General features: G+C 36.8%; 4 protein-coding genes across 15 annotated transcripts; all 4 read right to left on the reverse strand.

The window, feature by feature from the left end:
- Positions 1-8550: 8550 nt before the first annotated feature.
- Positions 8551-40886, reverse strand: si:ch211-264f5.6 (carcinoembryonic antigen-related cell adhesion molecule 20). Of its 5 annotated transcripts, none has more exons than XM_058754152.1 (10): positions 40706-40885; positions 40442-40495; positions 39722-40006; positions 38785-39066; positions 37122-37391; positions 34260-34538; positions 33381-33635; positions 32257-32377; positions 10874-10951; positions 8551-9441 (listed from the first exon to the last, which is right to left on the reverse strand). In XM_058754152.1, exons 1-9 carry the CDS (start codon positions 40752-40754, stop codon positions 10939-10941), a joined length of 1608 nt encoding a protein of 535 aa, XP_058610135.1. In that variant the 5' UTR covers positions 40755-40885; the 3' UTR covers positions 8551-9441; positions 10874-10938. The 5 variants fall into 5 exon arrangements, with proteins under 5 accessions (XP_058610135.1, XP_058610132.1, XP_058610134.1 ...); XM_058754151.1 differs by lacking the exons at positions 8551-9441; positions 10874-10951 and adding exons at positions 25031-27209; positions 28880-28925; XM_058754150.1 differs by lacking the exons at positions 8551-9441; positions 10874-10951 and adding exons at positions 25031-28377; positions 28880-28925 and having other exon boundaries at positions 40706-40884.
- Positions 40887-45258: 4372 nt separating this feature from the next.
- Positions 45259-191960, reverse strand: LOC131526440 (glutamate receptor ionotropic, kainate 5). Of its 5 annotated transcripts, none has more exons than XM_058754759.1 (25): positions 191533-191960; positions 178620-178707; positions 176665-177030; positions 175147-175208; positions 152206-152249; positions 148091-149653; positions 87181-87354; positions 85959-86123; positions 84481-84578; positions 83004-83169; positions 80327-80505; positions 79864-79917; positions 76266-76427; positions 75492-75644; positions 73988-74092; positions 73493-73600; positions 70607-70810; positions 66832-66945; positions 65524-65633; positions 65230-65403; positions 61130-61295; positions 59436-59661; positions 53601-53729; positions 49657-49823; positions 45259-47766 (listed from the first exon to the last, which is right to left on the reverse strand). In XM_058754759.1, the coding sequence occupies exons 7-25, from the start codon at positions 87302-87304 to the stop codon at positions 47155-47157; spliced, it is 3216 nt and encodes a 1071-aa protein (XP_058610742.1). In that variant the 5' UTR covers positions 87305-87354; positions 148091-149653; positions 152206-152249; positions 175147-175208; positions 176665-177030; positions 178620-178707; positions 191533-191960; the 3' UTR covers positions 45259-47154. The 5 variants fall into 5 exon arrangements, with proteins under 5 accessions (XP_058610742.1, XP_058610740.1, XP_058610743.1 ...); XM_058754757.1 differs by lacking the exon at positions 148091-149653 and adding an exon at positions 169774-170008 and having other exon boundaries at positions 152206-152241; XM_058754760.1 differs by lacking the exons at positions 175147-175208; positions 176665-177030; positions 178620-178707; positions 191533-191960 and adding an exon at positions 152567-152578.
- Positions 191961-192153: 193 nt separating this feature from the next.
- Positions 192154-208163, reverse strand: gsk3aa (glycogen synthase kinase 3 alpha a). Of its 4 annotated transcripts, XM_058754766.1 has the most exons (11): positions 208055-208157; positions 207740-207976; positions 206454-206641; positions 205200-205283; positions 203981-204091; positions 201146-201276; positions 199912-200116; positions 199215-199310; positions 197313-197499; positions 195796-195873; positions 192160-194572 (listed from the first exon to the last, which is right to left on the reverse strand). In XM_058754766.1, the coding sequence occupies exons 2-11, from the start codon at positions 207912-207914 to the stop codon at positions 194520-194522; spliced, it is 1308 nt and encodes a 435-aa protein (XP_058610749.1). In that variant the 5' UTR covers positions 207915-207976; positions 208055-208157; the 3' UTR covers positions 192160-194519. The 4 variants fall into 4 exon arrangements, with proteins under 4 accessions (XP_058610747.1, XP_058610748.1, XP_058610745.1 ...); XM_058754764.1 differs by having other exon boundaries at positions 192154-194560; positions 207740-208163; XM_058754762.1 differs by having other exon boundaries at positions 192159-194572; positions 207740-208127.
- Positions 208164-208608: 445 nt separating this feature from the next.
- cica (capicua transcriptional repressor a) lies at positions 208609-232566 on the reverse strand. The gene is given in 21 exon segments (XM_058753391.1): positions 208609-211301; positions 212372-212497; positions 212590-212721; positions 213014-213165; positions 214230-214354; positions 214482-214654; positions 215041-215442; positions 215526-215713; positions 216615-216775; positions 216873-217012; positions 217572-218442; positions 219763-219860; positions 222189-222476; positions 222590-222722; positions 224078-224260; positions 224502-224595; positions 224800-224950; positions 225056-225187; positions 226127-227113; positions 227116-229836; positions 232402-232566. Coding segments are annotated over 20 exon segments (7362 nt in total). The 5' UTR covers positions 229670-229836; positions 232402-232566; the 3' UTR covers positions 208609-211029.
- Positions 232567-236393: the final 3827 nt, after the last annotated feature.

Consider the following 236393-nt stretch of genomic DNA (forward strand, 5'->3'; position numbering starts at 1 on the left):
AATAAAAAAAAAAAGTAAATAAAAAAATTAAAGAGCTTGCATATTTAAAGTGTCAGAAGACATAAGTGAGGCACTTGCTTGTAATAAACAAAATGTTATAATGCATTAATGTGGACGCTAGTTGCCATTCTTGGTATGAACGGGCCTTTAGTGTTCTTAGTGGTTGCTGGGGTGCACTGAAAAGTTGCTAGCATATTGCTAAGTAGTTTCATACCATGCTTTTAAGCCGATATTTACCAATATAGAATTTTCCTGTCACTGATTTGTCGCACTTTTGATCACTCAGAGATCGAAATCTGTATGGAAAACATAGTTACTGGCATACGGGCTCCGATTACTGTGACCTACAAAATAAAACTGTGCCCAACCAAACTTTCAGTACTATATTAAAATTTCAAATTCTCACCAATAAACCCTACCGTGCCTGCACAGATGAAGGCTGTCTGCATGGCAGACCGAGGTGTGTGAGGAGTTGTGGGTAGTGAGGCTGCCTGTGGAGGAAGTTACCATTTTGCTTATCAGATTGATATTCACATGCCACTCGTTACTTACATTAATTGGCCTTAAACACAGACAGTTGTCACATACACCAACATACAGTGGCGGTTCTACATTGAATTACTCTCCGGGCGAGACCCCCTCTGAGCGCCCTCCCCCATCCGAGAAAAAAAAACAAACAGCCATGTTTTACTATAACAATATAAGTGTAATACAAGCTTATTTTTCTCAATTGCACAAATCCTTCAACAGAACATTTGAAAAACACAATTCTGCACAAAACAGTATAAGTTATCAGAACTTAAATAAATATACTCTATATACATAATAAACACTCTGTGTTTATTTGGCACTCGACAATCAACAGATTTCCCATCCCCCAACACTGTCACTCACGACCAGAAGTCAAGACTAAACCAATTCACCTCCACATAATCGTTTTGTATTACCTATTTTTATTAGCCATTTCACACAATTCAGAAAAAACAAAAACGTGCAAATTATAGGCCTGTGTTTTAATATTATGAATGAAATGTGCGTTATTTGGAAGAAAGTCAAGGTGTGACTGACTTTAGCCCACTAATGGAGCGGACAAGCCCTCCTTGTCCGCTCCATTTGGGAGAGGTGAACTGTCCCCCGCGGCCGCGCCCGCGCCCCCCTCCCACAGTTGCCAAGTCCGCGTATTATACGCGACTTTGGGCTTCTTTTTTTGTAAAGTTGCGGGAAAAAAATCCCTGGTCGAGGGTTGCGGTTTTTTGGGCTTATTTTAAAAAATATGGTTGCTTGTTTGGGAAATCTGACAAGCAACTTCGTTTCTTTATTTATGTTGGCAGTATTCTCCAATGCATTGATTGACACTCTGCTCGCAGTTAATAGCCAACCAGTGCAATAATATAAGTGCTGTAGCGTAATTTGCCATATGTTCCGCCCCCTCATTGGAGAAAAATCATATTCAAAAAGAAGGCGCGTGATGCTGTAATCCAAGCGATGATAGAAGTAGACGTAGAGGAGTGGGATGACTTTCTTTTATAATTTATTTTTTTATAATTTTTATAAATGTTTTTGTAATGTATTCATTATCACGGGCTGTAATAAAAAACAAGTAGTCATAATACTGAGCAAATACATCTGGTTCGAATAGCCTGGTATGGCAAGATGTCTTAAAACCACATTATTAGATTACCTTTTGACTTCATGAATACACATAAATGACAGCTTAATGATTTTTTTTAAAATCTTTTTTATAATTTTTAATAATATTATATAATATTTCTTTTTTAATATAATATATATTATATTATAATTTAATATATTTTATAAATTTTTCTATAATATTTATGTCACTTTTTTTTTATGTCATTTATTTGATAGTTATGTATACATTATATTATTTTAAATGGAAGAAAAACCAAAATTTTTCTCAAAATAAAACACCTTCCCGCTGTACATGGCTGTGGGGACGAGCAGTTTTGTGGTGCTTGGAATTCTTTATAATTAATTAAAAACAAATATTGCCACATTGACGGCTCAAGAAGGTGTAATTGTTCAAATATTGTTCCATGGTTTCATTTAAAAAAAAATATATATATATATATATGTAATATATAAAAAATTGTAACCAAGTGTTTTTCAAGTGTAATATTTCTAAGGCTAGGGACAGAAAATTGACATTTCCATAGAATGACCCCTATATATTTTAGGCTATAAATATGTGTTGCATATGTTACATCTCCCCTTTGAAGCTCTTGTGCTTTTCTCCTTTTCCATCTCTCCAATCCTATTCTGCGCTCACAGGTGATTGGAGACGAGTTTTGTTCCCACTTTTGTTGCAGTTTGCTAATTTTTGTAAAATAGCTTCTGTTTTTGCTTTTCAGATAAAAGAGTGGTATCCGTTTAATATGTTGCAGGCTCATTTATTGGTAATAAATCATTGATAATAAATAATACTGATGATAATAAATCATCAAAAAAAATATTGGGCTTGTTTTGGGCTTGTTTTTGAAGCTGCTGTTGCTTATTTGTCTCGCGAGAGTTGGCAACTGTGCCCCCTCCCCTTTCCACTTCTCACACAGCTTCTGTGCACGGCACCTTCTCAGCAATAGTGATGGGAAGTTCGGATCATTTTACTGACTCGGACCTTTGAGTCTCGTTCAGCAAAATGAACGATGTTATGTGATGCATTTCTGGTCTCAAATTATTGCTTTTAATCTCTGTCACAATGGTTCTTTTCCATAATACTGAATGTAGTAATAAAGATAATAAAGAGTTGGTTATGCTTTAATTTATTTATTTTTTAATTTTTTGGAGTCTAATCTTCATAAAATACAATACCTTGTTGTATTTATGTCTTTTGAGTTAACCCTTTAGATTAGACTATAGTGTTATACTTTTGTAACATATGACACTTTAGACATTAACACTGTGTACACACTCTTGAATTGTTTTTTTATTGTTTATTTTTGTGCCAGAAAAAGCTTTAGCAAAGAGGATAACTATTCCAAAATGAATTAAAACAATTTAAATAAAAAATACAAGAAAATTAAAATATACTAAAGCCACAGAGCCAGATCATAACCTTAATATTTTAAACTAACATTAATCATTCATATTCAAAATGTTATTTGCTTTCACTTTATGTCATTGTGTCCTTTTTGACCAATCTTCTTATACAAATATTAGACCAATATGTCAAGTCTGCCTAGGAAAAACAATTATACCAGCAAAGTCAAAATTGGAGTAAAAATGAACAAACTATAAGTGCTTTGTAATTTTAGGCTTGGATTTTTTTATTATATAGTTATATTATATGTTTATTGATAGACAAAGACAGTGAAAGGACAAATCAATCAATATTTTATTTATAACAGGGTTTTATTTATTTATAAAATAACACAGATCCTCAAGAAACAGTAACAAAAACATAGTGACAGAAATGAACAGACCATTTTTATTTCTAGGAAAATGCTTATTACACATATTTTGATAAATATGATCCAACATACAAAAAAATACAGTTTTACTTTATAATATTTTACTGATCCGGCAAGTGGTCACGTGACAAAAGAACGAACGACTCAAACCCGATGACTCGAAACAGGTGAACTAATCAATTCTCTTTCCGGCTCTGACTGCATAGGTTAGTGTATGAGGCTGTCACGTGATGAACGAACGACTCAAACCCGATGACTCGGTAGGTGAACTAATCAATTCTCTTTCCGGCTCTGACTGCATTGGTTTAGCTTATGGGGCTGTCACGTGATGAACGAACGACTCAAACCCGATGACTCAAAACAGGTGAACTAATCAATTGTCTTTCCGGCTCTGACTGCATAGGTTAGTGTATGAGGTTCTCACGTGATGAACGAACGACTCAAACCCGATGACTCGAAACAGGTGAACTAATTCCAGTACAGAACCTATAGGATGTTGCGCATGCGCGACTGAACGAATCACTCCCTGAGAGATGACTCGTTCTTCCCGAGTCACATTAAAGATTCGTTTAAAATGAACGAATCGTTCAAGAACGACCCATCACTACTCAGCAAGCAGGGGCGCCAATTTGCCAATTCCCCACACAGTTATATGATAGATAATAGAAAACCGCTTAGCGGCGCAGATGATTTTTATTTTATTTTTTTAAGTGCATGTGCCGCCCCCCACGTGTCATGAAAAAATGCCGCCCCGGGCGGCTGCTCCGTTCGCCCATGCCTAAAACCGCCACTGCCAACATATTCAAACAAATATGAGTATAACGGCACCTTAAATGCCACCACCTGGATCCAGGATCCAGACAACAACAACAAATTCTCAACATGTTAACTACAACTGAACACCAGGGAGAGTCATATTCAGATCCATTAAGCAAAGCCACGGGAGCAATGATTACCAAGGAACTACAAATAATTGAGCCTACCTTGATTTCTGAAGCCTGCTTCATGGTGGAACAGCTCATTTTCTATGTTTATCTATGTCCTGACCAACCAGAATTTTGATGACTTACGCATTGACGCAATTAGCAACCTCTGTTAGAGTATAATTTCTGGTGTTTATGAATTGTAATGCAGAGCGGCCTACGAACCCCATCGAGAGTGTTGAAGCTGACTGCTGCTGATGGAACTGCAAACTATTTTCTTCAGTAAATTTTTCTTGAATTGATCGCATCTCTGACTCCTGGTCTTTGTTCATCATACCTGATCCTTGGGTTTTAACTGTTTTCCCCAACAGAGGTAACACCCAGTGGCGGTTTTAGGCATGGGCGAACCGGGCAGCTGCCCGGGGCGGCATTTTTTCATGACACGTGGGGGGCGGCACAAGCACTTGGAAAAAAATAAAATAAAATCATCTGCGCCGCTAAGCGGTTTTCTATTATCTATCATATTATCTATCATATAACTGTGTGGAGAATTGGCAAACTGGCGCCCCTGCTTGTTGAGAAGGTACCGTGCACAGAAGCTGTGTGAGAAGTGGAAAGGGGAGGGGGGTGCGGCCGCGGGGGACAGTTCACCTCTCTCAAATTAGTGGGACAAGTGGGCTAAAGTCAGTCACACCCAGGGGCGCGGGAAGTGGGGGTGCTGAGGGTGCTGCAGCACCCCCTGTTTTTTTCTGTGGGCAACTGTTTAATTGTTGGGAATATAAAAAAAAAAAAAAAAAAATCGGAGTGTCTATTTAAGTGCAAATAGCTATGTTGCTGGCAGAGGCTATTTACATTAACTCCACCCACAAACGTATGATTGAGATAGTCAAATATGCAAAAAACAATTACTAGTTTTCAGATTCAGTGGCGCAGGTGGTAAAGTTTGCGTTATAGTTCTTTTGACATGATCGACCGGGGTTCGAATCTGCCTTTTGGCGAACTTTTTTTCTCCCTTTTTAAATTTCAAATCACATCAGAAAAGCATTTATTTTTTAATAAAAATGAAGGAAATAATCAAAAAGTTGAACATAAAGTACCGGGTAGGGTTAGGGTAGGTGTAGAGAGGGCTTTTGTCCCAATAAGGTGGCATCCATTTAATAATTAGAAATAAAATTAAAAAATTACACTCAATAAGTTATTGCATACTATTTTATAATGTATTACAATGCAGAAGTGCACATAATTACCACTATTTTTGCAATAAGTAATGTTTTTCTCTAATAATGTTTTTCGCCATGTTTTTATTTTATTTTAACATAGAATAAATAGAATCTAAAGCTATCTGCACTGTGTAAATAACATATCACTAAAGAATACTGCTATTTTCACTTTGTGGTTTAGTCTTGACTTCTGGTCGTGAGTGACAGTGCTGGGGGATGGGAAATCTGTTGATTGTCGAGTGCCAAATAAACACAGGGGGGCTCAGAGGGGGTCTTGCCCGGAGAGTAATTCAATGTAGAACCGCCACTGGTAACACCTAAAATACTGCGTCATGTTCCGAAATCTTAATTGTCACAAGTTTTAGCTGCATATATGAAGGTAAACGAGTAACACAATGTGTAGACGTGTATTACAAATTTATGTGCGCACTTTAGTTTCACTGTACAACCACAAGTCAGCATTTCAGGCATGTGATCAGCTAAGGACACAAAAGAAGGAAGGAAGGTCACACACTACCACCTCACCTCCCCCTCCCTTTACTTTACTTATTTACTTTACTATTTTACACCATTTAAAATAAAGAATACCAACAGTTTAATGAAAGTTAACAATTTTCCATTTATTACATTTTATTAAACATATTATTCATTCATCAGTTACATGATTATACGTACAAATTACAAGTACACAAATTAGACAAGGGATCAGAATTTTTGTTTAAATTAATTAATTTAGTAATTTGGTTTATGCACTGAAAATTGAATTTTTGCACTTAATGACAGACAAAATAAATAAAATAAAATAAAACAAAAAATATTTCCTGAATTTTCAATGTATGTTCTGTAGTAAAGTTTTAAAGTAATAGTTTTTTGATTGTGTATAAACTATTTGTTAATGACTGTGAGCTTTATTAGTATATTTGAATAAACAAACAGGGCATTCTGTAGAAGTAATCCATTTTAATATTTCAAAATTGATTTATCCTCATAAGGGGTTAACTACAATAATTAGCTACAAAGAAAGAACTATTGCTAAATATAGAACGAAGACTTGAGACTTGACTTGGATTTGGACCTCAGGGACTGCTTGTCAGGAACATGTCTGCTTCACACTGGCAGATCACCCCAAGCAGAAGTCAGTCAAATTCTGCGTCTGAAACCTTGGCCAAGTATCTGCCCAAAATGTATGTGACATCAGATAGACATCACTTTGCTTTCGTTAGCATGCTGGTTTCACACTTTTTTTTTTTTCTTTTTTTCTTTTTTTACAAAAGCCACAGAGCCTGAGAGCACAGGTTCAGAAGCTGTATAAAAACAATCTACCCTCAAAGAAAGCAGAACATTCCTCAAACTTCTACCCACTAAAACGAGCTGAAACAGACCTCCGAGTAAAGCAGACGAACAGATTCATCTTTTAAAAGCACATGTAAGCCAGGAAGACATTTTGAATAAAAACAAATAGAGAAACAAACAGCAACTGCTCAGTGATATTAAAGATATAGTTCACCCACAAATTAAAATTCTGTCTGATTTCTTAAAGCTGCAGTCCATAAGTTTTGCCTCTTTGTCACCATCTCTGTGTGAAAACCTGCAATTGCAGCTGTGTGCGGAATTATCTTTCTTGCCTGTGGCAGTCAGTCAACGCACAGGTGTGGATATTTACTGTACTTCGCTATCACAGATTCTAGCCTACGTCTTGGAATACAGTATATGACCCAAATAAGAATTTTCACCGGATATAGTAAGTAACAAGTCTGCCACGTTTGTTCTGACCAACTGAGGAAAAAAGCATTACAATAAATTGCGCTACCAATGGTGATTTAATCTAAAGACTGGTTAGCTCATATCACATCAAACCGAGCAACTTATTATTATTGTTATACTCAAATTATTAATGTTAACAACATCAGCATTGCGTGACTATGAGTAGGCTATAGTGTATAGACTTAGCGTGTAGATTTCAATTTCTGTACAATCTAATCCAGTGCTTCCCAAACCTTTCGTGGAGGACCCCTAGCCCTGCACATTTTGTATGTCTCCCTTATCAGACACACCAGATTCATGTCTTGCAGTCTCTACTAACGAGCTGATGAGTTGAATCAGATGTGTTATATAAGGGAGACATACAAATGTGCAGGGCTAGGGGTCCTCCAGGACAGGTTTGGGAAGCACTGGTCTAATCTAATTGTCATGCCATTCGAATTTCATATTAAGAAATTCTTTTAACCAAAAAGCAAACTATGCTCCCTTTGAACTGGTTTTCTTTAAAATACAAATCTTGTGTAATCCCAGGCTATCTGTAATCAGAAGCACATAATAAGAAATATAATTTCATTTCATTTACATGTGTTTCATAAACACATAATCCTTTCTGGATTACAATCTGCCATCAAAATGATACATTTAATTATTCCAGCTGCTGTGAGAAAAGGCTATAAACGATCTGCCACCTGCAGGATCCTCACATGCGATAGCCTAGTAGCCAGGACAACTTCTTTATGTTTACAGACGTGACGTAATAACGCAGTGCCATGCTCAAATTTTCCGCAAACCCTACCTGTACCACTCAAATTAGAAAACATTATTATAAACTAACTGTTGTGAATCGGGCTAAAGTAAGGCGATAGTTTTGAACACTGGCTGGTTATGTATTTGCTCAAATATTGATTTTGGATCATTTTTAACCAAAAAAAGTTACGGACTGCAGCTTTAATGGCGACTGAAGCTTTCAAGCTTTTCAAATCACGCAAATGCAAGTTCAAATTGTAAGAAATAAAGTTCATATGACTTATGCACTATATTCAAAAACAATTTTGCTTTTTTATGTTAAGTAAAAAAATGTAATACCAACATGAAAATAAAACACTTACAAAAAATATTTTTAAACCATTAACCAATGTCAGAGAACTGTGAACATGCAAATGTGTTACCCAATTATTAACCTGTTACCTTAAAATCTCAGTAAATGTGTTAAGTGAAAGAGGTTCGGCTGACAAAAAAAGTTTGGGAATCCCTGCATTACATGCAAACAAGACATAACTTCATATTGTGCATTTTAATGTGTTTGAAAGACAAAACACAAAAATTGAAAGACTATAAAGAAGAATTAGGCTGCATCAATAAATTATTGTTATTGTGTGAATAATATGTAAATATGTAATGAATAACAACATATTAAGAGTATTTTAAAATGTAATATAATCTAATTACAAGTAATACATTTTTGTAATCAAAAATTGCACTGCTCTCAATATGCTTTTCTGAATTGTAGCTTGCTATTTTGCAACATTCACTCAAATACAAAATATGCAAAAACATCATAGTTTGAATGATTAGTGATTTCCTAAAAAAACACTTTGGGAGAAACAAAACAAATATCATTATCATTATGTTTGATTTGAGGATTTAAGAATAAAAACATTCTTATTGGTGATTATTGGAACTATTGGTTCTTATTGGAAGCTATCTTTAATAGTGGACCGTATGTATTTGCATTTACTCAGACTGCTGTAATAGTAGTACTAGAGAAACAACGCACGATGGAGGAAACTTCTGTTTGTATTCAAAGCATCTGTACATGACTTTAGGCTTCTGACTTACCCAGAACAGACACCACAGCAACCTGCGAGGTAACGTAGCGTTTGGTCTTTGCATTGTAGGCCACACAGCTATAGTTTCCACTGTTTGTTTCCTCTACATTGGTGAGGGTAATGTTGGCCGTGGTCTTCTGAGGCATCGCCTCCCCATTAAACATCCACTGGAGCTGAGCGGGAGGGTCAGACTGGGCTGAGCATGTGAAGGTTAAGTTAGAACCTTTCTTAAGGAATGAATCTGTTGGAGTCTGTGTCATGACGACTTTCTCTGGGCCATCTAGACAGACATGGGAGAAAGAGACGATGTCAGGCAAAGGTTTATTAAAGAGCTTGCAATGCAGCTATGTTTTATGGATTCTTTGATGAATTTAAGGCTAGTTTTAAAACCCCCAAATCCATTTCAAAGGCTTAGCAAGAATAACACATTTTCACTAGAAGAACATCAAACGTTGTCCCATGTTACAACATTTCACATCCCCAATTTATCAAGATTTTGTAAATGGCATGTTTAAATGAGGAGGATGTATTTGAGTAACAGAATGTGGCTATAGTTTAAATTCAGGCCAATGATTCTTATTTCAACTGCTTTTAGAAAACAATGATAGTCTAAGACTCAAGAGACTGGTGCAGTGAATTTACTTCATGATCAAACCATGCATTTGCAGATACTTTCAGAAAGGTTTGATCAGTTCAGGATGTAAATGCACACATGCACAAACAAACCCTGTTTTAAAACATTCATCCTCATCCTGCTGTTCACAGGCTCATTCACAACCCTATTTTAATGCTCAGCCTGCATTTTTTCTTGCACCTGCAGCAGAACCTGTCTGAAGTAGAAAGTCGCTTCTGGTCTTTGCTGTCATGTGTGCTTTCTAGTGCACACCATCTGCAGAGATCTCAATTTATATGCACTGGGTACCGGTTGCCAATGACTGGTACTGCTGTAGTATTGCTCAAAACATGCAGTTTTGGTAAATTTAATACTTTACTGCAAGTACTTGCATGCACAGAATTGTTAGTATTAGTAGTATTAATTAGTTTTGTTGTAAAATCAAGGTTATTACGGAACACAATTCCATCATTAATGGAAATCCATGATTTTAATTGGAATAGTTCAGCCAAAATTGAAAATTGTGGCATTATTGTTACATGCCTCCTGTTTTGTGTACCTTGTATTTTTGTTTTAAGGACTTTTAAGTTACTTCTTGTCTGGTGTGTTCTTGTAATCAGTTTGTAGTTTTTCTCTTAATTAGCCTGTCATTGTTCCCAGGTGTTTCTTGTTTCCATATTAGCCCTCTGTCTGTGTTTTGCCTTGTACTAGTCAGTCATTGTTGCTTTTGGTTTCAGTTCTGCTCTGTGTTCCTGCTTGTGTTCCTGGTTTTGGTTTGTTTTTACTTTGTGTTTTTGTAATTTTTGGTTCCCTGTTGCCTGCCCTTTTGTTTTGCCTTGTTTCACTTAATTAAACTTAACACTTTTGAGCCACTATCTTCTTCTTTAGACCTTTATGTAGCTTGCAAGACATGGTCACTATGAACTGTCACTGCAAGGAGAGTACTGCATAAATATAAAACATTTCATCATGTGGATTTGAAACGATATGATACTGAGAGAATAATGACAATTTTTAGGTGAACAGTTCTTTGAAGGTAAACGGTGTTCGTGTATTCATGTCTCACACTAAGCATGTGTGGGTGTGATCAGGTACGTACAGCTCACAGTGAGATTGAAGGGAGTCCTCCCGGACTCCAGTGCGTGATTGGACGAAATCTTGACTTCAGTTACGGGTTCTGGAGAAAAGAGAAGAGAAGCATGGATTGGGTTCATTTAGAAACATCTTTGCTCCATTCAACAACCTCTAGATAACCAACCCTGAGATTTGGTTATCATACATCTTACATCATGAAAGTCTCCTAGACAGATCTAAAATATCTTTATACAACTGATTTCCAGTCACTGAATGACTGTCTTTAAAATGAATCATATTGCAATACGTTTAAAACAAGTCACAAAATGAGTCATCACTATTATCCATTTGGGTAGATTCAATCATATCATACATCGTTCTCTAAAACCAAATGCAAAATTTTAATTTTATTCAGTGCAACTCTAATTTAACTGATGCTTTTAACTAATTTTTGCAGGATGTGAACCTTCAACCTGCTGGGTTGTTTTCAACCAACAATTGGGTTAAATGTTTAACCCAACCTTCTCGCCAGTAACTCAACCGCTGGGTAAAAACAACCCAGTATTTAACCCAGCATTATTTGGAGTGTAGGCTTCACCAACCCAGTGTCTAGTAACTATACAGTATACACACGTGGTCAGAATTGTTGGTACCCTTGGTAAATATGATCAAAGGCAGCTGTAAAAATAAATCTGCATTGTTAATCCTTTTGATCTATTATTTTTAAACAATCACAAAAATCTAACCTTTCATTGGAGAATAAGAATTTAAAACGGGGGGAAATATTATGAAATAAATGTTTTTCTCAAATACACATTGGGCACAATTAATGGCACCCTTTTATTCAATACTTTTTGAAACCTCCATTTGCCAAAATAGTATGGAGTTTTCTCCTATAATCCTGATGATGTTAGAGAACACCTGACAAGAGATCAGAGGCCATTCCTTCATCCAGAATCACTCCAGACCCTTTAGATTCACAGCTCCATGTTGCTGCTTCTTCTCTTCAGTTCACTCATTTTCTACAGGGTTCTGTTCAGAGGACTGGAATGGCCAGCAGAAGCTTGGTTTTGTGCTCAGTGACCCATTTTTGTGTTGTTTTTGAGGTTTGTGTTTGGATTATTGTACGGTGGGAAGATCCAAACATGGCCCATTATAAGATTTCTAACAGAGTCAGTCACTTATTGATTTTTTTATCTGTTGGTATTTGATGGAATCCATGATGCCATGTGTATAAATATAGAACATATAGAAATATAGGCCCACGACATCAAAAATACAGCAGTATATTTCATTGTACACATGGGGTACTTTTTATCCCTGTGTGCACCAAACGCATCTTGAGTGTTTGCTGCTAAAAAGCTCATTTTTTAGTTACATCTGACCATAGAAGCCAGTCCCATTTGAAGTTCCAGTCGTGTCTGACAACTGAATATGCTGGAGATTGTTTTTTGGTGAAAGCATTTTCTTATTTTGATTTTTTTCTTGAAGCCCTCCCAAACAACATGTGGTGATGTAGGTGCTGTTTGAATTTTTTTTAAAGGTTTTCTGACCCCGAAACTCAACCTTTTTCTGCAATTCTCCAGCTGTGGTCCTTGAAGAGTCTTTAGCCGCTCAAACTCTCCTCCTCACCGTGCATTAAGACGATATAGACACACGTCCTCTTCCAGGCAGTTTCATAACATTTTATGTTGATTGGAAATTCTTAATTATTGCCCTGATGGTGGAAATGGGAATTTTCACTGCTCTAGCTCTTTTCTTAAAGCCACTTCACTAATTTGAGAAGCTCAATTATCTTCTTCTGCACATCAGAAATATATTCTTTGGTTTTTGAATATGAATGGGAATATATTTCAGATATATTTTCCTCATAAGAATTTCTAGGGATACCAGTAATTGTGTCCAACATGTATTTGAGAAAAAACATTTATTTCATAATGATATTTCCCCCCATTTTAAATTCTTATTCTCCAATGAAAGCTTCGATTTTTTTAAATAAAAGATCAAAAGGATTAACAATGCACATTTATTTTCACAGCCTTCTTTGATCATATTTACCAAGGGTACCAGCAATTCTGACCACGTGTGTACCTGAAGATTGCACTGGATAGTCGATACTTACCAAGAACCTCAAGATCAATCTGTGCGGACAGTTGCTGTCCTTGAGTAGTGACTATATTGAGAACATATTCCCCTTCATCCTCCTCCACCAGCGGCCCGAGCTGAAGCTCACACGTCGTCTTATTGTAGATGATTCTGCTGGCGTATTTCTCATCAATGTTATTGGTGTTTGATAATAGGACACTTGTAATTATCGGTGCAATTACTGGGCCTTTGTTGAAATTCCATGTTACGGCTAGAAAATCCTGTGTTGAGGTGATTGTTGTCTTGAAGGTCACATATTTACCTGGTTCAACGAGGTAAGGAGAAATCTAGATTTCTGTTAAGTACATGTGGAGAGAGAGATGTGAGTCCCCGAGTGACAGACAGGAACAGTGTGACTTCTCTGTAAGAACCGTAAGAAAGTTGAACTGGAGAAAGTTCAACCTGGACTCTTCTGATGCCACACAGTAAAATAAAACATTATCCACTTTCACCATTAGATGGAGGCATACACATGCTCCAGAACAGCCTTTCAATCTCACTCAAGACCACAGCAATGCTATGATTATGAATAAATTTGTAGGGCCAAGATATGTCTCCAACACAAACTTAGGAGAAAACACAACCAAACTGAAAGTCACATGACAGCTTTATGCTAGAAACAGACTGACATTTATGTAATTGTTCATAGATAATCAGCTTTAATGTTAATAACATAAAAATCATGAAAATAATTTTTTTTAATAAAAACGTTTTATATTCTCACAACAATTTTAGTGCATTTAGATCTAAAAACAACTTTGCTGTTGAATATGTAACGTTTGAGTGAGTGTAACATTTTTGTACTTATATTTTAGCCTTTTTATACCCATGTCACAGATGTCATCCTGTTGTGTTTGACCCTGGTTGTTTTGATAAAATATGAAAGAGTGTATTTCAGGGTCAAGAATGAGAGGAGGTGATTTATATATTTTTCTCCAGAATTTATAAACACTCACACTGCTGTTAGTCTTCATATCAGAACAATTCCATCTGAAGGACAGGTCGAGGGTTTATAAAGTACAACCATTACCGTCATTATGACGAAGTTTCTGTGTCTGTTTTCATTATGGGAAGATGAGGAGGCACCAAAGTGTTCTCATATGAAGATACCAGCACCCAGCACTGCTACAGAATAACTGAAAAACGTCAAACGGAAAAAAAATGTTTAGATAAAATGTAATTAAGAAAATGATGTAGTCACTTCCTATGTTCATATATTTCAAAAATATACTAAATATCAGTTCTAAAGGGACGACAGTCATGCATCATTATTACTATTGCTCATACTGAAGGATTAATTAAACTTAATTGACATTAAAATGTAAAATTTAGTCTTGAAATGTTGATTTTGAAAATCATGTCATCATATTTTAATCAAGGTTTTAAAACGTTTAACCAAAAGTCAACTAGCATGATTATTAGTTTATAGAAATACGTTTTTAAGGCCCATATAATGATAACAACCATAACTTAAAATTTTATTAATCTGTTTCATACAGAAAAATAATATAGTTAAAATTGCTCTCAGAATGATTTTTCCAGCTCATGAATGATAAAACATTTACAGCTGAGTTTAATTCTTGTGTGTCAATTTAAAAAAAAAAAGGTACACAGGGCTCCTTAGTGGACAAGAATGTCCATGCCAAATAAACTGAAATAAAAATATTATATATGAATAATAATTATTTATTTTTTTACCAACACCAGTCCTGATCATAACTACCAAAATTCATTCCTTTTCAGAATTTGAACCCTTTAAATGCCAGTTTATAAATTATGAATATTTATTATTTTTTATACGAACATCAGTCCTGATCATAACTACCAAAATTCATTCCTTTTCAGAATTTTAACCCTTTAAACCCTTAACTGTTGTTTTTATATTTAAAAAAAAAAATCATAAATTATAATTGTTATATAATTAAAATTATTACGTTACCATTTAAAAAAAAACAAAAAAAACAACTGCATAATTATTTTCCATATATTAAATGCTAAGCAGAATTTATTTTGGTAATGATTACTGTAGCAACAACATTAATTTTGATGCACATATATATATATATATATAATTTTTTGTTTTTGTGCAAAAAAAAAACTTGCACAAAAACGCACACAAATTCTGAAAATAATTTACTTATGGTAAAATAGAGTTATGAATGGAAATAAGGGTCAAATATTACAATTCCAATAACATTTTAATAAAAAAGTATGCTGTTTGCATTAACAAAGCCAAAATAAATTTAAAGAAAGTCGCTAAGGACGCACAATGGTTAAATCCTTAACATTAAGTATGCGCAATAGTAAAAGTGTATTTCCCTTATCAAGCACCACTAAAAACAGAGGGCAACTCAAGACTGCAGGAGGTGCTGTAGCCTCATTGGTTTCCTTACGTTCCCATTCATTCATACATACTACCTACACACAAAAACAAATACATACTGTTAAAGCACAAGTTACCGTTACAATATAAAGCTTATGAATGACACAAGCTTAGGTTTGTGTTTCATAAATAATTATCATGAATGGTTACAGAAAAAACACACATTTCATCCATCTGACAACAACCAGCCTCAACAGTGAAATAAGTGCACAACCTTTGTCCTTAATGGAAAGCTTCAAACTATAATGGACACAAGAGCAATCTATGACCATATTCACTGTGAAAATAAATTAAGCTGTCTCATTCTAATGGAGGCTAGCATTAGTCCCTCATAAAACATTGATTTAAACTCTCAACCATAGCCAAACAAATTGAAATCTGTCAGACAAGTGGGCAGCGTAGCCTTTTGAAACTCGACTTATTAAATGTCAGACCATGATTTTCCTGCCGCTGATTTGTCGCACTTTTGATCACTTAGAGATCTACATCTGTACGGAAAACATAGTTACTGGTATCACTGTGACCTACAATATAAAACTGTGCCAACCTTAACTTTCAGTACTATTAAGTGTTCTGATTCTCACAAATAAACCACACTGTGCCTGCAGAGATGAAGGCTGTTTGCATGGCAGCAATGGCAGACCGAGGCGTGTGAGAAACGGTTTTGTGGGTAGCAGTGGAGGAAGTTACCATTTTGTGCAACAAATTTATATACTTTACATAAGCTACTGGTTGCACATTGAGATTATAAAATATCAAAGCTGCAAGTTATAAAATGACACAATAAACCCGTCTGAGGTTAAACAATTGTGGAATCATGTCAGATATACTCAGTGAATCTTTCATGTGGTTAAATGGAATGCAAATTTGGAACCATATTTATCAGCCATTATTAATGATTCTTATTCATTTGTTTAATAACTACTGTAATATACTATATATTATAATGTAGAGATAAATGAACTTATATAAAATCACATTTATTCAAATTATGTAAAGTCACTAATTTTATTAATCAGGCAATATCAAGCAAATCATGCAGGATATTAAGTAAAGATCATGTTCCATGAAGATATTTAGTGAATTTCCTACCGTAAATATATCAAAACTTAATTTTTGATCAGTAATATGCATAGCTAAGAACTTCATTTGGACAACTTTAAAGGCGATTTTCTCAGTATTTAGATTTTTTTGCACCCTCAGATTCCAGATTTTCAAATAGTTATATCTCAGTTATATATTGCCCGATCCTAACAAACCATACATCAATGGAAAGCTTATTTATTCAGCTTTCAGATGATGTAGAAATTGAGAAAAATTGACACTTATGACTGGTTTTGTGGTCCAGGGTCACATATATTCCTCCTCAACATCACCCTCTTTATTCACCATATTACAATATAGGTCATAGGTGACTGATGACGTTCAGTTTCAGCTGAAAAATTACTGGTGTCAGTTTCCTGTGACAAACAAACAACCACAGTACAGTTTGGAGTCATACAACGCAAATAACACATACCAGCTAAAACACAGCAGAAGCGAAACACAAGAATGCTGTCATTAGGTCGTGAGTCACGGCTGAGCTATAGGAAACATACCGTTGAAGGCATTTACCTTTCAAATGACTATAGATCATACTCACCATTTACATGACTGTGCAGTCGCCGTCCAGTACATATGATCACGAATAAACACCATCTATTTTTCAGATGGTTTGTGACCACAAGACCAAGACTTTGATAATTCCACATTCTACACGATGCTTTCCAAAGAAAAACCACTTCGCATAGTTGATGCATAATGGTTGTTTTGTGTTGGTTGTTTTTGTTGCATGGTGGTCAAAAATTAGTTTTTTTTTTTTTTTCAATTAAATAAATGTGCTATATTTTAGTTAATTTTTTTATTATTATTTAATATTTTGTGTTTTTAGGGGATTTTATGGTGCTAAATTATATTTATGCCTTATATTTATACCTGTTAGCTACTTTTTGAACATAGAAAATATTATGAAATTTCCAACATAAGCTGTCATAAATCTTCAAAGCTTTTGAGCAGACTTAAGTTCAGTATTTTTTTTTAAAAGAAGGCACTTGGAAGATTATTGCTGACGTGAAAAAAAGTAATGTTTGCACTATGAAATTCACTTCCCATTTCTTTCCAGTTCAGTCATTTTTAGCTTTTTTATTTTTCAGAACCATTTAACCTTTTCGAATCAGGACCATTATATTGTGTGTGTGTGTGTGTGTGTGTGTGTGTTCACAAAAAAAAAAAAAAAAGGCCAAACCCATTACCAAGTTTCGTACCAAGTTTCATAAAAAAAAAAAGTTAAAAATCAAAACAAAACATTTTTTTTTTTTTCAAAACTAACCAAAGGGTTAAACTAAAAGCCAAAGTAGCTTCCACTGAAGAGCAGCACTTAAACTACTACATGTGCAGAAGGAAAAACACAACAGACCCACAGGGAGTCTGTGAATCACACTGTCTTGTTTACTGAGCTAATAGGTTAAAGAGTAAAGGAGTGATCAATAGTTGGGAGTATGCTTTCAGTTCTGAGAAAAGAGCCATGTGTGCTTCTCTGTCCATTGAAACAGGCACAAACATGTATATTTTAAGAAACAAAAGGAAATAAAACACAATTAGTGTGGTTTTAAGAGTCATTTTCCCACAAATTGACAGAATGTCGGAAACTCTTGCATGTTGCGCATACATGTCATACACGATGTGTTCATTGCATCGACATGTAATTGTGTAAGTACACACACACACACACACACACACACACACACACACACACACACCCCGCCTCTGTGCTGTAGGGTGTCTCATTTTGTTTATTGCTAGTGTAAGAGAGCTGCTTGCCTTCTACTGTTGCATTCCTCAGTAATTACCTACAGCATGTTCCGTCCTGCTGCCGCCTGTGCAACACACCAATCATCTTATGGAAAAGATGCTCTAGTCACATTAAGCTTTTAGGCTGCATCTTCTATTACCGCTTTGGGTCGGACATCAGCGTGGGGTTTATTAAATTGGTCTTAAAAGCAGACATTGGTCACGCACAACAACATACCGTGGATATACCAAGACATCAAGCACCCACCTAAACAACAAGAAATTTGATTTTGCTTAAAGGACGCCAGACCGTTTGATGTTTTACACTCATTTTCACTCCTAATTGGCACTGATGATTATCAACCTTTACAATTTTTATTATTATTATTATTATTAAAGCAAGCATATAAATTAAATGTAGCAAAATACTATAGATATTTATACTATAATATAAATTATTTATGCATATTTTACAATTGCATTTATTTGGCATTATAGTAAAAAGTGTAGGTATGTTTTACAAATATAATGCTATAGATATTGACGCACTTTCCCGCTGGAACACACCCCCTCAGCCGGACTGAGTGGCAAAAGAGCCGGCTGCATAACTGGATTTAATAGTGAAGCTGCGAAAACGTGAATAAAACAAACAATAATCAGTTTAAACTAAAGGTTGTTGGACTCGATAGTGTTCCTTACAACCTACCAAAGATCCAGATATTGATACGTAGCCAGGAATCATATTTCCTGACATTTATGTGCGCCTGATTTCGACGCCAGGGAAATACATAAAGCAAATTTGCCTGTGAATACAAAAAAGGTTGGTCTAAATCTGGGTGATCACTTATATCAGTGTTCTATATATATATTGTCATATCATCCAGCCCAAAAACTTATATAGTTTTTGTCAGTATTTATTTAAAAAAACATCCAGTTATGCAGAATATAAGAAGGTAAATATTTCATGGATGAGTTGTCAATATGATATGTATAGGGGATGATTTTACCATAAAATTCAAAATATTAACACAAAATGATAACTGGAAATATGTGTTTCGCTGCCTGGAGTCCACATGTTATAATTGTTATATTGTAATATATTTATGGCTCAAAAGCTCTTCAAGATTTAGAAGAACAAAATTGATGGAACACTTGACAGATCTGAAAATACAGACCTTTTTTTGCCTCCAAAACATGATTTCATTTCGTAATGTTCATGAAACATGCAGATGGTAGCAAAATAAATATCAGATGAAGCGTGTCGTATTGTTTTTATCCACTTTTAACTTTAATATTTGGTATGTCCAGCTTTTACAGCAGCACATCTCTCTGGTATAGTGTATAATATATTTCCTGAGAACTCTAATGTTATCCCATGCCTTCTGCAAATCAAGCCAAAGGCTTTCCTTTGAATGTACAATAGATCTGTCCAGTTTAATTTCCAACTTGCTCAAATTTGCTCGATGGGGTTGAGGTCTGGCTTTGAGATGGCCAGTCCATCATTTGCAATGTTCCAGCAAATTCCTTCCGTCGCAGGTCGTTCCGGCAATAGTTCGTTTTATGGGTATTGTAATGTCCAATTCAACAAAACCAACTGAAACCTTTTAAATATGTGACCCTGGACCACAAAACCAGTCTTAAGTCGCTGGGGTATATTTGTAGCAAAAGCCAAAAATACATTGTATGGGTCAAAATGATCAATTTTTCTTTTATGTCAAAAATCATTAGGATATTAAGTAAAGATCATGTTCCATGAAGATATTTAGTAAATTTCTTACCAGAAATGTATCAAAACTTCATTTTTGATTAGTAATATTTTCTCGATTAAGCGAGATTTTCTCAATATTTTGATTTTTTTGCACCCTCAGATTCCAGAGTTTCAAATAGTTGTATCTCGGCCAAATATTGTCTGATCCTAACAAACCATACATCACTGGAAAGCTTATTTATTCAGCTGATGTATAAATGAATTTTTGTATATTTATGTATAAATCTCAATTTCGAAAAATTGACACTTAAGACTAGTTTTGTGGTCAAGGGTCACATATACCAAGTGTTCTAACAATTTTGGCCACCACTGTATATTATACTATATATAATGGTTTTCATTTCCTTTATTCAAAACATCATTTATGTTTTCTTCATATTTTTGTGGTTTCGTGAGATTCATTCCGATAGCTATCTGTGGTGCGGTTCTGGATTTGACCACATAAAGGGATAAAGGGAGGTGGTTTGAATATTTGCAGGGATTTTAGATGAAAAGTTTTTCTTGACATAGGTGTCCCACCTGAGGGAAGTCCTGTCAGATCTGATTAGAAACTTAAGTTGCTTTGGGATGAATGTCGGTTCTGCAAATCAACTACGCCTAATTAAGCAGCTGATAGTGTCTCTTTACAAATCACTATGCAGTGTTGTTTTAGAGCTTTCATTATCATGATGAGTGTCCTCGCTTGAGTTCACCGCAGTCTCACTGTTTGAATAGTGGCTTCAGAGCAACACAAGAGGCACATAATCACTAGGCTTATGGATTTTTATTTTTATTTGGAGAGATGATTATTTGGCACGATCCACTAAGCTCAAACCTAAGACTTGACTTTTGGATGTTTCTGAGGGATGCATATTCAAAACATTCTCAAAAAAATAAAAATAAAGACCAAATTCAGAGCAGATGCCATGTTATTATGATGTAAAAAGTGAAAGCTGTGGATAAAAATGGAATTTTCCTTGATTTTTTAAATAAAATAATAGTGGTTCTAGTATTTTGGTTTTTGTTGTATTGTTTTCTTTTGCATGATTCAACATGAACAATGTTAACACATGGACTTCAAACCCTACAACGGAATTCCCAAAATAAGTCATGATGAATTTTCACAAAGGGTTGACAAATTCCAAAATATTGTCCATGTTTTATGGAATAAAGGATGGATGAACCATTTCCAGTAAATCTGCTCAGTCCGGTAATCTTTAAGATCATTACACAACGACTATAGCATAAAAATGAGTCAGCTTCCTTTCGGATTGACAGTAAATTGAGCTGTTCAGTCATGACATCAATTTGTAGGCAAATCCGGAATGCATCCTCACAAAAAAGTTTTTAGAAGAACAGTTTTGGATATATTAGTAAAACAAGGTCTGCTTTTCACATAATAAAGCTGCTATCGAGTTGATAAATAAGGACTACAACTACCAGAAGAACTTCAATTTACATTCTTAATCGTCATGACGGGAAGTCAGTGCATGTTCAAACAAATTGCGCCATATATCATACACTGAACAAATACATATAAGGAGCGCCTACAATACTCGTACAAACCCGCCTAAGGTTTTAAAAGCTGAAAATGAAGCGAGCAAACCTGAAATGAACTCAGATGGGTTATTTCTAACACAATACAGGCCTATTATTTCCCATTTGATGCATCTAATTATTTACTGTTTTTACTGTTTAACAGTACAGTTAAAAACTTGTAATATTAAGAATAGAAGCATTTTAAGTAAATTATCATAGGTTTGGAGAGTTATACAGTACACAATCTTAAAGTTTATCTGTCCTTAAAGGGACAGTTCACCCAAAAATGAAGTAACAGCCTATATTTCTGCAGGTCTTAAATTCATAAAGTCATGCCATTAAATGTGGCATAAACAGCAAAAAAAAAAAAAAAAAAATAACATTTGCATCTTGTTTTCCATGCAGTGCAATAACATTCTTACATCAAGATACATTTACTTGAGATGCACAGTGAAGATATGAAGTCTTGGTTTCTGAGAAATTTAACAAAATTAAAACAACTATGTGAAAAGGCAATTTTATCGGTTATATCTGTTCTTATTTTTATCATAAACTTGCTTCATTTTGATGAATTTCCTTGTTTCCTTCCATTTATTCCTAACATTTGGCCTCAAAAAGCCTTAAATTTACCTTCTCAAAAATGGTTTTCAATACAATATTGGACCCACTGATATTCATTACATTTACATTTATTCATTTAGCAGACGCTTTTATTCAAAGCGACTTACAATTGAGGAATACAATAAGCGATTCATCTTGAAGAGGCAAATAAATGTGGGAAGTGCTTGCAATACAAAGTTTCAGGCATTGTTCAGATTAGTACAAGCTAGACAGCGAGGGATTAAGGAAAGAGAAAGCAAAGGGTTTTTTTCTTAGGATGAAGTCAAACGGTCATGAAAGAGATGAGTTTTCAGGTGTCGTTACATGGACAAAACACTCAAACACTTCTATTAAAATCTCTTCTTTTGTGCTCCACAGAAGAAAGTCATACAAGAACGACATGAAGTTGAATAAATGACGACATATTTTAAAATTTTGCAGTTAACTACCTTTTTAACACTGTTTTAATCAGAAAATTCCAACAGTTCCAACTTATCATTTATTTACTTATCATGCATTTATTAGATGCTTAATAAAATACCAAATTTGCTAAATCGGGATGAAACTAATGCAGTTATGTGCTAAGAAAACTAACCCTTGGCATCCAAAAAACGTAATGACAGCCTTTAGGACTTGCACAAGCAAGTTGGCGAAATGTTTCGACAGCGGAATTCAAAAAACACACAACGACACTGTCATGCACCTCCTCCTTTCTGTTTCTCACATGCATGCGACGGAGCCACTACAGCTAAATTACTGGTTCACACAGAATACTGCAGACAAACAGGTTTGTAACTTAATGGAAGAAAATCTCCTCCCCTAAAAGCTTGACTCAGAGGCAGCAGAGAGACCGATACGGCAGACACACAATGAGAGCGTGTCAGGGGAGGGGAGCTATTGTGTGAAGCCCAGGATGAGAGGGGCGAGAAGATACAAACTCGAAAGACTTCATTCTGAAGCCTCGGGCTGTTTACTCAACCGTGAGCTGGGATGGTAAAATGCAAACACACGCAGACCACGCACATAAACTCAAACGCACTGTACAATCAGCCCGGAATGGTTTGTTCGGTTGGGTCTGGGCCAAAAGGAGCAGACTACAATATAAAGGACCTAACGGAGAACTTTTGTCATCCTGGCTGTATCACAGATTGGGTGTTTTTTTTGTTTTTTTAAAAATTGGATATACTGTAAGTGAACGCCTCTGAACTCATTTGTGGACATGCAAATTTAAATGCAGGCAACACCCATGACAAAAATGTACTATGGTAACCATATAGAGTATACCAAAACACCAGTTAGTACAGTTAAAATAACTACTGCCAAAAAAAAAAAAAAAAAAAAATGCGATGTATACTCTAATAATATTTGCTGTTGCTTGTCAATCTTCAAGCAGCAGCTGAAAACTCATCTCTTTCGACACTACTTGACTTCACGTTACACATTAAAAAAAAAAAAAAAAAACCACACTCTTTCTCCTTATTTATTCCTTCCCTTGCTAGCTTGTACTTATTTAAACAATGCCTGAGACTTGGTGTTACAAGCACTTCGTCTGTCGGATTGCCTCTTCAAGATGAATCGCTTTATGTATTCCCCAATTGTAAGTCGCTTTGGATAAAAGCGTCTGCAAAATGACTAAATGTAAATGTAATATTTGTTTTATTTAGAAACAATTTTCACATTTAGAAATTAATAGTAAATTTCACAATTACATATAAATGACAAGAAACACATTGAATTAGAAACAAGTGTTTTCTTGTAAAATGTACTCATTTCATTCAATGTGTTACTTGCTGTTTCCTTGTAATTTATCAGAGTGAAAATTGTTTCTAGACCAATTTTTTACACTGATTTTCTTCACTCAGAAATTGATAGTAAATTTCACAAATAATCAGAGTAAAATTTACTAGCAATTTCTGAGTGAAAATTACTTTTTTCAGTGATATACAGTACTTTGATACAATTTTCACTTAGAAAGTGCTAGTAAATATTGCTAGTAAATATAAGAAATATTATTTTCTTGTCAAACATACTAATAATCTTTAATTACAACTTTGAAAAATCTTCATATTTTACTTTTTTTTTTAATAACATTTATTTTTTTACAGTGTGTGATCTCCAAAAAGATTTTTAACGACTTTATGTCAAACACCACAGCTTTTGTAGTTATTTATCTATAATATTTTGGCATAAACTGTGGTTACCATGGTATTATTCTCACTTTATTCAGAATAAAAAAAGAAACTTGTTCAAGCAACATACTGTACAAACATACTCATTCAGGCCTGTGCCACATTGGATTATATTTCTGAGATGATAAATTATGCTTTATGGCCAGTGGGAAAGCAGTCGTGCATACTTTGGTTTACAGCACACATTCAGTGCATCAGTCAGGGAGTGTTGGAGAAACACCAAAAGCCTCAACAGAACGGCAGGCGTGGCTCTCGAAATTCACAACGGGCCGTCGTGACACTGACTAAACACATTTGTTTCTTTTTTGACATTTACATTTATTGAATGGGTGCACACATTCAAGTTGAGTCTCCCACAGTGAAGGTATTAAGTACACCTCAGCTTTAAGGATCTTTGTGTTGACTTAAGGCCAATGAACCCGCTCAACTGGTCACATATGAAAGGAGACCTGTGCAATTCAACACAGCTCCTTCACACCAGCCCAAGAATAGTGATATTAACGTCCATAAAGGACTGTCTTAAATAGACAAAAAGAACTGCATACAACATTATGATGGTAAATACTGTAAAGCCCATGAAATTAAAATGAGTTACACAAATATACTGTACTTAGTCTTTTTCTTCCATTAAAATGGACCAAAAATTGATGATTCATCCTGCACTTTTGTACAATCATTTTTATACAGATGTGATCTCTCTTTACCTTTTTTTTTTTCCTAAGAGCACAAATAAATGTGACAAAAACACGGTCATATTCATACATTTATTTCTAATACTAAAATGGATGTATAACTTGTTTCTGTTTGCAGATAAAAAAAAGTTAATTGTGATTTTTATGCTCATAATTCTGGATTTTTTTCTTGCAATTCTGCATCAGAATTGTGGGATATAAATGCAGAATTGCAAAATATGGTTGCAAAAATGGCTAATAAATGGCTAGATAAACTCAGAACAGTGAAATATAAACTTGAACGCTGAATTGTGATATATAAACCTTGTTAGACGCAAATGCAGAAACTGCAAGACAAACTAAGAATTGCTAGATAAAAATGGAATTGCAAGATGTAAAATCAGAATTGCAAGAATAAATTCAGAATTGCGAGATTTAAACTCCTAATTCTGAGAAAAAAAAAAATCTGAATTTCAAGATGTAAACGCTGCATGATATACTGTAAGTGCAAAAAAAACCCTCAAATAAAAATGTGCAATTCTGAGAAAAATAGTGAAAATTGCAAGACGTTAACTCAGTTTTTATCTCACTAAAAAAAGAAAAAAAGTGTAAAATAAAGTCGTAATTACCTTATTTACTTTTTATTCCATGGGGAAAAAACCCCACTATATTACGAGATATAAACTCAGAATTCAGAGAAAAACCTCAGAATTGCAAGATAAAATCTTACATCTGTGAGATGTTGAGTTGCAAGAAGTAAAGTCAGAATTCTGAGTTGTGAGAAAAAGTCAGAATTGTTAGATAAAACTTGCAATTGCCATTTTTATTTTATATTCCATCGCGGAGTAAAAAACTGAAAAATTCAAGTTTTACAAGTATTATTTTCTTGTTAATCAATGAATGACACAAAAGGGCAGTTCAAACATTCTTTTTAAACACATAACATAACAGTTACACAAAAGCAAAACATTTGAAAATAAATTATATTAAAAAACATGACTGCACTGCACTTTAAGAGAATATAAACACCCTGTAAACAACCTGAGAACATTTCACAAATGATAGATGTTGTTTGGTGACTATTCAAATAACTTTAATGCACTGAACAGCATTTGTGCACAATTACTAATTCCATTTCAAATTTGACATTATCCAATTGCATTTGAAATTCTATCTATCCTATACAAAAACATATTTCACATTCAAAACAACACCTAATATTAGCTATTGCAATGTACACAAGGATAAGACCCTGTCAAATGATGTCTGTCTCCACAGTGTGGTACAGTAAGAACTAACCGTTAATTCAGTGTATCTGTGGTCAGACTCATATGATTACCGGTCTCTCCACACGAACAGCCCAGACCACTAAAAACACACGCAGGCTGCCGGAGATGGAACTGTTTACAGGTTTGCAAGGAGTTATAAAGCTCAGCATTTTATGATATTTGTGTGTTTTAATGCAAAAAGGAAGTACAAATATATTTAATGAATGTGTTAGTGTGTTTTTGCTGTTGATTAGCACATACTTACATATTAAGATGGTTCTGAATGGTACTTGCGTACAACTAGGGTTAGAAGAAAGTGTGGGCAAGGACATGTTATAAGTCAGATTAACCCATGAATATTGTATTGTTCGCCTCATAGTCCTTGCCGAAGTGGATGCTGGACATTTCTATTTGGATGTTTGTTCACTTAGCCCATATGGCCAAAAAAAAAAAAAAAAAAAAAAATTCTGTGGCCAATATATATTACACATGTTAGCATTATTATATTGTATTTTATTATTATTATTATTATTATTATTATATAATATAATGTGAAATATTATTTATCAAATTAAAAAAAAATTATGTTTAAACCGTCAAATGCCAAAATATATTACATTATATATTTCAAGAGGGAAAAAAATAATTTTTTTGGTGAATGCATTTTATTAAATATATTTTGGACAATGTATAATATATATTGGAAAATATATTTAGACTGGCAATATACAAAAAAAGTCTCAGAAATATATAAAGAGCTAAAATTAACTAAAACCGATTAAAAATATATTTATGCAAATTTATCAGCAATTTCTTTACCTTGGCCATTTAAAATATATATTTGTAATATATATTTGCCATATAGGAGCAGAGGCTTTTTGCTTATTTTTTTTTTTTCAGCCATAACTCTTATTTCCAAAAAATGAGGGGATCAATTTAGAAATCTCTAAAAATAAATGGGAAATATCAGGAATGATGGCTGCTCCGCACCTGCATACAAACAAACAAACAAAAGACAAGCTGAGATTCTACACAGATGCATCTATATCTAGAGAGATCTGAGCAACATCAAACAGATCACTACATGATCTTCAAGATCACCGTTTTGGTCAAAGAGAAATACTAAACAATGAAAGAAAGAATCAGTATCAGACATGTTGATAAGAAGAAAAAAAAAACATTCTGGAACGCAATAATCAACTTAAACGTATTAATACAAACACTTTTCAGATTTAATCTTCAGATATGTTTGTCAACTCAAGGTGATTTTGAAAACAGGCCTGTTTTGGAAACCCATTGGAATCCTGATTACAGCAGGACGAATCGTTGTGGGGATGCCCAAGGACAGAGTAGCAATTTCGCTGCAAAACTGTGGCATGTCGTTGTCCGCAAAAATGCATTTTTTTCCCGCTTCTGAGTTAAAGCATGTTGGATCTTGCCTTACTCTTAAAATACAATGTGTACGGCTCACTAAGACACGCGGGAATAGATGAGGGGTTTAAAAAAAAGAAAAGGTGTTGCAAAACATGGCAAAGGTGTAAGAAGCTTAAAGCCTGCATCTGATCTCCAAGGCATGCTTTGCCACGGATGACCTTCCATCGACAGCTCAGCAGAGCCTTCGGCTTCAAGTCAAGTTGGCCCCGCATATCTTCATTGCCTTGGGACTTCCGAGCATGTTGAACAGGTCTTAAATTCTCGATGTTTCAGTGCCTTGTGGGTGCGTTGAGATCTCAAACACGTGACCGTCTCGTCACCCCTCAGTGCATTTTAAGGGTGGATTTTGTTACCCAAAACAGAGCTCTTTCAAAATGACCTCTGTGACGTCAAGTCGAGCTGTCGGTTCAGGGTCAGCTGAAGGATTGAGAGGGTGGTGGAGGCTGGATCATGTTTCTTGAAGAACAAAGGAAGCTGTCCACTTCAGCCAAGGGAAGGAAGAGTCTCACCGTCGACCTCTATCGTGTCCTTAAGATTTGGGTACGTTTGCACAGGGTATAACAGAAAAACAATGGACATCTATAAACACGTTGAGCTCCTGAAAGGGCCAAACCTTCAGGTTTAAGTCACTTGTGAGGGCAGTTTTTCCAGTTGCCTTGAGAGAAGGCTTTTGCAGATAAAAAAGACTGATAAATGGCTGAAGGGTTGGTCTTGAAGATATGCTCTGAGGAAGAGATGTACATATCTGGTTACCCACGTAATGGATTTGTGAGTGCAAGCAAAAGCAGACCGACTGACAATACTTTCAGCACATCGACGGCACAAATATTCCCCATTTGTCATTAAAATAACACAACGGCAAGAGTAAAACAGGCTTCTATTGCAGAAAGCTTCCCACACCCAATGAACAGACATGAAAACTAGTTCTCTTGCGACAGCAGAGCCACTCCTTTGTTAGTCCTTCAGATCGAAGCATATTCCGCCTTTCTTTTAAGCATATCTTTGCGAAAGTGTACAGAGCGAAGTCAGGCACTTAATCAACAAGTGCTGCCAAAACCCATATTAATATGCGATAAGGAAGCGTTTTGAAAGCCCCGGAAGTATCATGCAGGAAAGTCAACAGCCTGAAGACATTACATAGAGCTAGCATGGAAAACAACAACAAATAAAGCTAAATAAATAATGTTAAGTCTGCTGTAGAGAAACAAAAGGTGCTATGCACTTACCGGGTCACTTCAATCCCACATCTCACTTTAATATGGAGATGTAATGCTAAAAAAAAAAAAAAAAAAAAAAGTAATTATATCATGGACAGATTAGATTTTTGCATATATGGAAGAATAAATGAATGAAATAAACCACTAGGTTATGAAAGAATGGGGTGTAGTCACTATAGGTAAACAGACACTGCATAACTAAAATAAAACCTCACAAGTGACTGAAAACTTCACTTACTCTTATAGCATAAAGGTACATACTGTATCACACAAACTTTGCATTAAAAGCCTATTTTTAATTAGCTTTAACTATTTTTATTGATTCATTTCAGTATTCAATGAAATATAACTGCACTACCATTCAAACGTTTGGGGTTAGTAAGATTTTTTTTAGGTTCTTTGAATAAAAAAGTATTTTATGCTCAAAGATAAAAACAGTAAAAACAGTAATATTGTGAAATATTACAGTTTAAAATAACTTCTATTTTAATATATTTTTAAATGGCATTTTATTTTTTATTTCTGTGATCATTTGAAATTTAGGAAATTTCAAGATTTTTTTCTGTTCTATGAATGTAAAGTTTCAAAGAATAACATTTAGTGTAAATAAACCTTTTGTAAAATTATAAATGTCTTTACTGTCTCTTTTGATCAATTAAAGCCATCTTTGCTTTTACTGACCAAACACTTGAACAGGAATGTATATTTTTCTGCCCATTTTGCATTTATGTTTTCAATGAACTCTTTCAGTTCATTCTAGCATTGCATTCTCTGCAAAGTATGACTTCAAATGAAATAAGGTAACTTAGAAGAAAGCATAAGTTTGGGGTGGTGCACACATGATGCCTAGGTAGTGCTGTCTAGGTAGGCGGTTCACAATGTTTTGGAATACAGCCAATGTTATTCGCTTGCGTATGATGTTGCACAAGTATCAAAAACCTGTTAGTTACAAACAAATTACACATTATGTTCTTCTTCTGGTAATGCAATTACAGAGTGAACCATATATTCTTGTAAAATAAATTTCTGTTCCAGTGACAAAAAAAATATCTGAACAATTCGTGCTATGACAAATAGGTCAAGCCCTCTTAGCGTTAGTGAGACTTCATTGACATGCACGACAGAAAACGGAGTGAAATAAGCAAGCAACAAGACAGACAGTTGTGCAAGGCTGAAACTGCTGCAGAAATGCTCACAAGGGTAAGACAGTGAGACGTGTGTGGACATGACTGACATTCCAACGATATTCCTCAGTGATCTCATTTTAATTCTCCTTCTGATTCCTTCATTGAGATACACGAGAGATTTGGATTAAAAGATAATTATATAGCAGGCAAATGTAGGTAATTATGTCATTTCGTCATTATTTTTATTCACCTGAATAGAAAAGTCAATCAATGAGACTGACAGTTAGGTAGTCTCAAATTAATGGTGAGAAAAGAAAAAAAAACAAATGTCTTATTTATGTTTATATACTTATTAATGTACTTGGATGGATGGATATATATATATATCTTGACAAAAACATGCAATCCACAGACAGCCTAAGAGAAAATGCACTAAGGTTGTACGTTATCTATGACAGACATCCGAAAACAAATGAAGGGGAGTTGGCCTTCACTCCCTCCCAGGATGCATTTGTCACAGATGAAAAACTCGAATTGCAACTTCCAGTTAAAGATCTGATACATTTTGGTAGTAAAATTATTCAGATCTTTATACAAACTTTGCATTTCAGAAATTGAAACGCATCTAAAAATTGACAAAGAATTGCAATGTACTACCTACACCTGGGTGGTTTTGCATGCAGTGTGTGTGTGTGTTTGCACTTCTGTGAGTCGTGCTAGTTTCTTATCAAATAAACATCTCTCTGTTAGACTAATCAGTTGCATTTGCATATGATATCCCTCAAAGCTTAGTTTTGCATTTCCAGTATTTCCTGTCCTTTCCATTTGCTACATATGCTATCCCATTTAGATAGGAACACAAGCCTTCTATGAAATTATCAGTATGATATGAAGCTCTTCTTGTAGTGATTAGATGTTTGTCTAAACAAAACAGATTTTTCCATGTACTATCATCTATCTGATAAAATCAGTGTCAAACTTTTTCTAGACTAAATAAAAAAAAAACTTTGTCCTCTAGATTCTTTATCATCTCAGCACAAGATAGAAATGTAAGCTGCTGTCTGCTTTCAGAGTCAAGCGTAGAAGGGTTGGGTGTGGAAGGCTTGGCAAACAGACCTCACCACTTGGAGTATTTGGTGGTAGAACATTTGAAGAAGGGAAGATGGTAGAGAAGAGAAGACACAACCATTGATTTTAGAGCACAAAGGCAATAAAATGTCCATAGAGCAAAAAACTCAAAAATGACAATTCTGTCATTATTTAGCTCAATGTTATTCCAAACACGCTGTTGCGGAACAAAATATCAAAACAAGTCAACTACTTTTTGTTTTTTCCCTGTTTGAAACAGGTTTTGGAACGACAGGTGACTGAGTAAATAAATGACAGATTTTTCCGTTTCATGTTAACTATTCCATTAACAGCCCATACTACAGTTTTTGTGCAGTAAATCAGCATATTCAGAAAATTCAGCTTTGCATCACAGGAATAAATTATATTTTAAAATATATTCAAATAGAAAACAGTTATTTTAAATTGAAATAATATTTCACAATATTACCGTTTTTACTGTATTTTTCTTAAATAAATGCAGCTTTGATGAACATAAGCGAAAAATCTAAACCAGCCCAAACTTTTGAATGACACTGATGACTAAGTGTGCTTACATTATCAAATACTAGTGCTTAACAAAATTCTGAGTTACATACCACAGGCAAGACTGAACAATATTGCCACATTATTAGCGCTGTATCATCACACTAACACCACTATAAAAGGCTCAAGTTACGAAAGAACAATAATCACTTCATTCCATTTTAAACTGCCCCTTTGGCAAATCAATGTGACTGGAATGGAATCAGGAAGTGGCAGAATGCATCATATCCTCTCTGACAATCACATCTTACAACACATGTGGGCTGAAGGTTTAATGATTGACATTGTCATGCATCGTGTTACCGAAACCACCCCCGTATCCTGTGAGGTCAAAATGTTAAGTGGTGAAGTTATTTACACAATTTCATTACCTAATTATTAGGTTTAAAGATCTGAGGATGCAAAAAATAAGAAGAACGGGACAGGGACGACATGGAGAGTAAAGATCTACAGTACAAGCTGTGAATGTGAAGAGAAAGAGACAACTGACAGCTTTTGAGGCTTAATGGCGATTATCATACAAAATCATTTCAAATCAAACCTACATTTATATGCACTGGATTCATGAATGCGACGGGAGGGTAGAAGAATGAATTTTAGACTCACTCTGTGCTTGACTTTCTCTTGCGCTTTATAATACAAGCAATGATGATCACGGCCACAAGCACGGCAATTACAATCCCAGCAATCGCTCCACCAGACAGGCCCTCATCTACCGCACCGACCTCTGCAAAACAGGAGAGGTTTAGATTATAGACCAAACACACACACACACACACACACACACACACACACAACACAAATGAAAATCACATACTGTATCCAAACATATAAACGGCCTAAAACTATCATTCTGCTACACCTGCCAATGGCCGGTGACTTAAGAAAAATTTGCTGGCCATACATTTTTTTTTTACCATCCTATGAAATTGTGTGTTCATTATTTTATTAAGAAAACAGGCCAAACAAATTGGGAAAACTAATTGCAGTTATTATTATTATTATTTTAACCAAATTAAAAGAACTAAAATCAATAAAGAAATATCATTATAATACCTTATGAACTGTAAAGTATTTCAAAATAATTTACATTTACATAAATTATTATTTCTAATAACATTAACAAAATTATTAATAATAATAATCATTATTTACATTAAATAAACATTTTACTTAATATTCACTCTAAATAAATTAATTTTGTCATTAAAATAGTCATAGGTTTTTGCACGAATAATTCTCTTAATCTGGCACATTATAAGCCATTGTTCTCAAATTGGAAAATATTGGCCGATTAATCGGTTTGGCTGACATATATCGGTCTAAATCTAGATTTGAATTACCACTCAAAATTGATATTAATCATTAGGCACACTTAGTGGCCTATGCCAATAATGTCATAATCGCTAAGCACTGAATAAATACTACTTATATAATATTAAAATAATAAATGCAATATATAACAATACTATATTAACAATTTATAATCTCATAGAATTAAACTACTATAACATAATAGGATGTAAATTAATGTGAAACATAAATATTAACTTAAAATTTAATTAACAAGTCTTGCCAATATATCAGTATTTGAATTACAAAAATTATATACCGATAATACCTTTACCGATAATCTTAAAATGCCAAGATGTGGATTTTATGATTTGTGAGTTGAGAATGGGAGTCAATGAGTGTCACGTCAGCTGAGAGAATTATACTGTCACGTTTACCTGTGACTGCGAGTGTGAGTTTTGCGGTTTTCGTTATTCCTGTGATGGGGTTGAAGGCCTCGCAGGTGTACATGCCACTATCCGTGACTCTGGCCTTGTCAATAGTAATGACTGCCTGGCTGGCGTTCATTGCTGTAGTATTGAGCTTCCATGAGAATATACTGGGAGGAACAGAGTCTGCAGAGCATTTTAAATCTGCAGCTTCTTCAAACTTCACTGCAGTCTTCCCTTTAACGCTCACACTTTCTGGACCATCTGAGGGACATCAGAAATATCGGCTCAGTTAGGAAGGTCACATTTACATTAGAGTAACACAAACAGTCAGTAACAATACAAGCAGAAAGGAAACCACCACCATTTACAAACAAGATAGGCTAATGTTTAGACAAGACAACAAAAGAGAAGTGATACACGAATCACCATGTCCTAAGCAGACATGACACGTGTCTCTGTCCTCCAAAGTGAAATACTGCCCAAAGTGCCAAAGTCTCAGTCAATGTTCATGCTCAGTTTTCAGCAATGGATATAACAGGTGGATTTCTGATCAATAGGATTTCAGTGACACAATGTGGAAAAACTATATAATATTGAGTTGGAAATCTTGCAATCTTGTAAAAATAAATATCTAAAATGTAAATAAAATTACATTTATTTAATATACAATTAAATATCTGGTCACCGTTTAGTACAAAAGCTGAAAAAATACAATGGAAGACATTAAATTTATAGTTTTAACATCATGTCTGGTTGGGTCACAGTGAACTTTAATTATTGTTACGTAAAACCCCTTCTTAAGTTAATTGCGGTATGAGCGATCATGGTGAAGAACAGCTTACATAAACAGCATTTCAATGAATCTCTCCTCTCTTGGATACTTACAGTTGATCACCATCACATATGTGCTTTCGTCTTTGTTGACTTTGTTCTTCAGTTGGCACTTGTAGTTGCCAGCATCCTCTTTAACAACTTTAACGATGGTCAGAGTTTTCTTGTCAGCTGAGAGAATTATACGGTCACTAGAAGTCACAGGTTTGCTTTCCTTCAGCCATTCCACGCTATCGGGTTTTCCAGCAGCTGCTGAGCAGGTGATGTTGACCGTGCTGTTGCCAGCGATGAGAAGTGATGAGGAGCTGGAGATACTTGTTCCAGATAAGGCCTCTAGCAGAACACAGCAGAAGAGAAGACAAGTAATAAGTGATGCTTTCAGAATATGGACCTCATTACAAGGCGATAAAAATTCAAAAAACATTCACCAAGGCTGCATTTATTTGACTAAAAATACAGTAAAACTGAGATCAATTATAATAAATTCAAATACCGGTGTGGTTTTTGAATACATTTTAAAATGTAATTTATTCCTGCGATGCAAAGCTGAATTTTCAGCATCATTACGCCAGTCCCCAGTGTCATATGATCCTTTAGAAATTATTCTAATATGCTGGTCTGCTGCTCAAGAATCACTTCCTATTTTTTTTAATAAAAATAGATGTTCTGCTTAAAAGTTTTTTTTTGTGTTAAACTTGGACCACACCACTGGGATTGGTCATTTTAAATTTCAATTTAAAGGACGTGTGTGCAAAAAACAAGATCTATGGTCACCCTAAATTCTGGCCGTGTGAGATAATCTTTCAACAGCTTCATTCACCACAGCATTTACTTTTGACCATCGCCGCCTTCTCTGGCACTATTCTCTTGTTTGTTTAGACATCATTACTGTGGAATGTACCAGTCTGATTCAGACTCATTGCATTCACCAAATACCAGCAACTCTACTGCTTAGCACACACTGTCTTCCACATTACCATCTGTGTTTTTAGTTTCGGGTAAGACACATCAAACAGCTGCAAATTAACCCTCTCAAATCATCTTGAAAAAATGCATTTAAGAAATGCATTTGTAACCCAAAAGATATTCGATGTCGTTAAATCTGTTTTGCATGAACAGTTTGCATTAAAATTTTATACAAAATCAATGACACGAAAATGCATTACGGTTACAACTTTAAGATCAACCCTGCACTGACAGATCACTCCGGTATTCTGTGAGTGAAACCTTAGCCGAGCAGTACCTGCCCAAACCGTATGTGACGTCAGACAGTTTGTATTCTGCTTTCTTTAGTGTGCGGGTTTCTCACACACGTGGAAACACCTCAGGGGAAGGCACTGTTCTTTACAAAAGTCGCAGAGCCTGAGACCACAGGTTCAGAAGCCATGTACAATCAATCTGCCCCCAATCAAAGAAAGCAGAACATTCCTGAAACTTCTACCCGCTAACATGAGCCGAGGCAGACCTCAGAGCAAAGCAGACAAACAGGTTCATCTTTTAAAAGCACTTCTAAACCAGGAAGCAATTTTGAATAATAAGAAATAGAAAAACAGCTGTTGCTTGGTGATATAAAAAAAATATATTGTTCACCCGCAAATGACAATTCTATCATAATGTCATTCCAACCTTGTATGGCTATCTTTTTTTCAGTGTAACATCAAAGAACAAATTCAAAATTTTAAACATGCAATTACAATGAATAGGGGCCTGAAGCTTTCAAGCTATTCAAATAATGAAAATGCATCTTCAAAATATAATAAAGAGCAGTTCATTTGACTTGTGCACTATATTCTAAATCTTCTGAAGCCATACATTGTGAGAAACTAAAATTTAAGTCATCATTTAAACTGGTTTTGTGAACCAGATCGATTAATAAATTTAAAACGTCCATTAAACACACTAGCTGAGTGACCATGTCAAGATTTTTTGTCAAGATCGGTTCCTCACTTAAAGTTATGGTAGGATTTTGGAAGATTTGGAATGTAGTGCATGAGTCTTATTATTTTTATGCTGTCTTTGTGTCCTTTTTGAAGTTTGAAAGCCTCGGTTCCCACTCGTAATTGCATTGGAGTAGTGCAACCACCAGCAATTCACCTTTTGTGTTCCAGGGAAGAAAGTCATGTGGGACTGGGATACCATGAGTAAATAATGACTTAGAATTTCCACTTCTAGGTAAACTAACCCTTCGACATTTAACAGAGATCTCAAATCTCATTTTAGTTTTGTTTCAATTGTCCTTTCAAGGCAAACATACTTGTTCCTCTTCCAGAGTACTTACATTTTTTTTTTTTTAACCCTTATCTCACTTCTTGGCAATGAAGTCACCATGGTAAAGCGTGTCTATCTCTGTACTGCTCCACTGCTAATCAAAAGATTTCAACGTATGTCTTTACTTACACTTCTAAAAACAATGGTGGTTCTATGCAGCACCATTCAGGTGGTTTAAACAAAAAGTCCTATCTCTTAAACTATTTATTCTCTAAAGAACAATCTAGTAAAAAATAGTTATATTTTAAGTAAATATGGTTTAAAACGTGTTAATTCAACTATATATAGCAAAAGGGCCTCTCAGTACGCTTTTCTGAAATAAGCATATCCAAATTCTAGCTTGCTATTTTGCAACATTATTCAAATACAAAATATGCAAGAACATCATAGTTTGCATGATCAGTGAATTCCTAAAAACATCTCATTATCAATTTGATTTGAGAAATTATATATATATATATAAAAACATTCTTATTGGTGATTATTGGAACTATTGGTTCTTATTGGAAGCTATCTTTAATAGTGGACCGTATGTATTTGCATTTACTCAGACTGCTGTAATAGTAGTACTAGAGAAACAACGCACGATGGAGGAAACTTCTGTTTGTATTCAAAGCATCTGTACATGACTTTAGGCTTCTGACTTACCCAGAACAGACACCACAGCAACCTGCGAGGTAACGTAGCGTTTGGTCTTTGCATTGTAGGCCACACAGCTATAGTTTCCACTGTTTGTTTCCTCTACATTGGTGAGGGTAATGTTGGCCGTGGTCTTCTGAGGCATCGCCTCCCCATTAAACATCCACTGGAGCTGAGCGGGAGGGTCAGACTGGGCTGAGCATGTGAAGGTTAAGTTAGAACCTTTCTTAAGGATTGAATCTGTTGGAGTCTGTGTCATGACGACTTTCTCTGGGCCATCTAGACAGAAGGAAAAAAGAAGAACAAAAAGAAGTGATGAAAAGGAGGCACAAGTGAAGGTTCATAAAAGGTAGCTATGTTTTATGGATTTTTGATAAATTTAAGATTAATCCCACTCCATTTTTTAAAGAAATACCATTCTAGTTTTTGACCACAAAAGCTCAACAAGAAATATAAGAATCTGAGTATTTACTAGAAGAAAAACATCAAACGTTGTGCCATGTTACGTCATTTCACATCTTCCATTTTATCGAGATACCGTTAATATTATCTTTAAATGAGGAGGATGCATTTTGAGGATCAGGATGTGGTTATAGTTCAAATTTAGGCCAAAGAATCTTATTGTAACTCAAAAAATGTTTTTAGAAAGCACTGATAGTCTAAGACTCAATAGATTCTGCTGCAATGCATTTACTTCATGACCAAACCATGCACTTGAGATTTGATCTGTAAATGCACACATGCACAAACAAACCCCATTTTAAAACATTCATCCTCTTCCTGCTGTTCACAGGCTCATTCACAACCCTATTTTATCTAAGCTCAGCCTGCATTTTTTCCTGCACCTGCAGCAGAACCTGTCTGAACTAGAAAGTCTCTTCTGATCTCTGCTGTCATGTGTGCTTTCTAGTGCACACCATCTGCAGAGACAAAAGTGTGCAGATAGTAAAAATCTGCACTCTTATCTCCACTAGCACCAGTGCTGCTGTGGTAAATTTGCAACTTTACTGCAAGTACTTGTATGCACAGAATTGTGTGAATTTATGTGAATCGCATAATATTTGCTGTAAAATCAGGCTTATGAAACGCAATTCCATCATTACTGTCTAAATGGACATTTACATGACTTTCATTATTTTTCAATAACTGTTTTTTTATACAATAACACAAAAAAGGCACCAATAAACTACTGAATTCAGATGATAGCTGAGGAACAGACTGAAATTTACTGATATTATTCCCCTTTGCTAAAGCTTACATTTAGCCCATATTCACACCAAAAAATAAAAAGTACATTTTATTCATGCTACTACACATGACTCTGGACAAACCTGGACAATAACATTTTCTAGGCACAAAAGTGAAGACTTTCAGTTAAAAACAATGTAAATGATGACACTGAACGGCTTTAAAATGCTTGTAATTTAGTGCAGATGTTGTATGCACCCCTCGTGGTGCTTTTTTTCTTTCAACCTTTTTCTAGCTTGAAAGACCTGGTCACTATGAACTGTCACTCCATGGAAAGTTTTGCCTAAACGTAAGAGGTAACAACATATGGGCTTGGAACAACATAAGGGTGAGTAATCAATGACTACTTTTTGACTGAACTGTTCCTTTAAGGCAATTGTGTGTTTGTCTCACTAAGCATGTGTGGGTGTGATCAGGTACGTACAGCTCACAGTGAGATTGAAGGGAGCGCTCCTCCCGAACTCCAGTGCGTTTTCTGCAATGCAGAAGATGGGTCCTCGCAGATCTGTACGGCGAACTTCAGTGATACTTAGCTCATTGCCAACTGCATTTAGTGTCATACGTGTGCCATCCACCACCAAAGGGACTGTACTATTCAGCCACTTGTAAGTAAAGGAGCCTTTGGCAGAGCAGGAAAGAACCACGGTGTTGTTGACCTCAACAGCTTCAGGTAGATTGGACGAAATCTTGACGTCAGTTATGGGTTCTGGAGAAAAGAGGAGAGAACCATGGATTGGGTTCATTTAGAAACATCTTTGCTCTTGCTTAGACTTTCCCAGGGAATGAAATCCAAGAGAAACCTGAGGTTAAGAGCCTTGCTCAAGGCCATAATAGTGACAGGTCATGACTTGCTTTTTGGGCGATCCAACCAACATCCTCTAGATAACCAACCCTGAGAGTTGACAACATACATCTTACATCAAGACAGTCTTCTAGACAGATCTAAAATCTCTGTAAATGCTTGATTTCCAGTCAATGGATGAATGTCTTTAAAATGAATCATATTGCAATACGTTTCAAGTAAGTCACAAAATGAGTCATCACTATTATAATTTGGGTAGATTCAATCATATCATACATCGTTCTCTAAAACCAAATGCAAATTGCATATTACCTGAAATTAACCCACTGTTCAGCTGTGAAATGAACTGTTTTTGTGATTCAGTGCAACACTGTCTTAAAGAACTGCTATAAAGTTTACTTTTTGTATTCAACTAATGGTTTTAACAAATTTGTGCAGGACGTGAACCTTCAACCTTTCATTCATCATCAGACCTTCAAACACTAGGCTTCACCAACCCAACATCTAGTCTATAACTATACGGTAAACCTGAATATTGCACTGGATAGTCAATACTTACCAAGAACCTGAAGATAAATCTGTCCGGACAGTTGCTGTCCTTGAGTAGTGACTATATTGAGAACATATTCCCCTTCATCCTCCTCCACCAGCGGCCCGAGCTGAAGCTCACACGTCGTCTTATTGTAGATGATTCTGCTGGCGTATTTCTCATCAATGTTATTGGTGTTTGATAATGGGACACTTGTAATTATCGGTGCAATTACTGGGCCTTTGTCGAAATTCCATGTTATAGTTATAAATTCTTGTGTTGAGGTGATTGTTGTCTTGAAAGTCACATTTTTACCTGGTTCAATGAGGTAAAGAGAAATCTAGATGAATAATAAAATATTAGAAACGCATCTAATATTTTATGAATAGCTTCATACATTTTTAATGAATATTTTGATTTAATGGTGCAACCATCTACTGAAATTATACTCAAATACTATCCTTGCACCTTGAAATTCCTACATGCCAGTAGCCTACACAGCAAGTTTTCCTGTCACGTGGCAACAAAATGGCTTAGTTATGCCACACTGTAATAACACACAAGTAATTAATTAAAACTATTCAATAAAATGATATTCTAAAATAAATACACAGTACATTGTGGCAAACTTCTAAACTATTAAATTACTGAAAGCACTTCTTTTTCAAGATTTCCATACATTTTTTAAAATCAAGAAATAATAGAAAACAAAAACAGACCGAACCATGGATAAACCATACACCGACTCACCGATAACGCCGTTCGTTTTGTTGTTGAGAAGCGGGCTGCCCTCGGAACAGCATCCTAGAACAGGAATGATTTTCAGTCAGGACACTTAAGGTGAACTAAGGCATAAAATTAAACTACACATTACCACATTACGTCCTGATGTAGGCTACTGTTAAAAAGCTTTCGAGGATTTTTAGATACAAAATTTTAGTTTCTGAAATTTAAAAGTAAAAGACTACTTGTGCTAAGTGACAAGTTTGTCTTTAATTTTTGTTTTTAACTTACCAAGAGCGGCCAAAATGAGCAAAGGCAGCCTAAAGTTATAGAAATCCATGTGGAGAGATGTGAGTCTCTGGAACGAGAGACAGGAATGCGAGACGGTGTGACTTCTCTGTAAGAACTTGAGAAAGTTAACGCGACACACCCAACCTGTTTATCTGAAAACCCGCCCCGTTCAACCTGTACTCTTCCGATGGCATCATTTACCGTGCTTCGGGGGAAACATTGCCCCCTAGACGTCATTTGTCACTGGCATTTTGCTTCTTACCATATAAAAGCACACAGCATGCTGCCTATTTGCATAGAATACTTAATCAGGGAATGTAAACAAACTGTCAGTATAAATAATACGTTTTTTTAATTTAATAAATAAGCATTAAATACAAAAGTAAAGTAGGCACAAGATCAGGCTGTTATATAAACTTCAATATATGCACATAAAAATAAAACATGAATAATAAAAGAATATATAGCTATATTAAACAATGCACAAGATTAATTATGCACAAGATCAAGCTGTTATATTAACACTGAAATATATATCCATGTTAAATCATATTTTATAATAATATATAACCATATAGGCTAATATGTTGTATAAATATGTAGGTATGTATGAAAATAACAAAAATTGATGATTTTTTAAAAATTAACTAAACTAAAACTTAGACAAATAACCTGTTTAAGAAATCATACCCCTTTTCTTAGGAACCGTTGCATTAGATAACATTAAACTACTATAATGTGTAATGTGGGGATGAGGATATGTATTTCTTGCTTCTACTGACTCCTAGTGTCAAAATGAGACACTTCATGCTTGCACATGGCTGTAGCAGAAAAAGGAACAACAGCCAAAATTAGGAATAGAGTTAGTAATTGGTAATAGGGATCTGATTTTAAAAAGCTTAAAGGAGCTCAACAAAAATATTGGTTTCTGTAATCACTTTTTCCCCATCGCATGCGACAGCGTCTTATAGATCAATGTATTTATATCTGTTCTCTCTTACTTTGCCATTGTGACATCATGAGAAAAAGTGACGGCCCTTGTGTTTTACCTCTAGCTGTTTCTTTGAGCGTGCTCTTAAGATGCTTTGGGGCTTTAAAAATGTTAATTTCCAAGTCTTTGCATAGGAACATTTAAGGGTTTTTCTGTATCTGGCCACTGCCACATGCTGCTCTCCATCCTCATCCATCCTGCAGTCAAAGGACACGCAGCTGCGCCTGTGTGTGGTTCTGCGAGAACACCTTACGGAGACGGATGCCTCTGAAATACACAGCCATCTATGAAGCTTTACAGGTGTTCATACTTCTTACAACGATCCCCTGGAGAGCTGAATGACAGTGGAACAACACTGCTGGCAGTCAGTCTGCTCAAGAGTGAGCTGAAACTGAAAAAAAATTATCTTAAGATAACACATTTTTCTACTTTTTCTGATTTATGTCTATACCTCCAACTAATAACTGCCCAGGGGTGTTGCGTATGGGAACTGAGCGAATTGACTTGCCATCACATGTTTTCTTATCTAGTCCAGGGCCCTAAATTAGACATTTTTTACCCTTCAGGGGGAAAACAATCAAGTTGATAAATATTTTGAAATATGTAGTGCTGAAAGCTGTCAGTAAAGACTAATAATAATTTTGTCTTCAGGTAAATTCTTGCCCAGCTGTAAGTTGATTACTATATTACTATATGTAGTTTTACAAGTTACTGTCAGATAACAGCTGGTTTAAGGAATAATAAGATGTAATGCAATGCCATGGTTTTGGGACAGTTTATGAGAAATGACTCCTTTAATGATTCAAACAACGAGAAAATCCTACTTACTGTTAAAAATAGTATACAATATTCAGAAATGTCAACTATAGAAATACCATTAAAAAAAAAATCAGTTTTCGCAGTGTACATCAGGGACATTGTGCATTTATGTCTTTGGAGGGGGGGCTAGGGACAGTTCTGGCTCATTTGGTGTCCAAAACAAGATACAACATGACCAAACAGGGAAGACGCTCTTTAATTACTTAATTTTAATGCAACTGTAACATTTCCAGTGAGAATCCTAACTTAAGCCTATTGTTTCATTTTGTAAGAAAAAATAAAAAAATTAAAAAAAACTGAAGATGAAAATTAATTTTCTTTGATTCAAAAAGATAAGCTTTGACTTGCAAATGATTTCAGAACTTTCATTTTAAAGCTGTGGAAGTTGCAACTTAATTAGACTGACCAAATTTAGAAGTGGAATGATTTCAGCCACAGCGTTTCACCATTTTACTTACAAAAATTGTGCATTTTAATTTTCTTTGGAATTTAATTAAAAATCCACTTGACTATAATGTTAGGGACCATGTACGGGGCATGACACATTTGAGGTTAAATATTTTAAAGGCATGATTACAGCATCTCTCTCTGTAATGTTCTGACCCTTTCACTAGGACTAGAAGACATTGTTTAAAAATAGATTCTCATTTTGTCATATTCTGTATTTTCCTTTAAGCCAGTGTTGCTCATTTCACTTGAACTCACAGTCTGTGCTTCTTCCCATGTTTTCTCATTTTGCTGCCCTAATTTTACCCCAGACACCCAGGCCAGAACATCCCATGAAACACACTGCATTCGCCTGTGAACATCTCGATGAAGCCACTATCCTCGGGTAATGCTTCTGTCAACCACTGGAAGGCAGTTTTGTCCAGATTATTTCACCCTGTTTTCTCTGTTGCATGTAAAAGCACAAAAAGCAGGACATCTGCTCTGTTTAGTCATCTCATCATATCCCTTTGGCTGCCCTTATGTAATTCATAAGCAAATGTCATGTTTCCTTTAGAATATGCGTGGGAATGCTTTAATATTGCCTGTCCTGTTGAATTCTTAATCTTAAACGATGTTTAACAGGTCGGTAACATCTGGCTACTGTCTGCATATATTTTGTTACAAAAAAACATGTGAAGTGTAGTGTGACTCACCTTGACTCACCTGCGCTTGTCCTTCTAAGAATGCTTAAACATTTAATTGTTAAACATAATAGATACATCCGATTACGTACAACATACAAAGAGATAGCTGTAGCATTCAACACAACAATTGTGTCCCAACAAGGCGAGATGCAAGTAATTTGTCTATCCACAATGAAAGCGGAAAAAGCTGCACGGCATGATACAAACACAGGTAATCAGAACATGTATAACGTTTAAGCTGCGTTCACGTCATGTAAACATCTCAGGAAACTCACTAAAGCGACTTCCTGCTGTCACGATAGCAGCAAGAGAGATAAAATAAAAATTATTTGTAAGAGACCTCTAAAACACTCAGGCACTATTAGAAACAATTTGCTACAGCTACTTTAATAGCTTCTGTATAATGAAATATTTGCGGTTAAAATGTTGCTTGCACTAGATGTAATTTTGTACAGGAATATGTGGAGTCAGTGTTGCCAACTAATTTTCAGGAGAAGTTGCTAGGAAGGTCAATTTGTTGCTAAAACTTGCTAAATGACGTTGCGATGTTATTGCGCAATGACGTCATCAAGTAATCACGATGCAAAATTGTGTCACTGCATCAAAACTCAGCAACAAATATAATTTGTTCATTTAGATTCGCTCGTAAAATAATATAAATCCGTAATATAATATTAAAATAGAAATAACTATTTTTAAATACAAAATTTAATTATTTAACAACTACACACTTTTTGATTAGCTAGTAAACTATACATTCTCAACAAATTATAGTTTTAAGCAGTGTAGTAGTTAGTATGCTACACTCTAAGAAGAGTCTGTAAAAATAGGGCCCAATATAAAAGAATTTTCCATATTGATTTTTTACCTGCGTTTTTAATTACGCATTGTATTTTGTGTTTTCAGGTTATAGGGTTACAACGGATAACAGACAATATCCTGGAAAATAACTAGTGCCTTTTCCATTTTTTATAGATATTTTTCTTACATGTACTAACTGATCAACAATCGCAGGTACGAGCTACTAACAAAGTGTATCATAAATGAACAATTAATTCAATTATTATTGGACAATTGCAAATAGCAGCTAACTTAATTCACGTGATGTGTGTACTGCTAGGCATCTTTGGTTTCCTCTTTTTGTGTAATTTAGACGGAAAGTGTGTGCCTTTTTATCGGTTGAATCACTTATCAAAAGTTGCCAAATAAATTATAAAAATAGCTAAATTTGTTGCTAGGTGCTTTTGTAAGAAACTGTTGCTAGGGTGGGTCTGAAAAGTTGCTAAATGTAGCAACAAAATTGTTTTTTTAAAATCTATAATTCAATTTCTAATGATAAAAAGCAGTATAATATCAGCAATCTTTATTTAGACGCAGCCGTAGAAACTAAGTGACTGACAAAATGTCCTGTCATTCATTGTGGATGTGTGGATACATGTTAGTACTATTACAAAACTAATTCTGATTTATAAAATTTTATAACTTTTATCTCAAAATTAACTTAACGCGTCAACACCTAGTTAGGACACTTGTAAGAATTTGAGGGGGTCAAACTAGTTTATCAACTAATAGAAACATCAAGGGGCGAAAGTCACAGTTTGAATCACCGTTTTATTCCAAACATGTGTCTATATATTTAACGAAAGAGGGCAACAGCCCTCCTACATTACCCCACAGTTTTATTGGAATATTAATAACAATATAATCTGAATCATTTGCCTTATTTTCTTCATTGTGGGTGTGATTCTTCAAGCACTGGTATAGAAATCTTTGAAAATTAATGAGAAATAAAAAAATCAGCTTTGATTAAAAAATGATTATCACATTTCCATCTCCCTTGACACAAACGCACTCACTCTCACACACAATCATAAAGCACCAACATACGAATGCTATAATGCTGCAGATTCTAAACAGGGCTGCTATGTTTACACTTTGGATATAAATGGATATTGGCATTTCACAAGCCCCCATACAGCAACTTCTAGTGCACTTCAACAAACCATTCACGATAGAGGCTCATTTAGTTCTGTAATGAAAAACATCATTAATTGTCCTCTCACATAATCAGATAAATGCCCCTTCAGGTGCACAAAGGGTTTTCTGTCTCGTCTTGTTGTTGTTCTTGTCATTGTTCCAGGGATGAAAAATGTTTCTTGGTGTCCTCGCAAATTGCAAATATTGACGGGCAGCTTGTTAAAGTCAACATGAAATCGAAGCTGATCCTATTTAGTTTCTTTACACACATTCCTGGTCTTATTGTGAACGATTCACCAGTGTATGTTAGGGAAAATGCTAAAAATGTAACTTTCTTGCTTCTGAAATAACTTTCCTGTTCGCTTGACATCGAGGTTGTGCGGCTATTAGTATTAACCAACAGATTACTGTATTAAGTACAGTAATGCAGCCTTTCTAAAAGCTTGCCAATAATTAACACAGTAATTCAATGACAGTTAACAATAATATGATGAAGGTTAAATAGCAAATAAAGTATAGATTTAAGTATAGATTTGGAAAGCAGTGTTACCACTGGGATTTGCTGAGATGGTCTCAAGGGTGAATCTTGAACACCACAATCCAATGATATTCAGATCTGGAACGCTCACTTTGCGAGATCCAATCAATTGTTGATGGATAAACAATTCCTACTTGAATATCCTGTTTTATCTGGAAATATGCCACATTATGGAAGTAAACTGGGTTTTTAACGCTTTTCATGTTGATTTTAACCTTTAACGGTTGGCGTTTTAAGACAGAAGATGAGAGACTGAAACCAGGTGAGTAATCTTAGAGGTTTAAGAGGAAAACCAATTCCTGACCACAAAAACTCCCCCAAAAAACTTACAAAAATGTATATACTTTGTCTTCAGAGAAATTAACACGAGGGAAAAAAACGTATCATATTAAAAAAAAAAAAATGAAACCAAAGAAAAAGCTAGAAAGTAAAACAAGCAAGAGACATTCAGGAATACAAATGAATTGTAACCCTCCCCCCTTATTTAAAGAAAGGACAAAAAAAAATAAACTGTATTTGCACCAAAGTCATTTCAGTTCAACGTGCACACATTTTAGGTACAGATTCCATCGTCCTCTCACAGGAGCGTAGTCCCCCATCACAAAGCAGTGGAGAAGATCCGCACTTCTATGCAAAACTAACAGCTGTCCTCATAGTTTTCCTCTGCGTTTCCCTTTATGACATGTTGCATAGCATACTTTCACGGGATATGCATTACATAGTCTCAACAGCATGCCAATCCTCACTGGCTTTCTGAGCGCCGCTGCAAGACGTGGCGTTAAAACCGGACGCTTGGACAGCAAGCGGTTGGCTGAATCATCTCTCTCACACTCAGTGTCCAATAATGTAAATTTGCATCCAAAAATGGCCTTTATTTGCAGTATCCCAGAGGTCACTTTGTCTGGAGGCGTGGGCTGAGTCTTTCCGTCTGTCCTCCAGCACTCATTTACATTAAATTATTGTCCCGACAAAAGTATCCTTATTCTCGGTCTCAGTCCTGCTTGCAGAGGAGATCAGTAGAGGGAGTTTTAGTGGGTGGCAGCGGCCTTGGAGGGGGCGTGGGTTTGGCCCTGCATGGGCTGCCAGAGCCTCCTCCCTCGCTGTCGGTGTTAGTATTGGAGGCGGAGGAGGGCGGCGGCGGCAAACGTGGGAGAGAGGACGTAGCGGAGGCCAGCGGCGAGATGCGCGAGCAAGATGACGTGGAGCGAAGGCTCTGGATCCGCCGGCACTCCTGGCACACCCGCACATGTGTGCAGCCGCGGGGCGCCGCCGTGGGGACCAGAGCGGGTGCGCTACTGGGGACGCTGGCACTGAGAGGGTCTTCCAACAGTCGCTGAGGGCCCGGGCCCATTTCGGTAGTGCCCCCGCCGGGTCCCGGTCCTGCAGCGGCGCCGGTTAACGGTCCCGTCCCACTGTAGAGTTTGCCGTTGCTGAGACGCATCTCCCTCACAAGCCGCATCTGACGGGGAGCTCCTAAAGGGAGACGGGCTGGGTGCCGGAGGACGCCCTGGGACGAGAGGGGCCGTCGGCGCCGCAAACGAGAGTTCTTTTTACAGGAGATAACGTTTCTGAATTCAGTCATCATTTCCTGACATACTGACACCTTAGTGAGGATCAAAGAGGAAGAGAGAGGAAAGAGAGTCAGGAAGGAAATATATAAGGAAAAAAGATGAAATGAAAATGGACAGGAGTAAAGTGAAAACAGAACATCATTTGCTCAATTATCTGAAGTGGGCATCGCTATTCGTATCTCATACTCAAAGTTAGGGCAGTGGTTCTTCACTTCAAGAGCCCTCATTGTGCACAACAACATTTGAAGGCCCAATGACTCATACAGCTGCTCGTTATTTACTTCATAAGGATTTGTAAAAATATTTTCTCTAACATTTTCTAAAATATTTTGAGCATGGCATCAATTTATAGTCATAAAATATATTAAAATATTAATGGAATTATAAGGATTTAAATTTACATGACTACCAGTTCTATTTTAAAATTGTTTTTCAAGGCAAAAGGAATCCTGGTTCTTCCAAGTGGGGGTGAATTAAAATAAGAAATATCTTGAGCTTTAGTTGTTTCAGCTTATTTTAATGCTTTTTATCATCTTGAAGCCACCTTGGAAGTTTGCTGAGAACCCATAGTGGGCCACTGTCTCCTAGCTGAGTTAGGGGTTTATCTACCCGTTGGACTAATAAATTAATGTAAAAAATTCCTTACATTTAAATGTATGCATTTGGTAGATAATTTTATACATAGCGACTCACAATGCATTCAAGATACATATTATATCAGTAAATGTGCTTGCTGTTGCTAATGGCATGCTTTGCCACTTGACCTACAGAAATAACCTGCACTGAATAACGTTTTGTGCAATGTAGAGTTTTCAGAACCAGAACAATTACATCTTTATTTTCTCCATTTGTCTAAAACAAAATGGATAACACATGCTCTCAAATATTGTGGAACTCATAAATAAAGGCTGTGATCCATCATTGCGCCCATAAGCATTGCACTTCAGTCTCAAAATTGTTTAATTTTCCATTTAATTAACCAAAAATTAACCGTTAATTTAACAGTAAAAGCCTGTAAAAATGCTACAGTAAAAACCTGTTAAATAGTTAATGGTAAGTTCCCCTACTATATAACGTGAAAAACTGTGTTGGCCATTACATGTAATTTTAAGGTAGTATACCGTTTTCGGAAGTGAAAACGAATGTATAATTTACAGTGAATAACCGTAAATTGACATTCCCAGAATTCCCTGCGCTACATTTCAAATTTGATGTTTTTTTTGTTGTTGTTGAAATAACTATGTCTCTTCTTAGTTTTTTATTATCAGCTTTGCACATTAGGGTTGTATGTTACACCTAATGTTGTTAAATGAATGTTTATTGCATTATTTCAGTTTCATGTGTGTTACCATGATGGTGTTTAGTGTTTGTGTGAATGACACTGTGCACCTTCTATATATGTTAATATTTAAAAGCTGCTTGTGATTGGTTTTGGCTCATCATGTGACTCTCTCATCACCACCTGCTATTGGTGGTTATCAGTGTATTACAAAGGTTCAAAACAGATTTCAGTACTTCAATAGGTTGGTATATTAACATTATATCAGTTAATGAAATTATGGTATTTAACTGTAAATTTAAGTTAAAACCGTAAAACGTATTTTTTACGGTAAAATTCCATAAATTTTACGGATTTTTTTTTTTTTTTTACAATGTACTAAAATGGTCTATAATAGCACTCATTCATATTCCAAACAACTTGTCCCTAAATTTACATTAACGAATCTGGCAGATGCTTTTATACAAAGCAACCTATATGCAGCACACACTGCATATACATTTTGCATATACATTTTGCATAGACCTTGTCACTACTAGAGCCATGTTTGAGCTGCAGAAATATGAGCGGTAAACTGTGAGAACGCTATGGAACAGTTATATCACAAACACAGACGGCTTGACTGGTTGGCGTCGTGACCTACTCGTGAGTGTCTGTGGTTTCGGACGGGGCAGGAGTGAGGGCGTACCTCATCTGTCTCGGCCGAGCGGCGTGTGGACCACACAAATTCCATAATGGCTACAAAAACAGCTATTATGAGTCCACATATCAGCACCACGAATATCCCGCCAATATTCTCCATACCTAGACCTGAAGTAAAAACAAGGCAATGTGAGTAACACCAAAAACATCCTTCTACACACACACTGTGGATCTAATTAGAGATCTGCATTCCCGCAGGATTCCAGAGGGATCCTATTAAACTATATTTCAGAGATGTAGGTGAGTGTAGGCGGTATTCCTAAGAGTTATCAAGCGGAAGCATGAAGCCAGGTGGTTTGATAAGTAAAAATGTTAATTTCTCTGTTTTTTAAAAAACACAATGCATGTCAAAAATTTGTTTAAATTAATTGATTATAATAATAATGATAATCGGGGAATGGGAAGAAATGTATTTCTATTAACATGAACTTGTTTGATTTTGTATGATAATCAACTTCTGTGGTGTGTTGGGTCACCATTAAAATTTGAATCCAGAAGCATCAGCAACTAAGAGGAGACAGGGATTTTTGCTTTCCTTAAACAGGATTCAGGTGATTTAGTTGCCAGTGATACAATTAATTAATTCACTTGCAAAGAAACACCAACTAAAAACTTTTTTAGTGTGCAAGAATAAGAGGAAACCCACAACAATTCCAAGTTTAGCAGAATCACAAAAACAGAGCTCATATTATTTGACATTTTCTTACAGACCTGTAAATAACTCTGAGAGACTGTAAATGTCACTTTCTGGTGAATATAAAAGCTTTGCGAACCACACTAGAGAAATTACACACACAGGCACGTGTGTGTTCATGCCTGTGTACCAAATAGCTACCATTTTCCCTTCATTCCCCCTGGGCCAGCATGAGTCTACAATACACAGAATGCAAATATCACCAGACCACATAAATAAACACTCACAGTGTTAGCAGAGCTGTGAAGCATCTGTCATTTGAATCAGACAGATGTAGTACATACATCATATTTCACACAAATAGATGTTTATTTGAAGAGCAGATATAGTTAGGTAGGCTAGGTAAGGCTGCTGTAGGTAAACAAATCATACCATGCAAACACTATATTCAGGATTCCCGCACTTTATGACCAATACATTTCTATTATCCACATTTGTTTATAAAAATCATTTTGGTGACACTGCACTCACAAATAGTCATTTATAACCAGAAATGACCGTATCAAGAAAAATTGTATTCAATTTCAGGACTTCACCAGGCCTGGAAGTCACAGTTGTGAATGTCTCTAATATTATCAGGTTTTCTAGGATGATCTGAGAGAGCCCTTGTGTATTCACATACAGTGAGGAAAATAAGTATTTGAACACCCTGCTATTTTGCAAGTTCTCCCACTTAGAAATCATGGAGGGGCACTGTGAGAGACATAATCTAAAAAAAAAATCCAGAAATCACAATGTATGATTTTTTAACTATTTATTTGTATGATACAGCTGCAAATAAGTATTTGAACACCTGTCTATCAGCTAGAATTCTGACCCTCAAAGACCTGCTAGTCTGCCTTTAAAATGTCCACCTCCACTACATTTATTATCCTAAATTAGATGCACCTGTTTGAGGTCGTTAGCTGCATAAAGACACCTGTCCACCCCATGCAATCAGTAAGAATCCAACTACTAACATGGCCAAGACCAAAGAGCTGTCCAAAGACACTAGAGACAAAATTGTACACCTCCACAAGGCTGGAAAGGGCTACGGGGAAATTGCCAAGCAGCTTGGTGAAAAAAGGTCCACTGTTGGAGCAATCATTAGAAAATGGAAGAAGCTAAACATGACTGTCAATCTCCCTTGGACTGGGGCTCCATGCAAGATCTCACCTCGTGGGGTCTCAATGATCCTAAGAAAGGTGAGAAATCAGCCCAGAACTACACGGGAGGAGCTGGTCAATGACCTGAAAAGAGCTGGGACCACCGTTTCCAAGGTTACTGTTGGTAATACCAAGAAGTCATGGTTTGAAATCATGCATGGCACGGAAGGTTCCCCTGCTTAAACCAGCACATGTCCAGGCCCGACTTAAGTTTGCCAATGACCATTTGGATGATCCAGAGGAGTCATGGGAGAAAATCATGTGGTCAGATGAGACCAAAATAGAACTTTTTGGTCATAATTCCACTAAACGTGTTTGGAGGAAGAAGAATGATGAGTACCATCCCAAGAACACCATCCCTACTGTGAAGCATGGGGGTGGTAGCATCATGCTTTGGGGTGTTTTTCTGCACATGGGGGACAGGGCGACTGCACTGTATTAAGGAGAGGATGACCGGGGCCATGTATTGCGAGATTTTGGGGAACAACCTCCTTCCCTCAGTTAGAGCATTGAAGATGGGTCGAGGCTGGGTCTTCCAACATGACAATGACCAAGCACACAGCCAGGATAACCAAGGAGTGGCTCTGTAAGAAGCATATCAAGGTTCTGGCGTGGCCTAGCCAGTCTCCAGACCTAAACCCAATAGAGAATCTTTGAGGGAGCTCAAACTCCGTGTTTCTCAGCGACAGGCCAGAAACCTGACTGATCTAGAGAAGATCTGTGTGGAGGAGGCCAAAATCCCTCCTGCAGTGTGTGCAAACCTGGTGAAAAACTACAGGAAACGTTTGACCTCTGTAATTGCAAACAAAGGCTACTGTACCAAATATTAACATTGATTTTCTCAGGTGTTCAAATACTTATTTGCAGCTGTATCATACAAATAAATAGTTAAAAATCATACATTGTGATTTCTGGATTTTTTTTTAGATTATGTCTCTCACAGTGGACATGCACCTACGATGACAATTTCAGACCCCTCCATGATTTCTAAGTGGGAGAACTTGCAAAATAGCAGGGTGTTCAAATACTTATTTTCCTCACTGTATATCCACCTCTAATCCAAAAATACAACTATTGGTATTCTTAGACATAAAATATTAAGTCAAGATGCTTCAGGCAAAACCATTGTTTTTCCATGCACTGGTCTATTATGAGGTTTTGGGCTCTTTTGCTTCCATAACACATCTTCTTTCAGACTAGTGAAAATAAAACATCCTAAAAGCACATTAAGTGTTTATTTTATGACACTTTCTCTATTTGTGCCTGTAGATTTCAATTAAACTACATATCTGTAAAGGCTGTTGTCTCAAAATAGGTTTTTTCTCCTACACTAAGCCAGAAATCTCCATTTCAATAGCTCTAACGTACACCAAACATGACAGTTTTATTCCTATCTATATTCTGAATGTTTTTACAGAGAGGTTTATTCACATATCAGTTGCCTGATTTATATAACATTTTATTCCTAAAGACACGGTGAAAAAGTATTTATTGTTGACCGTGTTTTCTGATTTATGGAGTGAATCAGATATAAAAGAGATTTATTTGTACTATGTCAACAAAATGTAACAAGAATTTTAAATCTGGCTTTATCCATTGTTTACATTTCTGTTCTGGAAATATATCATGCCTTATTTGCATATTTAAACATGTTTATATATAAAACTTAAATCTTAATATACTGTGAACTGGTGAATGCATGGTGATATCTATTAGTTATCATTTTTACCCTGTTCACCTGTGAAGATAAGGAACCTTTGGTTGCCTTACATTCTTTTATTGCGAAGTTATTCAGGTTTTAGTTTTCATCTAAAGGATAAAAGGATGAAAAACTATAGGACAAAATGAATAAATTTTTTTTGTCCCAGTGAGAATAGCAAAACTTACTCTAACTAATACACAAACACAGACTTCAGGTTATAAATATTCAGGGTTGTACCAGAACCATACATTAAAATGCCAGTACTGTTGGTATCAGGATGTACAGTAACAGAACGGTACATTATGTTGAGGTGCTAATGAGTATAATAACAGCGTTTCACTCACCTTTGGCTCGATGGTCTTCTTCTTTAGGACACTTTCCACCCTCCCACCATCGACGCTTTAGGATTTCTAATCTGTTGTTCTCTTGCAGCTGCAGTACGCCTAACGTGATCTCATCTCTGAATGGTGAACCTGCAAGAGAGTGAATGAAATTAGCTAGACTAGTTTAGCTTGTTAGCCAACAACTAAGAGGAGTTGGACTCCAAGGGTTACCTTAAACCTTTGCAAGGCTGAAAAACTTACCAACTACCTACGGCAGACAGGCTAAGGCTAGCAATGCTATTTTAAGATTAGCAACGATACACAAAAAGTAAACAGTTTTTGGCGTTTTGGACACCTATAGTGACAGGAACTCTTATAGGAAATGACCCAAACCAGTGTTGCCCTCATTAGCACTCTGGTTTAACGTGTCAGAACACATACGCTAACTGCTAAGACATGACTGAGTATGTCTCAAGTCAACTGATGTTGTGCAAATGAGTTAAATTAGCCAGTGTGTCAGAATGAAAATGAATGTTATGATAGGTTAATTCCAAATTATTTGACTTGTTAGAATAACATCACCCTTCATTAACCATTACTGTATCACAGCTAATCATGTCATGCTAATAACGATGTGACGTGAAAGGATGTGTTCATCAAATTAAAAGATGTTAATTTAAATTAAACACTGCAGATATGCACTGGAATGGATCAGCTGTCACTGAATGTTAGTTTATTTTTCATTCAAAGGCTGTGAAAGTGAAGTACCTCGCAGGTGCATGTTTTTGTACCTCAGTATAATAAGCGCAAAACATTTATTTGATGTGTCAACATCAATTACATCAAGCCCTGTGTTTAAAGTTGCAATTTTCTCATGTCATGTAAGCTAAGAAATATGCACGCTTTCAAAAACACCTTCAACCTCATCAGAGAAAACCTGCCAGTGGCATTGCTTCTTGCATGTTTTGCGCTACTTTCAGTGAAATGTCCAGTGATTGGTGAGGAAAACATGTTCAGTTTTATCCGAAATGCCATTTTTGCTTGCTTCAACAAGTCTTTGAGCTGATTTATTGTGACTCAAGTTTCACAGGACCAGTATCTGAGCACTTTGCATTGCTGTACCAGGTGAGCTACCGAGCAAGTTTACATCAGGAAAGCCATATGGAGCTAATTATGTGATGTAAAAATCAAAATGTATTGGTTTACAAAATGCACTATGAAATCACAACATAGAATTGTGCAAGGTCTTTTTTTAATTGATAATCCCCAGTAATAATAATTTATATGAAAAAAAATGATGTTTTTTTCTGGAAACTGCAGTTAATTTGTGTTTTTCTTTTATTTATTTATTTTTTGGTACGTAGAGGCATTTTTTTCCAATTAACCAAGTTATTTCTAAAATCATTGTTTTATATCTTATAAAATTGTTTGCAAACAGCTATATTTGTTAACAAGAATAAATATGGTATTTAAAACTGCACAGTTTTGAAAGGACACCAACATTCTTAGCATTTTATTACAGGTTATAAGGAATTTCTTTCACCTTCCAGCACTGAAATGTTTTGAGAAGTTTAAATATTTGTTGTTTTATTTGAAATTGACCCGATTAAACCTCACTATTGATGCTGACTATTCAACACAAAAACACATACAGTACATTAAACATGAAAAGGTATTCACAAACAATCTTACTACTGTAATGTGATGTACTTTTTGACTGAAATAGAATATTTATAGAAGTACATATTCTGATGAATCATGCAATTTCATAACATTTGTTAATGCATTAGGTACCTTTAGCCTTTAATCTATCTATATTTAAGTATCTAATATGAACTATCAAATTAAATGACCAATATATTCAAAATAATATTATACTACATCCATAAATGCTTTAATTTTTTTTCATAGTTTATGTTACTAGTCTTCAAAAAATTGAACCTTATTGTGAGGTGTTACAGAAGGAAGACATTGTCAATTTTGTGATCAATTAGTTGCTTGAAAGGTCAATTTTGATTTCATGTTTTACGGTCGAACCCAGTCTAAGGACTCTGTGGTGACACCATCTGCACTCCAGGTTGCTATGGAAGTGGATGTGGGGTGTCCATGGTGACCAGCTTCTTCATGAATGAGTGGATGAGAGGATTTTATCACTTGGCACCAGAACTTTGGAAGGCGACCTGAAGAGATGAGTTAGAACCGGGAGGAGGGAATGAATGTTTGAGCTCCTGGAAGACATTCTATGACCTGGAGATAGTCTTTGAAGACGGATGCTGCTCCTGGGCTCTCATTTCAAATCTATTTACGGGATCATGTGATTATGAGTGTATGGTGATGTTTTGGAGGGCAGTTTAGCCTAGTGGTCATGAGGTTGTTGGACCGATCTTCCCGGAGGACAGAAGATCAAAAACAGCAAGCAGCACTGGTCATTTTCTCACTGCATCTATTAACCTACTGTAGGTACAAGTTCCCCACTGATGTTTGTGAGTATTCATAAGCATCCCAGTTTCATATGTCCTGTCTTTTACACATACTCTCATAATTTTATCTGTTAAAACAAGACTTGTTAACTATGAATGTTAACAATGTTAATAGTCATTTCTTTTTCCATACTAAGTCAATGGCTACTGTCAACTGTTTGGTTAACAACATTTTTCAAAATACCTTCTTTTGTGTTCAACAGTTTACAGAAATTCATATACTTTTGGAACAACTTAAAAGATGAGTAGATGACAACAGAATTTTCATTTTTTTTATGAACTATCCCTTTAATAAATACCCACTAGTGAGTATTACATCTACCTCCCAAAACCTTTAACACCACCAACACAGTTTTTACTAAAACTCTTTAGACTGAATGGTTTGGATATCAGTGTTGTAATTGTTAACTGAAAGTAAAACAGTTTGAATCGGTTTTAGTTAACTGAAATAAAACAAAATATAAATATTAGATTAAAATTTTTTTTTTTTTATAAATAAATAATTTACCAATGGCAAAAGTACTTTTTTTATTTTTGAAAACTTCAACTGAAATTAAAATAAAAACTAAAATCTAAAAATTAAAGTTAATTTAAAATACCATGAAAGTATCACTAAAATAATAGTGTTGGACGTGTAATTCTCATATATTTCATTGCTTTTTATTGCTAGCAGTGTTTTCAATTTCTGTCCAATTAGATTTCCACTATTTCTAATCCTCCTACAGGTTTCATCAGATTTCATCAGAAAACCCACAGACCATCTCAGAAAAGAGCTATTAAAAGGTTTCTGATATACTACACTGTTCAAGTGTAACACGTCAAAGACATGAAACAATTCTTTACAAATCTTAGAGACATGAAACTTGATATGTATTGCTGCCAAGAGCAACAAGAGCATTTGGTGACAGCTCCACCTTCTACTCAAAAGCTTCATAAAAATACAACTTTTTAGCATTTTATTTAATATTATTTCATGAGTTAGAATAGTATTTGAATAGTATTTGATAGCATTTCACTGTCATGAGATAAAATGTATAAACAGCGGAAAATCTACTCTACTGATGATAGTGATAGTTTTAATTAAAATCAAGAATATTCATATTTTAAGCTCTTGTCTCACAAATGCCAAAAGTTGCTGTTGGGGATCCAATAAAGGACAAAAAACAATACAATTGCTTAGTATTTTCAGTGTTTTGATTAACTGTGCTGACAACAGTAGAAGTAAAGGCATTTTGCATTTCAGAAATTTGCTGATCAGCTTCAAAAGAACACAGAAAAATATAATAGAACTATTAGCTTGCTTAGACGTCTTTGGGAATTGGAGCAGTAGGCCTACTGTGCGAAATCACCACATGACGCCAATAACACTTTTACGGCCTATTTCACTTTCACAGCTGGATGTAAGCTTCTTAAATTTTGACTTGACAAGCCCCTTTGCACTCGAGTCCAGAAAGCCCTTCTACATTATACACCGCATACAGTGGCTCAATAGTGGCCATTATCTCACCAGCCCAATTCTTTAGCTACGATTAAGACCCCACGTTTTCTCTTTTCCTGCCTTCCTCATTGTAACACCCACTAGGGAGTATTAAAGCCCTCAATGCAAAACATATGCCATAAATTGTTTTTTTCCCTCCCTCATATCTCTGTCTGTCAAGGAGTAATGGCTGAAAATGCCAAATGTCAAAGACAAAGTCAGAATTGCTATTTATCAAGCGTTGTGAAAAATGGCAAGCCATCTATCCAGGAGAAGAATTAGAAAGAAATGTGCAATACCAGAGCGTGAAGAGATGCTATCATTGTGACAGCAGCTTTCTTGTCTGTGTGATGTTCTCTGGGCCATCATCATATTTATTTCTGGCAGAATTAAAACACTATTTTTGATTTTACTTTTGGACTTTTTATGCAGAGGGACAATGGAGAGAGAACGAGAAATATTGGGGAGGAAAAAAAGGGAGCCACAAACAAAAAAAATGCCACAAACCACACTCAAACTGGCACAATCCACTTGAGCACCACGGCTCAACATATCAGAGTATGTGAGGTAACAGCTAAGCCACATCTCAAACACAACTAAAACACAGAAAGTTCACGTTTTGCCTAATATATAAACAAATGTTGGAATGTATTTAGAATTATATATTTATACTTATTAAGCATATTTACTGCCAGAAAAATAAATACATAAATAAAATGTTTGGTTAATTAATATAAATACTGTCAATTTAAAGTGCATAATTTCTGTACCACTAGAAGTAATTTTTTCCACTTTAGTTGTCTCTGCACATTACACTTGGAAAAGAGAAAATGTTTTGGCATTAATAGTGCTGTATGTGATTTTTTTGGACTGTACTAATGCATAAAAATACCATAATACATTTGCAGATATTTAGGAAACAGTTCACAGAAAAAATAAATAAATTCTACAGCCAGTTATTCTACTTTGAGGTGCGTGTTCTGTGTTAGAATGTCTGTTTTGTTTTGATCTGTGTGGTTCTGCCCACTGCCAATTTAACCAATTGTATTTCGACAGCCTGGATTGCCAGATGACGGAAAACACAACGTATTGCAGCTATGGAAACCAGCAAACAATATGGATCAGTGACTGCAGATTGTATCTGACCTAAAAAGCTTCGGCAACCATCGAAAAAGCTACAGTTGATAAATCAACTGATCAGCATAAGGCTTGTTGCCTAACATTGTCAGTTATGCTCATTCTTTGTGGTACCTGGCAACCCGTGTGTGCGTCGAGTCTGAGGAGGAGGTGGCAGAAGAAATAACGCTGTCCAATATTTTGAATTATGACCGGAATACTCAATAACTAGCTGTCAATATTACTTACTGCACCTTTAAACTGGAATATGTCTGGATGTCAGTGGGTCATCGGGTTAGATGCCAAAATGAAAACGAGTTTGTGAGTGTACAATCCATTGAACACATCTCTCTCACAGCCTTGTTTTCATGTCAAAAATGAAATATGGTGCTACCCTGAATAATTTCGATTAACTCCTTAAATAAAGCTCTTTATTGTTTCTATATCTCTTTATTCACACCTATTCCAAAGTCGCAATGAAAGCCTGCTTCCACCTCAGACTAAAAAAATAAAACAGTTCAAAATAAGAAATTAAAGATTTAAGAGTCAAAGTTATTAGACACATTGTGAGACTCTTTCCACCATTTGCTGCTTTAGCCACAATGAATAGGAATGATAATGGCTAGCTTTTTCCAGATACTGCATTAAAGACCTCCTTGCTGGACACTCAAAAGCATTTCTACTTCTCTAAGAAGGTTAAAATCAGACTTTGATTTCTCTTAAACCTTTATATCCCACCTGAAGCCTTTCTCACTCTTTGTCTTTCTTTTCTGCCCTACTCACCCAGAGGCATGCCGATGCCGTAGCCCTTGGTGTCCAGCAGGCCTCCAATCTGTGTGAGGTTGCAGTTGAGGCGCCGGTAGTACTCGTTCATGGTGCTTTCCAGAAGAAAGGCGTACTTGGAGTTTAATACACGCGCTATGCCCTCCTCCGTGCTCTTCACGAACACGCTGGGCTGCTTGGAGTACATGTAATTCCACATGCGCTGGTACGTCTGATAGCGCGAGTTCTGAGAAAGGCGATGAAAGTCATTGGAAAAGATGGAGAGAGAAAAGAGAGGTGAAGCAGATATAGTATTGGAAGGCGGAGAAAAATCAAAGATGAAATTATATTAGCGGCGACATGAGGACAGGTGAATGAATAAAGAGGCATTTTATTGGCAGACATTGAGAGTGAACTAGATTAAGGTAACAGATTGAAAGAAAGTGAAAATGTAAGGGAAAGAAAGATGGATAATACATTATTAATGTAACGGGGAAGCGAACTTGGCCTCCAGTGTGAATATGGATGTAGCTGTGAGTCACTAGGCCAACTGCTTACTGCCACAAACAGGACATGATGCATTATGACATGAGTCAAAGAACGCACAGACTAGTCGATTAGTTTTACCACTAATTAAAAGGTCTGTTTCGACTGTCTGTGTATCACATGACTTCTGACTATCTGCGCTTGGTTTATATGTGGTGACATCATTTCGGTTTGTCTTTGGTTTTTCGGCCTGTATTTAATTTTTTTTTTTTTTTTACATCAGGAAAATATTGACCTGCACACTAGTCAACTACTTTTCTGGGTGACTAATCAAAATGAGTAGTTAAGAAAACTCTATGATTTGTGGAATTGATTTAAACTAAGCTATACTTAAAGTATTACAAAATTATCCAAAGTATCAATCATAATAAATATTAATACATTTAAATATTACTAATAATAAATATATTGTTAAAAAATAATAATAATAATAATTATATATATATATATATATATATATATATATTTATTTATTTTTTTTTTTTAAGTATTAATATTCATTAGTAGTAATAAATTAGCAATAAAACTTTATAAATGTGTAATGTATATTTAAACTGTCATTTGAAGTTTTGGGCTCAGTAAGATTATTTTTAAAGAAATTAATACTTTTATTCAGCAAGGATGCATTAAATCATACATTAAAACTTTCTATTGATCAAATGATAAAAATTAACAAAAAAAAAAAAAGCAATGATTTTTTTTTTAACGCTTATGTGACATTTAAGACTGGAGTAATGTCGCTGAAAATTCAGCTTTGAATCACAGGAATAAATTACATTTTAACATATATTTCAATAGAAAGCTTTAAAAATAATAATATTACTGCTTTTACTGTATTTTTGATTAGATAAATACTTGAGAAATGGTAGTGTATAAATATTGTCCGAATTATTCATACAAAACCTAATATTACCGTTATTGAATATTCATATATGCAAGAAGTGGGGCATGTGTAGAATTTTGTGAATGAACCGTTTCAGTTCTGCGGAAATCTGAAGCTTTTAATGAAATTTAGCCGGCAGATTCTGTGTGGGTCGGAAAATGAGTCACTAGTCAAAACTGCCGCCATAAACAGGAAGTGATGCATTATGACATAACATGTGCACACATGGTAAGCCAGTGACACAAATCTCACACATAAACAGTTTCACACAAACAAAGACATGTACCATGAAGAAGGTCATAGTACTTCCTCCTTGAATAGTCCCATACTGGATGTTGGTCTGATCGGCCAAGTCGTCAGCAGATTCGATTGGCACCTCCATCCTCTGGACCGTCAGGAAAGCTGCGAGGTTCGCCGTGTAGGAGGAAATGATGATCAGCGTGAATGCCCACCTGTTTCAGACACACACAAACACATTGTTTATTTCCTATCAGAAATATGAGTGTGTACATTAGAGACAGATGTTTACATTAGACACATCTGTGTGCAGATTTGCTGACACACACAAACATCATTCAACTAAATATTGAAAAACACCCACAGCTGCAATGCTGACCACCAGATCAACCTGGTTTGATCAAACGCAAAATAACAAGCTATGAAAACTGAATCAGTAAATAGTGTTTGCAAATTCTGTGTTTGAATTATGCAGGTGAATAGGGTAAAAAAAATAACTAATAGTTATCGCCTTACTTAACTGGTTGATTGATTACAGTGATAATTGCAACATTTTTTCTATTACAAGTTTTCTAAAATGTTAGGTTTAAATATCAAAATGAGGCATTATTTATTGAAATATGCGCTAATTTGCATACATTTCTAGAACAAAAATCTAAACACTGTATGAAGTCAGTTTCAAAATTCTAAATTTTTTTGACTAGAGTCAAAAGTTTTTACAGAGGGAATTTTGGGTATCTCATTTTGTCACTCCATAATTCAGAAACTACTTAGAACAGACAGAAAACAATATACAGTATTTTCACAATTTTGGGGGAATAAAATGTTGTATATAATCAAGCAAATTATATATGAACAAATCCCTCGGTACAAACCTTCAGGATATAGACAGGAATAAAATTGTAACGTTTGGTGTGTGTAAGTGCTACTGAAGTGGAGATTTATGGCTCGGTGTAGGAGAAAAAAACTCATTTTGAGAAAACGGCCTTTAAAATATGTATTGTCATTGAAATCTATTGACACAAATAGATAAAGTGCTATAAAAGAAACACTTAGCAGTGTCTTTAGGATGTTTTCTTTCCACTAGTCTGAAAAAACACTTTATGAAAAACCAAAAAGCCCAAAATCTCAAAATTGACAGGTGCATGAAAAAACATTGATTTGGCCCGATTTCCCCCTTAAGGCACATCAAACACATAAGACAAAAATTTTAGCACATTAATCTATATATTTATGCCAGATATTCTAACCAATAAGATCTACAAAAATTAGGTCATACCACGTTTAAGCTGGAAAACTAGAAAAGTGTAGAAAAGATTTTTTTCGTTTTATGTTTTAGTCTCCTATATGCTCACCAAGACTGTACTTTATTTGATCAAAAATACAGTGAAAACAGCAATACTCTGAAATATTATTACGGTTTAAAATAACTGCTTTCTATTTGAATATACATATTTTAATATGTAATTTATTCCTGTGACGCAAAGCTGAATTTTCAGCATCATTACTCCACAGTCTTCGTTGTCACAGGATCCTTCAGAAATATGCTTATTTGCTGCTCAAGAAATATTTCTCATTATCATTGTTTAAAACAGTTGTGCTATTTTTGACTATTTTTGTGGAAACAGTGATACATTTACTTCAGGATTCTTTTTGTAAAGGAAAAAAGAACAGCATTTATTTTAAACAGAATCTTTTGTGACATTATACGTGTCTTTACTGTCACTTTTGATCATTTGTATGCATCCTTGCCGCAAAAAAAGTATTGATTTCTTTGGGGGAAAAAAAGAATGCATTCTTTGCAGTTGCGAATGCTGATTTATGTTGTCTAAGGCGTTTCCAGTAGGAAGTTGGAGAGCCCTTCCCAACACAGTCACGGAGCTCTGAATCATGGCCAGATGAAAGGAAACTCCTGAAGTCCTCCGAGGAAGAGCTTTCATGAGACCGGTGAAGCATTTGAAACCTTTCTAAAGTAAGCGGCCTCCAAAAATACACAAGCTGCCAGATTAGTTATTTGTCATTAAATAAAAGCTCTTTATCAAATATTAAAGTACACCAATTGCAGACACACGTCCCCCAGAGCATCACGGAGTCAGAGCCATGCTCAGGGACGCAGCAGAGATAGACGCCAGCTCTCCGCTTTCTGGGTCACCCCTGTGTGGGATTAAAGTCGCATCTATTGTGTTTATTCACACCACAGATGATTAAACATTCGGCTTCCACTGCATGCACAGATCGAATCATTTCAACTCCATTGTTACTCTTCCTAAAAGTAGTTGTACAACTTAAATGACCTCAACAGCACAGGACAGAAATTGAAGAGATGGAACAGAAGACAGCTTGACTTGATAGCAGAAAGAGCAAAATGAACTGAGCAACATAATTCGAGGTGGGAGACTAATCTAGAAATACACTATAAAAGTGTGAAGCACACAGTGTATGTCGGCACACAAAACAAACATGCCCAAACAAACTTCAGTGAGAAAAGACACACTCTTAATGGTCTCTTTACAAAGAGAACAGATTTTCAGTCCATGATAAATTGAAAAAATGGGTTCCCATGTGTGAAAATATGCCCTGCAGAACATTTTCTTACTAAGTAGGTCATTTTTTGGTCGCTTGGCCAAAAAATAAATAAAAACACCTACCAACAAATAAGATATAAGCAGATATTCAGTTAGAGGCATTTCATATGAAATCTTGAAAACCTCCAACTGTGATTCATTTATGTTTAAACATGCTCCGAAATGAAGAGCTTGGTATTTATTGACCTTTAAGTAGATATTGCTAATATGCATGTGTTGATTTTTAACACCAGTCAATTAAATATATAAATCTTTATACAAATTAAATTAATTTACATTTAATATTTACATTTAAATATGAAAATAACTTTTATTTCTTAATTAAAAAAAACGAATGACATTTCTGCTGTCACGCCCCATTTTTATCATGACAAAATATAGACTTTTTTTTTTTTTAAATACTCAATTGTTCATGTTTTGTGCAATGGTAATACTGCTGATAGTGATTCTATGAATTTGAAAATAAATAAATAAATACAAATTATACAAAATTAAAAAAAATGTGTTTTAGGTTAATTGGCAAAAGTGCAGTACAATTAAGTATACTTTTCATCATTTTTGAACACTTTTAATGAATTTACTATAAAAGAGAAGTTAAAAAGTCTGGACTGGTTGGGACAAAAGCACAAAACCAAGAAATTCTGGAAAATCTAACCATTTAAGAATCATATTCTAACACTAGAAAAAGCTAGAAAAAGAAACATTTCGAAATATAATGCCAGTATAACCTTCCTTTAAAATTTTGTAAAATAAGGATTGCCTTAAAAAAAAAAATCATTATACCTTTTTAATTATACCTTAGGTTTTAGTAATTTATGTGCTTTTATTTATAGTACAGCATATAGAAAAAAATATACGTATAATGTGTATATTTATAAATGCATTTAAAAAAATTTTCAGGTAGTTTAATTTTAACATTTCTAATTTTCTAAATCTATTCTAAATTCTATGGGTTTTTTCCCCTAATATTTATATTTTATTATATTTCAGATTTATTTCAGCTACCGAAAACAGTTACTAAAAGTTGTAGCTTTAAGGCTGGAATACACACAACTTTTAAAATCTGAAAAGATCATACACTTACCGACTTTGTAAATAGTTACAGAGGAAAAACTGGGCATTATACACTAAACGACTGAGGTTCATACATTATCAGACTTTAAAGTCATTTTGCACCTTGTTGCTAAAATCGGCTCAAAATATCAAACATGTTTGATATCCTCCGACTGGATTGAATCAAAATCTGTGTGAGTCTGAGACCATTATACAATCCTCTATTTTGGATTAAATTTATCAACTCAAATCTGCAGACTGGCTCTGACTTAGCATCAGCTTCTCCAGGCTGTAAATCGAGGCAAAAATCTTGTAGCATATTCCAACCTTTAGTTTATAGCTTTGCTGTCACCCATATAACCTTTTGGATCATGTGTGCAGGGCCAGCTGGTGTCGATACTGATATTGCACCTGGTGTGACGAAGTGTCTTTAATACACACAGATACACACGCACACTTACTGCATGGTCTCTTACACCTCAAAGGAAGTACGAAACATCACCACACTCACCAAACGCCGCTGACACAGCGTGTGGACAGAGCCCGGGGCATGATCTCTGAGCCCTGCTGCATGAAACCACCGATCGGAAACCACAGGCTGTTCCCCAGCGTGTACTGATTCTCCAGCAGGTCCCTGCGGTCCCGCCAACACGGGAAGGGGTTGTACCACTCATACGGGCTCAGCCTGATGGAGGGAGGGAGGGAAAGAAACAAGGAATGAAACTGTTACCTCAAGAAGAACACTGGACTGTGAATATAATGATATTCAAACTAGATGTGTGCATATTGAGTGACAGTGCGGTACCTGGCAGCCAGGAAGAGCACACAGCTAACGGCCAGATAGGCTAAAAGCATAAATAGCCAGACAGCTGGCGAAAAGGGATCCAAGAAGGAGAAATAACCTGGCTTCCTGCCCTGTAGAGAGCACATAACAATACAAACAATCCTTTTACCACTCCTACAGCCAGAGACTCTCCAAACACTTTTCCTGATACAATCGCTGTTTGTTGTTGTTCTGCTGAGTGCATGCTTTCATATGAAGAGATTGGGTAAAAGTTTGTTTTTGATACGGACAAAACATTATGCACAATTTTTCATTTGTGCATTTATGCATTATGCATCAGGCAGGTGCTTTTATTCAAAGCGACAATGCATTCAAGGTGTAGATTTGATAAATTCATGTCTTCTCAGAGAACTGATGCCATTATATTCACACCATGCTTTACTTTTTGAGCTACAGGAATGCAAGATTTTCATGCAAGAAATGTTAAATAATAATTCAACCAAATAAATTCTTCACTAATCACAGCCCCTTAGTTACTTTTACTAACCCAAACAAGCAGTTCAGAACATCCCACAGTATATTCAGTATATTTTTTAATTTTACTGTGATCATAAAAATGGACTTTTCTTATGTGGTCGGCAGTTTTATTTGCCTTTTTTTCTTTAAACAAATTGTTAAATTATGCAGTAATGATTAAAAATAGACACTGTAAATAATAATTGAGAGAAACATTTTAATAATAACAATATTAATAACAGCAACAAATACACATTTTAAAACAATTTTTTATTGTTGTTATAAATTAGTATCATCATAAATCTTCTTGATAGTTTTTGTGAGGAAATAAGTAAACACTAATAATAATAATAATAATAATAATAATAATAACAACAATTATAAATTTTTCAGCCATATTAAACACTAATAATAAATATTTATAATGACTATTTTTACTATTACTGTTATTATTATTATTATTATTATTAATAATGTTTTCTCGTTTTTATTATAAATTAATGTTATTATTAGAAATGTTCTTGACTGGTTTTAAGAGAGAAAAGTAAACAACAACAACAGTAATAAAATATTTTAATTATTATTATTAATAATAATAATAATATATTTAATTAATTATTATTATCATCAATGTTCTTGATAAGTTTTGTAATATTGACCCAAGAATACTATACAGCCAAGCATAATATACTGTGTTTTTAAACATTTCATTTACTTCACTGTTTGAGCTATTAGCTGCATTTTAAATCATTTCCAGTGTATAAATACCAATGTAGCAGAGTCACAATTCAATATATTACAAATGTGTCTTACTATGTGGACGCGGTACAAGATACTGATGCCAAGGTTCATGAAAGGTTTGGAGAAATCGATGACCTTCTCCCTTTCTGATGTGATGGTAAATCCAGCCACCGCCAGATCCGCTTTCTGTAACAAACAGAAAAAGAGAGAATTACTAGTATACTAGTTTGATATAGTGCTCTTAGTCATTTTGCCACCAGTGCGGACGCATTAGGCAAAAACATTTTAGGTAACAAATACTATTGGAGAAATTACATTTGCAGAGGTATTTGTCACTCATGATGTCTAATAACAGAGTTAATTGGAATAAAGTAGCACATTAATGACCTTAAACACACATGAACTACAGTAAAATACTTTTTAAGACTTTAAAAAAAAAAAAATTTCTCAAGCACAAAAATAAGTGCTATATTTATAGATTAGTTTATACAAAAAAACCATTAAAGAAATGGCTGACATCTCACTGAGTAAAATCAGGCATACATGTACTTCCTCTATAATTTGAGACCAATTACATCAAGTGAGTTTCAGTCACTGAAACATTTTAAAGACTAAATGAACAATAAAAGTATTTTAAAAATGACCTATAATAAACCTGATGGACTTCCGGTACACCTATAGTACACCTACAGTACTAACTATCAACTCTGTCGTAGTGATAATTTAGCAATGTTGCTAAGCACTCATTGGCATATCGCTGTGTCAGTTGTAAAATGCTTGACTGGAAGCAGGCCTGTGATTTGGTTGCATGTTGTTGGTGCTCCATGTGTGTTCTCATGCTAAACATTGACCTTGGTTTCAAGAAGCACTCGAGAAGAAAAGCGTTTGACATTATCTGAGCTTCATTGATGAAGACAAGGAGTGGCAGACAAAAGAAAAAGGATATTTAGCACAAGGAGAAGGAGCAAAGAGATGGGACAAGAATTGAAAAGGTGAAAGTCAAGGCTGGATAGCTGGATGGATGAATGGACAGATAATAAAGGGATGTAAGTGCACTGGAAGAAGCCTGGCTTGATGGAAGAATTTGATATGAGAGTCCTTGGGTAAAAGGAAAGAGATTTATTTATTACGGGGAAGGAGAGAGATAGAAAAACAGGGCTAAAGAGTGCAATACAGCCCTTTGAAAACGGAAAGAGCGAGGGGGAGAAATAAAGCGACGGTCCTTGAGAGAAGAAATAGATACAGAAAGGGGCGATGAGGAATGGTTAAGAACAGAGAGATGGTAAAGACAGGCTTCCAGCGAGGACACAGGGAATATCGTGCCCTTGAGAGATGAAGGGAATGAGGGATACGCATGAAAAATGAAGAGGGAGGGAATAAAAAAGCACAAGAGTGAAAGTTCCTGAGGAAGGAAAAGAACAATAATGAATTAAAAAAAAGCACACTGTGGCATTATTTTGCCCTTTTTCTTTCCTTCCTCCTGGAGACAGTGTAACTAAAAGTAGTGAGGCTACTAACTTAACTGCATTTTTCAGTAGTGTGCCAGTAGTTTAACTGTTTCAAAAGTAGTGAAGGTTTTTTTTTTTTTTTGCAAGATGCAGTGTAGAAAAAAAAATGGTACATAGTTTGTTTGGCTGTAACGCTCTATGTGAAGTACAGTGTGAAAAAAATCAGGTAAAATCATATATATATATATATATATATATATATATATATATATATATATATATATATATATATATATATATATATATATATATATACATACATACATACATACACACATTTTACAAAGACATAATAATTGGACTAGTTTATTTATACAGACTTTGATGTTTTATGTATATACACATATATACATATTGTAAACTGTTCTTCTGAAATCCTCATAATTCTTGAGCCAATTTATTTTTAAACCATCGCTTCTGGCTATAATCCATAATGCTTTCTCCAGTGAAAAAGCCCCATGTTGTCAAAAATTCCCCAAAATTCACCAACATATTTTGTTTATTGTAAACGGTGCTTGATCTGTGCATATTTCTCTCCTAATTCAGACAAGGTGACTTATATTTTAGCAACCGAAGCAACGGTTTGAAGTTAAAAGATCTTAATGATGGATTTGTTTCTTCACAGGACACTAATTGATGGACTGGAGTGGTGTGGATTACTTGTGGATTATTGTGATGTTTTTATCATCTGTTTGGACTCTCATTCTGACGGCACCCATTCACTGCAGAGGATCCATTGCTGAGCAAGTGATGTAATGCTAAATTTCTTCAAATCTGTTTTGCTGAAGAAATAAACTCTACATTTACACCCTGGATGGTCAGCAAATTTTCATTTCTGGGTGAACTATTCCTTTAAACAGCTTTGATATCCTTAGCTTACATGCAATTACTGTAGCTGCTTTTATTGGAAGCTAGTAGTCTAACTTTGTCAACCTGAACGATTTGAAATAACAAGTAGCTTGCAGTTTGTCAAGCAAAGTAGTTTCCCCAACAGTAGGGGTGATCAATAGCAGTTTATTCTGCTTAAAAAAAACCAAGTGTACCCCAGATATCTCTCAATCTGCTTAATTACTGGCTAATTGATTACTGAGAGATAGCTTTGTAAACCATCAAACGCTGGTGTCAGGCAAGAGCTGAAGTGCGTGTCCATTAAGAAAGATGGGCGGTATGTGTACGCACAAGGATTACACACAAATACGTCAACAAGTGCCAACAGTACACTAGCGTTAGCAACTGTAATGGTATAGCGCCACAGGATAATTAGACACAGAAGGAACTGATTAGTATGTGTGCGTGTGTGTTGGCATATTTCAAAAGGGCTTTGCCGAGACCTGCCCACACTGGGGTTAATAGAATGTCATTACCGTTCTTATTACTGCCGCCATTATTTTTAGCATTAGTGCAAATAGCACTAATATCAGTAATCATTACTCTAATGGAAACATCAGCTGGCAAAGGTCCAGTGCGGAAATACTGCTAATTGCATTCAAACATGCGAACACATAAAATAAATTTTAATAAAAACACATTTGTGTTTTAATTTGTGAATTCTGATTTTAAAATCATATATAATATTAATACAGTTGATTAATTAATCTTATAATTATACATTACTGACACTCTATCCTCCAATTTGATACTGTTAAGTGCTTTGACACAATCTGTATTGTTAAAAGCGCTATATAAATAAAGGTGACTTGACTTAATTACTGAACATTGGTATGTTTTATCATATTGCTGTTGCTGAAGTTTAATTACAGCAATTAAGGCATGTGTATTTTTAATAGACATAAAAGCAAAAAAGAAATTGTGGTTTAGCTTTGGATTTAAACATTAAAACATTAAATAGTATATATCATATTTACATTTATTATACATTACATTTAATAATATGTAATATATTTAATATATAATATTCAATATAAATGGTTGGAGGTTATTTCAGACATTTTGATAAATGAATATACATACAATATACATGAATATTACATTAAACAAACAGCTTTTAACACTAAATTCAGATTATACAAGCTGCAGAAAAAATGTTTAAAAAATGCTATTGTTTGGCAAATATATATATTTTTTTATTCGGGTTATTAATATTAATAAATTTAATAGCTTATGAAACATTGGTGCATTATCATATTCCTGTCTCTGCAGTTTTATTAAAGCAATAAGAAACAAGGAAAGTGCATTTCCAATGGATATAAAGCAAATAAAGCTCATATTATAAAAAGCCCAAGAGTTTCATTGAGGGCCATTGTGACTGAAAAGTGTCTCTATTTGTACATAATGTGTCCACAGAGCTTAATTATGGACGTGAGCGCAGACATGCGTACCCTGTTGATGAGTTCCCCCACCATGCCAGTCCACGACCCATTAGGTTCTGGAGCTCCATACAGCCCGTCATCCACCAGCTTGATCCGGAAGGAAAACTTCAGTATGTCTGCCAGCTCCCGCAGCATATCCACACAGAATCCCTCGTACTGATCATTACCCTGGAAGTCCTGGTAGTTTGCCTTGCGCATCACGTATGGATTTTCCTATAAAACAGGACGAAGGTAACATTTAACGCTCTAATATTCCACTCTCAATTTCTATACAGTGAAGCACCATAAACGCAATGAAAGTCAATAGCCATACAGTGGAAGTGGCATTTTGATTGGTGTTAAGCCATGAAATGGCAGTAAAATCCAGTGAAACAGTGCTTCCTTGGCCTTGACATGTGAAAGTTCCTATTTGGCTGCAGATTCCTGGTTTGAATGTATTATTTCTTCTACAGTATGTTGTCGCTTCTGGATAGCAAACCTCTTTTCTTCATTTTGCAAGCACATGATGCAAATAAGATGGTTAACAATGAAGGGATGACTTGTTATGCCATGAGATTGTTTTTTTTTTTTTTTTAAACAGAACAAATACAAACATTTTAAAACAATACATTTGTATGTTATTAGGAATTGCTTAAATGTGTTTGTTGCCTGGAAGCAACATTGTATGATAGTGGAATGAATAATAATGCAGCGAATATGGATGCAATCAATGAAGGTACTATAGAAAATATCATTTGATATCAAATATCAAACTATCATTTGTTGTTTTTAATTTACATTTTGATCTTCTGTGGTATTATCCACTCTACTTTCATAATGGGACATATTTCAGAGTGAAACACTAAATTAAATTAGAAAAATGCAAGGCAATTCTTGGTGTTATCCATCTAGAATTGACTGGATGCTAAGACGTGGGTGTTATATACCAGAATGGAACGAGACCGAAAGTTGGTATAGAAATTGTTGCTTAAAACAGTGTTTATTAAAATCAGTTTGGTTAATATCATCCAACAGCCCGAGCTAGAAACTGATGACTTTTCCACAAAAAGACTAGGAAAGTGCATTAAAGGGATGGTTCACCCAAAAATGAAAATTATCCCATGATTTACTCACCCTCAGGCCATCCTAGGTGTACATGACTTTCTTCTTTCAGACGGATACAATCGGCATTATATTAAAAATGTCCTGGCTCTTCCAAGTTTTATAATGCCAGTGAATGGGGTTTAAGGTAAAGTTGGATGTATGAAGTCCAACAAATGTGCATAAATCCATCATAAATAGTGCTCCACACAGCTCCGGGGGAAGGGTTTCTTCCAAAGTGAATCAATGCCTTTGTGTAAGAAAAATATCCATATTCAAAATTGTATAAACCATGATCTCTAGCTTCCACTAACAGTCGTACATGCATTCACGAGAGAGTGGTGTTCCAGCGGATGACGTAGGTGTAGCGTAAGCTCCAGTGAGAATATGCTAGTCTCACGAGAACCAAGTTTTGTTTACAGCAGAGGAAAACCAGTCTCCTCTTGGCTTATATGGAAATCCTCCGACATTTTCCTTTACAAATCCTCATTTTGTACTTCTAATTTGTGACCGGTGTCTGAATTCTGATTTGCCTATGTCATCTACGCCACTCTCTCGTGTCCACGCATGCGATGGTTAGCGGAAGCTAAAGATTATGGTTTATAAAGTTTTAGATGTGGATATTTTTCTTACACAGACGCATCGCTTTGCTTCAGAAGGCCTTTATTGAGCCGTGTGGAGTACATTTTATGATGGATTTATGCCCTTTATTTGGCTTCAAAATCACTACAGCCATTCACTGCCATTTTAAAGCTCTGAAGCGCCAGGACATTTTTTTTTAGATATAACTCTGAATGTATTTGTTTAACAGAAGAAAGTCATATACACCTAGGATGGCTTGGGGGTGAGTAAATCTAAATTTAAATTTTTACGACTATCTGGGGTAGCATACTGTCGCTGCTGTGTTCACATTGCACGATGGATCGGCAACAAGAGGTTACACACTGCATGACTTTACAATAGGAAGAATCGCAGACAACTCTGTCTGCTCCGCAGGTGTAAATATATTGCAAATATTTCATGGGTGTTGGCAACGCATCAGCGATTCCCTCAGATCGCGTCTTTGATAATTCACACTGTGATAATTTGCCTCCGATTTCGGGCATTTGTCGGCAATTTCGCAAAACCTGTCGGCGAGTGAAAAATAAAATTTTTTAGTACATTAGTTTTTCAAAATGAATTCAACAGAACAACATAGGTTTGCTTAAATTGTAGGACAAACTTTGACAAACACCTACTTTGTGATGGCATGAATGAATCTAATCTTAAATGGATATTTCACCCCAAATTTAAAATTGTCATCATTTACTCACCCTCACCCTTTACTCAGAAAAAAGAAACTCCTACAGGTTTGGAACAACATGTGGGTGAGTAAATGATGGAATCATTTTCATTTTGGGGTGAACTATCCCTTTAATTTATGTTTTGAGATTTTCAAGTTGTAATCTAGTAAGCTTTTCTTACAATCATAAACTCAAGAAACAACATTATTACACTGTATAAGCTCTGTTTAAGCAAGCAAGGCTTCTGAATTATCTCATATCCTCCCTGATTTAAATAATGCATTACTTTTACAAACATTTGTAGAGCCCATAATAACATTTAAGACACCTTAATGCAGAATTTGGTTTAGAGAGGTGCTCTAAAAAGATTGTGCCTGTGCATGTGCAAGATTTGAATCAGAAAAGCTTGTACCAGTGAGTGCCAAATTTCTAAAAGCCCTATAATTCACAATGATCTCTGGTCTGAAATGCTCCTGCCAATGTGCTGCCAAACCCACACAGCCCATGGAGTCATGTCTGGAGAGGCTCTTACCAGTATTGTGGTGACGATGAGCGTCTTGTTGGCTAAGGTCTCAGACATGTTGATGTCTAAAGATGTAGAGTTCATAGCCAACGTGTTATTGGAGTACCAGACACCGATCTGCACATGTGAAGTAAAAAAATAATAATAATGCTTCGCTTTAATAACAAAGAAGACACAATTAGAAGTACTTTCATGAGCAGATCTGCACTGAAAGAGCTAAATCATATCAAATAATTTGTGACCCATTTAAAAATATGTTTGATCTCGCAGGGGGGAAACAGACAGGAATAAACGAGTTGAGCGAATAAGACGAGGGGATGAAGGAGAGATAAAAGAGCATGAAGCAAGGGATCAATACTATGATCAATAAGAGAGGAGTGAAGTGGTGATTACTCCAGCTACCACCCATTCATTAGACCTCACAACCTCTCCCGTGATTCCGGATAAAATGCGGAGTTAGTGTTCATGAGAATGAGTTTGTGTTTGTGTGTGTGAGCACGTTACCTCTTTGTGACCCCCCTTGAATTTCTCAAGAATACGCAGCGTGTAATTGGTCCTCTGGCCTTTGCTGTTAAACTCCACGCGGCCTGTTAGGCCGTCATACTCTACCTAAAATGTAAAAGAGAGAGAGGGGGGATTTAAACCAAGGGTAACAAACAAGAATGACGAATAGCATTAATTTTGACCTACAATATTAAGGTAGAAATTATAACGTAGGCGGTGAAAGAGAGAGAGAGACAGCCAGAGGACAAACTTTGAGATGATTAAGAAAGTTAAGGTGAAGTGTCACTTCTGCTCCACCGGGCGTCACCAAATGCAATCGCAAAAATAATGACTGTTTTCATTAGTATTGGCAAGGGAGGTAAACACTTGGAGTTATGGAGACAAACCGAGAATGGCGGACGAGAGGAGGTGCGGAGATGGTGCCAAATGGAGTGCTGAAATGATGGAGTGATGGACAAACTGCAAAACAGATGGAGGGACACAATGAATGAAAGAACACACTTGTGACTAGACAACACAAACACCGTCTAGGATCTCACAGAGTGTAATAGCTGCATTAAAATGATAAAATACAAGCAGGCCTTCAGACAGGTTGCAATAAACAATGCACATCTGGTGTTAAGGGCACGGTTATAATTGCTCTGAAACTAATGTCAGTTGTAAAATTACTGTGGCTGGGTATAATCATCACAGAGGACATAAAAGTCATACTGCATTGGTCATCATCAGGCCTGTCGATGGACGGAACAACCGGGAACATTGTCCTGGGCTCGGTGACAAAGGCGGCTCATTAAGCACTCCAGCTACTTGTGAAAAAATGCATTTATTTTAAAATTAACGTTAATTTTTTTGCATAATGTTTTTTAATCGAATTTGCATGATTTAAACTATTTATTAAAATAATTTAGTTCGAATTTTATGTCATCTATGGGCATAGATTTTGCATTTATTTTATTTATTTAGTGATTTATTTATTCATTTTATATATTATACATAATTTTTTCAGATTTAAGTTGGTTCATTTGCTGTTGTTATTGCCGTTTTCTGCATAGTTTCACAGTGCTAAACTGTGCTAAATGTTTCTTGATGATGTTAAATGATGCTCAGCGACACTCAATGCACAATAATGCATTGGCAAAGGTTTAGATTCATTGCAGAGTAAATTTAAAATTAACCAAAGAATTGTATTTATTTATTTTTTCCATAGCATGCACTGATAAACTGTGCACAACGAGAACATATGTTGAGAAAGTAAATAAGGTCAATTTCAATTTCATGTTGACTTTAACAGAGCCTATAAAAGCCAATAAGCAATGGAACACAGAATCACATCAACATAAAATCCAGATTAAAACAAGGACACTGATGATTAGGCTTCTACAGCTCATCAGAGACGACATCAAAGTGACATACAGTAAGAACAGCTGTAAAGACTAAACACTAAAGTCATCAAACGCAGCAGTCAGAAAATGGCTGCAAATGGGGTAGCCATGGTGACACGTACCATGCGCAGGTAGTTCATGAGACTGGTGCCGTGCTGCCAGATAAGTGAAGACGTGCAACTCAGAGGCTTCACTCCAATCTCCTGACTGCGGTTCAGTTCTCGCACCGCTCCGACCACCACATGCACTGCATCGAACATCAGCGCTGATGACAACTGTAGGTGGAGAGAGAGCATGAAAGAAACGAGACGAGAGATAAGCCGAGGCGAAGATAGAAAGAAAGAAGAAAAAAAATAGAATAAAGGCACGTAGAATTGAGAAAGACAGCAAATGAGGTCATTAGGGGGGCAAGGAGACTTCACGTCTGTTAGGGCCCTACAGCAACTGTCTTCCTAACAGAGGTTCCTAAAGTGCGTTGTGTGGCACACATCCTATTTGGACACATTCGAAAAAACCTTCTGGCAGAAATAACATCTCATTATTCCACAGATTTAGTAGTTACTATGGTTTACAGTTCGCATTTTTTCCCCATGTAAGCAAATCTCAGCAAAATCCGGTTTAAATAATGCAATGGAATGTCAATCAAATTACTGAAATTATGGAGGCTCTTGGAATTCTAAAAGCATTTTTAGATGCAAACGCAACCAAATACAATCACTGTTATTCATATGCATCTCCTGACAGATAAAGTTTTAATTGCTTGATTTAAGAATGTTAACAAAATCTCAACCTCGCAACAGCTCATGCAGGTAAAAGGTTTGCGTCCTAATACTGAATTGCCACTATATTTGTGACTTGTAATGTTTCTCATATTTAGTATTATTTAGTAAGCTCACCGCTGGACCAGGATAGGGGCTGAGATCACAACCTTCCCTCCATGACAGGTTTAGACTCCTGATGAACTCTAGGTAGAAAGGATGACTGCTGTTCAACATCGAGAAGCCAACGATATTTGCCTGATCATCTACCACATCATCCAACCTCAACAGAGGGAAATCCTGAGATAGAGAAACAGAGAGATTATAACACCTTTATTTAAAACAAAACATCAAATCTAAACAATACAAACAAGTTATAAACCTCATGTTAATTTACTTAGCCTAAATCATTTAACAAAAAGCAATGCATCATTTTCAGTCCAGCACAACTTTTCTACACCCTGAAACTCCTCACCCTGCTGACAAAAACAATAGCACCCTGCCCAAAACACAGTAGAAAATGTAATGGTTTTAATGGTTATAATGGGAATTGTATTGGTTTTAATGGAAACTATAATGGTGTCTACTGTTATGTGTTGGATTCTATTGGTGGGATGTTAAATCCTATTGGAAAAATGCCCAAAACACACTACAAAAAGGAATTTTGTAATGGTTTTACTGGAAAAAGCTAATGGTTTATAATGGTATTTAATGGAAGCCATTGGAATTTCTGTGATGGTTTCTATTGGGCTTCTATTGTTTTTTTTTAGCAGGGCAGATTTTTCTTGTTTTTCTATGTGTGATTAAAAAATGAATTTGTGTATTATTATTGCCTTTATAAACGTCTATTCAGCATTCTTATTATAGCCATAAACAATTCAGTTTACTAAATAGCCTAGACTGCCATTTTGGCTTGACCTAAAATAAAGTCTAACAACCCCCTTATTTCTTCTTTTGTTCTTTAAAATATTAAAAACAGAGGGAAATCCTGACAGAGAGAGAGAGAGAAAGAGAGAGAGAGAGAGAGCTACCAAAAAAGTACTGTGGACATAGAATGCTGTGGTTTTGGTATTTAGAAATAGTTTAATTAACGCTTTACTTAACATCTACAAAAATGCACATTCTTGGTATTGTGTTAATTGTTAAATGACAATTGAAATCGCTGTGCCACTAAACTCATTACACGGGTCTGTCAGTTGGTGCGCATGCGTATAATCCTTTCCTCATTACCGAAAACAGGCGCGACATTCATATACCGCGTGTGGCGTGTTTAACAGTTAAAGTAGGCTATATATTACTCATGGTTTTCTCACAGTATTTAGTATAAACTGTTATTTTTGTCAAACAGTTAACAATCACTGCTAGTCAGCCCCGTTTGCATCATCCCATTAGCGTGAGCTCAGCTGAGGTGAGTTTACTAGAATATTCCCTAACACCTTGTCAGCACTGCTTTAACGTTATAAATATTTAAATTTGACCGTTTTACGGATATAAACTCGGTCTGTATATTATTTAAAAGCATTATTAATATAGTAGTAAAGTTGCTGTAATAATTATTGAAGAGAACATAGTTTCTATTTAATTTTTTTTGACGTTCAGGGTCATACTGGAAAAAACTTAATTTGGGGGTTTAGACTATTAACACTGCAACACAGTAAAGCTAAATATAATGAGAGTAAATGTAAATATATTTTAGATTTTTTTTGTAATGTCATCACTGCATTTTTCCAGATATTTTTCTCCAGATATTGTCTTGACTTACAATGATGTAATGCGACTTCAACCCTCTGTGGTTGCAAACCTAAACACAAACCTAAACAGTTTTAATAAATTTAAAGTAAACTCAAATTCTTCAATTTAATTACTAATGATCAGATTTGAAAATATTGATTTTGAAAATCTTGTAGAAATGACAGAAATGAATGCAACAGTGACATGCAACACAATAATACAACTATTTTGCAGTGCATACAATTATATTACACATTTATATTGATCTAATAAATGTGTGCTTCACTCAAATTCAATATTTACATATCATTCAAAAAAAGGTCTACAGGATTTATAAATAGCTACATTTGCCGGCCACTTTTTGCAAATATCTGCTGCTCCCTACGGGATTGGAAAACCCTCATCCATAAATAAATAGTAATTTACTGAAGGCGATATTCAACCCAGCTAGAATTCCACTCAATGTAAGTGGTGCCCACTGGGAACGTTCAAGGAAAATATTAAAAATTGGCTCAAATTGTTTTAGAAAAAAGGGATTATTTTAGCTGTCCTTGAGTACCATGGCTTTCACCTTGTCTACCAAATCAATCAGCTCTTGTGCTTTGTTATTTACTGGCAAGTGGATAATCCCAAGAGGTACAGTAGGCAGGGAGTTTGTCAATGGTAAAGTCAACAAAGAGTTTTTCTATAGCTGTGTAGCAGCAGTAGGGAAACTATTGGTGAATCCATCAATTGGTGCCAGTGCAAAGCAGCTTTTAGGTTATTTATCACAAACGGTTGCCATCTATATGGCAGATGAAGGAGGATCCAACTCCACCTACTGTATAAACATACCCATTCAGTTTTTCATAAAGAGCTTCCCAATATGTCTGCATACATTGAGCCCCAAGAAGATTCCCAACACTTTAAGACCTTCTAGAGTTCAGGTGCATTTCAAGCAAAGCTGTGCAATGTCCTTGTCCTGTCATTGACCCCTTCAGCAGCAGTAGGCCTTTTGATTCCTCCTGAGGATGCTTGTCGTACAGTTTATGAATGGAGGTATGACAGATAATGTTACTCTCTTTGAAGGGCTTGATAATGGCAAGTGTCTTTCATCTTCCATCTGCTCTCAATTAGATTGCTGACAATGTGAAACTGACAAGAAGATGACCTTATTCCAGACGCAGACTTCATTTTAGAGACTGCTGCTGAAAGCCATCACTCAACAGCCACCAAAGAATCGAATATACATTTGCAGTATTGCCTGGAGGTTGTCTACATTTGTCCCTGTTCTTTGGGAAAGCTTGCCAAAGTCAGATTAATAAAAGGCTAAGCTTGAATTTGAAAGTTTAAATGAGCAGTTTTAAGAAAGAAAAAAAGACAGAATTTTATTTTATTACACTTTATAAAAAATGTACATAGAAAATTCATTATGATGCCATAATGGTGCATTACTAAATTAAAACATTCACAATAAAATGTAATTCAACTCATCTTCTTTCATACTCCTATTCATGTATCTTTAGACTTTTTTTCGGTTGGCACGCTCTCAGCTAAATTGCTGCCTTACTGCAGAGTGAACTCTGGCTTCCTCCCAAATCCAAAAGAAAAAGAAAAACTTCATAAAAAAAAAATGCAAGTTAAACAAATGTAATCTCTAAATGTTTTAAATATTAAATATTTGCCATTTACTAAGGCCATAAGAACCATTATGTTTGAACAGTCTCAAATCTTATCTTTCTCGATTCAGTTTGCCTCTCAAGGTCAAATGTTTTAGCCTACTTCACTTTAACTCATAACAGCCGTATTAAAATCCTAAACTCACAACAGAAGCATATGCGACCTCAAAACAAGGACATAATCCACTTCATCCACGATGATGATGATAAACGGCATGCATGCGCTGTGCATCTGTGATGAGCTGGTCAATGGCCAGGCCTGCCGTCACTGTTACTGGATGAAAGTGGGTTAAGGGGAGAAAGGGTAGTGTGTCATTGGTGAAAGTGAAAAAAGGGGGTTTGTTTACCATTGTGGTTAGGATGTACTTGTAGAAGGCTGACGTCATGCCTAATTCTGAGGCCTAGAGAGAGGAAGAAACAGCAAGAGATATGTTGTATATCAGAAATGTATTCGTAAGTTATACTACTGAGTTGAGTCATATCAGGTATCTGTTTTTCAGTTGTGTTGAATATAAAAGTCTGAAACAACAAATCAGGTACTTGTAAATCAAAGATAAAAGTTATGACATGAAAATTATTACATATTAAAATATATATTATATATACTGTAAATATACAAGATTTTTTCCAACTTAAACACAACAAATGTAATTAAAAAACATTGAAAGAAAATAAATTAACAGTAGATGTACTGTAAATATACATGATTTGTTTTCACTTAAATTGGAAGAAAAAAATATGAATTCAGAAAAAATCTAAATACAGTAATATTAATTTCTGACTTTTTGACCCCTATTTGAGTACACATACCTTCTTTAGTATTAGTATTGACACTGATGCATTGGCATCAATGATAATAGTCGCAACTTTATCATCACGGATTTCTTTCAGCAGGGGGGTGGGGTCCAAATTTTCATCAAGCATTCTGACTGAGAGTGTTTCCCGGGATATGAGGAAGTGACGCACAAGCTCCTCCAATCGCAGCAGGCCTGAAATGTAGCATAAAACCCCATTATAGCATTATACTAGGGGTGTGACGAGACACTTATCCCACGAGACGAGACGAGACATGAGGACTGGGTTCATGAGAACGAGGCGAGACGAGATTTTTAGACTATTTTTTTTTTTTTTAATCCTTAATGAAATATATAGGGAAAAATAGTCTTTTATTCAACTGAAAAACACAAAATGCAAAAAAACGTAGGTGCATTTTGAAATCAACTTGTACTTTATGAAATTAAACTTCTATTTTAATGAATTATATGCAGTAATAAACAACATGTAAACTAGAGCTGCACGATTCTGGATAAATTGAGAATCACAATTTTTTTTTTTTATAAATTGGAGATCACAAAAAAAAAAGATTAGAAAACTAAACTAAATAACGTAATTTACTAGTGGTTCTGACAAAATGTTCATTGCTTAAGTCTTTTAAAAATATATATTCATTTGAACAAAATAAAAAAAAAATTCAAGGAAGGAGTCAGTGTCTCACTTCATAAAGACTTGTTTCAATATTGGAATCTCTTTGAATGAATGATTCAATGACAAATACTTTTTTAAACGGGTTGTCGCCAGAGGAAGAGGATAAGCGTTACAATACATACAAGTGTTAAGATACTTTCGTTTTGATCGCTACTGTAGACAATAAGTGTATGCCCATATCAGTGAATGACAGCGTTCACATTGGAAGCGTGATGATGGCTTCTCACGCTCCACTGACACTGGCGATGTGAAACAGTCGTAATAGACATTGCTGAATCATTGTCATTCAGGAATAAGATCACAAGATGGCAATTTTCAACGATTAATGGTGCAGCTCTAATGTAAACACTGCAAAATGTTTTGCAAGGATATCGTCACGTTCTCACGAGACGCATCAGATCTCGCGAGATATCGTGCCACAAGATCTCGTCACATCCCTACTTTATACAACTCATTTGTGCAAGCATTTAAAAAAAAAAACATTGTCAACATATATTCCTGGGCGTTTGTGAAAAATTAGTAAAACTCATAAATATTATTAGAATTCTTTTACAATGACTGTATATCAGAATGGGCATTCAGCATGAATATGTCAGGTGGTGATTAAAATAAATGTCATGTAACCATCTAAAACCTTTTAACAACTTTCATAAACTGTCAATTGCTGTAAACCTTACCTTTCTTTCCACCCTGCTCCTCCGTATTAAAGTCAGTGACTATCGAATTAAGTGACTTTGAGAGCCAATAAAGTTAATTCCGTATGTACATAAATTTGTGCTCTAAGCCACCACAAAATCCATATGGTGACTCCATTGATTTTGGACTGCAGTCAACAAGATGCATGGCTAACGATAACAGCAGGGTGAAGTGATGAAAGAGTGCTTTCTCAAAAAACCAAACAAACACCATGTATCCATGCTCTCTCACACATCCACATCATTAAGGAACCAATGGGTAGATGAGCACATCCATGCATGCTAATACGCACAGAGAACTCGAACCCAAACGTTACCGCCTGCATCTTAAACAGACAAATGCTCACTTACACTTTAACATGAGCAGAGATTGCGATAATTATATGGAAAAGGCTGGGATAAGTGCAGATATGCAAACAGCAGTAAACAGTGGTGCATAAAACCAAAGCACCATTATCCAGACCATACCAATCAAGCGAGAGCTGCTTGCATCAGCAAGTCACGAGAGATCAACTTGCAGTCAGCATCGTAACGGCTCACATACGTTTCACTCTAGTGCGCTAACTACTTTTCATTAAGCTGAGTCAACAAAGTAGAACAAATACAATTAATATTTCTTCTTGTTTGCTTGCTTGTTGACACAATCCTCAATGTGAGGTCCCTCAGATCAGAGGGAATCTGGATAGCTCCACTCATCTGAAAAACATATTTTTCAGTGACAATCATCTGACATCACCTGAAAGCCAGATGTGCTTTTTAATTAAGATGTAAAGTACTCAAGTGTTTCCAACCGCGACTATATTAACAGTTAAACATGGTTACATTTGGTAAAACCCCATACTATTCGTTTCATTTATTCTATTTTTATACTTTATGTACTTTTCTTCAGTTTTTAGATGAATGGAAAATGTTGCAAACCAAATTTGAATTTGTGTTGCTTATATACGCACTATGAACTAATGCATGTGTGCTAACTGCTAATCCACAACACCAACATGTTCTTTCTATCATCATCATGCAGAAAAATGAATCCACATGTATAAAGCTAATAAAAGGTTTAATCTTATAAAAACATGTAATTTGTGAAGTGGTGGTATAGATGTTAATAACATCATATAATAGGCACAACGCCTAAGGATAATGCACTTATGTTAAAAATAAAATGAATTGCAGCGTGAATCGGCTACTGTGAAATGAATTATAAAGGGTGCTGTGCACAATGAACGGATCAGTGTGATCTATAACAGCAGAAAGACAGAATGGCCACTTCATAGTTGACCGTGCCTGCGTTTTCCCTGCAGACTTACACTCTGCTTTGGCACAAATCAAGCTGGCCGTCGGGTAACTGAAAGAGCGCAGGATGGCACCGATGGCCAAGCTTAAGTCCTCGTTGCTAGGATACAGCGTCACTGAGGCAAAGCGCAGATATGGCAAGCGCGGAGTCTCCTCTGGACCAATCTTGATGTGAGGGATCTAGGAGGACCAGACAAGAATAAGGAGGAAGATTTAGAAGAATAGATTGTCTCATGGCTGATGCCAATAGCTAAAGTAGTGGTTTTCGATCTTGGTCTTAGGGGACCAACAGCACTGTACATTTTGTACATCTCTCTTATTTAACACACCTGATTCAGAACATCAGCTGGTTAAGAAGGAGCTCCATTAACTAACCTGAGCATGTCAGGTAAGAGAGACATACAAAATGTGCAGAACCTCCTATTCATCAAAGAAACCTGAAAAAAAGCAGTCAGGGTTTCCACAAAAATCTGATAAAAATAAAATAATGTTTCCTAAGCCTTTGACATTGAATAATGGAGTAATGATGCTGAAAATTAAAATAGAAAACTAAAAATTTTAAATTCTAATTAGATTTCGCACTTTTACTATTTTTTTATCAAATAAATGCAGCTGGGTTGATCATCAAATCTGACTGACCCCAAATTTTGTGGTGGGATGCCAATCAAAAACAAACAAACAAACAAACAAAAATCACTATGAAATGTGAATCTATGATCGTTGCATTCCACTTGCAGCAATGACAATAGGGATGTGCGAATATTCAGATTTTCAATTCAAAACTGAAGATTCAGAAGTTCAATTCAGAATTGAACTTAAAAAGTCTTTTAAATACTAAATGAACCCCTACATTTAAACTGATTTCATATAACTGCAATTTTTACTATAAAATCAAAGTTTGACTAGAATGTTGGCTTAAGTACTTGTTTAAAAGTTTAACAAATAGTTTAAAAAGTCTTGAGGCCTGAAGGATTTATAGGCCTTACAGACAGAAGGACAAAATGACTGATAGATCGTTGGACGTTTGTCATATTTTGTCTTTGAAACTCTGCCCAAAAAAAGAGTATTGTTTTTTTTATGTCAGTTCCAGGTTTCAATTATACTGACAATTTGAGATTAAAAGTGCTGACCACACTGTGTATAAATATAATGCAATTTAATAACAGTAAATTAGGTGTACACAAAATGACTGAAATTAAATGCACATTCATTTTATGCAATATTAAATTGTTAATTGCCTGAGTGGGCACCAAAACGGCCAGATATCGGCCAATTAATCATCCTGGCTGATATATCATTCTATCTCTCACCGTAAGGAAGGAGCAGAGAGAGAAAATACGGGAAATTAGGTCAGAGGGGGAGATGCTTTTCAAGCAGCAAAGCAAAGGCACACAGGAAATAATGGCCTGTGGCTGAGGAGCAGTGTAAATTTATCATTTCAAGAAATGCTCTCACAGACACATACACAAACACACTTCCTTTCATTCTCACCTCTTTTTCCCCACATATATGACTGACGGTGGATCCAGAAGCAGGACTAGAGGCAGGGCCAATGACAGAGACCACTCCCTTTGGCAGGATCTGACACACTGAGAGGGGTAAAGATATATTATTAGAAAGAGACAGATATATAGAGATACCATGAGAGAGAGAGATAGAGAGCAAGGTGATGGAGCAAGACAGTGACTGAATGAGAAAGGGACAGGGTAGAGAGAGACAGACATTGCAGTGGGCAGAGAAAAAGCCAACGTCTTGGACGCCGTCCAGTTCTGTGTCCTGTTCCTAGATGATATATCAAATTAGGAGTCAATGCAAAGCTCTTTTTGATTAATTACATCAATAAGCACAACACAGATTTATGCTCTGCCTACAGGAGATTGCTGCTCTAATTCTATACAAGAACGAGGAAGAGAGAGAGCACACGGTGTATATTTAGATGAAAAGATTTTTTCGTGCTTGCTTTTGAACTGTGTTGCATTGAAACATTCAGGGCACTGTGCATGTGTGACATGGGTATGTAATTCATTTAGCATCAAATGAAAATCTTTTATCCTGTTACATTCACGTGCTGTGAGTGTGTGTTATCGGTCCATTTCAGTCCAATGGTTAAAGCGAACTTGAATTAAAAATGGACTAAAAGTGTTTTTCTTTCTTTACCCGTGTTCTTGGGTTTATTGTGCACTCCTCGACAGTGCATATTGATCAAAATGTAATAAATCTCCAATGAAAATAATGTTAATCAACAACCAAATGGCTTTAAAAGATTAAAGAAAAAATTGAAGCATTGCTTTAAATTACTGTTGCAGGTAATCAGCATTAAATCTCGCCAGTAGTTAATTTAAATTAGTTTACAATAACGGTATAATATAATAATAATAATTTAACTATTAATTGATAATAATTAGTATATTAATTAAATATACATTTGAAAAATTAATACAGTCAAATAATTGGAAAGTAAATAATAATAATAATAATTTTGTAGACAATTCAGCATTAAATCTTGCCGAGGGTTAATTTAACTCCGGTTAACAAAAAATATAATAGAACAGCAAATAATACATTACAAAAAGAAATCATCCAAACTTGACTTTCCATCATCATCAAAAAAAAAACATTGTTTGAGACTATTTGTTTTTTTAGAACATTGTAGGTGCTTCATGAAATCATCATAAAATGTAATTCCATTTAACAATCACGGAATAATATAATATTAATACCAACAATACAAAAAGAAATCATCCCAATTTGACCTTCAGCTTTGACTTTCCATTCAAAAGCATCCTCTAAAATGCCCACTTTTCTTAATCCAATCAAATTCCAATAAAATCCTGTCCCACCCTACGATTGATTTTCATTCAAGCTGTTGAGGTTTCATTCAAAATACTTCACATTACAGAAGTAAAATTGTGAATGCTGTTTGATGCGGGTACCGGTATGTGTGCATGTAGTCGTTTTGTTGGACTCACTTGTGTCTGTCGTCTCATACTGAGAGTCTCTCTGCAGCTCAAAGATGTCGACCTCCACACGGGCTCGGGCCGGGCCCTCCATCACACTGTTGATGTTCTCTCGGGCCAGAGCCAATGCCAACCGCTCTCCACGTCCACACGCTGACTGATCATCTAAAATAGCAGCTGAAGAGGAACAGAAAAAGCTCTGTGTTTTGTTTCCGCTCTGGAATTTAATTGAGTTTTCTGATGTTGACGATTGAAGCTGCGTTTGTTATTGCAAAAAGATGGAGTTACTCATCATGATTGAACAGAAACAAGTTTGCAACGAATGTCGCATGTTGTGATTTGAACTGATTAGATTGTGCTATTGAGCGCATTTTCTTTGGAGGCTTGCCAGAGATTAATTGATGCTTTATTGTTCGCAATAATCAAGACGAACATGCTGATGCTTGAAGCAATCAGTCACATGCTGTGAAGCAACAGCCGAGTACAAGCCACTTTGAAAAAGGCTCCTGCTTGAATCCGATAATACTGGCTAATTTCGCCTGAACTCTGCTCTGAACGGATTCAAAACGGATTAATCTTATTTTTGATAAATCAACAAAAAATAGAAGCAAACGATCCTAACATACATTTCTGAGATTATCGCTTCACGCTCTCTGTTCTGCATAACAGGTGTTTCGTTGAAAAAGATTAGGCCTAGTAGGAGGTCAGTACATCAGAAGATGCGTTTAAAACATTAAATCAAGAACAAGCTTTGTAGTCACTATAAATGTGGGCTTCACTTTGATGCTTGCTGCCTCCATAACAAGAAAAACATTTGGGTTATCAGGAGACTCTACCGCTGCTTATTCCAAGTAAAAAGTGTTTTATTTTTCACATGATCTCTATAGATAAAGCTGGAAGAACTGAGGCAGAATTAGACCTTCTAATGGGTAGAAAGTGGATGAGGTTAGTGTAGGTTGCGTAGGTGAAGTCCAGTAGTATGATTACTATTATCCCTGACTATTAACCTTTCCAACACTGTTTGTGCTACTGACATGAATGATACCTCAAATTATGTGGCTTTTTGAGGAGATTCTCTCAGCAATGTAGGCTACTATTTTCACCGGGTACGTGATAAAACAGGCAAGATGATCCCATAGTTTTGACTTGGACCAGTAAAGCAGTCATCTAGAACCAGAGAGACGATGTGAAGATGCAATTTTGTGTGTTTTGTATCAGGAAGTGGTGGACTCACCCATCCTGACGGCTGCGAGAGTGGGTGCCTGGCTGTGAGAGGACGGGGCCATGGTCAGCAGAAGCAACAGCAGGAGGAGGAAGAGGAGGTGAATCGACAGCAGCAGCGCTGGCAGAGCCGGCATCTTCCACTGCTCCTCATGGAGAAAGGTCGTCTGGCTGCCTGCACCGCCACCTGGAGGGCAGGTACGAAATTATGCATGAGAAGTCATCCACTGACATACAGAGTTAAGAAAGAAACTAAGGATGCACGGTCTAAAAATTCTGTCCGATATCGAAACGCAGATTATCATTTTCATGTTATAGCCAGTAACCAATAATGGGCCGATATTAAAATTCTATTTTGGCTAAATAAAAATTCAATACAAATGCAAAAAAAATTTAAATGTTACCAGCGAATTTAGACATCACAACATTATAAATGTACAATATGAAAAATGGAGATTCGTTTTGAGATTTTTTTTAAAGATTGCATTAACAGTGTTACTAATTTTTAGTCTAACTGTTTGATTGATGCTTTTCAAAAAGAGAGATAAAAAAGGGAAAAAAGCAGTATCAGTATTTCTTTCGATATGTTAAAGGTACTGCATAGTTCACCAAAAAGTTTCACACCACCCATAGTTCACCCTCAGGCCATCCTAGATGTAGTAGTGAGTAAATTAACAGAAAATTTTCATTTAAGGTGAACTTCCCTTTAACAGAGAAGACGAAGCAAGGTGAGATCAGACAAAAGTATTTCTCACACTTTGAATCTGTCACAAAGTACAATTAGGTATAATTTCACCAAGATTCAAAAAATGAAAATATATAAAAAAGAATATTATATATATTATATATTATATATATGTATGTGTGACCCTGGACCACAAAACCAGTCATAAGGGTCAATTTTTCAAAATTGAGATTTATATATCATCTGAGAACTGAATAAAATAAGCTTTCCATTGATGTATGGTTTGTTAGGACAATATTTGGCTGAGATACAGCTATTTGAAAATGGAACATGATCTTCACTTAATATACTAGTGATTTTTGGCATAAAAGAAAAAGCAATAATTTTGACCCATACAATGTATTGTTGGCTATTGCTACAAATATACCCATGCTACTTATGACTGGTTTTGTGGTCCAGGGTCACGTATACTGTATATAATATATATATATATATAGAGAGAGAGAGAGAGAGAGAGAGAGACAAGAAGAATATGTATAGAAGAGAATATAAAAAATATTTTTAATTGTTGCCTTTAAAGATTAACTATAAGTGAGTGTTAGATGACAGCAAAAGGAATTTAAATATAACAATTGGGGAAATGAGCATGCATAATTACATATACCCAATACAGGTTGACATATATCCAATACAGACTTGTGCATCCCAAAAACAAACATATGGCATGTTGAGAATAGCACCATGCATTTTTTTTGTATGTATGTGTTAAATGCCTGGTTGACCAAATACATTATCCAAAATGTGCAGTTTACATTTTAAATAAAATGACAACATAATAAAATAAACTAAAAAACGAAACAACAGTCTAGATAACTAGATGCTAGAAGTTGAATTAAACATGCAACATTTTAACATTATTCAGTGCGAGTGAGGTCACGTGAAAACAATTCTGCTAGCCACCGCATTGAATAAATGCATACTATTAAAAAATATTCAGCATACAGTATATAATGCATAACTTGCAGGAAGCAGCTATTATTCCATTCCAAATATAGTCCTTGATTTTGTTTAACTTGGCTGTTGTCCACACCACTCTGTCCTTGTGTTGCATCACCCACTTAAGCTATTAAAGGCTTCCTCGTTGACCATTTTGGTTTGCAAGCAGCACAAACATGCCACTTTTAAACATAATATGCCTGTTTTTTCAATGCCCTTCACTAACACACACAACACGGGTATATATTCCCATCCACACATTAAGAAATGAGATATACCAAAATGCCTGTTACTTGTCCCCGCGCTGTAATATAAGCCATACACAAGATGCTGTGGATATGATGTGATAAAATATTCAGGACTGATGCCAAAGTTTACATTGCCGTTTATTAGCACCTGAAATCATATTTGCAGCAGTTGCAGTGACTTGCTGAGGTTGTTAACTGGAAACCGAAAAACACATTTTTAAAACCATGATGGATGATTCAAAATGGTCATTTTGACAGATAAAATATTAAAGCATCTGGTCTATTGTGTTTCTATACTTACCATTGATTCACATAGTAATTCTGGGATGCTATATATTTTACTGAAGAACAACAAGAGCTTACTATGAGTGGTTTTCCAAAACTTTTCAGGTAAGGAGGAAAGTGTATGTATGCAAGCATAAAAATAAAAAGTCCTTTCAATTCAAATGTGTTCAGGTCACTGTAGACCTAAACAGGACTGATATAGGCCTAAATTATTACTGTGCATGAATAAAATACCATGTGCGTGATATTTCAAATATGCTGCTCACAGATAAAGCGATCTCAGAAGAGGTGCATGTGTGGAAAAATGAGCATGTATATGAATGAAACAGTGAACGAATTACCAGGGAAATCAAAAATGTACAAAAATAGACCAAGTCAGAAATTTTACAACCCAGTCCGTCAAAGTGATTTATAATGATTATTTGTACCGCAACCTCGGCACAGGCCACATGCTGCGATATAAAACAATTCACCACAAGAAAACCCACAACAGAATACAGAGAAGCCGAGAGAATTGAATGCAGCCAGAAGAAACAGACTCAGAAATGGCTTTGGGAGACAAAGAGGAGAGCGAGAAAGATTGAACGCTTGACGAATGCAGCATAATAGAGCCAAAAAGACTCCGGTCTGCTGTGTGTGTGTGCGTGCATGGGCCGCACAAAACAGAGACACAAGTCAACCTAAAGATCAAGAGCCTCATCCCTAAAGCCACCGTCAATCCTGGGCTGCCTGTGTTTGAGTTTGTCAACAGCTTGATTTGTATTGGCCTTCTCCGGCTCCATGAAGTAAATGTTTATCTTTCCTGCCAATAAGGCCCATTGAATGCATTCAAATTGAAGTCTGAATGGAAGCAAAATGAAGTGAGCGAACCAAAAAGGGAGGAGAGGACAGAAGAAAGACAGTCGGGATGAGATAGCGCGCAAGAGAAAGCAGAAATAGCGTGGAGAGAAAGATGAAAGTAAACCGGAGGAGATAGTGAGAGGGGAAGAGGGTCGGAAGAAAAAGAAAGTATTAACACACACAAATAAACACCACATGAGGCGACGGCATGCTGAATGGGCAGAAATTCAAGCTTGGCTGTTTCAGTTATTTAACTGTTAGCTTTCCGTCCACCTGCATTGAATTTAACAGTCAATGTAATTGCCTGCAGGCTCGCCTAATCAATGGAGCTCTGCTTTCGCTCTCTATAACAATATATAATGTGTTTAACACTTCCTAGGACTGATGCATGGACATTCACACCTTGTTAACCTTTACAAATCTCAACAGTGACCATCATCTTCTTGGGTTCCAGAAGTTATTTCTCTTTTTTTTAAGTATCACATAAGCTGTTGTACAAAAATATCAATGTGGCTGTTGATGCAGGCCTTCAAACATAGAAGCTCAATTCAGAAGCAATCTAATTGTAATAAAAATTAATTCAGTAAAAATACACAAAAAGCTTTAATAAAAACATGCAAAAAAACAACAACTCCACGCTCCAATGGTAATTTGTATATTATAAATTCAATATGCGTGTGTGTGTACCTGTTTTTCTATTCAGGTGGGGACTTAAACCTGAATACACACAGACTCATGGGGACTCGTGTCATGGTGGGGACCTAAATTGAGATCTCCCAGGGTAAACAAGCTAATAAATCACACAGAATTACGTTTTTTGAAAATCAAAAAATGCAGAAAGTTTCCTGTAAGGGGTAGGTTTAGGTGTAGGGTTGGTGTAGGGCAATAGAATATACGGTCTGTACAGTAGAAACAGCATTACGCCTATAGAGAGTCCCCACAAGGATAGCAAACCAGACGTGTGTGTGTGTGTGTGCGTGTGCGCGTGTGTGACCCTGGCTGTGAAAACCCAGCTAAAGTCTTTTTTTTATTTACTATTTTCTACATAAGATCATACTTTGTAAAGTAAAGAACATTTTGTGAAAATGTAACCTTGATATATTTAATATTGACTGAGGCCATGTCAGAGATTGAAATCATAGTGAAATTAATGGCTGAAATCAAACTTTGATGCTTGTTATCTTATAATTAGATTTTTAGACTTTAGCCTGGATTTCACAGACAGGGTCACATATTATTATTATTTTGAAAAATTGTCTAATTCTAAATTTGAAATAAAACAATTTAATTAATAAAATTAATACAATTAAATCTAAAATTAAAAAAAAAAAATCTTAAGACATGCAACACTGAGTAAATATGAAAGAATCACTGAATTCTTGAATGATTGGTTTTGCTTCATTATCAATGTATTGTGTAATAAAAAAAGACAGCTACAGTATCTCACAAAAATGTGTACACCCCTCAGATTTCAGCAACCATTTTAGTATATCTTCTCAAGGGACAATACTACACAAATGTAACTTGGATATATTTTAGAGTAGTCAATGTGCTTGTATAGCAGTACAAATTTACTGTCCTCTAAAAATAACTCAACATATAGCCATTATTGTCTAAATAACTGGCTACAAAAGTGAGTACACCCTAAATGATAACAGTTATACGTCATTTAACCATGCAAAGCCACATGTCCTATTCATCATGTTCATGTTTTTGTCTGCTTGACAGGACCATACAAATTTGTGTATCTTGTATTAGAGCAGTTCAAATTTGGTTCTTTGAGTACAATTCTCTCATAATGACCACTGGATGTTCAACATGGCACCTCATAGCAAAGAACTCTCTGCAGGATTTGAGAATCAGAATTGCTGCTCTCCACAGAGATGGCCTAGAAGTTGCATAACACCCTGAAACTGAGTTACAGTACAGTGGCCAGTGGGTTTCACTCAGAACAGGCCTCACAAGGGTCGATCAAAGAAGTTGAGACCTTGTGCTGTGCTTTAAGGCCGGTACACACCAAGCCGACGCCGATGAACTAGTGCCGACGAAAGCAGACTGCAGGGTCGGCCGACGTTGGCAGCTTCTGGGTCCAAAGTTGCCCTGACACACCAAGCCGACGCTCGATACCCGACTGTCAAGTAGCACGTCCGTTCTGCGCCTTTCTCCCGCACTGGTTCGCCAGCTGAACAGCCAATCAGAATGATCAGATGGCCTGACTGACCGACGAGCTCCGATGCCGATTCAACATGTCGAATCGGCCGAAAACAAGCCGACGAGGACCAACTTCAGCCGACGGCGCGGAACACACTGAGAAGACTTCGTCGGCCAACGAACAAAAACTGCCCGACGGCCAACCGTCGGCTTGGTGTGCACCGGGCTTTAGGTGAAGAAGCTGGCTTCAAAAACAGACGCATGAGTGCTGCCAGTATCGCTTTAGAGGTTGCGGAAGTGGAAGGTCAGCTTGTCAGTGCTCAGACAATACTCCGCACACTGCAACAAGTCAGTTTGCATGGCCATCATCCCAGAAGGACGAATCTTCTGAAGCTGGCTCACAAGAAAGCCCGCAAACAGTTTGCTGAAGACAATCTGTCCAAGAGCATGAATTACTGGAAACATGTCCTGTGGTCTGATGAGACTAAGATATATTTGTTTGGCTCAGATGGTGTCCAGCATGTGTGGCGACGCCCTGGTGAGGAGTACCAAAAGAATTGTATCTTGCCTACAGTCAAGCATGGTGGTGGTAGCTTCATGGTCTGGGGCTGCATGAGTGCTGCTGGTGCTGGGGAGCTGAGGTTCATTGAGGGAAACATGGATTCCAACATGTACTGTGACATTCTGAAGCAGAAGATGATGACCTCCCTTCAGAAACTGGGGCAAACGGCAGTTTTCCAACATAATAACACAAACACACCGCCAAAATGACAACTGCCTTGCTGATGAAGCTGAAGGTAAAGGTGATGGAGTGGCCAAGTATGTCTCCAGACCTGAACCCTACTGAGCACATGTGGGGCATCCTCAAGTGGAAGGTGGAGAAGCACCATGTGTCTAACATCCAGCAGTTCTGTGATATTATTATGGAGGAGTGGAAGAGGATGCCAGCAACAACCTGCGCAGCTCTGGAGAATTCCAAGCCCAGGAGGATTGAGGCAGTGCTAGATAACAATGATGCCCACACAATATATTGACACTTTGGACACAGTTTTGACATGTTCACTTAGGATGTACTCATTTTTGTTGCCAGTTATTTAGACAATAATGGCTATATGATGAGTTATTGTTAGAGGACAGTAAATTTGTACTGCTATACAAGCTGCACATTGACTACTCTAAAATATATCCAAGTTTCATTTCTATAGTATTGTCCCTTGAGAAGATATACTAAAATGGTTGCTGAAATGTGAGGGGTGTACTCACTTTTGTGAGATACTGTATGTTCTTTTATACTTTAAAGTCCCCATGAAATTAAAATTGAGGGAGTTAGGACGATTTTAAGGGCCCATGCACTTTTGGGGCCCCCAGAGATCGGTTTTATTAGTAGTAACAGTAGTAGTAGCAGTGTAATAGAAATTATAAATGTATCTATCAGAGAGTTACAAATAAAACAATATTGCGGTTTATTTCTGCATTTCCGGCAAAATTATTCACTGCATGGTTTCGTCCCGTCCTACGTAGCCTAGAGTCACTAGGTGCGGACTTGAAGCATGGCTACAGATGCTTGCAGTCAGGGGCGGAGTTGAAAACAGACACGTCAAGCCGGACACTTTCTGCTCCCGTTAGTTCACACGGTGCTTGCCTACTCTATCATAGATGAAGTAAATAAAATGCAATATTTGTCAAATACACAGACATTTCAGAAATGTTTTCATGAGCAACAGAAACACTTTTTAAATACTGCTTAATACAGCGCCATCTGTTCAAGAATAAAGTTCAACGTACATATACAGTGGGGCAAAAAAGTATTTAGTCAGCCACCAATTGTGCAAGTTCTCCCACTTAAAAAGATGAGAGAGGCCTGTAATTTTCATCATAGGTATACCTCAACTATGAGAGACAAAATGAGAAAAAAAATAAAAAATCCAGAAAATCACATTGTAGGATTTTTAAAGAATTTATTTGCAAATTATGGTGGAAAATAAGTATTTGGTCAATAACAAAATTTCATCTCAATACTTTGTTATATACCCTTTGTTGGCAATGACAGAGGTCAAGCGTTTTCTGTAAGTCTTCACACACTGTTGCTGGTATTTTGGCCCATTCCTCCATGCAGATCTCCTCTAGAGCAGTAATGTTTTGGGGCTGTCGCTGGGCAACACGGACTTTCAACTCCCTCCAAAGATTTTTGATGGGGTTGAGATCTGGAGACTGGCTAGGCCACTCCAGGACCTTGAAATGCTTCTTACGAAGCCACTCCTTCATTGCCCGGGCGGTGTGTTTGGGATCATTGTCATGCTGAAAGACCCAGCCACGTTTTATCTTCAGTGCCCTTGCTGATGGAAGGAGGTTTTCACTCAAAATCTCACGATACATGGCCCCATTCATTCTTTCGTTTACACGGATCAGTCATCCTGGTCCCTTTGCAGAAAAACAGCCCCAAAGCATGATGTTTCCACCCCCATGCTTCACAGTAGGTATGGTGTTCTTTGGATGCAACTCAGCATTCTTTCTCCTCCAAACACGACAAGTTGAGTTTTTACCAAAAAGTTCCATTTTGGTTTCATCTGATTCTCCCAATCCTCTTCTGGATCATCCAAATGCTCTCTAGCAAACTTCAGACGGGCCGGACATGTACTGGCTTAAGCAGGGGGACACGTCTGGCACTGCAGGATTTGAGTCCCTGGCGGCGCAGTGTGTTACTGATGGTAGCCTTTGTTACTTTGGTCCCAGCTCTCTGCAGGTCATTCACTAGGTCCCCCCGTGTGGTTCTGGGATTTTTGCTCACAGTTCTTGTGATCATTTTGACCCCACGGGGTGAGATCTTGCGTGGAGCCCCAGATCGAGGGAGATTATCAGTGGTCTTGTATGTCTTCCATTTTCTAATAATTGCTCCCACAGTTGATTTCTTCACACCAAGCTGCTTACCTATTGCAGATTCAGTCTTCCCAGCCTGGTGCAGGTCTACAATTTTGTTTCTGGTGTCCTTTGACAGCTCTTTGGTCTTGGCCATGGTGGAGTTTGGAGTTGGACTGTTTGAGGTTGTGGACAGGTGTCTTTTATACTGATAACGAGTTCAAACAGATGCCATTAATACAGGTAACGAGTGGAGGACAGAGGAGCCTCTTAAAGCCTCTTAAAGATTCCTCTTATTTTACCGAGGAATTTACCAATTAATTCTTTAAAAATCCTACAATGTGATTTTCTGGATTTTTTTTTCTCATTTTGTCTCTCATAGTTGAGGTATACCTATGATGAAAATTACAGGCCTCTCTCATCTTTTTAAGTGGGAGAACTTGCACAATTGGTGGCTGACTAAATACTTTTTTGCCCCACTGTATACTATTTAAATACTAATAAAGTGGGGGTATATATGCTTTCATCAGTGTTTTATGATAAACGTGACTCAATATAACATTGCGACTACAGTAAAAAAGCTGTTACTGTTCTAAAACACAGATTTATGAGCAGTATTGGATTTGAAGATGCTAGAAACATACGTCATTGTTGTCATGTGGTGAATTTGGCCAATCATGTCGTCATCAGCACTCCTGCAGTCGCTCTGAAAAAGCTGCGCCAGCTGAGTCAGCCGGCTGCTCTCGAAACGCTATCGCGGTACTTTGATGCCACACGTGACAGTGACATGGTGTCAGCGCCGGTTCAAGTCGGACTAAATTTCTAACCAGCATGCACTGCTTCAAGTCAGCTGCCGATTGGTCTGTGTAGTGCTGCATGAAGTCAAACGCACCTACTGAGTGAGATCAGAATCAGATGGTAAACTGTCAAATTAGAGATGTCTTCGAGTTTGAGGGGGGAAAACCGAGCCGGATGATTTGGTCAGTCGCACTTTTAAACACATTTTAGTTTTGCTTACCCTTTTCTACTCCAACATGAAAATGCCTCTGTGTATATGGCAAGGTTAAAAAAGAAGAAGATTGATTCAGTCAGTGTGGAAGAATTTGACTGGTCTGCAGAAACCTCTGCTGTGACTTTAAATGCAGATCTTGAGCCAAAAACTCATCACACCAATGACTTATGCATACAATCATTTTAGACACTTCCAAAACTGTGGCAACAAAGATGGAAATACAGTTTTTAAATACATGAATTATGTTTCCATCTTTGTTGCCACAGTTTTGGAAGTGCCCTTTTCTGTTCTAAAGAGGGTGTCCCAATACTTTTGTCCATATGTATGTGTTTGGTGATGAGTTTTTGGCTCAAGGTCTGGATTTAAAGTCACATCAGAGGTGTTCAGCTGGGATTAGGACTTGGCTTTATGCAGACCAGTCAAGTTCTTCCACACTGACTAAATCAATCTTTTTTTTTTTTAAACCTTGCCTTATACACAGATGCATTGTTGTGTTAGAATAGAAAAGGGTCCTGTCCAAACTGTTGCTATAAAATTATAGCACACAATTCCCTAGAATATCATTATATGCTTAAACATTAAGATTGTTAATGTTAATTCAGGTGCCTCCGGACCAGGACCAGCAGATTAAAGAACAGTTTCTTCCCCAGAGCTGTCTCTTTACTGAACTCTAACCCCCGTTGATCCACTTCCTCATATATTGTTAACTCTTCTCTCCTACCTCACATCGGCCTTATTTGCACTACTGAATGTAAATTTTTATTACAGTAACAACTGTTTACTTTTGTATCTTGCACTACCATACTTAAATTGGATTATGCTCATTTGCACTGCCGACTGTTGTTTACATTATCACTGTTGTTTACATTATCAATGTTTACATTAGCATTTTGCACCGTATGTCTAATTGTAATATGCAATCACTTCCACTGCACTTTTACACCTTGTTTATAGTAATAGCCATCTGTATATATATTATATTGATAGTACATATCACCTGTAAATTCTGTTTATAGTAATAACCATCTTTCTATATATATTTATACATATATTCAGTACATATCCTTGTCCTGCACTTATTCAACCATTGTATATCCTGCACTTGCTGCTATTGCACTTCTGGTTAGACCTAAACTGCATTTCGTTGCCCTGTACCTGTACTTGTGTAATGACAATAAAGTTGAATCTAATCTAATCTAATCTAATTTGTACTCATGGAAATTACTAAAGTAGTCAAACCTGTTCATTAGAAGGGGGTGTCCCAATACTTTGGGCAATATAGTGTATGTTTGGTGCGGTAGGGGGCCCAACCTCATATTCTTTCATTGGGCCCAAAATTGCTAGCGGCGCCCCTGTATACAGTCGTGTGATATGAGAACATTAAAGGTTCTGTAGTGATGCTATCTGAAAACAGCCACAACGCCAATAGGCTTGTCACCATCAGCACCATAGTAATTTAACTTGAAGTTATTAACACTGTACAAATAACCTGTGTTGGCAGAAATGTATTTATTATAAATGTTACTGTTATTACATATTGTGGAATATTTTAATTTTATAGAAGGTGCTTTGTAGTTTCATGTTTAGTTTTTTTTTTTTTTTAACTACAAATTTTATAGTTTATTATTACTTATTACTTATTTTAAAAACCATATAACCATGGTAATGAGGACCATGGTTTTACTTCTTGTGACCACCATCCTACTAATACTAGTCAGCTAAACTCTGAATTATAAGTAAGGACTTATTTTTTTTAGATGTTTAGTTCTAGTGAATTTTAATTTAAAGGTCCCATGGCATGAAAATTTCACTTTATGAGGTTTTTTAACATTAATATGAGTTCCCCTAGCCAGCTTATGGTCCCCCAGTGGCTAGAAATGGCGATAGGTGTAAACCGAACCCTGGGTATCCTGCTTCGCCTTTGAGAAAATGAAAGCTCAGATGGCCCAATCTGGAATCTTCCCTTTATGTCGTCATATGGGGAAAGGTTACCTCCCCTTTCTCTGCTTTGCCCGCCCATGAGAAAATGAGCTACTACCGTGCGAGGCGAGCGCAATATTTTTTTTCCTCGAGAGACATCATGGCTCAGATTCTGGGTCAAACTGAAAAGCTTGAATGACTGCGTGTCTACAAGCCATTGCGATACATCCACTGTCAACATTAGCGCATGGTAGCACAAGCTGGTTAAGGCCACACACCCACCCTCCACCTTGCCCCGCCTCTCTCCTCCTCATTAGCATTTAAAGCTACAGACACAGAAATGGCACGTCCTAAGGAAAGCTCATTGTGGGACTGGCTCGTAGTGGCTGAAATTCTGCACCAAGGCTGAATTTCGGGAAAGAGACTTCAGATACAGTACTATGGACCACTTAGGCCTATATAAAAGCATCCAAAAAGCAGCATGTCATGGGACCTTTAAGTAAAATGTTAATTCAATAAGGGCCTGATTAATCAGTGTCTTATATAAATTAGGTGTTTATTATTTACAAATAATAAAGTTCTTAAATGGAGATTCACCCAAAAATGAAAATTGTCATCATTTACTCAACATCATGTTATTCCAAACCTGTATGAATTTCTTTCTTCTGTGGAACATAATTTGAGAAATTCAAGAAATTTTTCTCCATACAGTAGAAAATCAAGGGTAACCAAAATGGTTTGGTAACATTCCACAAAATCTACTTTTGTGTACAACAGATGAAAGTAAGTCATACAGGTTTGGAACGTCATGAAGGTGAAATGACCACCGAATTTATTAGCAGTAACTCTCCAGCAGTTTAGCTCAAAATCAATGCTTTTCAAGTGCTTTTCTATGTGACAAAAATGCATTAATTTTGTTGCATTTGTTTGCAAAATCTTTTGATGCGCCCATAAGAACAAAAGACAATACTTAATTGAACCTTTTCTGATAAGAAGTGTGCGCTGCAAACGCGAGCATTTTTGACAATCATTTCTGTCCAGTCCCCTCGGTCTATCTCGTTTAACCACAGCTGTCGTCGTTTTTTTGTCTGGCAGTGGCAGCAGCGTTAAAATTTAAATATTTCAAAATTCTGACTTTATTCTCACAATTCCGAGATTATATCTCACAGTTCTGATAAGAAAAATCAACTCGTCATTCTTTCTTTTGAGTTTATATCCCACACTTATGGCGTTTTTCCCCCTCAGAATGGACAAACTCGCTATTGTTGAGTTAAATCAAGTTATAAAGTCCAAAATACGAATTATAAAGTTGCATTTGCGAGAAAAAGTCAAAATAAGTAACGTTAAGTGTAAAATGTTACAGGTTTAAATAGTATTTCATGCTAACTGTAGGGAAAATATAGTATGTTCTCAATGAATTGCATATATGAATATTATGTAGACCAATTGTTTAAATCATACTTAAAAGTAGAGTAATCATAGCAGCTTTCATTCATTAGTCTGTCCGTTAAACGTCTGAGTTTAGCTTCAAATGGCGTTTTTGACGACAGTATCCTATAAAAATGATTTGCATTCCAATTCTGACATCCAAAGGCACAACAATACATTTTCTCTTATTCTGTGGATTTTTCCCATTTCACTCCGCTTGTTACTGTGTGTTTCTGCCACCACAGTGCACATGCAGCTGCTAGTGACGTAACTGTGACGTCTACACGAAATTGGTCTATTAGAATGTGGCTGTCATAAGCTGTCAAATGTGGCTTAACCGAGCTCAATGGCTCTAGCTCGAGCTGATGAAACGCTATTGGCTATTTTAAAAAAGGGTTGGAGCTGCTCAATATATCCCTGCCCTGTCTTCCTGTTTCAGTTGAAATTGAAAAAGCTCATATTAAATCTCCATGACATTTGAATGGTATTTTAGTTAGCATTTAACCCATCTGGAACAATGTACATATGACTAGACACAAATCCTGTTCTTAGATGGGTGTATGACAAATGCTAAGCATCAGGCCAGTGAAAAAGCATTACCAATTCCATACATCTACTATTCTTGACCTTAAAGAAAGTCGTTTTTGTGATGCCTCTAGATGCTTTGTTGAAAATTAAGAACAGAAGGCTCTGAACTTGCTTGGCTTTTGATCGAAGGTAGCACTTAAGACTGTGCTTTTAAAGCTTTTGGGAGTCTAAGTACCAAGAGGCTCAAACAAAATAAAACTACAAAAATTGTCAGGTATTGAAGAAGACAGGTTTTTGACTAGACTGCGGAAAATATTCCAGGCAGACACTGCTCCCATGCTGTCAAATCCAATATCCTAATTCTCACATTACACCTCAAACACTGTCCTGCGGTTTCATTCGGATTTACTTTGGAACAGCCACTCCAAGCCAACTGGCTGTGATCCTTCTCCACAGGCTGTTAGAAGAAGAAAAAAAAATGTTAAAACAGTGTTCCTAATATGCCTGTCACCCTCACTGTAATGTGTCTGTGTTCGGGACATTAACGCGGCTCATCCTGTGAGGTTGAGGCAAATAAAAAGGTTTGTTTGCCTCAGAGGCAGCGGTGGCATGGCATCCGTGCTGCCTCGGATACTATAATGAAGGGATAATCCTCTCATTTAGCCACAGACAGGGGATATATTTCGCTCTCTTTTTGTGATGGGTGAGGTGTGTGTGTATATAACAGTGCATAACACAGCAGCAGAATAAACATTAAAACACTAGCGAGACGAAGGGGTAACAGCTTGAAATGATTGGATGTGTGACAGAAATAGACAGAAACACACAGTGTCATCTGGACAGAGGGGTTGGTGGCTTGTTGAATGAAAGGGATGATATAAAAATATAAGCCTGAAGCTTTCAAGCTTCAAAAAAGCAAACCATTAAAGCAGTGCATACGGCTTGTTCACTATGCCAAGTCTTCTGAAGCTATATGACAGCCATTTAACAGACTGAAATGTTGATGAAATATTTGGGTGTTTTTTTCTGTAAAAAGGGGATTGTTTATTCCATCTATCTATCTATCTATCTATCTATCTATCTATCTATCTATCTATCTATCTATCTATCGGCTGTATATTTTATTATGATGTTTTTTTTTTTTTTAATACTTAGCAAGGCTGCATCTACAACCCAAATTCCGGAAATGTTGGGACGTTTTTTAAATTTGAATAAAATGAAAACTAAAAGACTTTCAAATCACATGAGCCAATATTTTGGCAGAGTCTCTCAGAAGTAAAGATGGGTAGAGGCTCTCCAATCTGTGAAAGAGCGTGTAAAAAGATTGTGTAATACTTTAAAAACAACGTTCCTCAATGTCAAATGTCAAAGGCTTTGCAAATCTCTTCATCTACAGTGCATAACATCATCAAAAGATTCAGAGAAACTGGAGAAATCTCTGTGCATAAGGGACAAGGCCGAAGACCTTTGTTGGATGCCCGCGGGCCCTCAGACGACACTGCATCACTCATCGGCATGATTCTATCATTGACAATGGGCCCAGGAATACTTCCAGAAACCACTGTCAGTAAACACAATCCGCCGTGCCATCTGCACATGCCAACTAAAGCTCTATCATGCAAAAAGGAAGCCATGGTCCAGAAGCGCCGTCATGTTTCAAAGTGGAAAAGTGTTCTATGGTCAGTGTATATCTTGTGTATTTCAGCAGGACAATGCAAAACCACATACTACAGCTATTACAACAGCATGGCTTCGCAGTAGAAGAGTCCGGGGCTGAATTGGCCTGCCTGCAGTCCAGATCTTAGAGATCTATAGAGAACATTTGGCGCATCATTAAACGAAAAATACGTCAAAGACGCCCACGAACTCTTCAGCAGCTGGAAACCTATTTCAGGCAAGAATGGGACCAAATTCCAACACCAAAACTCCAGAAACTCATAACCTCAATGCCCAGACGTCTTCAAACTGTTTTGAAAAGAAGAGGAGATGCTACACCATGGTAAACATGCGCCCGTCCCAACTATTTTGAGACCTGTAGCAGGCATCAAATTTGAAATGAGCTCATTTTGTGCATAAAATTGTAAAATTTCTCAGTTTAAACATTTGTTGTGTTATCTATGTTCTATTGTGAATAAAATATTGGCTCATGTGATTTAAAATTCTTTTAGTTTTCATTTTATTCAAAATTAAAAATGTCCCAACATTTCCAGAATTCGGGTTGTATTTAAATAGGGAAACTAGTAATATTGTGAAATATTATTACAATTTAAAATACATTTTGTACATTAATATATTCTAATATGTAATTTATTCCGGAGATGGCAAAGCTGAATTTCAGTCTTCAGTGCGGCATTCAGAAATCAATCTAATAATAAATTTTTTGCTAAAAAACCCCAACTTATTATTATTAGTGTTGAAAAGAGTTTTACTGTTTAATATTTTTGTACAAAAAAAAAGAAAGAAAAAGAAATTGATACATTCTTTAACAGTAAAATGCTGATTTGATCTTGATCACAGATTTCAATGAATAGAAAAAAAAATTGGGGAGTATCTTAACAAGAAGAGACATCAAGAAACAAATATAAGATGGTAAGAGGAACAAGTCAAAGTATAAGTTTGTCATTGACCTCGAGAGATAGATTTAGACCCTGCTCATGTTTTAGCAGAGTTCTGCAGTCTGTGCAGAGAGGGTGTGTGTCTTATTTAGCCAGTGCCTCAGGGTCAAGCTCATGACCATCATCTCGGGTTGTGAAAGGAGCCATCATCTGTCCCAGCACAAAATGACAGTGACTTCACCCTACTTCTTCACTCTCAAGCACTGTTTTTCTCCAGACCTTTTCCTTGTCACTTTCACAAATTGTCGGCTCAAGGCTACACATGCCATGCACTCTCCCACACACAAGCCCCCTCCAGATGCTAAAAATAAACACCCATGCAGCCAACGAACTGTCCTCTGTTACAGATGCTCTAAAGTTAACTGGCAGTTTTTATCTTATATTCATATTTTAAAGATTAATTCTGGGCTTTCGGCTTTAAAACTGCATCCAAACTGTGCACCAACCACTGCGGCACAGCTCTGACAACTTTCAAAATGCAATTTCAATACTAAATACCTCTTTAACAACAAAACCATTAAATAGGCAGGTGCAAGCAAGCACTTAATAAGCACTTAAACTAAATTTATTCTGCATTATATATGACCTACAGAATCGAAAAGAAAGCAGAGATGAGAATAAAGCACCGAGTGCATTTAAATGCACAAAACATTGGTCACCAAACAGTTAATTATTAAAAAAAAAACCCTGACAATGCAGTATTTTAAATGCAATGGGGTTTTCATACAAAGCAAAATTTGTACACTGGGCAAACTGTGTGCTGATCTAAACAGTGCTAAAAGAGAGCAGGCATTACTTACTGTATGCAATAAATTCATTAAGCGTAATGTAAGAATTTAATTCTTGAATTCAAATCACATTGGTTCAGATAATACACGTGCATTCAAGAGAAAACAAACAGGTGATTCGCTCTTAACTATACAGCAGGACATTAATTCCTACAGCCCCATATTAAGCATTATAATTTCACAATTTCACCTTTTTATACATGTCTGATTAGACTGTCCCTGTATTATACAGGCTGTAATACTACAGAAACCACATACTGCAAGTAACTGACTTTTCAAAAATGTGGTCTAAAATGGAATAATGTTCCTTCAGAACACTTGAATCCCCTCTAAACCTCTCCAAAAATTCACAAAGACCAAGTAAACCATCATTTCCTACATTATTTCCATGTTTTCTACACGTCCCCACACCTGATAATTGAATCACAAAATCACAGTAGCATGAAAAAAGACTGAAAATGAGGAAGAATAGGGTGAGCAGGAGGGCAAGAGGAACATTTCGGAAAACAACAGTATTCAAGGATTTGAGAAGACAAAGAACAGACAGCATAAAGCACTTGAGGCCGAGGTGCTGTGTTCAACATTGTTGTTGTCATACCATTTTATGAGCTGTTCAACATTAAATATTTACATTCAGAGGCAATTAGTGGTTCTGGGAACGACAACCACCGGGGTGCCAAGGACATCCTTTTCTTTTAATTAACTTTCCCTCAGGAAAATAACGGGATGTTTCAACCCCACTATCATAAATGATGACATGATTAGACAATATAGCTCGTCTCTGATAGCGCTGAAAGCATTTATGGATAGCATTAAAGCATGTACAACTTGTTATTTTGCTCCTTTATTTCTAGAAAGTGCTCCTCCGGGTAGCTTCTCCTCTCAAACAATTAATAATCCCCAAGGTGGACGGATGATTAAAAATTCGAAGTGGGAGCCCCCGTTTCAAGTTTTTAAATGAGCGGCCTCCCTCATTTGAGCAAAGTCAGGAGGAGGCTGATGGGTCTAAATTTAGCAGAGGAGACAAGAAAGAAAAGCATTCAACCTCCCACCTAGCAATAATGTCCTCCCTTTGCTTCCTGTGAGGATTCAATTTGCCAAAACAGTCAAATATTGCTGCAAAATGCCAGCTGCGCATTTAATCATTGTTGCTGCAATTATGACACGCAAATGTCCTTTTAAAGTCAAGCTTTGGAGTCATCTGTAAAACACGAAACGGATAAAGATCGTTTTCCCTTATTGAAACAGGCAATTTTTACAACTGCAATCGACTCTATCCGGCTTGCAATTAATGTTGTTGAACCTGTAGTTAGGCAAATATATGGCCATTATCAGAGTGATACAGTACATTAATCGGGAGAGAAAACAGATAAAATGTAATTACATTCATGCATTTGGCAGGCACTTTTATCCAAATCGACTTGCACTGCACTCAAAGCGTGCATTTTATCAGTTTCTTTGAGAATTAAACCCATGGCTTTGGCGTTGCAAGCGACTTGCTCTGCTGTTTGAGCTACTGTAGGTATAGGAGCTCACACTCCAGAGGCAAACCTGCTGACAAGATGGCAAAAGAACACATTAAATTGAAATTTAGAAAAGAAATGGAAAGAGTCCATTTTAGGCCAATATTTGGGCATTTTGAGATCACTGCCATGGCCGAATATCAGAAGTGAAACTGCCCCCTTGTGTCAGCAATTTGTCTTATTAATAGGCAACACTTCACAAAAAGATGGATCCTTAAAAGTTCTTTACATGTAGTAAGAGTACCATTTAGATCCATATATTCCTGAAGAACTCTTTTTTGGGTTCTTTATTTTCTCTGTTGTTTCCAAATCTGTAACTGTCAAAGCAGCATCATTACTGAATGGAGCTCAACTGTCCAGCTGCACACTGTCAACACAATCTCAACAGGTAAATTAACTTTAGATTTGCAACTGGTTTCCTACCAATCATGTCTTTGTCTATGTGATATGTGATATGTGTCGGGTCCCCGCTATGTTAGCAGCAACTTTCACAAATGTTTACAGAACAAGCAGGAACCCAGTGTGCTTGTAGCTTTCCCTATTTCTGTTTTATCACGTGATAGAAAGTCTAAGACCTTCTCAAGCCGTACGGCTGACCCATCTAATCTGTGGCCTGTAATGCAACAATCTAAGATTGCTGTAGAGACAAAATGTAATTCCATCAAGTTAGCATTTTTAAACATTCGCTCACTAAAAAATAAATCATTTCTGACCAATGATTTAATAACCACAAATAACCTGGATTTTATGTTTCTAAATGAAACATGGCTAGAAGACAGCTGCAGTGCAACAGCCCCTCCTAACTTTAATTTTACAATGTCTGCAGGACTGTTAGGAGAGGTGGAGATGTAGCTGCTCTATTTAAAGATGTTTAATCAATGCAAGCAAGTGTCATTTGGTCAGTATTTGTCTCTTGTCTTTTGAATACCTAGGTATTGTGCTGAAAGGTGCTCCATGCATTCCATTTATCATTATTTACAGGCCTCCAAAATACTCTCCAGCCTTTGTTGAAGAATTCACAGAACTGTTATCAATGATTTCCTCAGAGTTTGACTGTTTTGCTATTGCAGGGGATTTTAATATTCACATAGATAATGCAGAAATCAAAACTACAAAAGGAATTATAACTGTTTTAAACACTTTTGACCTGATTCAGCATGTGCATGAACCCACACACAATCGTGGACAAACTAGATTTACTCATCAGTAGAGGTCTAAACATTTCATCCATTGTTATTAAGGATGTAGCACTATCTGATCACTTCTGTATTTTCTTTGATATATTGATCTCTGTTAACACTGAATCTAGATCTGTCTCTGTCAGAGAGAGATGCATTAACGAGAACACTAGTGCACTATTTATGAAGGCTATATCTTTAACACCAAGCATTTCTGCAGACTCTGTTGATATTCTCCTGGATTCATTTAACTCAAAAGTTAAGAATGTTATTGATGATATTGCTCTGGTAAAGGTCAGCAAGAAGACTGGCAGACAAAAATCATCTTGGAGAAAATCAACAGCAGTTCAGAGTATGAAAAGACACTGCAGAAAAGCTGAGCGGATGTGGCGGAAGACGAAACTCGAAATTCACTATAGCATCTATATAGACAGCCTTCATGCTTTTAATGTGGAACTAGCCACAGCTAGCTCTTCCTTTCATAGGTAAGATTATTGAAAAGTTTGTTTTTAATCAGCTGAACAACTACTTAAACTCAAATGGATACCTGGACAATTTTCAATCTGGTTTCCGAGCACATCACAGCACAGAGACAGCACTCATTAAGATAATAAATAATATTTGCTTTAATTCTGATTCTGGCAAAATATCAGTGCTGGTACTGCTAGATCTTAGTGCTGCGTTTGACACTGTCGATCATAACATACTTCTAGAGAGACTGGAAAACTGGGTCGGGCTTTCTGGGATGGTACTCAAATGGTTCAGGTCATACTTAGAAGGGAGAGGTTATTATGTGAGTACAGGAGAGCATAAATCTAAGTGGACGTCCATGACATGCGGAGTCCCACAAGGCTCAATTCTTGCACCACTCTTGTTTAGCCTGTATATGCTCCCAGTAAGTCAAATAATGAGAAAGAACCAAATTGCCTATCACAGCTATGCTGATGATACCCAGATTTACCTAGCCTTATCTCCAAATGACTATAGCCCCATTGACTCCCTCTGCCAATGCATTGATGAAATTAACAGTTGGGTGTGCCAGAACTTTCTTCAGTTAAACAACGAGAAAACTGAAGTCATTGCATTTGGAAACAAAGATGAAGTTCTCAAGGTGAATGCATACCTTCACTCTAGGGGTCAAACAACTAAAAATCAAGTCAAAAATCTTGGGGTGATTCTGGAGACAGACCATAGTTTTAGTAGTCATGTCAAAGCAGTAACTAAATCAACATACTATCATCTCAAAAACATTGCAAGAATTAGATGTTTTGTTTCCAGTCAAGACTTGGAGAAACTTGTTGATGCCTTTATCACCAGCAGGGTGGATTATTGTAATGGTCTCCTTCCAAAGAAGACCATTAGACAGCTGCAGCTCATCCAGAACGCTGCTGCCGGGATTCTGACTAGAACCAGAAAATTTGAGCATATCACACCAGTCCTCAGGTCCTTACACTGGCTTCCAGTTACATTTAGGATTGATTTTAAAGTACGTTTACTCATTTATAAATCACTCAGTGGCCTAGGACCTAAATACATTGCAGATACGCTCACTGAATATAAACCTAACAGACCACTCATATCATTAGGATCGAGTCAGTTAGAAATACCAAGGGTTCACACAAAACAAGGGGAGTTTGCTTTTAGCTATTATGCCGCCCGCAGTTGGAACCAGCTTCCAGAAGAGATCAGATGGGCTAAAACATTAGCCACATTTAAATCCAGACTCAAAACTCATCTGTTTAGCTGTGCATTTGTTGAATGAGCACTGTGCTACGTCCGAACTGATTGCACTTTATTTTATGTATAATCATTTTCTATTCTGTTAGAAAACTGTTACTATTAACTGTTTTGAATTCATTTGAAATAAATTTTTATATCATTTTAGAATGTTTGTTTTTAAATTCCTTGTTTTTATTGTTATTTTTTTAATTGCTTGTTTTTATTGCTGTGATTATTATTATTTTTAATGTCTATTTCACTTCCTTTTATGTAAAGCACTTTGAATTACCACTGTGTATGAAATGTGCTATATAAATAAACTTGCCTTGCCTTGCCTATGTAAAGCGCTTTGAGTGCCCAGAAAAGCGCTATATAAAATGTAAAGAATTATCATTATTATCCTTTTTTTTTTTTTTAACATGTATGACCAGCTCTGTTCAGTTAAGGCCACTTCTCTCCTTTTCTCCACCAAGTAAGTAGCAGAGATTTTAAATTAATGATCCAATTTTTTTAGAGTTTTAAATTATTACTAATTAAAATTTAAAAAAGAAAAGAAAAGAAAAATTAAAGCTGTGCCATGACATTTGATCACTTTTTCTTTTTACTGTTATGAATGGCTCATGCTACTTTGTGCTTTTATAAACATAATTGTTTTTAAACACATGGAAGAGACACATTGTAACTCTAAACTGATTTGTGTGTTTTACCCAGATGCTGTCATATCCCACAGCCTCATCATCTGCAGAGAGAAACTGCTATTCAAAATACATGCATAATGATGGACTTAAAAGCATCATAAAGGATTGTAAAGATATTTCACTGGAACTTGACTGCAACTGTTCTGTGTTGTATTTCTTTATGTACTGTATGTATTCATGTTCAATGTCAGTTGTCATGTATTTATATATTCAGCTAATAACTGATGATAGAGAAATGTCATTTCCGCTGTCAAAAATAAATAAATAAATAAATAAATAAATAAATAAATAAAGGTAACACTTTTGAACAGGGAACACATATTCACTATTATCTAAGAGTTTTCCCTGAACAAATTCCTAATTTGCTGCTTATTAATAGTTAAGAAGTTAGTTGTTAAATTTAGGTATGATCTAAAAAATGGTCATGCACAATAAGACATTAGTATATGCTTTATAAACAGCCAATATGCTAGTAATATGCATACTAGTTAGCAACTAGTTAATAGTGAGAAGTAGAGTTCAGAGTTCCTTCCTGCTGCCGGTGCAAATGCAACCAGGAAATTGGCCCGAGGGAGAAATCGGTTCTCTAGGAACCACCCTGCTGGCTAGTTCCTATAAGTTCCTAGAACTTCGTTGTGCAAAAGCGCCTAATGTAAACAAATAATGACAGAATTTCCTTTTTGTGTGAACTACCCCTTTAGGTTACTTGTATACAGAGCTGGGTACAAATTGTAATCCGTTACTGATTCCAAATTACATGACAAAAATTGTAGACAGTAACAATCCATTACATTACACAATTTAGGTAATTTAATCAGACTACTTTTGGATTACTTTTAGATTACTTTTGTCCTAACTTGTTTATCACAATTATTTAAATAGGATAATATTGTACAATAATGATGTAAAAATGCAAAGAGTAAGAAAATATGTTGCATTCATTGTAATTAATAATATGAAGTGTATTAAACATTATATTACATCAAGGTTTCACAAACTGGGGTTGTAAAGGAACTGCAGGGGGTTTGTGAGTTTAATGAAAAGCAATTAATTAAATCATAAATCATTTAAAATTAAAATAAACAATTTTAAAATAATCTACAGAGCCCTTTAAGGGACATGGTGGGGAAATTCGGGGTGGGAGGAAAAAATATTTTTCAGATGTTTTGCGTTCTCTCGCAAAGATATTTGCGTTATCTTGCAAAACCAGTTGAGTTCTGACAAACTCTTCCTGTTTACTTGACAGCTTGCAGTGGTTCATACAGCTCCATATGTTCACAATGGAGCGGTTCATAGAGTTTTATTTTGAACTTGGACTCAAATAAAGAAATACGTCAGTGCTTAGTTCATGGCACGGTTTTGGGACATTCTAAAACGCTTAATGTTTTAAAACAGTGACATTGGAGGACCAAATTCGATAATAATAAAAGCTGATAAAATTATTAGGCTAATATTAATAACCTTATTAATAATATTACTAAGCAGAATAGCCCAGAATATAAATGCAACGCCCTGCACGTAAGCTTTTTGTCCCCCATAAAACACTTAAGGTAGGCTAATGAATGAAAACAACGATTTGAAAATACCAAATCCGTTCATATTCTGGGCTATTCTGCTTTATTAATAGTAATATTATTAATATTAATATTAGCCTAATAATTTTATTAGTACTTATTATTATCGAATTTGGTCCTCCAATGTCACTGTTTTAATACATTAAGCGTTTTAGAATGTCCCAAAACTGTGCCTTGAACTAACCACTGACTGTATTTCTTTATACTTGAGTCCAAGTTCAAAATAAAAACTTTATGAATTGCTCCATTGTGAACATACGAACTGTATGAACCTTTCATTAGCCTACCTTAAGCATTTCTATGAGGAAGAAAAGGCTTAATGTGCAGGGCGTTGCATTCATATTCTGCTTTATTAATAGTAATATTATTAATAAGTTTATTCATTTTAGCCTAATAATTTTTTATCAGGATTTATTATTATCGAATTTAGTCCTCCAATGTCACTGTTTTAAAACCTTTAAAAATTAAACCACATTAAGCATTTTAGAATGTCCCAAAACCGTGCCTTATATATAGCACTGTATATATATATAGCACTGACTGTATTATTTTATTGAGTCCAAGTTCAAAATAAAACTCTATGAACTGCTCCATTGTGAACATATGAGCTATAACCACTGCAAGTTGTAAAGTAAATAGGAAGAGTTTGGGTGAAACTCATCTGGTTTTGCGAGGGAACGCAAAAGTTTTGCAAGGGAACGCAAATATCTTTGTGAGAGAAGGCAAAACATTTGAAAAATATTTTTTCCTCCCGCCCCGAATTTTTCCCACCACCATGTCCCTTAAAGGGCTCCGTAACAATCAAATTATAAAACACTTACTAAAAAAAATGAAATATTATAAGGGGTACTTAAAGGGGTCCTTGATTTTGATTTAACTTTTTTTAACTTTAGTTAATGTGTAATTATTACAGTTCATGTTTGTGTATAAACAATGTCTGCAAAATTCAATGCAAAGGGAGATATTTTCTTTTGCAGAATTAGCTTTTTAAGGCATACAAAAAAAGGTTGGTAGGGAATACAATGAACTTCTTCCTTAGTTTGTGATATCACAAACCCTAAAATTTACATAAACCCTGTTCCCGGGAGCACACAATCACATTACACTTGGCCAGTTAGCCAGTCTGAGCCCATTGTGTATTTCTGAGGAAGGGGCTTCATAGAACCAGGACGTCATCAGACCATTTTTAGGAGAATGGAAACAGTAGTAAATATATGAAAAATAATGCTATTAAAAACAAAACAAAACCCCCAAAAAACAAGCATGAACACGTGTTACAGTGCCCCCTATAAATACAGTCAAGCCTTCGAAAATAGCTGGTTGACCACCCCTTTAAAATAAATACATTAGGTGAAAGAAGTTCAGATGACAAAAAGTTTGGGAATGTCTACATTGCATGTAAATTATGAGTTTGAAGGACAAAAGCCTTTCAATAAACTGTATTTTAAAATGTAATTTACTCTAATTACAAGTAGCTACTTCATTTTTGGAATCTGATTACGTAATCCAGATTATGTAATCAATTACTACCCAGCTCTGCTTATATATTGGTCATCCTGTTGCCTTTATTTCATTTTCACTGAAAACCCTGCATCAGACAGCCAGTATTTTCATTTTGCAGGTACACATTTTCATCATTTTAGATTGTATCAATTGTCTGCTGTGTACAATGTGTAACCGTAAACTTGAAAATTGGCTGTTAATCAGAACTGGAGATATTTGCTTACTTAAATTGTTGCACGTGCTGGTGGGAAATCAGTTGGTTTGCCACAGCGGGATGTGTTGTAAACATCCCCTTCATATCAACTCTTTAGAGTATGGCTTACGGCCATACCACCCTAAGCACGGCCGATCTTGTCTGATGACTCAACTTCCTGAAGTCGATAGAAGCAGATGGTAATGATAGCATGCTACAGATGCACTAGCTCTTAGCAGTCACACTGCCAAGACTGCAGGTGTAGGATTCAAGATTAAGACACCAACAGTAGATAAGCAGCATGATTGTGGATTACACATGTATCAGCGAGTCCCAGGTAACAAAGCCGGATTCCAAACATAAAGCCAGATTACAAAACATAAAGCCGAGGTGGCGACATTAAGCCAGATTACTAGCTTTGAGAAAAACATAAATACATTTCCAAGAGGTGGTTGCATTGCAAGCGCTGTTAAATCTACCTACATATGTTATCATTTTTGATAGTGGTGGAAAGCAATGGATTTCATGGTCTGTTCATAGTTTGAACACTTCTACAACCTTCATCCTAGTACTATACTTTTGGTTGAGTAATACTATGGTATCTGCAAGTGGAAGTGAAGGACAAGCTTGAAAGACTCCATTGATTGACCAATGACGCTGATGTGTTATCGTTATGTTCAGGCTGTTTCCTAACATCAAGGAAAAGAAATTGAGTCAGTAAGAAAGGTTTCTATTCATACTCATATTCATTCTTACTCACGCGGTTAGATAATCCTCCCCGGACCTTTTAGTGAGAACTCCAAAGGGCAGTAGGGCACCTGCTGAGCTCGGGTCTTTCTGCTGTAAAACCTCTAGAACAGATGGCGATATATTTTTTTTTTCCGAGTAACTTATGAGGACTTTTCCTCTTCTAAATATTGGTAGCTGTTTGGATGTTTAAGCAGTGAAATCTTATAACATAAAAAGGTACATTATCACAGTCAGTGATCTGTTTCTGCTGAGAACCTAGCCTTAAACATATATATTCTGTGTACAAAAAGAGACAACAGTAGTATTTAAGTGGTATATCTTGTTTGTTTGTTTTTCTCACTACTAACTTGTCATCTCATATCATCTTTTTCTTTGCTCTTGTCTGCTCTCATCAAAATCACTGGAATTTAATGTTATTTTTATGCAGGGCCAGATCTAGCCTGCTCTGATTGTTGAGGGGATGTTCTCCTCATTTCCTGTCATCGTTAGGAGCCCCGCCAAAACAGAAAAACCCCCCAAAACATTTTATTCAGATTCATTCATAAAATGCCTTTTAATTATTTTTTTCTTAAAGAATAATTAAAAGCACTACATTTTGAAAGCTTGGGGGCAGAAATATTTATTTTTATTTATTTATTTATTGGGGGAAAAATCTTTTAATCAGCAAGAATGTATTAAATTGATCAAAAGAAGAAAAAAAAACATTTTAAAAACGTGTTAAACTGTTTATTCAAAGAATTCTGACACGTACCACAGTTTCCACTGAAAATCAGCGTAATATTGATAATAATAATACTGTTAATGTTTCTTGAGCAGCAAATCAGCATATTAAAATGATTTCTGAAGGATCACGTGACACCGAAGACTCGAGTAATTTTTTATATGAAATTTATATAACCGTGTATAACCGTGTGTGTATATATATATATATATATATATATATACACACACACACATATAAAATGTACCTCTGGATGGATGAATCACAGTTGTGGATGAAAAAGGAGAAATTGCCCATTCGTAAAGCTCTGTCAACCGCTTAGAAATGAGCAGAATAATAATTTGAACACTGCACTCAAATTATGCTTAAAAATGTCAATGCTGGAAGCATGTGAGGTTAAATTTGTGGTGGCATAGCCCACCCCAGCACCTTGCTAGATCCAGCCCTGTCATTTGTACAAATCTGTGCATCTGTACAGCCTCTTTTAGACCAAAACTGCTGTTGGACTGATTAACATCAGCCTCTCCATCATTTCACCTGTGCCATTCTCCAGTTGTTTTCTCTCTCTCTCTCTCTTTTTCAATTTGTCTATCTCTCTCTGTCTCTTAGTATGGTGTTAAAGGTGTGAAAAGGGTGCTCTGGGGGAAGGCAGTGACAGGAGGAGGTCATACAGGCCAGGCGAGACACTGTCGATACTGCTTCCCAGCGCTTCTTGGGAGCAGGTGGCGTTGAGGTCCGATGCTGCCTGCTGATAACTTCTGCCTTAGCGAGCCGCCTGTGTCTGTGTGGCATACACCTCTCTCACCTCGCTACATTTTAACATCAAAACAAATGCCTCTGGTTAGTATTTAGATTTCCTTGTTGTGCGATTGGATTGAGTCTTCCGTGTCTGTTTTTTAAAAAACTGAACATTTTTGAGTGCATATCGACGGTAGGTGTTATAAATAAATAATGCATTGAAGATTGGAGCATTTTGTGCATCTACTCTGTGATTTTCTGAGCACTGCACCAATAAGCACTAAACTGCCAGGCAATCAGTGCAGTTCTTTTGAAAATTGTCTGCGCTGTATCTAGCTCTGTCCTGCACAGCTATTTTCACTTGTCACTTTGACAGTGGCGCTGACGAGCTTCATATACGCCTGAAGTCAAACCCTTCTCCCTATCACACCGTACTTATCTAAATGTTTCTGCTCTTCAGAAAATCGCTTTGTGTGCGCTCCAGAGGCGAAGCTGCATAATTGACTATGCCTTTATTAGTCTCTGCTGTGATGAAGGCCTTATAGCTAATTGCAAATTATAAAACGGACAGTTTCGGCTCTCAAATCTGATTGGATGAGCCCCATTTTTAAGTCGTCGAGTCGATCAACTGAACACGTGGGTTTCAGAGAATGATGTTTGATTGGCAACTGTCTGCAGATAATGAACTTTATTACTTAGAGTGAGAATTGTTTATTGTCTTGACTATTATTAATAATGCATTAAATTATTCTATGAACATCTGTCTTTCAACACATTGCCTATGCCATCATAATGCCTCACAGCACTGTTAACGGCTGTTGCATCATACCTGACAGCCTTAACCACGGTGTAATCACTGTAAAGCATAGCATTTCGTGTTTTGTTTGAATGGCTCTGTTCCAAAACATAGTAAGCTACCTACACAGGGAGCTATCTTCTAAAGTAGCACTCTAACTAAAACAATAAAACACAATACTGCACTATTTACTAGTTAACAACGTAATAGACAAAAACATACATGGCCCAAAATATTGGAAATATGGCCCATAAATATGGAGTCAATTTAATGCCGCATATATATGCAAAAGAAAATAAAGTTTTGCAAAAGAAAATAAGTTTTGCAAAGAAAAATAGAGAATTGCAAAAGAAAATGAAGTATTGCAAAAAGAAAATAAGTTTTGCAAATAAAAATAAAGAATTGCAAAATAGATAAATAAAACAGAGCAAAAGCAATGATTTTGCAATACATATTTTCCATGGCCATATCTACTAATTTATTTGCAATGCAGCTTTTATTTTGCGTTTCATTCAAGTTTGAGCTTGCGATACTGTTTTCCCTTTGCGCTTCACGTTTCTGCGCGTCTCACTTTGTGGCGCTGTTTTGACATGGGGGTGGAGTCAGGGGACGGGGGCGTGTCCAACAGGCCTGGGCATGCCTCCCTGGAAGTGACGTCATCGGCCCGAGACGCAGATGACAGCTGATCCAGGCACCGTCATTGAGCAGAGGCATGCGGGTGGATCATTTCCTTTTATTCACTAGCTTTAAAACATGCATGCTTTCGTTTTATTAACAAATGTATATGTGTATTAGCAGCGTTTGCTCAAGTTAAAGAAGTTGTTAATATGAACATCTGCTGTTTATTTCTCTCAAGGTGTGCACACTTTTATAGCATTAAAATGTGTATTGTTTCATCTGGTTAACTAAATGTGTATTAATAGTGCTTGTTTAAAATCTCTTAACCTGTGCACAGCGCTCTTTGTTTACATTAGTTCAGAGTTACTGCTAGTTTTAATGTAAAAGAATGCAATTAACTTCACAAACTATACATCATTAAAAAGGTCTAAGACTCAAGCTTCATATCCATCTCGACTTTGTTTTTCATTTACATAACTCCTGGCATAAATTAAGAAATGACTGGCACTGGAAGTTTAAAAAAAAAAATGAAGCTTGAGTCTTTTTGGTTTAAATTTCTCGTGGCCACGAGATATTAATGGTTAAACAAACCAGCGTGACCATAGCAACCTGGGATTATCAGAGATGTATTTATTAATATTTTATTTTTAATTAAGAAATTATATAAAAAAAAATACATTATTAAATTATTATATTAACACCACCATGGGGTAATTTTACCCATGGCTGTTTTTCAAATAGGCTACATAATATATTTTCAATTAAAAATATCCAAGTCTTACAGTCATTGACTTTTACTAAAATTGTGTTATTTACAATCCCTGTTTATTGTTAAAAAATTGTTTAGATAAAACCAGAACAAAAATGGGGCATTTATACCTATAAGCGCCATCAGGACAAATTTACGCATAATTCCTGTCATCACGTTCAAATGAAGATGTTTTAGATGTTTATTCCTCTACTCATAAATGTTCAAACTTTGGATTAAATATTAATTTGTGTTTGCAATTTTTATCGTTTATGGTTCGCTACTGTGTTGCTTATTTATTCCTGAAAAAAATCTGAATTATGATGTAATGAATAAAACAATTTTATGATTACCCCAAGTTTATTGGTGTTGTTCTCTTATTCAAATGATAAATTATATAACTAAACAAATTCATTAATTAGGTGAAACTGTGCACTTGAATTTGTCATTGTACATCTTTTGCAATGTGGTGAATTAGTATTGCTTATAATAGTCTATTTAGAGTGTTTTAGTCATTTAAATAACATGGGTTATCTTGAAACATTTTATTAGCTATAATATTACAACACCCAAATATGTATTTATTTCCTCGTAATTCTCGTTGTCATTGCAGACTGGTTTATATTCATCATTAAGAAAAGTGATTAGTGTAACCTGCTTAAAAATAGCTGTGAACTTAAAACAACAGGACAAAAACATAGCTGATGACTAAAATAATAATTTTATGACTCTAGACATTGTGAAGACAGTGGCATAATACAGTGACATACTACGTTTTTAGCCATATCAAAACAGTAGTCATGGCATGGGTAAATTTGACCCGCTGGGGCTTTTAGGTATACAGCGACCTCTGGTGGTTGAAGTGTTAACCATAGGCTACGTACTGGACTGTATCGCGATGTAGACAACATTCGAATTAAGTTTATTATGAATAAATGTTACATAAAGTATAATAAAATAGGCCGACAAGAAAACATTTTTATCCATCCCACAAGTCTTGTAAGTCCATGTATTTTATTAGTATTAGTAATATTTTTATATTCGTTGTTATGTATTTGATTTATTTTCCCTTCATTTCGATCTCTTAACGTTCAGGGCTGTATAATAATAATAATAGCCTAATATACACATATATTACATAAAAAGACACGATCAACGGACTGTGGGATGGATAAATATATTTGATCAGTCTCTGATAATCCCAGGTTGCTATGGTCACGTGGGTTTGTTTATGCATGATTAAACTCATGGCCACGACATACAGTATTATCACGTTCCCACGACTTAATATCTCGTGGCCAAGACAAAACTAAACCAAAATGACTTTTTAATCTTTTTTTAAACTTCCAGTGCCAGTCATTTCTTAATTTATGCCAGGAGTTATGTAAATGAAAAACGAAGTCGATTCTTAATGATGATTCTGATCTCTGTATAACCTCAATGCAAAAGAGAATGATGTTTGCTGGTTTTACAGCTGCGAAGAAGACAATAATACAAAACTGGTTTACACCGCACATGTGTGGAAAAACATATTGGATCCGTAGTCTCCTGCACATAGTGGCTTGTGAATGTACAACAGCACGAATCAATGGGGCCAAGCCTTCTACTATTGATGCTTGGCAGTGCTTTCTTTTTGATATACGTGACTGTATAAAGGAGTGACTTTTGTGTTTTTCTTGCCTTTCCCTCCCTTTGATTGGACTTTGAGATATTGAGTATGTGTCTGTTGTTGTTTTTTATTTTTATTTTTCATTTATTTATTTAATTTTTTATTTTTTTATTTATTTATTTATTTTTATTTTTATTTTTATTTTTATTTTGGATGTTGTGTATAAAAAATAAATAAAAATGTTGATAACAAAAAAAAAAAAGAAAAACGAAGTCGAGATGGATATGAAGCTTGAGTCTTAGACCTTTTTAATGATGTATAGTTTGTGAAGTTAATTGCATTCTTTTACATTAAAACTAGCAGTAACTCTGAACTAATGTAAACAAAGAGCGCTGTGCACAGGTTAAGAGATTTTAAACAAGCACTATTAATGCACATTTAGTTAACCAAATGAAACAATACACATTTTAATGCTATAAAAGTGTGCACACATTGAGAGAAATAAACAGCAGATGTTCATATTAATAACTTCTTTAACTTGAGCAAACGCTGCTAATACACATATACATTTGTTAATAAAACGAAAGCATGCATGTTTTAAAGCTAGTGAATAAAAGGAAACGATCCGCCCGCATGCCTCTGCTCAATGACGGTGCCTGGATCAGCTGTCATCTGCGTCTCGGGCCGATGACGTCACTTCCAGGGAGGCATGCCCAGGCCTGTTGGACACGCCCCCGTCCCCTGACTCCACCCCCATGTCAAAACAGCGCCACAAAGTGAGACGCGCAGAAACGTGAAGCGCAAAGGGAAAACAGTATCGCAAGCTCAAACTTGACTGAAACGCAAAATAAAAGCTGCATTGCAAATAAATTAGTAGATATGGCCATGGAAAATATGTATTGCAAAATCATTGCTTTTGCTCTGTTTTATTTATCTATTTTGCAATTCTCTGTTTTTCTTTGCAAAACTTATTTTCTTTTGCAAAACTTTATTTTCTTTTGCATATATATGCGGCATTAAATTGACTCCATACATAAATTCTAATTATATAATTTGAGCTAAATAGATTGCTTACAAGTTCGTTACTGATTTTAAATTAGGCTACATGACAACACATGTAATTAGTAACATAATATATTACACATTTTAGGTACTATAATCTGATTACTTTTAGATTACTTTTGACCAAACTCGTTTATCACATGTATTTGAATAGGAAAATACTGTGCCATATTGATATAAAAATACAAAGAGTATATATTTACATTGTTAAAGTTAATAATTAAGTAAATCGTAAATTGTTAATATAACTTTGCGAACCAATAAGAGCAACAGGTTTCTTTAGAATGAAAAATTTAAGAACTAAAGATAAATAATTTGTCTTAATTTCAATCATTTTAAATGCCATTTAGTGAAGAACGCAATCATATTACAGTTACTTAATTATTGGAATCTAAGTATGTAATCTAGATTACATATTCAAACATAATTACACTTAAAGGGATAGTTCACCCAAAAATGAAAATTTGATGTTTATCTGCTTACCGCCAGGGCATCCAAGATGTAGGTGACTTTGTTTCTTCAGTAGAACACAAACGAAGATTTTTAACTCAAACCGTTGCAGTCTGTCAGTCATATAATGCAAGTCAATGGGCACACAATCTTTGAGAGTCCTAAGACATGAAACGATCAGTTTGTGCAAGAAACTGAACAGTATTTTTATCATTTTTTACCTCTAATACACCACTATGTCCAACTGCCCTGAGCATGCACACGGCATCCAGTGCGTGACATCTGTATGTGCTCTGGCGTAGTTTCCTGCTATTTTAACATGGTGTAAATAGAATCTATAGCTATTTGCACTTAGTGTAAATAGCATATCACTAACAAATACTACTATTAAATACTGCATTTAGTGTAAATAGAATCCATCACTATTTTCACTTAGTGTAAATAGCATCTAATTTCTAATCTAATTAAATATTTTCTTAGCCTCTATTGCTATTTACACTTCGTGCAAATAGCTGCTGCCTAATTATAACTGTTTACTACCCAGCACTGTATGTATATAAGCAAAATAATCAACTGATTATTATTATTATTTCTATTTTATTTTTTGTATTAGGCATCTTAATATTGAGAAATCCCAGAACCCATTGCAACAGGGACGTGCAGAGAGTTCCTCAGGGGCAGGGGCTCAAATGTAAAAAAATTATTGGTCAAAAGATTGGATACATTACTAATTTATTTTTTTGCAAGAAGCCTGCATTTATTTGATACAAATTTTAATATATTTTATTAATTTACTTTATTTACTTAATGCATTTTATTTTATTTACTTAATGCATTTAGTAAATGCGTTACTGATGACAGAGAATAGCGTACACACTTTGCGTCCATCGGATGCTTTTTAAAATGGCGCTACGCTGACACAGAGAGACAGAGAGGAGATGAATTGTTGAATAAATGTCGTTATTTTTATTTTCTTTGCGTACAAAGTATTCTTATCGATAAGTATTCTTATCGCTTCATAAAATTCAGATTGAACCACTGATGGCAGATGGACTATTTTGACAATGTTTTTTGGACAGTCACAAGCCTCCCGGTTTTCATCCAAAATATCTTAAATTGTGTTCCGAAGACGAATGAAGCTTTTATGAGATTGGAACGACATGGGGGTAAGTGATTAATGACCGAATTTGCATTTTGGGGTGGAGTATCCATTTAAAATGGCCAAACTATTGCCATCCCTTTTGGCACATACTTCAAGTTGGGAGCATAAGCACAGTATGGTGCCTTAAAATGCTGCTTAAAATGAAATGGCAGCTCATTAGATTTTGAGTAAATAACTGACTTTTTCGTGCTAACTCGCAGTCATCCTGTCTCCAGTAGCAACGTGAATGCTGCCGCACCTGATGTACCCTGGTGTTCCTAATTGCCTGTTACATTTGACCATTAGAGGAATAAGAAAGAGACAGTCGACAGCTTTGAGCACCCACCTGCACGTGCCTTCAGCAAAGAGGTTAAAGAGGGTTAATATACTGATCAATGCATGTGTCCCTGAGGCTTTTACTCTAAATGTCAGTCGCTTGCACTAAAGATGTGGCATAAAACATCTCATATAGCATGCACTATAGCATATAACACAAGCCAGGGAGAAAGATTTTTTTATCATTATTATTTTATCTCAACTGCACTTACAGTATAGCGTGAAGATTATGAAGGTGATATTTCACCATCCAAAGCAAAACCTCCCTTATAAATGTGCAGAAGTATAGAAAATACTGGGAGTTTCAAAATGCTGCAGTGGCAGCACAAAGCCTCAAATTCATCTTAACCTGTGATGCTTGTGATAAATTTCAGTAAAGCATTTTTTCCGCTATGTTCAGTCTCCACAGAAAGATGAGGTCAGTTTTCAGACATTTATAGTACCTGATGGGGTTTTGATAGCCACTTTCAGTATAACCGTCTGCTCAGAATCATTGCAGACAACATGAAATCAAAACTTAACTTATTGACTGTCTTAATACATGTCACTGGGTTGCGAATAAAATGTGTTGTGAATGCAGCAGCATGTTGACTTTAAAGATAACATTATCACTTACCAGACGTTTTTTACTGAAATAATTTATGCTAATTTGAACCTCCTGGCTGACACAAACGACCCCAAGATGTTTTATGTCTTAAAATATGGCTACTAAACTGAGTCCTGTAAGGGCAAAGGGTTCTGCATATTATTCATTCCACCCATGCAGCACAACATTTGATCTGACTAATTAGCTAATGCCTTAAGCCAAGGAGGCAAATGACTCATACAGCACACTGCTTAGTCAGAACAAGTGATACAGACGTATGGCCAACCTGGTTCAGCCTTTACAATAGACATACATCAGATTCAGGGCTTAAAGAAGGCCTTAATGTGACAATGAATCTCTTCTAAAGCTTAATGAAAGACAGAGTTGTTTTAAATAATCTGAAATCAGTTATTTTTGCCTTGAATTGTTTTTAGAAAAATGTGTGTGTGTGTGTGTGTGTGTGTGTGCGCGTTTTTGTGAAAAGTCAGGACATAGATTTGTATAATGACAAAGGTATGACAGGTATTACAAGGTGAAGGTGACATCTCAGGACATTGACCCATGTCCCCACTTTTCAAAACGCTTATAAATCACTCAGAATGAGTTTTTTGGGGGGAAAATTGACATGCACAGTTTCCTGTAAGGGGTAGGTTTAGGTGTAGGGTTGGTGTAGGGCAATAGCACATACAGTAAGTACACTATAAAAACCATTACGCCTATGGAATGTCCCCACTTTTCACAAAAACGAACATGTGTGTGTGTGTGTGTGTGTGTGTGTGTGTGTGTGTGTGTGTGTGTGTGTGTGTGTGTGTGTGTGTGTGTGTGTGTATGTATGTATGTATGTATGTATGTATGTATGTATGTATGTATATATATATATATATATATATATATATATATATATATATTAGTGCTGTCAATCGATTAAAAATTAATCGCGTTAATCACAGTCACGGAATGTGATTAATCATGATTAATCACAAATTTAAAATACTAGGATTTACTTGTAAATGTGTTCAAATAAACACTTCCATCGGGTATGAGACATAATCCTTATTATTCTTTTGTTTTTATTCAGCCATTATCAGCCTTTAAACTGGCAATAAAACATTTACCAAGCCACATCACTTCAATCCCAGTATACATTAACTCAACTATTATCAAAAGCATTTCTAAATAAATACAACAAAACATTTTCTTGCAACCTTACATGAAGTATTATGACAAAATGCGTTATGAAGAAGAATTGGACCTGTTCTGCAGCTGCATTAGAGCTAATATTAGCATAATGCTTCCTAAGACAATTAATGAGATTAATAGTACACTTTTACTCAGAACTCACTTCAAACCACCATCAAGTGTTTGTAATAACTTCCTTTTGCGATCACATGTGGAATTTGGTCGTTTACTGTTGTTAAAATATGCTATTTATAGCCTTTTATATGCTGTATGGAATGTATCCCTGGCAACTTAAGAACAGAGAGGCGGTTGTAACATCAAACAACCTGAGTTTCAGCTGAGCAGCAGAAATAAACATGACAACAGCCACTATAGATTATATAAGATAATAAACACGATTACGATAGGATATGGTTTGTATGTCATTTTCTTGACATTTTCTTTATATATATATACATATACATACACATACATATATATATATATATCTCACAGGGCTGTAAGCTCTAATCATCAAAATTAAAACAAAAAAACTTTTGAAATGTTTTACTTTACATGTAATGAATTTAAAATATATGAAAGTTTCACTTTTTGAAATAAGTTACAAGAAAAAATGAACTTTTTCACGATATTCAAATTTTTTGAGATGCACCTGCATATATATATATAGAGAGAGAGAGAGAGAGAGAGAGATAGATTTAAACATCTTCAAAATTAGAGAACAGCAATGATTGTAACATGAAAAAAAATTACAACTAAAATTTCTGAAGGTTACAGCAGTCAAAAAGTCTTAGAAAGTGTACAGTCCCTTACTTTAAATCAGGGGGATGTTGTTGTTGTGGATAGGGTCTTTAAAACAGCTCTATTCATTTATACTGTTATCAGCACATGTTGAAGTAGATTCGTCTCTTGTCTCTGAGATAATATGCGCTGTTAATGCAGCGTTGGAAAACTCCGTCAGTTTTTTTTACTTTCACTTTCTGTATGACTGAAGTTAAGACGTTCACCGGCATAACTATTGCGCAAAGTTTGCACGTTGCTTGTGTGATATCCATTGGCTCACCTTCATGGTTTAAAACTACATGAATACATGAAAGAGGAATCAATTCGGTATGCCGCACTGTCTGAAACACGTCTCTATGCTTGTGCGCGCTTTGGGTGTGTGCGAGTACAGCGCGCAAGCAACGAATTGAGTTCTGTTTCGTTTCTTCTTGTGGTTTTAAATAGATTGAACGTGTAAATTGGCAAATTAATTTGCGAATCACATGCCGAACGGTGGGGTCTGGACCTGGTCCGTATATCACGGATCAACTGCGATCCGTTTAAGCCCTATGACAGATCAGAGCAATCTTTTATTTACTAATTTAACCATCGTCAAATTGCTACTCGATATCAATCGCATACAACGAAAATAAAGAGTAATTAGAAAAATCATTTATGCACAATAAATAACAGAGCGTCATATCTATACACATTTTCCCCAGAACTTTCTCGCGACCCGGTAGGAATTCTTCCACGGCCCGGTAGTGGGTCGCGACCCGGTGGTTGGGGACCTCTGCTTTAAATGACTTCAACACATATGCGGCCGCAAGACATCACTAGTTTCTCACACTGCTCTCATGTGATCTTGGTCCACTCTACTTCCAGTCTCTTCCACAGTTCGGTGACTGTAGTGGTATTCTTAGCCGTAACTTCTTGCCATAACTTGTCACCAAGGATTTTCCAGAGATTTTCAATCGGTTTAGATCAGGACTCTAGCCCAGCCATTTCATTATTTCAATGTTTTCAGCTTCAAGGGACTGCTTTTTTAATTTTTTTGATATGTTATAAATATACATGAAAATGTGTTTTTTAAATTTTTTTATATTAAATCATGAAGTGGTACGTAAATGTCTTTTTAGGGCCTTTGTATATTGAATTATATTAATGCAGTGTAGGCTAGCATCACCAAGTTCTTTGTTGACTACACAGTTATAATGAGTCAGATCATTACTTGGAACGAGTACATCAGAACTACGTTGTTTTATTACTCCTGAGCAAGTGCATATTGCAAGAGAGGGTGATAAAAAGAGACTTTGTGTCCCCCCACCCCACCCCACCTCGCCCAGTGTTAGAAGTGAACTTTTCAATCTTTATGCCTCCTCAATGTGATTTGTAAGTGAGCCACAAACATTTTTTCCTTTCCAAAATCACCAGATATCCCTGAAGAAAAGCAAAGAGGGAGGATGGAAAGCTCAACCCACTGCTTTACAGCTTAACTTATATTCCTTGAAAATAGAAGACAGATTGATTCCTGGTGAATGATAATGTAGAGATGGGCCGTGTTGTTTGATCGTGGCTTGTGGTGTCTGACTGCTGAGTGTAAAGGAGGATGGAAAATGTGTTTTGAATTTGATACTGTTGCTCTAGCTGTTGTGGAGATTTCAGCAGTGAAGGTATAACAAAGATGCATTATATGTGATTGCAGAAATTAGTGAGTGAATACAGACAAGAGTGGCCTTCAACATCCTCAATGCAGTGATGTTTATCTTCAGGGTTAATCGTGACTGATCACGGGTCAGGTTTTTGCTGCAAGTTTATGCAAGCGGATGCATTCAGAGCTTTCACAGTGAAATGTCTTGTGGACTGGTGTCTCGAAGGACCAGTGATTGAGCATTCGCTATTAGACTTACTGCCATGATGAAATTAGTTTTGCTGTCCGTCAGTCAGACGTATGATGCACAGACTGTCAGATCACTTCAATCTTTTTAAACACTGACATTGGTTAAATAAAAAGCCACTGCAGTCCTTTTAATCAATTCTAAATCGCACATCGGGACAGAATTAAAAGGATTTTTCTCAAGCTCTTCTTCTATCTGTCACTTTGCAAACTCACGTCACACTATTTTGCTTTTGGAAAAAGTACACATGGACATAATACAATGTTTTAAACACAGAGTTTTAACAGAAATGCCACAAGACTTAAACATTATATGTGCTAACATAACGTAAATTTGCTTACTAGCCTCACTGACTGTCTGTGTAACATATCCAGTCTTTCAAGTTGGTTGTCATGACGACGTAAAACCATTAAAGTTAATTTTGCATGACACGTGCAAAGGCAACAGAGAGGGATGTGATGTAACTACACCACTATTCAAAAGTTTAAGGTCAATAACATTTTTGGTTTCGGAAGAAAATTCAGAAAGGATTTTATTGTGGAAGGACACATTACATTTACATTTATGCATTTAGCAGACGCTTTTATCCAAAGCGACTTACATTGCATTCAAGTTACAGTTTTTACATTTTATCAGCTCTTGCTTTCCCTGGGAATCGAACCCATGATCCTGGCGTTGCTAGCGCCATGCTCTACTATTTGAGCTACAGGAAAGCCTATTGATCAAAAGTGACACGTTACACAAGATTTCTACTTCAAATAAATGTTGTTCTTTTGCAAAGATATTATGTAGCACAAGTGTTTTCAACAATGATAATAATAAGAAATATTTCTTGAGCATCAGATCAGCATATTAGAATGATTTCTTAAGGATCATGTGACACTAAAGCTGAAAATTCAGCTCTGCATGACAATAATAAATTACATTTAAAAAAAACAGTTATTTTAAATTGCAATAATATTACACATAATTACTGTTTTCACTGAGTTTTTAATCAAATAAATGCAGCCTTGGTGAGCATTAGAGACTTTTTCAGGCTTTTGCAAGAATTATGTTATATCTACCTAGAAAAGTAGTTCCCCCTACAATTTTGACAGCTTTATAGTTCAAAGCTCAAATAATGATCAGGATTTTGAAAAATTTAAATGCAACGTACAGTAACTGGAATTCAATTAAAGGGCTTAAAAATAATTACTTTCATTGTTGCTTTGACAAATCCCTTTTCCCATGTCAGAATGAAAGTCTTTCTATTTCTGTGGTGGTGATCATGTTTATGCCTCAAACACTTAACTTACAATAAATCCAGAAAACTACTTTAAAACTAATCCACTTGTCCGGGACAAACACCAAAAACTGAAACCGAAATATAGATCTCCGAATGGACAACTAAATCTATCTTAGTACAGAAAAGACAAGTTCCTATAAAAGCTTAATGTCAAGCCCTACAACTGAACTTTTCGGTCAATTGAGCACGGATCTGCACCCAAAAACAAACGTGTGAAAATCTTTCCCACATTCTCAGTCTGTTATCGTGTTTTTATGTTGTTCTCTTATGCAACACTTTAAAACGAACGTCATTGCGTTAGACAATGAAAGGGTCATTGCATGCTTTGTCTCATTATCTTATTCTTATGTGAGGATCTGGCCTCCGTGCTGCGTCTACTGTTCTGGCAGGATCCGTATTACGCACCTCTGATCAAACAGGGAGGGGGTCCTTGGGAGACGTCCCCAGGGACGATCTTTGCCGGGTTGCGGGAAGCATGTGTATGTGTGCGGACGGAGGTTTGTGAGAAGTGCTGAATCACAGACACACAGCAGCAGAGGCGGCAGACGGCTCATTGAGATTCTGTGCTGAACACACACACACGTACATACGCGCACAGAAATACATGGCTGCAAAAATATACTCCCATGCGACACCTTTTGTCAAATCAGGCATAAAGTAGGACACTTCTGTAGTACAGACCTGCATTGGCTGAAGACCAACCTCTCTCTCTCTAACTCTCTTTAATACACTTACACAGGCCGAGCAAGCACAGAGCAGTGCATTTAAAAAGCAAATGGATCAATAAATAAGGACACCCAAACATGGATCTTACTCCAACACACGGTTCCACACCGCAACACCTCTGTTAATCCGTGCTGCAGCAAAGCCTTGTTCTCCAAGAATATATGGCTGTGGTTCAAAACCTAGTGAGCTGTCTCCCTAGATGGTATTTTTGGACATCTTTGAATGTTTAAAAATGCCGTCTAGGTTTCTAGTTCACTTCAGTACAGCCTATGTGTGACAAAAATGCCTAGAACGCCAAAGACAGAAATGCTACACACATATAGGGAGAAACACATTAAATATTTGGCCCCTTTGCAGCATGAGTGGATGATACAGTATATTTTGATCCAGTGATGAGTAGAATAAATGCATAATAACTTTGGACTCTCACACATACAGCCCGACTGCTGTAGTATAATTACACACTTAGATGACTCAATTCTCTTCTATTTGAATTTAGATTCTCATTTACTCATCCTCGTGTTGGTCCAAACCTGTACACTGCCGTTCAAACATTTGAGGTCAGTGGGCTTTTTTTGGAAGAAGTGAATCCGTTTATACAGGAAGGATGCATTCAGTTGATCAAAAATGACAGTTAAAAGTTTTATTTTGTTGAAAAAATTGATCTGTTTCAATAGAACGCTCAAAAGAACAGCTTTTATTTGATCAAAGAATCATGAGAAACATTTATAACTTTTTTTTTTTTTTTTTTACAAATTACGCAGCACAACTGTTGTTAACATTGATAACAATAAGAAATGTTTCTTGAGCACCAAATTAGCATATTAGAACGATTTAATAAGGATCACTGAAGACTGGAGGAATTGCTGCTTCATTAAAAGAGTTATTTTAAATTTGAATATCTCACAATATTACTGATTTACTGTATTTTTTCAAAAAAAATAAAATAAAATCTTAGCAACTACCAAACTTTTGAACAGCAGTGTACTTTCTTCTGTCTATGAAGCACAAGATAATTGGCACAGGTGCTATATCAAGCTGAGGGAAAAAAACACCTTAAAAGTACAACATATTCCAAGTTTTCTGAAGTCATGAAGGCTTTATGTGACAAACGGGCAAAAAAAGTTTATGAAAATCTTCCCACCTGTAGCAAATCTCATTTGCAGGTTCGCATATTCATACTGACATGTTGTGATTGGTGATATCAAACCTGGCACAATGCGTGCCAATTTGCTATATTTAAATTTGAAGGAGATGTGAGAGCTACAGCGCATTTTCTGTAAATGAAAAAACATTTTCATCTGTTCCATGAACAAAGTTGTCCTATGGCTTTATAAACCATATAGACTACTTTATGGTAAAATCTTTTTTTTTTTTTAAATGCAGCATATACATTTGCTTGCATCTCCCAAAAAGTTTGGACGACATGAAAGTAAATGATGACTATTTTCATTTTAGTTTTAACTTTTTCTGTAGCATTGCTAATTATAACAACAATTCCTTTTCTAGTGTGTGTTTTGCAGCAGCCTCATCTGTGGGTTCAGACGGTTGTGATGTAGATGATGGCCATTTATAGCTTTGCTCTGTGGGGTTAGGCAGAATGTTCAACAGGCTCACTTACAAACACACAATCACGCACACAGAGGAGAAAGGTCAAAATGTATCAAAGTACGCTGGGTACATTCACACATACACACACCAAAAAACACATTTGCCACGATCCAGCTGCACCCTTCCCTTTCTCTCTCACACACACACACACACACACACACACAGCTGCCAAGCCCTGACACCAATCTCATCTCTAGAGCTTCTGGTCTGCTGTTGCCACGGCAGCAGTCAGAGAGAGAGAGAGAGAGAGAGAGAGAGGGAAAAATAAAAGGAGGGAACAGAATGCAATGAAAGGGACGAAAGAGCATGACAGAGTATGAGATGTAAGTAAATAAGTGAACGATAGGGTGCAAAATAACGAGTGAATGTTGCAGTAATCAATAAATGAACAAATATCAAAGAGTCATGGAATTACTGCAGAAGAGAATAGATATAAAAAGGCAGGAAAAGTGAATGAATACATGCATTAAAAAATCGAAACAATTGGGTGATTAATGGAAGAATAAAAAAACTGAAAAAAAATCTGAAAAATGAGTTATCAAATAAATAAATAAATAAATAAATAAAAGAAATAAACAGAGACAAAATTATTGTGTGTGTATAAATGAGTACATGAAATAAAGCAAAAAACAAAAAAGTTATTAAAATATCATACATCCAAATTAGTAAAAAAAAAAAAAAATACAAAATCAAATAGTTTACAGAAATTATTAAAATTATATATATATGAATTTAAAACTTTTTGAATTTGAAAATCAGGGTAAATTTAACTTATTTTGTCTTCTGTGAGACATGTAACTATCTTCTGTAGCCTCTGAAGGGCAGTACTAAGTGAAAAAATATGACATTTAGGCAAAATAAGAAAAACGTACACAAAAGTACACAAAACGTACTGTTCAAAAGTTTTTTGACTATTAATACCAACTATTAATGCATCATTTTTCCTTCTGAAGCATCAGAGCATCTGGAGCATTATTTCATATATAGTATAGGCCTATGTGAACCGTGCTGGCAAAATGAGTCAGAAATGCGCAAGGTCTAATTTTGAGCTACTGGCAAAAGAAGTGGAAAAATGTCAGTTTTGGTCGATTTTGAAATAAAGGAGTTCATTAAGCCCTCTTCTAGCGATCCCAATGCTCCAAATAGTAATTATACATTTAAAATTATCTTTATTTGTACGTTTTCTGAGAGGAGTACCTTTTTCTCTGCTCACTTCTGGACGGCTGCTGCTTCTTCTCACCACAATTTGTAGGTCTATTGTTGCAAAGCGCAGCATTCCGGTTTTGTGCATATTCATATCGAATTCTCCATGACACGAGTCCAAACCAGAGAAATATGGTTTTCCAACCCATACTGATGAAAATAAAATGATCGCGCTGACAGACATTTGATGCACCATAAGATGCACCTACTTCCCTATAAAGTACATTATTGCGAAATATGTCTCGGCAAGATTCACACAATCATAATCTGCTATGTCTTACATGAACGTTTAGTTAATGGCTGAGGAAAAATTTGATGTGTAACATTATACTAGATTCATGCTTTACAGTAATTTTAATATAGATCTGTTTCAGTGTTAATCAAACATTAAAAAAAAAGACAATTTTATTTTTAATAACAAAGATAAAATAAAATATAGCTAAATTGTGATTAATAATATAGTAATTATTATTAAGAAAAGAACTGGAGGAAAATATGCAACGCTGCTTGGTGATTTTGCTGTGGAATCTTCAGAAAACTTTAACTGGATATTTCTCAAAATCAACTCTGCTGACTCTATCGCCTTCAAATGGCTGTAGCTCAGTAATTTTTTATCCAATTCCAACGAGTCATATGTGACCCTGGACCACAAAACCAGTCATAAGTGTCAATTTTTCAAAACTGAGAGTTCTACATCATCTGAAAGCTGATGTATGGTTTATTAGGATCGGACAATATTTGCCTGAGATACAACTATTTGAAAATCTGGAATCTGAGGGTGCAAAAAAATCTAATTTACTGAGAAAATCACCTTTAAAGTTGTCCAAATTAAGTTCTTAGCAATGCATATTACTAATCAAAAATGAAGTTTTGATATATTTACAGTAGGAAATTCACTAAATATCTTCATGGAGCATGATCTTTACTTAATATCCTAATGATATTTGGCATAAAATAAAAAAGGATAATTTTGACCCATACAATGGATTTTTGGCTGTTGCTAAAAATATACCCCAGCGACTTAAGACTGGTTTTGTGGTCCAGGGTCACATATATCATTTTGAAGGTATTTAAATGGAGAACTCATTTTTGAAAATTTGCTCATTCCGACTCATTTTGTCAGCATGTGTCACATAAATAAATAAATAAATTATATTACATTCGAAATACAAATACAAAAAATATTAATGTGAAAAATAATATCAAAGAAATACAAACTAAATAAACTGAAACACGTCAATGACATTAACAGCAGTGTGACTTAGAATAGTCTCCACAAACGTGTTTATATGTGAGTTTATGTTGTTAAAAATCCCCTCAGTCTGGTGTAGCATCGCTCTTTTTTAAGCGCATCAATTGGTAGTCAGTGTTTCAAAGCGTGACATTTTTGTATGGAGGATCGATCGTACATGACACTCTTTTTTTTCTCCCCTTGCCACTGGGGGTCAAATATTTGCTATGTTTTTTCTTTGACTGCAGCAAGAGAGAAGCAGCCTGTTACTACACACATTAATCAAAGGAAACCAAGTTGTTTAGCACAACTGATGTTTGTACTTTTTTGCTCTGTCCTTTCAAGCTGAAGTTCCTGGCCTTCTCCCTGTGCGCATGTTTCATTTCCTGTCCAATCTGGCTGTTATGAGCAACATCTACATGATACGAGCACAACAAACAAGCATCTGCAATGACACAGCTAAGCAAACAATTCTTGGAAATCCAAATACGCTTGCTCATTACTGCAAATTAGACCTGATGTTTGCCCTGTGCATCCACTGTTAGAAGAAAAAGCCTGCAGGAATGCAACACAATAAAGATGTTGTTCAAATATAGCCAGTTTAGTGAACTTTACGGCATAGGTAGCACAAAAAAGCATCATGCATGCGACCTGCTGAGCTGATACAGTTCCAAGAACTTGTTTAAGTACATATTTGTTCTTATTTATGTTTGCCCCATCTGTTCTCCCAGCATTGCTCCATTCGGTTACTTTCTCATAGTTTACTCTCATTGATTTCCTTCTTTCATATCCATTTATGTGGCTTCTCTTTTATTTTTATTTCTGTCCCCAAAGGGTTCAGACAGCGTTAATCCTTCTCTTCTGTTCTCTCGCCCTCCCTCAATCTCATTTCTTCTCTCTCTCTCTCTCTCTCTCTTGCAGTGTTGATCATTAAGATAACAGATTTAGCTTGTCTCTCACTTATAATAGATATCTCCAGGACAACAAGCTGCATGCCAGCTCTGTCAAAAACGGACACGTTTTAGACCCGTGTGCACACATTCATACACACGTGCGCGCGCACACACACACACACACACACACACAGTCTGCCAACAAATTTCTGGAAAAAAAGATCTGCTCACAGACATTGAGTCTGTCAGTCATTTGTGTGGAACAAACCCCAAACCGTCCCTGCTGGTAAAGACTGGGATGATGTCCACAAAAATGTTTTTGATATAAAATACCAAAAAATCATCGTATTTGTCACACTTTCTCTTACTGGCCAGATAAAAATACATTACTCTTTTTAACATTGGTGCAAGCATCACTAACTATTGCTCATACAATTAATCAGCTACTTTCTGTCCCTTTCATCTGAACGCTCTGTTTGGATGGAGTGGTGCATTCTATACATGGTAGTAAATGCCCAATGGTATGGAACCATTATACTTTAGGTTACACTTTAGGTTAAAAACGTATAAACACTCAGTACATATCAAACTATTTGTAACAGACAAAGCAATAATGACATGATAAAAACACTTTAACTCAAACTTGTGTTTTGCGACATTACTGTGGTATCCTATTTAGTTGGCACATCATTGTCTTCAATATCTCTGAAAATCCTGCACTGAATTTTGTCTTGTTTAAAAACAAATTTGTGGTAAAATGAAGCAAACAAATGACCAGGTGCTTACTGACACAATCTGGAACTTTATTAAAAATAAAGTTTATCCACTCTTTCCTAATGTTTTCCACAACTTGGCACTGCACAGTGTCTTATCCTCAGAGCCATCTTTCGGCTGCTGAGACAACCTGTGTTTGCCTATCTTGTTATTTACCTACTATATGCGCAAATAGAAGTAGGCGTTGATCTTCTTCTGTGGGTCTTTCATTGCGCTATAATGTGAAAAATTCCGAAACGGGTCGCTTTGGCAGCTTGGCTTCAGTATAAGCTGTTTTGAGAAAGTTTTGATTTCTGAAACTTACACCGTTTTTACACCGGATGCGACAGTTGTTGTGTTGCGCCACGCCACAACAGCTAAAGTCTGTCTACACCTGGATGCGACAAAGCGACTGTTGAAAATCATTTTAAATTTCTGTCAATACATCACAAATAGAACTCGGAAGCAGTTTTCTGTCAGGATTTGTCGTGTCGCGCCGCGCCACATCCTGTGTAGACAGCATCACTGATTATAATGAGTTCTATAGTATTTTGTTGCGCCGCGCCACTGTGCTCATGTCCGGTGTAGACACGGTGTAACAATCAGCTAAAAATACTTAAGTCAACCAACAAAACATTGTAAGAATGAACTAAAAACACAATAGCAACCACCCAGAACATTGTAACAACCACCCTGGACATCTTCACAACCACCTAAACCACCAAGAACATCGTAACAACTAGGGGTGCTCCGATTGACATCGCATCTGCACTATAAGCGAGCTGAATGACTCAGGAATTGTCACTTGCACAATCGAGGCAGTGTCGCATCGTCACTAATGTTTATAAATTGCATTTCTTTTTAATTCTTGCCCGTGTTTAAACTATTCAGCGCTCGCGCACTCTCCTGGAGACCGTGCGCTCATGCACAATTGCAGCGCACAAACATTACACCAGGTTCACATTACTCTGTTTACAGTGCGTATGTGGTGCGTATTTTTTCCGTGCTCATGTTTAAGGTTTAAAGCATTCACACTGCACACATGGTTGCGGTCCAGCAGTGTGATCCAGGAGCGGTGGGTATGCAGCAGTGCAGAGATCATTTCCACACCGAGTCTATTTTTGCTGCACTGCAAGTGAAGAATTGAAGTAACAGCGCTCTGATTGCGGTAAATATGAACATGGATTGACACGAAATTGTAGTAATTACACCATAAATGCAAAGAATTAAAGTCTACTGTGTTTCACAGTCAACACATAGGCTATGGCCTTTTGGCTAGGTTTAAAGGAAAAGAGCACTTATAAACAAGGCAATAATAGATGGCACTCATGGAGGTAGTAAAACAAAGTTCTTTATGAAACGCAGGATTGCTTGTAATAAAGAATTGAATGCAAAAGAAAAGGCAGTAGAGCTGACTGATAAGTTTTAATTTAGAATGTTTGTGATAATGTAAGAAAAGTAGTTTAAATGTTTTGCCATTTGCTTGAGCAACTTAATATATCAATCTAGAAGTAAATGCAAATGTAAAAAGCATTGAATAATGCGTTTCTTATATTTATTGCGTTTAAAAACATCTATGAAAGATTATATTACTGTACTGTGTAAAAAAAGAATCACAATGTTGAAAAAGCATTTTATGTAACAATGTTTGGATTTGAAATCAAAATAATGGATAAACGTTGTATTTGTAGTAAACAGCCATGGATCAGGAGCAGGCTCCCATGTGAAAGCACAGTCAGTGCTGCTTCTGCACCACTTACGTACCGCACATGTGCTGCATATGCACTGCAAATGGAGTATGTGTGAACCTGGTGTAAAAGGCCACCTCACGAAATCAGGCTTGTGGTGTCTAAGCTACTGTGCCAAACTGCACGATTGTCAAAACAAAAATGCAGTGCATGATCAAATATTTAGGTGAGAGAAATATATTTTTTTGAAAAATGTCAAAAAAATGCCCCCCTCCACCCCTAAAATTCAAAAAATCCCCTTTCACAAGAGTCACCTAAGTGGGGAATTAATTTTCAAAAATGAAATTCAGACCCTGAATAAATGTTTAAAAATCTTGATTGGATCATCACTATAAATAATTCTATAAGATAAAAAGAAGGCTTTAAAAAGATAGATATCGGTGATCGTATCAGCAGATACTGCTTTCTGTGATCAGTGATTGGCCTCAAAAATCCTGATCGAAGCATCCTAGTAACAACCACCTAAAACACCCTATCATCCACCTAAAATGCCCCATCAACCACCCTGGACATCCAAGCAACCACCTAAAACACCCCATCATCCACCAAGAACATTGTAACAACCATCTAAAACACCCTATCAACCACCCAGGACATCTGAACAACCACCTAAAACACCCTATCATCCACCTAAAATGCCCTATCAACCACCCTGAACATCCTATCAACCACCCTGAACATCCTAACAACCACCTAAAACACCCTATCAACCACTTAAAACACCCTATCAACCATCCTGGACATCCAAACAACCACCTAAAACACCCCATCATCCACCCAGGACATTGTAACAACCACCTAAAACACCCTATCATCCACCTAAAATGCCCTATCAACCACCCTGAACATCCTAACAACCACCTAAAACACCCTATCAACCACTTAAAACACCCTATCAACCATCCTGGACATCCAAACAACCACCTAAAACACCCCATCATCCACCCAGGACATCCTAACAACCACCTAAAACACCCTATCATCCACCTAAAATGCCCTATCAACCACCCTGGACATCCTAACAACCACCTAAAACACCCTATCAACCATCCTGGACATCCTAACAACCACCTAAAACACCCTATCAACTACTTAAAACACCCTATCAACCATCCTGGACATCCTAACAACCACGTAAAACATCCTATCATCCACCCTGGGCATCTTAATTACCCAAAACACCCTATCATCAGATCATCCTAACAACCACCTATAACACCCTATTAACTTCCCAGAACATCCTAACAACAACCTAAAACACCCTAGCAACCAGCAGAACATGTAACACCCTGGTAACAGGCATAGCAACACTCTGACAACCATTTACATTGCAGCAAATTTTTCAAAGGCAAGCACCACTCATGTTTTCTTTAGGAAATGTATTTATATTTGTATTGTCATTGTAATGCGGAACGCAAAGGTGATGACAAACGCGTCATTCTGGTGAATCATAGCCTCTCAAAACTGCTTTGCCATGTGCAAATCCTCAGATCAGATCTAAGGCTTTAGAGTATTCATAATGTTCGCCTTGTCTTGAAATTGAGTCTCAGTGTGGCTTGTCATGTCACAACCAATTAATCTGCTGGAACTGCCAAGAGGAATCTAGCTCACAAAATAAAAGAGACAAAAGAAGGAAAAACTGTCTACGGACAACCAGTCACATCCTGCGTCTTCACTCTCTGGGTTTTTATCTTGACAGCATTTTGAAACATTTGAACATTTGGAGATCTGAACCTTGCTTCGAAACAACAGCTTTTTTTTTTTTCGTCTTCAGGCCATGGCAGATTATATTGGGAATTGGATATAGTACACAGCATGTAAAGGAATAATTCAAAAACGGTGTGTGACAGACAGTATTGTGCGGATAATGAATTCTTTCCATTGTAGACTGTACAGCGTCTCACACAATTCTCTCCACTACTGGTTCCTGCAACTAGTTTAGTTTTCACCCCATGGATTTCGAAATACTTTTATAGTTGAATAACTGATGCCACTTAAAAATGTATATAATATAAAACGGTTACCACAAAATACAAATATTATAAACCAAAGGTATATATTAATATTATTTTTTGAAGTCATTAAATGCCACATTTCTACTAGAAAAAATATATATAGATATAATAATATAATATATATATAGACAGCCTACATTCTGTCCACTTTCACATAAAATTTCACAATATGTATTTAAATGCATTGCAATTGGAGTTTCATTTTCTTGCAAAGTCTGAATGTGAGTGAGAGGAGAACAACGACTGACATTTGACGCCTCCACAGTGTTAACAGCCGACTTATGAGCTGATCGCCTTGTACCAAACCTCAAGTCAAGCTTAATTATGATTGAAAAGCATTTTTTTGGCCCTGGATGAAAAATGTTGCCTCAAATTTGACGCATTATTTAAGCTCCAGTCTACCTCTGTTGTACTCAAATTAATGTATGCATGGTACATGCATAACAGATGTGACAAGCAACATGAGCACATATGTGATGGATAAGGCCTGCAGTATTCCTGCTCATACTCTCACAGCCCGTTTCTGCTGGTGTTAGGAGAGGTTAGTGAGCTTTGGCACACTTTTAATGTGATCAAAGTCTGGATTAAGACTCGTATAGGATCACAAGACCGGGGCTTTTTTAGTTTCCCTTTTAATGGCAATAAATGAAGGGTAACCAATGGCTAGATCCCAGCTTTGCCCCTCATATTGATCCAATCAACCAGAATGGCAGGAAGCGTCATAAATCATTATGCTTTAAGATCTTTACTGAAGAAAAAAAAATTTTAACAGAGATTCTTCACTTCAGAGAAACTAAACCTGAGACACTCGATCCCTAGGATTGGAGGTGAGGTCAGCGTTTCATTATAGGAGATATTAGAGACGATGGGGGAGCGACTTGACTCTGTGCAATGAACCACTCAAGTCATCAGAGTTTGTAAAGACCACTAAAAGCTCCTCCACTGAACAGAATCAATGCAGAACAGCCACTACACATGCTCATTGATCTGATCATCACATGGATGAGTTGAGATCATGTGAGGAAGATGAGATGATCTCGTAAAGATCTCAAGTCTGATGATGTAGCTCTCATCAGCCTAGCTTCCAGAAAATGATTCATTGATTAAAAGGCTTTTTTTTCATTCCTATGCTTGATTTCTCAAAACAGCATGAAAGTCATGCACAACACACTGTGTATCTGGACAAATTTTGCGTGAATATGAACAGAATATTCAGTGAGAAAGAGTCCATTATTGAAATTTGATTATACACACATCATTGCAAGCGTAATGTTGCCCGCTATGAACACATATTGCATCTCTGATTGAGGTTATTACTGTAAATATTGCATTCTGTGTTGCATGTAAGTGACAGCTAATAAAACTAACAAAATGAATGAAATAAAATACATTCATCAGAAACTGGCCTAAATGACTGATAAGCAGACATACTGAAGGGAAATAATTGATCAACGCTGTTCCTGACCGCATAAAAGCAACATGCCAGGCAAGTGTGAAAAGGGAGATGCAATTTACACTACCATTCCAAAGTCTGGGGTCAACACATCTCTTATGCTCACCAAAGCTGCATTTATTTAATAAAAATATAGTACAAACATAATATTAAGTATCATTACAATTCAAAATAACTGTTTTCTATTGTAATATACTTAACACTGTAATTTATTCTTGCGATGCAAAGCTGAATTTTCAGCATCATTACTCCAGTCTTCAGTGTCAAACGATCCTTTAGAAATCATACTAATATGCTTAACTGCTGCTCAAAACCATTTGGATAAAAGTCTTTACTGTCACTTTTGATCAATTCCATGCATCTTTGCTGAATAAAATAGTATTCATTTCTTTTAAAAAGATCTTACTGGTAGATATTGTTAGCACAAAAAACCACAACAAATAGCATCTATTTCACAGTAAGTGCAGATATAGATGTGACTCACACAACATTTACTGAACGTACAAAGTATTACGTTATTTGCACTAAAGTTAAAATATCAGAGCAGTGGTAGAAGACATCTGTGGCAATAGCCTCTGCTAACAGGGTTGGCTGATTGCACTCAGTCAAAATAGACAATGCCATAAAATGACCTCTGATTGATCAACGACGTGTGGCAGATGTAAAACAATAAAATAGTTTTATCTTGGGCGGTGTGTGCTGCTAATAGTCATGCACGACAAGGCGACAGGATTTTGTGTACAAGCTTGGAAAGCAGTGCCTCTGTCAGTGCCCTCTGAAAATGAACTGGAAACAAAGCAAAATGGCCTTAACTGACTTACTTTGACAACAGAATAATAATTGGAATAGCCTCCTCATTGATTTTTATATATATATATATATATATATATATATATATATATATACTGAAAACAATACAGCATTTTTAAAGTGCCAAATCTTGTTTTAGCCCCAAAACAGTGATGAACACAACCTCCACAAGCGAGCTGCTTCTATGCCAAAAGCAAACATTGCTCATGCTTATGTATGAGACCCCAACATGGAGCACTTCAAAGAACAGTCCAGCCGTAGGAGAAAGAAAAAAAAAATCTCAAGATGTCCTCCCTGTGCCTTATTACGTACAAACAAATCTGAAACCCGCTGAGCCAACTGGCCATGTCTCTTCACACGGTTTCTACCACCCACACCAGTAAATATACACTTTGAAACTATGGCAAAATTTTGCGGACAACAGCACATAAGGAAAATACTATACCATGCTAGTAGAGTAAGACAACTTGTAGCTATAAAATTTCTTGTGTTGTAACCTGAACTGCCTATGGGAGCCTTACAGTACCTTTGTACCGACAGATCTACCCAATGTTAATATTATCTGTTCTGCATGACTGTCTCACTCTTGTGTGTTTACACAGCCTCTTCAAAAGTATTTCACTGGGTTATTTCATACTTGCATACTACAGAATGAAATTGTACAAACTTAAAATGAACTCAGCACACAGAACATAACTTAAAAATGTGCTCAACTGATACTGCATTATATTTAGCAAACCACACTATGCCTGCCAAATCATCACAGATGCTCTGGCCAGATACAGTCATGTAACAGTTTGTAAATTTGCTTCAAACTACTTTTAGCCCAAATTAATGAAATAACTAAGAGGAAAAATAAGCATTTTAGCACCATGCAAAGCAACAGTGTTATTTGTCAGTCTCAACTTGTCTCTGCAGGTAATCACACCATTAAGGCAAGACTGAAATAGCTACACTGAGAAATATGACTTGAATGCAGACTTTTAACTAAGCCCAAAGGTAAGTGAAGTGAACAGAGTGCAGGGAATATAAAACTAACACTGAGCAAGTATGAAATGTCAGTGGCTTATTAGAGGTAGGCATCGTCATTAACCAAATCAATTACTTTAGCAAATAAGTGAACTGTGTAGCACATTAATGTAAGGGGCTTGTTTATGCATACTAAACTGTTGCATTACTTTGTCTTCATTAACATTTCCAATCATATTTACACAGCAATGTAAATGTATTAAATTGTTTATGCATATTAACCAGATTGCAAGCAAAGTTTGATGGTTGTTTAGCAAAGCCTGACGTCAACTGTCAGTGACCTGGTAATTTAATCTGATCTGAAAATTAATAAGTGTGCTACTGTTTTCTATAGGCTTAAAAGCATAAAAATGCTCGCTCTATAGTACACTAATATTTAAGGACTGGAATTATAATCACTCTGATTCTAATTGATTCCCTAACAGAAGTACTTATGGGGAAACAAAGAAGGAGAATTTCTGAGCAATCTGATGCCAAATGAAGTTGTCGTTTCAGATCTTAACATAATGGAATAAAATAAAATCAATCAGATAAAAATCGTTCAGTCTATAAAAGTGGGACTATATTACATGTTTTTCATTCAGAAAATTTAATTGGCTCATAAAAAAAATAAAACCATTGGTTCAGGAATTGGACTACACTGGTAGCTACACTGGACTGAACTGTCGGAGTATTTTAGAACAGCGTTTTGTCTGTTTTGTTTGCAATACTTGAATGCACAGTTTTCCACTGAAGCATACAGACGTTTCCACAAAATATTAAGCAGCACAATGGTTTTCAACATTCATAAGAAGAAATGTTTCTTAAGCAGCCAATCAGCATATTAATTGGAATTATTGCTGAAGAACCATGTAATGATGCTGAAAATTAAGCTTTGCATCACAGGAATAAATGACATTTAAAAAAAAAAAAATTAAAATGGTAATATTATTTTAATTTTTTTCTGTATTTTTGATCAAATAAATTCAGCCTTGGTAACATTTGAAAATCTTACCGAATCCAAGCATTTGAACAGTAGTGTATGCATTCATAGTCAGCAAAATTATAGAAGACGACTGTTGTACAATTACGACAGTGATTTAAGCTACAGAAAAACATTGTTGAACAAAGAGATCATATTCAAAGAGATGTCACAGTGTACCGTTTCTACACTGCAGACAGACCTTTTTAGTCAGTGCTCTTAAAGTGCACAATTACATGAAAGAACTGTCAGTTGTACTCTGACATTTTGATTTCACGTAAGAGTAGCAAAAGAAAGAAACACTTTGTCTATATGTAATCATACTTAACATACTATCTTTATAAAGTACTATTGTTGTCGTACAGTAGATAGTCTATAAAGTTAAGAGAGAAGGCACTTAAAGTCCCCTGCTGAAAGCTGCCCTTTTTCCCCTGACCTGAGAACGGTCTTTCTGGTCTTCAATCATTCCTTCCTCAAGTCTGAAGCAAAGCTAAATCTGTGCCCAGGCCTGTGCTTCTACTTATTCTCCAACTCATACCTCAAGCTGACAGCAGATCGATGCGTTTTGATTGGGTGCCATCATTGGCTCCGCCAGGCCCTGGCTTAAAGAGGTCTGCAGCCACTGGGAAATTCGCTTGGTACTGAGCATCCTTGGAATAACCTCCCCAGATTAGAGCTTTGTGCCGAGGGCTGTCAGAGCACGCTCTACTTTATGAGTCTAAAGCTGGAGATGAGAAAATATGAAACAAAAGATTAACAAGCAATCCCTGTTATATTTTTCAAATTGTATGAAAACTCAAGGGAAAACTGAGATGGCTGAGACGGAGGAAGGGATGGGGCCCTGGGGACTACTGTCCAGGAGGACCCAGGTCAGCGTCCCAAATTACTCTGGTGTCACTGGGGAGAAGCCAATCCCTCTATATCTGTGCGTATGTGCTGGATAACAGCAGGCACTTTTGATAAATCTGTGTGCAAAAGGCCTATAGATATGGGTTTATGATGAGGAGAAACTTAAATGATGTTATGTATGCAGAAGGTTAATTAAAATAATGCAAGCCTTATTTCACAGGAACATAATGAAAAGAACAGATATAAAAGCACACATGGTTTACTTTATAACGATCTAAGCCTGGCAATACTGTGTGCGTCCTCTATCGAAGGCATTCATTTACACTGGAAAACTGCTGATAGATGTGAAATGACCCATCGTGGTGTTTTATAATAAGCTTCTTTACTCTGTGGTGGAGCGAGGATGACATTGTCCACTGAACATGCTTAGGTGGGTGGAACTGTATGTGTTATAGCAGGCTAATATCCTAACAGTCTTATAATAGAATGATTTAGGGTTTAAACAGCAAATGATTTCCATTAGGTAGTTTATAGGCCAGTTGTTTAGATTGTACACTTTCACAGCATGTTTATGCAACCAAATGCCAAACATCAATGCAGAAGCATATTTACTTGAAGGATGCTGTATGTAGTGGATTAAAAAAAAAAAACTTAAATCATTAATTAAGCTGTCCAAGCATGAAACTTTTGCTCAGATATTTATATCTTATATGTATTTTTTAGCTTTGACAGCAGTAGTGCTTTAATTAGCATGATGACTTTGTGGTTTTTAGCTGTGCATATTAAAAGTTTCTCTTTTTTCATTCAGACGGACGCGGTTTCATGAGCACCCTGCATCTTTAAGAAAATCTAAAGATAGGGCCACAGTTAAAAAACTTTTCAAACTGCCTCTAGAGACCCCTGCATATTTTTCCATTTGGCCACAGTCCTTATATAAACGCTTCCTAATAAATCTGTTCAGCCTAAAACCGGCCTAATTACACAGTGCTTCCATATCAATTAGCCATGATAGTTGTTAAGCCAACCTAACTACTCACTTTTGTACAGTTGTAACATAACAATTTGTGATGTTTGCATCATAAAATATCTAATTGTTAGCTTGAAACAGGTCATAATGGAAGTGCAATGTTAATCCGTATGGTAAACTTTCTTGTCGTCTGCTTTACGCCCTTTCCCTCTTGTTTTGCTCAGCCCCATCGTACCCTCTACCAGCAGAAGCAAAGATCACTCTCTTTAGGTCCTTTGATCTAAAACTTAAGCCTCTGGGTAGGTGGGGATGGTCTCCCTGCTCGTGTATACATTAGACAGCACATATTGATTTTTTTGTGCTGCTTATCCCAAAAGGCCTTTACGTTTCTCCCCTCATCTGCTTTCCACACATGGAGATGAATTGCGCTTCAAGGCTGGTTTTGATGAACCTGTGATTGGCTGTCCTTAGCCTTGGGATCTGCTGGTGTAATTAAAGCCAGGAGTCAGCCTGCCTCACGGTGAATGAGATGGGACCTAGTGCCTGTCCTGTAGAAAAATACATGTACATTCACTGGACCAAAAACTGCCAAGAACAAGATTCATGCTAGCTCTGAGCTATTTGAGGAAAAGTGAAGGCTCGGTAGCGGTAGAGATTCATGCATGCGCCTAAATATAGATATGAAGACCAAGACCTGACAAGGTCAGGAGAAAATCTATAGAAGTGCCTTTTTCAATCAATAGCAGTTTTTAACCTGTCAGTTGTAAGCAACTGAGACTAGACCTGTTGACTTTGAACAACGGGTAACTCAACCTGCAGGCAAACTAGGCGGAAGGTATAAAGGATGTGCACTTATAAGAAGATGAACAGAGAGAGTGGTAAGGTCAGCTCACGCTAAGATTGTATTCAAAGCCCTTAGTATATGAGAGTTTTCTCCTTGACAATGAACATCTCACTTAATAAAAGTTCTCCATGCTCATTTAAAATGCTACATATAGAAATGGAGCAGTATATCATGACAAGAACAATTCACTGCCATGAATAGAACACAGTAGCTTAAACGTTACTGTATCTGCTGTTAACTACCTGTAAGTCACAGCATTCCTCCCATAATTTCTTTAGTAAGTAGAATCACTCTGGAAAGTCTGGTGATTAGCACTGAAGCAGATTTCATTGTTCAACAGTATGTACTGTAGTTCCAACAGAGCAGGATTAATTATTAATAATGTACTTTGATATCTACCAAAACACTTTTGTACTCCTACAGTCAGGATGTAGTTTCAGATGTTTGTTTTTATACATACAAAATGTATTTAACTCCTTTGTAGAGATTGCATTATTGAGTATTGAAAGTAATTATAAAATAAAATCATTTCCAAAAACATTGCACCTTGCCCCATCCAGTGAAATGGATGATATGGGCTATGAATTTCAAAATCTATCTACAAGTAAAACAGGTAAAGCCAGTGAAAAGCAACTGAAGTATTTTTTTAGTTTATGCTCAAACCGCAGTTTATAGATGCTGATATATTTTTAAACTATAGACATTTTCATAAATGAATTATATGGACTGAAAAGTAAAAAAAAAAATAATAATAATAATAATAAATATTATACAACATATATACATACACAAAAAATAGTGTATGTATATATATATATATATATATATATATATATATATATATATATATACATACACACATACATACACAATTTTTGTTGTTGTTGTTGTTGTTGTTGTTGTTAACAACTTTTTATTACATTTTCTTCTAGAAACAGTAGTAAAAATCAAAACACAACTGTGCAAATTTAGAACCCACCACAACCCACAATAAAATAATTTTTACAAGGAAAAAATATACTAATATTTAAAAGAAACAGACATTAGAAAACCATAGAAAAGATATGAAAATTCTGTCATTTTAAATTAGTTTCAGCTGCAATAAAAGCAGTTGTTTGAAAGTGTAATAATCTAAAACATATTTTTCCTGTGTTTGGACACTGACTTGTCTTCCATTGACAGGTTTTAGCAACTGATTGATAGAACTGTTTCTACTTTCGCTAGATAAGCTGCATCCTAAATACAGGTACAGTACTTGAATATGAACAAGCAATCTTAAACGGTGGTGTATACAAGTACTGAATTTGAACTGTACTCCTTAATAAACACCATTTGGAGCTTCGGTTGTCTTCTCTGACATAGCTCTCAAAATTCATTTGCTAGTCCACATATTCATACCTGGCACATCATGAGCAGCCAGACAAGAACCAATGACACTTGGTGTCATAGATACCAAACTTGAAGTGCCGTACTGGAATGCCCATGGACACGAGTGAGATTTGAGAGCTGCAGCAGATGGGAACTTTTTAACAACTTAGTCTGTTTTGCATGGCTTCAGAAGGCTTGGAATAAGCAGCATGAGTCATATGGACTACTTTTATGGTGCCTTCATGGTACATTTTGTTTTCCTTTTTCTAGCTTGACAGCTTGTGGTCACTGTACGCTTTCATAGTACGTTATAGTGCAGCTCTTTTGTTCTCTGTGAAAGAAAGTCCTTTTTCGAAAGGGTTTTGAATGACATGAGTGTGCGTAAATAAAGAATTTCCATTTTTGGGTGAAGTTTTCAAGGCTGATGGAAAAGTGAGGAAAAACTATAGTACTGACTTTTCTATGTGACATATAATCGCCATTGTAACAAATCCAGGAGGTGCAGGCAAAGCTTATTAAAGCAGGGCTTTAGTATTTGGACAGCATTGTTTCATACGGTGTCTGTGTGCTCTCCCTCTCATTCATACACACGCAAGGGGACCCGGCACTGACTGCGGTGATGGATTAGCTCTCAAGCTCTGGTCCTCCCTCTTTCTCCCTCTCATCTCTCTGTGGCACAGTCTGTGACCACAGCAAGAATATGTGTATTTCTGACCCCTGAATTCTACATGGACTGGAAGAAAAAGCTAGATGGAGAAAGAGACTTGAAGAATAAAGAAATGGTGGCTGCAAAGGTAAATGGAGAATATGAAAGACGGGGAGAGATGGGCGACAGAAAAAAAAACAACAAAAAAAAATATATAGTGAAGCATTTTTCGGAACCATTTCTTTTTTCTGACTTGACTCACAAGTGACTATAAATGTTACTGAAATCTAGAAGTATAAAGTCATTTAAATATGATTTCCAGGCCTGAAAAAAGTCATAGAAATTATAGAAATGGAAAACTAGAAAAAATACAGAAGCATTATAATACATTTCTATAGTAAACCATTATTTTCTACTTAAACTTTCAGTGGCTTTAAGATGCTGTTTAGGAGTGTAATCTGTACAAAAGTATTGAAATTACTTTAAAAAGTAATCACAAATTATTGTAAATGTCATGGGAATTCATTGGTCAAACCAGCTAGTTAGTTATCAAGATAGGATATGAGGACAACAACAGATAAACCATTGTCCATGCTACTGAATAACTAAACTTAGTTAAGTATAGATAAGTCATTTTTATTTTAAGGTTTTCACCTTTTCTGTCAACCATATACCAAGATACATTGCTGCTACAGTCCTTTAGATATTGTGGAAATGTTATAATTCTAGTGAAAAAAAAAGAAAAGTTACTGTAGGCAGAGCAACACAGATTCAAAATCTGTCTGAGCAGATGTTATGATACATATTGTGATCTTTATTATGTGTTGTGTACATATAGTGCAATATCGAGGTCTTCTTATGCATGAAGAGTTTCCTGCAAGAGTTCCTGCAGAGGAATGAATGAGCAAAATATGAACATGCAATTTGCAAGCAATATAGCCTGGACCTGCTATGATCAAGAGAGCAACAGATGTTGACCGGTATGGCAGCAGCTGACCTGTGCAGTGCCAGGACTACAGATAGGAACACATGGCATTTTGGGAAAGAGCCCACTCTGACTGTGAGATTACCAATAACTTTAGCAACCACACACTTTCAACAGGAGGCAGCAAACCAACAGGTGTCATTCCACAGGAAGCACATGAGGATAAAGACATTTACAAAGCTTGTCCATCCTAAACTACATTTCCTGTATGAGCAAAGCTGCCTTTTTAAATGATTAAGAACAATGTAGGTGGTAAATGAATCACATCTCTGGACTTAAACTAATTCTTTGAAAGGAACACCTCCACATCAGCACTATTGCAGCATTTTTTCAATTCAATTCAATTGTCATTTGAGACATACATCCTCCTTGAACTGTGGCCCACCAGGCAAAACCCCCAGTTTTGTCCATATCGTTGCCCTGTCAGCATCATTTTTCATCTCCCCAAAGCTTATTACCGGCCAGACAACAAGTCATAGTCAGCCCACAGTAAAGCAAAAAACCTAGTTATTCTCAAGCCCAGCTAATAGCATTGAAACAATTAACCAGAAAGGATGCTTCAAACCTAATGTGTTTCACAAGTACTTTTTGTGTTGCACTCCATGCGATTAACTGTAAATAAAAGTGTATTTTTTCCCCTCCGTCTCCCCCGAGCAGAATATCAATATAGCTTTTCAATTATTGGCCGGCCCCAAGTGAGGTCCAGACACTGATTGAGCAAGTGATGGGAAAAAGGCTGAGAGAAGAGACAGAGACCACAGCTGTTCAATCTGGGGGGCAAAGCAGGAAAAAAAAAAAACACACAATCATTTCTCACCGCAACAGCATTGTCAGTCACATTTATTACGAATAGCTATCGTCACATAAACTTCATGCCGAAGACACATGCATTAGTACAGAGAATAAATATGCCACTCTGTTGAGCTTGTTTTATGAAAAGACAGTCAACAAAAGAATTTTATCTTCCAGTGAGCGTATCTACATCAATTTGCATTCATTAGAGCACAACCTCTGGGAACTAATCATGTTCTGGTGTCACCCTATAGAGTAGACTAAAAGGTGCATGCACACGAGAACGTTACGCTTGTGACACCTGCTACATACGTGCCTCTACAAACACACTGAATCTGCAGCAGAACATATATTTGTCCATTACGGAAAACAAGCTATGCACTATTTGCATGAGTAGCCCAGCAAAGAAGCCCATGCCATTAACCTTGACTCATTTTTACGTTCACGTAGCGTACACATCCAAGTTAAACACCCACCCAGACATACACACATAAACAGACGATAGATAAGCACAGCTACACAGGGGATTGAACACCATATGGAGCCAAAGTCAAATACACACACGCACACATGACTGCACACACTCGCACAGACAGGCGGAGAGAGCGCGATCTACTCACAGAATGAAGCAGACGACACCGGGAGCTAATATCAAAGGATTGGCACGGATGCAAGCTGGCTGCGTCCCGTCGGGAATGCTGACAGATTCCGGGGAAAAAGAGGAAGGAATATCCGAGGACACCTCTGAAACTGGATGGGAAAGGGGGGGTGGTGGTGGAGCACGAAAGCAGATCTCACGCTTTTTTAAGATCGGAGGTTAGGCTTCAGAAGATTTCCGTCTCTTGTTCTCGTTGCCTGGCTCTCCTTGTGGAATCTTTTGCCAAATGCTATCAGGTTCCTGATTTTGACTTGAGATACAACAGCATTTTGTCTGGGGTAAACAGGAGTACAGAAGAAAAATCAGTCGGGAGGGCAAATAAAAAAAAATTCCAGCAGAGATGAAATAACTCAATTCTCTCCTTTGCTCTCCCAGAGGCACAGAGAGGGGGATAAAAACGGAGATGGAGTGACAAGATAAATACCTAAAACTGGAAAAATGAGAAGCCAACAGAACATTCTGTTTCAGCTAGGAAAAAAAAAAAAAGCTTCTCCCTCCTTTTCCCCACCCTATCTCAGTCACTGCAATGTGTTACGATCTCCCTTACAGTCTTAATGGTCATCTGGAAGAAAAAAAAGAACTAAAAAAAAATCTAATTTTCAAGATGAAAAGAAGATGAAAATGGAAAAAGAAGGTTAACTTATCAAAAGGTAGTTGGCGACGATCTGTGGCATCTGGCCCCCTCCCTCCCCTTTTCACTTTCTTTGGTCTTGTTCTCCTTCTGTCTTTCAATTTACCTGAATCTGAATAGTAAAACTAAGGCATGTAATACATTTTTCCTTTTTGCCCCAGATTGCAGGGAACAGCCTTGACAATCCAAAGCATACCATATGATCTCTCTTTCTTTGTTTTTCTTTCTAGACCTACACAGTAAAACTGTTGAATGTCAGTCTAAAAGTAGAGATCTGATTGAGGTCTAATACAAAACAGTCTTTCCCTCATCAGAACTGGACAGAACAAGGGAGGAAAAAAACACCACCAAACGCCACAGATCGCTAGAAGATCGCCAACAGAACTGGCCTGCAATCTGATTCTGAGTGGTGGGGTGCTTGAACGTATCCCCCAGAAAAGCCACTTGAACTTCTAGTTCTCCATTTTCAGCTGCCTGCCAGGCAGGAAGTTCAATTATCTCCCGTTGAATGGTATCGCTTAGGATCCTCTCTGTGCGATATGAAATCAAAGGATCTTCGTGTGATTGGATGACACTTATTCCTTTGGCCCCTCGGGGTTCCGTTCCAACTTAAAACGCTGGATGGTTTCGGAGTAGTAAACGTCAAGTGATTTCAATAAAATAAAAAAAAAAATCCCAATCAAAGATTTGTTCTTTCTTTTCGGTCCTACTTCCTTTTTAACGGCAGATATCCTCAAGTGTCTGTGCTCCTGTCACCGTGCTTTTGCTGGCAGGAAAGTAGGTGCATTCTGAGAGCGTCTGGGGATGTATGGAAGAAGAACTTGCTGTCAGCAGGCAGGAGTGGTAAGACGCGTCAAGGGTGGAGAAATGGGCCTTTACAGAGCAGGAAACAGCCTGGAGCCGGAGGAACAGACAATTAGGAACATATAATTAAAGCAGGAAAAGACATAATGATGTAATGCCTGGAATCTAGAGTGGCCCGAAATGGTCTTTTTCCAATACTTGCTCATTTTATGACTGCAGTCACATCATCCACACCTCTTACACTGTGATGTCCTTGCACTGACATTCTCCCTTTCCCAAGTCCCTTCCTTCCAGAATTCCAATTCTACTAGAATTCAAGAACTACTATTCCAATACAGTCTTACCTCTTATTCAACATATACAATTCGCACTATATAAAAAGTAATTACAGCCAATTGTCCTTCAGATGAAGTGAGAAGCCAATGCAAATGCTTTAAACAGAGAACAATCGCTGCGATTATATTTTCACAGAGTGAAGTGGTGTTACGAGGGACCATATGGAAAATGTTCTGTGATAAATATTAGCGAAACACTGACTCCTTGCGTGCTTGAACGTTACGTAAGCCTGTTAGCCATTGCTGGAATAAAGAGAGAGGGGAAGCCGGTCAAGTGGTTGCCATGTTTCTAAATCTGCCAGTCTACCAATCTACTGTGCTTTTAAACGTGAACGCTCACAAGCTGATGCTTTTTACATCATGGAATGAGAATCGAGTGCTTGACGCTGTAAACACATTAAGCCATTAAAATACATTATGCTTTGGCTCTCAAGTCAAATTTGATTTGTTTTGACTCACTGAAACAAATATAATTAGGTATTTACAGGCCATGATTTGGGTTTGTTTGGCTAACAAAGTATTACTTTTACAAATATTTGGACGAATTTGATACGATTTTGGGATCTGTTGTCCTGGTTTTTGTGCGACAGCTGTGCCAATGCGTTCTACATAAGAAAACAATCGAATCGTGTCTCTCTAGGATAAACATTCCCTTTCAAACGCACATCAGTGCGTTTGTCCTTGAAAAACATGCCATGTCACAGGTAAATCGAGGCACTTCTTAGTATTATCTGATTGTGTATGGAGCCAAACCAATCCATTTTTGACTACTCAAAGCCTTATTACACCATTTTAGAAGCCGTCATGTTAAATCAATAGGTCTGAGCCCTAGCAGACATCAAACTCCGTACCTTCGGCACACATATTAACAAAGACTTCAGCAAAGGGCGCAGAGATCACATTCTGTACTTTTCTCTGTGTGATCTACTGCTTCCGCGAGCGAGTCAGAGCATTGTGCCAAGAAACCAAGCGAAGGTGAGAGGTTGAAAACGAGATTCGTTTTCCTCTTGCACTTCTCGCGCTTGGCACAGTGAAACATAATTCGGTCTGCTTTGTCATCCTCTATTCCTGCCCCTCTCTGTCTGAGATAGCGGCTCTGAAAAGGATTTACAACTCTGAAGATTTCCCTGATAAATCCGACGCTTTGCATCATCTCAGTTACACAGAGGTAGAGACAACAACAGTATTTCACTCCGTGATATCATGCAACTCTATTTCACGGTAATTTATGAATCATGTCACGCGGGCGATAAAGCAGTTTCCAGTATATCACCTCTCTCATCATCGTTGCTTTATACTTTTGTTATCTTTTGCAATTGTTTAGGAAGGGTTGTGCTTATATCTGCGTTGTCAAGAGGTGGGAGATCCTCTTATTACTGTAGACTAGCAACTGACAGGAAGTTTTATTGCTCAGCGGTTTCTCTTTCATCGCTCAGAAGTCTTAATGGAGGTCTTGGTGTCTTAGAAGAAAGAAAATTGATGCAAATGAGACAATACTTGACATACAGTAAGAATATGGAGCTATTAATTAAATGTGAATAGCATTAGAATTTGATGAGAAATTGGGTTAATCCTGAGATCCCTGGCTCTTGATTGCAATCGCTGGTGAAACGTTTTGGTGAAAGGTCTCTCCAATTTAGTCTCATCGCTCTCTAGGAGAAACAACTGAGAACTCATTGGGAGTTTTCTTTGCTACAAGTTTGTACGCCGCATAAAAGCTGCTGTATCCAAAATGAGCGTTTTATATATGCTTCCCCTTCCTCCCAGGTGCTAAAGTTAAATAACCTTCACACGCACTCAGAGCCAATGGTAGCATAGCCAGCAAAAGCACAGCATCGTGGGTAAGCTGTCACAATCACCATCAATCTGCATGCTCGCTGCCTCACCCATGAAATACAAGCAGAGTTCACCGGCAGATGCATATACGGCCGTGACGATATACAAGTACTGCGTGTGTGTTTGTGTGAAGCATGTGTGAAGGATGTGTTTGACCTGAGCGCATTGGTTTAGGTTGAGCGCTCCTGTGACACAGACAGTTGTTAATGGCTGTTGAGGGATGGGCAGATGGGGACCGATGGGGGGAACGAAGGGGGGACCGTGACAGATGAGAGAAAGACTGAAAGATAGAGAGAAAGAAAGAGTAGGAGGAGACGATGAAAAGGGATAAAATGGCTGATGGACAACAGAAAAAGGGAATTCGGGGGGGAAAAAGAGGGGTGAGGAAAATGATTGCAGTCAACTCATAGTGCATCATGCATGGAAAAGAGGGATGAAGAAGAGCAAACGAGAAAAGCGAGACACACTCACCCATGGCTCTTTTCCTTCACTTGCGACGCTGTAAGTCTACTGCCCTGGCAGAGAGAGGAAGAAAAACAGATAAACCTAAACAGAATGCCAAAAGGACTGATATTATGAACGTGTGCACAAAGAAAAAAAAAAGCCAGAGAGAAAACGAAGAACATCAGACAGAGATATCAGAGGAGCTCAAGTGTCCGAGTAGCTCACCGCATCAGTCCCGGTCATATGCATAAATGCAAAACGACTTGCTAATCGGAGTCTTAGAGAATTACACATGTGGCTATAAATCAACATGTCAGCATTCATGCACTCACTCACTCTCACACACACACATGCACGCAGCGGCATGAACAGGCTCCACAGGCGCTACCTCAGAGGACGCAAGGCTCTCCCCTCCTCCTCCTTCCCCCCGTTCTCCCTCTCTCTCTCTCAGCCTCTTCTGCGGTTTCTGTTTATTCACCACAGATCATTTCCCAAGAGAATGCAATGGTGGGTTCTCTTCATTTTCTGCGTCCTTGCCATCCTCTCGTTTCACGCCCCCCCTGTTCCAGTCCGGCAGAATTGGGCTTGCTGTAATTTCTGGCAGCTGGGCTAATGTGTAAACTGCATTCGTGCCCTCTCGTTCTCTCTCTCACTCTCTCGTTGTGTCTCAGTGCCTCTTCAGCACTGCCTCCAATCCAATCAGAAGCACATCTCTCTCTCTCTCCCCGTCTCTCTCGCTCATACCTCTCGCTCCCACAAATACTGTAAAATAAACATAGAAATGTACATTCATCACAGTCACACTGGTCTCCTGAGCTTTATCCGCCATCAAAACACACACACCCCACGACAAGGATGATTTCCACATACAGTACTCTACAATTCTTGGTAGAAATGATAGATTGAGACATTTAGAAGTTACTATACAAGTGTATTGAAAATATTAAATCATTACAGAAAGCAAAATAAACTACTGACACTATGAAAAGTGTTTTTAAAGTAAGTTTCTAATGCTCACAAAGGCTGCATTTATTTGATCAAAACTACTGTAAAAATGGTAATATTGTGAAATGTTATTGCAATTTAAAATAACTTTTCTATTTGAATATATTTTAAAATGTATTTATTTCTGTCATGCAAAGCTGGATTTTCAGCATCATTACTTCAGTCTTCAGTGTCACACGATCCTTCAGAAATCATTCTAATATGCTGATTTCCTATTATTATCAATATTAAAAACAAGTGTGATTTTTTTTTTTTAAGAATTCTCTGATGAACAGTTCAAAATAAAAATAGGTACCACTTTATTTTACAGTCCTGTTCCACGTATACGTACTATATACTTATTATAGCAATTACAATAACTGGGTAATAACTAGGTACTAACCCTGAACCTAACCTTATGCAAAGCGTTGCTTTATACTACCCAGTACTTTCTCAAGTAAGTACACTGTAAGTACATGTACTGTAAAATAAAGTGTAATCGAAAAATATTGATTTAAACATAAAAACAGATCAAATGTGTGTCACCTAATCATCCTTGCACGATTTCTTTCAAAAATAAAAAAATAATAATAAAAAAAAGACTTTAGGATTATGCAAGACATTATGATCAGGTACATGTTCTCGAATGCTCTGTTGAGGTTTATTTTGTGATAGTGACCGTTATCCATTAATTACATGATGTATTTTCAGCCTTAAGCCAAGAAATTTATTCACACAACAAGCCAGACATGATGTCATGCTCAGTCTAGGGCTTCTGTTTATAGTAAACAATAAATCACAAGTAATAATAATACAATTTACAGTACCATCTACTGAACTCCACTTTCCTGCATGCGGCACAAATGGAATTCAATGGAGTGCGAAGTCTAGTTTGACCGTGCTTTTCCCTGAAAATCACGTCAGTCACACACGGTAACTGGAAGACATCAAGAATGTACATAGCAGCTTTTCATGGATGTGTGCACATATAACACATGCACATACATAAATTCTAAAGCAATAAGCCATGCGACACTGTGTGTTAAGCTGAATTTACTATGGCTAAGGAGTATGTCAGTCACAATGTGAAGTGAATTCTAAGCGTTAATAGTTTGAAGCAGCATTCATGTACAGTTCAACTGACATTCAGTCTCAAGTGTGCGTATATATCAGCTATTATACAAAGCTTTAAATATGCCTCATCCAATAGGTTTCATAAATACTGTATACAGTGCTATAAAATGTAATTTATATAATATTTAATAAAATATTAAAATGATTAGTTTTTATAAATTGGTAAGTTTTAGTTTTATACTCGGAACATTAAATTAATTTTATACTAATATTTAATCAGTTAACTCATTAAATTAGTTAACTTAAGCAGTTGATTTTGAATTAAAAACAAATAATGTGCACAAGCATTTTACTCAAAATTAATAATAGACTCTCTATAATAATAATAATAATTATTATTATTATTATTATTTGTATACACATTAAAGGAATATTTCACTCTAAAAAAGACTCACCTTTATGTTGTTCCAAACTTTATTTCAGAATTTCCATGAATCTATTTCTTCTATAGAACACAACTTAAAATTTATTTTTAAAACAAACTTACTATCTTGCAATGTATAGCATAAATCATATGGACTTATACCGTGCTTTTGTGTTGGTTTTGGAGCTTGACAGTGCATTGTAATATGCTTTTGTTGTACCAAAAGTAGCAGCATGAACATTTTTCAAAATGTCTATTTTGTGCTTACAGAAGAACGGAACATGTAGGTTTGGAACAACAGCTGAGGAAGAACCATAATAAAATAATAATTATTATAAAAAATAATGTTTTGTCCTTTTAATTATTTTGGCTCATTTTAAAACATAATTTTATGTAAAAGAGTGTTTGCTCATATTTGAACATATAAGGTAGAGGCTTTAAGCTCATCACTGCAGGAGTCTCTCATGTACTGTCTCATTCAATCACATGCATTTACACACAGTTTTCTCTCTCGCTCTGCTCCAGCTCAGAGTGATGCCCTGTAGGGAATTGGTTATTGTGAGTCCCTTGTCTGTCTCATTTTCCCTCTCTTTCTGTAACACATGCATACCCATACATGTTCCTCACACCGAACGCACCACAAACGGAAGCAAAAGATTGTTTTGATTGGACGGCACACATGATTTATTATCATTAGCATGAGCTATCCATTCTGTTCTGGTAGAGTCAGCTCTCGCTGTGGGAATGCTGGGACATTGGTCCGCACGGGTGACAGCAGGAAATGAGATCTCGCAGCAGGAACTTATTGATGTATGTAATGCATGGCAGTGTTTTCACCTGAGATTAAAGCAGCAGAAAGAAGGGAGGGAACATGGAGCGCAGAAGTGCAGAAAAACGAAAATGCCAAAAGGGCCATTGAGATGAAAGGTTAACTGCCTTCACAAACTATTATTGACCCCAGAATATTACATTAGAAAGGTGTGAGTTGCCCTTCTGGTGATTTGTACTACCTGTATCAAGTGAGCAAGTGTTTTCTATTGAATAATCTCTTATATAAACTAGCAATAGATTTAGCATTTATCTGAGAGAATGACAGGCTTAGAACATGGAACATGAATTGGCAACGTGGCAAACAAGTGATACAAATGTGATTCACATTATACTGTATGTGATTAACAATCTTATATAATTATTTAATTTTATTTAATTATTTTAAATATCAAAGACATTCACATCTGAATGGCAAGCAACCTCTGCAATTGTTCAGCGTTGCACAGGCTATTTTGTTCAGTGATGAGCTGTGTGGGAAACCAAAAACAAACCAAAAAAATCCACCAATGCCGAAAGGAAAGTGCTGTGCAGTTGAGCTGAAAGGTGCAGCTTGGTTTGCTTTTCTTCATGCATTTTGCTATTGGGATAAAGCTTTATGCAGAAAAAGGAACATTTTCAGGTAAAAAAAAGAAAAGTGTGTTGGCCCCCTTCCTGAAAAGATTCAGTTCATCAAACTAATTTTAATATTACACAAAGATAATGCAAGTAAATACAAAATGCAGTTTTTAAATGATTATTTCATTTATTAAGGGAAAAAAGCTGTCCAAACCTACCTGGCCCTACGTGAAAAATTAATTGCTCCCTCCTATTAAATCATGAAAGAACTGTGACTAACCACATTATTTTAGAAAGCTGAGTTAAATTTCACTAGCCAAACCCAGGCCTGATTACTGCCAGACCTGTTGAATTAAATAGAACCTGTCTGACAAAGTGAAGCATGTTTAACGAGCAACACATCATTCCACGATCTTAAGAAATTCATAAACAGATGAGAAACAAAATAGTTTACATGTATCAGTCTGGAAAGGGTTATAAAGCCATTTCTAAGGCTTTAGGACTCCAGCAAACCAGGGTCAGAGCCATTATGCACAAATGGAGAAAACTTGGAACAGTGGTGAACCTTCCCAGGAGTGGCCGGCCTACCAAAATTACTCCAAGAGCACAAAGACGACTCATCCAGGAGGTCATAAAAGAACCCAGAACAACATCTAAAGAACTGCAGGCCTCGCAGGCCTCACTTGCCTCAATTAAGGTCAGTGTTCATGATTCAACAATAAGAAAGAGACTGGGCAAAAACAGCATACCATGGGAGAGTTCCGAGGCAAAAGCCAATACTGACCAAAAAGAACACAAAGGCTCGTCTCACATTTGCCAAAAAATATCTTGGTTATTCCCAAGACTTTTGGGCAAATATTCTGTGGACTGATGTGACAAAAGTTGAACTTTTTGGCAGGTGTGTGTCCCGTTACATCTGGCGTAAAACCAACACAGCATTTCATAAAAAGAACATCATACCAACAGTCAAACATGGTGGTGGTAGTGTGATGATCTGGGGCTGCTTTGCAGCTTCAGAACCTGGATGACTTGCCATAATTGATGGAACCATGAATTCTGCACTCTATCAGAAAATCCTGAAGGAGAATGTCCGGCCATCAGTTTGTGACCTCAAGCTCAAGTGCACTTGGGTTCTGCAGCAGGACAATGATTCCAAACACAGCAGCAAGTCCACCTCTGAATGTCTCAAGAAAAACTAAATTAAGGTTTTGGAGTGGCCAAATCAAAGTCTGGACTTAAATCCAATTGAAATGCTGTGGCATGACCTTAAGCAGTCCATTCATGCTCGAAAACCCTCCAATGTGGCTGAATTAAAACAATTCTACAAAGAAGAGTGGGCCAAAATTCCTGCACAGCGCTGTAACAGACTCATTGCCAGTTATCACAAACGCTTGATTGCAGTTGTTGCTGCAAAAATTAATTTAAAAAATTGTTGCTGTGGCACAACCAGTTATTAGGTTTAGGGGGCAAGCACTTTTTCACACAGGGCCATGTGGGTTTGGATTTTGTTTTCCCTTCATAAAAAACTACATTTAAAAACTGCATGTTGTGTTTACTATTTAAATTAAATTAATAATATTTACATTTGTTTGATTATCTGAAACATTAAAGTGTGACAAACATGCAAAAAAAATTTTTTTAAATCACTTTTTCACACCACTGTATAGATTAAATAAATTCCAAAAGATTATTTTTACACTTTAAAATGAATTAAAAATCCAGATTCTCTTTTTTTTTTTTTTTTTAACAGAACACAACAATTTAGTAACAACAAGGTGAAATCAAGCTTTACTGAACATTTTATAAAAATTGCATCTATAATAGCTCACTGGCATATTAGAAGAGATCAAGTCAATAGGAAACATAATTAGCTTGAGCTGTTATATATACTGTACGGAACATATATGTGCTAAAGTTGAGTAGCAAATAAGTCAACAGAGCTCTCACAAAAGCTATAGAGAAGAAATACTGTCATTTTATCACTTTAGAAAATCTAAGGCTACATGAAGATTTCCAAATCACTAAAGGTTCCTATAAACACAGCTGGCAGCCTTATTCCTTAGCTTAAAAAGTGTTGTACCAGAAAACCTGAGGGTGTTGAAGAAAAAGCACAATATCATAAAATGTTTGATCTGAGCAGCTAAGAAAATATTGCTATGTACTGCCAAAGAATTTCAAAATGACCCAATGAAAGGAGGAAAAATCATTTCAATGCAGAGTAAAAGAAGAACACGAGGCAGGTATGGCCTTCATGTTGGGGCATCTTGTTAAATGCCACTCTTGGCCAAGAAAAACATAAAAGCCAACTTCAACATACTAAAATTCATTTGGATAGACCTGTGGAGTTCTGGAAGAATGTTTTATGGAGCAATGTGACCAAAAGGCAAGGCTTATGAGCAGAACACCATCCCCATGGTCAAACATGGAGGAGAACCATCGTGTTACGGGGTGTTTTGCTGTTGCAGGAAGTGGAAATCATGACTTTATGAAGGACATCATGCATTCTTTGAAGTATCAGGCCATTTAGGCAAAGATTGTGAAGCCTTTGGTGCAGAAATTGAAGCAAGATCAGTGGGCTTTCCTGCAGGACAATCATCCCAAAGTATACATCCAAAACTTCTGAAGTCATAGAATGTTCTTAAGTGGTCTGTTCAGTCTCCAGATTTAAATCTCGTTGAAAATATTTGGTTGAATTTGAAGAAAGCAATGGAGAAAACCAAAGATTATCATTGGAAGCTTTTTCAAGTGAGAATTGGGCCAAGATTGCAGTAGAAAGCTGACAGAACTTTCTAAGCACTTACAAGCAATGTTTTTTTGGCAGTGAAGAATAAAAGATTCTGCACCAGTTTGACTATTGGGGGTCGATTTATTTTGTTCATTAATTTTTAGAACCAATTTGATTTTTTTCATTATTCATCAACTCAACTCTCCGTATGTCCTCAGAATCACTCAAATGTGTATGAATAAATGTTCTCCAATATAAAGTATATATACTAATAGTTTCCTTTACCTTTGTTTAATTGTTTTCATAAAATTTTGTTATCTGCAGCAAAATGTCTTTTTGCAGCTCAAGGGGGTTGAATAATTTTGATTGCAACTGTATGTGAGCAACATAAAATTCTTAATTATTGTAAACTTTTTAAATATTTATTATGTATTATTAAATTTTAATTCATTTTTAGTTTTATTTGAAATGAAATAAGGTCTGGTCTAAATGCATATTTAGTGAAGGCTAAACAGGCCAAAAGTTATCAACAACAACAACAAAAAATGCATGACAGCTACATTTTCAGGCATGTCTTTCTTTCTGAAAATAGCAAAATCTGTTGTAAATACCTTGTTGCTTTCCCCACAGAAATCAATTAGAAACTGTTGAAAAAGTGAACACCCCCAGTAAATGACAAAGGTTTCCTGACCCCTTCCTTACATTTGTGTTAGCACCGTTTATGCCACTTTAATTTGCGTTTTAACTGAATGAAGTTAAATTGAAGTAGGATTTATGATTCTCCCATCAAATCCAATATACATAAAATCATTCACATGACTGAAAAACAAGACTATAATTCAAAACTTAGTGAGGATTTCAAAATTCATGGACACGCACGACTGCCTGTTGCATGAACACTTCAGTCTCTTTAGTGCAGATCAGGGAAATGCAGGAATCACACTGAAGCATAAAGTCATTTATAGGGTCATGTGCTGACAGTAGGCTTTGCATACCATATAGGCTTATGTATATCCAGGGGCTTGATGGTTATATAAAGAAAAGGAAAGATGAAACGAGGAGACCAATCAAATTCCTCTAAGCTCCTTACAAACGGCAGGCCAGCCCTGTCATGTACACAGAGATATGAATGTGGTGCCCTCAGACCAGCCTTTGATTGGTGCTGTCATTTTCATTCATTTTAACATCACAACAAAAACAACAGAGTAAATAAATGTGGAGAGTTAGATCGCCATCATCAGCTGTGTTTGTTAACACATAAAAGCAAGATCAGCTGCAAATCACCATCAAAGAAGTAATAGTAAATAAAATGTCACTTTGCAAAGACTTACACAATGGGCCCTGATTTAGGCTTGTGTTAATAAAAACACGCTTACACGTCCAAAATGATCTAGTAATGTCTACTGATTATTGTTTTCAAGGTGTGCAAAATAGCACATCTTGTCAGTTTTTATTCGACTAGTTAAAAAACACACAACAAAAAACAAAATGCTGATAATTTTCTGCATTGCCATTTAATTCTGCCTCAATAATAAACCTACATATAGTTTGAAGTCAAGATTTTTTTATGTAGGGATTTATAAGAAATTATACTTTTATTTAGAAAGGATGCATTAATTTGACCAAAGGTGACAGTAAAATACACTTATGATGGTACAAAATAGATCTATTTCAAATAAATGCTGTATTTGTATTCATCAAACAATGCATCAATTAATTCTGAATCACTGTCACAAAATTGCACAACTGTTTGCTTTGATAATAATAAGAAATGTTTTTGAGCAGCAAATCGGCATATTAAAATGATTTCTGAAGGATCATGTGGCACTGGAGTAATGATGCTGAAAATTCAGCTTTGCTTTGTTGTTTGTTTTTTTCCAAAATGTATTCTATCACAATTATATCATGAATTCTTTTGGCCATGATAATCACGTAGTGAAAATACGTTATTGTGACCCTTCTACTCTGATTATTATTTAATTGGCAGGTTTAGGAAAATGGGATCAATGTTGAGCAAAATAAGTAATTGTGCATTAACAAATTACTTTTGCTCACATATTTATTTAGTATGCAACTCATTCACGTATTCCCAATGATTCTTGTATACTCCCAATGTGAGGGAAGTTGTCTCACTGGACCACTTTTTAAATATATATAATTAGTAGTTGGCTTTAGTCAATGTCTTATTTCTGCTTGACTAGAGAAGAACTAGAGGAGAAAAGTGGCCGAGTTTACCACACTCTCCCCCATGCCAAAAAAAGACAAGTAATCCAGGTTAAATTAAACGTAATCAAGCTCACCACTATCTGGCCCTATATGTGTCAGCTGGACTGAAAGAGGAGACGACGGAGAGAGAGACTCGTTCTGTTCTCCCCCGAGTTGACTGTGTGGTCCCTCTGTTCATAGAAAGAGAGAGAGACAGATTGACATTCCATCCCACAACACGACCTCATCCATGGAATAGTGATTAGCCAATCAGCATTCCGGTCACATGAGCTCCACTATCAATGAGTGAGTGAGACAGAGCGAGAGATAGTGAGCCATGCAGAAAGAGAGAGAGAGACAAGGTGGGAAAGGGTGGGCTTCAGGTTCGATGGAGAGTGGGAGGGAAGAGCAGGAGGAGGAGAGAGGAAGGGAAGCACGGGAATGTTGATGCAAAGTACCGACAAATGCGGAGATGAAGCATTAAGCGTGACTGATGAAGATGTATGGTGAGCGCACATGCACACACACACACACACACACTCCATCACAGATAATGCCACACGCACACAAACCACAGGACGCCTGTGGGGCTTCATACATGTAAATTCATGCACGTTCACCGTGTTGACTCATACTGCCTCACAGAAGGCTGGAGAGCGAGAGGGGCACAGGCCGACAGGTCCACACGCATGTGCAGATGTGTGCTTACTCTCTCTCTCGCTGGCAGAGTCACTGCAGGTAGAGTCACCTTAGCAAGGCCACGGAGATACGGATATTAGGATACAGAGGACTGTGTGTGCGCTGGGACACAGAGGGGAAAGGTAAAGAGAAGGAAACGATATAAAGAGATTACTGAGGTCTTGTTCTCAGGAGGAAAAGTCTGAGAAGCAGTAAACGTCTCTCTGCTTGCTCTCCGTTGCTCTCGAGTGTAAGATGAAACTATTGGGATATTAAAGAGATTTTGTTTTATTTCCTATAGGGGTGAAAGACTAAAAGAGGGATGAAATCAATGGAAATGAAAAGGCAATATGATATGAGAAAGGTTTGAGATCAAAATATGACAGACTGGAGGACGAGATGAAAGACAAAAAGGAGAAAATAAGTCAGCTGAAAAAAATGAAAGAGAAAGGGAAGATGAGATTGAAAAGAGACAAGAGACAGAAAAGGATGGAGTGACAAATAGAAATAGTAATAAGATGAAAGAGACACAAAAGACAGAACAGAAAAAGATGGTAAAAGTGATATTACAAAAGAGGTGGAACAAAAAGGCAGCAGCTGTAGCGATAGAGGCTATTTACACTAAGTCCCTGTTTACACTAGTGCGTTTTCATTTAGAATGAAAACGATTCCCGTTTACACTGGCATTTCCGCCGCATTTCAGAAACGATCTCCGTTTACACTACACAACCGAAAATTCATGAAATGCAGGTACAACCATAGATATGTATACACTCTCAGAAATAAAGGTACAAAAGCTGTCACTGGGGCGGTACCTTTTCAAAAGGTACATGTTTGTACCTAAAGGGTCCATTTTGGTACCTTAAAGGTGCATATTAGTACTTAAAGTGTACATATTTGAACCTAATAGGTACAAAACTGTACCTTTTGAAAAGGTACCGCCCCAGTGACAGCTTTTGTACCTTTATTTCTGAGAGTGTAGGTAGATTCCCTATTATTTAGATAGCAGACGCATCTGCATGCTTGGAGCGGTCGAATGGGGAATCTACCCATACATATCTATGGGTACAACAATGAGCATGATGTTTTTGTTTACACGGTTGTCAAGGATACACAGTGAGAATGTGGGCAGCCACGCCATCATTTTGGTCAAATATTGGCAATTATCTGCACCTCAGTATTGTAGTACATTATAAAACAGTATGCAATAATGTATTATAATTTTAATTCAAATTATTAAATGGATGCCACCTTATTGGGACAATAAAGCCATCCCTACACCTACCCTAACCCTACCAGATACTTTATTTATTTTCAACTTTTCGATTATTTCCTTCATTTTTATTGAAAATGATTGCCTTTCCGATGTGATATGAGATTTGAAAGGGAGGAAAAAAAGTTTGGCAAAAGGCGGGTTTGAATCTGTGTCGATCACGTCAAATTACTACGGTATGCGCTTTACCATCTACGCCACTGGAGCTGATGTTTGATAGCAGTCTTTTTTAGTGTTGACTAGCCCAATCACACACTGGTGGGCGGAGTTAGTGTAAATAGACACTCTGATAAATAAAAGGAGAAAAAGAGATTGTACGAACAAAGAACAGATGAAATAGATGAGATGAAAGTAAATTGAGACCAAAGAAAATGAGACTAAATTGAAAATTGTATGTAAGAAAAGAAAAAGAAAAGTATAAGAAGATATATTAGACAGAAATAGGGGTGAGATAAAACAGAGAAAAAGAAATACAATGAAAAATGGGATGAAAGAATGATGAGATGAGAAAAGATAAAAGAGGTGGAATAAATAAGGTGAAAAGAAAAATAAAGAAGAGACAGCAGACAAAAAAGGAATAGATGAAAAAAGAGGAATGAGGCAAAAGAGAGAAACAAGATGATTTGAAAAACAGATGAAGACAAGAAAAAGAGGGATGAGATAACAGAAAGAAAAGAGATTGCATGTAAAATAATAGATGAAAAAGTGAGATGAGATGGAAATGAAACAGACAAAAGAAGAAACAGATGAGATGAGAAAGATAAATGAGATGAATGAGGCAACAAAGAAAATAGATGGGATAGAAAAAGAAGGGATGAAAGAGAAATGGGAATGAAACGAAGAGATAAAAAGAGATTGATGAAGAGAGAAAAGATCATGAAGGGGATGAGATGGAAGAGAAAAATAAAAGATGAAAGAAAAAAGGGATGAAAGAAAGATAAAAAATGAATGCAGAAGAGATGAAGATGAGACAACAGAGAGAAAAGATGGCATGAAAAAAGATGATTGAAAGAAAAAGTGATGAGGATGAAGTAGATTCAACAAGAGAAAAGAGATGACATGAAAAAGTAGACAGAAGAAAATAGTAATAAGAAAGAGAGAACAGAAAAGATGGGATGAAAAATATAAAAGGGATGAGAAGAAATTTTATAAAAATGAAAGCTTAAGAGGGATGAGATGAAGAAGAGACAACAGAGAAAAGATGGGATGGGCAGATGAAAGGCAAGAGAAGTGACAGAAAGAAATGGAATAAAAAAATGAAAGTGTATGAGGAATGAGATGAAGAAGAAACAACAGAGAGAAAAGAGATGGGATTGGACAAGAACAGATGAAGGAAAGAGGTGAATAAACAGAGTAAAAGGCATAAAAGAAGAGAAGATAGAAAAAGAGGGATGAGATGAAGAAGAAGAATTGACAGAGGAAGAGAGAGAGAGGGAATGAGGGAGTGTGCAGTGGGGATCCATCATTCGCTGTATATGTGCTCCATGCAGTGATCAATGTGATGATAGGAATCTGAGAGAGGAAAAATGATCAGAGCAGAGCGTGAACTCACAGCAGCTCCTCCAAACACACGCCACTGAAGCAGCACTGCAGTCCGACAGCACCAGAGGCTCACTGCAATTAATGAAGCGTGCAGCTCTGTTGTTCAAAACCGACGCGGCACAAAAGTTCAGCGCGGTTCAGGCTCCATGCGACGGTGAAATGTGCACAGGCTCGAGTGTGAAATCTTCCCAATGACTTGTGAAAGGGTGAACTGAAACAAGAGCAGCTCAATGTGAGCTTCGCCGAAACATGTGGTCATCTTCAAGGTGAGCATAATCACCATCTGGACAACCATCTGCAATTATGTAACGTCTTTCACTTCAAAAGCACGCAGTGATTTGTGGGACGGCGTGGGGGAAGGTGAGTCTCCAGCACATCATTTCATGCCGTAACGCTCTGGACATATGGAATATGAGCAACCAAGCATGGTGGAGATTACATCCTTCAATATGGTCTACCACATGTTCACATTATCTGTCCACGAGACGTGACAAGCTATGCTTTTTCCAAACCTTAATTATAAAAATTATAAAAACACAATTAGACAACATTTAGTTCCAGTCCACTGATTTGACTGGACAGCATTTTAACATTCATCATATTTTATATAACAGTTCTGTGGATGTATTTGTTGGAAACATCATGTCTGAATCACATGGTGTCGACATGTGCCATTCATACAAGAGAACTCTTGCTTATGTTTAATCATAAAAATACACAGTAAAAACAGTAATGTTATGATATGTGACCCTGGACCACAAAACCAGTCTTAAGTGTCAATTATCTGAAATTGAGATTTATACATAATACGCTTTCCATTGATGTATGGTTTGTTAGGATCGGACAATATTTGGCTGAGATGCAACTATTTGAAAAACCTGAGGGTGCAAAAAAATCAAAATACTGAGAAAATCGCCTTAAAAGCTGTGCAAATTAAGTTCTTAACAATGCATATTACTAATCAAAAATGAAGTTGATTTTAATGATTTTTGGCATAAAAGAAAAATCGATAATTTTGACCCATACAATGTATTTTTGGCTATTGCTACAAATATACCCCAGCGACTTAAGACTGGTTTTGTGGTCCAGGGTCACATATATCATTACAAATTATTTTGCATGTGAATATATTTTAAAATGTAATTTATTTTACAGCATCATTACTCCAGTCTTCAGTGTCACATGATTCTTCAGAAATCATTCTAATATGCCGATTTACTGCTCAAGAAACATTTCTTAACATCATCAATGTTCAAGGCAGTTTTGCTGTTTTTTAAGACATATATTTGAATTAGAAATCTTTTGTAACATTATAAATGTCTTACTGTTTCTTTTGATCAACTCAATACATTATTGCTGAATAAAACTATTAACATTTTTCAAATATATAACATTACTGACTCAAAACTTGTAAATAGTGGTGTGTATATACTATAAATTCAACAAACTGCAAACTTTTTACAACATAAGCAATATGTTACCATGCAACCATGTTTTCTGGTCATGCACCATGGTGTTGCTCTGATCCCATCACTTCACAGTACTTCAGTCTGTAATTGGTGGAATAACTTAGTAGTAGTAGTAGTAGTGTTATTATAACAAATAATAAAAATAAAATGCACAACCCTAAACCAAGCAAGACGCCACACTCAAATGAAGGTTACTACAGGCAATTTCTAATGTTCAGTTCCGGCAAATGTAAAAACACATGTTGCACAAAGCACACAACGTTGGAAATCTTGCTCGTCTTCAAATAAACACCGTCACCAAATCTCCAGTCAATTTAAAATCCATCCGTTCAACAGTACGGCAGTCTCACGCGCTGTGAAATTGAGGTTTCAACACAAATAATAAGGCTTTAAAGGGTGCGCATCAACATAACTTCGATAGCATTCCTTCTCAGCATAATGTGAATAAAACATCAGATAGAAGCAATCAAACGCTCGATGCAGGGCTTAGCGGCACGAAGGGTAAAATTTAAGATGGAAGCCATTAAGGAGAAGTGCATTTCAAGAGCTTTTAGGACTCTTTATGAGTTTGTCTGTTAGCCTTGTGCCCCAGGCAGAGACTTGATTAGCTTTGCCATTGGTTTGTTTCTCACTTCTCTTTCTTGCTTCTTGGTATTTGTCTACGGTGATCACATTTTTAACGCCGCAACACTTTTCACTGGTACTGGTGGAGTCGCAGAGAGCAGTTAACCTTCAGTGGCATATGAAGACTCGTTCCGTGCTTAGCCTCTTCTTGCTTTTAGGTGACGTAGCTGAAAATGACACTGCAACCACCTGAAGCAGCACCGCACAAAGAAAGCAGCCATAACTGAGGTGAGAAAATGGCTTGGAAATAATTGCGCTCCTGTCATTCAAGACTCCCACGCGCTGTCTACATAGAAGGTCACTACATTTAACCTGACACTTGAACTGTAGTCCATGTACCACAAGACACCTGGGCCCTCCAGGTCTATGCGAGGTTAAGTGCCCTGTCTCTCCTGCTCACCTTCAACTTCTTCACACCACTGTCAGAAATTAATCCTTTTTTATTTAAGGAATTAAAAGGTAAAAAGCATGTTGTTCCAAACCTGTGAGATTTTTTTTTGTATAATGTGTTTCCAATTACAATTCACTAGAAATAAAGGGACACAAAAGCATGATTAAAGTGTCATATAAATAATCGCACGAGTATAAATAATCGCACTATATTCCAAGTACTCTGAAAGTAACTGATAGCTGTTTGTGGGAAACTAACTGAAATGTATATTTTTGCTTGAGAATAACATACCAGTCACTCCAGATTCAAATCATGAACAAATCGTTTAGACTAGTCTTGTGAACTATATTAAAAAAAAAAAAAAAAAAATGTAATTATTGTAACGATATGACTCAAAAGAATGATTTTTTAATGAATATCTCACGATCATGGCAAGGAGATTCCAGACTTTTGGTGTGTGTGTGTGTGTGTGTGTGTGTGTGTGTGTGTGCATGGATGAATTAAATCACAATAAGCTCTATAACTTGCATTTAGAAAATAGACTTTTCATTTTATGCCAACTTTAAGCTCCAAAATAACAAATAAAATAAAAAACACACACAATAAGAGCATATAAAAGCCTTCCATATGCTATATTCTAAGTCTTCTGAAGCCATACGATAACTCTGGCACGTTCACAATCCTCATTAAGTTTCATTATACTGAAAAGAGCAGCCAAGATATTCTTAAAAAAAATTCCTTTTAGCCTTTCACAAAAGAAAAAAGGTCATATGGGTGTGAAATGACATGAGGGTGAGTAAAAGATGACTGAATTACCATTTAAATTGATTTTCAGGGGTAATTTGTAGCTTCATGATGACTTTTTTTCAAAATATATTAAACTTTTTTTCTTTTTTTTTTTGGTGAAATGACTCAATTGAATTGAATAATTGAAATACATTACAATACCCAATTATTGGCTTGATCTATAAAATTAAATGAAAAAAAGTGGCTTTAAATCACACACAAGATATGATCAGAAATACTCTCACAACGCCCCAGGCACCTCGGACATCTGCAAACAGACACGAGGCTCAAGGAATGATGAATTATTGGAAAATGGGCATTAAAACGCACTCTCACATTGAGTCGGAGATTTGCTAGAATCAGCTTTCCGTGAGAACGTGTGCGGCTGAGGAGTTAGCACCTAATGTAATGTTGCTCTTGATAAATGCTGATAGTAGCAAAGGGTGACTGCCTACCTCACTCCCCTGAGGACAGATCTCAGATCAGTTTCAAGAGCGTCATTTTGCAAGTGTAATTTGGCTGGTTGTCCATAATGTTAAGATAATGCTATTTGCCTGCAAAGTGGAGGCAGCAATAAATGTCATAGGACCCTGTGGGCATCACGATAGTGTCATTGCGTGCAAGGAAACTCGCGTGCTTCTTTTTTCTACCCCTTCTGCCCTCCCACCTTTTCTTCCCCTGCATTGCAGACCCAGGCCTAAGTGGTGGAGGCAGGCCGGAGCCAGTATCACGACACTGTGAGGTCAGTGTGCTGGGCATTAGGAAGAGGACAATGCTGGAAGACTGACACCATTAGAGTTTGGCCGGCGTTCCCAGGCAGCTGCCAACTGTCCACATCCATTGTCTCGGCCATCCCATAATACTAATCCCACCACACAAATCAGTCTCTATAGTGGTTCCACAAAGCAGAGAGGGTTCAGAGAAGGAGGCATGTAAGCAATTTGAAAAGTGGGAGGGACACATTATACAACTTATCTGGCTGGCTCATGAATATTAATTATATGATGTAACGTTCAGCCAATAGCCCTGCTGATATGCTAAACGGCAGGTGAGCAGGGTGCTGCTCCATCCAGTTGCTATGTTGTCCGTAAATGCCCTGGTTCAGAAAAACTGATAAATATCAGAGAACTGCCTGACCAATACGATTACAAAATAGGAAGGTGCAAATTCTGGCTAATACTTACTTGGCCAAGATTTGCTGAAGATTTTATTTAACTGTGTAATTAAAATAGCAATGTTATTAAAGATGAACTTTAAGTAGGTGTTGATGGCAAGATGAAAGCAAATGTAATTTGGTTTTTGGGATTTTACTCTGAAACTATACTTTATTTATTCAGTAATGATGCATTCATTCAATTAAATATTTAATTAGAAACATATTATTTAAAAAAAGATTTCTATTTTAAATAAACGTTGTTCATTTGAACTTTTGTTTTTCTTAATAAATCCTAAAAAAAAGGATCATGGGTTTCCACAAAAATATTAAGTGTTAACTGTTTTTAACATTGATAATAATCAGAATTTTTTGTTGAGCAGCAAATCAGCATATTAGAATGATTTCTGAAGGATCATGTGACACTGAAGACTGGAGTAATGATGCTGAAAATTCAGCTTTGATCACAACAATAAATTATATTTTAAACAGTTAATTTAATTAAAAAAATATATATATATTTCACTATATTACTGCATTTTTTAATCAAATAAATGCATAAGAGACCATTCAAAAATATTTTAATAATCTTACCGACCCCAAACTTTACATTTCAGTGAAAAATCCTTTTTAAACCCTCAGTCTTTCATTTTTAATTGTCACACAAATATGCAAGTAAAGTGAACCCAGAGTGCTTTTAATTGCATACTAGAAACGCCATTTTATTTTATGTCTCATTTTAGGGTCAGTAATATTTTTTGATTCATTACGGCACCATAAAAGTAGAAATAAAATGCACATTTCTAGTATTAGTTTAAAACTCATAATTTGTTTGAATTTAATGATCATATTATGTAACCAGGTGATTGAGTAGTACTCACCGATTTTAGAACGGCTGCCCTAGACCTTCTTTTGCCAGCATTGTGGACAGTACACAGCACAAGCAGCAGCTGTGTTTGTCCAGGTTTGACATCGACTGGAAGGCCAGGTAGCACAGGTGCCATTGGAGGGGTTTCTTTCCATTGTGTGGGCATGGATGTTCTGCCAGCCAGTTCAGCAGCAGGCCTGCACTTCCGCAGGTGAATGTTCTGCTGGAAACGCTTCCCACACTAACCACTGAAGCAGACGCAGAAGGTGACAGCAAAAGCAACACTGTCAAATTACAGGTTTCTAAATGCGCAAGGGTGACCTGCAAATTTATAAAACTTATGTTTAGCCAACTTTAGTTATGCAGATTTATAGTCACGTGTGCTTCAACCTCCAACTTGACAGATTCCCCTTCTCCCCTTAGAGTTTACAAAGCCACAAGATACTCACAGCTGGCTACATATGTTGAAGCATGGGACACAGTTAACAGTTAGAGTGACAACATTAAACCTGAACAGATAAATTGATATGCAGGTAAAATAAATGAAGATAATACACCCTATTATATAAATATATATTAACAACATATATTATTGAACAGTACTATTTAACTTAGTATTTTGCAAATTATATAACAAAAAATGCTACAGTACCGTTCAAAAGTTTTTTTTAGTTTTTTTTTTTAAAGAAGAAGTCTCTTCTGTTCACCAAGGCTGCATTTATTTGACCACAAATACAGAAAAAAACAGTAATATTGAGAAATATTATTACAATTTTAAACAACTGTTTTCTAACTGAATATATTTTCAAATGTAATTTATTCCTGTGTTGCAAAGCTGAATTTTCAGCATCATTACTCCAGTCTTCAGTGTCACGTGATCCTTCAGAAATCATTCTGATATGCTGATTTGCTGCTCAAGAAACATTTCTTATTATTATCAAATGTTAAAAACTGTTGTGCTGCTTCAGATTTTGGTGGAAACTATCCATTTTTTCTCTATTGTCATACTCCAAAAAAATATTAAGATAGGTAATTATTAAGCGAGGAAGTATTTTACGGTATTGGCAGAGGTATTGTATGTGGCGTTGCACATTTGTTCATGCCAGTGGTTGTGGAGGATGATGGGTCGTGGTGAGTAGGTGCTGCTGAAGGGCAGATTTGGAAGAAAAGCGTTGTGTGCATAGCATACGCAACACACAGAACAGAGGTTTCAGCCTGGAGTGAGAGAGCCAATGAAGGTCAAGCTCCTTTTTGAGTCACACTGCAATGACCACATAGGTCACAATGCGACCTTACTATTCACCGAGCACCACCAGCCCTCTTCATCCCCTTGCCAAGTTGGTTGAGGTTTTATCCTGGCCCTGCCATTTCTGACTGACCTTCACTGAATGCTCGTGAAACAGAAATGAAATAAAGATTCTGATTCAAATAACAGCTATAAAGGCTATTGAAAACCAATTGAATGCATCACCAGATACAAGCAGAGAACCAAGACTAAAATAACCATTAAAAAGCAAAAGAACTTCATTTTAATTATAGAATAATTTAATAATTGTAAATGGCTGTCCAAAACAAGACCAATAACTAATTTTAACTATAATTTTTAATAATAATCATTCTGATTCTATGAAAATAGAATTCTATTAATATATATATATATATATATATATATATATATATATATATTATGATAATGACAAAGAGGAATGATATTGTTGGAATCACAAAAATTAAAAGTGATATTATGATACGCTGTTCTGTGTCAGCCGCACCACACAGATACGTTTTCTACATTTATTTGCACTTTGATTTGAACAAAAACAGCGTATCCGTGTGGCGCAGCTGACACAGAACAGTGTACACAGTTTGCTTTCAGTGGATACTCTCCAAAATGGTGCTACGGAGTCGCGGAGGAGATGAATTGTTGAATAAAGTCGTTATTTTTGTTTTCTTTGCACAGAAAAAGTATTCTTGTTGCTTCATTAAATTCAGATTGAACCACTGATGACAGATGGACCGCTTTGACGATGCTTTTCATACTTTTCTGGGCCTTAACAGTGTTAATTAATTGGCAGTCAATGGGACAGTCACAATGGGACAGCCTCCCGGTTTTCATCCAAAATATCTTAGATTGTGTTCCGAAGACGAACAAAGCTTTTATGGGTTTGGAACGACATGCGGGTAAGTGATTAATGACAAAATTTTCATTTTGGGGTGGAGTAACCCTTTAAAGACCTTGAGCATTTAAAGCAGCAGACAGTAAAACTGCACTGCATGCTTATAATAAACAGAAACTTATTGTCCATTGGGGTGGATGCTAATATAGTTATTGTTATCATTATTGCTGTAAAGAAGCCTTACGTCTAATAATTTAATCCATCATTCATATTCGTAGCACAAATGCTTCAGGACGAGATGTTGATAAAAATGGTTTAGTAAAGCACTCTTTGAATAAAATGTATTATCATCAGTATTTTTATTATTATTAATATGCCAACGTTTCCTCCAAATTACGTGCCAGCTGAGATAACTACCCCAGACTAACTTTCAGAGTAATTTCTCACAATACTCCGAAACTTTCCTGACACCCAAGAGCACTGCACCCTGCACAAACTTTCTTAATAACAATAACAAAGCAGGACAGGGATGATGTACAGCAGCAGCTAACAGGACGAGCCGGAGAGGCAGTGGAGCTGTTTTCCAGAGCCATCATGAGCTTTGGCAGTGGGTAGTGTGACGAGTGTTGCTGCGGGCCACAGGACGACTCGATGTGTTACGCTCCGCTACATCTCTTCTTCATCTCTCCCTCTGCCACTGCTGCTGTGTGTTCATCGTTTTTTGGATGAGCAGGAGGAGAAGATCGCAGTTTATTAACACAATTCTGCCAAAAGCAGCCAAGGTGGAAATGTGGACAAAAGCAGCTCAGTGAGAATGTAAAGTCGATGTGACGAATGCACAGAGACAGGTAGAGGAAGACAGAGAGAAACTTTACAAACATGTGCATGGAGGTGGAAAGAAGGAACTCAGAATAAAACACACGTGATGCAACAGCAGCGATAAAATTAATTCAGTTTGGCTTAGCAGCACATGCACTAGAAAATCAGATAGATACTTCTACCGTGTGCCGTATCCCACATGAATAAATACAAACAAACCAAAATACATTCACAGGACGTGAATCATCTCCTCAGCCTCCAGGTGAAGCTTTTTTAAGTCCACAGTTAAAAGAATATTTCACACAAATGAAAATTGTGTCATTTATTCACCATATCTCTGTCTTTATTCTATTTTGCATGTATTTACACTTTACTTTGAAACCATTTTCAGTCAGTCAATCTTACAAATAATTACAAAGAAATGGTCAGCATGATGGTCAGCATAATTTCAGCTTCTCTCGATTTATTAAGCATAACCATTTTCCCACTGGTTCTTTATCCTCAAAACATTTCATTTGCATTATTTTTTATTGGTATCAAGCCTCCAAAGCTTTTATGGTTGCAGTTGCCAGATTTCAAGGGTTTAAATCCCCCCTTTTTTATAAATCGATACATTTTCTGCCCAATGGTTTGCTTAATCCCTCCAATCTGGCAACCATGAGCATGCGCTATCTCTACGTTACAGAAAAAGTTTAGCGATCTAGATTGAGATATTCTACTCAAATAAAAGTGTAATACGGCCAGTCGTTTTCTTTCACGCAGTTTGCTACGACTAAGTCTACGAGCAAACCATGCGTGTTGACATTCTCTTGGTTTGTGCTTATGCGAAAGTGCAATAATTCTGATGAAATGTCCATAAAAAAAACAAAAATTTCAAATGGCAATCGTGATTATATTTTTCAACAAACTTATTAATCGTTAAATGATTAATCGTTTAACCATTAAACAAACGTTAAATTCCGAAGTAGAAAGACTGAAATAGCATTTTCTTGTCCAATAATCTACAATGAATTAGCATGCATGCTTTCAAAACACAAAGGCACTTTATCTAAAATGATCTTGATATGCTAGCTTTACATTTAAGTCATTATTCTCTAATAAAATTCCATTCCTCTTCACTGTAGTAGCATAAAAACAAGCAAAAATGTCTCCTTTTGTCTCCCCACTGAAGAAATAACACCATACGCCATTTTCATTTGTGGCTGAACTATGCCTTTAAGGTATATGACTCATTACCAAGACATCAGGCCAAACTATTTTTTAATTCTCCCTCTTTCAATCTCACCCTCAGACTAACATGTTCCTTCTGACCTTGATGTAAGAGCGAGTGCAGCAGTAGATGCTCGTAGCGAAGGAAGGATTTATCACAGACCGCACTGGAATGAACAATGGTGTGTAACTCACCAAACCAATGCATCTTTAGCAGATATGTTAAAATTGCATTAGAAAGTCTTTAAATCCCTTAAGGCCGACCGAACGAGCACAGAAACATACCAACAGAGAGGACATTGCTTAAATTTGCACCGTGCACCAGTGTGTCAGTAGTCATTTTCAGAGCGCTATATGTAATGCTTGAAGCTAAAGTAAATAATTAAACAAATCTTTTTGCAAACTCTTGCATCAGCACAACAAAGATGTGGTTTGTACCATACCAATTATTCTGGGGAAGCCATCTTAGGAAGGATATTTTCACTCTAATTCAGTGGCTTTGGCTCGGAAGATAATGCACTGGACTCGTTTAATGGCTAATCACAAGTTCATTACGGCTCCCTCAATTAAGAAATTGACTATAAACCAGTTAGGATTATTTCTCATCGAGCAGCCCAACCAATCCTCCGGCTTGCCATTATTTCATAGACACAGGCGCTGTTACACCACTCGTCTTTTTTCGTCTCTTATTGCCCTTCAAAACACATCCGCCAGAGGACACGGCCTCAGTGACACACACACACACACACACACACACACACACACACACACACACCCAGTGGCGGGCCACGGTACTGCACTGGTGCAAACAGAACCCCTGCTATCAAAGTTAATGAGTCGTTTTGCTTGCGCTATTACTTCCGCTTGCACACCCTAATTTATGGGTGCTTGCCTGGCCTGTTGCAGTCCTGTCTACATGGCCAGCCTGGTTCGGCCAGCCCTGCCAATGTTTATCTGCAGCGGCCAACTGAGTGTGTATGAGCGGAAGTTTGTGTGGGTGGTTGAAGGAGATGCATTGTGGAGCGAGCTAAAACTCGATTAGACCTCAAATCTGTCGCAGGTTATTGGTGCCGTGTAACTAAGCCAAAGGAGGTTTGAGTCATGCTGGTCGAGTGATAAACCACATTCGTGTACTGTGTTGGTAAACGAAAGGTTGCAAACCCTGCAAGCTATGAGGTATTAAGATTGTGGTCTTGAGCAAAACTCTTAAAGGGATGAAGAAAAATGAAGAGTTTACTCACCCTCGAGTTGTTCTGAAAGAGTTTCTTTTGTACATGGAGATGTTTAGAAGAATGTGCAGGGACTGTAAAACAACAAAAGGGATAAAAAGCATCATTAAAAGCAGTCCACAGAACTTTTGCACTATTAGTTTTATTTCGGAAAACTGTTACTTCACTACATTTCAAAGCATAATAATTTAATTTTAATTACATTAACATAATTGACATGCCCGTTTTTAAAAGAATGTGAGGCTTTACAGTGACAAAATAAATGAGCAATGTGCTTATAGATGAGTACTACTTTTGATAAGTTCACCACTGTTCAAAAGTTTAAGGTCAATAAGATTTTATTTAAAAGAAAATAATGTTATTTAGCAAATGACACATTCAACTAATCAAAAGTGACAGTATAATGTAAAACGACATTATAATGTTACAAAAGTTTTCTATTACAAAAAAAACAAAAAAAAAAAACGCTGATCTTTTGAACTTTCAATTCATCAAAGAATCCTGATAATAATTTGTCACAGTTTCGACTGCAAAAAAAAAAAATATATGGTTTACTCATACTGTTTTTAACATGTTTAATGATAATAATAATAGTTTCTTGAGCAATAAATCAGCATATTAGAATGATTTCTGGAGGATCATGACACCGACGACAGGAGTAATGATGCTGAAAATTCAGCTTTGATCACAGAAATAAATTACATTTTACAATATATTCAAATAGAAAATGGTTATTTTAGAATAAATAATATTTTACTTTTTTATCAAATAAATACAGCCTTGGTGAGCATAGGAGACTTTTCAAAAACCCCAACTTTTGAAATATAGTGTACACTTAAAATAATTCAAATACTGTAAGTAATTTGAAGTACTGTCACACTTTGCCATCAGGATCTTTTTACTTGAAATCAAGTACAGGATTTGTGTTCATTTTCCACCAGCACCTCAAATGACTACTGCATACTGTCAGTCCTGTCTTGCGTTTCCCCTCCTCTCGTGCCCATATTTGGTTTGTTCCTGTTCCTGTGATTATTAGTTGATTAGTCCCCAGCCATGTTTGATTGTTCCCCACCTGTTTATAAGCCCTGTGTTTCCCTGTCTCCGTGTCAGCTGTTATTCGTCAATCCTGTGTTCCTGTGCTCCCTATGTTTGTGTTTCAGTAAAGTCTGTGTTGTTTAAAGTATTCCTCGTCTCCTCGCTTCCCTGACTCCTACAACCCGTGACACATACTGCTTGTATCACAGCAACTGAAATCATTAGGAACGGTATTATCATTAGTATAATTTATAACGTGACTGATACGAGACTATAATTGACATTACTGACTGACCCCAAACATGGGTAATGACACTCGGTGCTATCACTCTCTGTAAGCCATTCTGCCAACAATGAAATCACTGTGGCCTGTGAATAAAACTGTTGTCATATTGTTTGAAGTGACCTTAATCATAATCATAACCTCTTACTTCAATCCTATTCATTAGTTTAATTACTGTTGCCATGGAAACTAAATGTTGAGCAAACACTTACTTCTGAGCCAGTGTCTGTCCACTCCTGTCTTTCTTTCACAGTCCTGCACGCTGCAGTTGGGTGAAGTCTGTCTGTTGAGTATGTCAGTGGTGGTCCAGATCTCAAATGATAGGAAATGACCTATGGCGCACCTCGTAGCAGTGAGGTTTCCATCGGCGCTGCATAAAAACCTTGCTTGCATGTTGGCCATGAAACATGATGAGATGAAGAGATGGCTGGAGGCGGGAACAGATACTGTAAGGAGGCTTGCAGCAACACTGTGATGGAGGTCTTGACATTTTCTGTGGTGTTATGGTGGGATCCTCAAACGTGGCTTCTGTTTGGTCTTCTGACAGGTAGCTTCTCTTCCACAGAGCTCTAATATACCTGGAAAATATCCATTAAACATTCCCATCCATCACAATAGCAATTGCTTGGTTGGCCCTGAAATGCACAGCCTGGATGCCAGTTCCAGAAATAATTTTTTTGGCCTTTTTTGCAAAGCCATAAATGCCATGTGACTGATCACTCTGTATGTGGCTCCTTGCCACAAACAGTGAAAAATACAAGTCTGCTTCACACTATTAAAATCCCTCCAAAGAAATACAGCGCTGATGAAATATCGTCTATTATAACTTTGTTCCCGATTTACACTACCATTAAAAAGTTTCAGGTCAGTAATGTGAATTTTTAAAAATGAAATGGATGCTTTTATTCAGCAAGGATCCATTAGGTTGATCAAAAGTGACAACAAAGACATTTATAATGTTTCAAAAGGTTCTATTCAAATAAATGCTGTTCACTGAAACAAAAGTTTCCACAAAAATATTAAGCAGCAAAGTTTTGTATAATCTGATCAAATGCAAAAATTAAATATTTATTAAATATTTTGATGATTATAATATATATTATTTATAATATAATATTTTTTTATTTGTTATTATTAATAATAATTATTGAGCATTATATCAAGATATTACAATGATTTCTGAAGGATCATGTGACACACTGAAGTAATGATGCTGAAAATTCAGTTTTGCATCACATATCAATATATATTCAAATTGTAATTCAGAATATTACTGTTTTTACTGTATTTGTGAACAAATAAATGCAGCCTCGGTGACTTCACTGAAGAAAAATCTTAGCAATCTAAACTTTTCAACAGTGGTGTGTATATTCCTTGCAAACTATGTATTTTGTCAATACACACCTGAATTTAAATAGAATTCAGACTATTCAAAAGCAGGTGTGTATTGACAAAATACACAAAGAAAAGTGCCTTTTTCCTGCACAACGGCACAATTACGGCATCTAGCAGCAGGAACTAACTGCTGTTATTCTGACATGACGTGTAAGCAGCTTAAATATTAATTATATTGTGACTGGCTGTGATTGTGCGGAAGCAGTTTGGAACTGGTGGTATACTTTCGGGAAAAAAAAGGTACAAAAGCTGTCACTGGAGTGGAACACTTTCAAGTACACCATTGTACCTTATTTAAAGGGTGCATATTACTACCTCAAATGTACATAAGTAGTACCTAAAGGGTGCATATTGGTACCTTCTGAAAGGCTACCACGCCGGTGACAGCTTTTGTACCATTTTTTCTGAAAGTGTAGCGAGTTTGTTCACAATCACAGGCACAGATGAAGCAGCGGTGGAGAACTGCAGCGTTCTTGCTCTGACAGGCTTGGACAGAAACAAACAAACAAAAAAAAAAAGAAAAGAAAAGTCCTGCACTCCTGACACCGGTAACGGATGAGAGGATGTGCTGAAGATAAGCCGCGCGCCCCGTTTACACCTGGGATTAAAATCCGTCTCGGGTGATCCGATCACAAGTGGTCAGGCGAGACAGATTTCTGTTTACACCTGATAGCAGCACACATCTCCCGTGGCTGCTTGTGTACAGATTTCATATGCATTATTAACTACCTCCAAATGCGGTTTCAATAATTGTTTTGGACACGGTTCATACCTGCATGTAGTGCTGTGCCATTTCTGATTGGATCAACTGCTCATACCAGTGTCAGAGACAGTCAGCTTGAGGTGAATCAGGACTATATCTGCAATAAACAAATGAAAAGATTTAGACAAGAATCTCATTTCAATTAACGCTCATAGGTCAAAAGCATCACATTTTATTACAACACAACATCTGTACAGTAGCCTGACGTTGTCTCAATTAAACAGCTGGTAAAAGCAGCTTTAATTGTCATTAATCAACTTAATTCAATTCCATTCAAAAATGGGGAAATGTGTGTTGCGTTCACGTCACATCATTCATGGAGCAATCTAAAATAAATAAACAAATGCTAATAAACACTGGAAATTGCACTTTATGCAGGCTAGCCCTTAATTAGAGGAAAATTCAGAAGGTAATTGTGACAGGACATCGTGACGGCCAGATGCTCCCACGGCGGGTAAAGAGACGTGTTGTGCTTTAAGTGAGCAAAAATGCCCTTCTTTCCCAGATCATGGCATTAGAAAAAAACAAACCTCAGTGTCACAGAACAGAAGTAAACCACTTAGCAATTAAAATACAGGAAGTCTGCTATATGATGCCTGACATCTAGTTATTTTAATATAACTGTACATTAAGCATAATTCACTAGACTTACTGGTAAACAAGCTTCATATTCAGTTAAAGCACCTGAAATAGCAAAGTTTGTTAAATGTTATCATTAGTAACGGTGTGCACCAGCCTAAACAGTTGCATGAATGTTTCATTTAACATTAATATGCCAATTTTTAAACAGCCCACAGCCACTGTTCATTTTTAAGGTTTTAGGAATAATGTATGTCCTTTAAATGTAGTTAATAATTTATCATATCACATTTTTTATTTGAACTAAAATGACATTTTTTTTTCAATGAAAATGAATTTTAGGCAACGTGCAAATTGTAACATAAAAAGTTACAAATTCACAAACATTGCATAAAGCTAACAATCAATTTATAGTAAATATTATTGTGATTATAATTATTGTATAGTATTAGTTATCTTAACACTTTATTAATAACAGGTTAAAAATACAACTTCCAACAGATGTTGTTGTTTTTGTAAATAACATCTGATCACCCTGCAAAATGAGCTGTCCCTCCTCAGTGTTTTTGTCCAGTTAAAAATGTACATAAACACATACACGTAGTATAAAAATGGCATACGCAATGAAGAGAACCAGAACAAAGATACGCCAGTGGGCTCGGAAGAACTTGATTCAAAGTGAACACAGGCTGAGTATTCTTTGCCCATTGACAGATATTTATTCTTTGTCCAAATTCTCAGAAAATAAGTCTTCACATCTTCATATTGCATCTTAATGAAATGTAAACCTTGATTTAAGGATGTCTAGATATTTGAACTGGAAAACAAGAATACAAAAATACTTTTGCAGTGCATTCAACATTTAATGCCATGACTATGATTTTTAGACTTTTAAGGCCTTGATTTGTCAAAGATGTTTAAGACCCACAGAAACCCTGTTTAAATTCATTATTCTCAGAGATGTTTCAGTGGCTGAGCAGATGTTACAGAGCTCCATTTGATGCTGTATAAAAGGAGTTACAGGTGAACTTCCTCCAGGGATCCAAACAGCTGCCGAAAGGTTGAGGAACACGAACGGGGAGGAATTACTGTCCATCCCAGCGGACCTAGAAACAACACACACTCACAAACAATTACCCAAGTAACAGTGAACATGAAAGTAATGCGTGAGAGAGACAGCGATAATGAGAACGAATCCGAACAACACACACATCCACATAATAGGATTGGTTTTACGAGTGCTAAATACCCACTATCATGCCGTGCACACGTTCAGCGAGGATGAACGGCGGCTTAGTGACACTATATCCAAACCTGCGGCGTGTCGGCGCTCCCTTTGGACTCTAGAAGTGTGAAAGGCCTCCTGTGAATTACATTGCCTGTCTTATTGGATTGTGTGTATTGACAGACATTGCAGACAGATGGCCGTTTTGCAACGCTCTGGCGACGGACGCCGTTAACCACCCCCGCTAGCATATGTACAGTGAAGACAATGACACGCAAAATGAAAATAAAAACAAAGAAATATGCGTGTTCTTCTGTCAGTCTTGAATGAACAGATCAGGTTAGGTCGATCCTATCCTGCCGTACGATCGACCGTCGCACACAAACACCAGCTTAAAATGAAAGGCCTCACGGTTGCCGATACAGGTGTAATTTCCGCAGTCAATGTGAATGAATTTAATGAACGACGTACAAAAGACAAACATCCTGAAGGGTATGCGAGAGATCTTAGATACGGGTGCTTTTGTTGACGTTTTCTCACTGTAATCCGCACCTCCGCACTCAAATCCCATATCAGCAAAATATATCTGAGGCGCTGCTTTGTTGATTTAAACAACAATGGATTTTTAACTACCGGAGCATGTTCGTACACATCGACTGATAACCTGCGATAAACCACCCCATCAGCCTCTGTCGTAACTAGAGAATGAGAAACAAGAAAGCACATTTCATCTGGCTTTCTCACACATTTTTTCCAACCTTTCTCAGGTTGCTTTGTAAAAATTAGCTTTGTAACCATAGCATCCACCTAAACACCATATTGACTAGCTGTTATTATTACTCCAGTAAAATAGTGATAACTTGTGATAGACACCGCTGCCATTTAAAAATAAATTACAATAAAGATTCTCAAGAAAGCAGAGATCCTGTATTATTGTGTGATTTATTGGCATACTGTATTATTGCTATGAGAAAGGTCAGTGATGCCATAGAAGAACCATTTTGGGTTCCCCAAAGAACAGATTCTTCATGTAACATTAGGCCCTGTTTACACTTGGAATTAAGATGAGTTTTCAGTGTCAGGCGAGGTCTTTCATGTGTTATAATGAGTCTTGTGTGACCACTTCGTCTAGACCCTTCCCTAGCATTTCGTCACACTCTACATCACTTTCATGAGAGAGTCAAATACTATTGAGCACAAAGCGCACCAATACGAATGGACGAATGCCATTTGCCATTACAATGCTTACAAGCAAGCAGGAAAGGAAGGAACGAAAGGAAAGGATGGAATGGTAACATCAATTTTAATCATAATTTGTTTTTCGGCACAATATAGTTAAGTTGGAATGGATTTTTTTTGGTGCAACTTCAGGTTGGCGCGTCTTTTGAAAGCATTTGTCAACTACCTCTGGACAAGCTTAAACCACCTGTATTTAACAGTGTCCACTTTTGACTGCATTGACAAAAATGCATCTTAATATAAACAGGGCCAGAGACGCCAATAAAGAATCTTTCTTTTAAGAGTGTAGTGACAATAAAACACCCTTTAGTCCAAATGAAACTCAAGCACACTTAATGTTTGCAGGCAAAATGTGTCCAAATGCATTTTATTACATAATGCAAGTGCATGATGCATTCTCAGTGTCACTATCTTACAGTAATGTTTAAGCAACTTACTAGAGTAATATAAGAGCAAGTTTCTGGCCTTATATTTATACTGAAGGAGGGAACCAAGCCATGTATAACAGAGACTGTATGGAGGGATCTTCTGACTTTTGGCCAGTAAACAACCAGAACATCTCATTGCTAACCTCGTCAATAGCATTCACAACACCTTATTAAACTAAATGTAAAAATTTAGCTATGGTGTTTTCGTACTAAAAATAAATACAGTTACTAAGGTATTGTGGCAAAAAATTTGGTTACCATGGTACATTTTTGTGAGTCGTAATGCTTGATAAACCCCAAAGGTTTGTTGCTGCTGCTTGGTAAACAAAATCCTCAGATACCACACAAAACAACCATTTACACTCATTATCAATAAAGCCTTTCAAAAGCTTGCAATCCAGCTACATCTAATATTTGAAGCTCAGTGTATATTAGAAGAGTGGTTCTCAAATTAATTCAAAATAAACAAGCATTAAAGCAAAACAAGCATTAAAATAAGCTATAACAACTATAAAATCAAGATCTAATGTTAATTCAGCCCCTCAAAAATTTTAAAGGTGTCATTTCTGGACCTGGGAAAGTCAAGTAGATTAATAAAATCTCCTTTTTAAATAATTTATACATAAGTGTGTGTGTATATTCAGTTGTGCTCAAAATTATTTGATCAAATAATTATTTGATCATAAATATGATCAAAGAAGGCTGTGAAAATAAGTCTGCATTGTTTATCCATTTGATCTTTCATTTAATTTTTTTTTTTTAAGTCTAACCTTTAAATTGAAGTAAAAAAAATAATTTTTAATTTTATTATCTTATTTTTTTAAGTGAAAGTGGGGGGGGGGGGGAAATCACATTAGGAAATAAATATTTTTCTCTAGTACACAATGGCCAGAATTATTGGTACCTCTAGAAATTCTTATTTTTAAAATATCTAACATGAAGTATATTCCCATTAATATTTGTATTTGTTATCACACCAGGGTGACTAGGAATGTGAAATCAACCAGCCTTGGCTTCCTGTTTCACAGGATCATAAATATGAGGAACGCAAAGGCCAAATTCCCTTAACCATTGATCACAAGGAGTAAAACCAAAGAATATACAGGTGCATCTCAATAAATTAGAATGTCGTGGAAAAGTTCATTTATTTCAGTAATTCAACTCAAATTGTGAAACTCGTATTAAATAAATTCAATGCACACAGACTGAAGTAGTTTAAGTCTTTGGTTCCTTCAATTGTGATGATTTTGGCTCACATTTAACAAAAACCCACCAATTCACTATCTCAACAAATTATGAATATGGTGACATGCCAATCAGCTAATCAACTCAAAACACCTGCAAAGGTTTCATGAGCCTTCAAAATGGTCTCTCAGTTTGGTTCACTAGGCTACACAATCATGGGGAAGACTGCTGATCTGACAGTTGTCCAGAAGACAATCATTGCCACCCTTCACAAGGAGGGTAAGCCACAAACATTCATTGCCAAAGAAGCTGGCTGTTCACACAGAGTGCTGTATCCAAGCATGCTAACAGAAAGTTGAGTGGAAGGAAAAAGTGTGGAAGAAAAAGATGCACAACCAACCGAGAGAACCACAGCCTTTGTCAAGTAAAATCGATTCAAGAATTTGGGTGAACTTCACAAGGAATGGACTGAGGCTGGGGTCAAGGCATCAAGAGCCACCACACACCACACTCCTGAACCACAGACAACATCAGAGGCGTCTTACCTGGGCTAAAGAGAATAAGAACTGGTCTGTTGCCCAGTGGTCCAAAGTCCTCTTTTCAGATGAGAGCAAGTTTTGTATTTCATTTGGAAACCAAGGTCCTGGAGTCTGGAGGAAGGGTGGAGAAGCTCATAGCCCAAGTTGCTTGAAGTTCAGTGTTAAGTTTCCACAGTCTGTGATGATTTGGGGTGTAATGTCATCTGCTGGTGTTGGTCCATTGTGTTTTTTGTAAACCAAAGTCACTGCTCCCGTTTAGCAAGAAATTTTGGAGCACTTCATGCTTCCTTCTGCTGACCAGCTTTTTAAAGATGCTGATTTCATTTTCCAGCAGGATTTGGCACCTGCCCACACTGCCAAAAGCACCAAAAGTTGGTTAAATGAGCATGGTGTTGGTGTGCTTGACTGGCCAGCAAACTCACCAGACCTGAACCCCATAGAGAATCTATGGGGTATTGTCAAGAGGAAAATGAGAAACAAGAGACCCAAAAATGCAGATGAGCTGAAGATCACTGTCAAAGAAACCTGGGCTTCCATACCACCTCAGCAGTGCCACAAACTGATCACCTCCATGCCACGCCGAATTGAGGCAGTAATTAAAGCAAAAGGAGCCCCTACCAAGTATTGAGTACATATATACAGTAAATTAACATACTTTCCAGAAGGCCAACAATTCATTAAAATGTTTTTTATTGGTCTTATGAAGTATTCTAATTTGCCTGACTTGTTACTTTTCTAGAGCCAAAATCATCACAATTAAAAGAACCAAAGACTTAAACTACTTCAGTCTGTGTGCATTGAATTTATTTAATACACGAGTTTCACAATTTGAGTTGAATTACTGAAATAAATTAGCTTTTCCACGACATTCTAATTTATTGAGATGCACCTGTATTTCTGATGTGCAACTTCAAAAATTTAGAAAGTGGCTGTAAGAAAAGAGCTAAAGCATTAAAAATCCCCATTTCCACCATCAGGGCAATAATTAAGAGGTTCCAATCGACTAAAGATATTACAAATCTGCCTGGAAGAGAGTTAGAGTTAGAGTTAGAGTTAGACTTTATTGTCCTTTACAGGAAATTTGTCTTGGACTCAAAGCTGCAGCAATATACACAACAACCACACAAAAACAACAACAACACTTGTTAATTAACACAGTGACTACAATTTACCATTTAAAATCCTAATGGATACCGGTATAAAAGAATTCTTATAGCGATTACTTCTACATAATGGAACTCTATAATGCCTCCCTGATGGCAGTAATTGATATGTTGAAAATAAAACATGGCTTGAATCACTTACTATTGCTTGCACGTTCTTAAAAACCAACGACTCATATATGGACTGAAGTGATGTATACTCTCTTACACCTATGACTTTCATGGCAACTTTAACAAGACGTACAAGCAGCGATTTTGAATGCCGTACCAAGCCGGCATTCCATAGTTTAATAAACTTCCCAAAACTGCTTGATAAAACAACAACATGATTTCTTTACTTACTCCGACCAACCTAAGTCTTCTTAAAAATATAGTCTTTGCTGGAATCTTGAGCAGAGATAATCAATGTGGGCTTTCCAAGTCAATGAACGGTCAATGACCACCCCAAGATACTTGAATGTATCCACTTGTTCAATAGTGTTACCTTGAATAATTACTGGACTGTAATCACCCAAACTTTTTGGGTCCACTATCATTTCCTTAGTTTTTCCAACATTGACAATAAGATGATTTACATTACACCACTGCACAAAGTTCCTAATTTCAGACTGATATTCTATTATATCCTGATAGGTCTGGAGTGATTCTGGATGAAGGAATGGTCTCTGATCTCTTGTCAGATGTTCTCCAAACTTATCAGGCATTATAGGAGAAAATTCAGAGCGGTTATCTTGGCAAAAGGAGGTTGCAAAAAGTATTGAATAAAAGGGTATGATTAGTTGTGGCCAAATCCCCAATGAAAGGTTAGATTTTTGTACATTTTTTAAATAAAAGATCAAAAGGATTAATGATAGAGATTTATTTTCACAGCCGCCTTTGATCATATTTACAACACATATACATACATACATATATATATCCTCTGCAATGTCTTGTATATCTTATGATTTGCTTTGTTTACTTTCAAATTTAAATGTACTGTTATAAACAACAACGTTATCATCAAGATATATTCATGTTATTATTTTTCAAATAAATGTTTGAAAGATATTCTCTGATGCGTACTATAATGACAAATGCATTTCCAGTTCTCTGTCTGGAGTTCAGTGGTTTGAGAATGAAATACTGACGGGCGAGTCCCACATCAGCAACAATAAAAAAATTCATCAAGAACAGATTGTGGAGGTGCAGTCTGGGGTCACGATCAGAACCGCACTCTGAATGAAAATGTGCAGGCTTTAAAAAAAATAAAATAAAATACAATACAATACAATACAATACATACATGGCATTTTTATTAGGAAGAGCCAAGAGTCCACACTATCTGCACTAATAAGGCCGAGGTGATGATGGTTAACACATTCAAAAACTAAAATGAATTTTAATGAATCAACGACTAGTATTGTGGTTTAAACAGCAGCCTTCTCAAACACAAAGGAGTGCTAATGTTAGATTAAGAGCAATTCACATACTTCTAACAAAGTGGGAAAAGCATGCCGCTTTTGTACGTTGGACAATTCAAGCCAGTTAGCCTAAAAAGTATGTACAGAATCATTTGAAAATGGCATGCTATGCAAGCACCTTTAACTTTTTTTTTTTTTTTTTGAACTACAATTTGGGAGAGACTACTTATACTCCTGTACATCACACCACCATGCAACATATTTGCTCAATGAAGTCGGTGCTGATTCCAAAAGTAGTGCCTGTTTTGTTCAAACATGTCACAATTCTCACAAAATATGTGCATTTTATCAAATTTGTAAGGTAAAGAAGTCTTGTATTTTCCATTAATCAGCAGACAAACTGCCACAAAAGACATGTTTCTATTTAATTCAATTCTCAATCAATTTTCACATGCACTGTATGAAGGATTCTGAACACATCATTGTTTTGACAGTAACAGATGTGAAGAAAAAGCAAACATGACCCAGATGTTTCCTGTGAGTGTTTAACTTCACATACAAACAGCAACAGAATTTTTGCAAGCTGGAATTGATGCATTATGTTGTCTTTAGTATATTTTTGTCATTTAAACCAAAACATTTGACATTTGACCGTTTGTTATTCTGATAAGTGTAACTATGATTAACTATGATACATATACATAATTTGGGAAAACTTTACAATAAGGTCTCATTAGTTAACGTTAGTTAATGCATTAACTAACATTAAAAATGAGCAATATGTTTGTTACAGTATTTAATCTTTGGTAATTTTACTTAATAAAATTATTTGTGTTAGCTATTTAAGTCTATTAAATACTATTAATAGACAACTTTTGATTTTAAGAATGCATTAGTAAATGTTGAAATTTACATTAACTAAGATGAATAAATGCTTCAGAAGTATTTTTCATTGCTAGTTCATGTTAATGTAGTTAAATGTAATGTAACAAAAAAACTGTAGGCCTACATGAATGTTTTTGATTAATATTTTTATTTATTAATATAATATATTTATCATCAAATTAGGTAACATTAGATCTTTTTTTCCAGCTGATTTCCCCCCACCCCCACAGGACTTTTTCTGTCCTGTCATTTCCATAATATAATTGGTCGCACTTTATATTAGGTGACCTTAACTACTATGTAGTTACATCAAAAAATAAGTACAATGTACTTAATGTGTTCATATTGTATTGGAAAACACTTCTGCTGCTATTGAGGTGGGATACAGGTAAGGTTAGGCACAGGTTTGGTGGTCTGGGTAGGTGTAAGGGTGGGTTAAGGTGTAAGGGATGGGTCAACAGTGTAAATATTAATGTAATTACAGAAATTAATTACAGATGAAACTACATATAGGTATTTTTAAAAAATATAAGTACAATGTAAAAACATGTATGTACACAATAAGTGCATTGTACCAAATGATTCATTTAAATGTAAGTACATAGTTAAGGCCACCTAATATAAAGTGGGACCCATAATTTAAAGAACGAAAAGTGTGGGAATAAAGCTGAAATCACTGTTGCTGCTGACGAGAAACAATTTAAAGATGTCATTTCAGTCCATTACTCTGCTTTATAGCCTTTCCATTTCAACAATCCACTCAAACCTTCTGCGTTTGTGTTACTTAAATTAAGTCCCACTTTTCCTTTTGTCTATTAATTGATAGCTTTATAATCGTAAAATGATTTTTAAAAGAGCCATAGTGTTATGACAAAAGCAACATTTTAACATCTATTCATTCAATCAACAGAGCTGTGCATTCATAATCCTCACAATCGAGTGTTTACACTCATATTTTACAATACAGAAACAGCCAATGATAACAGGCCGGACTGACATGAAGTGATTTTGCTAAACAACAGCAATTGGTGTCAGCAGCACTGGTGCCTGATAGGCCTGAACTGAAGTTAATTTATTTACACCGTTGTTAATCTCATTAGTGTGTTTCTTTCCTTCGAGCTCTTTCATTAGGCTGCTGAAAGTTAATTAATGACTCACTCCCACACGGCTCGCAAAAGGCATTTTCTTACTTCTCGGAATAACAAATACAAAGGGTCCACTTCATTGTGAACGAATGCTCTCGCAAAACACTTTCCACCTCCACTTTCACCAAATGACTCCTCGTGCACCTTGAGCAGGTTTAACCATATCTGAATTTACTGTTAAACTGCCATGGCGCAAATTCAGACTTTCTTTAGAATTTCTTCATTCATGCCCAACAAAGGACGAGGTATTCAAAACCTTTTTGCAAACGTTTAATTCCATCAAAGCTATTTTTTTTACTAGACACCTGACTATTTTTCTTTCACACAGCTCAGTATATTTTAAGTGGGAGGAAATGTCATGCATTAGCCTTGAACTGAGATTCAGTGTCGAAAGGAAACACGTTTCTAAGCTTTATAAATGGTCTAATTTAAATACACTGTATGTAAGATGCACCACGGCTAAAGGCTCCCCTTAAAGCAAAATATGATATTATGATCTCAGAGTACAACATTTTGGTAACACTTTACAATAAGGTTCCTTAGTTAACATGAACCAAGAATGAAAAATACTTACAGCATTTATTAATCTTAGTTAATGTTAATTTCAGCATTTAAAATCGCGAGTTGTGTTTGTTAACATTAGTTAATGCACTGTGAACTAACATGAATAAACAATGAACAACTGTATTTTCATTAACTAACATTAACAAAGATCAATAAATAGTGTAAGAAATGCATTGTTCTTCGTTTGTTCATGTTAGTTAATACTTTTTTTTTTTTTTTGCCACAAACACAAAGAACATTGTTTATATAAGAAGAAGTGGTTTTAGTTTAATCAAATCATGTTGTTGTAGAAAGCAAGCAAGGTCTTGGGTTGAAACAGTCATTGTTAGCCCACTTTTCAAATCCTATATAATAAATTTAATCCAATTGTTTGCACTACAGGTATGCAAATATTACCATACAATTTATTTGACAGTTACTAAAAATGATTAAATTCCTCTGAATAAAAGCAAACGCATAAAAATCTAAAGTCTTTTGTCTCAAAATATGCGCACTTATTTCATGAACTCCCATTGGTGACATTCATAAAGTGAAGTGAAAATAATGTATATAGTGTCAAACCAACACGTATAGTACACTAAATTAACCATTCTTTTTTTTTTCAAATGATAGAATAACTGAATAATGACATATGCATATTTGCCAGTTTTCATTTCATTTTCATTTAAATGAATGCAAACTGAATTTTCACTCAATTAGCCTATAGGTTTTAATATAAAGCAATGATAATGTACACCTAATTCATGGAAATACTGAAAAATAACACTCAATTATGATAGGTATTAAATTTACATCATGTCAATTGGGACCTTCTGTGCCAATTCTGGGATGCCCATCTTAGTCTAATTTTATCCTTCCAATTTAAATAAATACATAATTATTATTGTTAATTTAAAAAATGAAAATAAAAAAACTATATAACTATAATTTTCACACATCTAAAAACATTAACAAATAGACACAAAAGTCAGATTATTTCCCAGAAACACAAAATCAGATCAATTAACCTCACAACAGTTTTGATTGGCTAAATCTTATATATGTTGATGAAATAACAAAATTAAAAATATCAGACCATAGCCATTCATCAAGTGTTGAGATTGTGCCATCTATGGTCAAGAGAAAAAATTGTGGCAGGAGGGTTATCTTGCCCCATCTTACCCTACTGGCTGGAGGATATTTACCCCAGCGGGAGGATTTTAGCCCCACCGTAATTAAGATATGGACGTACCACCAAACTCAGCACTTAAAAGAATAAAAAAAAAAAAAACAGCATTGATGCATATCACACCAGGTTTTTTTTTTTTAAAAACAGCAAAACACTAAATGCATAAAACAGTTCCCTGGATGTCAACATGTTTACTCACAATACACAGCATTAAACAGTGGAAGAGAGCGTCAGATGCTTGATGGGTCGTCTCAGTGCATCAGGACTGCCAGTAATGACCTGTCAGCCGAGCGCTGACCCATGGACACGGACAGAAACACCCATACAAATGTGAAAATGGGTCGTTTTCCCCAGGAAGGTGAAACTTTTCCTGGCTTACCATTCATTTAAACTGACGAGTCGATCTTTCTGAACAGATTACACTGAATTATCGGAAATGTTGGCAATTAATGTGCAGGTTGTTTCCTGGCAACCATCTCTTAAGGCTCGTGCACATCAGACAGCGATAATCTGGAAAGGCCAGAGGTGGCTGAAATTATTAACACAATCAGCGTCGCATGCTAATGCATGCCGTGAGGCCAAGATTTGATGGGCTCGTCAAGTTCCTCAAAAACCATTTCCATAAACAGAATCAAATGGAAGCATGTTTATTGCCAGCTATTGCATATTTTTGTGCAATGATGCCCTCTGGTGCACGCTTGTTTTTATTGCTCATTTACATGAAAATGTTTTAGGCTTGAAGGTGAAACAACATCCAAACAGCTATTTTTAAAATCTTTGTATTAGAAACAGCAGATGGCCTTGTTTTGTCAATATTGTACTTTCCTGAATGACTAAACAATATTGCTGTTGGTGGCATCCTTAATGATTCAACAAAAAATACTGTCAACATATTTACTCTGATTCAAACCTGTATGACTTTCAAGCTACAAGAATTAAGACGGAAAAACACAATAATAGAGACCATTGACTTACACTACATATCAATTCTTCTGAAGCCATATGATAGAAGAAATGTAGAAATGATATTAGGTTGATTATATTATAATTTCTGTTCCTTGTAGAAAGCGTTATCACTTAAAAAAAAAAAAATATAGCACACAACTGTATGTAATACTTTTATGGCACCTTTTGGTCTTTTTTGTTAGGTTTAAATGTCCTGGTTTCCTTGTATTGTCTGGGAAAGCCTCTTCAAATATCCTTTTGTGTTCCTCAAGAAAGAAAATCATACAGGTTTGGATCGACATGACAGTAAATAAATGATGACAGGTTTCAGTGACACTAGCTTTAGAAACCTAGAGCTTTCTAGGATGCAATGGCCTCGTCTGCTGTAACAATACACAACGAGTTGGAAGAAATCGCACGTGGAAAATGTGATGTAAAATAATACTGTACTCACTGTTTTTTAATTCTCTTGAGAATGTCCCTTCACTCCAGGTCACTTTCAGACTGTCCTGTATTAGAGGTTGCTTTGGGCAAGAAAACATCTGCTAAATGACAAACAGCCTTTTTCAAATGAAAAACAAATGTAAAAAATATTGTACCAAATGCATATTTCACAGACATATACATAGTATACATAATATACAAGCATATACATTCAGCAGGGTTCATACGTTCAAGAATACTATTAAATGTTTCTGTTTCGCATTTAATTATATTAATACAATTTGTTTCCGTTAGTAAATACGTTATTTCAATTTATTGGTTCAGGACCAATAGTAAAATGCTTGTTTTGCATTTTTCTATTTTAATACAATTTGTTTTTATTACAAAAATACTATTTGCAATTATGCAAATTATATAAATAATATTAAACTCTATAACTGAGTGAAAAGTCAGACTAAAATATACAAACTTTTTCTAAAACACAGATTTTGCATCACAGATTTTCAGTGTGGTCTCACTTTTGGCCGCACCATAAACGTATTCAAATTGATGGTAAATTGAGCTCATGTTAACAGGTAAGGCATGTTAAAATTCACTTTCAGCACACACACACACACACCAGCACTGCCTCTGAAAACTCAGTTTCGTCACTTTATTAAATGAGTTCAATTTATTCTGACAAGCTCTCTCCATTCGTCTCTCTCTTTGTCTCAGGACATGATTCCCCTGGGCCAGAACGTTGAGGCAGAAAGTTCCAACAATTAACAAAAAAAAAAAAAAAAAGGTAATAACATACTAACGTTTTTATGGCAGGCTTAAGGCAGAGACGGGGGGAGGAGGGCAGGATTATAGGAGCAATGAAGGGGAAGAGACTTCCAGGCTGGTCTCAATTCATTTAACAAGCCTTCAAGGAGAGCAAAATAAACTTCAAAGCCACATACACATTTAAATATATATATTAAAAATTCACATTTTTCTAAGAGTACACATACATGATGCCGTGGGCTTGATTCACAGATGTCAGATTAAAGAATAAACACATTCCACTGTCTTTGAGGCTTCAAGCCAGATTGGCAAAACCTCCACAAAGCAGCCGATTCACTTCAGAGACCGTCCTTTTCATGAAAAACAGACCATGTGAGCATGGCTTCCAGTGCACCTTTGCAAAAATGTGCTCAAATTGCCAAGTCAAGAACAAAGCATGACCCTGTTGGACACGCACCTCAAGTTTTACTCAAAAAAACAACAAATCGCTTTCTCACAAATCGAGCACTGAGCTTATGAACTGACATACAGTACGCTGACAAGGGTTACCATTTCACAAAAAAAGTGAAACTTTCAGCCTCAACATTACAGTGCAAAACAATAAATACTGTAAATGACAAACAAAACGGACGTCGAGCTCTTCAGAGCTAAGAGAAGACAGCCCAAGAGAGATGAAGGGAGAGAAAGACATAGATGAAAACACAAAAGTGGTACAGTGTCGGTATTTACATCTTACACAGGGCTTAAAAACTGAAGTATATTTACAAACAGGTGGGTGGAGCAAACCTGGTCAAACCACACCCACCGAACAACATAAAAAGACTGATGAAAAAGAACAGGAGAATAGCATGAGCGTCACAGAAAGTTGGAAGAAGGGCCCTCCAGGGTTTATTGAGAGGCTAACAGATATGTTCTCAAGAAATCAAATGATATCAGTCATTTTTTGGACAGTTTGTGGATCGATGCGTTTAACTGAGACCATTTGGCATTATGATTTTCAACTCGTGTGCGGATTCACAAACATATTCTAGAACTGTTCTACCACAAAGTCCTTAGGAGTAGCTTAATTTACCGTAAAAATGGCATGGACCGAAATGCTAAAACAGAAAGAAAACGTACTAAAAGAATTATGAAGCATGGTTCAGTCTTCAAACCTGACATCACCTAAAAATGACTTTGAACGGAACGGATGAAGACTTTGTAATCTCACAAGCATAAATTAGGCCTAAACCCAGAGCATCATTAACCGTTAATGATAATTAAATGCCCAGGAATATAAAGTCACTTCAGTTCAGTACAACAATATTTATAGGCTATTGTCTTGCATACCTCTTTCTTTCCCTTCTTAATGGTCAACGACAGGACAGCGTTAAACCTTTTCTCAACTAGCTTTTCATTTGCTTCACAGGGAAACGACTGCAGATGCTTTCTCAAAAGTCCATTCGATTCACCATTTTAAAATAATAAATATATTTGCTAGAAGGTAAAAGCAAGATATTATTCTCATTTTTTTTTTTTTTTAAATACAATAAAATAACTGTATAAAACCACCACATTTAGTCTCGCCTCTTTTCCTTGACATTTACAACAAGATACATCATTTACCGTGACTGCTTGTTCCCTGCGAAATGTATTTTACATTTTTTTTTTTTATAGGGACATTGAGAGGGACGATGTGTTACTCCTAAACAAATCAAGGGAAAACATCCACCGATAACTTAATTATAAATTAAGATTCAAATCAAGACAGAGGACCTGCCCCTAGCCACTGAACCAATCATATTTGACCTCCAAAACACGCATGGTGTTGCGTTATGGTTGTGCGTGAGCTTTACTACGGGCGTACGCAGCCTTTTGGAGCGCTCTCAAGATTGACTACCTCTAGTATCTGAAGCAAATATTAGCAGTATAACTTTTTGTTGTCGTTTGTTGCATGTGCATGGCAGTGTGTCGGGGTGTGTATGTGTGTGTCCAGTATGTTTCTCCGTAGACTGCAAGTTTGTTCAACAGTCAGCAAACATTGGGTTTCCCAGACCGCCGTGCAGTAGCTGGTAATTCTGCAACGTGTGACATCTGAATCAGGCGGTAAATGTGTGAATTAGAGCTATAGGGAGGAGAAGCCGTGTATGAGGTAAAGAGTGTGTAAGACTGTGTGTGTGTTTGTGAGAGGGAGAGATGTGCGCGGTGGTGGCTCAGATGCTGTGGTAAGCTTGATTTTTTTGAGAGACAGCCTCAGGTGCTGTTGGTCAGAGTAGATCCGGGCTGTACAGAACCTTCAGAGCCATCTGGCAGAGAATAAAGGGGACAAAAAAAAAAAAAAAAAAAAAAAAAAAAAGGACATTGAAAAATGATATATGTCAGTGTGATCAGCAAACACCAAAGCACATAAAATGTTGGTAACACTTTACAATAAGGTGCCATTTGTTAACTTAGTTAATGTATTAACTAACATGAACAAACGATGAACAATGCATGTATTACACTATTTATTGATCTTTGTTAATGTTAGTTAATGAAAATACAGTTGTTCATTGTTTGTTCATGTTAGTTCACAGTGCATTAACTAATGTTAACAAACACAACTCGTGATTTTAATAATGCATTAGTAAATGCTGAAATTAACATTAATTAAGATTAATAAATGCTGTAGAAGTATTGTTCATTCTTAGTTCATGTTTACTAATGTTGTTAACTAATGAACCGTATTGTAAAGTGTTACCAAAATATTATATACACTAATGTTCAAACGTTTGGGGTCAGTAAGATATATACATTTATAAGATTTTATTTATATATATTTAATACTTGTTTTCAGCAAGGATTCATTAAATTGATCAAAAGTGACAGTAAAGACATTGTTAAAAATATTTATTTTTCAAATAAATGCTGATCTTTTTCATCAGAGAATCCTGGAAAAAATTTTTTATCATGGTTCCACAAAAATATTATGCACCACACATTTATAACAATAAAATATTTCTTGAGCAGCAAATCAGCATATTAGAATGATTTCTGAAGGATCATGTGACACTGAAGACTGCAGTAATGATGCTGAAAATTCAGCTTTGCATCACAGAATAAATTTCATTTTAAAACGCATTCAAATAGAAAAAAAGTTATTTTAAATTGTAATGATATATTCACATATTACAATATTTTTATGTATTTTGGGTTACATTAATGCAGCCTTGGTAAGTATAAGAGACTTAAAAAAAATAATAATTTTAATTAAATCTTTAAAAGAATGGTAGTTTAACAGGAGTTAAATTAATACCCAAGTAGGACGTTACTACATCAGAAAAGTAATTTCAGAAGCAGGGAAAGTTATTGTCTGGGAAAGAGAATGAGAAGAAGCATTTTTCTAATTAGAATAAATGCACTGATTAATTGTGCACTATAAAGAACAAGAAGGTTTTATTAACATTAAGTTAATAAGGTGAGTTTTGATTTAATGTTGTCTTAACCCCACCCACTCGAAGAGCATCAGTGAGAAGGATAACAGCATTACCGTTGGAGGAAGCTACGGTCTGTGCGCGGGCATGAGGTGGAATGAGAGTGGAATTGAGCTGCGGCTGAATCATCAGCTCTGAAATAAAGAGAAACACACTCTGTTGACAGACCTCTAAGTGGAACAAACAAAGAAGAAAAATATCAAATGCTCTTTTAAGAACAGAAACGTTTCACTCAAACTATCTCTGGATTGAATGGTAAAAAACTGCAAATAAGAAAGAAAAGTAACAGGATATTTTGGATGGGCTGAGCAAAAGTGCTAGTCTCCTCTCAATCGTTTCTGTAGTATTTCATTTTCTTCCCTGAAGTCCAATTATATTAGTCAAGGTTTCTTGCATCAAACGTAGCTGTAATTTAGTTTTACATGACCATTTGCCCGCCCTCTCTCCAACCCTTAGAATGAAAGGAATGGTTTATCCATAAATGAAAAATCGGCCATAATTTACGCACACTCACGTCTTTCCATATTTGTATAATTTTATTTCTTATGCAGATCACAAAAAGAGATTTGTACTGGCCGTGCAATTAATTTCCATAGAGAATTAAGCTTTCAAGCTTCAAAAAGGATGTAAAAGTATTATAAAATTATAATAAAGTGGTCCAAGGGACTCCCTCTGAAGTCTTCTGAAATCATACGATATTTGAAATTTAAATCACTATTCAGCTGCATTGAAGAACATCATACATGTCATCATGCACAAACATGATGGTGAGTAAATAATGACAGATAACTTATCTTTTCAACTTTAAAAGTTTGGGGTCAGTAGGTTTTTTTAATGTTTTTGAAAGAGGTCTCATCAAGGCTACACTTGTTTTACACATCTGTAAAAATATTTTTATTATTTTGAATAAACTACATTTTTAGCATCAGCATTACTCCAGTCTTCAGTGTCACATGATCCTTCAGAAATCATTCTAATATGCTGATTTTCTGCTCAAGAGACATTTAATATTAGTATCAATATTGACAACAGTTGTGCTGCTTAATATTTTTGCAGAAACAGTGATACCTTTTTTCAGGATTAGATAAGTGAAAAGCATTTATTTCATTTCATAAAAAAAAAAAAAAAAATTAGACCCCAAACTTTTGAATGTCAGCGTATGTAAATGAATAATTGAATAAACCTCTACGGACTGCTGTCTATACTGTCTTCCATCAGGACAGGTCTGGTCAACGTGAGAAAAAGGTGTTGATATAATACATAAGTGGGGTGGTTATATCTTAATGAAAGTCTGCTTCAGCTCTGAACAGGCTAGTTTTAATAAATGGTCTGGGGCTCTGGGCAGGGATTTCTCATGTCTCTATTTAATGATTCTCACAGCTGGATTTACAATAAAGGCGGATTAAATACTGATCTGGATCCTTGTTCGGAGTCTGAATAACATCAGGCTGAAACTGACACTAATCCTACAGAAATCTGTTTTGTTGAGATGCGTTACTTGGATGACACCTTTGCATGCAATCAGTGAGAAGTTTGTTGCAAAGGATGCGCATGAAATGCTCCTGTGACTCACCTGTGGTGGTGAAGTTGAAGAGTGGAGGCAGCTCTCGACCGCTGGGCAGACGGGTTCCAGGTTGGCGCAGCTCATCAAAAAAGGCATGAGCGCAGGCCTGGAGCGGAGACAGTCGTGTCACTGGCGTGTACTCTAACAGCCGAGAGCACAGGGCTATCGCCTCAGGCGGAGTTCTTTGTTTAAACACCTGTGGAGGAATGACATGAGAAAAAAGGAAACAACAATAGAGTTAACAGACAGCTGGCTGAAATTAGATACTCACTGAAAATATACATACAAGAGTTGGACAAAATAATGTGAACCCCTGGGAAACAGGCAATGTTTCTTTATTAAGGTGTTTACCACCATTTGCCTTTAGTACAACTTCTAACCTTCTTAGAATAGATTCATACAACTTTTGAATAGTCTCCAGGTAAATGCTGTCTATCAAAACATCTGCCAGTTCAGAGATGTTGAAGGAGGGAATCGGCTTCTCACAATTCTCTTCAAAACTGTCCACAGTGGTTTGATAATATTCTAGTGATTTGTCCGGCCAGAGCAGATGTTGAAATTCATAATGGGGCTCCATCTGTCTGGGTTTTATGATCATGGCACCACATTTTTCATATTTAGCATTGGTGTCTGTGGCTGGGTTTTGTGGAAACAGGGTCTTAAAATGAATACTGAGGATAGCTGTCAGTTTACTGCAGTAAATGTGTATTGTTTAGACACAATCCTTCTTAGTGTTTTGACGGTCCCTCGCATCATTCACTTTCGCTTTTTGTGCACTACTCTTCTTCTTTGATGAATCTCGTCATGTTTTGTGTGCATAGTCATAATTATAAAGACTGTTGTTCTTACAACACCAAACAACTGGGCTGTTGAGGTTACAGATGCTCCTGCAAAACAAACTCTCATGATTTGCCCTTTTTGGAAGTTTGTAGTTTGTTTTGCGATTGCTGTGTTGATGTAATAAACTGAGATGAAGTGTGTTGTGTTGCATGAGAGAAATTGAAAATGACAGAGACGTGTGAAATAAAAGTGCAGAAAAGCAGTGTTTATTTCGTGCACAGCTTTAACAAACTACAACAGGTAAAGCTGTCAGCTGTGTGGACGTTAACAATTCTCGTTTATAATCAATACTAATATGGCTTATTGTCATCAAGATCTTTTGTCTATATGCTGTGTTCTGTTATTATTTGTAGCACACTTCCCGTCCATTTATCGCAATAAGCTCTGTGCTATGTTACTTTTTATTAAACAAAGCATCAGCTTTAAAATTCTGTCAAATTTATAACGAAATTCAACCAATAAATACCGTTTTGGTGCTCATTAATGTGCGATGAGTGATCGCTTTTGCGGCACGTGAACCTGTCATATCTTTTTCTTTACTTTTCTTTATTATAGTATGAAATGAACATGTATGAACATCAAAAGGTAAGCTATTTTAAAAGATAGCCTGCAGTAAAACTTATTGAAATGTCTCTTGTAATCGCTCATTCGGTGTTTCAAACTGTGGAAAACGTGTAAAGCTTAGGTAAACAATGCCACATAATACATTGACTTCAGAATAACTAATCGGTGTCTAAGTTCATTAGTCAGTTGTTTCTTATAGGAGCCAATGGCTCCTTAATTGATTTTTTTTTTTTTTGTCTGGGGCCCTGTAGACAATGAAACGATAAATAAAAGGTACTTGTAACAGCTGAATTTGGTAAACTTGTCAAGTCTAAAACCTTTGTAAGATATTCAAATTGTTACATTACATGTCGGTCAGATAGTTTCTTCCTGTCTCTTGGACAGAACAAGCAGTAAACTTGCAGATTGTCAAGAGAGAATATTTATAAGCCAGTTTTGTAACACTGCAAACTGATACCTTATGGCTTTGGCTGAAGATGTGAGTCAGATATTTGTGAGAGATTTTACCTTGGTCCATGGATGTGCTTTGATCTGTGGGAATTTGAACTCTGTGTAGTTCGGGTTCATTTCACGGATCTGTTCTCTTGTGGGTGTTCCAAGTACCTGAGCAGACAGACAGAAACATCCGTGAAGAATGCTGGGTTAAAGTAAAAAAAATAATAATAAAACATTATGATTGATAAAAAAAGGGGAAAAAAAGAAAACACTAGCATTCAAGGATTTTTTTGTTTAGTTTTTGAAAGAAGTATATAATGCTCACCAAGGCTGCATTTATTAAAACAAAAATACAGAAAAAAAGAGCAATATTGTGAAATATTATTACAATTTAAAATAACTGTTTTTCTAACTGAATACATTTTAAAATGTAATTTATTCCTGTAATGCAAAGCTGAATTTTCAAGCTGAAAATCACTCTAATATGCTGATTTGCCCCACAAGAAACACTTATCATCAATGTTGAAAACAGTTGAGCTGCTTCATATTTTTGTGGAACCTGTAATACATTTATTTTTAGGATTTATTGATAACTAGAAAGGACAGCATTCATTTGATATAGTAATCTTGTGTAACATTACAAATGTCTTTACTGTTACTTGTGATTAATTTAATGCACCCTTGCTGAATATTTTTATTTTTTAAAAATCATTATAAATCATCTTGTCTAACAGTGTTGCACAGCTCAAAAGTAAAGGGTTAGGTTTACCTTTATGATCTCCACTAGCTGGTCCACACCACTGTCTCCAGGGAAGATGGGCTGCCCCAGCAGCAGTTCGGCCAGCACACATCCAGCTGACCAGATGTCAATGTTGGAGGTGTAGTCTGTCGCACCAAAGATGAGCTCAGGGGCGCGATAGTATCGTGAGCAGATATAAGAGACGTTGGGCTCACCCCTCACCAGCTGCTTTGCACTGAGAGAGACAGATTTGAATTTTTTGAGAAAAACTTTAAATCAGACTGTCGATATGAAAACATTTTTTTTTTTTTAAATAAATGAAAGATTTATAGCTCAACAACAAAACAAACACTGAATCAAGCTCAACACCATAAAAATCTCTCTCCATCCTAGTACAAAAGAGAGTATTTCACCACTTTTGTTCATGCAGTGGTTTTGGCATTGAATGTGTTGTAATTTTTAAAATTAAAGCAAGTAAAAACGAATGGACTAAAACATGCCTGAATGACAGAACTGCAGGGAAAACTAAATTCAATACAGCTGTTTCACTTTCAAACAGAGAGATCAAACAGTCTGATGTGCATCTCTCCACTCACCAAATAATTATTTTCAAGTCTCTAAGTTGCCAAATTGTCCACTTTTTTCCAGAGACAAAAAGCAGTGTTCGTGTTACCCTCAAAAGAAAACCTAACGGCCTGAATTCCATCAAGTGCCTTACACAATCACAAATTAAATACTTGAAATTGCAATAAATTAAACAAATGTGGTCTGGATTACAGAGGTCAACACGTCTGCCTTTAATCCAAGGGTTCTCATAAAAACTGCTTTGAAAAAAAAATACTGTTTTTAATGGGAATTCATCAGAAAAAGCAGCCAGAGTTTGGCCTGGAGGACAAAGGATCACATCAGAGAGACAATCTGACCGGCCCCATCAACATCTGAATTCATATTGCTTTTGTCAATGAACCGTGGACAAGAACAGTTCCATTTGCTAACATATTTAACAATGCACTATCAAAAACAAATATGACTTACAAAGACCGGAGGCAGGGCGAGTTAATGCATCCCCAATAAACATCAAATCTAGACACCAACTAAAGCCCACACTTACAAAGAGGTGCACTCTCAAAATATAATGACTATTATAGTGTAACACCCATTAAAACTGAACATGATGTTCACTGGCGAGCAGAAGGACACATTTGAGAAGCCATCAGATCCACCCGCTCGCTCGCTCACGCTCTCTCTCACACGCAGCACTGACCTGCCAAAGTCACAGAGCTTGAGAACAGCTGTTTCTGGGTCCACCAGGAGGTTCTGTGGTTTGATGTCTCTGTGACACACGCCCTGGGAATGGATGTAGGCCAAACTGCGGAAAAGCTGATACATGTACACCTAAGAGAAAACAAGACGACAAGTAAGCATCTTTATATTAAAGAAAAGGCAATATCTTAATCAGCCTGCATTTTTATATTACTAATGACTAAATAATGTAATTAGATTATTATTCATTAATATATACATTATTATTCAGTAATGTTTTTTAAATTATTTTTTTAGTTTTTTTTAGTTTTTTATTATTTCTTTTTTATCTTTTCCAAAGCATTAACAAAAAAAATTTACTAATACTAATGCAAAATTTTACATTTTCGCCCACACACATATTAACCCATTCTGGCAAGATAATTAAAATATAAATTGAAAAATATAAATAAATAAACAAACAAATTCTAACAATGTGACTCGTTTCATAGTGAAACTGAATGTTAGGGCTGTGTATCACCAGCAAAGTCACGATACAATACGTATCCCGATACAGAGGCCACGATACGATACGTATCATGATACACGGAACTGCGCTGAATTTCACCTCAGCAGAATTTAGTAAAACAGCTGTTTATTAAACACTGCATACTATAGAGCCATTGCTAACTATAGGCAGAGCAGGCAGTTGACCTCTGCATTATGAAGGGCCTCCATAACTGTACCACAGTACAACATAGGTAATTAGAGGTCGACCGATTCATTGGTTTTGCCGATTAATCGGCACCGATAGTTGATTGCCGCAACTATCGGTTATCGTCAAAAATCCATGCCGATAGTTTTCCGGTTTGCAACCATTGCTGGAGTGGCTGAGAAGGGTCCGCTGGCACTATACAGTACGAGAGCGGCCTCTAGAGGCGGAAATCACTAACAGCACGTGTTGTTTATTTTGACACGTGACACTGCACAGAGCGGGAAACTCCAGGCATAGTCTTCTATTAAATTACTTTATATTTGTCCCAAATCGTTGTGAATGTACATAATGACTTCACCCTAGGCTATAAATCATGTATTGTGCATTTTTCAGTTTGTCTTTCTGTGGCTCTAATAAAGCCTGTATGCTTCATATAGAGAGATGTAATAGATCACGATTTCTCGTTCCGCTTGCTCTGTTTTTTTAAACACAGAACTTCAAACTCATTTAATGCCACATTGTTCATTCTTGAAGCAAACTTATGGCCGTTTGGTGATTAAATAAATTGTTTTAGACCGCCACTTGAATTGAACGCAAAGTGGTGTGTGTGTGTGCGTGCGTTGTTGTGACAAATGAGGACATAAATTTGTATAATGACAAGGGTATGACAAGGAGAAGGTGACTTTTCAGGACATTACCCCATGTCCCCACTTTTCAAAACGCTTATAAATCACACAGAATGGAGTGCATTGAAGATCTGAAATAGCACAAAGTTTCCTGTAAGGGGTAGGGTTAGGTGTAGGGTTGGTGTAGGGCAATAGCACATACAGTTTGTACAGTATAAAAACCATTACGCCTATGGGATGTCCCCACTTTTCACAAAAACAAACATTATCAAGTGTTAAAAAAAAATAGAAGCATATAAAGTGTGCAAGTACAAATACAATATCCATATGCATGTAATTTAATGTTATAGCCTTATGTTCCTTGTTAGAGTGTTCATTTCAACATTCACTATTAGCTACTACTGTAATAGGCTACATTTTTAAAAATTTTAAAGTTTCTTCTTTTAACATTAGCAAACTATGAAATAACTTTAATGATCAATATAGTAAATAATATTAATATTTTTATTCATTTACAATGTATGGTTCAGTACTGTTACTGCTTTTTTTTTTTTAAATAGTAAAGCACTAGCTTTCTTTCAGTATCCATTTTGAAAACTATCGGTTGATTAATCAGTATCGGCCAGTGTGGTCCAACCTAGCTATCGGTATCGGTAAAATCCACTATCAGTCGACCTCTATAGGTAATGACATATATGTTTCATGTTTATGTTGTGCACTCCCCACCAGGTACAATATTCTGATTGTTTGCATCTTGTTTTTAAGCCCATAAATAATAATGTACTCATTCTAATATATTAAAAAAATCATCTTTGCATTGCTGGTAGGTTATCATTGCACAAATTAACACTCTCTACATTTAAAAAATAAAAATTAGAAGAGTTCTAAACTAATGCGCTGTCTTCACTGTATCTCACGCACACACGTCAGTCACTCAAACAGATCACGTTGTGCGCGCGAGCAGACAGACATTCAGCAACACAAACTTTTTAGCGCTGCCAATGTTTTCAGAAAGCAAGCGCATTCACCCACAGTGGAGAAAGAGCGCGTGCACATGGTTGCCAGGTTGACAAAGATAAGTATCACACTTATTTCATATATGCAGATATTTCGATATTGCGCAAGTGGTGATCATAATTTGACTGGATTGGGAAACAAAGGCAGTAATATTATTATCTAATTTATTTCCTGTCCATATGGCTTTGGTTATGTCAGCAAAAATAAGAGTTGTCTCAGAAGTATGAAAAGTTATTAAAGCAATAAGTCTTGCGAGGCTGTGTGTCAGTGATTTTCCCACAGTGACGACATAAAAGAAATCTAATAAAACAGTAGACAAACAGTTACATTTATTAATCATGATAGGATTAATTCTTCTGCCAACTAATATGGCTCTAACTGTACAAACATTAGCCAAACATTAACCAAAAATATTTAGAGAGAATAAAAATGGTAAATTTTGATTTGTGTTGCCTTGTTAAAATTTCAAGAATTGAATAGTTTGTTCAGTCAACTTTACCTTCACATAAAAGATGGGAATAATGGTTTTAGCTTTGCTGAAGTGCCGTGCCACCCTGTAGACGGTCTCGGGCACATAGTCCAGCACCAGATTGAGGTAAACCTCGTCCTTCTGTGGAATAAAGACACAATAATCTCTGTAAATTATGACAAACAATAACCAGATGATGCTAACCCTGGAACAACATATAAAACTACCAGTTTATGCATAATCGCAATGTTTAATCGTAATTGCAAAGTTTAATCGCAACATATAATCATTGCAGTTAAGTGTGTTCACCATCTGTTTGATTACGTGTAATTTGTAACTAACTGCATGATTCTTACTGTACATTTCTGCCATAGTCACCACTAATAACCTACTCCTAAATATAATGTAGAAACTTAATATTTTCTGTAAAGCTGCTTTGCAACGATTGATATCGTGAAAAGCGCTACACAAATAAACTTGAATCAAATTGAATTGAACCTGCCAAAAACACACTACATCCCAAAACTATAAGGGAAAGCCCTTGTATCCATATTTTAACTTTTAACCAAAAGACTTCCCAGAAGTGTGGAAGCTGTTATAGTAGGTCCAACTCATTATTTATGCCCATACAATCAACAAGCACGTACTTGTCAATAGAACAGGCTATCAGAATGAAAAGAGTCACCATTATCTTAACTACAACGATCTGAACCTAATTTAAGAGGTATTCTCATGACATGCACGACTATTCAAAAGTTTGGGGCCTGTAAGTTTTTAATGCTTTTGAAAGAAGTCTCTTAGCTTCAACAAGTCTGCATTGATTTGATCAAATTCAGTAAAAAAATAAAATAAATATTGTGAGATATTATTATAGTTTAAAGTAACTGCATTTGAATACATTTCAAAACGTAATTTATTTCTGTGATGCAAAGCTGAATTTTCAGCATCATTACACCAGTCTATCACCTTCAGCAATCATTCTAATATGCTGATTTGCTGCTCAAGAAATATTTCGTATTATTACTAATATTGAAAACAGTTGTGCTGCTTCATATTTTTTGTGGCAACCAGGATTCTTTTTTCAGGATTCTTTCTTTAAAATCATTAATGCCTTTACTGTCACTTTAAATCATTTTAATGCATTATGCATTCTTGCTGAAAAATATTAATAACTAAAAATATTACTGACCCCAAACTTTTCAACAGTAGTGTAAATATAGAGCTTTGCAACAAATGTCAGTTCTTTTACCTTCTCTCCACTGCAATAGAAGAAATAGCGCAGCCTCACTATATTGCAGTGGTCCAGTTTTCTCATTATCTGAAGTTCTCGGTTCTTCATGAACACAGAAGAAAGACTGTTAGCAGCTCTCAGGGTTAAGAGATGTCACAATATTTACATGCAAGTAGTCACAACAGTGCAATTCCCCTACAGCAGCCTGGGTTTAAGTGCCTCGTTCAAGGGCACAGTGTTAGGTTTGGTAGTGGACAGCACAGAAACGGTTAGCGGTGTAAGGCTGAAATAGAGGTTGGTGTTGTCATATAACATACGGGTGAGATATTCAATTCAGAATATTGAGACTGAGAAGGTCTCTTAACCCAAGACTGCTCCCAATTAGTGTAAGGCCAGTCACTCTGAATGAAAAGCATCTGTTGACTGGCAGATAACATATAAAGAATTTAAAACACTTATAGTTTGCATAATACTTTCTTCTTTAAGTAATCTTTACATCGACAACTGGTGGGTCACAATCAGTATTATGTTAGTATTATTTATATATTATTATAATATTTATTAACATTTTGAATTTGCTTTTATTTTTATGTTTTCATTTTAATTTTAGTTTAAGTTTTATTATTTTGGTATGTTCTTTTTTAATAAATATTTCTATATAGCTTTATTTTTTTTTTTTTCAGTTTTAGTATTTCCAAATTTATTTCAAATAGTTACCATAACTAAATTTCATATTTTTTAAAGTTTTAGTTTTTCATCTATTATTATATTTCTTTCTGCTTTATTTTTAACTACCAAATAACATTTTTAATATGTTCCGTTAACTATTAAAAATGAACTATTCCATGTCGCTTACTGTTTACACCGGTAGTCTCTTTGCTAGTTACATCAGCACATGCAAGAGTGCTATTGCTAGCTTGCGGTTAACTGCATAAAAAGTGATTTTTCTTATTATGATGTTTACACAATAAAATTGAGTTTGTGAGCTAGTCAATATTTCAATTTAATTACAATTAACATGCTTGCATAATAGAAAATAAAATCTACAACTAATTTAATAGTTTGTTAAAACAATTTTTGTTTTAGGATTTACGGTGTTTTTTGTTGTTGTTGATGTCAAAGACTATGAGTCAAACTCTACATTTCATCTGTAATTTAGTAGCATATTAGGAAGTTGAGAACTACAACACAGGAATTACCCTTAAAAAATGTGTGTTATTGAACAGAGCGAGTCAGCAAGTATTTATATGCTTGTGTGAGGGTGTGTCATACCTTAAACCGCTTATCCTGAAGTACCTTCTTGATGGCCACCCACTCCTGACTGTCAATGAGGCGTGCCTGATACACCACGCCAAAGGAGCCATTACCGATCACCTTGATATCAGTGTAAGACACCTCCTGCGGGCGATCCGGGCCCTGGCCCGGGGTGGCAACCACTGTGGTCACCTTCCCACTGTCTCCTACAACACATTTGAGACATTAGATCTGATTAGATCAGATTGTTCCCTGGGTGTAAACGGACAAATATGCACCAGGAAACTTTGGTCAGGGATGATGTTCTTGCAGCAACTACATTCATTCAGCCATGCTATTCTCTAAAATAAATATATTCCTACCGATTTGGCCCATACAGGGTATACTGATTCAAAACATAATGTTAAGGAAATATATTCACATATTACGATTAAAAAGGTCATTTATCGACCGTAAGCATCACTGTTGCCGCAAAATTTCTAGCAGTATAAAAGCTGTAGAATGATATGCATACTGGACATAAACTTAAAAATAAAAAGCCTCGTGCAAATGTACTTATTAAAAAACAGTGTGTAAGTCTAAATGAAACATGGCACATATCTCACTAAATATGGACCTGACCTGTTTGTGTCCTTCACACAGGACATTATGACAGTGGGTGTGTCAGGAAGGGTAGTTACCACCTATTCAACATGCCCTACAACCTAATACCGTAAGTTGCCCAGTAAAGCATTTAAACAATCACTTTAATAACATAGCCATGGAGAAACATGCTTGTCAACCAGTTTAAGTTTATGATAGTATCTCAAATCCAAGTGTGCTGCCTACTTAGACAGCATTATCCACTATCCATTATAGAATAACGTTACTGCCATGTTTTCTGACATCTTACCATGGTAAAGTTGTGTTATTTTGGGGTATGGGACCATTGTAATACAGTTTTCTCTGGTAGCACCATTGTATTATTTTATGTTCCATATGAATACCAATAAACATTCATATGGAAGTCAGTATCATATTATATAAAAGTACCATGGTATTACAATCACTGTACCATGGTAACGCCATTGGAATTTTTGTTAATGTGCCAAAAGGCTGTCTACGCAGCACAGTTGGTCAGTATTTCTCGGTTTATAATTTAACTCAAAATTGTGAAAATTTTCCTTGGTTAGCTTAGGCTAGTTTCGTGAAGATGACATAACTGTCAATATCAAGAAAACATCGGTGTGCTGTTCGGTTATATACACGGTATGTCCATACGATATGTCCACTCGTAACTGAGATAACTTCGCTTATATACTCACTAGATAGTTTTAAATTTGCGCAAGCAGATGAACTGTCCGCCGAGGCCTGCGAGACCCCGGGCTTTCCTGCGTTGCTCCCCACGACAGCGGCGGATCCGGCGGATGCTGCAGCGGCTCCGGACGCCCCCTGAGGCTCAGCGAACGAGGTCGTCCTGGGCCGCCCGCTGCCGCTCATATCTGACTGAAAGTGTGCCGAGGCTGTGGGGCGAGGATCAGCGGTTCCCTCGTCGACTTGGCCTGGTGCAGGGTGAAACATTAGGTTAAAAAACGAAAAGATGACAAACCTTTCAGCCGCGACCCTCAGCGTTCACCCACTCTCTCGTGCGCTGAGAATACGCGCAGCCTCATGGGGAATGCAGTTCGGTGCACTGAAGGCGCGCTTTATTGATCCGGACTCCGGACTCCGAACTCCAGGAGCAGGTGTCACACACCTGAGTCACTGTCTGCCTCTAACTTTATCATGTTATTTGTGTACGTTGTTAATAATAATAATAATAAATAACAAAAACAAACAAAAAATCATTTAAAATGAATTAAAATAAAATAGATAAATAGATTATAAAAATAACACCCTTAGTTATTAGTGTATAACAATAATAATTTTTAGCAAACAAAACATTTAAAATGAATTCAAATTAAACTCATATTAATAAAAAAACTTAAAATAATAAGCTGTTCCTTATTACTCATAAAGATAATTAATCAGGTCTGATAAAGATAATGAATCAAAACAGAAAAGATTATAAAATAACACTGTATATCAATATGCTTTATTCTGTATGTATATCTCTCTGTCTGTCTGTCTATCCATCCATCCATCAATAGCATACCTTTATCATACATGCGAAAAGAACTCCACAAAAGCCAAGTGTTGTGTTAGGTCTTTAATTTTTTCAATAATCTCTTGTTTAGAAATATTGCACATGGTCAACATGCCTGTTGATGAGTTTACACTCACCTTTCTCATTCTAGAACTCCTTCTCCAAAGTAAAGACAGTTTATTGGATACACAATCATAAGGTGTACACGCATACATGTGCAGGTATGTGTGTGTGTGTGCAAGCATTTGTCTGTCACTGGGGGAAGGGAAAGAAAGGGCAGATTAAATCAAGTTCAGAATCGAGCTGAATGGTTACATATGCCGATTTCTCCTCACACACATCAGTAGCCACCGGTTTTCAGGCATATGCTAACAGTCCTTTAATGTAGTGCCACTGCATTTTCGGGAGGGAGAATATGAATAGCATTTGCACGGGAGTAAGTTTGATTTGTCAGAGTGCATGTAATGTTTAAGCACATACGCTCGCACACACACAGACATCTGTATATCATGGACATATAGAAATATATAGGTATATTTATACATTTATGTTGTCACACATTCAAGTGAAGACTGAGTAGCATTTTCATACTCATCACTCCTTCTCTTTCAGCAAAACCAGACGCAAGAAAGTGCTAGGTTACATTTTTTTTCTTTTTTTTTCTTAGTTTGTTCAGTTTGGATTTCTCTCTCGATACTCATTGATTTTTTCCCCCCACTCTCCTTTCAATATATATATATTTTTTATTACAGCTTGTACAGTGAAAATCTATGGCACTAACAGGTCACTCGTCTACTTCAAAAAAAATTCCCACCCACGTCCTATTGCACCAATGAAAGAAGAGGCAGAGTAAGAAAGAGGAGATCCTGAGAAATGCCGCCCCAGCGCTGGTCTCGGGTCAGCTTTCCCTTGCGTAATCCTGAATCGAAATGGTCGTCGCAGACTACAAAGCTTACTCTGACTCCAGACCAGCGCTTAAAGTGGCGCTTTCCATCAACACTTCGGTTAAAAGTCTTAAAGAGATGAAAAAACAAGGGCTTTCCTTACGGGATGCGGAAAGGGAGAATCGAACGCAATGGAACAAAGCCGTTGGTTAGTTTTTAAATATCTAAAAACAAATACTTTCCTGATTTAAACCATGGTCTAGGACCATATATTGTGCAAACACCTGATTGAAATATAAAAAAGAAAGAAAGAAACGAGGAAAAGAACACAGAGAGAGCCTCGTGCCCACCCTCTGCCCCCCTCCCCAGCCATCATGGTTATATATATACAGTGTACGGGGAAAAGCCTAAGTCGGCGGCCAGAGAAGAGGAGCTTCAGCTAAGAGGCTAAAACAGAGTCTTTTTTCTTTTCATCGTAATCGCTCCAACACTTAAGATAGCTGGATTAGTCCATGCTGAAAATATTACTAGAGGAAGAAGAAGAAGAAGAAGAAGAAGAAGAAGAGAGGCGCAAGCTAATACAAAATAAGATATCAGTCAGTTCCACCGTTACGACACAACAACAAAACGACAAAGCATAACTACACGTTGATTCGAAGAGGGGTAGTGTCTCTATTCGTTTGCGTCTTCTTTTCGAGGTTAGGACAGTGTTTTCCTCTCTCGCTTTTGAGTGTGCTGTGTTGTTGTTGTTGTTTATGCGATTGTGGCGGTCGCCGTAGCCTCTGTTTTCTGCTCCGCTGGTCTACGTGATTACGAGTCTTGAGTTTGTTGCTTCTGGGACGAAAACAAAAAAAACCTGTGAATTTACAGCCCGTGCTGAAGAACAGTAACAGCCGATGCATGTACCCCATCACGGGGACGTAACATTTGCACGAAGACCCTTCTCCTCCCCCGGCTATTGCTTTCCTCCGTCTCTCGGTCTTTACAAATGAAAGTGCAAGCGCATTTGTACCCCCCTCCCAACCCACCCCATCCCCGTTTTGGATTGAAAGTTACCGGTACCTCAAACAGTCTAATTTCTCGTCTAAAACATTCAGTCCATTCGATAAAAATCTGTGCTGGCCCCACGCAGGGGGCTTTACTGAGCATGTGCAGACAGGCTGGTTTGGTGCTGCCTGTGGTGCAGCATTGAAGGGCTCTAAAATTCTGACAGAAAGTAAAGCCACGCCCTAATGCAGAGGTGGACCAATGACGGCCTAACACGAGTGGCATATGCAAATGAGAGCGACCTCATGCGTTCCTTGTGCAAGTCGTTAATGTGTGAAAGTGATATTATTATGTAATTGCATAAAGTGTGTGCGTGTGTGTGTGTGTGTGTGTGTGTGTGTGTGTGTAACTGTGCATAACAACAGAACATCAACGAAGTGAACGCAATGGCAACGAAATCAGTTCGATTAGGAACGAAGCAAAATCCACATAAGTGCTGTACTGTATATCGCCAGCGGAAATGGGTTTACACATTTCTAGAATCCATCCCTACATTCGTCTTTCATTCTTTCGTTCCGCTCGTCTCCTCCGTCGTTCTTCATCTTGACTCCTGCGGATCGCCCGCATCTTTCTTTGGCTCTTCCGTGGCCCTGCCCCTCTCGTCCGCTTCGGAATTCTCCCTGAACGCTGGATTGGATGGTCCGGGAGCAGAGGCGGAGTCAGAGCTTCCGCTGACCACACCTCCCACGCTTTCGGAACTGCCGGCGGTCTGCATGATCTTCTGCCTTACCTCGCGGATCTTCAGCTGCAGGCACACCTTGCTGGGAAACGTGTCCGAGTGACGAGCTTGGAAGGCAGCTGTGGCTTGCGCTGTACCAGAAAGAAAAAAGATATGCATGCTAAGTTTTGCCTTCACAACAATGGCTGATGCATTTTTTTTTTCCATTTGATGCTGACAGTTACAAAGAAAAAATAAATATGCATATCTTTGAGCCTCTGAAGCGATAAATTTGATAACTGTACTTTTTTTTTTTTTTTGAAAAATTTATATTAATTATAAAAATTAACTTTTCATCACACATTTCGCAATTTTGAGTTTTTTTTCCCCCCTCACAACTGGGTTTATATCTCACAATTCTAACGTTATATCTGACTTTTTCTCAGAATTGAGATGTAAAGTCAGAACTGTGGTATGAAAAGTTGGAATTCCGAATTGTGGTGGAAACAAACTTTCATAGTCTAAATTTAAATTTTAACATTTAATTTATTCCTGTGATTCTAGCACCCATTACTACAGTCTTCAGTGTCACATGATCCTTCAGAAATCATTCTTATATGCTAATTTGCTGCTCAATTATTTCTTCCTCTTACCAATGTTGTAAACAGTTGCTTCTTAATATTTTTGTGGAAATGTTGATTTTTTTTAATACTTTTTTTTTTGATTAGTTGATCCTTTGATGAATAGATCATTCAAAAAAGAACAGCATTTATTTGAAATTTACTTTTTTTGCTCAATAGAAGTAAAAATTCAATGGACCCTTTTTATAAGACTGATTGTCGCGTTTCACACAATAATTTGTATTATATTACCTTTGCGTCAAATTACTAAAAAATAGTTAACACTAATGCGAGGGTGTTTCTAATGCAGCGGCTGAGGGAGTGACGGTAAATTTGACATTGTTCTCTCTTCTGACTGCCGTTCTTACACTCTCTATTTTTTCCTTTTTTCGAATGTCACGAAAACACTATAGTGGAGTTTTCTTTTGCTATTTGAGCAAATGGGGTTGCAAAAAAATATATATTTGTGGTAGTCTCCCATTCACTGCTATTGAAGTTTACCAAACTATGACGACTTCCTCTGCTGAGAAACCCAGAAATGTGAAAAGGGTCCATTCAAGTCAAAAGTCTGGCTGTGCTATACTGGGTTAACTTGGTGTTACCTGAGGGGAAGAAGCCGTGCTCCTGGAAGAGCTGCATAACGAGCGCACGCCGCTGGTCCAACATCCTACGCAGAGACGAAGACGGCACGCGGTCCAACTCCTCCAAAATATGCTCTGTCTCTCCAACTGATAAACACAGAAGACGAGAAAACACACATAAATAAATCGCTATATGCATGCGTTCATGAGACTGAGTTTAAACATAAAACTGAGCCCACCAGCCCGGTCGAAGGTAAAGATGTCCCCTTCACACTTGGCAGCACTCTTGGGCGTGTTGGGCTCTGAGCTGCAGCTGGACAGGCGGCGACTCTTCCTCCGTGGTGAACTGGGGTCGTCGGCGGTGTCTAGATCTAAGGAAGGAGAGAAAAGTTTGTGAAAGGAGAGATGAAAATCACCCAAAAAAGCAAATGTTAGGCAAAAATAATCCCCTGGATCCCTTTCTCTAGTTTGTTTGTCTAATAAACCTGGCATCGTATATATCATATATATTTTTGGTTATTTGATAAATTGCTGTTGTTCCTCTTTTGTAAGCTGCTTTGGATAAAAGCATCTGCTAAATGCATAAATGTACATGTGATTGTCTGAGAAAAACCATGGTATTTGACTGTGCAATTTCTCATTATATTTATAATCTTCTCTTACCTGTAGAGTTCCTCCTCTTCTTGCGGTAGCTGCCCAGTATGGCTCTAGGGGAAGTTGCTAGACTCTGTAAATTGGGAGAGGGCAGCACATCTTCAGGCTTGAACTCTGGCAGCTCTTTAAGACGCTCTTCAAAAGAGGAGCCAAACAGCACCCTGTGAAAGAGCAAATATAGTTGTTGCAAAATGAAATAATGACTGACATATGACTACTAATTTGGTGTAAATGCAAAAGAATAAGGCCTGAAAGATGCACAAATACAAACAAATGTGACCCCTCTCTGTGAAAACCCAGCTAAAGTCATTTTTTTGTGATTTACTGTTTTCCACACAAAATCATCCTTCATAAGGTAAAGAACATTCTGTGAAAATGTAACCTTCATATCTTTAATATTGACTGAGTAAGGCCGTGTCAAAATTGAAATTATAGTGAAATTAATGGTTGAAATACAACTTTGATGCTTGTTATCTCAGAATTAGATTTTGAGACTTTAGCCTGGATTTCACAGAGAGGGTGACAAATGTGTAACGATGCATACTAGGCATAAATGACTACACTCAGTTTTCGCTTCCAGGTCAAATACTGTCATGGCTGAGCAAATGTTTGAAGAAAATCTTGAAGTAAATTAGTAAACTGTAGCTAAATAATGGAGTAATGTCACATCTGGTTTGATATCATATATATCTGAAGGTCTACTGCCACCTTGAATACTAAGATGCGTTAATTTTACAGTAACTCACTGGCTAAAAATATAATGCACCTGCGTACATGCACAAATTATGTTTTTTGGCCGAATGGTGACACTGTTACAATGTTTATGTCCACTGTTGTTATTAAAACTAGTCTTTATCGATTGGATTACAGCTTAAATTAAAATATGTATTAGATAAAAATTTAAACTTTGAAACTAAAACTTTTTTGTTTAAACCAAAAAAAAAAAATGTAATCTTAATTTAAACTTGAAATGAAAATGAGAAATGTTGCCTTGGCAACAAACTGAAATAAACAAGTTGAAGCTGAAGTGCTACAATTACTAAAACTACAATAAAAATAAATTAAATCTAAATAAAAATATAACAAATTATTTTAAAAAAAAAATTAAAACAATTAAAAAGAAATTTAGAAATAAAAGCTAATTAAAATATTAATATTTACTATAATAGTATATAAATGGTACACTAAAAACTGCTGTCGACTGATCATGGGCAATGCCACTCACTTGTCACCAGCATCAGAGGTGTTTTTCAGTGGAGGTGGGCGGAACTTGGTCTTTTTAACTGAAGGGGGGTCAGTCTGCAAAGGGGGTGGCGGGGGGTCCAAAGCAGAAGCTTCCCTGTGTCCTGCCTGAAAGAAAAAAATCAAAAAGTGATTATAGAACAATGTGGGGATCTGAACCTGCACAGCTCAGTTTCATATGAAAACTGTTTGAATTTAGCAAAGTTGTATTGTACAGCTGAGAAAAGCGTCTCACCTCTCGACTCTCGTCTTTGCTGTTGATCTCAGCTTGACTTTCTGTCTCCTCTTCCTTCGCTCTTGCTCTCTCAGCTCTCTCTGTTTGAGACGCACCCCCTCCTACGTCTCTCTCAGACTCTCGCTCCATTTTGCTCCCTTTCTTTCCATCCTCCTTCCCTTCACAATGCTGACCTATTGAACATTTTGAACATGACTTTCGAGGGACTGCAAGAACATACAGTAATGCAAATGCTTGATTAATATTTTATAACCACTGCTGTTAAAGACCTTGAAATACCCATAATATCCGTTTTGTAGTATCTTTTGAACTATCTTTATTTTAGTGTTCTTTTTACACGTTACATGTACTTCTTTTAGTAATACCAGTAAATTATGCATAATTATATGCAACTAACCCTAAAACAAACCCTATTACTAATCCTGACCTTACAGTAAGTACATGTTGTTAATTATTACTCATTACTTCAATGTATATTTTCACTGTAGCCAGGACACCTTAACTTAAAGCAAAATTTATGACTGAAATTAACGAGGTTTGATAATGAGGTTAGATTTACCTTTATGTGTGTGCTGCACCGATTCCTCCAAACCACTAGGTGGCGTCTGATGTCCATCCTTTGACACCACCAGGTCTCTCTGTTTCTCCATCTCCTTCCTAGATTCTGGTCCCCTCTCGTTTTCCATGTGCATGTTTACCTGAGACTGCAGCTGCGCATCTGTCTGCGCATGTGGTTGTGCAGCCGTAGCTGAGGGGGTCTTCGCTTGAGGCGTCGAGGATGATGCTGGAACTGATGTGGAACTTGCTGTGCTATGTGGCACGGCTGTCACTGACACAACTCCTCCTGCTAAACTGACGCTGGGGTAAATGGCGGTCACAAGTTGACGGGTGGCCGTCGAGGTTTGTGCAGGTTGTGACAATCCGCTCTGGGGTGGGCATGGAGCCAGGAGGGGTGGCTGACCTGTGGTAGAAATTTGATGATGTTTGTCACGCAGTGTTAAACATGTGTTGGTGGTTTAAAGAACTCTCAGTCATAACACTCACTTGCAACAATCGGTTGAACCAAGGTTTGACCGGCTGGGGCAATTGCTGTGAAGCCAAGGGTCGCCACCGGAGATTGCAAAAAAGATGGACCAGCAGGTGACGGGGTCTGGTGGGTGGAAGAGACTGCAGGTGTTGAACCCAATGGCAAATTACCTGTAACTCCAGGAGTTGACTGGACATATGTGATCCTGTGCAACAACAGCACAGCAGAAGTTAGATTTGAGACACAGTGACACTTCCAAGTAAGACGTGTATCTGGATCTCTCTTGACACTCAGCTCCTAACCCTAATTACTAAAATCAGAGGATGAACAATTGATAAAACGGTATAAAAGTGTTCATTTTTACACCATTATTTTAGTTTTAGACAGTTTGTGTTTTTTGACAAAAAAGTCTTTTCAGAGTAGATATTGTTTCATCATGCCATATTCAAAACTGTAGTTAATTTCACTTTGAGTGAAATGGCATATCATTTTAGAAATAAAAATTCTTTATTTCATAATCCTTTTCATTCCATTTTTATTATCAGTGACAAAAAAATGTGTTTTTATTTGTCAGTAATTTTATTATCATTTGGTGCCCATGATTAAAAATGAAAATATTTAATAAAATCAAAAATGTATTAAAATATACATATACACATTCTTAAAACATTGTTAGTGCATTGTTAAATCTTGCAGTGTTATTTTGTAACAGTATAACAGTATTAACAGCATGTTTTCAGTAAAATCCTTTAATTAGAGTCATAATTATGCATCTTTTTCATTTCATCTTAAAAACTTTTGTCAACTAACAAATTTAGTAGCTTTCTTAATGGTTGGCGCCCATGGTCAAAATTAATTTATTATTATGTATAAGGCAAAGAAATCATCTATATTTGTGTATAATATAAAAGAATATAAAGATTTTTGTCTTCTAAACACAAAGAGTGTTAGTACATTGTTAAATCATATGTTGTTCGAGAACCAACAAGGATGCTGATCCAGGAACATGTCCTATTTGGCACAGTTACTAGAAGGTTAGACTGTGTTATGTTTCAGTGCTCAGATGTCTGGCAGCAGTTTTAAACAGACAGTGGGCAGTAAAGTACCTTGTAGGTGGTGGCGTCAAGAGCACCGTCTGAGGAGGGGTGGGCCCAGGGGCCATGACAGTCGCCGTTGGCATAGAGACAGGAAACGAGCTGCCAGTATGCACTGATCCTCCAGGATGCACATTTGTTTGGACCACAGGCATTGGTGCAATTTGAATTATCTGAAAAGCAAAGAAGTGCATGAATCCGACACATCTGTTGCAAATACAATAAATGCTTCTCGTTCGTGTACCATGATAGTAACTCGAGCCGATCTACCTTACTTCCTGGTTGAGTCCCATTTTGAACAGGAAGGGGTGGACCCACCAGGGAAATTGGCTGCGGAGGTGTAGATCCTGTTCCGACTGTTGCCATGGGAACCAACATCTTGCTCTGCAAGACTGGGGACTGCGCTTGAACTGTGCACAGAGATGAAAAGGACTGATATAGTAGAGACCGAGAATAGACTTGATAAACTCATTTCCCTAACACTGTGTGCATAATCCTGATCCTTGTCAGCTTGGGAAACCTCATTAAATCTGTTGAAAAGCATCAATAAAGCTGACATTCCCTTGGACACATCGAATAACTTGTAGGCTTCCCACATGTTCTGAAATGAATTTCACTGACTTGTTCATGAATGAGTCATTTGTGAAGTGGTTCGACTGAGTCATTGAAAAGAACCAATTCACTCATATGTCAAATATTGGGCCTGTTTTACACAGAATGCAATATCCAGTCCAGTCATTCACAACCACAGGTTTTGCTCTGTTAAACCTCTAAAACAGAAACTTGAAAATATTAGTGCTGTCCAAAGCTTAAAATAATTAAACTTATTTAAAATTAACCAAAAAAATGAAGTATAATACAAGCTAAAATAAATGTATTTTGATGTCCTGAAAATCCCTGTGAGAACCCTCAATTTAACTTAACGCATGCCCGGTTTCTTCACCACAATTTAACTGCCCCAAATCTCACCTCCACCTCCCGGGCTGACTCCTCCCACCGCTGGGACTGAAGCATATCTTATTCCTTGCCCCGCCCCTGAATGTACACCATTGGCCAGAGTCACATGGGTGGGTGCGGCACTGGGCAAGGTAAGGATGCTGGAGGGCTGCTGGGTCTGATGGGAGGAGGGACTGTTGGGATTGGCAGTTGCAGGCAGAGTTGGAAGGATGTACTGCACCTGTGTTATGGATTTCCCGCCACTAGGGGGCGTAATGGAGGCAGCAGGGAGGAACTGGTGATGAAGCAGGGGAAGGGGTACTGCACTGTTACTAGGGGCTCCGTTGCATGGAGTAGGCTGGGGTGGGGTGATGAGCTGAACGGTGGGTTGGTTTGGGAAGGCTCCTCCCAGGACTAAGCCAGTTACTAAGCTTCCTTGCCCATTAGGTTTGGGAGAAGAGGAGGGAAAGTACCCACCTCCTCCTGCTCCGCCGGCACCGATCAGTAGCGTGGGCTTCCCGTCTGGAGGTAGGGTCCCAACAGCCACACCCCCATCAGCTGGCTTGCTGGCGATGGGGATAGGGGTGCTAGTGATGGGACGAACAACATTGGTCACTACGGTGGGGGCCATCCTGACAGCACCTCGCGAAGGGTATGTCCCAGCATTGTGCAGCAAAGTGGCGTTTATACCAGTGACGGAGGCCGAATGAACATGGAACGGAACCTGCCCTCCTCCACCTCCTCCTTTCCCTTCTTTGGGCCCCCCATTATTCAGTTCTGCACCACCCATGCCTCTCTTCTCCTTCTTCTCCAGGTTCTTGTCACGCCCCTCTTCGTTGTCTTTGTTGCCAGTTGTGCCATTCGGAGAGAACGGCAAAGAGGAATGGACTGGTTGGAAGGTGCGCTGAAGAGAAAAAGATAATTTGTGGCATAAAATCACTATTATACTCTGATAATCTGATCATTTCATTCACATTCATGTTGGATTTGATGTCTGTGTTGGTGTGTGTTTTGTAACTGTACATAACATTACAATTCAAATATGCGGAATACAGAATAAAATTTTAAGTGAAAAACAGCTTCAGTTTTGTGTTCATGTATGGCTTCAGACCACTTGGATTTGACATTGACATTGCATTTATGCATTTGGCCAACACTTTTTTCCAAAGCAACTTTGCATTCAAGCTATACATTTTTTAAGTTCATGCATTCCCTGGGATGCATGACCTTAGTGCTGTTAGCGTCATGCTTTTTACTGTTTTAGCTTCAGGAAGGCTCAATGTGTAATATAGCACAAAAGTCATATGGATTACTTTTAATATATTTATGTTGTTTTTGGAGGGAAAAAATGGTATACACACACACACACACACACACACACACACACACATATATATATATATATATATGTGTGTGTGTGTGTATACACCATTTAATTTAACTTGATGTACTACAATAACAATATAAAATACAATAAAAATAAAAACTAATTCAAAATACTGATAAAAGCTATAACAGTATCTCAATTATACAAAAATGACAGGTTTAAACGACACAAGGGTGAGTAAATAATGACAGAACTTAAATTTTTGGGTGAACTATCCCTTTAAGGAAAACTATTTGTTTAATGAACCATCTAAGAGACAGAACGCTTAGAGACATCTGTTGCCTTGTGGGTATATCCATTGGCGTGGAAAACCTCATGAGAAAATCCTGAAGAAATAATAGTTACTTGCCAGACAACCAAACACACAGATGCTGAAATAATCTGTTTTTTTTTTTTTATAAATAATAACTAGATGAGAGCAAATATCATTTCTGTTGCTATGGTAATGAGGCTTATCTAACTTAAAGCATATTTCTTAAAGAGATCTATGGTCTTTTCATCAATTAAATATGAACATGAACTTTATTCTAGACAACATATGACAGCTGGATGTGGTTAAGAGGCAAATAACACTGATATTTTTAAAACATCAAGATTTTATGACTTGCATAATGTGAAAGTGTGCTTTTGTCACTGTTTTTAATCAGATTTCCAACGGAATTTGGAGATTTCATGTAGTACAGAACATTTATTCATTTAAAAATGACCTAAAACTGCATGAATAATTTAACAAGAGTTTAAAAAGAAGTTGAAAATAGTTTAACTGTAACAGATGTAATGCAGAACATATTGCTTGACATGTCATGCCAACTACCCATGTGATGTATTAAGTGTTACCTTGCTGTCAGCTTCATCCGCATGCTCGTTTTCGTCATCGCTGTCTGTCACTCTCTCTTTACACTTCAGGTCAATGGAGCCGTCTGCAAACGAGTCTTCTGTGGGGGAATCACACGTTAGCTGTGAGACCAGGGCTTGCAAATCTCACACTCATGGGACTCAGAGCGCAGAGCAGTGAGCAGATTTTGCCTTTCCAAAATGAATTAATGATGTTTGGATGGTGGTGGTGCATCAGAGAGCACAGAGCTCGTGGGAGACACAGACTCAAGAATCAGTCAGGACTGACTAATAATGAGAAAATGAGAATGGAAAGCAAAACACTTGTAAAATCAAAACCGAATCGCTGAAAGATAATCATTTTCTGATGGTGGGTACGTTCCACATATAACAGCATTATCTACAGATCTGGGGGTTTTGGGGTCTTACTTTTTCAAAATGCAGAATCCAGTCATAGAAAATTTCATGAAATTTAAACCATGAAAAGTCTGCATGTTCTGCATGCCTGTGTAAATTAAAGATGCAGTTTCGTCTACTACACTCAAGCGTCTACCGTTTCACCATATGAGGACATTCAACCTCTGTTGTGTGGCAATTTGTTTAGCAAAAAATAAAAGGAACTGTTAAAACTGGATTTGATTACATTTTAAGATACATTAAATTGTTAAGGTTTTACATATTTATTTGATTACCACTGTTCAATAATTACCACTGTACCACTTCAATAATAAATTTGTAAAACACAGAAAAATTAAAACGCATTTTATAAGGCTCTATTATTTACATTTTTAATAAATCATTAAATTATAAAAACGTTATGAATTCAATTGATTAGCCATACTTTTTGATTATTAACATTTAATTAAACTATTAAAAATGGAATTGTTCAATTCTAAAGTCTAATATTGTTCAATTTTGTATACATTTTTAAATTGTTAAAACTGTATGAATTCAATTAATTTGTCATCCTTCTTAATCATTAAAATGTAATAAAACCATTAAAAATGGAATCCAGACAAAATAAAGCAGATTTCATAAGATCCAGACCTCTAGCATAGAAAGTGAGGCTTGCTCTTGGGCTGGCAATGCTTTATAATAACTCACATAAATAAACATTAATACAGTAGTTAATTCTTGACAGATCATTACTATTTTAAGGTGTCCTTGTCACACATATTACATGTACTACAATTATAATAACAATTAATTACATGCAAGTAACCCTAAGCCAAACCCTAATCCTAACCCTAACCATATAGTAAGTACATGTAGTTAATTAATATTACTCAGTACTTAAATGTATAATTACACTGTAACAAGGACACCTTAAAATAAAGTGTAACCACTTTTTACATTTCTGAAGAAACTGCGAGTGGTGCACAAGTTCTGGATGGTTGCTAGGGCATTCAAGGTGGTTGCTAGGGTGTTCTGGGTTGCTGCTATTTATCATATTGACAAAAATGTATCCATCTTATTTTTAATGTAAGGCAATTTGTAACTTGAATGCGCAAGAACTTCCATGTCATTCATTTCCAGTTATTTGTAGCAGTCCAAAACATCCGCTTGATATTGCAAACCTGTATTTCTTATAGTATTTTAAGGTATTATAAACACCTTTGTAGTGTAGTTTGTAGTGTAAATAGTTTTACCATTTGCTGCACTGCAGTTATTTACCTACAACGGCTAATAGTGGTGCAACGGATCACAAAACTCACGGTTTTTGAGTCAAGGATCACCAAAAAATACATATATATATATATATATATGTAAATAAATAAATAAAAATTTGCTTTTCATTTAGTAGTCAAAAGCTTACATTAAGTAGTACTTCTATACCCCAGCAGAAACTACTAAAGTCAGTAATACAACAAGAACAATTGCATAAATTCCGAGCATAGATGTACAGCCTACAACATAAAATTATAGGCTATATAAAGACAGTAACAGTAGTATTCAGGTGCAGAAATGTAATCATTAAGTGTAAAACAACACAATAATGCTTACTGCATAAGTTAAATACAGATTAATCTTTGTTAAAGCTGTGGTGTTGTTTGATTAGTCAGCTGTATACGTTAACTTAAGACATGGACATAACCTACTGTGTTTACCAGAATACTTGCCAAAACGGGTATTTCTCATAACTTTGTGTGAATGTATCCATCTGTTGTCTGAAACGCGGTTTCTGAATCGCGCCGCGCTCTCTCTCGCGCGAGTCCCGATTCGATTTCTCCTTCATCTGAAATTGCTTGAATGTGTAAATTGGTAAACACGTGTAAATGATAACTTTCAGTCTATACTCATGCGTGCCGAACCGTGGGGACTGGTCCGTATGGATCACGGATCATCTACGATCCGTTGCACCCCTAACGGCTAATGAATCACATTCACAGCTCACTTTTGTGTTGCAAAATGAGGTGGATGTAATTTACCTATTACATCATCATCCCCCTCTTCGCAGATCACCATAGGCTCTTCATCACTGGTCACATCCTCACTCAGTCGTCGAGGGTGAGCAGGGGCACGGGGATGAAACAGTCCTGTGCTTTCCAGCACTCTCTCCTTCTCCCTCCTCTCCAGAGTATGCACAGCGCTCTGGGAAAAGGCGCGAGGCCGTTGAAGCTGCTCTCCCATTGATCCTCCATGACAGTCAGACCGAGGTGAAGTCCAGCTGGGACCTGCTCCTTTGTGGTCTGCCCCCTGAGATGCGGAATGGGCCTCTGGGGAAACAAAGAAGGTTAATTCAACATCAGTTGTGTTTCACACTACTATACACTCATAGTTTCACAAGACCAACAAACGCCCACGCATATAAACAAACTCCCACACGGACCTGTGCTTTCAGACACGCTGCGCTCGCGAGCTTCTTTGGCCCCTGGAGTTCCCCGGCCCTCAGACAGGGACTTCCTTCTGTCCTTGTTACACCATTTCCAATCAGGGTGAGCTCGGAAATGTGCCTCCTTCACCTAAAAAACAGCAAAACCCTAGTGAAAAATAATTATACTAAAATGCATTTGTAATACATTTATTTAATGCAAGTATATTTCTATAAATACATTTACATGTTTATGTACTTAATTAAAATATACTAAATTGGTATACTTAAAGTCTGCTAAACTGGAACATCTAATGTTGTACTTAATTGCACTTTAACTGTGCGGAAGTAGTGCTGAAGTCCAACTAAAGATATACTGAAGTATATTGGGTTGTGCTAAAGTGGAACTATTGCAAGTATACTTTAGGTACACCTTAAATATCTTGCATTTAAAGACCAATATTATTCAATGATCATACAATCCTCGTCAATAGTGACATTAAAACATATTTTAGGCTTAATATTAAGAAATGTGCATTGTGCACAAGTAGTACTCCAAACATAGTTGAATTATATTTTTTATATCAGTAAGTCAGTAAATATGTAAAAAAAAACAAAAAAAAACAGGCTTAATCAATAACAACAATGGATCATGTACATATTCAGATTTCTGATATTTGTACATGAAAGTAATGTAAATGCATAATCTTTAAATCTATGATAATTTTATTTAATAAATTTGTCATCACTATAGTATTACTAAATGATGAATAATTAATTTTGATAACACTACACTACCGTTTAAATGTTTGTGGTCAGATTAAAAAAAGATATATATATATTCATTATTCATTTTATGCATTATATATTATAATAGTAATTTATATTGTTAGATATCTTTTTTTTTTTATGCTGTTCTTTTGAACTTTTTATTCACCAAAAATGCTGAATAAAAATGTCTTATTATTGATACAAAAATATTAAGCAGCACAACTGTTTTTAACGTTGATGATAATAATAATACTAAGAAGAAGAAGAAATGTTTTTGTGCAGTAAATCAGTATATTAGAATGATTTCTGAAGAATCATGTGACACCGAAGTAATGATGCTGAAAATTCAGCTTTGCATCACAGGAATAAACTACACTTTAAAATACATCCAAATAGAAAACAGTTGTTTTAATTGTAATAATATTTCACAATATTGCTGTTTTAGTGTATTTCTTAACAAACAAAGGAGCCTTGATTAGCATGAGAGAAAAAAAACATAAAAACAATTTGAATGATAAAAATTGGCCATCAACCATCCTCCTTTCCAGATATTTGCATCTACAGTACATACTGTATATCAACCACTGTAAAACTGATATCGGTGTATCACTAATTCAGATGCAAAACCACGTTTTAACTCCATGTTACGTCCTAATTTCAAAGGGAAGACAACAGATTGGCATGACATCTTTCTCTTATGCAGTATTTGATAATATTTCACAAAAATGACTGTACCTGGAAGGCAAGATCATGATACTTTTGCTTCTCTTTGGGTCCCAGCGCGTACCACCATTCACCCAGTATTTTACTGACAGTACGGTTGTCCTGGTTGGGGTGCCGTTGGTGAACCAGCGCACGGTGCCGTTTGCTGAAGATCATAAATGCGTTCATTGGCCGTCTGATGTGGTCCTTTTCCCTCTTTGTGGTTTGAGAGAGAGAGATTGGAGAAATATTGAGTGTACATTTGTATAATACTTTTAACAGAAGATAAAAAGGGAAATGAATGATGGCAACGCTTAACGACTGTAGCCTGAAACCCTTGACAACTAAAAAACCCTCTTACTAAAAAGTGAGATGGCGGGGCTGTCTGGTGATACTCAAACCAGGCAACTGATAAAAATTTTTGATAAAAGGACACGAATAGCAGACCGAAACTTACCTTCTTGTCACCGTCTTTAGGGAGTGCACTGAGAGATTGTGTGCGCCTTTTCACTGGACTGATGGATGGAGCAGTGTCTTGAACTGGGAAAAAACTTAAAAAAACAAAATAAAAAAAAAGTATTGAGAATTGCATCAAAAACAGTAACCAAAAAAAGTGGAAAAAATATTTTCATTTTACATGAAAATATTTTTATTATTATAGTGTATGTGTCCTTACAAAGTAATTTTTAAAAAAAATATTATAATCTAAATGTTTGCTGTCATTCTCAAGAGGTGAGATGCAAACAGATATTTACAGGTCGTCAGCATCACTCTCGGTCTCACTGTCACCTCCTCTCTCCACGGGTGGGTCTTCAGCAGTAGGAGGGGGGCAAGACGGGGAACCTCTCTGTGGTGCTGGATGGTCAGTATGTCCCTCAGTCACAAGGGCAACTCCACAGCGAGGTTCTACAAGAATATTCAACACATCAACTGAATGTGATTTTGTGTATATTCTATGCAGTGTCATACAAGAAAATGTTGCAATGTCAAATTATAGTGTTCAGATGTTACCTTTGCTCTGATTTACAAGTGTTTGGCCATCTGCAGGCTGCATGGACATTTTTGTCTGGCTGGTCTCCAGAAAAGGAACCAACGAATGCCACGCGAACACTGGCACAGAGCGGGGCTCCACGTTGGTCCAAACTAAATGCAGAAACAGACAAACCTATTATATATTCACATGACTCTTTCGGAAAATCTACAGCCTCTCTATTCTCTTAGGAGGGAACTGGTGAAAAGGCACCTTTCTGTGTCAGACTGAACCTGAATGAAAGCCATTCATATACATATGTCTGTGTATCAGTGATTGGTGAAACAAAGAAAGTGTGTAACTGTCCTGTGCATCTGTCATTGCAGGGATCTGTGTATCTCAGATTAAGTACTCATGAGAATCAGGGCGGTCCAATCATGCTCTAGCCGTGCATGTCTGGGCAAGTTCCCGTGTATCATTTCAGACATGCTGCAACTGTCTAAAGAAACATTGACCCTGAAAGCACAGTGCATTCTTCACTACACACACCCAAACACACCTGCTGCTGACCAGCATACCAAAGTCACTCTGAGCCCCCCTTATTTTTACAGTTTGTCAGCTTGAGAGGAAATAGAAAGTGTTTGTTGGTGTACTCCAATTTACAAAACAACATATTCTGGCCTGCACAAACTACTCTAGAAAAAAAAGTTATTTTTCTCTTTTGTAAAAATAAACTATGCTGTGCAATAAATGTATTTGGATACAATAAATGTGAATAGAACTGCCTGGATAATTTGGCACTACATTTTTAAAAGAACACAGAAATTGACTTAAATCTAAGCATAGTGTGAGACATTTTGAGATTTGCTCTGAAACTCAAGAAACACGTGAGAATCTTTTACAGGGATAATCATTCATTTAATGCAACCTTGATGAATAAAAGTATTCATTTATTTTAAAAATGCTTTTGTATTGTAGTGTACAAATAATATAAAGTTAGCACATTCACATTATTAAATTATTTTACATACTTTAAGCTGTTGGTGTCTATGGTAATCAATTTACAAACATCAGTGTTGTAATTGGTTTTATTCCTCTTTAAGGTCTCTTACCAGTGCCAGGCCGTCCCATGATGATGTCTTTGCGAGGAGCAGGGTGAGGGGACTCGGCTGGAAGGATGAGAGGCAACAGAGCAGTGGGTGAAGGATGGCAAGCCACAGGCTGTGGGAGAGCACCACCTGCATCTGCAGGCCCACCTGACTTCCTCTCTTGCTCTTTACCTCCTGAGCCAGATAGTGCAAGGGCAGGTCCAGTGGTTGCATTAGAGGTGGACACATTCAAAGCGCCAGGGTTTGAATAGGCGGGATGTCCAGGAGCCACAGGCGTCAATGACTGAGAGGAAGTCACCAGAACTAAGGTGGGAGTGGGATTGCGAAGGAGAACGGCTCCGTTGGTGGCGGCGCCATTTATGGGCACAGGGGCCTGGAGGCCCACGGCATGGTGAGGGGGCTGGCTGTGCTCCCTAGAGCGTGAGCTTGCTCTACGGCTCAGGGGGCCATCGCTGAATTTTGCCAACGGCACATCGGGGTTACGAACAATGACAGGTGAATCGCGCAGGGGAACGATACGACGTGAGCTGGGATCCTGTGGCAGTGGTGAGGGTGGTGTGGGAGAAACCAGCATAGGAGGTGGAGTGGAAGCGGCAGAGGATGAGGGTCGGCTTGTGACGCTCCTCTGTCGAGGAAATGAGAGAGAAGAGGGGGTGGTAGGCTGGCTTTGAGGGGATAGAACCCTGAATGCTGCCGCGTTGAGGCTAAGGCCGGGGTCATTGAGTTGGGGATCAGATTTCACATAGTCTGATGCATTGGGCAGCGGAGGTGGAGGGACATCCAGCTTACGTTTACTGGGACTCATGGGTACAGTGAACGTCAGGTTGGTCTGAAAAGTGGGGACGATGCCAGAGATGTGGCGCTCACGTTCTGCGATGGGAGTGCCAGGGATTTTCGTGCCACTGAGGTGGCGAGGGCGACGAGGGGTCAGTGGTGCTGTGATGGGGCTGAAATTAGCTGGGCGGAAGCCAAATAGCGTGGGCGAGGGGACGGCGCAGGTGAGAACGGTGACTGATTGGATACAGGTGAGAATGAGGGCGTGCACGAGCGTGAGCTGCCAAGTGAGACAAGCATATTTGCAGCCTCACACTCGTCAAAGTCAAAGCGCGACATGTCACGTGGCAGTTCTTGTGGTATAAGAGAAGTCATCACCAGACGTGGTCGAGAGTCCCCACCACGGCTGCTGGCTTCGCTGCTGTCTCTTGAGTTGTCGTCCCAGTCATATTCGCTGCTGGTGCGTCCACCTAAACGAAGGTCAGGTGTGAGGGTGCCCGTGCTACTGGCGCCACTCCTGTCTCGGCCAACCCCGCCTCCGGCTTCCATCTCTTTGGTGCGCATGGAGAGATGTCGCGAGCAGTAGCCGCGTCTCTGCGACTCCTTCGAGCAGCCTTCACGTGAGCACAGTCTGCGCCACTGCTTGCCGTTGAACTTCTTGCGGATGCCTGTAGGGGTGCACACCACATCGCCCTTCTTGTACTTCTGTTGAGCGGCCGTGAGGGGTGTGCGGGAACGTGACGAAGAGGACGAGGATCCAGAGCCACCCCCTGATGCACCATGCGAGTTGGAGCTGGGGGTCTTGTCCAGGGAGCCTCGAGAAGAGCTTGGGGGCAAGGGAGGAAGCTGGGATGTGGAGGAGATGACTGCCGCACCTGTGGCTGAATCCAGGCCCAGGAGCATAGGGGGATGATTTGGGTGAGGAGCAAGGGGCAGGTGGGGTGCAATCGGGGTGCTGAGCCCTCTCACCACAGAAAGGTGAGGGTTGAGGTAGTTTGGTTTAGAAAGAATGGGCCGATGCTGAGAAGGAGCCCCCAGAGCTTTGCTTCCCAAGGCAGTGATGCCACCATCCCTTAGCTGGCTAAGACAGCTGACTTCCAAGTCCACCCCATCTGGGGTGGATGAATGAAGAGGATGATGCTTTTGCCTCTCCCTCTCCCTTTCTCGTTCTCGTTCCCTTTCTCTCTCTAAGTGCCTATGCAAGTCTCTTTCCTGATCCTTCTCTCTGTGATGTTCCCAGTCTCTGTTTGGGGCCACACTGAGTACAGATGCGATGGCAGTGTTAACGACAGAAGACGAAGAATGGGGTGAGGGGAAAGGTTGAAGCAAACTCTGAACAAACGTTGGTCTAGTCAGTTGAACCACCTCCTGCTCCACTTCCATGTCCTCTCTTTCCTCCCACTCTCGTTCTCTTACCCTCCTACCATCAATCCCTGGCTCTGCTGGCTGGGGCGGCTCTAAGTCCCAAGGAGGAACCAGGAGGCGGAGATTTTGTCGTGAGACCCAAATGGCCTGAGTCCTTCCTTCATCTTCCACACCTCTCCTCTCCTTTCTCTCATCAGACCGATCTTCCCTTAGCTGAACACGGTATGGGAAAGACACAGCTGGGTGTGGATCTACTTGAGTGACTATACCTTCTCTGTACCACTGTTGTGCTCCCTCACTGCCCTCGTCACCTCCTCCGAAGGGGATGCAGACTCGTGTGCCTATAGCCACTGGGGCCACACCGGGAGGTGATGCATCTAGAATAAGGTCAACAGAATCAGTAGCCACTCGAAATGGGTACTTGCATATGGTCTTTTCTCCATTTAATTGCACCTCCACAATCCCATGCTCCTCGCTAACTCTCCGCACAACTCCAGTGCGAAACACTCCAGACATTTCCCGGCCCCGATCGTGAGGCCAGCCTTCCCCTAATCTGGGACCCTGTCGGGCCAGAACTCTCTGATTTTTGAGACCTTTGGCGAGGACCCCAGCTAGACCAGATGACAGGCTCTCTTGCGGGGATGTCGAAGTGCTATGTGCTTGCGGCTTTTGGGAGTTGGAGTGAGAATCACGTCTTGAAGCTGTCACTTCTAGGTCGGCCGAGTGTTCGCTGGCTGTGTCGGTTGAGGAGCAACGCTGTGGGCTGGATGCGCTCGGCCCGTCCCTTTCTCCGCACTCGCCTGCAGTTCTACCTGTAGGCCCAGGTACATTGTTGTGTCCATACCCAGTGATGCTGTCCTCAGCCAGTTGGCTTTGACCGTGTAGGTCCGTGTGTGCAGCAGAGGCAGCTGGGCCCTGGCTAGCACCACTTCCGTTATGAGAGCTGCTGCTGCTCTGTGGGGGTGTGCTGGGAGTGCTGGCGTTGCCATGGTTTCCGGCACAGTGCTCCGAGGTGTACTTCTTCTTGGGCACGCGGGCCTTAAAAGTGGCCGTCTTGCGACTAGACGAAGGGTTGGGGCTGTTGCTAGCACTGGTCGTGCTACTGTTGCTGTCACTCTGTGTTCCGCCAGACTTGGAGCTCCCAGTGCATTCCTCTGTCTTCCCAAAATCCCCTGCTATACTGAGGACCCCCTCCTTTTCCGGAGACCCGCTTCTTCTCAGTGGACCTTCCTGTGATGAGTCAGAATGCGAGGAGATATGTCTCTTGGGAGAGGTAGGTGAAATTTGGGGTTTTTCCTCTGTTTCTCTCTTCTCTTCCTGTGGGCTACTGTCCGCTGTCCTCCTCTTAACTCCCTTGGCGCGAGTGGATGGGGGCGACCGCCTTTCTTGCTTTTTAATGGGCTTCATCTTGTCTTGCTCTAAGAGAGTCTCTAATCCTCCTGATTTCCTGCGAGTCCCAGCCTATCAATATCTTCCACTCTGTTTCCCTCTTGCATCCCGCCCCTTCTCTTTTTCTTCTGTTCTCGTCCAAGCCTCTTCCTGTTTGCGCTGTCCTTTCCTTCTTAAATTAGAGCCTGCAATGAAACACAGCACATGAGATGGATCAGTTTGTAATACAGCACTACAATTCTCATATAGAGAATCGGGAGTATAGAAAACTGAATATACAACCAAAAACAAGTTAGTGCACAAAGTAAAGTTTTAAGTTCAGTGCCTAATCTCATCAAAACATCTTCAGTGCGAATTTATATAACATAGCCTTAAAAAGTGGATATAACAACTTAATAAAGAGAAAATTTGACAACGACAGAACACAAAGAAAAATGCTTGCCCAGACAAGTCACACACACACTTTGGTTTTTTGGCTGGATCAGAGGAGGCGGGGGAATTCCTTGTTCAGTGGTATTTCTGTGACTCTAAGGCTCTCTCTCGCTCGCTCTTTCAAATGACCTTTTTGCATTCGTTACAGAGGCAATCCACCCCTACAGTCCTCACTTCCTGTCACAGCACTACAACATCTCAATGTACAATACCATCCTTACACATTACTACTTACGCATTCTTTCCTCCTACCAAAACACCCTTTTATTCACTATCCAGACTTCTGTTTAAAGCCCATTTAAAACCCACAGATATGTCATCAACATTAATGTTTGCATAAATATATTTAGACACTTGGATACACTTTCTACAACCCAGTTTAAATACACCCTGCAGATTACAAATAATTCAGTATAGTCAAATGACAATTCATTTAAGCTTTGAATATCTCCAAAAACTGCATGCAGGGTTTATGACTATAAAATACGACTGACTGGTTTTTATTAAACTACGGATGTGCATCTAATATATTATGATTAAAGGTCAGAACATGAATGACCTCTTTTGATAAGCCAATGCATGCTGGAATTGATGAAGATGTAACAGATCGTTTTAGGTCCGCAATGCAAAACTGTCCCATTCTTGTGAGCAGAAACCACAGTAACCACACACTGCCATTTGCACTGTAAGACAAGTTTGCAGGCAATATGCAAAACTAAGATATGCAGTATATAACCTTCAGTAAGAAAATTCCATCATAAAATAGTTTACTAAGACCTGCTATGACTTTTATTGCTTGGTCATGTAGGCGAGTAAAATTTTTGGGCCACTAAACTATTCCAGTGCATATAAGATAACACACAATGTAAATAATGAAAGGTTCTATTTAAAAGGGCACTCGGTTTTTATACCAATAGTACCACTGGTTCAGATTTTATACTGCCATTACTTTTTTTACTCATGGTGTCCTTTTTCTGTATGAACTTGCAGGCTGCATGCTCATACATACCATCACTACGGTTATGTTTGTGCTTTTTTAAAATGTCATGTTTATAAAATAAAGATATTTAATATTTTAGAAACACTATTAATTGAACATAATTTTTTTTTATAGGCCTATGTTTTATAATTATATAATAAGTAGCAGTAACTGTCAACTCTGCATGACACATTGTGTCATGTAATAACATGGCAACTCCCATAAAGTGGCGCTTCATATAGGAAATATATATATAACTTTAATGATTTTGTAACTCAAACCGTAGAGCACGACACCAGCAACATCAAGGTTATGGGTTTGATTCCCAGGGAATGAATGAACTGGTAAAATGTATACCTTGAATGCTATATGAATCACTTTGGATGTCTGCTAAATACATAAATCAATGAAATTTAAAAAAATAAATAAATAAATCTGTGTAAAACATGAACTGGCAAAAAAAAAGTTTATATGCAATGCACTAAATAGCTATTTAAGTTTCTCGGCCTGCCCACTGCACTCACTGACCCTTCAAGTAATTATAACAACTCAATCTTATGCATAATAATAAATGTTCCCATGCAACAGCAGGACTCCAAATAAACACAAATGTCCTGAAACAAAGTAAAAGCCCTGTTTCCCATCAACAATTGTGCTGCTGTCGTCGACTTGCGAAAGTTTTGCTGAGTAGTACACCGCCGTATCTGTGTCAAGCGCTTTTATTGGTCGTAGTGCCCTACTCTACGCTTACAACCACCTACGACACAGTCGAGTGGCGTAGGCCTCCTCCATAACACAAGGCCGCAGAGCAGTTTCCCGTCTCCCTAAGGCTCCTGAATCGAGGGCGACGGTGCCCATATTATTAAATATGAGAAAAAACAAACAATCCTTCTCAAATATATGCGCCTATAGGCTATAAATATGAAAACATCCGAATTAAATTTACTGAATGCAACTGAAAACATATTATTATAATATAGTCAAGTTTAAGGAACAAAATAATCGCCTTATCTTTACGTAAAAAAACTATGGATATAAGCAGTGACAGTTCCTGAAAGGTAAAGGAAGACACAAAAGCAGTTTGTTGAAGCTGTAGCTGTTGTGTCACACAAATATTTTCAGGAAAAAAAGTTTTTAGGCTGACTGTGCACCTCCACCCCTCCCTTTCAATGTGTGTGTATGTTAAAATTCTTACTCCGCCATTTTATCCAATCCACTAAGAAAAATTAAACAACTGACGGCGAAACAGTGTAGATGGATCCGCGACGTAAAGGCAAAACACAGCATTAAATATATAGGCAGATCACTGCAGTACTGCAGATGAAAGGTTTCAACTCACCCCGTGAATATTTACAGTGCCGTCGAAATGGTGTCGATGCGAAAACCAAGCCTATAAAACCACGGAATCCCCGAGAAAGCTTTTGCAAAGAGTGTTTTTCTTCCGCAAATGAGAAAAAGTCCAGCCGTTGAGGTTCCAGGGTACTCTACAGTCGCAAAATGGTGAATGAAGCACTAAGCCTTGACAACCAGCGCCCTCAGCCAATCAGCGTTCACAAAAGGGTACAGTAGCCTATCAGTATTCTGGTAGCGGTGACGAGGGCGGAGTCATCTGTCAAAGTCCCGTTGATCGACAGGTCGCTCGGACCAATCGCGCTATGGGAAAACAAGAAACAGCTGGTCGATCCTGAAACTGCATCAGCCAATGGGATTCAAAGGGAGGGGCAGCCGAAGGGAGTAAGTGGGCAAAATCGAGATTATTAACAATTTGCGATGTCTGAATACTTGTCTAGTCAATTTGAGCAAAGCGTTGTTGCAAATGTGAAATAAAAGAGAAAATATAACTGAATAAGACAAAAAAAAATAGCGAGCCAGAAATGTTAACAAAATGACTAAATAAACTTTCAGCTGGACATTCACGAATTGTAAAAATGCAAAAAGCCTAGTTGTTGGTTAGATGAAAGTATACGTTTACATAAAAAAAAAAAAAAAAAAAAAATGTTTAAAAACCTTTAGAAGATGCAAAAAAAAAAAAAAAAAAAATCACTTGCGAAGACTAATGAATAAAACAATAGTTATCTGTTTTTATGTAAACGTCACAGACATACTTGCACTTGCAAATGAGTTTCCTTCCTGTTTATTATTTACGCTAACATCAGACCTGTTGGGAAATCCCACTAAAACTGGTTTTCAAACAGAGATGACATTCATTTCAATAATAAACAGGAAGGAAGCTCACTTCCAGGTCTGAGTACGCTTCGTTCTGTTTTATCATTCAAAAAAGAAATACGCAAAATTAAACCAGACACAACACCTTCAACGACTCCTGTTTCATTTTACACATTCTATACCTTCACGAATCCAGCCAATCGCGGAGCTCGCTCAGACTACTCATGACGTCAGCGGCAGTCTTGAGCCCGCCTTCCGCCCGGCAGCGTCATCAAATCGACCTGTGATTGGTCAAGCTGCAGGCGTCTCCAGACCAATGACCAAGCCATGTGATGAGCTCATTATGCCTGTTGCCATCACTGCAACCAAACAGGAAGGCTTGAGAGTAAATTAGTCTAAATGAGGAATTAAAATGCACTGCCACAGAGTGTAGCAGATATAGGTTTCTGCATTGCAAGTTCAGTTTTAATGTGATTTTATCATAGTGGGTGGCCTCCTTTGAGCCACGTTTGAATAAATGTGTGGTTTCAACAAATGCAAATGGTTGTGTGTGGAAATGCATACTATGGAGATGATCAGTTTATGCATCACGGCTCAGCTGGATCGCCACGCACTCTGCATGCAATTATGACATGAAAAATTGCATAACATGCACGCACACACACACACAAACACACACTTAGCCACTCAGTCATCCACACAGAGACGGTAATCTCTTAGTACACACCACACCCTGTTCTGTTGTTCTGTTAAAGCTCCCCAGAAGTCCTGGAGGTCCTTGACGTTCAATAGAGATACGTGAGCATACGTGTCTTGTGTAAGGTTAACATTTAACTACGAGAAGAAAAAGTTATGTCAGTGTTCAAAGGCCATGTTTCGGCCTGACCTATAAAACAAAGTGAAAACGAAAGAGAAAGGCAGGACAAAATGTAGCTTATTTAGTCATAATGAGACTTTCGGGTTGACTCGATCGATACACACTTTGATGGGGATATTATGAAGTACAAAGAAAAGGTATGAGGCCTTCAGAATAAAAGGGCCAATTTGAGTTTTTGACTCAAACAATGAGACTCTGGTCTGACTTATACACAAGCATTCAAACATGTCTACCAGAAGCACAGAGTCTGAATATGTCTTGAGAAGACATAGTGAAGGAAGATAACATTTTTAAACATTAGTATCATGAAATGTATCATTAGAAAATTCACATATAAACACACCCTATAGTAAACTTTCTTGAGCACCAAAACGATACTTTTAAAATGAAAATCATGTGTTCCCTGTAATTATATATATTTTTTCAATGTATACATAAATTATATATATATATATATACACACACAGATTTTATAATATATATATAATTGTATATTAAATACACACACACACACAAAATTAATTAATTAATTATTTAAATTATTGAAAATATTTACTTATTTATACAACTGCTATACAACTGCATTATCTCCTTTGCATTTTCTGTTTCTTTAATTTGGATACATTTGAAGAAAGTCAAAAGCCTGTCAGTGTCAATCAATCAAGTCAAATGGCACAGATACGCACTTTCTCTTCAAAACACACAAACAATCGCAATCAGAGACAAATTAGGCCTCCTTGTTACAACCAACCACTGGTTCATAGTGCCTGATTTTCCAGGAAAACTTAACCTTTGACCTACCCTTACCAGGTCAACGAGCCCTCACAGCAAGCGTCCAGGCTTCACTGTCAATAAAGCAGTGTGTGACCTCGACTCCTCCACCCTCTCTTCTTTTGTAAAACATTTTATTATTTCAGGGTGAAGAAAGAAATCAGACTTCTATAGTGTAAAGTGATGAAAAAGCTAAACAGAATATGCAATTCTGAGACAGACTAAATCCAGAAGAACTGTGGCAATGTCTCCAAGATGCTTCAAGAAGCCTATTTGTGACATTATGTTTGAAAGCATCCTCATTTTACAGCATGTCTCCACAAGTGCCTAAAACTCTTAACAGCACTGTAGCTTTGCAGGTAGGTTTCGTGAAGCATCTTGGAGACGTTGCCACAGTTCTTCTGGATTTAGTCTCAGTTTGTTCTGTTTCTTCATGTCATTCCAGACAGACTGAATGATGATCAGATGAGATCTCTGTGTGGAGCACCGGCTGTTGTCAGACTCCTTGTGCAAACAAAAATCTGACTGAATTATTACAATTAATGTCAAAATGAACATTTGGAAATGTAAACTGATATTTCCTACTGACACGCTACAGCAAAAGATAGAAATAGCTGACTTAAAACCATTTTTTTAGCTGGTGAAAATACTAGTGCTCTAATAATTTTGGCCACCACTGTATTTCATCATAATTCAAACTCACACTATTAACTTTAAGGCATTCCTCAAGACTTTGGAATTTCTTTCACATCTTGTTGACTGTAATTTGTTTTAGAACAAACATATTGACATTTAAAAGTTTCAATTTAAATTCTGATTTAAATTTCAAATTGTTATTTTAAAACCTTTTGGAGTAAACCCATGGCAAATTAGCTTTCTGGGTTGGCCTACATATTGACATCAAGACTGAACTGCTCTGAAAGATAAGGAGCTCCATTTTTACTCAGAGAAGATATGGACATTAGCTTAAAGGTGAACTGTTTCTGCATCACTAGCGGTGCCAAACACAATTGCAAAAATAGTGATTAATGATGACTACGATTAGATTTTCACATTAAACTAGACTAGGAGACAGTATTTAAACATCTAAAATGACACTTCGCCTTTAAGAGCCTCGAGGATCGCTTCTAAACAAAAGTGAACGATGGCAATATTTTAGCAGCAGAGGGCGCTGCTTTACAAATAATTACAAGTGGATAGAATTCTCAAGTTTTAAATACTCTTCTGCACGGTACTTTCATAACTATGCGCAGTCTAACTGAGGAAATTGTTTTAGTATACATTTGATTCCAGGTTTCCCTCTAAAACGAAAGATAGCCGTTTCACGTTCAGCTCACAAACGCTGTCTGGTTGGTGGAGGAACGTTAGTGTTAACGGTCTTCCTGTGGCGCGAATTTCCAGTTCATTAGGAAAGCAAATCCTGATTTTGCATCTCGCTTCACCTCAAACAGGATCTGGAATAACAGCCCTTGTGCTTTTGTGTTTGAAACTGAAACTACAGCATAACTGGAGTACAC

Source organism: Onychostoma macrolepis, chromosome 19 (genome assembly GCF_012432095.1).
Source record: "Onychostoma macrolepis isolate SWU-2019 chromosome 19, ASM1243209v1, whole genome shotgun sequence".
Lineage (NCBI taxonomy): Eukaryota > Metazoa > Chordata > Actinopteri > Cypriniformes > Cyprinidae > Onychostoma > Onychostoma macrolepis.

Excerpts from the sequence above, each read along its gene's own strand:
- si:ch211-264f5.6 (XM_058754148.1), bottom strand. The coding sequence starts at position 40,754 with ATGGATTTCTATAACTTTAGGCTGCCTTTGCTCATTTTGGCCGCTCTT. Across the intron at positions 40,496-40,705 it reads GCTCATTTTGGCCGCTCTTG|GATGCTGTTCCGAGGGCAGC; the intron begins GTAAGTTAAAAA and ends TTCCTGTTCTAG. Across the intron at positions 40,007-40,441 it reads CAAAACGAACGGCGTTATCG|GTAAAAATGTGACTTTCAAG; the intron begins GTGAGTCGGTGT and ends TCATTGAACCAG.
- gsk3aa (XM_058754762.1), bottom strand. The coding sequence starts at position 207,995 with ATGTTTCACCCTGCACCAGGCCAAGTCGACGAGGGAACCGCTGATCCT. Across the intron at positions 206,642-207,739 it reads CGCAAATTTAAAACTATCTA|GAGACAGTGGGAAGGTGACC; the intron begins GTGAGTATATAA and ends AATGTGTTGTAG. Across the intron at positions 201,277-203,980 it reads TTCCCATCTTTTATGTGAAG|GTGTACATGTATCAGCTTTT; the intron begins GTAAAGTTGACT and ends GTTTTCTCTTAG.
- LOC131526440 (XM_058754757.1), bottom strand. Across the intron at positions 65,404-65,523 it reads GTGCTCTTCCTGGCTGCCAG|GCTGAGCCCGTATGAGTGGT; the intron begins GTACCGCACTGT and ends TCCCTCCATCAG. Across the intron at positions 49,824-53,600 it reads AGAAGACCATCGAGCCAAAG|GTCTAGGTATGGAGAATATT; the intron begins GTGAGTGAAACG and ends TTTTTACTTCAG.